Source organism: Netta rufina (assembly GCF_964035555.1).
Source record: "Netta rufina genome assembly, chromosome: 2".
NCBI classification, from domain to species: domain Eukaryota; kingdom Metazoa; phylum Chordata; class Aves; order Anseriformes; family Anatidae; genus Netta; species Netta rufina.
Genome location: NC_140124.1, coordinates 86,490,531 through 86,739,962, shown reverse-complemented (window position 1 = coordinate 86,739,962; position 249,432 = coordinate 86,490,531). Strand labels below are relative to the sequence as shown.

The following is a 249,432-nucleotide window of genomic DNA, read 5'->3' as shown; positions in this document are numbered from 1 at the left end:
ATGAGGGACCTTAATTTTCATATGATGGAGTCTTTTTTTTTTTTTTTTTTTTTTTTTTAAGATTAGATAAACTTCATATCTTTGGTGGAGCTCTGTGAAAGCAGGCAATCAATAATGATTGAGACTGTGTCTACTGAAGAGTTACTTATGGGATATGACGTATAGAATACTAAGCTGTATAGATATACTGAACCCTAGTAACGTTTGTGGCACTTTAAAAATACTGAGACACCTTAAGGGATCTCTATTTGCGACAGACTGTGAAGGTTACTAGTAAGATTTCAGAGCACTGCATAGAGGTCCAAGGTCTAGAATTCATTCCCGCACTGCAAAAGGAAGTGAAGCTGGTTTGGATCAGTAGTCAGGACCTAGTCCCTTGGTCAGGTCATGCGTAAGTTGGCCTTTTGTTTCCAGGTTGTACTGCTGTTGTATGTTGTCTCATGAGTATTTATATAGCAGCATCTTTTTCAAATGTTAACTACTTTGGTAGTTGTTGTTGTACATATTTTGAAAATATTTCATTAAATTGAAATGATTAACTTATAAAAGAGGGATCAAAATGCTTTTTCGTATTTCCTATATTGTAATGAAGTGGAGGAAGAGGAAGTTTGTACATTTACACTTTTATAATCACAGGCCAGAGTGGTGGTAGATCCTTTTTTTTTTTTTTTTTTTTAGCTGAAATTTAAAATGTATGCCTATGTAATGTTGAGAGCAAGAGAATATTTAGCCATCTGCATTTAATATGACTGTATATTATATATTGTAAAATATTGATGTCTGTTAGTGCCACAAATAAACATAAAATCAAACCTTACATGGCTTGAAAGACTCTTTTTGCCAAATGTTTTCCATTTAAAAAAAGAAAGTAGAACTGAAAATGCTCTTAAGCAAACCAGTATGCAGTGTTTGATATCTCAGCTCTAATATAAAATGTCTCAAACAGAAAAGGGCTCGCAGCTAATGCTTTAGGAACACAGTTAGAAATCAACAACTAGAATCAAGGTATCAGTTGTATACATACATTTTGATATTAACCCAGTTCTGCTAAAGATCCATTTCATCATTAGGGAAGCTAATATGGTTAGAATTAAGGTCTTCTTTCACACCCTAAGATAAATAAGATCACTTTTGTTGACTGGTTAGCCTTCTTATACCTTAAAAGTCTTCTCAGTGTTCTTGAAATAATAAATATTAACATGATAAATTGCTATTGCAGGAAAAGGTTCAGTCACTCATAAGCTTGAATACTAAACAGATTGTCCCACCAGTATCAAGTGCAGCTTCCTTGGTGAGGTGCAGTGAGATGGAATTCATTGCAGTTCTTCCTCTTGTTTTTCTTAGTGTTGTCTGATGGCCTGGGTCTGTGGCCCTTCATTCCTAATTCCCCTTTTGTGTAACGAATTGTGTAGATACATACTTTTCAAAGTAAGGGATCCAAAACTGGATTCTGAGATAATAAGATACTCCAGTCTTTGAGACTCAAAGGTTCTGTCTCTGGCTGCTGCATAGAACTGAAGTTCATAAAATATTTATTCTTGGATAAACTTCTGGTTATCAAATTCCCGTGGCAAAGAAGCTATAAGATTAAGAACAGCTGCAAGATGAGATGTCACCTTCAGTGTGACAGGAAAAAAAATAACAAAAAATCCTGCCAGTTCACTCAGAGCTCAAGCTGAAAATGGAAAGGGAGTTCAGCTGTCTACAACAAGAAGCTGGACTGGGTGTGCATTCTTGCTGATGGGAGATGTGTGTGCTGCTAACATTGTCGTCCCAGGTACTGCAGAAATCCTGGTAGCAATTTAATTTAAGTCCAAATTAATGGAAATTATAATATAAGCCCATTTTGGATGAAGCCCAGTTAAAAGTATGACCCTTCCATTCAATAACTTTCTATGGAGACTTTCAGCAGTCTTCATTTGGGAAGTAAGCATACATTGGTGTTTCAGTGCATGTCAGACAAGCTCTTTTGAATCCCTTTGTCATGTCACCCCCCTCTTTTGCTGTGATTCAGGACTTGGGAACTGGGTTGCTACTGGATGAAATTGATTTGGGAGATGCAGTCATCACAATTTGACATTCACTCCATGAAACCAGACTGGAGTTTGTCATAAGTTAAAGGAAAAAACCCTGACAGATATCTGGTAGACATCATGTCCTCAGTACCAAGTATTTAGATTTATCTTCTCTTATTGGTCCACACAGTTTGCAAGTGTATATACAACCTATGTCTAGAGGTCTGCATGCCACATAGATTAGTCTTCGATGTGTCTTTTCATGGCACCTTCAGATGAACGATCTGAAGGCTGGTTTCTTTCTTGAGGGACCAAAATAAGAGCAGTGAGCTCCCTTTTTCCACAGTCTATCTCTTGGCCTAGGCTTTCCCTACAGAACTCTTAACTTGACCAGAGGAAAGTCTGATACACTCCTGGTTCTTCTGGTCCTTTATATTGCCCTTTTATCTGGGTAAGGTATACATGTAGTCCAATGAGGTGAAAAATAGTATCATCAGAGAAAGTGAATGGAGAATCTGAGTTTGCTATCTTTATTCCTTGTGCAGGTATAAATCGATGTTCATGGCTTAGAGAATCCACTCTCATTTCTCAGAAAAAAAAAAAAAAGAAAAAAAAAAGCCACCTCACCCCCTTCATTTTTACCTGTTTTTATTTTTTTTTTCTTGCCGAGCTCGGAATATCACTCAACCATAAAGCTAGCATTAAATAGCTCTGATTAAATATTTAATTTTAAATAATATTGACTGTCTGCATGAGCTATTTGACTTAGGGGACTTCATTATGGAAAACTTATACAGACAACCTGCTAATGTTGGTCATGCAAAGTATTGGACCAAAAGACTTTTTGACATGTACATCAATCTACGGTTTTGAACGTGGCAGGTTTTAACTTCCCCAGGTCATTCAAGTGATTTGCACAATTTATGCTACATTTACCACAGCCAAAAATTGGCACTTCATCAGTGTGTAGGAAGAAGGAAGAGAACAAGAGATGCAATTATGAAACAATGGAAAATGCCACCCAGAGATAGTTTGTGATGTTTTTCCTCTAATCTCTCCAGAAAAGAATCAGTTCTGTTGTTTAGTGTTGCTTAGCAGTAAGCACGTATTTTAATTTGAATGCAAAAATCTGCACAAATCTTCATTTAAGTCAAAGTTTGTCTGAATGAAATGTTCATAATTTGGTTCTTTGTTGGTGCATTATGAAAAATAGTTGTCTTCTACAACAGTAAATTAGCACTTTTAACATATTTAAAGTATTTATTTGTGCATTATTCCTCTACTCGTCTTTGTTCCTCCACTGAGATACATGTGTACCAACACACTTTGCCTCTGAAACTTGTATTAAGATTATGTGGATATTCCTATTCTTTCTCCACTTTTATTGCTGTTGAGAACACAAAATAAAATATGCTGCACCACATGGGAGCTGTAGCTTCCATAATGGTTGCATTTCCCCACTTGCAGAAAATGACTTTTTCAATGGCAGAGTTTCTTTCTCAAGGACAAAATGAAGAAAAAAAAATAAATGTTGTTCTGATCTGCTATTCTATTTTTCTGAGTAGGGTGTGGAGTTTGATTCATTGCTGATGTCTTCATTTGGCTGGGGAAAGTTTCCATGTAGTTCAGTTCCCAGGGTTGTTCAACAAAGTACACTAAGATGGATGAACCTTTCTAGGAGCAAAAAGGTATTTTATACTTATTACTAAATATTTTTAAGTGTATGTTAAACAAGTGTAGTTGGGTTTAAGTACTAACAGACTATGTGATGCTACACCAGATATAAAAGCCATGCTCTCCTTTTATTTTTGTCTAACAATTAAAAGAGGAGTTGTTCTTATTTAAGCAGATTTCTGATTTGTTGCAATATTTTATCTTTAAAAAGAGAGAGAAATTAGAACAACTTAACAGGAATACTTTATGTTCTTCACGCTTAAGGAATTTAAGAACAAACTCACTTTTCATTGTCTGTTCCTTTCCGCCACTCACTACACACACACAGAGTCTTCTTCATCATTTCAGGAAATTAGTAGTTGTTGGAAAAAGGATCTTTACCAGTGGATCCTTTTTTCATTTATTACAGTAGCCTTTTTATCCTGTGAAATAGCAAGAAAGGCAGGGACCAAATTTTTATGCAGTCACAACAGTTGTACACAGTCACTGCTGCAAGCTCCAGATAATGTCATCTTCAGCCAACTTCTTTTCCTTTCACTCTTCTCTACTTTTTTTGTCGATATGCTTATAAAAACATGTACGTGCCATGTCTCTTTTTTTCTGAGGTCTTTATTGTGTTTGAAGTCCTAAAAGGGTCCCCCTGAACAAAGCACAACATTGTTGCAGTCGTACATCAGGCTGAAAGAGGACATTATTCCTACACGAACACGCTGTCCACTTTGCAATTCAGGAACTGAAAAGAGGAAACTGTACTGAAAGAACAAGACTGTGGAACATCATTGTCTTCTATATTGTAACCTGTGTTTACTGCAGTAGGAACAAAGCAAACACAGTGCAAATATGCACGGCTTTCCCTTATCTGATTTCATGCATCCAACAGAAGCGTTTTTGTCAGATGTACTTGGATCTGTTCCTTGTAGCGCTTGGCACAGGGAAGGGGGGTCACAACTTGAGGGCCCTGGTTTGGGTGGTACCACTGACTTGTGGTGTCACTTCTATGTTTTTCCTCACAACAAACCAATATGTGGTTTGATTTAGCCAGCATGCAAGTTGGCAAACCAAGTGCTAACACTATGCTGATGGACAAAGGCTCTGGTGAGAGGCAGTCGAAGAGGGGAGCAAGTCATGCTTCAGCCTTTGTGCAGCTACAGTACCGAGGTCCTGGGAGCCAGCTGCCTGCGTGGTTTCCCCTCGGTCGTAAACCAGAGGTAATGGTGAGGGGAGAGGGAACTGGATGTGTCTGCCCTCTGCCTAAATCAAGGAGCCAAGGAGCCGCAGCCCTCCCTTCCACAGCAACACGTACCAGTGCCAATGGCACCCAGGGGAAACCTCAGTGAGCAGCAACCCCACCAAAACACTGGGATCTGATACCTGCACTGGGTGTTGGAAGTCACCAGGGAGATCCTGAGACTGCAAGCATCTCTGTCAATACAACCACATGCTCAGGTAAATGTCCTCAAAACCAGATTCAGCCATCCCTATTGTAGACTCGTTGTTGATAAAATCCAGCCTTCACCACAGCTACAGCCCTCAGTCCCTTGGTCAGCTTCAGCAATGGGTTCAGGCTGTGTTATCCCTGACCAGCAAATGCTGAGCACAGGGCAGTAATTTGGCCTTCCCCCCAGCACGTATTCCCTTGTTCATTAGCCTCGCTGTTAATGTTCCAACTTTCCAGCTTATGGAAGGAACTGTCAAAGGCAATTTGCAGATAGCCATTGCTGCAGAAGTGCAAAGAGTTATATTTTTGTCTGTTGATGAATAATTTAGCACCAATTCTGTGTTATGTAAAATTGCTGCTGTACTGCTGATAGGGCCAGTGTTGGTATGAAGCATTTTTCTAAGCCTAGCTACACAGGTTAAAGCTTGCCAATTTTATCCTATGCATCTGCCATGAGGCAGAATTTTTCCACCTTCAAGCTGGGAATCAGTGCAGGTCTTTCATTCCAGGAGAGGGCAGTTCCCTATCCTCCTCATTTATAGTCCTGATCATCCTATGTATTTTACAAATAGCTTTGCCTTAGATAGTATATATTGATTAGTCCAGGCGTTCTCCACAGGAAAGGATGAGATGTAATTATTTTTTCCGTATAAACACCATGGAAATCATCTATCCTCTTAGACCTTTGCTTTATGTGAAGGAACAAACTAAAATACCATTTGGATGCATAGCAGCCACAGTTTTCATTCCCCTTGTACTGTGGGTGGGTGAGTCCTGTGCACTTATTTTGGTAGGGAGCACCGAATATGGACAGATTTTGATGCATCTTGTTTTGGTTTCAGGTTGAAAATTGTTCCTTTGAGATTCACTCTCTTCTCTGCTCAGAGTGGGATTAAAAGATTAGGGAATGAAAACAAATAACAGTATTTTTCCCACCCACAAGCTTACTTGTAAGGATAAAGTGAGATTGAAATGCTGTTGTATTTCAGTAGCAGAACATGTCCAGAAATGGAGAAATTCATGGGTTTTCTTAGGACTCTGCATCTCGGCTGCTACTTCTGCTGTATTCTACAAGTGTTGCCAAGAGATGCTAAGCTGAAAATGCAAATATGTTCAGGGCTGAAGGATCAAAGAGCAATTAAATTAAAAACTGCTGACAGGTCAATCTTAATAGTCATTTCCATGCTGAAATAAGTCAATAAATCTTAGCTTGCAATAAATCTTACCACATAAAGGTGGGCTTGCATAACAGGAAAATGTAGTAAAATGTAGCAATATATTTTATGCAAATGCTTTGTAAAAGTAATGAGTAGCATGTTTTATTCATATTGTCCTGGCATCAAAGCGGTCAAGAAGACATTGGACTTCTGGAATGGGTTAATCCTCTGCAGCAGCAGGATGCTGAGCTAGCAGAATGGCTTCTATTTATATTACTATTTGCTTATATTTGTAAATACAACCCTTAATTGAGCTCCTGAACCCTGTTGTCTTCGGTGCTGTGCAAACACAAGTGACTGTCCCTGCCCTGAAGACCTTTCCAAACTAGAAAAGTCAGGAAGAGAATTGGATGGGAGCAGAGCACTCGGGTGACTTGCCTGTGGTCACCCAAGATGATGGTGGCAGAAGCAAAGCTGGGACTCGAGATGCGTGTGTCATATTTTGGCCCTGTCCTCCAAGTCATGCTGCTTCCTGGCCCATATACTGCATGCAGTAGGTATGGATTGAGTAAGAAACAAACAAAACCTCTCATAGTATAGGTCAGGCATCGGGAATGCTGGCAAAGCAGCCATTCAGCTGTCTTTCTCCCCAGAGACCTTAATCGTAGAATCGCTGAATGGTTTGGGTTGGAAGGGACCTTAAAGACCACACAGTTCCAAACCCCTGCCATGGGATTGGGATAGTCCACACCCCCCTCCAGACCCAAAGCCCCATCCAGCCTGGCCTTGAGCACCTCCAGGGATGGGGCATCCGCAGCTTCTCTGGGCAACCTGTGCCAGTGCCTCACCACCCTCTGGGTGAAGAATTTCTTCTGAATATCTAATCCAAATCTCCCCTCTTTAAATGGTTTAAAGCCATTCCCCCTTGTCCTGTCACTGTCTTCCCTGACACAAAGTCCCTCCCCAGCTTTCCTGTAGGCCCCCTTTAGGCACTGGAAGGCCACTGTAAGATCTCCCTGGAGCCTTCTCTTCTCCAGGTTGAACAACCCCAACTCCCTCAGCCTGTCTTCCTCAGAGGGGTGCTCCAGCCCCTTGGTCATCTTTGTGGCCCTCCTCTGGACTTGTTCTAATAGGTCCATGTCCTTGTGCTGGGGGCCCCAGAGCTGAACGCAGTAATGTGCTCGTGTCTTTTTATTTATCCTCCCCAGTGCATGAGGTACAAAATACTAGGTAAACATGCTCCTAGTTACTTGTATCTAAACTAGACACATCTCCATCAAACACATAACACAATAAGGAGCTGGAATACAGCTGCTGAATTCAGTGGTAGAAATTCCCCAGTCATGAAATAGCATCTGTCCCCATGATGGCTTCCTGCCTACCTGTAGCTGTTCTCCCCAGGGAAAAAGGAAGAGGAGGCATTCTCAATCTTGCCACTTCAGCAGCAACCTCCTGCTGTAAGCGATGCTCTCTACCTGTCAGAGCTTGGTGTGCACAGTAACTGCAGCAGCAATGAAAGTGCTTGGGGACGGCCTGTAGCTTTTTTTTTTTCTTTCTTTTCTCTTTTTCTTTTTTTTTTTTTTTTTTTTTTTTTTTGCCACCCTTTTTCTCTTTTTGCTTTGCCTCTGAAGAGCCATTCATTCTAGGTCTGTGTGGTCTCCAGCATGATGCAGTACCTCATCTTCCGACTGTTTTTCCTGGCGCTACGAGATTGCATGGAGCCCAGCCCAGGGTAATAACATGCTGCGTGTTCCCAAAACTGGGAACAAAAGGTGAGGATTTCTTGTTTTCCTTGGGATGCTGATCTCATCTTACATTACTGAGGGTGCAATCTGAAGGAGATTTCAAAAATAATTTAAACCAGGTCCTTTCATGTATGTTTTCTTTTAACCAGGAGAAGGTTTTCCACCATTGCCAAAATGGGAAAAATATATACTTTCTTCATATACTCAAATTGTCACCAACAACCAAAGGTGGGATCAGAAATAACAGTTTTGAGAAGAGGTTTCTCCCGAGGGCAGGTAACATTTTTCTCCCAGCAACAAACCAGTCCTGTGCTGGAGGCTGCCAATGAAGCAGCAAGTGGAATGTGTAGGGAAGGAAATTCACCCCAAATCTGCCTGACCTGAGCCGAGGAGCAGATTTTATTTTTAAGTGTGTGAAGCAGAATTATCAGTGATGAAGAATCATGAGTCAGAGCCGCAAAATCATGAGACTGGTCCCCAGGCTGATGAGGGTTGCATTTTTCTGTTTTTAAGGGAACAGCTTCTGCTGTGTGGTTTGGTCTCGGAATTGATTTTGGAAACTCCTTGGGGTGTGGGCAGAGCCACTGGCACCCTCCTCTCCCACCTCGACCCCCGGCTGTGCTGCAGGGACAGGCAGGAAAACCCTCAGCAAGCCCCAGGGTGTGCAGTGGTAGCACTTTGAGCATGCTGGAAATGTCTCACTGCCCGCCGAATATTTGGCCCACATTTGCCAATGAGCACCACAAGGTAGTCCAGCCCAATGCTCCAAAACTTCCAGCCCACTCAGTTATTAATATGTTGTGTGTTTTTTCATAAAATGGAGCTTGTCTTTATAATTTTTGCTTATAGGCTGTGTGCTGGTACAACGATTTCCACTAGAGGTGTGATGTTTTCAGTGAAATGGGTGCACCAACATGACCACTGTCTGGGGACACTGTTTTACTAGCACAAAGGGGCTTCATACCCATGCAGCTTATTTACCTTCTGGTGTGGAAATCAAAATTTCAGCATAAATAAGCATCTTTATACCCTGTACAGCTGTTTCTACCTGGGGGAAGCTATACCATTTTTACTATACCAGTCTATACAATCGTGTGTGCAGCCAGGCCTTCACAGTGGCATGCCTTCTGCATAGCAGAGCCCTTGTGCTGGCCAGGCCCTCACCATGCCAAGAAGAGCTGCTGAGAGTCAGTGATGTTATCAAGGTATTGGATGCTCCACTTCAGTCCAGCTGTCAAAGCCTGAAGGAGGAGGGGTGCCCCTGCTTACTTGCACTGGCCAGCACAGTAATCTGCATATCTGGCATCAACTGGCGAGTGGTTTTGCTGTATCCAGAGCCAGCTGGTAAAACAAGAGGCAGTTTTTGCGACACCTTACGACCAGGAAGAGTTCCTCTTAAGGTGTCTGCTAAGTTCATTTTATAGCAGAAGAATAAAGCTCCGGTAGCAGAACCACACCACTGACTGTCTTGTTGCTTTGGAAGTGAGCATCCCTCTTGCTTGGGTATCTCCAATTCACTATAGCACTATGAAGCATCAGAAAGCCATTATCCCATGAGAACAGCCTATCCCATTGACATTGTCACTTACAGACAGTGTCTGCTAGGCAAAAGGAAGGAGAAATACAACTTCCAATGACAGTCAGCAGTTATGCGAAGCTTTTCACCTTAAAACGCCTTGCAAATCCTGGTTATATTTAAACTCAAGTCACCAGTGTATGTATGTGCGAGTCTGTCTGTGTGGGCGCCCTGTCCTTTTTTATATGCTCTACATAAACATACAAGGAAGGCAGACAACACTCAGTAGGTCAGTGTAAGTTACAGGAACACAAGAGAACTGAACAGAGCGGTGGCTGGGAAACAGTCAAGCAACTGCTGTCGAGACTCCTGCAGGAGGGGAAGGATGGACATCATGGTTTCTCAGCCTGCAGCCTCTCCATTTCTGTGCTAAGATGGGTAACTTGAAGAATAGGGTCAAAATGGCTTTTAAGTACGTGCTGACAGTGTGATTACTTATGGTATTATTGATAGTGTGCAAGTTGGTGACCCAAGTGCTTTCCTGCTATATACCAATGCACAGTTTGCCTCTCTCTACCTTTAATAATTTAGAGTCTGCTTTGACGGAGTGAAAAAGAGATTAATTCACCTGCTGTCCTGATGGCCATTAGGAGAAAATCACAAAGTCAGAGCAGCAGCTTGGTTTTTATGACTGAATTCTTCTGCAGACACAAGTCTATTATTCAGCCGCAAAGCTCCGTGGCCCTTGAAGCCGAGTTGCAGGGGTGAAGGTCACGGCTCTGCCAGTAACCACAGTGCCATTACATGCAGTTTTAATCAGCACACACTGGGCAAATGCAGCTCCAGTGCTGTACTGTTAAATATAATAGAATTTTCACCACAGATGACTGTAGGTCCTCACGGTTAAATCAGCTCTGCCTGTTTACCTTTTGCTTACAGCTCAAATGTATGAAAGGTGCCATAATCCAGCTTTTCCCACATCAGAGGCCTGAAGAAACCACTTTCCTGTAGCATTGCATGTGAAGAGGTAACGTTTCTTCATTTGCCTCACATGTCAAAATTCAAGACAATCAGTCATTCATTCCACATCATAAATAATACATGTACCCAACCAAACACAAAAGGCTGTACTTCTGTCTGCTTTCCCTCCACACTTTAATAAGACCATCCGTATTTCAAGATGAAATGTGCAGTCTCATATTTAAATCATTAGGTTCCAGCGTGGTATTTCATCTTGTTTTCACAAGGTCGGGGTGGCCAACCTGGTCACAGAAAGACAGAAGGATAAAGACTTTACCAGCAGAACAAACAAAACTGATTGATGTTAAAGAGGAGATAGGTTAGCCGTAGAGGGCAAAGACCTGCTGGAGATTTGCAAAGGAGCTGTACGTTGGTGGTGTCAGACCATGGTGAGTTGCACCTCCATTATGGTACACTGTACCACAGTAATGAGCACTCAGCTCCTCTCAGAGCCCTGTTCTGGGTTTCAATGTGTTTTTCTGTAAGGGGAGCAGTCCAGCTAACAAAATGGATGTGGCTGTCACTGGGACTTTATGAAAAACTGGAACAATCACCCAAAGGAAGCAAAATTTCATGATATCAGTATGTGGTGGAGTTAGATGGTCTTTAAGGTCCCTTCCAATCTGAACCACTCTGTAATGAATCTGTGATCTATGCTAGCTTCCCTAGATGGGAAACTTCAGATATTTATGGTGGCTTCCTGACTCATAAAGGTGGTGTGGGTGACATTTGTGTGAGGCACTTCACAGATTAAAGGTGCTAAGTTGTTGTTGCTGGCATGAGATCTCAGCAAGGACTTGTATAAATGTATTGGGCACAGGGGTATCTATGTAAATGGCACAACTCTTGTTAGCTTTAGTACAAGCAAGAGAAGGACCTCAATCACAAACAGTTTCCAAAAAAATAAGTAAGACAAAAATCAAGAGGCAAAGTGCAATATATTCTAGTGTGATCTTTATGTAACTATCCAAGCAAAAGAGAAGGTCACCTATAAATCCCCAGATAGGCCCAGACAACTGAAGTTAGTTTACAGAAAAGGTTCCAAAACCCTACACGGTCTAGTACGTTTAATTAAAACTGAATGTATTTGTTGTCATAGACCACAGTGCTCCTACAATAACCTGGGCAATATTGAGACCAGTCTCAGCAATGACAACGTTGACACCAAATAGCTGAAGAAATGTATGATGAAAACATGTAGGAACCTCATACCTTGTCCCCTACTTATACCCACAGTAATTTGCCCAGTTGGTTAAAATTTGTACAGCGCCCAAATCTGCTCCCTCTCTTCCGTGATGCCCCTCCTAGGACCTTTCAGGAAGAAGGGAGAAAACCAGAAAGAGAGGACATTTAAGGGCAGCTAGCTAGGTTGTGGTAGAGGACTGATAACTGCAACTTAACCCAAGTAGGCTTGTTCAATAACAGTGCCATTTTGGTTAGTTGTGGCCTTGGGGGCCCGTGGCTTGTCCCTTCCACCATGTCACCTTCAGTCAACCTGTTCTCAGCTGCCCGCCAGCATGGTGTTGGGATGTGCTTCACTCCTACCAGCTCACGCACAGCCCCTCTTCCAGCTGTGATGCTTTAGGCAAGAGCAGACCTTGGCAGCTGAGATGGAGCTCATGGCATCGTTGCTTGGGGAAAAGGTCAGAGATTTTCAGAATTTCATGTCTCCTCACAGCCAGCAGAGCCAGACCACGGTGGTCAACCGACCGCAGACCACAGAGCATTTACTGGCCCATGCTGAAGATTATTCATGAGAGGAAAAGGGTTGTTTCCCCCTTGAATTATCTTTTTATTGCTGAAAGCAAAAAAGAAACAAAAACCCTTTAATAATATGTTTTCTTGAGTCCATGGGTTCAACATAAAGCAACAGGCTTAAGAAAAAAAAAAAATCGTCCATGAAGGACAAAATGAAGAATTAGGGCTATTTAAAACACCACATACTCTTTCCTATCATTTTTTTTTTTCTCTTTTCTAAGCTGCTGAAAGATGACACACTGAGACAGGCATGTTCCTGAACAACATTTTTTTACGACAAATCTAGAAATTGAAACAAATATGAAGAACAAGTTATATAGGCTGCCTTATATCTAAATTCATCCCAATGCAGATAGAATGGGGAAGATACTACACACACGCACATTCACATACACACATGCACACTCACCAAATGAAGAGAGCAAACAGGAGTCATACCTCCTGAGGATGCTGCAAAGGAAACTTGTAAGTGATGGATGAAGAAATGAGAGTCCTATGTACATTCATTTAAATATGCATCCCCTGCAGTGCTTATCTGAACCTTAAGCTTTCAGAGACTCTGATAAGCAAGAGAGACCTATTTAGGCATCGTTTGAAAATCTCCAGAACCCAACCTGCATCTTCCTCACAAGGGGAGCGGAGGGGCAAGCGCTGAGCTCTGCTCTCTGGGGACAGCAACAGGACCCGAGAGGACGGCATGGAGCTGGGACAGGGGAGGGTCAGGCTGGGTGTTAGGGAAAGGTTCTGCACCCAGAGGTGGCCGGGCACTGGGACAGGCTGCCCAGGGCAGTGGTCACAGCACCGAGCCTGACAGAGTTCAAGAAGCATTTGGACAACACTGGTCTGATTTTTAGGTGGTCTTGTGTGAAGCCAGGAGTTGGACTCGATGATTCCTGTGGGTCCCTTACAACTCAGGATATGCTGTGATTCTATGAGTCTTTGAAACCCTACCATCTCCCTTGCCTCCAGACTCATGCAGCATCGTTAGTGATGTCTGAAAATGCATGATGCATTACTTGTCTGTGTCTCACACCTTACAGGCTCTCCCTCCATACCCAGTGACAGTTCACACCTCCCCTCTCTCTGAAAATACTGCTCAAGCATCAATAAATATTTTCTTCAAGTAGTCACTGACGATGGCTTTAAGCCCATTTTACACACAGAGTCACAGAGCCAGCTGGGATCTGGGCCACTTTCTGGAGTCATTATGGTCCTAAGCCACTGGAGAAGACAGTCAGAGGGGCATAGCAAGGACCTGATCATGTGTTGTCTCATCTAAGCACAGTCCCAGGAGCCAGGGGCTAGTAAAGGAATGATGACACATCTGGCATTTTGCTCCAGCTGTATATAAATGGTTTGTGAGCTGTCCACTCCCCTTCACCAGGTCTTGCCTACGTGCTGGTCATTAGCTTGTGAGCTTCCTAGTGCAAGATTTCCCATGGGGATGTAGAGCTAGAAAGAGTCCTTCTGCTTTGCTGCTGCAAGCCACACTCACCGTTATCCCATTCACAGATTATCACTTCTATAAGTCTGGGGCCTTATTAGCAGCTGAAAGGCTACTTCAGTCCTTTTTTCCCTTCTTTAAGTCTAGTCACCATGTGTCCATGGGCAGCTTTATCTGTTCTAGCCCTTGGAAATAAACAGTGGAGAAACGCTGCAACATTTGTGAGTCGAAAAATTGGCTAAACATCGACTTCCATTGACTTCAACCACAGTGAGCTTCCAGGTGTGGCCCTGCCTCTCCTCTGCAAGTTCAAACCTTCTCCCCATCATGGGCAGCTGCCGCAGCAGGACCAAGAGGTGTTTTCCGCCGTATGCCCAGATCTGAGCTCACTTACAGCCACATAGCTGGAGAGGGTATTTGTGCAGCAGAATAGCTGGTAGCTATTGTGGTATAAATGGGCTCTGCAGTCTGCTCAGCCTTACAGGTAAGTACCTGCCTGCTTAACAAGCTGTTGTTTTGGAGCAATTTGGGGGATCATCTTGCATTGCAATAGTCCAGGCTTAAAAGCTTTGATGTCTCTGCGATAGAAGCTTCTGTTCAAGACAGTTTTTTTTGTTCTCCGTTATTATTACAAAGGTGCATGAAGAAGTCCTACAATGTTTAACTTAATTTTTTTTGACCTGTGAGGGAGCTTTATGATAGCCTTGTTCATGCCTGCCAAGAGGACCAGTGCAGTGGATCGGGAGCTTCCTCTAACATTTGCTGAAGAGGTAAGGTCATATATTTTTAGAAAAGCTTCTCTCTCAACTTCTGTGAGTTCAGTGTGCATAAACAAAGAGATGGGCACACTCACACAAGGGTTCACCTGCATGATTGCTTTGCTAGTGGCAGTGTTACTCCACAGGCCCTCCTCCTACAGGGCACTGGTGGTTGGCTTTCCTGAAGTCCTCAGTGCTCACACCAAGTTAACCAGCAAGAAGCATATCTAAAAGTCTGAGCTGGATGGAAAAGAAAAAAAAAAAAAAAAAAAAAAAAGAGAGAGAGAGAGAGAGAGAGAGAGAACGTGAATTTCTGAGCTAAGCTTTCAACAAAATACATTAACACATTAACAGCCTTGCAATTTTTTGTGAGATGAGAGAAGTGGTCAGGCAGGCAGGATGGGTTTTCTGTCACAGTTCCCTTTAAGGCCTTAAATAAGTTGTATAAAAGCCACAATCTCATATTTCTCTTTCTTTTCTAATTCTACTGAATATAATAAGTGGTCTTATCTGATTAAAGCAGCAGAATCTGGACAAAAGGGGAAAAGATATATCATTTTATGAAGGAATGTACCCTGCTGTTTTTTCTAGCCCTAGGACCAGGCTGTAAGGCTTTGGACATAATAAACTCTGTGACCTCTTCATGGGAATTAAAGGTAGTTTGATTTTTTTCTTCTTTCCTTTTTTTCCTTACTGCTCCAAGTGATATGGAGCTTGGCTGGAGACATTAAAGACCATTAAATTACTCAGTTTCCAGGGCTCACTTTCATTCTTAGAAGGACTGCTTTTTCTTTTTTTTTCAGCTTGATAATTTGTTGCTACTGTCTGGAGAAAGGTCAGTCTTGCTCACATCGTATAGCGTTTCTTTTAGACTTGTGGGTATTTTCTCAGATCAGAAAGCGCTCTGTGCTGTCACCCTCAATTCTGTATAGGTTCTGGCTTGCACTGAATATTGGAAAAAACTTCTCGTAGTTGCATTAAGTAATAGGACTGAAGTCCATTTGTAGAGGAAAATTGCTCAGCGGAGCATTTGCAGAGGTGATTGCTGTATCAAATAGAGATGACATCTTAATTGCTGGGTGTGGACAAATCCTCTTCTCCTACAGCAAATGCAGCCCCTGCTGAGTCAGCATTCATAGCCTTCCTGCCCTGGCCTGAACACACATCGGCCTCAGCTTCTTTCTCTAGTATTCTTCATCCACCACAGCTATGACACTGGCCAAGCTAAGGCAGGACCTCTCTCTGGATGGAGGGAGCAGCATGACAGCCAGGCTCCTTTCCTCCTGGTGCTGAACAAGAAATTGTGTAGGAAAAAGGAAAACGGCAGTATCTCCAACATTGCTCAATGGAGCACTGTAGTACTGGATGTTTTCTATCTATACTTCCTTACACTTCTTTATAACTCATATCTGCAAGGTTTGCTTCCTAACACACCTTCAGTGTGCCCCTTCCACAGCCACACTGGGTATAGCATAGGACTTTTTGGAGCATGGTGGGTTTTTTCCCCAAGCACTTGCAGCACCCCAGCAAAGCCCACATGTGCAGTGCAGCAACTCGTGACTCTGTGAAGCAGCTCTGCCCAGGGAGTGCTGCCTCTTGTGAACCTCCAGCGTCCATAGCTGCCTTGTTGGCTTCCATATAGGATGGTAAGCTCTGAGCTCTACACCTAGTTCTGGTTTAGAAAGGCTTAGAGCAGGGTTCTTTTGCAAGGGATCTTGAGGAAGAGGCAGCAAAATGAATGACTGCTCCATTCGTGTTCCCATAAGGTGGTCAGGAACCTACACCCAGGTCTGGGGAGGAAACACATCCCAGACCAGAAGTGCCTGAGCACTCTGTGTCTGTGGTACTGAGTCACAATATCAACCAAACCATTCTGGACATCATCAGTGAAAGCCACAGTGGCCTTACATCTTCTATAGCCACCCTTGGCTGGTCACTTGGGGGTGCCACAGTGCTGGCAGTAACCTGTGCTCAGGGACAGGGAACAGTGGTCCTGATGGAGTTTCCTGGCCTGCAGCATCTGCTAGATTTAGTCCTCATGGTGGGGTGATATAGTTTGCAAGCAGATGATGAAAGGGCACTGCACAAGAAACATGGTGCTCTGTGGCATTTGCAGTGAAAGAGTCAGCCTGGTTTCAGTCCCAGCTGCTGCCCGTTCTTCAGGACCATGAAGCACAGGAAGACACAATTTTCCATCAGGAGAAGATTGTAGATACCAGCAAGTGCTGGGCATGCAGTGTGGGAGAGGACTTGGGGTCAGGCTTGGGGAATAAATGAAGTAGGAAGAAGAAGGTTTTCCACCTCCCAGGCTGGTTAAATGAGAAATTAAGCAAGCTCAGGTTGGGTCACCAGCCCCCTGCCCCTGTCAGTAGTGCCTGGAGAGGGTGAGCAGGCAGGAGCACTGGCCCAGGGGCAGCCAGAGAGAAGCAGTGCGAGGGGGGCAGGCTCTGGCAAGGGACATGTTGGGGAGAGCAAGCCCCAGTGAGGCACTATTTTCAGTCCCCACTGTCAGGCAGGATCTGTCCAGGGACAATATATTTCCCTTTGTGACAGCTCTGGCAGACACTGCATGCGCGGCTGGTCCGAAGCCCTGCTCAGGGGCTCTTTTCCTAATTAGGAAGAGAATTGAGAAGGAATTCCTCAATTTTTGTGGTTGTTTATCAGCGCCTTGGCAGTCACTCCAGTGGTCACCTTGCGAGGGCAAAGCAATTCTGCAACCCATGGACTTTCGATAAAACGTCCTCAGAGACAGGCTGGTGGAGGATTCATGGTGCAAATGGTCGTACAAAGACTGTTTATGCACAAAGAGATACATGGGCTCGGGGCTGACAAAAGAGACAAACGAGCAATGGTTTCTAAAGATGTGTTTAAAGTGGGGTAATGAACCTTCCAGAAGTGGCCATACTCAGAGTGAGAGAGCAAGAGAGACTCAAACAAATTAGGAGGCACACGTAAGTAAAATACAATTCTTTTAAGGAAGGTGCCTTATGCACAACTAGTAATTAACTTGTGGAGCTTACTGCCCCAGCTGCTATTATTGAGGTCAGAGAAGAAATAAGATTTAAAAAGGCCCATGAATAATACAAACACCAAGTGCTGCACTGAGTAGAATAACAAATTACAAGGGATATAAATCACCATGCTTTAGATCATAAATAACAATAAATTGCTCAGTGATTAGAAGGCAACTTTTGCTAGGGGCAGGTTCCTCAGTAATCGTTCATTTTAGCATTTCTTGCCCTTTTTTTTTTTTTTTTTCTCTCTCTCTGAGCATATGGTGCTGGCCACTGCCTGAACAAGAGAAATGGGTTTAGATGGCAGGCAGGCATTTTCTGTGCAGTGTGTATTGTATGGAAGAAATTCAGCTTCTTCCATTAGTGCAGAACTATTTAAGAGGGAGTTTCCCTTACAGAAGCACAACAGTAGCAGCTAAAAACCTGCAGCAATGCTATTGTAAACTGTAATGTTAGGAAAAAAGTTAAAAATTAATAAATTTGGAATTATTTTAGTATTTTTAGCCCTCCTAGGTCAGTTCCTAGTTTTTGTCACAATATTGTTTATTTTTTAGGCTTTCTTAAGTAAGTCAAAAAACAATGTCAAGGTAAATGCTGTCCCTTGACTATTGCATTTTTGTGACACCTGCTTTTGATTGCTCTGCCTGCCCAACTGATTTATAGGCTGGATGAATGCACGCTGCTTCAGCTGACATACAAGAAGGCCCAGGTTCAAGCTATTTAGATTCCAGCTCCTTGCTAATAGAGATTAATACAGTTCTCTGAGTTAACATTTAATTTCTGGGCTGCCAAAAAGAAAGCAATTTGAAGCAGCTAAGAGACAGTCGTGGAGCTGAGCTGGGTACAAATTGAATCATGGCTTTCAGATCCACTCTTGCTGAAGCGTTTTCGGCTGCACTTCCCTGGCTGGCTTCCTCCTGGCACAGGCGCTCTACAGAGACATTCTGTGCCGCTTCCCCGTCCTGAGGTTTTCCATATGCTTTATCCATGCTCGGCAATTAAGGGGGGCTCAGGTGGCACCACCCAGCTGCCCTGGAGATTAGGAGTGTGTGCTTGGATCAGAGCTTTTGCAGCTTAGGTCTGCCTCCTTAGGTCTGGGTCAGACTGGACCAGTACTTTGGTACTGCTCAGCTCTGCAGGACACTTCCCTGGATTCTTTTGGCCAAAGACCACATTGACCACCATTCACAGACCAAAAACCTTCATTTCTACAGCAATTCATTATAGCCTTCACCTTATTTTCCATTTCTACCTCTCTCCCCAGCACCCCAGGAAGGCAGCACTTCACCCTTTGGAGGAAAACATGCAGGTGCAGAATGGGATGAGGAGGTTGGAGGGGTGCCTGGGGGTTATAAGGGCACTGGCCAGAAGCTGTGCTCTTAGCTATGAATCACAGAATGATGTTTTGAGATAAGATTTTGGGTGTTGGAAAGCTTGGTCATGTCCCCTTCACTGGGCAGCTGAATTGCTGGTACTGTGACACCAGCCTGCTGCCTGGCACCAGGGCAGCTCCAAAATTCCTCCTGTCAGTTCTCTCCACAGGAAAGCATGATCAGTCCTGCCCCAGAGAGAGACTAATAATACTGTCTGCCCTGCTTTGGACCAGCTGCTTTCCTAAAATTAAATACATTGGAGTGCCTGGCGTTTCTTATGAGGAAGTGTTTATAAATGTTAGGTAAGGACTTCACACGACCAGTTATCATTTTGCAGGATGTGCTAATAAGGCTCTCCTCTGTTGCACAGAGATTGCTCAGGCTGCACAAGCACAACTGGTAGCAGCACTCCTCTCCTTAGAGGATTAAAAGTGTCGATTACGATGATGGTTTTGGATTTGATTAGCAAAGAAACCAGCAAAGCCATACCTAAATTACAGGCAGCCTGCATTTTAACTTTGCACCGAGGACTTGGTTTTTCTGCTTTTCCATAACATTTTTCATACCTGGAGTATTTCTCATGCTCACACACACACACGTATTTACTGTTTGGAAAGGTGGGCTAGTTGTCATCCTTCCATGACTTTTTGCAGTTCAGGCTGATGCAGTACAGCACTCTCTAGTATGGCTAGAGGGTCAGCTTGCCAGCTGCTGACACCTGAGGTGTTGGTGGGAATGGACACAAAGCAGGATGGCCGTGCTCATGCACAGTGACCTGCTGGTGCCACCTCATGAATGGACAGAGTGTGAGCATGTAGTATCTAACCACAAACTCAAATGTTTAGCAACATAAACATTTGTTTTACATAATGTTTCTGCTTCACCACATGGCACTTATCAGTCTCTACCTGATTATTCAACGTCAAATAATGGTGTCAAATGGTCTGGTTAGCTTTATTCAGCTGGGTTCTTCTCAGGGAACAACGGCTGTTCCCGTCCACCGAGTCCTTGGCAGAGCAGTTAAGTCAGCATGATCCAGCCCTTTTTTCGGGGCCTCCAGATAGTGAGAAAATAGAGGAAAAATAATAGAGCCTTGAGAGCAAAAGGGACAATATGATTATGGAGGTTAATGATGTCTTGGATTGTATCGACACAATTTCACAGGATCAGAGTAAGAATTTATAGCAGTTGACAATGAGACTCTGCGCCCACACAGACAACTGGGCATTCCTCCCACCACCGTATTATTCATCCTGCTGTATGTAGTCCATAAATCCACTGCTATTTCTCTGTGGGAGGAATTCCCCATGGGACACCAGTGGCATGTGGCCGTGGTTTTGCTGGTGGGCTCCTTCTCCAGGATTGTCACCTTTCTCTGGGTGGCCTTTTGTGCAAGGCACATGAAGTTGTGGTGGGCACACCTGCCAACGTGTGCAAGTGCATGTGTGCAGAGGAGCATTGAGCAGTGTGTGTTTAGAGACTATGAAGGATCTGTTCTCAACTCTTCCTAAGGTCTCTTCTGTTTCTGTTACTGCTTTTTAGCACAATTCAAGAAAACCCGTCTTTTCACTGTTATTTATTAGGAATATCACAGCATTGACAACAGCTACAAAAAGAAACCCTTCCCATGCAGATCTGCAAAGTAACTTAGGGCAGAATGCAAAAAGACAAAACACCATTCACAATTCAAAGGGGAGGGTTTAAAACGATACATTTATTTTTATTTCCACTCTCTTTTTAACTGAATTTTTCTCCACAATGGATTTCTGTTGGAAAAAAATAACAACAACAACAACAAAATTGCTTCAGCTATTGATTGCAAACAGATTACCCCAAAAATGCTTTTTTGTTTGCTTGTTTGCAAACAGTACCTAACTCCCTAACTCCACCCTAGAGAATAGGTGAACTGGCAAACCCTTCACAGTGACTATTTGCTCATCCTCGTTTAAGGCCTGTGATTGATATGCTGGATGACGTGATATGTGTCTATTCCCTCGGTGCTGCGATTGGATGACTGGAGCTCTTTTAAATGGAAAAATAATGAAATAATCACTTGTGAATAATAAATCCTTGTTTGCATGCTAATACTCTGTTGAATATCAGGTGTGGTATAAAAAGTGGCTATTCCCCAAACAATTTGCTCAAACAAAACCCTTGTTCTGAATTCAAACACTGTTTCTGCCATATCCAGTCATCTGTAGCCGGAGGCTTCACAGAGAAAGTGTGTTTCAGGGAATGATTTAAATGAAAATGGGTGGTTGCTTGGATCATAAAAGAGGGAAGGAGTTCCAAGAATGAGGAACAGTTTGGAAAAAGGGCCAAAATCATAAAATGTAAATTTGTGCTTTTAGGAATTCTTCCCCACTTTTCAGACAAAAGAAACTGCTTATCTTCAGCTCTCTGGGAAACATGTCCTCAGCTGTGGGAGAACAAGAGGCTGTGAATTTGATAGGAAGACGCTGTATGCTGTAAAGGGGAAGCTACGGCCCATGAGTGGACTGCCTCTAATCCTTGGGCTCAGACTACACAGCGATGCCTATGAAGCCCTGGGCTGCTGACAGGAGAAAGAAATTCTTCAGCTCAAACCCAAGGGACTTTGCTTCTTGAGCAGGAGGAGACAAATCCCACATCAGTGCTGCCTGCAAAGATTGCTCTGGCAATATTATGAGAGAGACTAAGGAAGACTTTTTGAAAGTGTTTCAGAATACACACACGTCCATGAGCTTGTGTATGTAGGTAGCATATATATAATGCGTATATGGAATGTGGGTGCATGTGTGTGTGCATGCGTCTATAAAACATCAGACTGACAATGGAAGTTTGTTTCTAAGAAACGTGTTTTTTTTCAGATGCGGTTTGGTGATGTAGTAGGCCTGATTATCTGCCGAAACTGAAGAGTTAAAATTGTTGCATGCTGTGCAAAGGATTTTTATATCATTATATTAATCTTAAATTAATTTTAATAACTTTATTAGATTTACTTAGGTATCTGCTTTGTTTGCTAGATTGGATTATCCATTATAAGGACTAGATTTCCCTCAAACGTGGGGATATGCATGTTGCTATAGCTACCCTGGTGCTGGTTATTTATTCTGTAAAGCAGGAAAGCAGGAGTTCTGAACAGCCTTCCTGTTCCAGCATCTGAAACTATCCGTCCACAGTTTTTGTATTCACGTGGATCTTGCATTTAAGTAAATCAGATGGCAGGAGTTTTTGTTTCATTTGCCTCTAGAGAAATTGCAAAGACATTCATCTGAGGATATTTGAACTTCATTTAGGTACAAGAAGGGACATAAGGTGTTCAAAGAACACCTTTGAAATTAAGAATTCACAAAAGGGACAGTAGTGAGACCCTGGGGAAGCCCTCCTCTGCAAGAAATAGCTAGAAGAAAAGTAAAGAGGAAAAAAAGCAAAAGCTAAAATGCAGCAGAGGAAAGCTCAGCAGCTGGAGGATTATCTAAAAGGGCCATCCACACTGAAATCCTGGAGATGGGGAACACACAGCTTTCTGTGTTTGCTCTCTCTGGCAGAAGACATTACTGGAACTTGATCCCTGCTAGAAGCAGGGGAGAAATCTAACCTGAGGTTCAATTTCCCCATCCAAAGCATCACCATAAAGTATCCCCCGGAGATGCTCTCTGAATTCCAAGGGTGCATTTAACACTGCCTACCTCTTCAGGGTCATACTCCAGTCCGAGTTCACCTAGAAACTTCTGATGGTTGTGTTCAGATGTGAATCTAAGGGAGAGTGGAGGAGAATACCGGGGGGTGGGTGAGAGAAGGTATGAGGAGGACAAAACATGTTTTGTGACTATAGTGCATACAGAATGGATGCAATTTAAACACCTTGGAGATGACCATCTATCCCATCTGGCCTTTAGGCCACGTGTCTAAGCAATCCTTTGTGCATGGCTCTTCATGTTACTTGACCTAGAAGCAAGCAGAGCATACAGCTCAGAGTTTCTTATGCAATGTGGATACCAACAGCCTGACCAAGAAGCACTGTGGAGGTGGTGGCACAAATGCAGAGAGTGAGGTCAGGGGGCACATCAGACTTTCCCTATTTTTGCTTGACAAGCCGTGTAGACATAGCCTAGAATTATCACCGTCCTCTGCTCCATCGACATCTCTGGTATTTCCTCCAGGCCCTGCAACTGGCAGCACTGGATTCTTATTTTACCTGGCATCTGTTGTTTCCTTCAGACCAAATGGTAGCCAGTGTGTCTCATACACTTTAATATCATATTAGCAAAGCCTCAAAATATGTTCGAACACTGGGAATGTGGTTTCCTAAGGTTACACGTTGTCTCCTGTTTTAAAGCCCAATTCAAGGTTTTTGTGTGAAATAAATAAAATAGAGGGAGAAGTTTCTACCCAAGCAGGAGTTTTTAGTTTTCAGTTTAGTTTTCAGTCTGCCTGAAACCCCACGAAGTTGGTTCAACCAAAGGGAAAGAAATAGTTCACTGTCAGGCATGCCCTACCCCCCCTCAGGGGCTGGCTGCCTCACCTAAGCCAGCCCTCGCTGTCTGGGCTGAAGAACTGACATATATAACCTTGACTTCACATTTCATGGCATGCTTAGTCCAAACGCTTTTATTATTCAACAGTTCGTCTAAGCAGCAGGGTGTGACTATTTGCAGAAGCTGAGATTTCAGACTTGATAGGTATCAAGTTACACCTTTATCACGTATTAAATTACTTTATGATTCCTAATAGCATGAGGTAGACTGTCCAGGATGTGCAGTAAAGTCTGCCCATTCATCAGCAAATGCTATGAATGTGACCTTATGTTCCTAGAATGAGCTGTTGATGCAGTTCAGGTTTCCCTGACCCCGTCTGTCACCCATGTTGCCTCTCCTGCGACCTCTCCCAGCTCCCTGAGGGCACCCTGTCCAAGCAGTAAGCAGGTCCCCTCACTACCTTCTCAGGTATGAGCTAACAATCTCCCCAATTCCACCACCAGGACATATCTTTCTGCCAGCTGAGCACGACACTTGCCCTTTACATACTGTAGGACCTCAGCCTGGAATTTCCCTCATGCTTTGGAGAACCCAGTTATGCTTTGGACTCTCTGATCGCTGGCTTTTGTGAGAGACAATTTTCTATTTTCTCTCTTCCAGGAGTCAGGCCCTTAACAGACCTCTGCCTTTCAACTCTAAGCCATGTCAAACAACTCTGCCTCTGGGCTGAGGAGCCAGGACTGTGGAGTCACCTTGGAGCTGTAAATCTGTTTGATGGGATGCTAATTAATTTGGGCACTGTTTTTACCTTTCCTGCACCCTATTTTAGCAACCACTTATGATCTAATGTTAATAATTCAGATAAGGGTTCTCTGTCACACAGATACACTGAGGTTATATGACATGCAGCTAAGTGACACACATTAAAGTTCAAACTTTGTGCTAGGAAGTTAATAATCAAGTTACCCGAGTTACCCATGTCAAGGACATTTTGACCTGGCAACCTTCATAGAGACAGCTTCACTTTTACTGTGGGTGAGATGCAAAGGGCTGTGTTCATGTGCCTAACAATCTTAATTATGTCCTAACCACATCCCAATAATCTTAAAGGTGTGCTTTCTCCAGAGATCACGATTTCTCCTTGATTGACCCCATCACAATCTTGGTCATTACCTGCCACCCTGCTTAGTCACATGACTTCTGGAGATCAAGAATCAAAGTGTACAGGAAGTGCATCAAAAATCAGTATCCTACCAAAACACAAGAGTCTGATTTTCGTAAACACTTCTACACAGAGACATGTTTATCAATGTTTTTAAAAAATTATGGTAAGAAAGAGGTGGTGTCTTGCCCATCCATTGATGACCTTTTGTCTAGACAGCTATTGACTTCCTTTATCTACAGTAATTTCATGTTTATTTCTCTCCAGCTCTCTCCAAGTAACATCACTTCCTTAATACCAGTTGATCTTGCTGTTAATCTCTTTTTTACTTTTTCTTGTACATTTGGATGTATAGTACAGGCATCTGATCTCTTTTTTTTTTTTTTTTTTTTTTTTTATGCTCAAAACTTCCATACGTCAAGCTCCATTGATTTAAATCTGTTTACACTAGTGGGACATCCAGCACAACACATCTGTTACATGTTCAGAGACTTTGCTCATCTTGGCCCTCACTTTGTAATCTAAATTTTAAGAACAACATTTTGCCACCATCAAAAATATGCTTAAATATGGCAATACAATTTATTTTGAACATCAACAGCATGCAGTATTCAGCATTAAACTGATTAAATTTGTTTACCTGAAGTTTTAGAAACAGAGAAAGTTATTCTCCATACTTTCTTAAAGTAGCTCATTGTGCAATTTATTTAACTGCTCCAAAATGGCAGAATAATAACATTTAATTACATTGGGATACACTGAACTCCCAGCACACTTGTTTAATCAAAAGTAAATGTTGTATCTGCAGAAGTTTTTTTAACAATGTGTTATGACTACAGCATGTCATATAATATGTTGTTAAACACAATTGAAAAAGTAATATAGAAACATCTGTTCTGTAGAACAATGATATTTTAACACAAATATTTTTCTATAATAACAGCCTGCTACAGAAAATGAAAAATGATAATAAATATGACTGAATTATCTAATGGTTTATATCTTTCTGTTTTCAAATTTGGCTTTGGCATCTTTCAACTTTCAACTACTGACTGCTCAGCATGGTATTTAAGTTACCGAAAGACTTATTATATAATTTATTTATATAATTGGTTCCAGCAATATGCTGAGTGTTGTTTGAAGCACAGTGATAAAAACATCTCTTGTCACAAATTATTTACAGTCTAGATAGAGGCATGGTCCAATTCCCTCACAGCTCAAAAGCTCAGGATACTAACAGTCTTGACAAAAGTTAAGGATCATGTTGGTTTCAAGAAATTCCACTCAGTAGTATCCTTGCCCAAAGTCTCTGCTGCAAACAGCACAAGGTTTTGTCTTCCACTCTAGCTGAGTTGCTCAGGTGCTCAGGCACCTTCAGTCTCTTCCTGCCAGACTCCAGAACTGGACAAAAATGATTTTGGTTGCAACCCATGCCAATGGAACAGAAAGAAGGAATAAAATGTGGGTTTTAGGCTACTATTAGACCTTGTGTCCATCTTTTGCACTTTGTCTTGCACGAATCTCTAAAGAACCATTCATTGCCTGCTCAGGAGGGAGGTCAGCTTCTTCTCCTGGAGAAGGAGAAGAAGCTGACCATCCTGTGGCTCAGGAGCTCCCCAGAATCACAGCTGCTCACCACCTGCCTCGCTGTGCTGCCAGTGGGTTAGGGGAGCAGAACAAGAGAAAGCTGGGCCTTACACAAGTGAGAAAACATCCATGTCAAACATGACAGGAAGGGAAGGTTCCTGCCTCAGAAAAGGAGTCCTTTGATAAGCACGGTGAATCATTTAAAACCCAGCAACATGGCAGTCATTAATTAAACCATCATGCAAAAAGGGGCTGCTTCAGCAATTTACTTGCATCAGGCATTTCTAAAAAGATATATGCTGTCCCACCCAGATTTTTCATGAGTTGCGACCTCGGGACACGTCTCTGTTACCAGCTGTGCAGCGGTGATAGCATTTGTCATGCGGCGAACCCAAAGCAGATGAGGCAGAGATGAGTCCTGCAGGGCAGCTTGAGCAGGTCGCAGTACCTCATACCACACCGCAAGCAAGCCTAATCAAAAGCAGAGCTTTGCGTGAAGCCTCGGGACCTCTGCTGTTTTATTCTTTCATGAACCAAGTGTCAGCCAGCACTTACCAGCTATCTCTCTCTGAGCAATGTTTAATTTATTGAATTGTTTCATTTATCATGACCACAAGGGTGCTTTAAAGTTTGAAATGTATTATGTCACTGAGAAATGCATGCTTGGAGAGGGTGAACTCTCCTGCTGCTGCTGTCATTACTAAAGTCGTTAAAGAAGATGATCAGAGTTTTAATTGTTCCCTGAGTCATTGCATCATATCTTTGTTTGGGTTAGGGCAGAATGCTTCATGGGCTAGTCGCCATTCCAAAAAGTGGTGGAAATTAATCATCTGCTGTCTCACTGTGGTCCAGGGACACTGACCCTAAGGAGAACGAACAACAAATCACCTCTCCATCAACAGGCACGGCTGCTGATTCCCCATGTGCATGTAGAAGTGGGCCTGGCACCCCTGACACTACTAGAGGAGACCTCTGGCTTGGACAGAGGAGCAAACAGACAGCCACAGCGCCCACCCCTTGTCCCCTGCTCACCAGGGACTGAGGGAGAGACAGAAAGAGGACCCAAAGCACATGCTGGTTTTCTTGAGGGCACTGCCCAGAAGCTGAAGATGTGAGCATATTGTTTTTAAATGGTAGGGAGGGAGTCAGCATGGGTTTTATCTGGCCAACTGCCTCAAAATGAGTCGCTCTAAATCAGTCCCTTGGAATCCAGACAATGTAAACCTTTCCTGTCCCAAGCACATGCCAGCATTCACAGCTGCTAAAATGTGGGCATACTCCTGCATCCCAAAAATAAATTGTGGCCATAGTCGATATACCCAGCCCTGCACCCGTGGCTGCAACTGTCTTAGAGGCCAGCTGTGCAGAATTCGAGGCACTTAGACTATTAGGAAATGCTGGCTATAGAAGGGAAGAGAGCATGGCAAAATGTTTTTCATATCTTGTGAGTTGTGAAGCTGGGGAGACAATAGACACAAATTAGGGCAAGAGCTGAGGTGGACAGGGTAAAATGGTTTGGGAAGCTATTTGGGAAACATTGATCTATCTCTAGGCCACTGCCCATATCCTCTCTGGGAGGCTCAGCTGGGGCTATGCTGAATTACACCACCTAGAGGCTCTGATCCATGGCATCAGGTTGGCTGAGAAGGTTTGAGCAATAATCATATAGCCCTTATGAGAGCCAAGAGATAAACAGAAGAGCAGTATCCTGCTACATCCAGGAAAAGTGCCGGCTAATATAAAATGTCCACTGTAGTGTCCTCTAAGGTGGTGGACAGTCTGGTGACTCTTGGAAAAATTAAAAATTGGTGAATAGTGGTTTAAAATGGACATGGCTCAAATTATGGATGTGGTAAGAACTGCCTTGTGTTTTGAAGAATGCATCAATTGCAGGAAAAAGAAATTATGCCCTTTCTGTCCTTCTGATCCCAAGAGGTGGGATGATTGCCAGACTCCCATTTTATACTAGTAAGGACTAAAGCCACTCAGCACCATGCAGAAACAGAGCCCATCGCTATTTATGAGGAACATTTGCATGTAGTGATGATCCTAACCACTAACTGAAAGAACACTGCAGTCTGCATAGTCCCAAATGCATCAGATAAAAATGATCATAAAAGAAGATGATTTGCTGAGACTTAATGTGTTTAAATATTCAGTTTTCCAACAGGAAGAAAATCTACCTAACATACAGCTTATAAAATATATATATATCCTACAAGAATAGCCTAGGCACCTTTTGTAAAAGAAAAATGTTTTAATTATAAACTGATGTTGCTCAGAGTACATTCTCCTATCTTTACTACTGTGATTCTAGGAGCTGAGGGTTTGTGGTTGTCCTTTATAATTTTCATTTTGGGTGGAATATAACTCTATTCAGAAAGGAAACAGAAAAGAAATGAGGTCACTGGATTTAAAAGAAGGCATTACACACCATCTTCCTTTCTCCTCACAGTCGTGAAATAAATTAAGTGATAGTTCCTCTAAACTTGGTGTTCACCTCTCAGAGCTCTGAATGAGAGTTACATGGACAAGACCACAGGAAACTCTCTGCCTACAAAGCAAAGAAAGTTACAGGGCAGACTATGAGCTGCTGACACAGACAGTAACTTGCTGATCACAAAAAAAAAAAAAAAAAGGTCAAGGTTGAAATGTACTAGGTAGGGATCATCAAAGGGGTGAGTAGTCACAAACTGCCTGAAATCCAAAGGCCTGTTCGATGTTGTGCCCCCTTTCTGATGTGCCCTGTTGTCTGCACCCATGGAGGTGCTGAGACCTGTTGTTCTCCTTTCTTGCCAGGACCACTCGGAAAGGTCCCTCAAAATAATAAGATAATTACACCGAGAATAAAAATTCCAGTAGAGCTGCTACTGCTTTACTTTCCCTCAATAAAAGTAATGTCCTGTGCTCAGTCCCATTGTCCCTCCTGGTGGGAGTAGGCCAGTCCCCAGCAGACCTCACTTGTGTCTCTGCAAGCCCTGCATTAACTAGGACCAGGTAAGCTTGCTGGGGTTTTGATGCTTGTTTGATTTTCCCCTGGAAGGTCAAGAGTCTTGGACTCATCATGACCTGCATTGTTAGAGGCAGACAGGAACCAATTCAGCTGAAGAAAAGCTGACCACAAAATAAGGCTGGCCTCTTGCACATCTGGGTTTCTTTCAAGGAAGCACAGACTTTTCAGGCTACTACCAACTTCACAAACAGCGCTTTTAATGATGTTCCTCCAAGAAGGACATGTTCACTGAAACATCTCAGCACCTGAAGGTAACAAATCAGGCTGATTGGCTCTATTGGACATGCAGAAACCGAAGCAAGAGGGCAATGTTTCTCAGGCATGGCATACTGTCGAGGCTGAAACGTACAACTGCCCAAAGCAGGAAAGTGCACTGCGAGTCTTATGCTCACATGTGACATCGGGTTATGTCTCTGTAAACTATTATTAATTTCTTATTTATAGTTCTAATAGGTATAGAAATGAGTGCATAGGACAAAGTAAATTGTTTAATTTTGACAATTACATTTGTGTCATAGGTGTTCAAGCATAAAGGCCTTTAAGTTAAAAACTAAACTGCAAGCTCAGATTCTGCAAGAGATAAAGCAAAGAGGACCGAGATCATGGGCCTGAATTTCTACTGCAGATGCTCTTCTTGGATTCATTTCAGGTGCCTCTGAGTCTACCATGTAATTAGGCAATTTTTTAACTGTTACATCCCCAGCACAGGAGCTCGACTGATTTCTGTCAGACCTAGATGATGCTCTGACCCTGCAGTCCAGCAGCCTCTTTCAAATTGAACGAAACTAAAGCATCTTATTTTTCTCATTCTCCTTGATGTAGTTTTAAGAAAGATAAATTTTGAAGTGGACAAGAGTAAATACTGCCATTTTGTTCTTGCTCCAGATCAGGTAGCCTCTCTTGGCCTTTGTGTTAAGTAGCTGAAGTCTCATGAGACGGTTTCTGAGATGCAGAGGCTGGGAGGTGAACACAGCAAACTGGATAGGCAGGCAGCTTGGGAGATTTTGTCCTTTCCTAAGCTGGGACAACACTGTACAATACAACAGACATCCTATTTCCCTTAGCAATAATAATGTTCCCATGTAGGGAAAAAACTGTTCAGTCCTTCAGCATTCACAGTTTATTCAGTCAGGATATGTATTATGGCCTCATAAACTGGGACACCTGTCTCGTTGTCTATTAAATATTAACAGCAGCAACGTAGAAATGAACTGTAATAGTTTTATTATAGTGGTGTTCTGGGTAAATCTCATTACAGTGTAGTGTGGATGTCAACAAACAGGGGAAAAAAAAGTACGAAAACATGAATTTTATATGAAAATTGCAGACTGATTTGATTTAGGCACAATAGCACCCTTTTGGCATAGGTAACAGTACTGAGTCATCCTTCAGTATTACATTATAGAAATGATAATGCTTATCACCCCTGAAGTATCTTTGTTTTGGTAGATATCAAAGCATTTGTTTAGGGCTGAAAAAGGCCTTAGGAGCATGAAGCAAAAGAAACCAGAAGTACAGCTGGTACCTGAAACAGGCTGCATCAGCCTCAAGAAAGGCAGTGCAGAAATAGGGCTGGCACCCTGACTCCTGGTCCCAGCACCCTGCTTTATCCACTTAAGGGTGCTTGCTATAAAGGGACGACACGCTGCCACGTCTACCCACGACCTATATTCCATGCAATCCCATTAGCTCTGCCGCCTGGTTCCTGACCTTTATCGGCAAAGTGCGCAAAGCTGGGGAGGCTTGAGAACCGTCTTTAAAAAGAAGCGTACTCGATACTTCCTTGTTTCAGCCCAAGCAGGAAGCAGCAGCACAGAAATACTGCACCAGAGGCTATTTTTGCTGCTTTCCGAGCCTGTGACCCTCAGCATTGCTGTTTGCATGGATAAGACTCCACAAGTCTCCGGATCGGGCTGGAGGTCTCAAGAGTCCCGACTTTCTTGGTGGCCTTCCAGTCAGTCCTGGGTTTAGCTGAGCTGGGAAATCTGTAAGAATAGCTTTTGTCCTCCTGTTGCTCGATTCCTGTTTCCCAGCCTTACTGAAACAAAAGAGGGGCAGGTGACATTTTTGGTATCTCAGACAAAAACGATTTTCCTGGAACTAAAGAAAAGGTCAAATTCAGTTCCTGTTGCAACTCCTGTGCACTTCTGGCCCATGGGTCCTTGTATAGGAGCGGTCTCTCTACACTCAAAACCAGATAATGCTTTTTTGCCCAGTTGTAGTCCTTTATGCATTAACTTATTTTAAACATCAAGCAAATAAATGTTTTATTCTAGCTTCATTGACCCAAATCATTAATTAATGCCATAGATGTGAAGGGCATAAAATCACTAAAGACTCAGTTTAAGAGATTCTTAATGTTTCTCAGACAATTCCAGAAAACAGAGCCTTGAGGCTACATCAGAGAAAAATATTGTATGCCAGGTTAAGCCATCTTAAATGTGTTCTCATCACTCCAGTGGTCCAGTCAGGAATATGGAAAAAAAATAATCTGAGAAGTGGTCACTTTAATTGAAATTTTTAAGTGTGGAAGTCTGTCAATAAATGACAAATCACCCAAAATAATTTCCAACAAAATTTTACCCATACAGGTAAAATTTTTCCTATACAAGTAAAATTTACCTATACAGGTAAAATTTATCGTATACTTTCAATATGCTGACAATTTCCTTTAAAAAGGCACCACTTAAAAAAATAGTTCAGTGAAGGTTTTATTTAATATTAATGCTATTTTTCGTCTGACTTAATCTGTAATAAAGTCAGAGTTCTGTCATACTGTGCATATCATACCATACAGACCTTGACAGGGAAAAGAAAAAATAAGGAGGGTATATACTGGAAACTCAAAAACTGCCTGCAGTAAGTTTTCCATATGTAATAAAAGTCCTTAAAGGGAAGGAATAGGAGAAGGAACATGTCTGGTCTCTTTTTCTTGCCTTTTTCCCTGGTCTATATTTATTGTCTTGCCAGAGTTTATACCTGGGTATAGTCCCAGGCTAAACATTGTGTGGGAATTGAAGGGGTATAGGGAACTCCACAGTTATTCCACATTCCACAGAAATTCCACATTTTGTAGAGATTTGGGAGAAAGATTGGGTGGTGTTAACATGACTTCTTGTTTGAAGCTGATCAGTGGTACTTCCAGGACAGATGCTCACAGATTTTTACAGTTTTAAGTGGCTGATTAACATTGTGACTATCTCAAAAGCTGGCTGAATGATAAGGAGAAGATTTGCAAATTTATATTTAAATAAAGAACCTTACAGCTCCTTTTAGGGTAGAAGCTTTTGTAACTTCAGCTCTTTGGACGTCACAGTATTTGTTATTTTAAAATATTTATAAATACTGAAATTGTTAGAGTGGATTATGTATTATTTGTTTGTTTGTTTGGGGGTGTATTTTTGTTGTTTTTATTTGTTTTAGTTGTGAGTTGTCAGGGTTTTTTTGCTTGTTTGTTTGTTTTGCAAATTACTTTTGAACATTATCCTGTTGAACTTTTTCAGTCATTGGGTCTGGGTGTTACAATTACACAGCATAACCCAGAATGATAAAGCCAGTAAATAACCAGAGCAAAGAGCTTGCAAAGAAACTATGGGTAGACATACTGCTCATCAAAAACAGCTAGCAAAGTTTTGCAAAAAATTACTTTTATAGGGAAAAGTAGGAAAGATTTCCTGACCAGTGTACAGTCCAAAGAAAAGACAGGAAGTTACAGAAATTTATGCAATGCTGGGTTCAATAACCTTAATAACCTTTCTTTTAATACATGTTATTTATACAATATCTATTGAGTAAGTAGAACAAGAGCCCATCAAGTATATTCTGTACCTTAAGGAATTTATGTTCTGTCATTAAAAAATGGTATTAATGGCTACTACATTGTTTCAGGTCATAAAGTTCAGTTCTGGATTAATGAAGAACATGTATCAATGTTATATTATACTTGAATAGACAAATTTAAAGGAATTTTCTTTCCACTCATGATCAATGTCACATTTAAAGTCACAAAGGGCTCACATACATATTGAAAATAAATTTCTTTCATTTAGGAAAATAATAATAATAATAATAATAATAATAATAATAATAATAATAATAATAATAAACGTTGCTTAGTAAGTTATTTATACTTTGCTAGGAAGTAAAAAAGAGAGAATATGGAGCTAAGTTATATGTAACTGCTCTGTGGCTCTACTTACTGAAAAATGCAAACAAATAAATATAGAAGCAATAATCCATTTCAGTTGTGTCTAATGGCAGATAATGTTGGTGATAAGTAGTGTAATATGTTCTGCCCTCTTATCTGGAAAGACCACAAATAATGGCTAACTACTGATACAAACAACATTTCCCTGAGCAAATTCTTTTTTTTCCTTCCAACTATGTATGGACTCTGTGAATAAGAGCCCTGTGATGATCATGACTTCTGAGTAATTTATGTGATGTCTTGGAATAAATATTTAATTTATGACTTTGTTGATTACCCTGGCTGAAGGGGAAAAAGCTTGAAGCTCCCAAGCCCCCACCTCATCTGCTTTTTCATCCTCCGATGTATTATTTTCTCAGCAGCCCAGCTGTTTTCTCCTAATACTGTACTCATTGTCAGGATTATCTTCAGCAATGTGAACTGTAAACATGGCTCACTGTAGCACAGCTAACGGTGTGGCAGAAGGCCAAAAGGAAAACTGTCCCTTACATCTGAGAGGCATCTGAAAAACAGACCCAGAAAGGGTCTTTCTTCCCTTTTCTGGAGAATCCCTGATGTCACTCGAGCTAGTGTCATCTTCTCTCCACAGGGATTTAGTCACCGTGAATGTTTTCAGTAGAAAATTACTTCTGTGTTTTAATTTAAGAGTTCAGTGGTAATGTTTGAGAAATCATGTCCATGTATTTACCTTATGTAGCATTGTATGTGGGGAGTAGCCAAAGGTTGTTCTGACTTCACGAGAGACAATGGCAAAGTAAAGCTCCACAATAACAGAGCAGCTGTTTCTAGGAGATGGGGTACTCCTGTGGAGACATGTAGCACTTCATTATTTTTTGTAGTTATGAGGGAAATAAAGATTTGTCCTCATTTTCCACTGGAGGTGGGGATGTTCTTCATCAGCACACTTTCAGAGACCAAAAAGGAGAACTCGAGGCAATCAATTTCCATTTGCTATGAATTTGGGTAATGCAGTTCCTCCATGGTTCAAGTTCCTCACATGTAAACATGGAAAGAAAATCATCCCACTAGTTTGTAATGTATCTTTGTACCTGTAATATCCAGACCCTAGCCTATTGCTAGAGAGAAGTATTTTACTTTACTAAAGTCTGTCTGAAGGGTAAGAATAAGGTCCACAAAGATTTGAAATCACTTATTCCTCCTGAAATTATTGGGTAGCAGAGGCCAAAGTGGGAACTGAGAACACAACTAGTTCTCTGTGCCTGTGTCCATGGTACTACCAGTATAACAAGGAACACCAGTCAAGAAGAATCCATGAAGAAGACTGTTGGCTTAATGGGCAACACAGATGACATCAACAGAGGTGGCTTTTTTAGTTTTGCTTAGCCATTCTTCAAAAAACACGTTTCAGGCCATTGTGAAATTAGCTTTAGTAGGGTAAGGGTATCATCAATGGTATCATCAATAAATGTAGCTTTCCTCTATGAATTCCACAAACGACTGGGAAGAAGTGTTTAGAATAGAGCAGCTCATCAGCCTCCACTGGAGCTGTCATTAACTGTCAGACCTTACTTTTACTTCCTTACGTCACCCACACTTAGCTTTCAGTTTAGTGAAGGAGCGAGCAGTGCTTCATCCCCAGTCCCAGTGACGGTCGGGATGCAGAGCCACGCAGACGCTGCAGTCAGCAGAATCAAAGCACGTGTGCGAGTCCTGTCTCCAACAACCCCTCACACATATCTCAGCTTTAGACCAGATTAAAGGTCAAACTTTGCTTCTGCCTTTTTTGACGCGGACAGCAAACGTCCTCAGGCAAACAAGCTATTATGTTTTATTTCCCCAGTTAGTGGAAAGCAGCTGTAATGCTTAGCATAATTAATGAGGAGGTCAGACAGTAATGCTTTGTATACAATAGTGTTATATGCAGCACTAAGGCAAGTAATTGCCCATAAAAACTCTATCTTGTAAAAAGGGAGGTGAAAATCCATCTCCCTTGGAGAAAAATCTAGGAGCACAGTACTTCCTTTCAGTCATCCCTAAAAATATTCCCCCTTTATGTCCTTCAAGGCCAGAAAATCATTTAACAAAAATATTCAGAAAATAATCCACAGCAATATCCACTCCTGTTTTTATTAAAAATCTGTAAGCATTGACTGTTACAAATATACATGAAAAATACACATTTAAAAAGAAGCAAATTGCACATGGTGCTGTATTTACTGTGTCCCCTGATGTGTCTAAAGATAATTTAAAATTATAATTTTGCAAGTTGATGTGCCAAGTAGCTTCTTGTGAGCTCCGTTGTGGAAAATTGTTGTTCAGCGCTTCTTTGATTGCAATAGAATGCATTCCTACAGATAGGTGTGAGAAAAGCCATTTGTATGTGCTCATTTTTGATAAAATGGCTGCTTCATTTCTGCTGAAACCAACAAAGGCAAGAGCAGGAGACACACTTTCAAAAATAATGAACAAACTAACCCAACACTAGCTCAAGTTGAGTCATTCACTAGAAATACAAGGGTGCTGAAGAAATGGCAGGAAGAATGGTATCCCTTTCAAGCTAAGTTTCACTAGCTAATTTGTCTTTGATCTTTTTTGATAGAAGTACAGAGTGGCTTCTGAAGGTGGTAAAATTGAGGACATACAAACATCTGTCTTGCTCACTCCACTTAGGAGATGATGTTCAGCTCCAACAAAAGGCCTTTCTGGCTCACCCCTGGAGCATCTTCTCTTGCTACTGTAATGATAGGCCATAACACAAAGTGTTTCTTGGACATCCCTTTACTTCAAGAAAGCTGTTTTTGATTTTGCTGTGAACTAAAGACATCTGAAGACCACTCTGCCAGACTTCTCATGTTAACTAGTAACCTGCTCTTGTACCAATGTATTCGGCAGAACTGGGGGACAACAGGATCAGAATATATATTATATAGGTTACAGCATGTATATAAAACTGTATGGAGTCTTGCTTGATGTGACTGATCTTGATAAAATGCCAGTCAGCACCTTATTCCATTTACACTTTCACCAATTTTGTGATGTTCACAGTGGAATTGATCAGTCTGATGTGACCAGTTCAGGTCCTGTATAAAAATGTTAGGACCCCATGTAAGAAGGTATATTAATATATGGATTTTTCTAGAAGAATTAATTTTATACATTATGTTTGTATATATCAGATGGCATTAATAGCACCTGAACTCAGCCATCTAGAAGTAAGGAATCTACTACTACTAGTCCTCTCTACTCCATAGGGGAGGTCATCCCATCCAAAGGTCCTTAGTGACTATAGAGGCAATTTAGACAATCATTTTAGATTAAACACTTAACCTTTGCAACTGTTTCTTAGAATGAAATAAAACAAAACAAAATAAATAAAATAAATAATTAGTCCTGAATGGCTTTTGAAAAAGCTATAAAGATGTAAACCATGGGCAAGATGGTCACTGCCTCCCCATCTTTCCTCTTCTTTTACTTCCATTTTCACATCAGTATAACCCAGACTTCTGCTTACCATTGCTGGGACACCAGCTCAAATGGAAGGAGCATCTGGGAGGAAACGCACTTGTCATGACATGCTCTGTGAATATTTTACATGACATTTACATTTTTATTTCACAGCTGTTTTGGCATTTCAGTGGCATGGGAACAGTGCAATTGAACAGGAGCTTGCATATTGCTGCTTTTTGTTGTTCTTGTTGAAGCCTAGAATATTAGTTAAAATCTTCAGGCATGTTTTTCAGTGCACTGAAGAGGCACTCTAATATTTTAACCTAAGACACAATGTTAATAATATCCTTAAGGCTGGCTCTTGGACTCCCTCCTTATGGAGACAAATGCTACCCACACATTCTTTTGCCTGATACACAGACAGTCATAACTTGGCGATTAGCATGGTTTCAAGGCCTACTGAGATAAATCAGAAAGGAGCACCACATTACTTTATATAGACTAATAACTTGAAACACGTGGGGTATGGAATGCAGAAAAAGCTGTAGGAAGGAATATTTCTATTGAACAACTCTCTGTCAAAGATAACAGCAAGGAGTATAAATTATGGATGGCACAAAGAGAAGAGAGGAAAAACAGGGAGGAATTTGAAGACCAAATAGCCAAAGATATAAAAGCAATTTATAAATTCTGAGCTGATTCTGCCATCTCTGAGACGTGACTAATGCAGAGACAATGACAGCACATAGATGTCTCAGGGAGAAAGAAAATGCTACAGGAAGGAAAAATAAAAAAAAAAAGAAGAAAAAAAAAAAGGAAAAAGAAAAGAAAAAGATAGTTAACTGTCCATAAGCGTGAACTAAAAGCAGAGTTGTATTTTGACCTGTATGCAATAATGCAAGGTTAAAAAAAAGAGGAATATAAAAGCACTGATTTTATATATAGGTTCCATATCTTGTTTGCATCCATACTGATTTGAGGTGTCTGTTTTCTAGCAGATTAATACTATTTCTTTTCTCAAAAATAAGGAGATATAAAGATATAAAGCCTGTAGATTTAGTCTGATGGCTGCTTCATTGATTCTGAAGCTGAAATAATGTAGCCTCCAAAACCACTAATATTTCTATTGTGACCAGGCTTGTCCAGAGTTTTACAATCCTAATTAGTTTCACAGTTGTCTTGTTGTTTTCCTGTACTCCCCCTCTGTCTGCTCATCACCATCTGTTGTCGTCCACGGTAAGATCTTAAAGGAAGGACCATCTCTTTGTTCTGCCTTTATACAGCACTTCACAGAAATAGCTCATTATGGGATCCCAGGGCTGAAATTCCTAAACACCATGGCAATAAATGCAGTGGACAGAAAGTGTAATGAGTCTCAGAAACAGTGGAGAAATGCCCCAACTCTGGGTTTTGGACAATATCTCTTGCTTTCTGACTACCTTTTTTTTTTTTTTTTTTTTTTTTTTTTTTTTCCTGTTCCATTTCTGTTTTGGCTATCACAGGAATTAGTAGAACAAGGAGTTAGATGCAAACACAGAGCTTGATGACGATACAAACATAATTTGGGAAGAAAAAACAATGAAAGATGTGGAACAGACTAAAGTAAACTTCAGAACAAGTCCTCAACACTAAAGTGAGGGCAATATGGAAAGTCACCTTTCCTTGTACCTATACTGCAGTCTATTTGTGTTTTTATTATTATTATTATTATTATTACTATTATTTGTTTGTTTATTTTCTCCTGTCAGAAGCACTTACATGAAGACAAGTTGGCTATCAGTCAGTTTCCATATTGAACTTTTGATGGACCCAGTCCATGACTGTGTAGTGACATGGAGCATTAGTCCTAAGGACCTTCTATGCTCTCCTCCTTCAGCAGCTCCTTATTTCCTCCATCCAAGAGCAGACTGCAGCTTGGCATGATACTCAGTGGATGCTTCCTATTCACTGCTCTTCTTTCCCACAAGACCTTTGTGCTTGTCATTTAAACTTGCTAACAACCTAAGATCATAGTTCATACAGTAAGTAAAAGCATGGATTACATAGCAAGAACAAAACAAGAATATTATTTCAGTGAAGTGAGCTGGTGACCAGAACTGGCATCTCTGAAACTTAGGTGCATTGTAAATTATTGTGTTTTGGAGTCAGGGAGGTGGCTTACATTTTTGAGAAATTGTATGGAAAATCTGCACAAAATTAAATTTTTTTACTGCTAAAGAAAACAGAATTAACAAGATTAACAAGAAACAAGAAACAAGAAAACAAGATTAACAGAAAAGGCTAAGCACCATGGAAACACATTAGTTCAAAGGCCTTACTTTGATTGGATGTGAAATGTGAGCTATAAATTACCTCCAAAATCTGAGTTTTGTGTCCATACAGCTGTTTAGGAGACATTGTCTTGAACATCAGTGAATGGAGTTTGGCACTTGAACAAGTCAATACAAGACAGTGAAGCTAAATATTTGGGAGGACTAGTCTTTCAGATTTTTTTTTTTTTAATACACCCAGTTTTGTGCTTCTTCATGTTAAATTGTGGTCAATATTCATTAAATTCTTCCAATGGAAACTGCATTTTCAAAGGTTTATTATTATTTTAATTTATATATAATCAGTTATGACAACATTCAGCAAATCATTTTGTTGTCTATGCCCACAGTTTGTGTCCATTTTCAGTAATCTCTTATAAAATACTTACTCTGTATTATACTGTGACTTACAGGACCATCATGACAACCTTCTAATACTCTTTTAACCCTATACAAATTTCTAAGTACATCATTGCTTTAAAATAGCACCTTGATAGGCATGTTTTTTTTATGTTTCAGATGTCCACTTTTTAAAATGCATGTCCTAACCTGTGCTATTATTTTAAAATGACATGACTGATGAAGTAAATTACAGCCCTGTTTTAAAAAATTAGATATCATCTCTGCAACATGTGCAGTCTGTCTTAATGTAGGAAATTGCAAGGTGATTGAGCAAATGCTGAAGCCATACTATTTAGTTGTTGAGGTGACTTTAAAAGACAAGATGACTACTCAGAAGATGACTGTTCCCAGGGTAGTCCCTTACACTGGTAACACAGCAGCCCATTGTGCAGGGCAGCAATTAGGAGTGCCAGCGCTGATTGGGATCCTGGGGAGCATTGTTCTTCCTGATTTTCAGGTCATTCCACCCAACGGGCAGATGCTGAGGAAGTCATAATAGGGATTATCAATTTGGGAGTTCAAATCAGCAGATGACCATGGGTAAGTGTGGGATTTTTGCACATCAGGACTGCTTCATAGAGGAAATAACTGTGTCTGAGAGGAGAGGAGAAGCTAACTGTGACACACACAAGCACCTGGTGTTGATTTTAGGGAGGTAATTGTCAGTGTGCCTTTTGCACCTCAGAGGAGCCATGGGGGCTCACATTCCTTTCCTCTCCTACGCCCTGTAATCACAGGGGTAAAGACCATCATTACCTGCTCCCTGCAGAAATGTTCCCAGGACATACCAACTATTGCACCTAAAGCCTATGAGTGCTTGAAAAATTTCATGGCAGCAATAAATGGCCCAGAAAATGCTGGGGTCTCCCTTGTGAGCTGTCTGCCAGGCTAGCTTCAGGCATATTCCCGGGGAGCTGAACACCTTGGATACTGCCCTTTCTGTGCTAGTCATCCTTGGAGGCCGGTGCCATGCCCTCACAAACAGCCTCCAAGCTCTGCCGCAGAGACCGGTTGGCAAAACTGGTCTTTCTACATGAGATAGGGCCTCAGTGCAGAAGAGTCAACAGTCAGCATCCTATGTTAAAGTGCTCCTTGGGGAACAAGTTTTTTGAGCAATATCAACATGCTCAGTCCATGCTCCTCCACTTGGGAGGATTGGCTCTGCACCTTGCCTGTCTCTTGGACCTGGAAAAGTTAGGCTGCATATTCCCCTCCCCTCCCTTTGCCTTATTTTTTCTCCACATCTGAGCTATCAACAACCTAGGAATAGTGGCATGCAGATGACCTGAATGGATCTCCAGGTGTGACATTACTGTTAAGAGGGCATGAGAGAGCCCTTGGTGGATAAGTGAGCTGAAGAACGCCAAGCTGGAGCATGGAAGAGAAATTACTGTGCCTGCCTGGGGCAATATAGAGACTGTGGCCAAAAGACTGAGGATTTACACCAGAAATAGGCCGTTGAAAGTTGGAAGAGCAGCAAGAATAACTAGAAAACCTTTGCCTTACAGCAAATGACATAAGGATTGTGGTCTAATGGTTTGGAAGTGAATGCAATTAATTGTGGGTGCAGGTTACTGAAGAACACGGTAAAATCTAAATCACTGAAGTCTTTAAATCAGACTGGCTATTATAAAATATAAGATAGCTGAGAAAGGAGTTGAAACAGTGAAATAGCAAAATGATGCCCTACACCCTAGGTGCTGGTTAATCAAGAGATGCTGGCATCGCAGAGCCTAACACACTCTTCATTACGCATTTTCATTAAGCGCAACATATCGTTCTTATCTAAACCAATACCTGCGAGTTGAGCAAATTCCTTATGCTTATAAGAAAATATCTCTAATTTCAAGCCAAAACTTATTTTTTGTGCCTATGTTTTGCAAATGTTTCCACTCACTGTACAATAGGTCATGAGGAGGCAGGAAAATTTGTGATCAGGTTCCTGTATGGGTGTATAACTGTGCAGTGGTAATATATTTACTTGCAGCAGATGGAATGAATATGGGAGAACATCTAATGTGGTAATTGACGCTAAAATCTAAGGCATTAATTAAATGTGTGTTCTACTTAAGGAGTCAACTGAATGATGAGTGACAATTAAAAATGATGTCTTTATAATTATTCCAATTCCTACTTATGCAAGTAGAGTGTGACTGCATATTAAAATATGATTGAAGGTTTTATGACTCCTTATTCTTTCACAGCTAAAACGTTTGCAATTATTTCTCACTCAGATTAGAGAAATGCATAGCAATGTAAAGTAAAACAGCGTAGGCTTGATTCTCCAGTCACTTAACGCAGGTTTTATATTGGCATATGGTGACTCCCTTGAGCAGAGAACGCCTCGGTTAGGGTGATTTGAATGGACAATTAGGCTCAGCATGCTGAATGCTGCAAATTCAATATGAACATCTGGGGATGTATTTATGGATCAATGATTCATTTTTTAAAATAATATTTGGTCAGGTTTGCAATGTCTCCTGCTGAAACACTGGCTGCAATGGTAGGGGTGGAGAGCTCTCCTTCCAGCCAAAACAGTGGGAAAACTCCCTTTCCTTCACAGGCAGGGGGGTTAGCCCATTCACAGAATTTGGTGTGCTCTCCCTCAGTCTGTGTATGCCTAACATATTTTTCTGAAAGCACTTAGCTAGTATAGCAGATTCAAACTCCGCAAAAGGGCTGCCTGCAGCTTGCTTTGGATTGGAGCAGCTAGAAGTTGTAACTGGCTGTAATTCCAAGAGGCATTGTCAACCCAACGCTCCTATACTTCCACAAGGACTCCTGAGACATCAGACAGTGGAAAATTCCCTTCTCTCTCCAAGTTTTTGCAAACTTCTCACAATTGCAGCCAGAATTAATTTTTTCTTGGCCATTATGTAAGCATGAGTAGTCCTCATTTTCTTTTTCCTTCTTTTTTTTTTTTTTTTTAAAGTTGTATTGCAAATGTTTTTATCCAGGAACAGAAGACTGGATTTATATTGCACCCAAGAGTTACAGTATTGAGAAGATGAGTGCTTCCTTTATTTAAATTTAACTTTTATTTATTTATACTGTGAATTATTATTATTATTATGCTTGCACACCTCCTTGCTGTGCTTGCAGTTCAGGTACTGAGGAACCACCAACACAGATCTTTAAGAAGGCAGCAAGCTCAAGGATAGCTGGCAATGCCATTGATTATTTTTACTGCAACTCTGAAAAGACAAAGAACAAAAAGTGTGTGTATGTGTATATATCTACACGTTTACACACACACACACCAAAGATAAATATTCTCTGAAGCTTTAAACCCCGTGCCAAGCCTGGGAAGCTGGTTTTCATACTGGAGTCTCTCCTAGCACCCAAGGCAAAGGACTCTGCCCCTGGATGCAGAGCAGCAGCAGGGCATCCTTGCAGCTCCTACACTTGCTGCTCTTCCAGGTGGAGGGGAGGTTGGCCAAAAGCCTGCTTCACATGCCTGCTCTTCTTCCTCAGAACTGTCAGTGAGCCTCTTTCCAGCCTACATGGCTGTCACCTCTTCATTTGTTCAAATCCGCTTGGCATTTTGCAGCAGGAATGTTACTGTCCCCCTGCTAGAGCCTCTGTGCTGGCCCCCCCATTCTGCACACACTGCTAGGTGCTAGTGTCTGCTCCCGAGGGACACTGCAGGCATCCTTGCTGCCTGCCCTCAGCCCCATGCCCCGCAGCCTTATTTTGCCCAGCAAGCCTTACTCCTTCCAGGGGCTATAAGAGCACTTCTACATCTTCATGTTGTGCTTGTCTGTCTGGAAAATGTCTTCCCTCTTCCAGCCTACCAGCAGGTCTCCGACATCTCTCTTGGGCCAGCCAGTTCTCCCAGCCACCCAGTACATCGCAATGGAAACGATTTGCTATTTACCTCATTCAATTAGGTTTTATTCTGCTCCAAATTGGATTTTAGCAACCCATAATTTATTTAGAATTAGATATATTTTCGTAAGTCATTTGAAAAACAAGGATATCAAGCTTCCAGATGGCATAAAATACTGGTTTCTGGATTTAGTACTTCTCAAGATAGAACCTGTTAAAATCATGACTGACTGGGAGGGTAGAAAAAAGCAAGAGGGCAGCCCAAGTAACGTGCTTCTGGGGGTTTGGGTGTTTTTATTGGTCTTTTTCTTCCAAGCTGGCCTGTTACAGGTGCCAGTTACATGGAAATAAGCAGAGCAGACCGAGCAATCAGTTCCCATATGCAGAAGATGAATCCAGAAGGAAGTTAGGACTTGCACGAGAAGCTAACCAGAGGCTCAGAGCCTTCTTGTTCCTCTTGATGTTGAAGATGAAATTAGATGGTGGAAGTGCTGACATTATTTGTGACACTAGTTTTATTCAGGTCATAATGCGAATTCACTAGCATAACTGTATTAATGATAAACAGCTGTATAATTTAGGATTTATTTATTTATTTATTTTAGTTCAGTATATGTGAAGGCTGTGAATTAGAAAATCAGAAGTTTAAGTACAAAAGCAAGGTGATTTTTAAGGTCATCTCTCTTCAACACATTCAGCCCTTAAAACAAATCTTTTTTTTTTCTTTTTTTTTCTTTTTTTTTTTTTTAATTAGTGTCACTCCATTTAGATCTTCTCCTGCTTCTAGCTTCCTTCTTACTTTATAAAGCTACTGCACATCAGCTTATCTCCACTGCAAAGATCCCCACACCTTTAATCTGTTTAGTTTCTGTGTCATGGCCTTTCTCCCTTTTTAGTAGGTGAAATTAAAATATTCTCACCGACAGCCTATCTTTCTCTGTGAAGATTAGATTATCTCGGGATCTTATAGACAGAATTACGAATTGGGCACAAAACACACATTGCAGCTTGCTTCTGCCATGGAGACTTTCCAAATCCTGCTCACTGAAGATCTTTTTGCCCCAAAGCAAAAGCCTAGGCGCTGTGCCTGGCTTTTCTCCAGCAGAAGACAATTGATGAAGCAATATGGGAAAGAAAAGTCTAATCAGGAAGTTCCTATCTGGGGAGGGGAAAAGCATTTAGGAAGAATCACAACTAAATAAAAGTGTCTGTTTCCCTAAAAGCTATGTCTGCACACACTGTCTCTCTGTCACGCTGTACATGAGCTCCTTCCCCGAAGTCCCAGAATATTGGGCATGAGCTATACAACCCCACAAAGCATGGGCTGTAGCAAGGCTGGCAAGCCCAGGCGGGTGGTAGTTGTTCATTCAGAGATGTTATTTTTGAATGTTGACGGAGAAATCTCTCCATGTTCTTTTGTGGGTCTGCTATCAGCTATGGTGGTGTTTATATTATGGCTGCATTTAAGTAATATTTATGTATTAGTGCTATTTTCATTAACCGACCTTCTCATTTGGAAATTGTGCACACAGTTATGGTGGATGTAAAGGCCACCATGGTGGCCTTACCAGAAGTAAGTAAGTGGTAGTTGTGCTTACGGACCTATGCCTACATATTAGGCTAGGGGAAACTACACATTTAAAACTGCAATAATGCCTGATTTTTCTGTCTGGTTGCAAGTCAGAGGATCGCTAACTTTAACTAGAGACTAACCCCTTCCAAAAATTAGAAGTGCTGACAAATTACTGCTCTAAACTAATAGCAGTGTTGAAGACCTCTCTGCTAACACTATCAGATAAATACATCTACAATTTCTGCTTCCCACATTTGACACTTCTTAAGGGCTTGCCTACACAACAAAGTTGTTCTTACATTGATTTTAAAAAATGTCGTCTGGTTTATGAGTGATTTAGTTCAACCTAGTTTAAATAGATTCTTTTGAAAAATATGTGTTTATATAAAACATTGCATGTACGCAATTACAAAAGGACTGCAAAACCCAACATCATCCAGGTTCTGACTTGGATAGAAATTGGATTGTTGTACAATTTCCAGTCTTGGATTCAGATGAAAGTTTGTGTTTTGCTTTGTTTTTTAAAATAAATTAAAATGTCTCCGGGCATTTTAAATTAATGCTAAATTAAAAAAATATGATTGATATGTATGTATGTGTACATATATAAAAATGTATATATATATATATATATGCATACATATACACGTATCTTACTTCTGTTGGCATAACCAGTGCTTTAATTTAGATGTCCTGATCTGCTGAGAGGCACTTTCACTGAATAAAATAAAAAAATTGCTGTCTGAGACAGTCTCTCGTATAATCCCAGTATTTCTAGACTGAAGTGCTTTCCTCCTTGAAATACAGAATGTTTAACAATTCCTTATCACTGATATGCTTATAGCTAACATGGCATATCCTTTCTCTGTTGCCCATCCAATGTTCAAAGACCAAACTTAAACCAGAATTGGCACAAGTGGAATTTCTCTTGCTTGGCAACATAGAAAAATAGCCAGTCATCATCTGTATAAATGACTCTGCAGTCATATTCATATATGATACAGTTTTCTAATGAGGCCAATTCCCTAGGCAACAGCCCAACCTTGTAAATATCTAAGCACAGGAGTACAGCCAGCAGGACGTCTAATTCAGTTCAATTGATGATTTGCTACTCATAATCACCTTACCTCCACAAGATGTATGCCTGTTTTAAGTAACGTATTCAAAAGAAGAAACTATTTAAATACTCGTTCTTATAATGAATTATTTCCAAACCTTCTAATTATTCTCATATTGTACCTTCCACATTCTGAAATATGGTTTCTCTCCTGAAATTCAAAAGAACCATCAAGAAAAACAACTAGGAAATTATTTTGAAAAAACTCTAAGTATATTTAATACAATGGCTTGTGGCTTGAGTAATCAAAGGATTTTACTTGTCACCTTATATGTTCCCAAAATAAGAATAAGTTTCATTCTCTCAGATCACAGGTCACAAGCCAATCTGCTTTTCTTTTGTCTTGCCTCTCCAACACTGAACTTCTTCTCCCCCGCATATGCATTCATCTGTGTGCAAAGTAAAGCAAAAATAACTTAATTGCAAATCAGTGGGATATTTTGTCTTGTTAATTCTTTCAGGCAACTTCACATGCACTTTTGCATGCATTGCAACAGACACATGCATTGCATCTCAATCAAAAATAAGGCCTAATTGATTTCTTAAAAAGAGGCTGGACAGCAGAGATAATTAAGCATGGTGATAATTTAGCTCACTTTACATGCAGTGTATGTCTAGGGCACCACAGCATTTGCAGATGTTCTGACAATATCTGCAAACCTGAGATCCACCATATATTAGAGCTATTAAACACCAGCATGGGTTACTACAGTATTACTGTGAAGATCTGCATGAACTGGCCCCAGGATGAAGGAAAACAGACTTTAAAGTCATTTCTGCATCACTGCCTGGCAACTGTGCTGCTCAGCCTGCCTCTGTCCAGGAACCTGGTGTCGGAGCAGCTCTGCAAGGCTAATAAAAAGAGCCATCAATTTTTACTCCTCCTAAAGGACAATGCAAAGAATATACGCCTCAAAAACAAGCTTTAAAATGAAGTAGACAGTGTGAAGGTTTTACTAGGTTGTAAATGTGTGATTCATTATAACCTGACTTACGTGACGGGACAGAGCTCACCTAGATATTGGTTGCATTTTCATTCCCAATGAACCTGCTGCACCATGTAATATTAAACTGCTAGACACACTAATGAAAAGGAGCTTGGGGAAAGTAAGGGTACATTGCTCCCTATCTGTCAGAAAACTGCCTAGGGAAATGAGGTCAGCTATCTGCTCAGAAATTGTGCTTCAACATGAGGGAGCCTAGATTTGTTTCCGTAAATTACAAGTGTTTTTGCCTTGCTTCCACTGACAGTGAAGGAAAATTCCTTCTGCACTCTCATTAAAGTAGGGTCAGCTTCATAAGGCACAAAGATACAAGACAGCGCTGGGACTTGCTGTTTGAGCTGAATACTAAAGTGTCTTTTAAGTGTACATAGCATTCTGTTTTGTAGTGGTAAACAACAAACTGACAAACTCACCTGTTTGTTTTTGCCTGATTTATCCTCCACACCCTTGCATTTATCCTTGGTTACCCTACCACTGAAATCATATGATCAGATGGAGAAGGAATTATCTGATACAAACGTGTGTTATCAGGAATAAAGAAAAAGGACTTTTACTTGACTAGAGGGACTGGTAAGGTTTTATGTTCAATCTCTTAGCGTGACCTTGACTCTCCGCATCTGGAGACTTTGTCTTCTGCTCAGGTAGATTTGAACCACCTTTTAGTAACACAGGGGACAAAATCCCCCTAGCTATGACTGTTCTCTCTGCTGGATCATCTTTTCTGTATATGGATTTCTTTTAGCAAGTTGTGAGCTAGGAATAAAGATGAGTAGTTGTTGCAAGAAAGCATGTATGGTTATGTCTGTCTAGAACTGGAATATTCTGCACCTGTTCCCTGCTATGCAATGTGTGAAAAGACACACCATTTGCTCACCTTTCTAACTACTATAAAGATAAGAAGGAACAAAGTCTGTTCTTTCACATAAAATTTCATAGTGGAGGCTAGGAAGCATTTTCTAAGAAACACAAACGGAGGAGGCTTTTGAGGGAATGACCTTCCATTTAAAAGCCTTTAGTAGGAAGCTCCTAGAAACTGCTGCAGAATCTAGATGACTAATTAGGAAGGTTATATGAGGACTTAACCACAGCACAATTAAAATATGTAAAGGCTGCAGTACATGCTGTAAGGTCTAAGGACTGATCATCATACAAGGAAGAAACTGCTTTCCATTTCCCCTGCTTATCTTTTTTGGGTAGTCTGCCACCAAACTGTGAACTAGCCTGGGAAAGTTGGGACTCTTCCATCTCTCGTGTTTAAAGTCATGTTGTCCAGCTCCAGATTTGGGTGGAGAACGAAGCCTCTTGTTCTGAGGCAACCCATTGATGGCTGTAAGGCATTAGAGTTGTTGACATCTGCAAAGAATTTTAGAAATTGTGTGTGGATATACAGTGATGAGCAACACAGAGGCCACATCAGACCGGAGCTTTATGGTCACCAAGGAGTTGCGTAATTGAGGACGATACATGGATTCTTTCCAGAAGATGTCAAACCCAGTCCATCTGCACTGAAGCAAGGCTGCAAAATTTGTACCGTGTTCAAGCAGCCATTCAAGCAAAAACTCAGTCGGAATTTCCCTCTCACAGCTCTTCCTGATGTATAGTTCTGCCTTTAGTTTGATGGGCTCCTTAACACATTAATAGCAGTACATTTCTCTTGGTTGCCTTTAACACGGACAGACTTAAATGCACGTATTACATCTCACCTTCCTTGTGCTGATTTCTCTATTATCATATTTGCATTCCTCCACAGCATGCTCCCTCATTTGTCTTTGTTCTCTTTCCTAGGCAGGTGGGAGAGTTAATTAATTAACACTCTTATTGCTGGGAGGTAGAAACATGTAGATTAGCTCAAAATAAGGGCCATTACAAGTATTCAGTTGAGATATTGTAGGTACTAAGTGGGAAATACTTCATCAGAAGCCTGAGACGCCATGGGTTTCAGGCAACTTTATTTTCCTCTTTGGGTCTTGCTTTTCCAACCACTGCAGGAGTTCCTGGTTGGGTGTCCAGTCTCTTCTCGTGGTGATGATGGAGAGATTCTCTGCTCTGGGTTTGGAGGAGCCTGTGCTGATTTGCAGAGTAAGGGGAGGCTTTTGTATGCTGAGCTGCTACACTTCATGTCATATTTTGATTGCATGCCCCTCCTTTCCACCCCTTCCCCATGCACAGATGTGCTGATTGCAAATCTACCATTGTAGCTTGCCTGGTGGCTTACATCCATTCAAATGAGGTGCAAAATCCCAGCAAGTCAGGCTGTCATAAATTCACCTATATCTGATGAATGTGTTGGTGATCAAGATGGAGGAGAGCAGAGAATGAGACTGGAGAGATCTTACTGGGACCAGTAAGCTGCTCTCTAGGTGTTAAGTGTGGTGTCATGCCTTGATTGTAGAGCAAATTATGATCTTTCTATCTATTACTATAACAAACAGTTCTCTCCTCTTGCCTCCATACTTTTTTCATTTTTGTAAGAAATTTTTCTTTGCCATAGGTCTTTCCTACTTATAAGACATCAACTGGATATTAAATTTGCTTTTTTCTTTAGATATTGAACTAGAAATATGATCACCTGCAAACATATGCAGGTTTTGGGGGGAGAAGGTTACAATCCTATTTGCCTATCTTTGAAAGTCTTGTTTTCTTTTACACACTGTCATGAGTAGGACTTGCACAAACATGGAGGACTGACTAAGTAAAGAGCAAAGACACAGAAACTTAAAAAATAAAGAGACCTGTCAAATGTAGTGAGTGAGTGGGGAGGAGCAGAAATTTTCTCCTAATCTCTTTCAGCTATTGTAAACACAGATCTCACTTGCAGCAGCACATCTTATCAACAGATGTTGGCTGCTCTTGTCTTTCCTTGCTGCTGTCACTTCAGCTCCTAGCTGTTCCCGCTGCTGCGGCGCAGTCACTAAGAGGACACTTCTCCACTAATTTCTTCTTGCTCTGCTCTCCTGCCCCCGCTCTGGGGGGATGCTTTCTGTGCAGCTTCTGGAAGGGCAAAAGTTGCTGGTCCTGATCCTACAGGCTGCAGAAGAGGTGTGTGGCAGGCGCTACTTACAGAAAGCTCCTCGCGTGCTCAGGCAGGATCCCCTCTTTATCCTGCATAAACAGTGGCAAAGTATTTTTCTCCACATCATCTGCTCAATTTCTGCCTCTTTGCTGCTCTTCTGTTCCTGCCCCCACCACTGCCTTTTCTTTCTCCCCTGGGACTGGCAGAATCTCAGAGGAAATAAGTAAAGCTTTCCTAATATAGAAGCTCATCTTCTCTGAAACCACTTCTCATTCTGTTAATGGAGTTCTGGAAATGTTTCAGTTCTCTCCCTACTCTAAGACTTTATTCTTTTCCTCTGATAGCTGTCCAAGCACCAGTGTCATCAGTTTTCTTAGCTTTATTAGCTCGTTTTGCAAAGAAATGCACAGGCAGTCTAAAAAAAATAATAATAAAAAAAATTGGCTGGAGAGTTTTATAGCTATGTACTCTCTTTAAAAAATAAATATGCATCTAGAGACATCTTTCTAAGGCCATTCCTTTACTGGGGTTTTACACTTCACAAATATATATATGCCCTGTATAGAAGTAGTGATGGAAGAAAATGCAGGATGCTTAATTCAATTACATACATTTCTTTCCCCCTTCCTTTCTTACCCCAAAATATGTTTGGCCCAGGGCTCTTCTTTCAGAGCCTTTGCACCTTCGTAGACGTGACATCAATGTTGAATATTTGCAAATCCACTCTTAAAAATTTATATAACAAAAGCACCAAGTGCCTGCAAATCCTCCCTGTGCAAGGGAGTGCTTTTTCTGTGCCTCCCTCCCCCTCAGTTACACTCGTTCTGGGGAGAAGCAAAGGCAGCGCCGAGCAGCAGACAAGGAGAAGCTGTTGTTCTGCAACGAGAGGAGGGTTTTCCTCCAGAGAGAAGGTGTGGGGTAGCACCGGGGGCAGTGGGATCTGCCTCACCCAGCGCTGATTCTCTGGGGTGCAGCAGGGATGGAGGACAGCTCAGGAGCCCTCTGGTCCCCTCCAAACCCCAATTTGGAGGTGGGTGAAGGGCAGCTGAGCAGGGAGCCTTCCACCCTCAAAATAGAAATTGTGGGGAGCAGGAACATGCTAAGCAGGAATGCTTGGGAGGGTGGGAAGTTAGTGGGAAGAGAAGTTCTTCAGAAAGGTGGCATCTGAGGAGGCTATGTCTGAACGCAGGAAGTACGGGCGGCCCATAATGGGAGAAATGCCTGCAGTCGCCCTGGGAGAGAACCAGCTACACTAAACATATTAAGCAGCCTTGGAAAGCACCTGCTCAAAATATTCCACACAAATTCTGGAGGCATCTATTACCACCAGCTACCCTCCCTGAGCTCTATCCTAGCTGCCCAGGGCATGCTTTCCTGTGTATCCTTTTGTAGATACAACACGTACAAAAATAGGAGCTGACTGAGATAAGCACCACGCACAAAATGAACAATTGCTGGCAGACAGCTCCCTGTCTAAATGGCTTCTCCCAAGTGTACAGGACAGGGAGTAGGAGAAGAGCTGGCCAAGATGGGCTTCGATTTCACACAGCCTCTTCCATGGGCACAGAAAAACCTGCCAGGCCAGGTTGCAGCATTCGGCCTGTTGGCTCTTCCGTCCCCTCGTGACTCATGAGGAGGCTAACAAGACAGTTGTCTGCCTGTGATAAGGTCCAGCCAAGTCCACAAGTGAGGACAAGAAAAGGAAACTGGACCCCTGCAACTAGTTATATGAAAGCAGTTCAGGAAATGAACTGGTCTTGATAAATGCTAGCTCAGCTAGCCTCAGAAGGCAGGGCTATGGATTTAGTGATAGCTGGTTACTATATGTATTTGGTACACAGGGAGTGCAGGGGCAGGAACAGAATGAGCAAAAACCTGAGCTAAAAAGTGTGTTCTCCAACATGAACACAGAATTAAGGTGCTACTTTTATGCTGCATTTTTATTAGTGGCATCTCAAAAATATTGCTTTCAGCATGCCTTTTTCACTTCTCCCACAGGAGCATGGAAATTAACATCAGTTACCAAAATTTTCTATTGCTTTGGAGGAAATGTTGAGAGGTGCTTGTACATTCATTTGCTTTTTTTTTTTTTTTTTTTTTTTTTTTCCTCTCTAAGGCACGATACGATTTCATCCTTTTTTCCCCTCTCAGGTTTTAAGACACAAACACACCAACAAGCAAATCACAAGACCCTTCATGCTAAGTCATTTTCCATCAAATTTCACACTGGGAATGATACATCAGCTCAGATAAAATGCAGAAGTGAAAGCCACAGGTCTGACACACAGCTCCCAGGGGCAGGCAGTAAGCTTGCTTCCTGGGTGGTTTAAGAAGGTCTGGATTCTGCCCCGTGTAGGTGAATCACTGTGCTGCTCTTAGAGATGAGGTGGGACCACATCTGGGAGTCACAGCTGATTCCCACCTGTCCTTTATTCCCCAGGAGAAGAGTTTGAGTTCATGTCCTCTTCCAGCTGCCACTGTGCCTCCTAGCGAGGTCACCAGGCCCTCAAGGTCCCGTCCCCACCTGTCTCAGCCCACCACCCCCAAACACCTCTCCTTTCAGCCCAAATGCACCAAGAAGACCCCACAACCCCACATGCAGGTGCACACAGCTCTGCGGCCAGTGCCAGAGGAGAAGGCAGGGACAAGTCCTATGCCTGTGCAGCCCCCTCCCTGCTCGCTGGGCGTCCAGGCCGCTACACACGCCTGTCTTTACCTGCTCGTAGCCACACGGGAGAGACAACCGGTTGTTCTCCCCCGAGGCTGGAGCACTACCACTTGCAAATAGCTTATGCAATCCCGTCCCTGAGTTAGCTCTGCCCCAGACAGGAACCCGATCAGGGTGAAGGCCGATGCCTGTGAAAATATCCCGTGCTGCTGCTTGGCCTAGCGTCCAAATTACTCAAGGTTGTTTTTTTGTTTAACCATGCTCCCTTCAATTTTTTTTTTTTCCCTCCAATACTAAAGAACACAATTAGATAACAAAGCCTATGTAGCTTGTTTTCTTGGATTGTTTCTCAGCTTGTTCCTAAATTGTTACTGCCCCTTTGGACTTCAGCAGTGGGGTGGCTGCCAGGTTTCCACAGAGATGTGAAACAAATTCTGTGCAATAAAATATCATCTCTACATAATTTAAGGCCCAAATGTACACGGTGACAGTTTTATGTTTGAATAATATGAAAATCCGAGATATTGGATGTGAGTATAATTTAGGATCAAGACCGGCAAATATTTCTGTACCCTGGAATCCAGTTAAAATGCACCATTGCACACACTGTGTTTCAGTGGTGAAGTATTGCTCGCCTCACATTGCTGCAGGGTAAGAGCTTTATTTTCCTAACCCATGATTTAGTGCTTTCCACCCCCTGTAAAGTGTAACTAACAATGTCCTCTATGTGAGCTCTGATCGTTTAGGGGACAAGGGGGAGATGGCTGCAGGGGGGAGAGAGGGTGGGAGGAGATGAGATGGGAAAAAAGGGACAGTTCACTGGGTGAACACTGCTACGTCTTGCCTCCTTTAAAGGGATGAAGGCTGGATACTGGGACAAAACCCCAGTTAGACTGTGGCAGTAGAGCTCCACTGATCTGAAGGAACCAAGCCGGCCTGTACCAGCTGAGGAGTCGGCTGCAGTTTTGCATTTGGTGCCCAGCATCATTCAAGCAGGGGATGTTTGAAACTGTACTCCTCACATACCGTGGAGGGGGCTGTGGGAATGATGTTTGCTTTGGCAGGGAAGCCCGTCAGCGTAGAGCTAGTCCCGTCAGGTTTTGGCAGGGAAGCCCGTCAGGTTTCGCAGTGAAAGGCTCCATTCTGCTCTGTGTAATGGTAACTTCTGCAAAGAGAGCAAATTCATTCAGAGGCAAATTCATTCAAATGTGGCAAATTCATTCAAATTCATCCTTGTTTAATGCACAGGTTCTTGCCCTGTGTGGATCTCAAAGCAAATCCACATGGATGCTCTTGTCGCTCTTTTCATCCCTCAGTGTCCCATGTTTCCCTGTAGGGCAAAAGTTTCACAGTTTCCCCTGGATACCTATTCCAGACTCCCTCTTTATGTACACATCAGCAGAGGGGGTCCATGTTCAAAGCTGATAAATTCTGATATATTTGTAGTACCTCCTTCCACAGGTTTTGGGATTAGGGAAAAGGAGACGTTGCATTTCCTCCATCCTCCCTTTGCCATATGGGCACCACAGAAAGGTTTCCCCAGCCAGTCAGGCAGGCACCTTCTAGTGGAACAAGTCCCTGAGAGGGAGCTTGTGCTAAGATTTTCACGTTTCTGGCATGCTTTCTGAAATTTGTTCTCTTTTTCCCTCCTGTTCTCTTCTCTTTTGCCATATCTTCTCTGGCTCTGTCTGGTTAGACAGAGTTATCTTCTCCCAGCATGTGAAATTAAGAAGTTGCTACAAGGAAAATGTGGAACTAAATAACAGGCTTCTCTCTCCACAGGCAGTCCACAGCAAAACCTTTCAAGCAGAGCAAGAAGGCCCAAATGAGGGAAGGATGCAGCAGAGCTAGCATCTCAGGATGCACCTTACAAAAGCCACGTCGTTTCAATGACTAATGGGGAAGAAGACAGGTGGATAGGTGTGGCACCCAATTTATTTTCTGATACAGCAACTAGAGGACATGAAACAAATAGCAGGCAAGAGGTTTAAGACAGACAGAGACACTACATTATGCAATTCGGAAGTGCTTCCCCAGTTTGATCACAGAACGCTGTGAAGACCAAAAAATTGCATGGGTTCAAAAAGTGATTGGCAAATACATTAAAAGTAAAGAAAATACTTCTGATGCAGGGAATCTCTGAGCCACAAGACCTGGAGGACAAGGAACTGCTGAAGGAAAATACCACATTATTCTTGTCCAGCTGTTGGGCTCTCCCATAAACCTCTACTTGCTGGCCATTTTCACAGGTAGGATGCAGGACTTTTAGGCTTTCGTCTGATGCAGTATGGGCACTTCTATCCATGAAAATGCATACAATTGATGCATATTTAATATGACAGAGTCCTCATGCATACTCAATTTGATGGTAAGAGGCATGCTGCGTTGGTCCTAGAGGTAGAATCTTTCCTTGTTAGCTGCCTTTGAGCACAAGGCATGATGATGTTCCTCATGTGATTGCAGCCATGGAAAAGGGTCACAGGTAAGAAAATGAAGGCATATAAAAAAAAAAAAAAAAAAAAAAAAAAAAAAAAAAAAACAGTTCTGAAAGTGTTTGGTTTCTGTTTTGTTTTATGGGTTTGGGGGTGGCAAAACTCCAGACAACCTTTTCCCATTAGCAATCAGAAGGATCATGTTGGTACGGACAAAGGACACACAGTCATCCCGTTCAGGAATGGATTCTGATCCCTAAATGACTGTACTATTTTCTTCTGATGGTACATCTTTCCTCTTCTGATGTTATTACGACAGATCCCAGGAGCACGTGTCTATTGACCTGTGCAGGCTTTTTAAGCTGCTGCAGTACACTGGGTTTCTTACAGGCTGGTAAATGGTAATCCCATATGGACTGATATTTGGCAATATTTTAAGTGTGGCAACTTGAGCAAGGCTCTGGGCTCTCAGTTAGAAATACTTTATCACAGAGGAGTTACTTATTCAGGTTGGCTGTTATGTCACAACACACCACACCGTGATATGAAATGGTGCAGTTCAGGTTTCTCAGGATCTTAGGGATGTGAGTAATATTTATCATTTAAAGGCCATGCTAGTAGTGTATCCAGTTCTTTGGTAGCAAAGCCTCTGCAGTTCTGTCTTACAAGCATCTAGGATTTCTTTTTAAAAAATGCAGAGCAGATGCCACAGCTTTCTATTCAGTTTCTTCTAAATTATAGAATATGTCATAATGTCAAGTCTGCTTGTTAGGAATAATTGGAAATATCTGTTATCTGTCTCAAATAAATGTCTCCTGCTCTGAATGCCCTGGTGTCAGCTAAGGAATATATTAATATTGAACATGTGAACTTATTCATTCCCTACTGAACAAAGATTTATGGTCTGAGAGTATACAACTCAACAGTAGAACAGATCATTCATCACAACAAACTGATAATAAGCATTTATAGAAAAATGGGACAGCATACACAATTCTAGGTCCTGTCTCCCTTTCTCATATCAAACACACCAGTGGTGAGTAGCTGTAACACCTCTTGCTTTCCAAAACTACCCCAGGGATTGCTCAGTGGAGCACCAATGGTGTATTTGCCAACAGAGGACCAATGACATGTTTCTTCCACCACCCAAGCTCTCTTCCTTCGGCTCCCTGGTTCTGGATACACAACACAAAACAGAAGTAATTTTAATCCCAACTCAGAATGTTTGAATTGGCAAAGGTTGTGTGATACCTGAACTATGAGATGTTGGTGTAACTTTCTGGGGAATATATCTGAAGGTTCCTGAAGATAATGGGGACAAGGAAGGAAAACTGTTAATTTGAATGTATTTTATATAATTTATTTCAATAGGATCTTCAGAGATTATAAAGGTACAGCCTTGCATATTCATACTACTTCTTGAAGAAGGAAAGGAAAATTGTATGACTGAATTAATATACTTATTTAATGGGTCTCAGTTGTATGTTGAGGTATGTTTGACTATGTCTGCTCCTTTCATCTTTTTTTCAAAGAATTTTACAAATTGCTTCTCACAGAGTCCTTTTAAGAAGGTGTGTCAGGTTTGATGACTTTGTACACCTCAACGCAGACATCTGTACAGATGGCTAACCTGGTATGGTGACCATTGCTCCATCAGATCTGATATTACACTTTCAGAAATTATCTGATAAGATTGATTTGGCTATGTATTTTATTCATTTGGTGTAAATTATATACCTAGCTGTCACTGTAATTTCTGGACACTTCATAACTACAGTGTGCTAGTTATCCCTGTTAGCTTTGATATTGCATAAAAAAATAGTCGGGGCCTACCTCTGAGAAAGAAGTAATTAAGAAAAGTGAGGAAGCTGTTTTAGGGACAAATTCTCAAAGATCAGGAAGATGTCCTGATGTGCAATTTATTATGCAAATTAACTCACCCCATTCTAGGATTTCATTAGTTCTTTGGATCTTGATGAGTCTGATGTGTGAGACTGCCACTTGCTTAAACTATCCTGTAGTAAATTCAGGCTTTCAGCTATCTTTTTTTTTTTTTTTTTTTCTGTTTTCTTCTGTTGTCATTCAAGTTCTCATTGCATTGTAAATATAGAAAAAAAAATGCATGAGAGTGCTTGGAGCATGAGAATTCTTAGACAGGATGACCAGATGGGGCTAAATGTGCAGATTTTGGATATTTACTTTTCTGAGTAAAATCCAGCCAGTCTAACTCATTTTGGTCAATTTTGAATCTGATATAATTTCCACTTATATTAACAGCAACTTATCCATCACTTCAGTTGGCAGAACCCTCTATTAGCGTTAAGATTAGTACAGTCAAGTGTATAAGAAAGTTTACATTTCAGCTTGATTTTTAAATCTTTTCATTTTATAAGCTTCTCTAAAACCATGATGTGGTATACCAAAGAGCTGCCTCTCTGTAGATAACAAAATATTTAAATGAGTTTTACTTAGGGGAAGAGGGAAAAAAAAAGATGCAAGACTTGCCTAGTAACTGTTAGAAAAAAAAATGAAATTTTACATTGGGGTGAACACAGAGTTAAACGGGAACATGAGAGGAGATGAAGGATTAAGAAAAGGGACAGTACACCTATGTGTACTGGGAAATAAAAGAACATGTCGTATTAGCCAATATGGCTGTGAAAGAGAGGTTAATGAAAAAGTTAGCATTACCTTAAAGGTCCTGTTTTATTTATTTATTTATTTATTTATTTATTTAATATAAATCACTGTTTCATATGGTGTCTCAGTTTCTTCACACCTATTTCCATTACAGAATTAAATATCAAATCAGCTGTCTTCTCAAGAAGAACTGTGCCAAAACATATACTAAATCCATGAATAAAACTATGAGACACCAGTCTTCCTCTTACTTCAATCTAGATATCTTTTATTTTTTATATTTGAACTTGCTATCTTTGCCTACATGACATTGGTTTCTGGAACAGCTTGGATTTGTGCACATTACAAGATGTCTTAAGCTAATTTTTTTTTCCTTTCATTTTGTTTTATCTCACCACTGTTCAGAGTTGCAGCCATCTGAAGGCAGAATTTCCAGAATGTTTAAAACTCGAGTAAAAAAGCACATACTAGTTTAAGTTCCTACAGCTACCTTAGCCATGCAGCTTTTCTTACCATTTGAGCTTTTATCCTTTTTTTAATTCTTTTTTTTTTTTTTTTTTTTTTTCAATTTCTTTAGGCCAAAACGCAATGACGGGGACCAGGACACCTGCTGTAGTAGAAAGGAGAAGAACCAATTTTGTGCTATTGACTCTCCTTGGTCTCCTTCTGGCTGGTCACTTATCACTACTGCCTTGCATTGCACTACACATAGGTCTTTCCACTCCTTCTTATCCTCTTCTACTCTTCTTTGCAATGGCGAACTGCCTTTTCCTCCACAGATCAACTCTTCCACCTTTTTAGCTGATTTGTGTTACCTTCCTTTCTTTCCAATGAAGTTTTGCGGGTTGACAATGCACGTGTTTATTTCCTTAGAAACAGAAGTCCATGGGTATGGTCTGCCATGTGTTTGCATCGACTTTGGAGATTTTTAGATTCAGTCCTCTCTCTCCAAGGCACGGATGTGAAAGCAATATGTTCTCTCTCCCTTGTTGGTTCTAGAGTGTTCCATATAATACTGCAAATTGAGTCCACGCCTTGCGCGCAGCATTCGGAAAGTTGCTGAATGTTGCTTCTGTGCTGTACATTTATTGACTGAAACATTTCAGTTGTTGCTTTTCGCACTGGTAATTTTAGAGCGCAGATGCCTAGCATGTTTACTCACATACCAGGGCTCACATTTAATGAGCAAAATGTCAAGTATATTGTTATCCACCATAAAAACTGTGAAAAATATCCTTGCCATCTGCAGTATGCCTTCTGCTTCAGCCTAAAAGACTTTTACAAGCAACTACATGAAATTAACATTAAAGTCAATATTTATAAATGGAACCACCTCTAAAGGGCCGGATCCTCTCCCCTCCCACACCCCTGTTCCTACTGGAGTTAATGAGCTGGGGGAGGAGGCTGGGTACAGGAAGCGGAGCTGCCTTGCTTGGCTTCTCGTTGCAGTGAGCCAGAAGGGTCTCGCAGGGCTAAGGAAGCGGTGGAAAGAGAAGAGCGGCACTAAACGGCATCGACAGCGGCTGAGGGCCAGATCCTGAGCTGATGTCAGCTGGCATAACTTCATTGTCTTCACTGACGTGACGCAGCAAACGTAAATCAGCACGGCCCTGCTGACTTGTGTCTCCCAGTGCTTGATTTGTGCCAGCTGAGGATAGAGCCTGAAATAACGTCCATGTAATAGGTGGTGGATAGAGAATAAGAAACCAGGATTTCTCAGACTGCCATGAGACAATATAGCATCTTCCAAGAAAATGTTTTCTATTGCTCGACAAAATGTAAGCTTCTCTGGGGCAAGAACTGGCTACTTGTTCCAATTTTTTGTGGTGCTGAGGGCAATGGAAATCTCATCTGTCACTACAAACTCTAGGTTGTCCTGCAAGAATAATAAAAATTAATAATTAATTCTAAAGCATCCTTCTCCAGACAGTCTACAGGCTTTTATTTTTGCTCTCGCAAAGCCTTCCATCCCAGAGTGCTTAGTGCATTGCAGAAATGAGATCTAAGCGCATTTTGGAAAAAATGCTGTTGTCCACTGCTGTTATCCAAACATCTAGAAGCAGCTGAAATTCCAGACAGACCTTTATGGGGCAGAGCTGACGGACCACAGGCAGCACATACTGCCTTGAACAGGGGAGCAAAGATAACTTTGGCCATTTGTTCCAGCTGCTCTGGAAGTCCCCCACATACCCTCAGCTCCACCAGGCTCATCTGATCTGCAGTCCAGCACGGACGCCAGGAGAGCTGGTCGCTCCCACAGCTGGAGGCTCATGAAACAAAGGCAGTGTAATCGCATAATCGGCGCTGCCTTGCCTTGTTCCTCATACACATGTTGAACAAGAGGATCAGAGAGAAAATTGCTACACTAATTAGTAAACACAGCATAAATATTTATTGAGGAAACTCCAGGTCAAATGGATTTTAAAATTTTTATTTAGAGTTGTTTAGATGTAAACATATATCCCTAATTGGACTTTAAGAAGGGCACTCACATGTTTCCTTTTGAGCATTTCTAATGTAATCATCGCTTGGGCAATTAGGCCACTCGCTAAGCCACAAATCTTATCTTTCACACTGGTGAGTCATAAATAACGACTGAATCACAAATAGACCAGACAGACAAATGGTGGCAGAAAGGAAGTAAGATTGGCTGTGAATATATTTAGTCTGGAAAGTAAAAGATGGCTGCGGACTACCTGAGGAGTGCAATTCCCATACAGCTCTCTAAATTGGCAGAATTGAGAGGAGAGATGTAACTTAAACTGCTTTATCATTTAGCTTGGTAAGCTCATGAAAGGGATTGAACACTAAGTAGGAGTCTTTCTTAAGGCTGAATTGGATGATCAGAGTCCTTGAGTATTCAGTGTTTCTGCCTGCCACAACTACCTGCAATGGCAGGGTCAGCAGCCTGATTACCCAGGTGGTCCCAACCCATCCTGTTGTTATCAGTGGTCCTTAGGGCTCCCCAAGAACAAAGAGAGGAAGTTTGCACAGATATATGTATACCAGTGTCATCATACGTGCAAGGCTCTGTTTAACACAAAATCTAATGTTTGCGTTGTGTGTTTGCAGCAGTGTGGCCATATTGCAAAACCCTCCTCTTAGAGAAAGTGAGGACAGCTGGACTTGTTACGATTGCATTTGAGGTCAAGTGTATTCAATTATGGGGTGCACCTAATAAGATGGATATGGGCTAATAGTTCTACCAGCTAATGAAGTGCTTCCACTGTTTGACCAGTGCAACGACTTCGTGTTGTGTGATCAGAGTTCCTGTGAGCTGTTGCAATACACGTAATGGGACTTAGCATGTTGGGTTAGTCTTTATGTCTTCTGTACTTTTCAAGGAGAAAGGGAGGCTAGGATTCTTGCTAGTCTTTGAAGACAATTTACTTCCTTTATGTAAGTAACTCTGAATACTCAAATGCAGCAGATAACGGAGGCTGGAAGAGTGTCTGAGTAAGTGAATGCTTTCTGTGAAGTAAACAAAATCCCATGTCAGTTGAATCATGGGTTTAACTGTGCCTTCCAGTCCTACATTAGCTCGGTGTTGCAGCAGTGGCCTCATCTTTGATTGCGCTCCTTGCTTCACTGTGACACAGTGTGATGCAAAAATGTTTGAGGGTTTTAATCCATCCCTAGAACATGGATGCACAGCCTGCACCATGTTGGTGTTTGTACCAGTATGCCCAGGACACAGCCCCCTCCCTATTGTTCCCTTTCCTGCATGCCCTGTGGATCTTTCCTGTCATAGGGTAGAGGTAGTTGTATTTCCCAGAGGTATCTATGCCTGGTTATTCAGCATAAATGCATGTGATATGATGTTGAAGCTATATAGCCATGCATGATTATTGTGTGGTAATAGATGTTTGCATTTTCTTAGGACGATGCCCATGTTCCCCAGCCAGTGCTCTATGCATCTGAATTAAAGGATCTTTCAACTGCAGATATGAGGGCTATCAGCCTGCTCTGACCACAAGGTCTGGTACTAGGATTTTAGGGTCAGTTCCTGCTTGTTTTCTGCAAGCTTATAGTTAGTGTTTTAACATTCTGGAGAAATACTTCTATTTCTTTCAATTTCTGAATGTTTGGTCAGTCTGTATGTTGTGATGGAAAGGTGCTCTACCTCATTGCCTCAGTATTTGGAAAATTTTAAGTAGACAAAAAAAATATAGAGCACTCGAAGATTTCCCTTCAATTTCCTAGAAATTAAGAACAGTTAAAATACTAGTGTGTAAGCAGTTAACATAGAAAGTGACTTTTAAGTATGCATGTTGCAGAGTTTAGAGATGAAGAAATCAGGTCCAACTTAAACTTGCACTTTTACCTCACTGACACCAGAATTGCAGCCTAGGATATAATACAACCTATTTTTTTGAAAAGTAGCATGTCAGGACATGAATATCAGCCACTGAAACTCATTCAGTTTAAGCCAAATTCTGTCAAGTAAAACATCTTTTACTTTCCTTCTTCTATTCCTTTTCTTTTTTTTTTTCTTCTCTCTCTCTCCCTCTCTCTCTCTCTCTCTCTCTTTTTTTTTTTTTTTTTTTTTTTTAAGTAAAGTATATTTGTTACTTGCATACTTAACTTTCTGAAATGGTAGTTGAAAAGTGGGATTTGCCCCTCCAGAAACGTGCAATTTTTGTCTCCTAGGTGGTTTGACATTGGTTCAACTTTCTTTTTCTCCTTTGTTCACCTACATGGTGAAGATCATTCTAAAAGGATTTCTGTTTTGTAGGAGTTGGCTTTCAAACATCTCTGAGAAATCACCCTAACAGAAGCACAAAATAACATATTTGTGAGCTGAATCCCCACTCCATACCATGCCTAATCTAGGTGGTATTGTGAGCTTTGCAAACCATGCCATGTACTTCACGCAACAAATACCTGATGGTTGTGAAGGTAATGGTTGGCTCATCAATGTTTTCATAGTTCTGCCGCTATACAGAGCGTATACCAGCTCAAGATCTGCTGCTGCAGATATGCACTGTAATTTGCAACAGAGCTGTCTGCTGTGTGCCCAATGTTGCTCATGCTTGAGGGTTTTGCTTTTGACCTCACTACATATAGAATAAGGTCTGAGAAGTATGCAAGCTTTTTCCCACTCTCAAATTAACTTATTTATACCATCCTCCAACATTTGGGCTGAAATTCTTCACATTTCAGTATCATGACTCTATCAGTTACTATATTGGTGTAAAAAGAACCAGGAAAACCTTCCTGCTTTTTCCATTGTAAAAACTGTTACTGAAGAGCTTGGCCCTTACTAGGGAAGAAACCTGCACGTGTGTTGGTGGAGAAATTTCACCATCCTGTCTTGTTCCCTGAATGCAGCTGGGCTGCAAGGTATAACGCGTGGCTGGTATTCACCTTCAAAATGTCAGTTCCTGCTTTAAACAACTGCTGAATTTGTCTAAGAGGTGCTTTGGGTTAGCAAACAGTTTTGGGAGCACAGCTCGTGGGTACACCTCGTGGGATCATGGAGTGCCCAACAGCACGATGCAGTCGTGGGCAGTTCAGGGTCCTACCTCTGCTGCATACTGCCCTGTGTGACTTGGGAAAGCCTCGTCTGGCAGTAGCTCTCCCTCTGATTTCCATCCCTTACTTTCACATGCTTGATCTTAGGGTGCCAAGCGTGTGGAAGAATGATGGTATTGGGGAGACACTTAGAGATTTTCTTCTGACAGAGGATGTCATCTCTTGCTAAACCGAGGGCATGGGAACGGTGCAAACCTGACTTCCACATGCATCAGTTACCCCACGTGCCAGCCCTGCTCAGTGTGCTTTCAGGGTACCAGAAAGTCACATTTGATACTGTTTGCAAAAAGCAGCAGGTTTCTTAGATCAATACCACTACTGAAGTACAAAGTAATAGTACTTCTCGAGGAGGAAGAGGATTGCCTTTTGAGTTGCCATCTGCTCCTGGCCTGATTCCAATTGCTTCATGGTGAGTAATCTGAAGGCAATTTTTTAGAATCAATTTCGTATCACATTTTCACAATATGACATATGTAGCTCTAGGTCTTAAAGAGCAAGGAACACTCCACCAGCAGCCTGCCTCCCACTGTAAAAGTAAATCCTCTAAATTAGAGGATAGTAATTAGTAAGATTCAATGATTTGATGTAAATATCCTTGCTGTGTTGCCACTCCATTGTGGTTCAAAGAATGAAGTCTTTTTTTTTTTTTTTTTTTTTAATATGGCATTTTCTAAATGATCTCATCCCTAAGGCATGGGTGAAGTAAAGGTCAGTTCAAATGCTTCCCAAACAATAACCAGTGTAAGAGGATCACCAAATCTTGTGGGGGGAGGAGGGAGAACCTACAAAGCAATCAATGTAAGACCAGAAATGTCATTTGTCATCTTAGAGCAGAGGCTGTTTGGAGCAGGACCCGTGCCTTTGTAGTAGGCAAGTGCTCACACAGAAGCCAAATTCCTGCTTCAAGACATCCCTCCTCAGCGGAGCCCTAATCCTGTTTAGGCCCTCTAGCCATCCAGTGTACATATATCTATGAGGAAGTGTATCTTTAGGCATTTGGTCATGGAGAAGGAACTGATCTTGCCTGGTAGTTGTAGCTGTCCTGAAAGTCTTTTCTGCAAAGGTTCAGTTCACGTTCCCTAACCTTTCCAAGGTCCAAATGGTTTACGGTATTAGGCAAGAGTGCACCTTTATGCTACTAAGTTCAAAAAAATAGAGCATATTGTGGGCAATGGGCTGCCAGCTTGCCTGCCCCAAACTTCCAGCTATAGATGGTGAGAACTTCCTAAGGAACACCAGGGGATCTCCTCTCAGAGGCTGCTGTAGGTCCTGCAGGGACCTCTGACATCTCGCTGCCTGTCATCCTTCTTGGACCTACAAGCACTGATGAACATCTGCGCTACTGTGTTGTACCACGTCTTTGTTTTTTCTACTTCACATCTGAGAAAGCATAAGAAGAAAGCAATTAGGGGCAACTTGACCTTAATAAATTTAATTGACCTTACTAAGATTAATTACATTCTTTGATAGGCAAATGAGCAATTCTCAGATTTTTCCTTCCCAAGGATGTCACAAATCACACCAAGAACATATGCAGATTTTTGCATATATCTGGCAATCAGGGAAAGGACATCCTTTGACAAAGAACAACCTTTGTAATTTGAGAGGAGATCTGCGTTTGTCAGGATAGCAACTACAAGGCGGTCCTTTCTGTTTCAAGAGAGAGCTCTCTTAACAAAGGATGTATGTGACAAGGAACAATTTGTCCTCCAAGTTTTTCTCTACAATAACGATGCAGTGAATGCCTGCTTCTGGACAGACAAGCTGAAGTGCAGGTCCCATCAGGATTTGCAGATGAGGAATGTGGCCCCAGCTGACCGAGGCATTCTCTGAATACACACCTACCAGGTTCAGCCTAGCACAAAAGCTGGGAAAAGATGAGAGCTCTGGCCTTCTTCTTCTAGATGAGGTGACCTACACCAAGTGGAGAAAAAGTTTTAAATCCCTTCTTTGCTGGAAGTGAGATACCCCTCTGAAGAAACTGACCCCTATCACCAGGCTGGGTGATATTCTGGCATGAGATTCTTTCAGTTTGTCTTTCTGAAACTGCTTTGCATGAACTCATTAAGTGAGAAGAGCAGGAAGAGTTAAACCAGTACCTAGCAAACCTCTGGAGAGTGAAAGTCAGGTCTCTCCTGTCCTAGAAGGCTGTGCAAAGCCTCAGGGTCATTCTCATGCCTTTGGCTGATTAAATATTTTTCCATACAAAAGGGAATCATTTAAATGGGAGAATGACTTCCTACTCCTCTCATATAGTCTAATAAATAAACAAGATTTGTAGAAGATAAGATGTAAAATCACTGCAGACACAATTTGTATTTTAATGGAAGTTCTCAATACTTTGCATAAGCAATCTATCCACTGTTTGCCCTGGATGGAGCAAGGGAGTCTCCTCCTGCCAGGTGATTTGTGAGAAAGGTTTTGCTTAATTGGCTAAGGAGTGCTTGTGAGGCATTACAACTTTATGACAAGGGATTAATTTAGATGATAATACGATGTAGGTTTGTTTGGGTTTGGAGTTTTTTTTTTTTTTTTTTTTTGGTAATCTCCTGTGCCAAAAAGCAAAATGGGACTCCCGTTGGAATTGAATTCTAAATACAAGAAGTCCAGTGCATTTAAACAATTTGAAAGTTCAGCTAGGTATTTCCTTTTGACTTAAATAGGCATTGCAAGCCTGAAATTACAGGCAGCCTTGAAAATGCAAGAGAGGAATGCAAAGATTTCTATTCCTTAAGAAACTAATAGTTTTCTAGCAGATATAAGAAGCATTATTTGTAGACGTTTCCACCAGTACACTGAAATACTTTCCTTTCTTTACACCAGTGGCACAAGATGCTGTGTGCCAGGCAGCCTGGCAGATTGATAAGGGATGTGAGCAGATGCTGATATTCCTTGGAAGAGCTCCTTGCCCGGTTGATCCTGCTCTTTCAGAAGGTTCTTTCAGAACTTTGCATCGGCGAGCACTAGAGCATGGTGTGAGATGTGAAGTGGCCGCTGTAAAGCCTGGCAGTGTCTGCAGGACAAGGGAGGACCAGGCTCAGCCTTGGCTCTGTATTCATGCTGTACAAGTCACCAAAAGACATGCTGACACCTTTCAAGGCTGCGTGGGACAGAGAGGCATTTTAATTCAGAGGGTGCTGGGATCTGTGCATGGCTTGGTGCACAAACCGAGGGAGGATCTGGTTTGGGTCCAGTGCAGCTGGATTGCTATGTCTCTTCTCTCAGCTGGGTAAAACCTACCTCTATGTAATCCTTTCCTGTTTACATTTCTGTAACGTTTCTGGTTTTCAGATGGCACTAGCTGGAAGATCCTGCTATGGGACTGGTGAAAATATGCTCCTAATAGCTTCAGCATGCAGGACAAGTTATGGCATTGAAGATTTTCTTTTTGTCTTTATTTTTATTCCCTCCCCCCCGGAACCAAGAAAAGACTTTAGATGAAATCATGGTCGCGCTAAGCTCAGAGAGCTTTGCACACTGACTTTAATGTGGCTGGGTTTCATTCTGAGTCACAGCTCCAGTTGTGTTCTCTCCTCCTCAGTGGCAAAGCTGTGAATGAGCACGGCATGTTTTGAATAAATCCCAATTTCTCTTGTCAAAAAATGAGAATATGTAGTATAGCTTGATCCGAAACTCCTCCTATCACAGTATAACTTTGAATTTTTCTCCCATCTAGTGTTATCTGGCATCCCAGTTGAAAAATTATGCATCTGGAAAGCAGCTGACTTTGATTTGGAAAAAGCGAAACACTTTTAATATGTCATTTCACTTAACATCTTTGATGTCCAAAAGTACCCAGGTTTCTAGAACAGAACTGAGAGAATACAGTAATATCTAGTCATTAATGTTGAATTAGTGAGTTAATTGTCAGGCTAGCACTGGGAACAGATGTGTTTTTGTAGAATGGTGGGCTAAACGTATTCATTTTTTTAATGCAGTTTCTCTTTGGATCATCAGAATTCCCTTCTCCTTTCTACCACCTTGTGTAACTGCTCTATTTTGCACAGCCAAGAAAGAGCACATATCTTTCACTGGAGCTTACAACTCCATCTCAAATTACAAAATGTCCCTGACTATTCAGCCTTTTGAAAAAGCTGTAAATAGAGATATAACTTACCTAGCAACAAAAAGTAGATTTCCACAGTGTTGTCTATGAACAGAGAGTTTATTCAGTTATGGTTATGCCCTAGCTCTTATTTTTCTGTTGTTAGTCTTTTAAAAAGACTATAAAAAAAAAATGTTTCTGTTCTCAGCTAATGTCAAGAAATCCTTCTGATAAAAACTGGGCAGAAAATTAATTATTTAAACTTCTACAATTAACATACTCGGTAGAGTTTCTGCTGGGTCAGGTGAAAACAGAATTCAGTGAATACTGGGGAAAAAAAATGTAAAGTTTTGAAAATGTCAGGTTTTTTATTGAATATTGAAATACAATCTGTAGCCTTCAGCTCATACAGATATATTTAGTGAATGTTTTTATAAACATGGTTTTTTTTTTTTTTTTTTTTCCTGAGCATTTTACTTCCCCTTTCAGCTTTCAAACACCACCATACAGTAATAAAAGAAGTACAATGGAAAAGAAAGATGTAGACAGAAAGGAAGGAGAATGTTTCCTTTCCCTTTCTTAACATTACAGAAACTTATTTTATTTTTTCTGGATAGCTTTTAAAAATATTTGAAGCATTTGCTTCAGCTGTAGTAAAAGCAACAGAAATATTAATTGTAAGTTGTTTTGTTCCAGATTTAACCTTATTAAAAATTCTGATGTATTAGAAGACTTCCTGTCTATTTAAGGTGAAAAGCTTGGTCTGTGACAAAAGAAACTTATTATCATTTCAAAGGTTGGTCAGCATTTTTGCCTATATACCTACTAGGTAATAATGACCACGTTGACCCTTTTTTGATTGCTGAAGGCTTTTATCAGTGCATTCATACTAGTTAAAGATGATGCTCAATGCCGACTTTCATATAATGCTTTCATGAAAGTGCCTTTGAGAATGAAAGCAGTGGCCAGATTCTGATCTCTCTTCTTCAGATCTTACGCTGCTGGATTTTCATTTCCTAAATCAATGTGATAGAAAAGAAAATTATGCTCATTCTCAGAATATATATGAAATCTAAGGGTGTTTCTAAAGAAAACATCGTATCTATTAGGCAGTTTTCATTATTCAATTTAATAAAAGTTTCAGATGACCTCTTTCTCTCATGGAGCTAACTGAATTGCAAAGCTTAGTGTCCTTTGGATAAGTTCCAGAAGGGAAAGTCACCCTGCAGAGTTTAAGTCTCAGTGCAAAGCAAACTAAGTCCACTGTACTTGAACTTTAACTACCATTTATTATGAGGTCTTGAGCCCTAAGTGTAGCGCTAAATAGATGGAGAATGCCTGTATTCAGCTTGTATTTCGGACCTGTTTCCAAAGCCTTAACGCATGAGAAACTTAACTTAATGTAAGTTTTCTGAGGAGTAAACAAGGCAGAGAGGGCCTTTCCCATTTTCTCCTGATACTTCATGAGCAACAAATTGGAGAATAAATTGAGAAGCTGAGCCTGGTTGTACCACTGGCTCTGAACTGGGCAGCTGTGAGGCAGCTGGGCCCCCTGTCCCCTTCCCCCCCAGAGCCCTTGATTTGAGCGTGGCAGGGGAGCCTCCAGTACGCGGAGGTCTGTTCACATCCTCCAGTCTTCACTAACCTCTACCTTAACTACTGCAAGGATGAAGAAGATGCGGAGTTGGGGCAAACTTAACCTCGGCTGAAATTCCTATGCACAGAAGTCCTGAAGGCACCAAGCATCTGCACTGATGTTTGTGCTTACTTTTGTTGACTGTCCTTGAGTAGAAATGATGTTTATGCAGTCGCAGAACATTATTTCCATCATTATTTCTTGCAGAAAATCACAATTCTTGTCTTAGAGAGAATACTGCTTTTTTTTTTTTTTTGGCAGATAGTTTTATGATACGGCATGCAAAACATATGGATGTTTTTCTGAAGGGTTGTTAAGTAAGTGAAAAGAAGATAACTACCATAGGTATGTCCTTCGCTGCCATGGAAAGGATGCATTGCGACTTCTACATTTAACAGCTTTAATGGTGCTATTTTTGATAAACAATTTTATAAGAGTACAGTTTTGTCTTGAAAGACACAGCTGTAGTCTAGGAAACTAAACATATCTCTCCTAGTGTTTTTATTTGTCAGAAGAATATTTTCAATACTCATCTTCATCTATGTTTTTTAGCCCACCGCAAAATGAAAAATATCATATGGTGAAGACTTCTCAGTCTCCTATTTTCGTACAGATCAGAAAAGAAATTTAAGTATAGACACATGCTTAATAATAATTCAATTGAATGTTTTTTCATTGTCAAAAGCACTGGTAGAGGAATCCATCAACTATTCTGATTTCCATACAAGTCAATTTACTGTCTTCAAAATGTAACGCTAATGGCACTCAGTGTACACACTGTGATCCTTTAAAATAACGTACATGGCAAACGGATATGTTCTCATGCATTAATAATTTAAAAGTTAATTTTAGGTACTTACTCAATATGATTAACTGATGGATCAGCAGTCTCATACAGAGAAACAGTGAGCACACTTAAAGAAAGAGCATGCTGGAAGACCGCCAGGTGGCTGCCTGTGGGATGGTTCAAAAATACATGAGCTTTACCCTTCCAGTTTCGCTTCGGCATTGGATGTAGAGCATCACATTTCCAAGGGCGGTCTCCGGTTTTAAGATTAAATATATGAAGTATCTGTCGGGCCAAGGTATCAGAACTTTTGGGGAAGAAGCGGCATGTTTTGGAAGCCAGGAATTCCTGCAACGCAGTGCTGGTGGTGCCTGACGGACTCTGCAGCGCCGGTCACGATAGATAACGTCTCCCCTTTCACTTCTCTCTTTTTGAGGACACCCTGTAACGCCGGGCTGTAAGCTGATCTTCCGAGGTGGAAATACTACGGATGACAAAGTATAGCCATGCCGCTACGCGGCCAAAGAATGTGCCAGGGCAAATAGCATTAAACAATACGTAGCATAGGCGGGTGCTGAAGTCTTTGGCTGTGTCTGGGCAGCGGGCTCTGCAGAATTAGTAGGAACTGGTCTTAGGGACATCTACTGCACAACCCCGCTCAAGTCATACAGGGTTTGTGCATGTATCATGCGAAATGGAGAAAATCATGCGTGCTTTATACATGCAGGTTGCTTCTTATGTGACCACGTGAGGCTGTGATGCCAGGCACACCAGCCCTAGTACCTGATGGTCATTAGGTGCCTCTTTATCTCCAGAGGGATCTTGGGCAGAAATCAGATGCCACCTACCTTCACCTGCCCACCAGACAGAAACCTGGGCTTCATCTTTTTGCTAGGTGGAGAGCAGTCAGCTTTTATCCTCTAGTGAGGCACCAGCACTCTCTGAGGATGGAGCGGGACCGCTCAAAGAGCAGTCATGGGGAGCCATCACCCACCCTGCCACAGAACCTTGGCCATCTATTGAAGGGGAAGAAGGCTCTGGCCTCTGGGACTGCGACATCTCCCACTGACTTCTTGCAGGAACGCTTCCCAACACTCCCCCCAAAAAAAACAATTTAATCTGTGTCACGCAACGGCCAATGGAAAGTCAGGGCAGGCTGATGTGATGGCGGGACGCCTGAGGTGACCTGGGGCGGGATGGGACGTGTGGTAGCGGTGCTGACAGGCTGAAGAGCAGCCCTCAGCGCTGCGTGAAGAGGAGGGAGACAGCCGAGGGCAGAGTGGTGCCGGGGGCAGGCCGGAGGTTGGCCATGGGAGGAGGGAGGCCGGAGGCTGGCCAGGCAGCCCGCAGCAGGGCGGCACACGCGCCCGTGAGGTGGAGGTGATGCGCGTGGGGAACGGGGAGGTTATCTGAGAAGCCGAACAGAGAGAAGGGGCGGTGAGAAGAGAGGTTGATCTGAGCAGGGCGGAAAATGCGGGAGAGCAGGCTGATAGCAAAAGCATTCTCTTAAATACAGCAAAGAAGAGCCACGGAGGAGGAAAGAAGGATAGCGAGGAAGGTATCATGTTACATTTCAGAATAGGTTCGGCTGGAGAGTCTGGCCCCAGCGCTGCTATTAGACTGCGTGCATCTATCTGTCTTCGGAGGAAAAGCATGGAGGTTTGCTTCTTCTTGGAGTCGGTTTCCTTTCATAGTGCCGGCCACTTGTTACGAGAGGTGCTTCTGAGCCTGGCAGGCGGACTATCCCCCCACTGCCCGAGTGCCATGGGTCACGTTGAAGCCTATAGCGCCGTAAAATGGTAGCTCCGAGGGCAGTAACCAATGTCACTCCTCGCACAGAGCTTTCTCTCCGTCCGAGTTACTTGCAAGTTACTCGCCAGCAGGACTGCTGCGGCAAAGCTCTGGAGTGACATCCGTGGAGTGAAACACCGAAGGTCCCGCTGCCAGGAGCCGCAGCAGGCTGCGGGAGCGCTGGTGGCAGTGCGGGGACTGGGGGGATGAGGGTGTTTGGAGTGGTTTGGGTGTTTTGCGACACTGAGAAGTGCTTTCCACAGTCTGGCGCACACCGAGGCACGCGTCGCTTGGGCTGCCGGCATAGTTTGTAGGGGTAATAAAAAAAACAAGAACAGGGTGTGCAGGTGCGGTCCAAAAAAAAAATAAATAAATAAATAAATAAAGCACCATCCCCACCACCTGCACACACTCCCGGGAGCACTTTATGGCTTCTTTTCCCTCAGGACCCCTAAAAAAAAACCAAAACAACAACAACAAAAAAAAAAAAAAAACAGGCGGCGGGACAACCTGCCGCCTCACTCTCCTCACAGGGCAGAGAGCCCCGACCCCCTTCACCCCGGGGCGCTGCAGCAGAGCCCCCCCCCCCCCCCTCAGCCCCAACACTCGCCGGCCGCCCCATGCCCGCGCCGGGCCGGGGCCGGGTCCTGGGCCGGGTCCGGGGCTGCGGCTGCGTGCGGCGGGGCCGGGGGCGGGAGCGGGGCGGGGCCGGCCGGAGTCAGCTGGGCGCGGGGCGGGAGCGCGGCGGCGGCGGGGCGCCGTTAGCACCGGGAGCCGGCGGCGGCAGCAGCAGCAGGAGCAGGAGGAGCAGCGGCAGCAGCAGGAGCAGGAGCGGCAGGAGCGGGCGGGCAGAAGTTTTCCCCGCAGGTCCCTCCCGCAGCCCGGGGCCGCCTTGCGGAGGCGTAGCCGTCCCCGTGCGCGCTGGGTGTGTTTTTAATTTTATATATAATATATAAACATCTTATCATTATTATTTTTTTTTTCTGGTTCCGATTTTTTTTTTATTTTATTTTGTTATTATTAATTTTTTTTTTTTTTTTTTTTGGAGGCGCCCGGCTCTGAGAGCTCGCCTTCCCACTCCCCCGCTCCCGACCCCTTTTCCCTCCGCCCCGAAACTTGTCGGGGTGGCGGCGGGCGGGGTGCCGGCCGGCCGCGCTGCAGGTAAGGGGTCGGGGGGCGCCGGGGGAGGGCCGGGAGGCGGCGCCGGCTCCGGCTCCTCGGTGGTGGAGGCCGGGGAAAGCAGCAGCAGCAGGAGGAGGAGGAGGAGGAGGAGGAGGAGGAGGGGAGCAAACTTCCTTTTCCTGGGGCCGCCGAGCCCCGTGCCCGCGGGCAGCCCCCGGGGCCGGGCTGGGGATGCCCGGCGGTGCCCGCGGCCCCTTGGCTCCTTCCCCCGCTGCCCCCCGGCGGGAGGTGGGCTGGGGACCTGCTCTGCCCCGCCGGCTGTTGGCCGTGCTGCTAAAAGTCTCTTCACCCCCTTCTCCGCTTTCCTTCTCCCCGGTTTTCCCATTTTTTTTTCCCCCCCCTCCGGGGGAGGGATCCCCGCTGGGCACCCCGCAGAAGTGCCACCCCGGGGTGCTGCCACCTTCCTGCTCCCATGCTTTGCAAACCCGTGGCGGCAGCTGGGAGCCCTGTGCTCTCCTACCGGCTCCTTGCCTGCCCGCAGTGGGATCGTGGGGAGCGCTGGGGGTCCCCCCCGGCAGGGTTTTGGGGTCGGGGGGGAGGGGAGGGGGTCCTCGCTTCCCCGTTTTGGGGCCAGAGCTCTGCATGCACCGCGCTCCCCTCGTGTGGCTGCGAGCTGGGACCCACGCCGGGGCATCTCCTCCGTACGAACAGTTTGCAGTTAATTGCTTTGGCAGATGAACTCCTGCGAAATCCTCTTGCCCACTTCTGCTGCTTAAGTGCCCCCCCCCCCACGTCCTCATCCCCCCCCCCCCTCCCCGCTCTGCTTTGAAGCCTCGCATAGCTCTGTATTGCCAGCAGCACGGAAAGTGCTGATTCAGCAGCCCGGAGCCCCACTCCATCTGAAGTGGTGGTCTGCCGAAAACGTTCCTATTTGTTGAAACGGGAACATGTGTTGCTGGTATGTCAAAGCAGCATTGATCGGGTTTTTCTAAAACGGCCCTAAGAATGTGGCTTACTTTTTCCCTTTGCAAAAGAAGGAGTGAATTTGGGGGGGAACAACCCGTGCTTAAGTGGTGGGAGGGGGGATATGAGGGACGTGGGTAGCTATCACCTTTAGGTAGATTGTGTTGCTTCATAAAGGTGCTGAGCAGTTCCTCACGTTAGCGAAGGCTTTGTAGGATGTATCGCAACGATGCCTGAACGCTTCAAGTCAATCTATTCCTGCATCTAGAGGCTAGTTGTACTTACTGCACTAGAAAAGGTACGGAGAAGGGCAACAAGGCTAATCCTAGGATTAAAAGGAGTGAGTTATGAGGACAGGTTTAAAAAAAAAAAAAAATATATATGGAGGTTAGAAAACCTGCTTGGAAAAAAGAAATATGCTGGAAACTTTAAGTGACAGCCCTGGCTGTGCTTCGTGATGGTTCTGGGGCAGGGGAGGGGTGCCAGGGGTCAGCGGGATGCTCGGTGCATGCTGCGCTCCTCTTTCTGGAGGGCTTACCTAACAGCGAAGCAGAAGAGGGAGGGCTCTGCAAGAGCTGTACTCCTCCGGCTATTTCTGTGCAGTTTTATGCTGGTATCGAGGCTGTTTGGGCTTGCTTTTTCTGAACCAGGACTCTTTAAAATTCTGCACAACACAAACAATAAAGCCTGAAGAGCAATGTTTGGTAGCCTTATTCTAAGAAGTAATTGACAGAGCAGCAGACCCTGACGCTTGCCTCCGGTGATCATTTCACCATGTTATACTCTGATTTATTTTCTTCACTTGGACTTTATTTGTTCTTAAAGTAGGTCTTGTTTGCCCTGGCTACATATTAAAGATCTTGTCGTACTTCCATGGTTTCCCTTGGTTTTGTTAATCAAAATATCCCCTCCCTTACTGCTGTGAGAGTTGGCTTTCATCCTCAGATATGACCACACCTGGATTTCAGTAGTGTATTTCTATAGATTTTTATTACATAGTCCAAAAGTACTGCCTAAGTGTGAAATGGATCTCTGCATCTCAGTTCTGCGTAAGGCTATATACCGTGTGCTCAGTGAATGAGAAAAAATGTTTGCAGCCCTCAATCTTGCAAGTACTTAAAAGACTCCAGCAAGAATTGTCACAAAGGTTTTTAGAAATCTCCGGTCGTGTTCTCAGCGTCTCGCTGGGTGTAAATGGGCTAAAAGTATCTGGATCTCTCTGGCAAAGGGATTCTTCCAACGCGGGGAGTTCCCAGCTGGCAGAGGAAAGGCATAGCTGGGTCATGTGCCATTTCTGCCAGCAGCAGGAGAGTATTGCACTGGGAGTTTGTTTTCTGACAGTACCAAACTAGCAGATGTCCCTCTAGACTGCGAGGCACAGGCAGCTTCCCCCTGCGTGCATAGCTGTGGCAGGGGGCTCCCGAGCAGTGTCACACCGGGTGGGACCGTGCTGTCACGCCTCTTCTCCCTTCTGTCATAGCCCCAACCACGTCGGGTGTAGAGGCTTACAGCGATATGCCAAACGAGGACAGATTTGTAGGCAGAACTCTTCCTTAGACCAGCTGAGCTCTGTTGCGGGAGGTGGGGTGTCGGGGGGATCTTGAGCCCATCTTTAGAGACGGGGTAGTGCTGGAAGCTTGGGGGGCAGGTTGAAGGGGTGCCTTTGGATGACCAGTGGTATGCATTTTTAGGATGCACATAAGTATTTGCTCAGGCACAAATCTTGGTGGCCACAGCAAACGCTGTGGTGCAAAAAAATTGCCAGTTCCTGCTTGGTATGCTGTCGAAGGCTGAGATTTGCTTGGGCTGGTTTCAAGCAAAAACTATTGGGAATGGCTTCTGGACCTGAATGGGCTGTGGCAGTCCTGCTGAGTTCCTGGGCCTTTTTATTCTAAACCTCTATGTGAACTTATTAGTGGGACAAGGGAAGTTCTTTTCTTCATTTTAAGCCCACATTTATGTGAACACTAGGACTAAGGAAGCCTACTTTTCTTTGGGTTTGTCTTATGATTCATTTCCTTTGTTGAATATGCTGTGAGCTCTGACTAAACCATTTTTGTCGGCAGCGTTTCTAAAGGATTCTTGACTATGAGGACGTTGATGCAGATTCACAGTGTAGCATTCCTTGTGTATGCCCACCAAGCCCACTGCTTTCACAAACAGGGAAGGTAACTCCTGAGACCACTGCCTCTCTCAGGATTGTGTGACATTTGCCAAATGGCTTGGTTACAGGGTGACTGCCTAAGTCTCCTTCAGTAGGAGAGCAGGCTATGAAGGAAGGATTGTTTTTCTTGGAACCTAGATCTGCTCCTGGATGTGTCCAAAACATATCGGTTGCAACTCTTCAGCTAGGGAAATCTGGGAATGGAGATCCTTTTCTAAAAAGGTGAACCTCCGATATCTTTTTAGGAACTAAGAGGTTGCCAAGGAATCCTTTCATGAGCATTGAACTTTATTTATCCTTGTACTGCCTGCTAGTCAGGAGAAGACTTTATCTAAGCTTAGTTGTGGCAAAGTAGTCTTGTTTCCCATCATTGTTCTCCCAAACTTGTGGTTTTACCAAGTATACAGATGCTGCATCACTGCCTTTCTTTCCTTACACTTGTTGAGCTGTGTACTTCTGAACTCATCCTGTGCCAGGTCTTTCCTGTTCTGCCATCTGTTGAATTGGATGATCTTTTCTGACAACAGTTCTACTAACTGAGTGTGACTCCTGTCTTGTGTTGTGGATGGGGGGAGAACTATCCAAGGAAGCCAGGATCCACTCTGAGGACTGCATAAAAGAAAGTTGTTAATCGGGGTGATGCATCCTGTCTACAAGCAGACTGTTAATCTCTTCAATGATGGAAATAACCAGAATACCCTGACTTTGAGATCTGGTTGTATATACTGAACAAACCCTTTCCTGGCATGCTTTGTTCCCTTGGGCGCTGTCTTTTTAGCAGATATCTGATGTGAGAGACAGACAGGTGCTACATTTTTCGTAGAAGTACATTCATTTGGAAGTGGTGGTTGTTGTGGTTTCTAGCAGCTTTTGGACTTGGGATGTACACAGGAGCACTGAAGCTTAAAGGATTCATGAAGTGAGATTTCACCACTGCCAAGTTATCTTGAAATTTTCATTTTAAGAGAGCTTCACGTTCACACTGATGTGCACCCATTGCCTGAAAACTCATTTCCCTCTTGCTTTCCTAGGATGGTTCAGCTCATGCAGCCCAAATGTATGCAGCTGTCAGGATGGAAAATGGCAAATCCAAACCCTTATTTAGAGAAGTGCCCCTGTGAACTGTTCTATCTTCCCTGATGTCTGTAGCAGGGAAGGACAGCAACTTCCATGTGAAGCGCATGAAGTTCAACATGGCCAAGTGCAAGGTGCTGCAGCTGGGTCAGGGCAATCCCTGGTATCTGTACAGGTTTGGGGTTGAATGGATGGAGAGCAGCCAAGTAGAGAAGGACTTGGGGATATTGGTGGAAAAAAAAAAATGATGTGAGCTGGCAGTGTGTGCTAGCAGTCCAGAAAGCCAATTGTATCCTGGGCTGTATATAATGAAGTGTGGCCAGCAGGTGCATTTTTTTCCACTCACCTATACTCCACTCATGTGAGACCCCACCTGGACTGCTGTGTTCAACTCCAGGGCCCCCAGCACAAGAACTACAGGGACCTGTTAGACTGGCTCTAGAGGAGTGCTACAAAAATGATCAGAGGGCTGAGGCACCTCTCCTGTGAGGAATAGTTGAGGGAGCTGGGATTGTTTAGCCTGGAAAAGAGAAGTATCATTCAATATCATCCTGCATTGGAATGGAACCACAAGGATCATAGAATCAGAGAGTGATAAAATGGTTTGGCTTGGAGGAGGCCTTAAAGATAACCTAATTCCAACCCAGTGCCATGAGCAGGGACACCTTCCACTAGACCACGTTGCTCAAAGCCCCATCCAGCCTGGCCTTGAACGTTTCCAGGGATGGAGCATCTACAACTTTCTCTGAGCAACCTGTTTCAATGCCTCACCAACCTCATGAAGAATTTCTTCCATATATCTAATCTAAATCTACTTTTTTTTTTTTTTTTTTTTTTTTTTTTTTTTTTTTTTTAGTTTAGAGTCATTACTCCTTTCAACTAAAAAAGGATAATTGAGTACCACTGGCTCCACACAGTAATACCCAAAAATCAAACCACATGTATGAGAGCGTTGCCCAACTGCTTCTTAAACTCCATCAGGCTCAGTGCATCCCTGTGGAGCCTGTCCCAGTGCCCGACCACCCTCTGGGTGCAGACCCTTTCCCTAACCCCCAGCCTGACCCTCCCCTGTCCCAGCTCCATGTCGTCCCCTCGGGTCCTGTCACTGTCCCCAGAGAGCAGAGCTCAGCACCTGCCCCTCTGCTCCCCTTGTGAAGGAGCTGCAGGCTGCCCTGAGGCCTCCCCCCAGCCTGATCTGCTCAGGGCTGAATGAACCAGGGGGCTGCTCCTCATATGTCTTGTCCTCTAGGCCCTTCACCATCTTTGCAGCCCTTGTTTGGACACTTTCTGATACCATCATGTCCTTTTTATACTGTGGCACCCAAAACTGCGCACAGTATTTGAGATGAGGCTGCAGTAGCAGAGCAGAGTGGGACAATCCCTTCCTTCAACCAAGTAGCCGTGCTGTGCCTAATGCGCTGCAGGGTATGGTTGGCCCTTCTGGCTGCCAGGGCATGCTGTTGACTCATACTCAAGTTGCTGTCAAGGCTTCCAGAAGACCTTCAATACTTAAAGGGAGCTTATAAGAAAGTTGAGGAGGGACTATGAGGATGATGAGGTGCTGGAACAGGTTGTTCAGGTTGTGGATGCCCCTTCCCTGTTAGTGCTTGAGGTCAGGTGGGATGTGGCTTTGAGCAACGTGATGTAGTGGAAGGTATCCCTGCCCATGGCAGGGCACTTGGACTAGATGATCTTTAAGATCCCCTCCAATCCAAACCATTTTACAATTTTGTGATTTGTATGTAATGGTGAAGAGCCAGTGAACTTGAAAACTTGCTGGAAGATGCTCTTACTACAGTATGAGGTGTAGAGCAAGGGGTGAGTCATTCCTTGTTAGGAGAAAGCAGGCTGAGTGTGTTCTTGAGGTAAAGAACAAGTAAACAACTTGTACTGGAAAGGCCCAGAGACTTGTGTGTGAATTGAAAAGAAGTGTAGGTATGATGAATCACATGAGTTCTTCAAAACAGCATTAATGTTCCGTTATAAGCCAAGAGAACTTCTAATGAGACTTACTGATTGCATCCCAGTTAGCTATCCGTGGTGAGATGCATATTGCCATTCTTGAATGGCTAAATCAAAACCTGACCATCATAAAGACTGGATGTTCTAAACAAGTGGTCTTTGTAGCAGAGTAGGAGACCTTATCCAGTAGCATGGATTTGCACTGTGGATGTCTAATGATATGAGTTTCTACAGGAAGCTGTGAACACAACTCCACAACTTAGGAGTCCACGCGAATATACCTCACAACTTGAGAGAAATCTTATTTATTCTATCTGGAAAAAACAAACAAACTAAAAACGAAGTGTGAAGTGGGGAAGGACAAAGTGGGAAAAGACATGGTCTCAAACTTAACTGGAAAAAATGCTCATATATTTTTTTTTTTCTCTCTATCTAATTTCCCAGAATTGTTGAGGTTAAAAAGGACCTCTTGAGATTGTCTAGTTCAACCCTCCTGCTCAAGCAGGGTCAGTTAGAGTAGGACTACGAACAGTTGTGTTTTTAGTAACTCCACATCTTCTCTGGACAACTTCTACCAGTGTTTGATTACCCTCACTGTAGAAAAGTGTCTTCTCGTGTTGAGGTAGAATTTCATATAAGTTAACTTGTTCCCATTGCCTCTTGTCCTGTCAGTGGTCACTGCTGAGAAGAGTGACTCTTACTCATTCCTTGAAGAGTCTGCCTCCTCTTCTTCATTTAGACAGGTGTTCATACACATTGGTAAGATCTGCCCTGAGCCTTCTCTTTCCCAGGTTGAACAGCCCTAGGTCTTTCAGCCTTTTCTCATATCAAAGATGCTCCAGTATGTCCTTTGTCTCTCTTGTACTGGGGAAACCAGACCTGTACCCAGCACTCTAGATGTGGCCCTAGAGCTGAGTAGGTAAGGATCACCTCCCTCAACCTTCTGGCAACACATTTGAAAGCAACAAGTCAAATAATAGGAACTGAACTGCAAGTCATACAGTAAATTAACGTGAGGGACTTCTTCCTTCCCCAAGCGTTTCATAAACCTTTAAGTAATTTCTGGCAAGTGATTACGTGATGCATTTCTTGATGCTTTGGGACTATGCTGATAGTTGTGGTCTGTGGACGTAGAGGTGATGAGTGCCTTAGACAAGTTTACGGGGAACATTGTGACCGTCTGTGTTCTGTTTTTGTGGGCTGATGTTACAGAGTATCTGAGCAAGAAATGCAGTGTCCTATTTCTGCTATATTCTTGTGCTGGACTACAGGGGAAGACTGCAAATGGTTTTCCCATTATCTAACCTTCCTGCTGCTAAGCTGTTGCCTGTAGGCCAACAGCAACAAGTAGAGCCGATACATTGATCTTAATGCCCAACAGTTGTGTTAATGATTAGAATATTAACTATTGGATGGTCTTGTTGGTCAACTTAAGAGTGTATTTCTTAGTGAGTCCGTTTCAGCTTTTTTCAGAGGCCAAAGCCAGTGAGCATGGGCAAATTCCAAAAAGGCAGTTTTACACAGACAGGTCATGGTGACTGGAGTAATTGTAAACATATGTTTGGTTAAACCACTAGCAAACTGGAATCTGATTCTTCCCAGCCTTGACCAATGCCAACTTCTTCTAGTTCTCAACAAGACAAAAATAGGAAATGACTTTCCCTTCAGGCGAACCCTAGAGGAAATGCCATGCCATCCAGTTTGAGTAAACCTATAGCAGAGTGGGAAGGGGCTCTTCTACTGAGGGGCAGTAGGGATTTCTACGTTTGTTCGCAAAGTAAATGCGGAGCACAGTTCCTATGCTTCCTTTACCCTTACTGTGCAGAGTTTGCATTGGTAGGTAGATTGGAGAAAATGAATGGTTGCTATGAAGCCAATCCTGTGGATGCTGAAGGCTGCAGATAAGTAAGGGTGGATAATACTCCATGACACCACTATCATTCTTCTGTTATGTATCCCTGGTGAGAAAATCAATAAGCAGGGAGAATCTCTAAGTCCACAGAGACTTCATGGTGGAGATTAGCACTTGATGAACACTTGGAGACTGCTTTCAATGCCTGAGATCTAAATTCTGTGTTTCTGATGACTTGATCAAGTGGCTGCAGCTTTTATCAGAACTCATTTTGTTGGTCTGTAGCACGGAGTAAGCTTCCAAAGCTTTTTTTTTTCTTTTGATTAACTTTATTTCAAGGTCATCTTCAAGCACTAGTGTCCTTTTTGAAACAACGGGGCACAGAATTCTTGCAATGTTACCTGAATTTGCTTCACCGTGGATGTTTCTGTTACAGAACAGATGGACCCTTAAACGTATTCCTGATCAGGGGGTTGCAGCTGGACTATATATCTGTGTGCTTCATGTGTTCGTAGAGTGCTTCAGATTTCAGAACTAACTGGCAGCAGGGATTTGGATCCTTTTCTAGAGGAAAAGCTGATAGAAAACTTTTTCAGATCTCAATTTTAATAGAAGACAATATAGTTGCATGTTAGAAGGGACTGGGCTAGAAGTTTTCGAGAGTCAAAATAAATGTGGGGGAGTAAATGAAGGGGGGAGAGGGGTGCGACCTTTCATGTTTCCTTTTACCCCGTGATGTTCATCTGTGCCAAACTATGGGGCAGAAATTCAGATAGGAGAAGGTTCCTCTTAAGTGGGAATTTGGAAAGGGGGAAGAGAGAAGGACTGGGGGGAAGTATTAAGTCTACAGGTTGGTCTTGCTTAGTGTATTGCTAAAAGCTCTGAACATCCTTGAAAAGGAATAAGTAGCTTTTATTCTATCAAAGCACAAGCTTCAGGGAGCCTGAGAAGCTAAAAATTCAGAAGCTTGTGATATCTTAGATTTGTGCCGAAGCCTTTCCTAAAAGGCCTGCTTTCCCTTCTGGCTCAAATGTATTTAAGTCCATTTAGGAGAATGTTAAGGGAGGAATATGTATTACAAGGCCATTGATTATTCCCGAATTAATGTCTTGTGGGTGATCATTCTTCATTCTAATAGCTGCTTGTGCTGACATCATCCAAGATGTCAGGGGATTATGTCAGAATTCAAGCCTTGATATTTTACAGAACAAAGGCTCAAGTGCCAGCAAACACTTTTGCAGTGGGTCAGGTTGCTTTATTTTTCTTGTCTTGCTTTAACTGTGATGTTCCAGTTACTGTACTTGGTCACAGTGAGGAGTGTAGTAAACAGTTTCCCAGAGGAAAGCATCTGTGCAGGATAATTGTAAGAGCAGAATACTACTTGCCACTAAATTTCACGCTGGAGGCAGATTCAACGTCAAGATCCATACTCTAGAAACACAACGCATGTGTTTTTAACAACTTATGGAAAAGCTCATCAACTTTAAGTCTTGGCTTTGTTTTCTTTTGTGATGAAGTGTATCATCCTTGAATCCTAAACCTCAAAAAGTTTAGGCTGAAAGTGTGTGGGTTTTTTTTGTTTTGTTTTGTTTTGTTTTGTTTTTGTCCTGGCTGCTGCATACCTAGCTTCAGTTTTTAAGTGATGGTTCTTAGTGAAGGCTCTATAAGGGGTAAGAGATCAAAATAGCCTATTATTATTCTCTATGACTGATCAAAATAGAATCATAGATTATATCTGACTTGCATAAACTGATAGGTTTTCGTATTATTAATTGGTAGGATATTATAGCATTATCAGTATTCATGACACTTTTAACGTATGTTTTCAGAGGAGACATTGTTTTTCTTTTTGAAAAGACTTAATGGGAGTGGAACAAGGAGGCTATGAGGTGAACTGCAGGGAGTGCAAATGCTCTTTGGGTTGCTAGCATCTCCAGTGTGTGCTGAGGCTTGTTTTGTATTCAATGTGCGTTTTTTGTTCTGGAGATGACATTAAAAAGGTCAGGAAAAAATATGTGGAGTTCCTTGCTAGCGAAGGTGGATTCATTGTTCAATGAAACAGTTCGAAAGTCAGAGAAGTGTTGCAAAAGATGTTTCAGCTGATGCTGTGCATGACACGCTGAGTTCAGGTGTGTGACAACACTTTCAGTTATCATCAGGTAACCTTTTTTTTTAAAAAAAAAAAAAAAAAAAGTCTTGCTGATACTGTCTTGGGTAGAGAATGACGTTGCAAGATGCTTTGCTAGTCTTAGCCTCTTAACCTTAGCTAATTTTAGTAAACATATGAGTTATCCTGTTTTACTTGCAAGTAGTTCAACTCCTGTTCCCAGTAGTTGGGGAGGTTCTCATGGGTGTTTGCAAAATGGGTGATGTTAAAAAGCGAAGCAACAGAAGGAGTTTGGTGCTGTGACAAACAGCCTTTCAGATTTGCTTGCGTTCTTCTCTGAGAACTTCTTGACCTCTGAATGTCCAGCAGTCCAGCTCCTACAAGGTTTGCTCCCAAGGTCCATCTGATTTAAAATAAGATGAGCTAAGATGACGTTCTGTAGATCACGTGAAGTAACCTATCAGGTCAATTTGGCAGCTCTCAGCACAGCTTCATGGGGCTAGTGTGCAGCCAGATGTGATACGAGTCACTTTTATCCTTTTTTAGAGAGCTGAAATGCAAATTTCTGTTGTGAAAAATCTGCAGATGTGAAAAGGTTGAAGAAGCTTTTTCCCTGGAAAAGAGGCAAAAGGTGTGAGGAATGTGAAGAGCTCACTGAAAGATGAAGTTGCTTTTGCCAGAACACATCTCTTATCTTGTGCCATCTTGCTCATTCGCTATGCGTTCTCATGGCTGAATCCCAAGCCAGGTACAGAGCTGCTCTGCATGCTTTTTTTTTTTTTTTTTTTTTTTTTTGTGAATTGTTTTTCTTCTGCATTAGAGAATGGGATCAGCTTTTGAAATTATGCAGTGGGGCAGCCAAAGAGATGCGTCCTTCCAAGAAAATAAAGGGAAGAAATGGGAAATAGAAAATGGAAGAATAGGTCTCCTTTTTCTTTCAGTATTTAGAATTTGACTTGCTGCTGAACCAGCTCAGCCAGGGAAGCCTTCTGACTTTTTTTTTCTGAAGCCCCAATATAGGTTTGTGTTTTTTTTCCACCCCCTGTGAATCTCAACAAATGTTACAGAGCTATGCAAGCAAACAAACTGCTGACTAGATCTGGCTTTCTGCAGCATCTCCAGAGGCTGGCTGAATTTGCAAGGATTACCTATGGAAGGGAGTCTTTTTTTATTTTTCAGTGGGTGTGGGTTTAGAGAAAAGAACTTGAGTTAACCTTGTGTGTCTGATCTGCATACAGCCCTGAAATGTGAATCTGAGTGACAGTGTCTTAATTTCGGTCTTCTTTGGAAAACTGACATGCATTTTGCTTTCTTAAAATGAACGTGAAATGTGTCAGTGCTAGGTGGGGATTTTTGGTTGAGCAACTCAGCCATAACACAAATGTTACTATTGCTTTGTACTCTTCAAAAAGAAAAATAGCACATCCGCAGTTTCGGAAGATTATGCAAGTAATGTGTGGCTGTATCTTATTATATGATCATCATAAATCAGAAACACTGAGGAAGTAACTGGTAATAAATCCATCGTCATTCATATTATGAGAAATACTGAGCGTAATAGCTGTTCATACTTACCTCAATGCTATGAGGAACGTTGCAGATTGGATTGACTTGCCCATTGTGGTAAAATGTGCTTGTTTCAGGGTCACTGGCCAAAATGTCCTTTTTTTTTTTTTTTTTTTTTTTTTCCTGTAACATCTTCACTGTTCTGGAGTTTCACAGTCCCAGGGTTGCATGTGAGCTGGTTCAGCCACTCAGCTCCTTTGGGTAGGGGTCTCTACAGCAAAAGTCAAATAAAGGCATTAGAGATGACCACTTGGCTTCTAAGAAATTGTCTTGGTTGTTGAGCAGATCTTGCTAATAAACTCCTGCAACTCTTGAGGGGATGCCTTTGACAGGCTGCAAGTTTCTCAGCCTTGCTAAAGCTAATATGTTTTAGCATGAAAAAGAAAACCCACAAAGGAACAGCAAAATAAGATGCTTCTTTAGTAATTTCAGTTACTATTCTTGCCTGTGGTAAAAGTGAAGAATCATCTTCGGTTACTTTGTAAATATGGAATCATTTTTGGTGGAGGGTGACAGATCATGGCTTTGTTTTGTTTTGCTGAGCAGAATTTGTGAAGAGCAGGAATTTGGGTTCTTAGCTTCTTGATTGCACAGTGGTAAATGTTATTTCTCTTCAGAAACATTTATATCTGGCATTTTCCATAAATTTAACCCCAAAAATGTTGGGCTGCTTGACTAGCTCAGTCTTTCAGGCTAGGTACCCATACTGTTGAATGAAAACTCTTGGATGCTCTGAGGAAGAGATCTGATTTGAGCCTTCACCACAAGGGTCTGCCTCAGTCTGAGATCACATTTTGTCTTTTTGCAAAATCATTTGGAGAGTGCAAAATGCACATTCAATGTTCTTGCCACCCCTTGTATTTGGGGTGCTCTATACTAGTTCACCAGCTACTAGACAAAGGTCAGGTTTTAGAGCAAATGCTGCTCATAGTGCTTCAATCCCTTCGTGTCGCTGTATTCGGATTTTGTGCTATGGAGATGAAGGAAGTCATGAATGACAGAAGTAGCTTTATGGGCGCACTGGCATGGCTGCATACAAACGCCAGGTTTCTTCCTCTTAACGGAGATGTAGCCAACTTGTCTGCTTGACTTCAGCCGTGTCATTTCTGTAATGACTTTGGCAGTGATTCAGTGGGAGGACTTACCCGGCCAGAGAGAAGCATCCATGGGACTTTCCTCTTTTTAACTGTGGCTTGTCTAAAGTCAATGTTTGAGTACAGATCTGTGTTCAGGCCATGTGGTCAGAGTGAATTTTTACCTAAACCTATGGTTGAGCCATAAATCATTGCTCTGTGTGGGCAGCGATGCTTTCATCCAGTAGCTGCTCTTACTTCACCTCTTCGTGTGAGTATGTGAGTATCCTCTGAGTCTGCAGCCCTAATTGTCTGAGGCCAAACAAAGAATGTGTGCTTTGTGTAAGGAGCTTGCAAACTCTTTGAAATCCTGGCTTGCCATGTGGAAAGAGGGGAGGTTCTCAAAGCAGCTTTCTCTGCTCCCCCTCCCATCCTGCAGCCAGGGCTGCCTGCAAGCAGCTCTCCAGCAACATCCCTGTCGTGCTCTCAGCAGCCCTGTGGCCACGCTGTCCCCCCCTCCCTGCTACCCAAACACCCCGTTTCTCTCTGGAGGTCCGGGGCTGGGTGGGGTACGTGCATCTCTGCCTTGGGAGAGCTGCCAGAAGTCCCCAGTGGTGACTAACTGCAGTGAGCTGGAGTTGGTGGTAAGCAGCAATGTTGTGAAGTAGAAGAGGAAATGTCTGAAAGATTAATAATCTCTTCCCGCATCAGTCCCTCTTGAAGGCAAAACAGAGCTCATCTCCAGTAGCTCTCACTGAATCCAGGCAAGTTTGTGCTGTCTTGACAAGGCAGTAGGTGTGCCAAAAAATGAAAAGATCTTGCAGTAGGAGCAGTTTTCCACTTGTATTTTGCACTGTGTTAGTGTGCTGTGCTGACACTAAGTCAAGTTTTTAGGGCAGAGAATATAGATTCTCTGTACGGAAAGTACAGAGCTTCTGGGATATTTTACGGATATCGGAGACTTGCTCATGGAGGATCTTTAATGAGATCAAGAGTGCACTGGAGTTTGCTAGGTAGACCTGACAATTGATGTAGTGTGGAAGGTGGGAACGCAAGGGGAAAGGATAAAGGCAGAACACATTGCTTCTCTGAAGGTGATAAACATCCATCTTTGCGAGTCAGGCTTAGTGCATCTTCAGCATGGTTTCAATTGAAGTTCACTGGATTAGTAAGTGGAATGGTACTCCAACTGTATTTGATTATGCATGGAGCACATCTCCTGCGCTTCCTTAAAGCTGTCTGCAACCATGTCTCTCAAGGAGAGAACTTCAGTTTCTTTCTTTCCAGTCTTCTGGTGTCCTTCTTAAAAAGTGCTGGTGTGACCAGGTAACTGATGCTACCTGGTACCATTGCAACACGGAATGAAGTTCCTAGAAAACCAGTGGACCTTCAGGACTTGCACCTGAAGTGCTGCCTCTGAAATCCACTAGCAATTTAAAATGAACCAAATACCCTACCTAGCTTAAATGAATCTTAATGACTTTCCGCTGCTTTAATTAGAAGAGTCTACAGCTGCCTTAGTGCAGCATAGATTGCAAGTGTTTTTTATCAGTGAGGATGATTTTGTAGCATGGCAGTCAAAAGCTAAAGCCTTGTCTGGGCAATGTAGAAATAACCAGATTTGTATAAGCCAAAGCAGAGCAGCCCAAGGAGCATCTCCTAAAACTGATCTAACCAAGAAAGCTTTGAGTTGCAATGCCATCTTCCAGCAGAAAGCATTGCAAAATATCCTTGCCCCCACCAAGGAATCTAATAAGAAAGGACTAAGCCATCTTGTTGTTAGGGAGGAAAAACTGAATAGAGGCTAAAGATGTGAAATATCCTTAATTAAGGATATAAATTCACAGTGTTTTTTTGGATGTAAATGAACATCAACTAGAAATGTTTCCTGGCACTTTACTGTCATTCTTACTGGAGAAGAAGAAATAGACACCATGCTAGCTTGCAGCAGCAGACAGGGAGGGGGGAGGAGAGAAAGATACTCTAACAGAGAGTGTTTGGGAGATGTGTTGAGACCATAGGAAAGCAGGCATGAAGGCAATATTGACACAGCTTCAAGCTTGCTAACTGACTTGACTTTTCCAGTGCACACATTTCTCAGTGATGTGAGAGGAGAAGGAATCAGGCTGATACCCATGGTTATGTAGGTAGTTGCTACGTTATGGAGGGACGGAGAAGGTAAAGCAGGCTTCTCCCCACAGCCCTCGGGTGAAGATGATGTGGTGTATGGGAGCTGGGATGGGGGAGAGTCACGGGGTGGCCAGGCCATGGCTCTGACAGTGCCAGGAGCTGATCGTCTCTTCAGAGTAAAGCTGCCCTCTTTCTTGGAGCCCCTGCTGGGGCTCTGTGTTTTTGGGAGCGGTGCTCTATCAGTGTGATCACTGCATTGCTCTGCACTCTCTTCTACATCCCAGCTTGTGGAAATTAAATTCTCTGAGATGATGATTGCCTTTTCAAATGTGGAGGAAGTGTTAGGAAGAAGAAAAAAAGCAGCAGAGATCTGAGTATTTATACCACAGTGTGTGGTAAACATCCCACTTGTGATACAGGTAGCTAATTCACATCTCCAATTTGGCCTGACTACAGTCCTGCTCTAAACCACAAGTGTCACTTTTGAGTAGATGTTTATTTGCCATGTCCTGTGGTCTGGTGGCAATTCGGACAGCCAAGAATCTCAGGGTTTACCACACAGTGAGGTGGCTAAGGAAAAATGCTTCTGGTCTGAATGCAGATGATGGCACCTTTAAACTGCATGGAAATGGCAATGGTTGCTCAGCTTTCTTGACATTAAATGTCTATACCTATTGATGATTTTTGTTTATTTTCTTTTCCCCCAGCCCTGTCCTTCTTTAGGAAGGACTGATAATTTGCCTTGCAGACTGTCAGCCTAGGGCTCCGTGATCCTGGTATCGGCAGTCCTGAAGATGCCAAGCGGGGAGTGGGGAGTCCTTCCTCATAGCGAGGGAAGGGCACCGGCACTAATCTGGTAAATCCACAGCGGGCCCCTCCTGTGCACAGAAACCTGATCTCAACTCGCAGATCCTCCTTGCTGTTGCTGTGATATTTACATAAATTTAATATTTCTTAAAGCAAGAAGCGGTTAGATCAGGTCCGTGGATCTAAGAAAAACTGCATTAAACAGCCTTAAATTTTTTTTCCCTGAATCAGCATCTTTCTCTGCTGTAGTCAAGAAAAGATGGCAAATAACTTTATTTTTGACACTGTATGATATAAAGCAAATGCAATTCCAAAGCCACCCTTAAGCCTCTGTGGCTTCCTTAAATATCTTCCAGTTGCATGGTTAAAGTCTAAGCAAAGTCTTGTACCCAGGGGTAGCGGATTTGGGAGATTTGTAAAAATGCACGTCCCAGGCTACTTCCATCACTGTAAATGGTGGAAGGCAAGCTGTGGTGTACGTGGGGGGAGCTGGGGAGAGAAAATTGGCTGGGTAAGATGATAGTGCTTGCAGCTATGTCTAATCAGAGTTTGTTTCCCCTAAATATTCCCCAGGGATTTACACAGAACAAATATAAATGTGGTTTGGTATATGCTGATGGGTACCGCTCAGTGCTCACGATTCATGAGCAAAAAACACTGGAAGGACAGAGGTGTGGGTTTTTCTTCTTTTCCTAACCTTCAGACCCGTTTGCTAAGTGTTAATGCCAAGCTGCAGAGTGGTGGGGTTAGCATCTTGCAGTGCTAACTTCAGTTAATTGTGCTGTAGTAGCCATATATAGATGATCTTTTTCCACACTCCTTGGAAGACGAAATTTCACCACTCTTTGTACCCGTCAAAAACCTGACAGCCAGTGAAACCTCATGATTTTGATCTGCAGCTCATGGATTGTGGCTAAGCTTATAAAAAAAATGTTCAGGGCAGTGGAGGCAAAGTGGTGTTTCAGTTCTGTGTCCTGCAGAATAGAGACTCGAGAGTAAAATTCCCATTGCTGTTCTCTCTGTGGGGCGTTGGCCGCACGTCTCTTTGTTGTCAAGTTCTGGTTTGTTTGTAGTGTTGGTACATAGCTGGGTCCTTGTGTCAAGGGGCAAGTACATCGGTTAGACTTTAAAAAAAAAAAAAAAAAAGATATTTTAACACATGCAGTTCACAGTGGGTTGGCTTTCTTTGAAGGTGTTTCAGCTTGGAAAGTTACAGCTGGCATGCACCTTGTTGTCATTCTCATTTTTGGATAATGTCCTTATAAGAAAGAGATGCAACACATGGTTTTTAAGCTTATTTCTTGCACGGCACAGTCCTAGATCTGGAGAGGAGATTTTAGAGAGGTCAACTTGTCAATGAAAAGCTGAAGTATAGCTGTGGTGTTTTTTTTTTTTTTTTTGCATGGTTTGGTGACAGTGATAGGGAAACTCCATATACTCTCCAGACAGTCTGTCTGTTGACTCATTGGTTTTTTCCTTTTAGCAATTTTGATTTGGTGTTTTTCTTTCCTCTTTCCTCAATACCCTCACACCACACCCTCACTGCCACTCCACCCAGTGATGTTTTCCTAAATCTTCTTTGTTGCTTTTTCTGTTTTCTGTTTCTTGTTCTGAAAGCTGTGGACATGGAGAACTCCTTACTATTTCTTTGCAGCAGGCGTTTATATGTTTGAAGAATATCATCTTGACCCTCACTTTCTCTTTGGCTAAACTCCAGAACTCTGGTTCATTCTTTTTTTTTTCTTTTTTCTTTTTTTTTTTTTTTTCCTCCCAGATGTCATGTTTTTCTAATTCTGTGATGTTCCTATTGCTTTTGCTTGGAGTCTTTCCAGTTGATCTTTTTTTGAAATTTGCTGAAAACTGGATACAGCATCATGCTGGAAGCTTTATCAGCTATGAGTAGAACAGAACTGTTACTTCATGCCTCTCACATATGTTCCTCTATACATTCCGGTATGGTATTTGCCTTTTTCTCAACAGAGAATTTTCCAGTTTGTAAAACTTACTTTGAATTCAGTCTTCCAGCAAGCTGGCAGTTTCTTCTAAATTAGCAGCTTCCCCGAGTTTAATGAGCGTCATTTTCTCCTTCGTTATCTACAGTGTTAGTATTAGAATAGTGTGGGAGCAAGGCAGGTCTCTGCAGAGGTTATTCGGTATGTCGGACTATTTTCTGAGTCTTGCCATGTGAGCAAGTAAGTACGTACAGTTACCAATCCCTTTCCAGTCTGCCATAAGATGGTTGTTTTTGTTGTTTACTGTGACAGTTTTCCCAACTTCTCATAACAATGTGGATTGCATCTTTTGACATGTTTTTTTTTTTTTTTTTTTGCGAACTTGAAGTTTCTGTGTCTATGGTTTCTGTGTTCCTGCAATACTGTTCTGCCATAGTTGGAAGTTGAGTTGGTTTGACCTGGCTTTCCCATAAACGATCAGTTTTTTGTTGATTCTGATCTCTTATTTTCTTCTTACTGTGCTAACAGTTGAGTTTAACAGCAATCCTAGTGCAAATAAGCAATAATTATCACTCTTCAGGTTCTTCTTTTCACTCCTTATCCCTCCCACTTCTTCAAGATATGGTAGTTTGGCCTTCTCCAGCCTCTGTTACCTCATCAATCCTCTATGGACTCTGAAAAATAGTTGCTAATGGTTTAAAGCTTAAAGAGAAACCCAAACTGATCAACATGTTCATGACTGAATTTAATCAAAAACAGCTAATTTGAGAGAATGTTTTTATCTACGTAGTACTGGATCTGTTTTATTCTTTTCCTTGGTAACATCACCAGTATTAGCACTTTTGTTTGTTTGTAGCTTTCTTGAGAAAGTGGTGAGCGGTCTAACCTCCTTGATCATTATTTTATTGCTGTAGGATTATAGAATGGGTCTTTTTAAATTTATTTAGCTTTTTAATGTCTCTTGCTTCACCTTCACTAATTTTGGTATTACAATAACTGTCTTCAGGTTACTGCTCTTCTCAGTGCTGCACTGTAGCGCAGCTGAAGGGACTTGGTATGACCTGTGTAGCTGGTGGGGGAGAAGATGTACATTTTGGTTATGTACAGGCAACAATAAAACTTAGACGTCTGGGATCTGAGGATTAACTGGAAGCCAATTAAAAACTGGAGATAAGGGAGCAAGCAATCGATGGCAGAAAGCTGTCTTAAAATACAAAGGCGAGTTCCTTCATCCAGAATCAGCCCATTGAAAAGGTTAATGGGCGAATGCCTAAAGGTTGAATCTTCACATTAGCTGGTTTTTGTCAAATTTGGGTTTGAGAACATCATTTAGTTGGTGCCTCTGATCAGCTCAGCCATAATTCAGAAGCTGTATAAGGCTTTATATGTGGTGCTTCTGCTGCTGTCTGAGACTAGAATTGTTTAAAATGGAAAGTACTTAAATATACCGATGAACCCAAAATGACTAGATAATCATATGATTAACTAGAGGTTTGGTCATGTGTCATAACCAGATCTAGAAACATGTTGGATAAGGGGATGCTTATGGAGTGGAGACAGTGAACAATAATAAAACTGTTCATAAAATAAGAAGCCTTCTGAAAAGGAACGTACAGTTTCAAGAACAGATGGTCTAGTGGTAATAGACACTAACAAATTTTTGTTGGCTGGCAGTCTCCGTTCAGGTTAGGATCTTCTCTTGAAAGCTCTTCCAGGGAGTTGACTTGCTTTCTCCAAAATGCGTGATAAAAGGGCAGACTAAATTCCTCATGGAAACCTGCTCTTCCTTGTCTAACAAAAATGAGTTTACAGTGGTAAGAGGCAGTAAGCTCACGAGGCAGGTAGATTCATTGGAACAGCCTGAGGCTATTTCAGATCTTATTCTGCTCTTCATGCCTCAGAATTATGTTGCAGGACAGTTGTCACCCCTCTGATGGAAAGTGGGACGACTGACTTGGAAACACAAGCAAGTCTTGCTTTGATCTTCTCTTGCTTCTTCTGCAGGAGCATATTGTTTGTTAGACACAGCTTACATAATCCTCCTTCTGTGTGCATGTAAACATGTTTAACACAGGCCTTTTGTTTCTTTTATAGTTGAAACTTACCAATACTATATGTGCTGCATGGAAGGAAACAGAAGAGGGGTGAGTTGCAGCATACATTTATGGTTTCTCCTCTCTTCCAGTGCCTCAGAACCTGTGCAGACTTGTAATAAGCAGCACAGAAATGAAATACTCCCATTTTCACCTTCTATCTATACCTTATCCTGCTGAGAGCGAATTGACTTTTTTTTTTTTTTTTTTAATAAATTAATCAATGTTATCAAGTCCTCCACCGCCACCATCCCGCCCCGTGCTCTTTTCTAGCTGCGTTGATTCCTCTGTCACACAGTAGCTGGTAGAGAGGCTTTAAATGCAGCATTAGCGAATAAGCCTGTGCCATTTTTGGCCTGCTGTTAGCATTTAAAGTCTTTAAAGTCGCCCACTAAAGACAACGAAGAAGAACAAAAGTTGGCCTAGATATGTGGCATGTGTGTTCTTGTTTAATATCGGAATTTCTGGTATGGCCAGGGACACATGCCAGCTTTTGCAGTACAGGCCACGGTTCAGATACTTAAGTACTATACTAAAAATAACAGGACTATTTTAGACTGGGACCCAATTAGGGAGAGAATAACTTGTTGCTCTGCAATCAGTAATCTAAAGTAGTAGGCAGAGTGCAATGTGCAAGTAAACCCTACTGTTTTGCTTGCAAAGTTGCCAGTTCTCACACTGCTTCCTCCATGTGTTCCTCAGATGCTTTTCCAGAGGTTAAAAAAAAAAGATAATCCTTCTCTTCAGGGATACTTTGTGTACTTTTTCTTCAGATTTTGATAATGCACTGTTCAATAGCATTATGGCTCCTAATCCTGCAGCAGCCACTTGGGAAATTCCTAGAAGGCAGGGTGTGGGAGGTGAGAGTGGCAGCACCGTGCCCTCCCCAGCACTGCTAGCAAGCCTTGCCCTCCCCTGCAGAAGGGCAATAGGAGGAAGTGCTGAGGATGAGATGGGGAGCAGAGGGACCCGTCTGGAGAAGGGACACGGATGAGATGAGGAACAGAGGGACTCATCTTCTTCCCCTGCTTTGCCTACGAGGGACAGAGGAGAAGGGAGCATGGTTCCTAAGATGTACTGCTGCTGCTTGCTTTCCCCCATCAAGAAGTACAGTGAAAAATAAATAACTTGCACATTTAAGCATCTGAAACTACATTATTTTACACTTCAGTAGTTTCTCCAAGATGGCTTTGCTTTTGGTGATGATGCTTACTGCCACCTTCTCTTAGATCAGACTTCAGTGAGACAAGTTAGAGGAATCTCTGACTTCATTTGTGCATGGGGCGGTGGGGAGGGAACATGCGCACTCCAGAGCCTGAATCCTCTGGTGCTGAAGTGCTTTGAAGCCATCAGTTGCAGTCGGTCCCAGTTCTCAGCTGCTTGTCAAAACAGGGCTGTGGATGAGGTAGCACTTGATGTACCCTTATGCAAATGCTATGTTGGATAGAATTGTGATGATGCTCGAGATGAAAGCTGAATGCACCTAGAACGTCTATTTTTGTAGATATCTTTCTAGCAAGCTATTTTGGGAACATGAAAAAGCCAGAATCTTTTTGGTGTTGTGACTCTCGTGCTATTTTGGAAGTCATTTTTTGTTTTATTCAAAAGAAAAAGCTGATAAAAGAAGAGTTTGAGGCCTTATTCAACTGCCAACTCTTAACTAACTGCTTTCGTTGCAGTGTTGGACTTGTGTTGTGATTTCAGGAGGACTTCACCTGGCTTGTGCAGGATGTTTCATATTCTTTCAAACCCTAGATTTAGATTTGCTTATGTCCTGGCCTGAAATGTAAAGGAAGAGTCTCTCTAGATGCCCGGTATGAAAATGGCACCTTTCATAATCAATGCTGAAACACGGCACATCCCAGGTGCAGTAAGTTCCCACAGAAATTGTGGGGGAGACTCCCCAGTGAAGAAGTTAGTGTTTTGCATTGTGTAGAGCTAGCTTCTAGGCATGTGCTTGTCAACTCACGAGCTATATGTATTCTACCTTCTGCATACTGCAGCAGTCTGCAGGACTTGCTGTTAAAAGTAAATGCTATATGGAGGATGCCTAGCAACTGCAGTTTTTAAGCCTGTGCCAAATTGTTAAAGGTGCAAATCCCTTAAATAAAGGTGCAAATCTGGTGTGGTATCTTCTGGAGGACGCAGTGTGGTGGTGCTGAGGCTGCACTTCTTGACCTCTGTGATGTGGTGGTGGTCCCTCCAGCTCTCCGTCATGGTTGTGGTGAGGTTTATGTCTAGCTCCTGCAATTCATAGCTAGGAATATTAAGTTAAAAAAAGCTGACAGCATTAATTGAATCACCAGTAAGTCCATGTGGAGGTACTCTGCTATTGAGTCTGAGGGGCAAGTAGCCCTCTGTCCTGTGGTCTGTGATGGGGGGATGTGACCTCAAGCACGGGGGTGCTGGGAGTAGCGATGTCCTGAGATGGAGAGCTCTTAGCTCAGAAGCCTGCCTTCTGCTGGTGCCTGTGCTTGGGGCCTGCTTGGTGACCTCAAATCTTTTCTGGCTGCCTCGGTTTCTCCATTTGAAAATGGAGCCCTGTAACAATTCCTTTGGGAGAGCTCTCCAAGAAGGGAAGTAACCTGTGTAGGAGTGGGCATAGTTTTGGCTGTTTATCTCGATGGACGAAGCTGTAGAGCACCAAACCACAGGTTAACCAAGAACAATTTTGTGTGTCCTTGGGCCGTCGGTAGCAGCTGCTTAGATGGAAAGCCTGAGATGAGTTTTTCCCAGCTTTCAGGTCCTCTTGCTTCATAGTAATCCATGACAAGGTTCTCTGGACTGTGCATCTACATTAGTGTAGTCACTATCCCTTGACGAGCTTTCTGTAGTGCTTAGCCTAAATTATTTTAACACATGGGTATGATCGTCCCATCAAAATGATTTTTCACAAGTCATGTTTCTTATCTACTTCTTCACCACTTCAGATCTCTTACTTACCTCTGACTTTTGAGAGGGAATAGTCAATTCTCTGGGCACTATGCCTGTGCCATTTATAACTGACGAGATGATGTCTGTTCTTTTCTCCCTTAGTTGTCTTTTTCTCCAAGCTGAAAGATCCATGTGTTGATTTCTGCTTTAGGAATTCCTCTCCCTTGTACTTTTTCTAATTCTATTTTACTCTGTTAGTGTCATAACAGCCCACAGTTTTCAAGAAGTGGGTGTGCCCTGGGTTTAATGGCTTGTCATGATTCTGCTTTGCTTGCAGCAATTCCTTAATTCTTAATGCTGTATTTCCATGTGAGTTAGTCTGCCTTCTTTTGAACATCAAGTTGATGCTTTCAAACAAAACTTAAGACTCCTGATAGTTATTGCAGTGATAATCAAGGACAAGGTTATTTTTCTTTTTAACATTGGCTTGAATTTATTAAAATTAAATCAGAGTTGTGCTTTTAGATGCCTGTTTGCTCAGGATTATGAGTTTGTTCCACTGTGCTTTGCATGAAGTTCCAGCTCTGGTGTCTGAATATTTCATGTTGCCAACAACTTCGTATCACCTTTCTGTTTGTCATCTTTTAAATTGTATATCCATTGAAAAGAATGGCAATGGGGATAACTCTTGAGATGACTCCTGTGGGGAAAAAAGACTCAACGTGTTTTCCCACCTCTTATTTCTTATCCTTCAGCAGGCAGTTAAGGTGGGGAACCATTCCTGCAAACTAGAGCAGCTCAGGTTCTTTTGAGAGTCCTTGGTTCAGAAATCTGTCTGAATGTCTTTGTCCTATATCAGAAAACTTGGGTAGGTTTGAGTCATAACTTCTGCAAAAGCTGTGCTGACTCTTCCTCATACTATCACATATATCCATGTCAATTTTATCATGTTTTAACTAGCTCATTTGATAGAGAAGTCATTTCCTGATTCTTTTCCAGTTCCCTGGATTTATTTTGAAGTCTGTTCTGAAAACTGATCTGAACATACCATCTTCCATGCTGTGTCCAAATCAATTGAGGTATGACAGGGTTTAAATTGCAGTTAATAGCTTGGCAATTTGATGTTTTCCTTCAGAGAACTTGGCCGAATTCTTTCCATTCTAGTAACTTACTCCTGCCTTTTAACACTTTCCCTAAAATGTCTTCTATCATCAGTTGCTTAGTTTATGGTGCCTGGTGAGCTTTTGGAGGTTGACTTACCTTTTTTTTTTTTTTTTTTTTTTAATATTTTTTTTATTTAATGAGCAAACATAATAAAGCAAAAATGGTCCATAGGAGATATAGGTTCCTTATCTTTTCTTGCTGTCAAGGAGCCTTTAAGACGCTTGCAGGTAAGGTGAGTTTTGAAGTGAGAGGGAGAAAACGTTTGATTTACTGTGTTTTGTATTAAAACAGATAGCGGATTCCACTCCAGTCTGGTCTTATATCTAAGTCCACTCTGGATATTTGTCTGAAGCTAAACATAAACATGAAACTGATCTTCCCTATCCTGACTTTTGGGGCTTATGTCTTAGGTTAGGAGGAGTGCCTTTTGCAGCATCAGTACATCCTGTGTTTCATGTCTGAACTTCGGTGTCCCGCTTCAGTGTTGCCTCTTCTCAGGTTACTGGGACACCGAGTTAACGTCTTCAAGTACACTTGGCAGAACAGAGGCGCAGGGACATTCTTCTTAGTTAGAAAACAGACTCCAAGTTCTGCAGGAAAAAGAGGAGAAAAAAAAAAACTTTCACAGATGAGCAACTCGTCTCTGTCAAGCCTCCCACCAGCAAAGGAGGAGACCTGGGATCATTGCTAGAGACGTACAAGAGCTTCCCAAGCGCATGCTGAAATGCTTCTTTCTTGTCCGCTGTGAGAACTTGTTTATGAAACCTAATATTGCCCTGTGAAACACAACACTTTGCTTCTTAATACTACAGCTCAACGGTGCTCAGTGAGGTGGACAGGGTGCTTTGTGTATCAGCTGTTTCAGGCGTCTTAAAGTCTAAATGCAGCACTTCCTTCGCTGACACTTGGAAGAGTCACCTGTGCACGGGGCAGGGGGGAAAGAAACCTTGGTGTCGCAGCAGATGCATCCTTCGAAAAATAAATGAAACCACTGAGTCATTCGTTTGTCCTTTTCCTTCCATCGTGCTGGCCAATCCTAATACCCGTCTATTTCATGCAGGAGGGAGAAAGCAGACAATACTGTCTTTTATTACTCATACGCCGCAGGACACTATCTTCTTCAGAAAATACGGGTGGCGTCTGTCTGTCTCCACTCCATGGGAAAGATTAACAACAATTAAGGTCAACAATTAAGGTTGTGAAAACCTTCGAATAACTGCAACATCTGCTCCTATACTAGGAAAAATAAAATAAAGCTGGAGTTGTAATTGCCAGCAGAGGACTTGCTCATATCTGTTTTGTAACTGCGGGCTTGTGAAATTCGTGCTGTTAACTGCTCCCTTGCCAGCCCCATGGGGGTGACCCGCCACCTGCCCAAGCAGTGCTCGGTCCGAGAGCTGTTTGCTGAAGATGATCATGGTGCCAGCAGCAGGACCTGTGTGTCCAGTCAGGGGCATAGCACAAATCCACTGCCATGCATGGGTGGCTTGTGGCACGGCCTTGGTCATAGTGGGCCTTTCACTCAGCGCTAGAGCAGGCCCTGCAGCCTTCTCGGTCCTTTTTGGTGTCAAATAAAGCTACTTTTCCTCAACTTCTGTTGGCTCTTAACTGGTTTAGCTCTTGTTGTGAGACAGAAGAGGTAATTTGCTATGTCTCAACTGACAATATTATTTCCATGAGCTCCTGAAGTGTGATGGCAGTGGAGCACCTGCATCTGTTCCAGCCCCACAAGCAGTCATTGTGGCAGCACTATGAATAACTGTCTTCTCATGCCTGTGGACCCTTTGCTAATGTTTTGTGGGAAAAACTTAAAGAGATTCAAATCACAGAGAACATCCTGAACTTCACTCAGAAACGTTCATTCAGATTAAGCCATTTTGGTATAAAGAGAGATCCTCCTGTGATTATTAATAAGTAGGAATCCTGTTCTGACTTCAGAACCCATGCTGGGTGATCTGTTAACTTTGCTGATTGTTTCCCCTGCCAGACTCGTCGTACCTTTCTTCCAGAGAATGAAGGCTTCAGTGATGCTCAAGTGCAGGGTCAGGAGCCTAGTCCCTCTCGGCATGCATGGTCTCTGCTCAGGGAAGGGTTTGTGTTCTCACTCAGCACAAAAGTGAAACAATTCTGCTCTTTCCAAGGCTTTTTAAAAAACAAACAAACAAAATTTCTCAAGGTATTAAACCTTAACAGGCTTAACCTGCTAGACAGATGTCTGTATCAAAAGACTGTGAGGGATCTATCATCAAAGTCTGATAGAAAGCAGTCATGATTTTCTATTTCTCAGACCACGGGAGAAATTCAGGTGTGTGTGTGTTTTTGTTTTTGTTTTTTAATCTTGGTTTGCTTTGTATTTCTACTTCTCCATCTGTTGTCAGTGGTTTTCTACTACCCTACACTTCTTTAGCTGCAAGATCTTTTCTGGCCAGTACTGCTGCTTGCAATCATGGGAAAAATGATATCCTTGTTATTCTTGCCGCTAACCTCACCATTCTGAGTAGTCACACTGCAATTTACCAAAATGCTGTATTGGGCAACATGCTGTTACACAGAGGGTTGCACTTCAGCAGGAACCGAGTATGACGGTATGCCTGTAGTTTAGGAGACGACACCAGGGTGGTTTACAACTGGAAGCTTCTCGGGGAACCATGGCATCTCCTGCACCATGGAAAAAAGCACTTCATCCCCATGGAGTAGCCTTCTCAACTCTGGCTCTTGAGAGGCATCTGCCTTCAATAAACTTCTTCTACTCTTGTGTTCTGGGGTAGAAAAGTTTTTTGTTTTTTTTTTTTGGTCAGTTGTTTTTTCGATTGTTTTGCATAATGAAAAGCTTAAGAGAGTTCTCATGAAAATTCTCTTGCCTTATTTTAGACTATTGACTTATATGAGTTCATGGACTAGGAGAGACATGTAGGCAAAGGTGTTGTAAAAAAAGGATGAGTGATGGCTTTGAAGCCATAGCAGAATTGGCCTAAGACCAGCAGAGCCATAAAAAGAGTGCCACATATTGGTAGCAAATTCTGTGATACTGCTGCCCATGTGAAGGGGGAAATCATATTACAAGGTAGGGATCTCTGTGAGATCTGTAAGTATCAGAATTTTTGGTGAAGGGAACTCTTCCGATGAGAGAAGGCAACCTGAAAACGTGTGGTAAAGATTTGTCTAAAGCAGGCAGTTACATGAGAGCATCCATTAAAACTGAGTTTTAATGAAGTAGTACTGCTGATTAGTGAGGCTGAAATGAAAGTAGAGGCTTTTCTGATGCATCTGTCAAATTTGATTGTATTAATGAGTAAATGCCTCTACAGATCAAAATACAAAAGAAGAGAAAAACAACTTTTTTGAATTGCTTTTTCATCAATTAACAATAGCAATTGGAAATTTACTATCTGAAGCTCTGGATTTTTCCAGAGAGCTCATCTTTGCTGCCTCAAACAGTAAAGGACATTCAAGAGAGCACTGAGCTATATATTATGTGTATATGAGGTAGAACAATCGCAATGCTGAGTTCTGCCATGTCAGCTGAAGAGACTCTCTTTTGTATTCCGTATTGCTGCTAAGCAAATCATGTACTTAGAGTTCAAATGTGTATGTAATATATGTATTCGCACATGTATATATGTGCGCATACATTGAAATTAAGCCTTAAAAGCTGCTGGGAGAAGCTGAAGCTTTGTCAGGATCAGCTTCTGCAAAAGACAGACTGAGTCAGGATGCTTTGGAATGGGTTTGGCATTATTGTCAGTCTTGTTAAGGTCTTGTTAAGGTGCTGAGAGTTTGAAGTTGCAGTGCTGTGCACCTGGGGAGGGATTCCTCTGGCTGGTTTTGAGTGTACAGGTTGTACATGTTTATATCTAAGCCAGTTCCTTAATTTCCTTTTGTAGTCAGTGGAGAGAAGTAGGCGCTCCAGGTGTGCACATCACAAAATCTTTTAGGTTGGAAGGGACCACCTGAGGTCATTGAGAGAGAGCTAGGGTTTGGAGTTAGACCTCTTCTAGATAGCTAGCCTGGAGTAAGATAAATTGTATGTAAACAATGCTCATTTCTCTCTGCTGAACGATGTGACAGTGCAGGGGTTTGTTTCCTTTCTACCCTGTTTCCATAGGGCATATGCCTTTTTTTCTCCTATCCTGTAGTAGAGTTGTGGTCAGTTCTGGACACAGCACAGCCATAGATTTGTTTCAGTAGACATTGCACAGCTAGTCTATGAAACGAGGTTGTGCGTGGGGATGCTTATGCATTGTCTTCCCGCTCCTTTCTACTGCTGCCAGTATCAGTTGGACAGCCTCGGGAGTGGGAGAATGCAGATGGGACCTGGTGGGTTCCAGGCTTGGGGTAGAAGTGTTTTGTGGGTTAAAATACATTGGTACGTAGGATCGTAGGATGAGATGTTACAGAAGGCATTTTGGCTACATCTGGAGCCTACACCCTCTGAGAACAAACGTTCCCCTTCAGCAGCTTTGTAGTCTGAAGGTTAACTAGGGATGTTCCTAGTTTAACCTGTATCTAGTTAACCTTCGGTGCTAGTGACGTTCACTGTTTCATGCCTCTGTTAAATAGTCTTATAAGGCCTGAAACAACAGATTTCCTTTATGGCATCCTGAAAGAACAGGGAAGTAGCTCTTAATGTAGGTGGCTTGGCAAAATATTCCAGTCAAGTATTTGGCCTGCTACCCAGCCTTCGATATGTAATCTTTGGGTGCTGCCAAAATACCATTCTAATTAAGTTGACATAGTCTATAAAGCCTGGGTGGTATTACTTCAGTTTTCTTTCCTGTGCTTTCCAATGCTGCATTTTGAAAAGGTTGATGGAAGCTGTGACACTTAGAACCTCACCAGAGCCTTCGTTAAGCTGGGATTTCAGTCACCTTGTGACCTTCAGGATCAAAGGAAGGAATATTCTCTTTCTTCTTCTCTCTGCAGGTGCAGGCTAATACCAATAAATAAATGTACACAAATGCACATGGAACATGTGATCAGTTGGCCAGACTTCAGCTTTCCATTGCACATTAACACATTAACTCTTCTACAAAATATTAACCTATTCTGTAAGTTTATTTTCTGTTTTGTGTGTGCTTAGGTGGAAAAGCTATGCCCTGTTTGTCCCAGGGAGAGATTTTTGCAAGTAGGCCAACATACTTGCTTCTAAAATATCATCTGAAACTGTTTAAGGGTTGAAAAGCTTAAGGGGGTAAGAAAGACTTCTACATTTATCTCAATTTTATTTATTTATTTTTAAAAGAGAAATTCCCAGTCTGTGTCCAAGAATAGAGTGCCAGTAACTTCGTAGCTGTGTCCTCAAAGGCAGTTACGTGGTACAACCCTGACTGTTTGCTGTGAAGTGCCAGTCACCCATAAATTCGGAGGTTGCATGTTGCGTAATGCCAGCAAATGCATCCGAGATTACAAAATGGTCTCTCTGCTATAATAAGATTGTTCTGATTTGTTAGTGAGGCAGTGTTAAAATACACATGAGGTAACTATGACATCAGTATCTTAAAACTGCAAGTACTTTTTGCAGCTGAGTATGCTCTGGCACTGCTAGTGCTTCATTGCACTCATTCACTCCAGTGTAGCCTCCCAGTTGTGTACTCCAAGCTGGATTGGCACGATTTCTACGTTCCAATCAGTCCGTGATGTATGTATTGCTTTTGTTTGGGTTATCTTTTGCATTTCTTGCACTTCTTTACTATGCCCTCTTTAATAAGGCTGCATCTTCTGTTTGGGGAGCAGCATTGTATTTGCTGCTTGCTGCAGTTGCCTCCTTGTGCTGTTTGCAATGACAAGATAGGCTGGCTGTCATCTGGCTTGCTTGGGGTTGCTGTAGTCTAGGACTCAGTTATGCCATTGAGTTACTCTTGGCTTTAATGAATTATCACTTACCAGCTCTACTATGGTAACTCCTACCCTGCTATGACTGAGAGATAAAACATATTTCCTTGTTTATTGCTATTACTTACTATTATTACTTACTCCTTTGCTGCATTTCAGCTGACATGTGGAGTCTTTATCTTAATTGTTTGAACACTTCAATTCTTTAGAATAAACCATATTTGGGAATATGTCACCCTAAAATTCTTTGGAAAGTGAATTAATGTACTGTTGATACTGGGGAATGCATCTCTTCTTACAAGCGTGCAATTTTTTTGCAGATACTAAGCAGAAAGTCTTTCTTTTGAGTGTTCTAACTTTGTGAGCAAGGAGTATACTGAGAATAACCTATGCACTTAAGTGTACCTCTTGTGGTATCTCTGAGATACCATTTTAGTGAGTAGTGTGCTGTTTGAATTGAAATGTCTAAACTTGCCCTCCAGCTTCAGCTGTTTATATGGTGTTAGACAATGTAAATAAACTAGTGCTTATTCACTAACATGTATTATAGATAACTGTAAAGGCCTCAGTTACTTGCTTTGCGTTAAAAACATGAACGTTACTGTCTAAATAAAAGCTTTTGATAATCCTAATCAATAACTCTTAAAGAACATAAAAAAAAAAATCTGCAAAGAGAAGTAACCCATGAGTGTTTACTGATGGTTGGTAATAAGCCCTGTAAATTATCAAAATGTAGAACCTCTATAATGTCCTTGTTCTGAAATGATGCGTCTCAAACTTTGTTAAATCCAGGAAGAATGTTTTGACCCACCTGAGAACTTTGGAGGGCAGGAAAAGCTGAAGGAGGAATGTGGATGGCTTTGATTGATACTTGCCTGCAGCTTTCTGTGTGCGACTGCAGGTTTTTGTTTTGAGGTCTGTCTTATGGTCAAACATGCTGCAGCCAGTCCTGTGTTGCAAAAACGACCAAGTTCTATGAGAAGCTTTACTGAGACTGCTATGTAAATCTCATCAAGAAGGAAGCTTCCTTTTAAAAAAAGCATCGAGGCAGAGGAAAGCAAGCTGTAAATAACAGTGGATCTTGGGTGAAACAGACTTAAAGTGCTTGAGAAACTGATCAGTTGGTCATGTGATAAAAGATTGCCTTTTGTTCTTTTTTTCTTTATTTTGCATCAGTCAGAAGGGGAAGAAAAGATCTGGAAGATTCTTCCACAGAATCAAGGAATGTTGTACAGAAATGAGGAAACAGAAGTAGAGAAATGTGCTTTAGATTACTGCTCTGTGAATTTGAGAGTCCCTTTTTCCATATATTTTTGGGTCTAGAAAGATGCCAATTCTGTTTCATAGAATCATAGAATATCCTGAGTTGGAAGGGAGCCACGTGGATCATCGAGTATGCATTATATGCATTTCAACTATTCGCTTCCCTAGCTTTTGTTGTCAGGAGGCTCCAAAGGTTACAGGAGTGGGAAGCATCCTATCCTCTTGTCGGCTTGGTAAGGGGAAATTGAGTAAACTGTGTGCAGCATTTCAGCATAATTCTTAGTGATATGTGTGTTGATTTAAACTACGTTTTCCACCAGAATCGGTAGTGGTATGACTTTCTTCAACAGAACCTAAGTATGTCTCATGCATGCCGATGCACTTGTTCTTTTTGTATAGCAATTAGGTAGTAAAACGTCTTGTCTGCAGTTTAGTTTCTGGGTTGGGGTCCTAGAGACACTGGTTTCCAAATCCCATTCGTGGGCAGGGGAAAGGACTGTTTGCAACAGTGGAAAGTTCAAAGCAGAGAGGCTTAGTGTGTTGGATCCAAAAAACCAGCACTTTGGAAGTGTGCAAGAAAAGAAGACTTTAGTCTTGTGTACCGACTTGAGTCAGTAACCACAAGGGGAAAGTAATTGCCTTCAAGAAGATGCAACTTTATATTTTGTTTGGAGACTTACCCAAATGTTTATCTTCTCTGAGATGCTTGGAAAGCAGTAATTCTCACAGACGTGCAGTAGGAAAGGTTTGCCAGCTCCTAATGGCAGTAAACAAAGAAAATGAAAGTTCATGGGTTGCCTAGGCCAATGTGATAGTTTGCTGCCACTGGAAAGGAGTGATTTTGTTCCTTTCCTTTCCTGCACATGCTCTCCAGCCATTCGCTTTGTGCCAGTTGAGCTGCTTGTCAAATCTAAGTTTAATGCACTTAACAGAAAAATAACCCAGCAAAACAAATGAGTTAATTAACACAACAGAAAAAAAAATACTTTTTTTTTTTTTTTTCCCCAAGCTGAACTCATTAAGGACCATACATGGTGCAAAATGGGGAGAAGGAGGGAGTGCCAGAAAGTTTCTCAGAGGAAGTGGAGGAAGAAAGCAGAGCAAGGGATGATGAAGAGTGGGATGCCTGTCCTGTTCTTGGCAGCAACAAGCTATTAAATCATCCTAACTGTTGTATAACTTCACTCTGAGTGTTCAGGTTGAATAATAAAAGCCTAAAATAACAGAAGGAAATCATTATTCAGACCATTTCCCAAAATTACAAAATTTTGGATTCCATAGTATGAGGAGTGTGACTGGGCTTAAAAAAAAAAAAAAAAAAAAGGGCAGGAAAAAGACAAAAAAGACAACATGAAGGACAGAGTCAGTAGTGTATGGGTAATCTTTTTGGTTCTCTGGAAGAGAAGGTAGTGAGAAAGTGTATATGCAAAATTAGAGACCATTAGTCACTACGTTTTCAGCTGAAGTTGTCCTTGGGCTGCCTTGTTATGCATCCCTTGTCCCAGTCATGCATCTATGGACCTGCCCTACTTCTGCATATGGCTTGCTGATGGGATTGTGTACTGTATAGTTCTTCAGTTTCTGTCTAATTAACATTTCATTTAGACTCGAATGTAGTCTGTTTAGTTGTCAAAGTTCCTGCTTCAAAGCTATAGATTTAACTATTAAGAGGTAGAACAGGATTTTGAGTGATCAAGGGAGATGGTAAAACTGCAGTTTCATAAATATTTCATAACTTCATTACCAGTTTGTTTTTTAAGCTGGAATACTTTCTTCAGGGACAGGGAGAAAAATCCTTGCTTAAATGGGCAAGGTGCAAAGTAACTATTTCTCTCCCAGCACATTTTATCCTTACTGTCAGCAAAGCTGGCCTGACAGGAGGTGAACAGGAATTCACATGCTATGAGTCTTGAGGAGCCTTTTCAGAATTTTAGGCAGCTTCAGGAAACCAAAAAATGCTGAACTGCGTATATTTTATTTAATTTTATTTGGCAAGACTCAGTGGGATGGCATCAGTTCTTCTGTGCTTCTTCTGAAGTATGTATCTGTTTTGGCTTTCAAAAGCCTGAATTGCTCTTGCCAAGATTCTTCACTTTCTGGCAAAATTACAATGGCAAATGGCTTCCTTTACAAGGTGTAATATTTAGACTAACAGCTTTGCAATTAAGAATGGCAAAGAGAATTATATTCCCTTTTTTATAAGACCAGATTTTTTAGTATGGAATCGTGGGAGTGTTTGGACTTAACTGAAGTGCTTTTGATTGATGATTTATATTTTGAACAGTGCTTTTCATTTTAGTGCGCAACACTCGCTTGAAATTTTAACTAGAACAATGCGTTGTTTTCAAAGATATATTCAAAGTATTACTCCAGCTAGGCAGTTGCTCTATGTCGTAGACTTGCAAATGCGTTTTGGGTGCATATGTATAATAAAATGTGTGCGCACATGCCAACTTGTGCAAGAGAAGTGGGAAGAAATTAAGAAATCTGGAAGTATTCTTAACTATTATCTGCTACTAATCTCAGTAGACTATCAGATGTCAACAAATAATGTCACTGAATCCTTTGCAGTTGGAGAGTGATGGCATTCAGGAGTATTTGGGGAGGTATTTTTGGAGTGTCAGGCAAGTGAACTTGTTTGAAGAGAAGTTGCACAAGTATAGGTTTTCAGTGTGGGAAAATCAGAGACAGGGTGCAGGGAAGGACTTTCAGAGCTGGGGAGAGAAGCAAGCATGTGGTAGGAGTAAGTAAAATGGGGAAAAGGAAAGTTGAAGTTTTGAGAAATCTGTTCAGATGCTATAGGGTTGTCCATGGAAACAAACAAAAAAGGTGTGTGTGTGGGGAAAGCCTTTTGTCTCTTTGTCAGGCAATATACTTTGTGGATCTATGATGTATTCAAGTGCCTAGCAGGGCCACACCGTGCTTTACTTGTGCAGGAGGTTACCAATATTAGTTTGATGTCAGAGACTTCTGGGTGTATTTGTTTGCCAGCCTGCACTAGGGATACTTTGAGTCCTGCTTGACCATCACCAGAGGGGTTCCTCAATCTTGTAAACTGACACAGGCTGTACCAAAACCACCACTAAAAGAGGGGAAATCACTTGGAGATCCTTATACATGCTGATTGTTAAAGCTATGTTGAAATCTGTTGGCGAATGCTTGTGCTGTGTGGCACGGGCAGCCAGGGAAGATGGTGGCACTTCCCTTCTGGCCTTCAGGGCCATGGCAGGGCTGTGTGCTGGTGAGGAGCTGTGTGGATCACCCTCTTGCTTGGAGAAGCACATCTGGGTCATGAAGTTTACATGCAGCTGGGGGCACTCTTAGCCTTCACCTTTTTCAACTGCAGAATATTTGCTGGCATGCCTCAGGCTGCTGTCATCCAAATCCTGTTTCCATTGCAACTGCAGCAATAGGAGTGGTCACGTAAGGCAGAGTAAGAGCACCCGTCCTTAAGCCCTGTGTTGGTGTTGGGGCTTGTTAGATGCCTCCATCTCATATCTCCAAAGCATAGTGTTGGGTAGATCTGCAGAGAAAACAGAAAGCTTTCCAAAACACCATGAAGCAATGGGGACCCTGGGAACAGGGTGAGGGCAGCTGAGGTCTTGTAGATTGCTCTTTGTGTGGGCCAACAAGGCAGGGTGTCTTTTCCCCAGCTCTCAAGATGTTGAATTATAAGTTGACCCAGACACTTCTGAAGGTGACTTAGAGATGAATATTGTATGAATTCTGCATTAGGGTTTTGTTCTGACTGACTGTAAGACCGAAGCTTTGGTCTCCACTGGAAATGCTGTAGTGTGGGGAGAAGTGAAGTGATGACACAGTGTCTGAGAGACTAAAAGACATGTAACCAAGAGAAAGACTTTTAACCTTTATGTTAAACCTGAGGTCTTGCAGAAAGGTTGTCAGTTAGGTGAAAATTTAAGGCAGTATTGAAGCTTTTTTTCCCCTCCCTCTTCAACAGTAGTTCAGTTAAGGAAAGCAGAACATTACAGAAGAAATATACTAAAATACCCAGCCTAAATACGCAGAAAGAGAATAGTATCCAACAGATTTGTAGATTTTTTAAGCTATCTTTCATAAAAGAAATGAACTTTGAGTTTTCAAGCACTCTCGAGCTTGTCTTGCAACTCCACCAGATTAAAATCTTTTTTTTCTTATCCTTCTCCTGTTCCTAACTAATCTGCAAGTGATTTTTTTTTATTGTTGTTATTGTTTATTTTTTTTAATTGTTTTTCTCCTGAATTTAGAGACTTTGACAGATGGCACATGTAGAACCTGGAAAACTTCCTGAATTGGCAGAGTGACCATACCATCTTCCTGCCATCTTCCTATTGCTGTAGCTGTAGGTGCGTAGGCTGTGTACGCTTCCAGAGTGCAATTTGAGATATCATTTCCTTTGCTGAAAATATTCAAGGAGCAAGTGATAAATCAAAAAGCATACCTGGTGACAGGCTTAATTTCTAGTTAATAGATAACTTAATCTACTGGTTAGGTGGGTAATTTGAACGTGAATAGGAACAACTCATTCAGACCAGCATTAATCTCCAGGATGCATACTTGCAATGTTTTCCTTGCTAAATGAATATCAATCTTTGTTTAGATTATGTGAGTTGGTTTAACACTTTTGAGAGACTGAGACGTCAAAGCTGTGCCTCACAATAGACTATTCTTTAGAGAACATCATACCAAAAGCGAATCTCCTTATGACCTTTTAAATTTGGTTTATCATGGCTATTCTTTGTTCAGGGACACTCTGTCCAAGGAAGACCTCTTAAGTCAGTGAAAGCACGTGAACTCATTTGGTTTTGAGCGTGCCCAAACTGTGTTGATGCTGAACGACTGTTCTAGCCAGTGAATGTGCCAAGTTTTGTAACAGTAATTGACTGCATAGCTTATTTTCTATTTACAGGCCTTTGTAGTTTTCTTCTCCCATCTAATGCATCTGAAGGGCAGTAAATTGGCACTTGATTTTTTTTTTTTTTTTTAATTTATTTATGCTGTTTAACTTGTATGGAAGAATATGTAAGAATATACAAGCTAAAAATCATGTAAAGACAATAGGAAAGAAGAAGTTGACTTCTTTATCGTCATTTTTATCAGCTGAACATATGAATTGGTATAGAGTTCCGTCCCTATAAAATATATTGCTCATTGAAGTTGTGATACAATAGAGCCTTAGATCTTAAAGGTGAGCAAAGGCTTTTTTGTATTATTAAGGCAGGACTATTTGATAAACTGCTTTTAGACAGACAAAAGAGATGTGATCTTAAATCAACGTTAATGTATGACTGACTAGGAATGATATCATCTAAAGATTATTGCTTTCCTCTGTTTCTGTGGTGTTAACAAGTGAATACTGAAGAATGTAGCAGTGAAGCAAATAGGTCTTGATAAATTATGCAGTCTTGACTTCAACTATTGTTTGAGGTAATTGATGATCTTCCACTGCTGTAATGGGGCTGTAGCATAAACTGCAGCACGCCCTAGAGTAGACAAATTGGTCTGGTATTGTTTAGGAACATATTTAATCTCTCTTGTTGCAAGTAAATCAGTAGCTTTTGCTGAAACATCAAGATAAAGACCAGCATTTCAATATTCAGTCCTAAATAACTTACAGTTAAATTCACAGCAGTGCTGCCTTTTCCTGTTTTCTAAATACTGAGGTAATCAATAAATTTAAAATTGTTGCAATTCAAGGCTGAAATATTTTCCCATATCTCTTTAGGTAAACTTTCTTTAATCTTTGTGGGTTTACAGACAAATACACTTCTGTATTCTTGTTGCACTGTACCAACTTCAGAACACCTAATCCAGTGGTTTGCCTAATTTCACTGTAGATGCACTTAGAGAAAAGTGTAATCCCCCAAAGTGAAAGGATGTTTTTCATCAGCCAAGATAGAAAGGGTTTTCTTGAAACTCTGCTTGGTTTTCCCAGAACCTACCGGGAGAATGAGTCAAATCTTGCCCTGAAAATGAAATCTTCAATTCCCGTTTAAGAGCTGGCTGCACACTGTAGGTCTGGATTAGGAGCTAGATGGCTGTACAGCACTGTTTGTTTATGGACTTACATGATGAAAGATCCTAGCAAGAATACAAGTTGGGCCTCATACCTACAGTTACATGTTTGAGGTGATTTTTTTATTTTTTTATTTTTTCCCGAAATGTGAATCTGGTAAGATTTTAGTCTTAAGCTTAAGTAAATGCTATGGACAAAGTATCTAGAATAAACAACTTGATTTATGCATATTGGATTAAATTGATTTTCAAATTTGCAGTTGCCAAACACTGTTTCCTCTCAAGGCTATGAATTGACCACAGAAAGCTACCGCCTCAGGAAAACCGCAGAGCACAGTAACTTCTTCCTAGAAAGAAGCTCCCAAAAATTTGTCTGCCTTTCTCATAGGCAGGAGGGTACCATATCTCAGCTAAATGTATCCTGGAACTAGATTGAGTAAAGTCTTCTAGATGGGGGCATGGTTTCCTTGGGCCAGAAGCTGCAGCTCCTATTGGAGCTGTTTTCCCAATATATCTTTTACCTTTGTTTATGACTTCTCTGTCACATAAATCTTCCAGAGAGCTTTGGTTTGGTAACAGCTTATGCCTACTGGAGAGCAGTAAACTTAGTCTGTTGTTCTGAATACATACTTGATATTTATAGCAATGAACAAGACAAGAGCTTGCTTGTGGTGGAAATAAAAGTTCTGTATCTGCTTTGCAGTCTTCTCTCCTATCCCTGCCCACCCCATCTGCTAAGATGTGAAGTCACTTGTCTTATACTGCAGGGATGTCTCCAGCTGAATGCAACTGGTTGGGAGAAGTCTTCAGAGTAGCAAATAATGCTTTACATATGTGCTTTTGTTTAGCTTTGTGTCCTTTCTTAACATGCAGTGGCCTTATTTTATTTTAATACCATCAATTTTATTTCTTCTTTTTTTAATTTCTTTAGCCATGTGTGCCTTTATGTTACATCTGTGGTAGAATTCAGACTGTATCTGATAGCAGAAATGGTGCATGAGAAACACTTCTCACCTTGCAAAGTTGCTGCTAATAATCACTCACAGGAGGAAATTCAAGACTTGAATGCAGATTTGCATAGAAAACCCCAACTGAGGTACTAGGTGAGAATAAAGCCGTGAGAGAAAAGACAGTCTGGAGAGGGTAAAGGGGAGAATTTGTATAATTAGATGTAGAAGGCTAATGCTGCATAAGTGGTTATCACCTTAACTACCACATTTCAACATTTTCTTTCTACAGCTGAGAGTGTAGTGTTGGTTGGCAAGAGCCAGTCTTTGGGTGGCTTGGGTCTGTGTGATGAGTAGCTTTCTCTGTTGCTTGGATCATGGAAACAGAGGAGGAGCCATCTAGCCTGAGAATAGTTGTCTTGGGCTCTTGAATGAAATATTAAGTTGAATGTGCTTTCTAGGCTACAGACAGCAAGCTTGCAGATTTGCTACTCCAAGTTGATGCAGATCTTTGTCACCTCATCTTGCTCTTCTCGGTCTTCCCCCTCCAACTGTTTTCAATAATAAGTTGATGTAATGTTTTCAGTATGGTTTCTGACAGTTTGTTTGTACTTTGCAGGTCCTGTGAAGCAGTAGATGTGATTTGAAGAAAATTTGAAGGAACAAATGGCTTTAGCTGGCTGCCCAGACTCCTTTTTACATCTTCCTTATCGGATAGTAAGTTATGAAACTGCATGTTCATGTCAGCTTGTAGCATCATATCGCTATGTGCCAGTGATTGATTGTGCGTTCAGACTTTTCATCAAACTGTCTGGCAATTCTCTGGGTTTTGCTAAGATTTGGTAGCAGAGCCTCTGTTACCATTCTGTATGCAAGACCTGCTGCTGGAAAAAATTGGGTCACTAATACGTAATAATTGGGTCACGGGTTAAGATTTGATACCTCTCCTTGAAGTAGCTGGTTCATATCTGGGAGAAAGCACCTGTGTGCTGATCCCTTCCACACCCAGCCCCCTAAAAAGGCAAGTGACAGTACCAGTGAAATGCCTTGCACCAAAAAGGATCAGTTTGCTGAATGCTATATTTGTAGGAACAAAGGCAGAGATTTTTACACTTGGTTAGATCCTATGTTTGTCTAGTCATTATGCTGTATCTAAGCAGCCAATATGGCATATTACAACGAGTATTTTAAAAAACCTCAACTCAAAGGTGCTAGGCAAATATGCATACAGAAGTTCTCGTGTATTTGTTTGTTTGTGGTTTGTTTTTTTTTTTTCTAGACAGTTGTGGTTGGCATAATACATGCTTTGTATTTTTTTATGGAACTGCATATCTGTTTTTTCAGGCGTGACCTGTTTTTTGCCCTTTTTTTCTCTTGTTTTCACACAGTGCTTACTACCCTAAGGATTCAGTTATGATTTCAGGCCCTGCAGATACACAAATGATTAAACAGAGTACCTCATGACATAGAAACCTTTTTCTTTGTCCCAAGAGAAATAATACTACTAATAATTACTACAGTTATGCTGCATATCTGGAAAAAAAAAAAAACAAAACAAAACACAAAAGAACGAACAAAACAAAACTTTTACAAGATACCGATCCATTTCATGATAGGCCAGCTTATACTTTTTTTCCTTCGACAGGAAGCTTCAAATTCATTAACTAATTGCTAACTATTAGTTACTAATTATACTAATGTTAATATAGGCTGAGTTGTCAGCTGCACGTACCTCAAGCATTTTCCTGATAGCAGGAGCAACATAACAGTCCCACTATAACTTTGTGAGTACAAAAGCAGTTATAAAAACAGAACGGAATTCAAGAAATTGGAAGTTCTGAGATTCTTTTATTATATCTGTAATTTTTAAGAGCATACGTGAATAGATGTGCTTGGACTCTATAATCTTGATGCACTATGAAATTATGCTTCCAGTTCATCTAGAGCATCATCTGAATCATGCTAGGGTGAGGGAGAGAAGAGGTACATAAGAGAAATTGGACACTGTAGGCAGTAGTTTTTGAGCTGCAAATTCTTTACTGGATGCCAAATTTTCTCATGAAAATGTCTTCAAGTGCCCCTGCTCAACAGCCAAGAGGTACATCAAAGGGTTGCTGCAGCTTGATATGTGAGCAGAAAGGATGTGAATTTACCTTGCTTTTCCAAAACCTATGGATAATCCGCTTTAGTCTAGGGCAGTCTACAGACTGGAAGACTCAAAGCAACATGGGTTACTTAAGATGGTGGGGAAAGTGACTTCTATTAACTAATATTTTTAGTCATAGCTTACTGTGCATTATAACAATCCTAAGTGCTTGTAACAGGTTTAAAGATGAGCTTTGGAAGCCCATTCACAACTACTGTGCTTTCTGTCAGAAGTTAAGTTCACATTTAAAAAAAAAAAAAAAAAAGAAAAAGAAAAAACCCTGAACATCTGTTTTTCCACCCCTACTAAATCTGACTTAGAAGCTTTCATCAGCTTGTCTTTCAAATTTGGCTACAGTACCAGTATTGTGTTGGTAAGGGGCTGAAAGAAGGTTAAACTAAATATGCTCTAGATTAGAGTGTGAAGAAGTATTCTATTTTTTTACAGTACATTTTCTGACTTAATATGAATGGAAGGCTATGCCGAACACTGTTCCAAAGTCCCTAAGGTTGGGATCTTAATGCTGCAACTTCAGTGTTTAGAATAAATTGACACATTTGAGTTTGGGATTACATTCAAAACAGACAGCAAGAGAAATGAGAGCCTAGCTAAGTGAATATGCACTACAGAATATCCTTTAGGATGGCCTGTTGCCAAGCTACCCTTACCCTTCTTATTTCTATTTTGGGGGAGACAGGAAGGGTATACATCCCTGACTTTTGTATTGGGCTCTTCATTTGCAGTGTTTGCTGCTTTTAGAAGCTTTTGGTTGTTGTTTAAGAACAGCTTTTTTTAGTTTTCTTAGGAGTTAGCACATAAACCAGTCACACTGTGTGCATTCTCCTAGAAACAATCTCTAGCTTTGTGGAAAAAATCAATACTACCTTTTAGTGGCTTTCAGGAGCCCTTTCCAAATTCTCTAACTCTTCAATAAAAATCCGGCAGTGAGAATTGGCAGTGTTTGTCTTCTGTTCCTGGAAATTCAGAACATAGTCCCAGAATTTCTCAGAAAAAATGGGATGATTTACTGTGTTTCCGTTCTTTTGCAATCTGTAGTCACAACAGTATTTATGTGCAGTGACTTGAACTCTTAGGGAAGATTTAGTTCTTTAACCCTTTGATGCGCGAATTGTGTAAGTCTCAGTGACATAAAGTGGTATTTTTTCTTGGTTTCTAAAGACAAAATTCTGGGCATGAAGGGGGATGAGGTGTTCTGTTCATCTTCTCTTTTCTCCCTTCTGTTTATTTTCTCATAACCAAGATGCTGGAAAAGTCTGTATGTATAGTTAAGCTCAGTAGAGTTTATTTTCAGAGCTGAATTCTTAGTAGAGGAGAGAGTTGTTCAGATCAAACGCATCATCTAGCTTTGCATAAAATGCACTACAAGCACTTGGTCACAACATAGGGAGAAAATGGAAATTGCTTTTTCTCCCACATGTACAGCCTCATGGATTTCAGGATTGATGGTAGTCCTGTTATCCAGATAATACAGCAGAATACCACACATCATACTTGAGAAGCTTTGTCCCCTTCAAGATTGAGGAAATAAATACTTAATAGAATTAATCAATCAGAGTCTAAGTAGTGTAATAAAAGCCTCCTCCTTAATGCTGTTAGATTTTTGGATGTGAAGGAAATGTTTTGCTGTGAATACATCAGAAATGGTCACACTTCTTTGCCTTGAGCTGGGGGAAAAATTAGGTACAAGTTCTCTGGTTTTAGTATGGCAGTTTTGATCCTCGTCTTCCATAAAATCATACACTAAATTAAAAAGCATTTTTTACATGTTTAGGGGTTGTTTGTTTTGATTGGGTGTTTGGTGAAGTTTTCTGTTTTAGCAGAAAAAATTGAAGTTTATTATCTGTACTTCAGAGTTACCTTGGTAGATGCCTGAAACCTCATTCCAATGTAACTTCATCTCAGCTCTGCCACTTTGGGATTGAATAGTGTGATACTTAGTGTCAGTGGAGGTCAACATGCTGTTTTTCATGTTAGTGTGAATAAAATACCTTCAGTCCTTCATCACAAAGCATGAAAAATGAGCTGCAGGATTTGTCCACAAATCATGAAAACCTATGTGGGAAGGGCTGTTAAGACATATGTTTTTGCCCACATAGTCTGCCTGACACGGTTTGGAAAAACCTTCATTCACTTAGTGACAAGTGCCTGTTGAGACTATGGAGGTATATTTTTTTTCTTATGATTTTTAAGATTAAAAATAAACATTTGCTTAACTTAATCTCTTTAGGCTTAAATATATAAGAATCCTGACTGTATAGGATTTGGCCTGGAATTTGGGTTTTTCGTGCCAACAGGGCAATATGGAATGACGAGAGGGAACAAACAGGCTTTCAAAGTCCTTGGGCATAGCTGAGTGAAAAAACACCAGCGGCATTATTGAATTGCGTCATTCTTCTACATATTGTATGAAGAAATGGAGCTGAAATGTTGCTACTGCCAATGCAGAAAGTCATCGGATTTCTGAAATATGGTGTCAGTCAACAGATATTTTGTTGACGATGCTCTTGTTTTTAACAGTTTACATGTTGTATGTGGTGTGTAGGGTTGACGGACTGCAGCAGACGTAAAGTATAAAGCAGTGAGAACATTAGTGAATGTTTTAACAAGACGTGTTGCCTCCAGTATGAAGTTATGAAATCTGTCTCTCCAAGTGCAGATTGCAAATGTCTTTTACAGATAGAGTTGAAGCTACTTAGTAGTTTTTGCAGAAGAGCAACTGGAACTGGCTTTCTGGCCTTGGTCTTTTTTTTTATTTTTTATTTTTTGTGTGTGTGTGGAAAGATCTGTTAAAAGAATTGTCCCAAAAGCAGTTGTTTTCACTGACAAGGAAGTTCAAGTAGTCTGGTACATACCATTTAAAGATGCCACTTGCCCACGTAATCACATGTGATCGGGAGACTGTATATGAAGCAAAAGAAAGAAATTCGTATCTCTTACAAGGCTTTTATACAACTGATTACTTTTCTTTCTTAAATACCCGTCAATTATTTTGTTTTACAATTTCAATTTAAAAATCTGTACTTAGCTGTTTGTAATTCTACTTTTGTATTCTAATTTACACAGAAGCTGCTTAGCCAAATGTGGAGACTTTTTTGAAGATGAATGTGATCAAGGAATTTCGTGTAGCTATATACATATTTCTTCATGATTCTTAACCCACCAAAAAAGATTCAAATCATTCTAATGGTCCAGCTTCTAATGGTCATTTACTATTTACATTACTACTAACAGCAGTGAGGAAACAATCTAGGTATTGCAAGTCAAGTGAAGAAATTACAAGTAAAGAAGATTAGTTTTGCCTCTTCTTGTTAGTGCTTTATGCTTGTATGCTAGACTAATCTATCTTTTTAATCTTGTTATTATCATTTTATATAAGTAGCCTCTTAGATTTGTATCTTAAATTTAGCTCTACTGTTTATATATGTTTAAATCTGCAGAATTTACTGCTTTTCTCAGGAGTCTCTTGGTCAGACTCCTGGTGAAGTAAGGCAGATGTGATGTACATTCACAACTGACGACAGAGTTGACAAATGTGCCTGCTTTATGCCATTCTGTTTTTTTTTCATTCAAATGCGTTCAATTCACGTGTTTTCTTTATTTTTAGTAAGTCTTATAACTACGTTCAAAAATTGATTAAGTAACTTACAGGGAAACCTAATGGAATTTATTCAGGCTCTTCGCAAGACTACTTGGCAAGAAAATTTCCCAGCACTTGAATGACAAGAAAATCATCAGTTGTTGTCAGTGTGGATTCACCAAGGGGAAGTCACGCTTAACCAACATGATAAATTTATATGATAAAATGACTGGGCTGGTAGTTGAGGGGAGAGCAGTGAATATTGTTTACCAAGACTCTAATAAAGCTTTCAACACTCTGTCCTGGAAGATAGTCATGTTGAATTTGTTGATGCATGAGCTGGGTAAGCACACAATGAGGTGGAATGAATGAAAACTGTCTGCAAGGTTGGTTACAGAGGGGTGGTGAAGCCTAGTTGGAGGACAGTGGCAAGCAGAGTACCCTGGGGGTCAATACTAGGTCAAATCCTGTTCAGTGTCTTCATTAGTGATCTGGTCTGTGGGGCAAAGCATATCCTAAGCACGTTTCCTCACACAAAACTTGAGGAGTGGCTGACTCACCAGAGGGTCATGCTGCCATCCAGAGGGACCTGGGCAGGCTGGAGAACCGGGCTGACAAGAACCTGATGAAGTTCAACAAGGAGAAGGGAAAAGCCCTGCACCTGGGGGAGGAACAACCCCAGATACCAGGACTTGCTGGGGGCCACCCAGCTGGAAAGCAGACCTGCAGAAAAAGGCCTGGGGTCCTGGTGGGTACCAAGTTGAACATGATCCAGCAGCGTACCCTTGCTGCTAAGCAGTCTAACACTATCCTGACCTGCATTAGGCAAAGTATTGCCAGCAGGTTGAAGGAGGTGATCCTTTGCTTCTGCTGAGGCCACACCTGGAGTGCTATGTCCAGTTCTGGCCCCCCAGTATGAGAAAGACATGGACGTACTGGAAAGAGTCCAAGGAAGGACAATGCAAATGATGAAGAGACGTCTTTTATGAGGAAAGGCTGAGAGAGCTGGGACTGGTCAACCTGGAGAAGGCTCGGGGTGGACACCTTGTCAATGGATATAAATACCCAGAGGGAGACTGCAGTGAAGATGGAGCCGGTCACTTTCTGTGGTGCCCAGAGCCAGTTCAAGAGGCAGTGGACACATGGTAATGCAGGAGGCTCCATCTGAATATCAGGAAGCAATTCTGTACAGTGTGGGCAACTGAGCACTGACAGAAGTTGCCCAAAGAGGTTGTGGACTGTCCCACCTTGGTGCTATTCAAAAGCCTCCTGGACGTGGTCCTGGGCTAGCTGCTGCAGGTGTCCCTCCTTGAGCAGGAGTTTGGAATATGATGAACTCCAGAGACCCTTCCAACCTCAGCCACACTGATTTACTGATGTGAAAATCAGTAGCAGCGAATCTCTTCAAGTTCTGACTTGTGTGCAACTTTTAAGATGCCACTTCTGGATTCTATAAATAACATGTTGGTAAAAACAAAAACATTTTCTGGTGTTTTCTCACAAAACTTCATCAGATAACTCTGAAATAATGTTAGCCATTAGTTTAGCTGTCTTGTACCAAACTAAATCCTGTACATTTGTCTCCTATGAATGGTATTTTTTCCCAAAAAAGTAAATATTTAACAAGCTGTTTACCAGCTAGTTATTTTGGATAGCTACAAGTGTTTTCATGTTAGTAACAACTCTCATCATGCAAGAAAGTAATTGATGTACTAATCCTAAGATGGCTTCATACTTCATAAATCTGTGTAAATGTAGGGGAACGGAAGTATTTAAAGTTGGCCTTGCTGAAGTCAACTGGAATTGCTTTAGTGATTGTTGGGGAGGGTTGTTTTTAATGAAGCTTCCTTCTACAGATGTTCTGTACTCCACTTATGAGGAAATAATAACTGCTGGAGATTTTTTTATTATTATTTTTTGAAGAGGAATATCAAATTGCTGTGCATTTGGAGCTGTCACTTTTCAAGAAAATGCTGTGGCTCAGATAATTCTTTGTGTTGCTGTCCATGCCAATTGGCTCTGACAGGCCTTTTTTGTCCTTGGTAAAGAACAGATATAATGTTGTGTTATGCTTAAGTATTTCTAAGAAATATATCTAGATACAGACCTCACTGAAAGTTTTACTCAATAGATTTTTCTTGCCTTACACATTCTAAAGGGAGACTGTGTGATCAAAGGAAGGATATTATTTCATAAGCACTTATGCCATTATTTTTCCAAGCTAAAAAAAAACACAAAACAAAACACAAAACACACCACCAACAAGCAAACAAACCCCTAGTCCTGCATGAAGTTGTTTGTGAGAGCAACTGCGAGAGCAGAATTTTTCTATTTCTAGAACAAAACTGTGAGTGAAGTTTCCAAATGTTATTGTTGATGTGATGCCTTATGGCAGAGATCACTTTGATTCTGTACTTGCAGACCGTCTAGCTGTAGTGCTGCAGCTGAGTCCTGAACTTAAGCTGCTGATTCAAACACGAAGGGGTAGCCTAAACTCACCCTGGCTTCGGTAGTGGCTGTGCCACTTTGTAAAGTTAGGGGTTAATTTATCATGTCTAACGAAGCACTAGCTATGACTGAAGATGATCTTAACCTGCTTGCCTTGGATCCTTTCTGATATTTTTTTCCAGGTTCTAGTATAATGCAGTGTGAAATACTCTTTTTCAAGTTATTTCTGTGCCATCAAAACTCTGCCATTTAGCAAGTGTCTTCTGTTTCTAGCATTGCAGGTGTGTTCCTGTCATGAAATGGGGCTAGGATCTTACTCATGTTCTTGAAGAATTGGCTTTGCTATTTCAGGATGGAATTTTACCAAATTGATCAGCTTTCGGGAGTCTTTCATGTAGAAGAGGCCCAAGTATTGGTATTATTGGCCTTTCATGCTAGATAGTATTGATATTTTAATCTGAGGCCTTACAATACAATGTTCTCTTTCTTTTCCCAAAAGAACACAAGTGTCCAGCAAAGCTCTCAGGCGCTATTTTAAGATAGCTTTGGCTTGTGTACTACTGGTAAGACCAGCGTGCATGCTTGAAATTCTAGCCTCTATAATGAAAAGACAAGCCCTCGGAAACAGCCCGTGGTTTTGGAGCATGCTTGTCCTTTGCAAACCGAATGTTAAACAATGACTTAAGACTCTACTACACACTGGCTGTAGCTCTTGATGTCTTACACGTTGGCTCAATTTTTTGACATAATTTTGGCAAGTAGGGGGAACCTGGCAATCCTTCATGCTGGAGGCCTAAGCTCTAATAAAGCGCTTTAGTTATTAGCACAAGTAAATAGTTGTCCATTTGTGCTTCATTAATGCATGTTAGTCATACAGTAAATACTGTCATGCTGGCAAGTTCCCCAGAATACTGAATACTTCTGCACAGTTCAGGAGGGGGTTTCTGACAAAGTGGTGTTGGCACCTTGCTTGAAGAAGTTTTTGAACCTATTAGTGCAGGAGAGTGACAGACTATTATTTCAGCTCATGGGGGCTTTTGTAAAACTGATACTTCGGTGGAGGCAAAGAGGTGGTTTTGATTAATTTTACAGTCTTCAGCTATAACTTAGGCAGATTGCTTTGGGGAGTATGAGTGAGATGCCTACTTTTCTAATGAAAATAAAAATTCTGCCATAAAATTGTCCAATATTGTGAAATTTAAGCTGCATATTTGCAGAACCTAGCACATAACAGTATGAGGAAATCAAAAGGTAGCACAATGTGAGGTTTGTCTCTGCAGTCATCAGGATTCTCCTCTGATCACAGTGACTTTGTTTTTTTTTTTGAAGATGAGAAAGCAGCCTCACTGTGGTAATGGCCCGCTCACTTAGCACCTTCCAATGCAGCCCATCTGGTCAGATGGACTTGGTCCAGTCAGCTTGTGCGATCCTTACCTTCGTCTTCCTTTGGTATGAGTAATTCCTTGGTCCCCCAGATGCTGACGCTGTGCTCAGAGACCTGGGAGGCAAATGAGGCAAAGAAAGCATTGATCTTCTGTGTCCTCAGCTGCTGTGTCCCATACACAAGTGAGCACTAACTGGGCTAATCTTAGCCATTCTTTTGCTTTGCTCTTGCTTAGCTTTGGAAGCATTTCTTGTTGTTGTTACTGGCATCCTTTCCTAGCTTCAGCTCTTCTGCTTGGGCAGCCTCTCCATATTGCTTCTGCATGACCTCTTTCAGCTTAGACCATCTTAGCACTTCAGCATTTGAGCTGAGGCAGGAGTTCCCTGTCCGTTCACCTTGGCTTTCTGCCATTCCCCTGTGACTTTCTGCATGCCATTCTTGTGCTTTGAGGAGGCTGTTCTTGGAGATCAGCTTGTTCTCCTGGGCCCCGTGGACCTTCAGGGCAGTCTCCCATGGGAACCTGGCAAAGCACATCCTTGAGCAAGCCAAAAACTGCTTTCCTTCAGTCCAGGACTGAAATTCTGCTAGTAGTCTTGCTCCCTTTGCTTACTCATGTTTCCTTCATCTCAGGACGGTATCAGGCTGCCATCAGCCTCTACCTTCCCCAACCGGTTCTTCTTTGTCCCCTAGTCAGCTTTGCTAGCTTGTTGGTAAAGCTGAGTGCTGCTGGGGTTGCCTTACTGATTGCTTGTGTTGTGGAGTTATTTCCAGCCCGCTCCAGAAATCTTTGCAGCCTGCAGCGCTCGCTGCACCTGGAACTGCACTGTTTGCTGTGAGTGGGTCAGAAATGGGATATAGTTGGCCTGGCTCCAGTTCCTCCTTATCTCATGCACCTGGCTGTACAAATGGATTTGTTTTGGCCTAGGCAAACAGGTACTCTGAGCTTGCATCCTCTCCAAGATGACGAGTGCTTCTTGGAAACAAGCACTGAGGTGTGAAACAAGGGATGTGCCCCTATGGCAGAAGCAAAAGAGAACCTAAGGGCAATAACCAGTGGCCTAGGTGTCTCCCGGCCCACCTCTGCCCTTTACAGCCTCCCAGCCAAGTGTCTGGTACTCCATCTCCTGTCATGGCATGTGCCTTCCTTCTCTGGCACAAACCCTCTTTTCTAAAGGTTTACATTCAAGCAGGCTCTCTCCCACATTGCCTCCTCTGAGGACCTACTGTCAGTCACATCTCCCCAGAATCAGCCTCGGGGTGGTGTGGGGAAGCTCTCCCCTGCTAAGTGGTATGTGAGCTTCCACCCTCAAGGTTTGGAAATTTAAGATAAATAAAAATAAAATAAAAAATTAAAATTCATTGCAGGCTTGGGATTTTTCAAGTCAAATGCTAACTTAAATATTTAAGGTAGTCACTTTGTACTTTTTTGTAGCTTGAGGCATTTGCAGAGCCTGTTCTCTATGGTGGATGTGAATTAAGGCTTCATAGTGCCCGTTTCTCTATTTCAAGCCATATGGAAGTGCAGAGCAGCGTGTCCCAAGTTTGATGGGAAGAACACTTTCCTACATACATGGTGATGAAACTTCTGCGTGAAATATTTCCTCTGGCATGAGCAAATTGTCAACCAAGAGTTCTAAGCATGTTCTGAAAAAGACATCTTTTGTGATCTTTTTTTTTTTTTTTTTTTTTTTCTCCGGAGTCCTATATATCCTCAAAATTGTGATAAACTGCTGGCTGTTGAACATGAATTGGCTGGATGGTTTAGTCACAAACCATAACTGCTATGCTGGAAGAGAGCAGATTGGAAAAATAGTTTTCTGACAGCATATCTTTTAGAGGATGGCTTGCCTTGCAGATTAAAATAAACCTGAACCCACAAGACCAGAAACATTTCATCAGCTGCCCCACTAGCAATATTTTGAAACAGGAATATTGACACAATAACATGCAGTTGGGATGCAAAATTACACACGTACTGTCAGTATTGTGATGAGCTAGTGAACTCCCAAATTTGCCAGAACTAATTTTATTTTTTTAGCTAGATGTAATGACCTTCAGTACAAATATAACCAGAGGTGATTTCTTTCATTTGCAGCTTGCTTCTGAAGCCAAGTTCAAAGTTTTTCTCTTTTCTTCCTCATCCTACAATTTCTTTCTCCCCTTTTTTTATTTAAATCTCTGATTTGCCTTTAATCTCAGCAGGGATCTTCTCCACTACTTTTATTCCACAGATCTGCATTTTTTGATTGGAAAGAATAGCTGAAAACTAGAGGAAGCAATATAATAAATAGTGACTACTGCAGTAGTTTCTACCCAGAATGCTGGAGCTGATCACCACTCAGCTAAAGCGTGGTAGCTACATATGTGCAAGCTCCTACCCCTTGAACTGCGAAGTAGTTTCCCCACCATCTTAAGCAGTGGTTTCAGGGAAGAAAAAAGGAGATAAAAGGTCTTTTATAGCCACTTTAGCACTGATTCAACAGCAGCTCATCTGATCACACCCCACCTTTCGTGGAAAGCACGCTATAAAGCCATATGACAGAAGCGTTTGTGTGGTTAGTAGCAGTAACATTGCAGCATTGCTGAAAGTGGTGCAATCAAATAGTGCTGTGCGTACACACATGCTAGTTTTATCACTCTGGGACTTCTTAAAATTTTCTTTCAATGTCAAAATCCATGCCCAGTTGGAGACCCTGTGCTTGTCTAGTGCCTGCCTTGTTTTGGTTGGTTTGCTTGATTTATGCACAATGAAGACAGCCGTTGTTAACCATGTCGAATATTGCAATGTATGTTCAGAAGTGCTGTAGAGGTAACTGTTGGATGCATCCTGTAGGCCTCGGCAAAAACCAGAGAGAAGCTGTACAAAATAAGAGGTCACTTGATGTTTATGGTGTGAACAGCTAGTTATAAAACAAAACAAAACCTTCCAAGTGTGAGGAGCTGGTTGACAGTCTCGCTGTTAGCAAGCAATTGTTGCTATGTTTTGTTTTTCCCAAGAGCTGGTTTGTGCAAAAACTGAAGATTAACACTTTGTTTTGGATGTTCCTGGGACAGTCTGCACCTTCACGTGTAGTTGGTTACTACTTAAATGCAAATTGCTGAGCTTTTGAGAATTTTCTTCCTTTAGAGAGTAAGTCACTGGAGGTTTTCTTATAAAGTCGTCTTCTCGATGCAGGGTAACTGGTAGAGCTGTCTGCACGTTGCTCTCTTTCCTTAAGAAGGGGAAAACATGGCAGCCACTGCGTTGAGATGCATGTATGTGTATGAATTGACTGTTTGTATGTAGGTGACACTGCAGGATAGTTTGTGTTAGAAATATTGCCCAACCATTGCTAATGCTTGGGAGCAGTGACTTTATGATGTCTAACAAAGCATCACTCACTGTAGAAGATTCTTTGGGAAAATTGTTTTGATCGGTAGTGTGAAAGATATTGTAATTTCACTTTCTTAAAACTCTAAAGGTGAAACGAGATTCAAAGATAATGAAAGGAAGAAATGCAGCAGTGTATGCACGTTACTTTGTAAGTTACGAAATATCTTTTTCTGAAGGCTTGCAAAGCGACCTATTACTGCAATACAAGCAGTACAAAAGAACTATGCTATTTTTTTGAAGTACCCATGTAGTGTAGATTATTTCTTACAGTCTGTAATTTTATTTGCATAAATTACATTACTGAACTGCTCTCAAAGTGTGGAACCCTGCCATCTGGTTAGCAGGAGAGTGCAATGGTCTGTCCCAACATGAGATCTGATGCTGGATAGTTAATCATGAAAAGACATGATTGTTGTGGTTTAGAGATGTCTGTGGATTTTATTTTTTTAATAGGTTATGGAGCTATCAACTGATCTGATACACACACATACCTGTATGTATCTCTACCCCCTTACTAAGGTTCTTAAATACCTTCTTTTTATAAGACTTACCAAGATGCGTAGAGTTAGTTCTGCATCTAATTGAAGGCAAGCTACCTGAACTCTAAACATCCTTGTCAGAAGCGGGCAGTTAGCTCAGGGGTGGATCGCACCCTGTAGCAGATAAACGGTTCTTTATCTATGCAAAAAGGTCAGTATCATTGGGATCAGATGTGCGATTGGATGGGCCAGCCATTTCTAGGCCTAGTTAATTACTTAGCTAGTGCCAAGGATCACTCTTCAGGGAAAGAAGGGAGGGATATGAAACACACCCTAAATTGCAGCAATTGAGCAAATTGGTTGGAAAGTAGAGAAATAAAGGCCATGCCAGTGGTAACTGAAGGAAGTAAGAATAGCAGAGTAGTCTTGTATGTCAAGTTCTTCAGTGCGGCATTGACGGAAATTCATCAAGTTTGAAAACTGAAGAACCAAAAGATAATTTAATTAGCACTCTAAGAGTTATTCTGTTAGCTGGTGTCTGGTGAACTTAAATGGTCTCTGTGAGCCTGGTGGCACTTCCCTCCGTGGGAGGTTTATTGTTTTATCAGCTCTGTCAAGGGCTGTGGAGAATTGTCTTCACCTATTGTCTTCACCTACCCTAAGGGCCCTTTCAAACCTTCAGTTGACACCTGAGCCATCAGAAAGACAAAAAGGAGCAGTACTATTGCCTTTAAGAAAACAGACCCAAATTCAGATAGCATAAATTCCTTTGTTTTGTGCTTTGTGCTACTGCCATTCTTTTGTCCGAGTTTCAGTGCTCTTGGGTTTTCAGGGATGCATAGTTATGAGGGAGCATGCACTTAAACATGATTTAGGTTATCTGGCTGTAGCTGCTGCTTCCCAGAGTGTAAAGATTTAAATGCCTGTCCTTAAAGAGCCTGTGCTTATATGAAAATAGTGGTTCCTACGACCTAAGTAGAATCTTCCCTTCCTTTTTCTCCTCCCTCCTCCCCTCCCCTGGCCCGAGACACAGAAATGCGTTTCCCTGCCGCCAAATCTCAGGGTCCACCAGGTCATCTTTTCAAGTGTTGAGCCTCCCAAGGTTAATGCAGGGCATCGTCAGCCGGAGCTGGGACAGACTGTCCGAGGCTGTTCGCAGAACATTTCCCTTCCACTTTGTGCGAGGGTGCTTTCCAAACCTGGCTCCCACAGGCAGTATTCTTAGAAGCAGCTGGCTAGCAGCACTGCTCTAATCAGAGCTCTCGTGGACTTGATGCCAAGTGGAACAGGCAAGCTACCTTGTGTCTCACAGGTCTGATGAGCATGGGGAGGGCAGCAGGTTGAAAGTGATCAAATACCACATGCCTTCTTTCTGCGTGCTACAAATTACTCTAAAAGAATACGTGAAGGTTTTTTTTTCTCCTTAAAGTTTTCAAAATTATTATTTTTTTTTAGAGACTTTCTCAGAATGGACAGGTATGTTAGCAGGTGTGTGACAAGCTGAAAGTTTCCGTAGCACCTGGGCACAGTTATTCCCATCTTTTCATCTTTCAGATGAGGAACATGATGACCATGTGCTGAAAAGTGCTGACCACTTTTGATGCACTTCAGAAACTTGGGCAAAGCATAGGAAGCTAGCCTGTTCACGAAACCTTGCTAGGGGGGAAGGTTTACAGGCAGCAACACTTATGTGTGTAACACACTTCTGTCTTAAATAGCAGCAGTTCGGTAGTGGAGTGATGCTGAACTCACTGAAATGCCTCTTTAAAAACAAGAGGAATATGACATCTTACTGTAGTTGATTTTATACTTTGAGTAACAAAACTCCATTGATGTAATTTCTATGGGTAAACACAATTCTCTTATAGCAAATAGCTCTTTCAGGAATTGTTGGTGGGGTCAATATTGACAAAGAGCTTGGAACATGCAGTAAAATAGGGTTTCAGTAGCTTTGTCAGTGGCAGTCCCTTGCCAGTAAGAGTGGCTTGCTTTGGAGGCCAGACTAACTTGCAGATAAGTACAAGCTAAATATTCATTATCAGGACCTACAGACACTGATAGAAAAAACATATTTTCCATATAAGCATGTAATTTTCCACTGTGAAGATCTCAAACCATTGCCATTTCCTAATATAAACTTCATTTATTCGGTGGTGGAAATGGAAAGGAACTGAGTGTATATATTAAAAAAGGAAGCAAAAAGACAACAGAAGGTAAACGCTTCATTTTTGTGATCGCTTTTCTAGCTACAGACAGCTCTAAGAAGTGATTGCTTTCACTGACAATCTTGTGCATTTCTTTCATTTCTATATTTCAAGACTTTATTTTAGCTGTAAACTATGTAAACTGTCTCTAACAGCCAGAGTGGTTTTAGACTCATTAAAAATAGAACAAAGCTTTTAGCATTTCCAAGCCTGTCAGTTGGATTCACTTCTTGCTAGCTGATTAAAAGACAGCAACCATGATGCACTGTATTTCTTTTACCATAATAAATGACACCCTGGTCCAAAGAGTGCTCACTGGAATATGCTATCCATTTTCTCTGTGCAGAGAACCAGGAGACAGCTAAATTATTGCAGAAGCGGTTAGTTTGTACTAAAAGAGAACTGTTCTAATGAGAGAAACTTAATTTGATGCAGCTTTGCCAAATTATAGGTGCAACGCTGTTGCAAACCCTGGATAACACGTTTTGCCAAGACCAGCCTGTAGAAGCAGAGTCTGCAAAGCCTAGCACGTATGCATGCTGCACAAGTGCCTTGCTGAAGCTGTCAGCAGTGTGTCAATAGTGTGCTAACTCCAGCCTTACTGGAGAAAAGTCTTTTATGAATAAACTGCGACTGCCAAATGCTGTTGGGAGGTTGCTAATCGTGGTCCAGCTCATGCCACAGCAGATTCTTTTTTTTCTGGGGGGCTGAAGAGCCAATTTTCCTGAAAAACAGTATCTTTTGGTGTGAAACAATACTGCTCTGGTAGCAGTTGTAGTGCAGGTAATGGCAAGACTCGTAACTGATGCTACTCCTTAAAATAAATCTGAAACACCTTCAGAAAATTACTTTCTGGCTCAGCTCTACCAGTATGTTGTATAACTGTATCAGCTCATGTATTAAAGAAAGCTTTTTTATTTTCTTATCGTAGAAGAAACGCTTCACTGATTTGGGGCATGCACACTGTGGGTTTAGGTGCTGACAGGCTCCAAAGCCCCAGGTTTTGCTGACTTGAAGGACTTTCTGGGCAGTGGGTTATTAAAACCCAGAAGGGGGTCGGGAGAGAAGTTCTTCCAAGGACAGATTGGCAAGCCTTCCTGCCTTCCCGTGTATCATGGGATGTAATATAATTCCTCTGATCACAACTTCATTTAACAAATTCCCTGCCGCTGCAGAGACACAGACCATGGACGCAGGTCTGTCTGTCTCTCGTTTTCTTTCTTTCCTGTCTAATTCCTGGTGTGCGGCGTTTCTCGTGGCTTTTGCACTTGTGTACGACAAGCTGTGAAGTCTGGTGAGGCTGTACAAACGCGCGAGCAGCGGTAGCTCTGTGCACGCTGTCAGCTTCTTGCATGCTTTCCGTGATTTGCAGCGGCTACGCGCGGAGGTGCCATGGTGTGTCAGGTGGAGCCCAGCAAGGAACGTGCCGCTAGCTTTGCTACTGGGATCATCCAAAACCAGGCTTCTGCATTGCTCGTCCTCTAGGGTTATCGCTGTCAGTCTTCAGAGAGGTTTTGTAAAGTCAGGAGAATGCCAGCAGTTAGTGGTTTTGCTACTTCAGGAGAGAGCCTGACTTCTGACAGAGCTAAGTGGCTTTATTTTAAGCCCTTGTTTGTACAAGCTCTCTTAGCAATGGGAATGTTAAAATTTTAGGTTCACAGTTACTCTGTTGGCTCACTGAGCCTTTCGCTTGGCTCTTACCTAGCCAAATGACTATAGTTAAGAGACAGGAAACCTACTTACAGCTCTTTAATTATGTAATATGTGGGTTGTCTGTGCTTTAAAGTTTTTTTTTGCCTGGTGTGCAAAGCTTTTTTATTTTTTTCTTTATTTCTGTTGCATGTTAAGCACTGACCCAGAGAAGATGTGATCAGAGCTCTAGGAAGAGACAGCAGACAATATGCTTGAGTAAACTCGAATCGCTTGCAAAGCAGTGACTTTGGACAAACCCGAGAGCAGCCTTGCTGTTCCCTCAGAGCTGTACTTGTGACAAATTTCCTCAAGCTCTGGAGTGTCAGTGGCAAGGCAGGCTGAAAATACGTTGTACCAAACAGCTATCTGCCTGGGGACTGCGCTGCTGTGTTTAGCTGTGAAGAAGCCTGGTGACTTGCAGCTTTTAAGAAAGGAGCATCATGTGCGTTACCAGCTAATCTCAGCTGTGGGGTCTGGGTTAGAGCTTTGTGGGGTTAGGACTGGCTCTGTCAGGTGGATTTTTTACTGTAATAGTGTGCATGCTTGCCTTCAGAAGGCTAAGAGTAAAACTGAGTGATAGAACAGAAACTCTGTTTGTGGCTGCAGACTGTAATTGACTCTGTACTCCCCTCTGTACATCTAATGCTTTATGTAGAGCTGCAACACCATGACATAAAAAAAGAAGCATACCTTAGAAAAAGTGCAAAGCTACTTCACTTTCACGGAAATAGTTTTATTTGGGAAGTGAAGAATTACCTGAAGCGGTCCTCAGAAGAAATGCTGCTTTATCTGTTTATTGCCTACTGAAACTACAGAAGCGTGTTATGAATGGCAATAGTGGGACAGATAAAGAAATGTTCATCTACCTTTGTGTCCTTTGGCTAAGAGGAACAAGTTGCAGATATGAAGAATGTGTGATTTCTCCAAGTCTCCCCTTCGTGCTTCTGGGCTTCCTGAGCCAGGAGCTGGGTCCGTGCTTTAGCAGCCCTTGGTAGACTCTTCTTGAGTGAATTTTAATAATTGCTTTTGCTTGAAAACTTCACAGTAGTTTCCTCTGTCTGTGCTAGCAGAAATTAATTCTGCTTTGCACAAGTTGCCTGAACAGAGTAAAGCTAAGGTGGCTCAAGTAATGACCTGGCTAATCTTCTGTTTACGCTCGGCTAGTTTCAAAACATCTACTTTGGTGTGATAAAGTCGCATCACCAGGTAGGCAGCGAGCTACTGTGGCTGTAGGAGTGCTTGTGTGCAAACTGAGCCCTATCTGTGTTGACAGTCTCTTGAACCGCGTTGGGACCCGTCAGCATGTCTGACTTGACTTTGTTGTGCTGGACGGTGTACAAACATCAGAAGTATGTCATGATCTTAATTTGTCGCTGTGGGATTGCTGGCATGGGCATGCGTGACTCTTGCTCAATTGAACCTTTTGTTCAGGGGCATGGCTGTGTGGGTTTGCAGACAGCTACAGTAAATCCAAAACCGGGGACTGTCGTCTTGGTGGTCTGGACATCCACGGTCTGGATGTAGTCCCAGGAGCTTCTGAGAAGCTGTGTTACCGCTGGTGTAGCTTTCCTTAATCTCTTGAACTTCCAGCTACTGCTTAAGTTTAAAAAAAAAAAAAAAAAAAAAAAAAAAAAGTCTTCAGGAAAGGGGGATTTCCGGACTTCTAGAGAAAGCTACTCTGTCTCAGCTAAATTCAGGTCCCTTTTTTTTTTTTTTTTTGCAAAGAAGGGGGAGAAGGGAAGTGTGGATGATACATCATTATTTGTACTTTTGGGTCTACTTCCTCCTATCTAAGACCTGTTTACCAGTAAAATTAGCCTGAATGATGAGATAACCTTTACTGGAGGAACCAGGATGAGAGGAGCAGCAATATACTGGTCAGCCAAAAAACGTCTCGTACTGATAAATGCTATCCCAAGCAAACACGGAGCTAAGCTGCAGGCAGGAATGGTATCACTCGGAGCCAAGGCAGCGATTAGAGAGCACTTATGCAGACAGCAGAGTTACTGTAGTATACAGTTGACCTGTTCTCTGATTTAAATACCAGATTTAGTGTTTTCTTTGATAACTGAAACACTTATCATGCTAGCTTAAATTGCAGCAAACATTATGTCAAAGTTGAAGGAGTGTACCTTGAAAGGCTTGGTTATAGATTGAAAAATTAATCCGGATTGTCTGGGTTACTGATACACAGAGATAATGCTCTCTATGAATGGACTTTGCCTCTTGGTATGATGCAGCCATGGAGCTTTTTGCATCAGAAAATATAGGCTTGCAAAAGGACACTGAAATCTAACCTGTAATGCCAGTGTGTTTGGCTATATAAAATGTTAACTGCTTGAAGAGACTCTATAAAAATAAACCCTGCTTCAGATCATTCTAACACTCTTGCTAGTCACTTGATTAAATCATCCTTGGTTACAGATGCTGACTGATAGGGAAAATAGTACATGCAAGCAACTTAGTGAGGGCTAATGCCTCAACAGGCTTCTAAAAATACTGTAATAGCTGGATGGTACAGTAAGCTAAGTAACGTGCTTTGATTTCATATTGAGTGTGTTTATTGGAAGAGAAGAGGGACCTGGGGATTAAACCGTGGAGAAAACACATGACTTATTGGGAGCCCTGTTTCAGCAAGGGGCACAGTGATGGGCCAAAGCAGGTGCCCACTTTGCTGAGGGCCTCAGCCCCGACCTTGTGCCTGACAATAAGGCCGAGCCGGGGCTGCACCACGGCAGCTTGGCACGGAGCAATTATATAACTTTTTTTTTTCTTTTTTCCCTTTAACCTTGTTCCTGTGTCTATCTGATTGCTGCTGCAGCTGGCGAGGCGCCATTGTTTGTCTTTGAACAACTGGCATAAATAGATTCTGGAGGGTCATGTGAAACTACCGTGAGCTCTTTAACATCGCGCCGTGCTTACCTTTCCTCGGCTGCCCACATTGCTGCAGCAGGTGTGGTTTTGTTTATGCAGGCTGGCCACTGTACTTTAGCAACGTGGCTGTGCTGGCCCTTAGCGCCCCGAGGAAACCTTTTGCTCCATGCTTGGCTTGAGTTGCAGGCAGGCTCTGCAGACATGAGCAGGGCTTTGCACCTCCTCAGACAGGCAGGGGCGTCGCATCCCAGGTTTAGCAACTGGAACTGCTGCCTCTGGAAAGGTTGCTGCAGGATATGGTGACGCTGGCTTGAGCGTTGTGAATAAGGCCTGTGCTTCTCACTTCTTGTGGTGCAGCTCTAAGGTTACACCGGAGAGGGTGTATCCTATTCGTGTGACTTATTGGCAATTGCTAGTTAAAAATCTGTTTTAACTGAAGAGTTGTAGGTTTGCATCCAGCTGTAGGTCTTCATATCTGAAATAAGGTCTTACCAGTTAACAGTTCGTGTGTGGTGCTGTGAGAAACCCCAGAGATGCATCTCAGCCACATCTCGCCTCCATTACAGTAGGAACTTCCCCTTCCCGTAGGGACTTTGATGTGTTGGGACAGCTGTAAACACATCAGGTGTGCAACAGATAGCTTACAACTGCTTTTCTTGTTCAACCTTTACTTCCCTTGGGTTGACCTGTTGCTCTTCTTAGCCATGGGACAAAACACAACTGCATCTGTGCATTAGAAATCTTTGCTTGTTTGTGGGAGGGGGAACCAAGGGTGCTCAACTGCGTCAACATCTGCGGGGTTTTAATGACCTGAAAAACATTTGAGATGTTGAGTTTCACAGGGAAAGTGCACGAAGAAAAACTGTGTTGAGAGGATGTTCTTCTTTATTCTTAGTGCCTGGGATGTCCAGCTCTCAGCCTTTGTACCAGGTGTGAAATACCTGAGGAGCAGTCAGCTTCAGCTTTGAGTTTTGACTGAAACTTTTCCTAGATAAGTTTTTCTTCCCCACTATTGACCTTGTAGCCTTTGAAAGTATTACTTTAAACTTCTGGGGGTACAGGCTCCTTTGGTATGTGATTTCTGCTTCCTGCAGTTACTGTGTCATAATGTAAGTCCCAGCTTTTTTGTCTGAAACTTAAAATTGAGATATTCTGGTCCAGGTCAGTGCTGACTGTGTGGTAGCCCAGAGAAAATGAGAGGTGTGAAAGGGAGCACTGAAGGGAGGAGGTAGCCAACACAGAGTCAGAAGGCTTAGTGGTCTCCATTGTATCTGGCATAGGTAGACAAATATGTGTATCTTATCATATTATTACCTGGACAAGCTGGAAATGTGGGCCCATGTGAACCTAAGGAGGTTCAGCAAGTCCAAGAGCAAACTTCTGCGCCTGTGTTGGGGCAATTCCAGACATGAGCACAGATGGGGAGAAGAGCTCATTGGGAGCAGCCCTGCAGAGAAGGACTTGGGGGTTCTGGTGGACAAAAAGCTCGACATGAGCCAGCAGTGAGTGCTTGCAGCCCAAAAGGCCAACTGTGTCCTGGGCTACATCAACAGAAGGATGGCCAGCAGGGCGGGTGAGGTGGTTGTCCCCTTCTCCTCTGCCCTTGTGAGGCCCCAACTGGACTGCTGCATATAGGTCTGGGGCTCCCAGCACAAGAAAGATGTGGGGCTGTTAGAGTGGGTCCAGAGGAGGGCCATGTGGATGATCAGAGGGCTGGAGCACCTCTCATGCGAAGAAAAGCTGAGAGCTGGGGATGTTCAGCCTGGAGAAGAGAAGGATAAAGAGTAACCTTATTGCAGCTTTTCAGTACTTAAAGGGGGCTTATAAAAAAGATACAGAACAACTTTTTGCTCAGGCATATAAAGATGTGACAAGGAGTAATGGATTTAAACTAAAAGAAGGTAGATTTAGATTAAATACAAGGTAAAAGTTCTTTACTCTGAGGGTGGTGAGGCACTGGCACAGTTTGCCCAGAGAAGCTGTGAATGCCCCATCCCTGGAGGTGCTCAAGGCCAGGCTGGATGGGGCTTTGGGTCTGGTGGGAGATGTCCCTGCCCATGGCAAAGGGTTGAAACTGGGTGGTCTGTTAGGTTGCTTCCTATCCAAGCTGTTCTATGATATATTTATTTGTAAAAACCTCTCTTAGTCATGCCACCATTGGCAGTTCTTGTCTTAGGAGTGCCTGGGGGCTCCTGAACTGGTACGATTTTAAGCATTAGCTTATATTCCGTAAGCTGGTAAAGTTGTGCTTCACTCACAGTTGCACGTAGTTGAAGTCCTGTTTGCTGAGTCCACATCATTGGTCTGCCATAATTGTCATTTGCCGTGAAGGTGGTTCCTTTGCTTTGACAGACATGCTATTATGTATTTACATGCTATTCATGTATTTATTTCACACTTTGGGAACAGTAGGAAAGTGTATGAAGTCATGTATATCACTGTAGCATAGTCTGTTATGCAGCCAACTTCATGTGCTTGCTTCTGTTTGTCCATACCTGCCCTTAATTGGTATATGCAGAGGTATACCAACTTTGTAAGCTTGTGTACTAGCTCTAAATTTCCTTCTCATATTCATATTTCTGAAACTTGGTGTGACTTATCTTGCTTTTCTTATTTACTTTTTTTTTTTTGTTTATATTTCAGTTTTCTTGCTTTCTCCTAGCCTTCTCTTCTGGCAAGATCTGTGAGAAACCATGGTATTTTAGACTTAGCCAAATTCAGTGTGTGTTAAAACTTCTTGAAACCTGATCTTGTGAGAGTTCTAGTATGAAAAAAATTCAGGTTGGCATCCAGAACCATGGATGTTTAGATAAACTGAACTTCTGGTTCCTCTTGAGGTTTGGTAGTTCACTACTGAATCCGTTTCAGTCCAGTTAATTAGTTACAAACCCCTAAGCCACAGCCTTGGAATTAAAGAAAACAAAGCCCCAAGCTTCCACATAATTTGATTCAAGAAGAAACTTTTGTTGAACTAGGAAATGCATTTATATTACTATTTCCCAGTTTGAAACGTAAAATTGATATCCATCCAGATCAGCCAGCAACATAGTCATTTATTCTGGATTCACGCTGCCTGTATTAATGTGGCAGTCTAGTGTCCCCCGATACGCACAAATCTTATTTTTTTCCTTCCCATTCTCCAACATTGGTTTCTCCTTTTAGAGGTATGGCAGAGATTTTTCTCCTGTCAATGTTTTTGGTTCTGCACAACGTAGCTTACAGGGAGTACAGAGTGCCTGTTTTTGACGAGATTTTTCTGCTCTTCTCTTCTCAGGACAATGTAGATCAGACTTCTGCTCATGGTCGGCGGGATCTGGTGGAACCAGGTTTCCAAGAACCATCTAATCGCATCTCCCTAAATCACCAAGGTAAGAAACAGTGGGTACAAATCCAGTCTCCTTGGGGGAAAGCCAGAGTGCTGTGGATGCAGAGGTAGTTTTTCCTCCATGTTGCAGTTTGTCCTTGTTAAAAAAAATTACTAGACCAAAAGTTCTGGATTGTTGGAGTAGGAGAGCTGAAGATGTAGTTGTTTGGTGTTTTTTTTTTGTTGTTTTTGTTTTTTTTTTGTCACAACTATCCTGTGAGCTGTGGATGAAGATGGCTAAGAACCTGTGGTGAACCTGAAGTCTTGTAGCCCAAATTAGGACTGTCAGCCTGGGCAGAAGGAATATCCTCCTCTTTTTAGGGGAGGAAGAGTGGAGTCCTGAAATTTAGTTCAACATTTGCAATGTTAACATTACACTTTAAAAACTTTAACCAGGTGTAAAAATGGTTCAGGGCTCTGGCTCAACTCTTCACTTCTGCAACAAAAGAATGTTTACTTGCTTTGCATGATGGAAATCACCTCATGCAGGGGCAAGGCAGTCTTGAACTAGATGTTGTAAAGCTGATGCCTTGAGATGTGCAAATGCTGGGGCAGATTTACATGGGTGACTCCTGAAGCTTTCTTTGAATGTCCCCCATTCATCAGGGAACACATTCGCTGTGGTTTAAGTTCATTGGATGAAGTGACAGTAGTTGTGGCTGCTGCTTATGCAGTCTGAATAGATATTGAAAAGATAGGGAGTATTGCATTTTGATGGCTGAGTGGTAACTTTGCAGCCTAACATCTACCTAACAGGTCAATACTTCATTTTCAAGTCCTTCTTCTCCCCTAGCAATGTTACAGCACTGAAAGAATCCATATGGGGTCACCTGGTGTGTGGCTCTGCCTCAGCTACATTGAGGCGGCGGATGTGTCTAGGCAAAATGGTCCAAACTAATTTTCAAAGCAGGTATCTTTACAGAGAATGCTTTTTGTAGGGGTATTGTCAGTTAAAGGCCTGTTTCTACAGTAGGACTCAATCAATGTTTTTCCCTGTAGTTTCTGAAGTAGAGTTCACCTTTGCAGCCACAGGCTGTGTTGATATTTTTGTTAGCCGACTGACAGCAATCAAATCCAGTATTTCTCAAATCTTACTGATTTTATTGCTGAAGTAGGTATCTAGTACATTTTTAATCTTCCCTGCCCCTGTGACTATAAAATGCTGTTATGTAAGTGGCACAGGCTAAGAAAAGAAATCTGCACGTCCAGTGGTGGCCTCTAATGCTGCGTTTGGCTGTAGCGCTTCATCTTTTCCCAGTGCTGAAGGGAAACAAAGTTTTTTACAGCAATGATAGCTATTCTTTCAATATCTTTTTGAAAATGGAAGTGTAATGTTATGGCATGTCCCATTTGTTTGTTCAGTCCAAGTACAAGCTTCTACCTTGTTTTACAGTCTATGAAATACATGTTCTCGTCCAATAACTTGGGAGTACAGCTATTTTAACAGCTGCCCCATAGTCCAGTAACCCATTAATGAATAGTACATAGGAAAATGTAACGTGAAGAACTTCAGAGGGATTTGTGACATGGTGTGAACTAGTTCCAATGCAGCGATATTAGACTAGATTATTAAAGTGGGGTTTTATGTTCTGTGGCAGTTTGTTTTTTTTGTTGTTGTTGTTGTTTTTTTAATTCCTACAATAAATTGTGTTATCCGTTAATTTCTGTTAAAACGTTGCTGACGCTGGTTTAGATGAAAAACCGAAGAGTAAAGCTGTATCCAAAAGTAACTTGCAGCATTTTGATAAGTTTATCTATGCTTTATGGTACATGTGGATTACGCTGATGATAAAGATATTTGCAACAGACTGTGGCCAGTTTTGCTTCCAGTTATATACAATATTACTTGCTGAGCTCAGCTTATACTGACTAGCGGATCTAAAGCTTTTATTCCTGCATTTCGCAACAGTTTTAAGGAAAGCCAATAGGCCTGCAACAAAGCAGGTTTAATGCATATTTAACTTCAGCAGAAATTCTGGAATGTTTACAACTGACTAAAATATCTGATGTGTTAAGTACTCCTGCCCCCCCCCCCCCCCCCCCCCAGCCTTTTTCCCTTTGGTGTGTTGTGTCTGAACTACTGCAGCTGAACTTTGAGCAACCATACTTGTTATGTTTTTTTGTGTGTGTGTTTTTTTTTTGTGTGTATACACTTCCAATTCATACCTGACCACCTTGCTCAGTGAGCACAGCAGATTTGCCAGTTTCTGTTGAACATTAACCTACAGCTCTTTGCTTTTCTCTCGGAAAACTTTGGTACAAGCACTTACAATTCTGAACCAGACCCTGCTTTCCACGGCCTGCAAAAATGGTGATTAGCTTCCTTTGAGGTATCTCAATCTCTTCAACACAAACTGGAAAAAGAGCATGCAAGTGGAGACTGAGATATCCCTGCCAACTGTCCCCATGTGAATAAGCTCTTTCTTGAGAAGGGTATTTCAAGTACACGTTTCCTGCTGAATCACTCTTTTACACAAGCAGTTGCTGTATAACTATTCAGCTTTTTATTTTAAAAGAATATCTTGTAATGATTTGGGAGCAGAGAATACTACTTGTAAAGCAAGGAGTCTTAAAATATGCAGGTTTCATATAAAACAAATGTAGGAGACGTTGAGTGCAGATGGAATAGTATTTTTTCCTATGAATAGGTTAATAACTGCTTTTGTGTAGATATGCTAATAACACACGTTAACAATAAGTATTTATATATATATAAGCCATTATTTAGTATTCACTTACAAGTCATTTTGCCAGCTGGATAAGTTTCATAAAAGTACTAAACCTGAGAAGAACAGGAACTAGGATTTCTTACCTATATTCTCCAAATCTACTTCATAAATGAAATGCAAGGGAAAAGAAAGAAAACTTCATCCGGTAGAACAGTGCTAATACTCAGTGAAGTAAAGAAGCAGGTGTGCTTCAGCTACCTATTGAAAGTCCTGTTTGTCTACCACAAAGTACAAAAGCCAGGATTTTGGCAGTTAATAGACAGCAAGTCAAGTACTTCTTGAGCAGTCACTCCAGATGCTGTAGTAAAGCCTAGAGCATGGAGACGAAACATGTCTAAACTATGGGGCACATCCTAAAGAATTAGGGAAAGAGGTGAGGAAATGATCAAAGCAATTATTTACCATCTTTCAAAACACAATGAGAAAGAGGAAGTAAAAGCATGCTTAGAGGCGCAGCTCTTGTGTGTTTGGTGTTATTTTTTTTTTTCTTCCCCCAGCAGGAGTGTGGAGATGAAGCCTAGTCAGCCACGTATCAGTTCTGTAAAATGTGCAGTACTCACAAATGTTTTGTATTTTACAGTGGCGGGGTTCCTTGCAGCATTTGTATGCTGTCCAATAGGGAGGGCAATGATCTGGGGACTGTAATGATGATTTCAGTCCAAATGCTTGCATTCACACTGAGATACTGCTTTGAGGTCTTTATTAGAGGCGATCAGCTCCAGCACTCATTTCTTCTGCCCCTGCACACCCAAGGGGTGCTGCCGGTTCTCCTCTCTGCCTAAGCACCTCTATAGTTCAGCCTCCGCTCCCCTTGGTTGAGTGCACCACTGTGGGGTACCACAGGAGTTGATCTTCAATGTGTCTTGTTAGCAAGATAAGGTTGCTTCACCGATTTCCCTACGCTACCTAGGAGTAGCCTTGCTGTATGAAATATGATAGCAAAATACAGCATGCTACAGAAAACTAGATAAGCAACTGGATTTATTTATTCTCAGACTTCATGGGGGCTTAACCTGCAGGCTGTGCTGCTGCCATTTCTCTTCTCGCTCTGTGCTTCTGGGCTTTTCTTCCTTGAGCTCATTCTCATTTGTTTCTCTAACAAGCAGTAAATAATGCCAACTTCAGTCCCAGCTTATGGGCAGTACTTTTTATTAATACTTGACATGCTTTTTAGAGGTAGTGTAGCTACTTATTCAAACTTTGGAAGTCAGGCATAAATAAGATGCATTCTGTCACCTTAACTTTTAATGGAAGTATTCGACATGCAGTTCTGGCACTTTCTTTATGTGTTTACTTGTAGAGATGATTGTTGGTGTCTGTACAAATGTGTTTTGTTGTGGGTCTGTAATGAAAGATTCATCTCCCTTTTATATCTGCATTCGTGCTTTCAGTAGCTGTCTCAGCTATTGTTGGGCTCGATGCTTTTTGTTCCAGGAGTTCCCAGAGGGAGCTGAGCTGAACACTGCTGTACCTCTGGCTCCACAGCCAGATGGCTTCAGCAGCAGAAAGAAAACAGTGAGATGAGTTGTTATAGCCAACAGCAGTCCTTTGTCAACAGCCAGCTCATCCTTTGGTCTTTTTTGGCTGGTCCTGGTAGGAAATCTTGCCTACAGTGAGATGGTGAAGATGCTGTGGTTGTAGATCAGTTGGCTTTAGGCTTCCTTGGTGTTATGCCTGTACAGACCATTTGTTCCCACTGAGCAGTGCTGTCTGCTCTTGAGGCAGATGCTCTCCTCTCCCTCGCTGGCTTGGAACTGAGAGGTAACTTCTACGGAGGTGATAGAAGTCTGATGGTGGGATGTGCCTTTGTAGCACACTGCTTGGGTCCAGAAAATACAAGGCTATGTGAATGCACAAGAAATTTTGAGTGAGTATGGGCTTAAATGAGGTAGTACAATGACTAAGGTTTAACCCAGGGAAATAACATTCTGTAGCCCTTTTTCTCCAGCAGTACTATTGTTACTTGCTTTAAATGTCTTGCCTTTTGCATCTGCCTGATGATAGGCACGTGAGGTTGAGGCAGTTTTGTTGTTAGCTTTTTAACTAAAGAATGTGTTTAGTAACCACTGGTGCTACCTCTGGTATGCTTCAGTCATGGGATCCCAGTGGGATGAATCAGTTATTTGGTGTATCAGGACTAACCCATGTTTTTGCAGAATCCAGCTGGTACTGAATGGAAAATGTAGAATGAAATACAGATAGTTTTGTTTGTATTGCAAAGACAATACCGAAAGCTGCCAGACATTCATGAATTCTCATGTATTGTATAAATGTTTTCGTCATTGTCCAGCCTTAGAAAAAAACACCATTACTGCCAAAAAGATTTACACTAACTACCATTACACACAGAACTGAGCCCGCACTTCCTGCCTAGCTCATTACAGTACCTTTGTCTTATTTTAGAGAAGGCTTCTATTGTATTTTGTGATGAATCTTGTTAGCACAGTTTCTAGGAGGGCGCCCAGAATAGCTGTGGAGAAGTTTAACTTTCCTAATTATATTAGTTCCCAAACCCTTGGGCTGACAGAACTCTGAAAAAAATGGAAAAGATGAAAAGAAGACAAAGGAGGTTGTTTTTTAGTACAGATAGCTTGACGCAGAACTCTGAAGTTACAGAAAGACAAATTTGACCAGCTGATTGAGTACAGCAGGAAAACTCTGTATATACAAGAGCTGCTAATGATGATTGAGTGAAATCAGTGAAATGAGAAGAAACAGGCCAAGTACAGTTTAAAATGCTTGCATGTTCATAGAAACGTACTTTCAGATGACTGATGGATTTTCTTTTATGTTTCATTAACTAGGGATTAACTGTTGCTTTCTTAGCTGTAAAAGAAGGGAGAAAGACTTCACATTAACCTGGAAGAGTTTTAATATCAAGTTTGCAAATCTTTTGTTTTGGATATATTTAAAATTGAGAGTATTCCCTGAAGCCACCTGATGAGAGTGTTTTTAAAAACAAACAAAAACCGAAAAAAAAAACCAACCTCAAATCTCACAGTTGGCAGACATAGGATTTTAAACATGTTTTATAATTTATCATGGTTCTATGTTTTCTATTTACATGACCATCAAGGTAAATTCATAAGCTTTAAGCCTATTTTCTATTATGATTTATGAAAAATTATAAAGTTATTACTACATTTGCAATTAAATTCTTGACATGTTGGAGGAGAGGGAGTCTCTAGGCTTGTAGTGGTTGCACTGGGGGAGCAGGTGGAGCTGGGCTGAGGCTGAGGAGTTGCGTTCCTTACCTCAGATAATCCATGACACTATCCCAGGCCCTAGGGGAATGAAGCTGCATGGATTTTATGGCTGAGAAGGTGTTTTTTTCATCCTGAAGATAGAGGGATGGTGTTCCTACACTTTCTCTTTCAAGATTTCTGTCTCCAGTTATCCCTGGGGGGGATTCACAAGGTGTGAACTTAGGAGTGATTAGAAGCTCATTTCTTGTTACTCTTGCTCAATTCCTGCCTGAGGCTTTGGGAGGGGAGGATGTAAATTTGGCATCTGGATACTGTGATTCTGGTGCTCCTGTCTAGATGTTTCTCAGTGTGAGAGGGTGCTTACTTCCCTTACCCCTTGTGTGGATGTATTTGAGAACATGTTAGCTTGACACTTGTACAAGCCTAAAGTATGCTAGTGATGACTAAGATCACTGCAAATGCTGTAATTTGTTTAATAGCGTCTCCCTCTAAAATAAAATTTCCTTTTTCATTCTCTTTTGTCCTTAATTAAGGGATGTGCATTTCCTGCTACCACTGAAGTGGAGCTAAGGCCACCTGCCAGAGCAGTCATAATTTTGCATCCCTCAGCCAGGTTACAGCTAAGTAACACAAGGGATGGTACATGGACATGCTCTTTTTGTGTGTGGGGGGGTGCACTCTGGGGCATCTTGTGGAGAAATTTCCTTGTGTGCTGCAGCTATTGCAGGACTGATGACTGCCTGTTTTTGGGGGGTGGTCAGGGAGGGCTTGGGGCACCGCTAAGTGCATGGGTGTGCCGGCCTCTTCTGTCTGCAGAAGGCAAATGTTCAAGTAAGGCACTTGTTTGCTGTCAGCACATTTCCCGTGAGGTACATCAGCTGAGAGCAGCGAGTGGTGCCGTCACCCTCACGGATGGTTCCTGTGCCCATGCTGCTCCTCCAGTAGTGTTACGGTGGCTGGCTGCTGGCTTGTCTTCCTGTAGGCCTCGCTGTGCACTCGGGTTAGCAGGAGAACAACTACACAGCACCTTGCATAAGCTGTGAGGTGCCCTGAGAAAAGCAATTGGGAAGTCCTTCCTGGAGAGGACTCTTTGTTCGGGCTTCTCGTTTCCCTCTTCAGGCTCCCAAGCAGTGATGACTGACAGGAACTCTTCCTTCCATCTTGTCTTAAGAAATCGCTTTTGCCCCAGTGTAGGCTGATAGTCAAACCTGAGCAAGGTTAAATTGAGATGCTTTATTGTCAGCGTTGAATATTGACCAAGGATTTGTTCTTGTGGGTCATTAAAGCATGAGCCTTAGAAACCAGCAGTCCACCTCAGTGATGGACAGGAAGCCAGTACCCGTATGTAGCGTGTGATCTCCAGAGTCCTGTGCTTCTGATGGAAATGGTGTGCTTGGGGAAACCTAGATGCTAGATGGAAACCAGGATCTCACAGTCTACTTATGGTGAGGTGCTTCTCCCAGGTACCTGGCTCAGCTCATTTCTTATGCTCTTACCTCATTTTTTCTTAAATTTGCTTTTATTTATTTATTTATTCTATGTGAGTAAATGAGCTCCAAATCCTAGTGTGTGCTCTCTCCTGTGTAAATCTATTCATGCAGCAACTTACATCATCCCCATCCTTTCTGTAAGCAAATTAGTAAAGCAGCTGAGTACAATAGATTTCAATATTTTTTTATTGTCTTACATGCTGATTTATTTACTGTCCAACAGGTAGGGGGAGACTTGTGGTCTCAGGTTGTCCTCTACTTCCTAGGTGGCTTATTTGTTCAATTTGAGTTAATGGTCCATAATTGAGCTGAGTGATCTGAAATGTCCTCTTCTAATTTAATCACTGTAAGTTAACTGTAAAACCTTGAGATGAGCTCATATGTTTTCTGGAATAATTTTATTGCCTTTAGTTATGTTTTATTTGTTTTCTTTTGTAATCTGACTAAATTTGTACTGTCAAGATGCTAAGGGGAATGGAAGGATGGAAAGCAATACTACCAGTGAAAAGGCTGCTCTTGTGATAGATTCCGGATGAATTAGCATGGCTGAGCTGAATTCTTGTCTGTGCTATTCTCCCATCTTCCTGCACGACCTTGGGTTCTGGTTAGTTTTCCCTGTTAGGGCTGTGTGTTTTAAGTGTATTTTGCTTTATGTAAGAACTTTTTGAACCTTTCAGTGAAGGTGTCATAGCCAAATGTCAAAACATGTCTGTGGACACTTAAATTGTCTCAGTATAATGAGCTTTCCAGCTAGGAAGGTTGATTTATTATGTAGCCTACTTTTTAATCATGCCATAACAAAGGCAGTTGTTCAGTAAAGTGTCTTTCTAGCATCATAATATTGACTTCAAATTCTGACACTTTAACCAAAATCAAATCCTAAATTGCAAAGGTGATTTGACATGTAAAGAGGGAGGGTATATTTAAGGATGGAAACAATCTTTGTCACTGTAGTTCTGCTGTCTGTTATGATATAGTGTTTAAATATATATATAGTAAAGCATAAGTACCTCTGATTTTGAAATAAAAGTGCTATGTCACAATGCAAGGTCAGCTTTAATGGAGAAAGAACTGTTGTTCAATACTTGATTATGTGAAAAGCTCTTAGATGCTAATCTGATTTCATGACTGTTGTGTTCAAGTCTGAAATAAAGATATTCCGCTTATTTCAACTGTTAAGCGCATCAGCTCTAAGTAAATGGGAATTTGATTGCAATTTATCTGCATTACATGTGATGTTTGAAATTCCTGTGACCAAAGAGGGAAGTATTTTTTTGTAAATTTCTGTCTGCTTTGGTGAAATCAGGAAATTGGTATTGAGAGCACAGTGTTTCTGTGCTATCATAAGGCAACGGGAAAACAGCCCTCCCCCTGCCCCAAATACCCAGTCCTATGAAAGTTATTTTTAAGAACATCATAACAGCGGTGTGGCAAAGTAGAATAAGTTGTTGTGCCAGAAACTACTCCCTGAATTCTTGAAACCGACTAGACTAGAGCTTGGCAAGAAACCTTTTAACAGCCTTAGTTCACCAGTACACTTAGCAATTTTGGGACTAGACATCATTTTTTCCCAGAATACAATCCATTTAACTTCAGATAAAGACCTGAGTTACTCCTACCCCCATTTAAAGCATACTGAACTGATTTGTGTTCTGTCTCTGATCAGCCACGTACCTTTGATCTCACTTGTGATGGCAGATAATTTCTAATCGCTGACACAATGCAGCCCTCTTGTCTGCAAACAATTCTGGGAGACGTGCATTCAATTTTTAGGTTTTTATTTTCCCTGACCTTTAAGGTTATATTTTTGGTCTCTATCAAAGTGGTGAGAGGGTGGAGAACAGGCAGTGCAGCTCTTTATTTCCTTCCATTGTTTGTCCTGATGATAAAGTGTCCTAACATTTGGTTTCTGTCTCTTCTTTCCAATGCCTCAGGTGGAACAAAATGTGCTAATTTACCTTTTAGTTTCATCCTCTACACAAAGCTTTTATCGTCTTACAAATGAATACAGAAATTTAACTTTGCTCCCTTTAAAAGAAATAAATAAAACCAAGCGCTGTTTAAATCTGTAGCATTTCCTGGGGTAAGAAACAGAATGAGATAGAGGTAAGACTTGTTCTCAAGTGTGAAATGGGGCGTATCTGAGATGCGGCAGTTCTCTTGGCAAAAGTTTTGTGGCTTTAGCATTCCTTATGATTCAACAACTTGCTGGACTTCCTTTTCACTTGTTTGCAGGTCTAAATTAGAGGAGAAATTCTGAATGCTAAACAAAAGTTAGCACGGTACTTAAAAATCAAATGGGTTTTAAAAGTTGGCTGGTACAACTATGGCAAATTTAGGTTAAATAGTCTGGACAATAATAGAATGAGTTTTAAGATTTTAGTATCCTTTTGTGCATAGCAGGGCAAATCACATCATCAGGTAAAGATGGAACACATAATTGAGAGGAAAATGCCCAATTCAAGTTAAAGCTTTAAACAGCACCTTTCTTAAAAATGCCTTTCCTAATCTGTTTATAAAAGTCACTGGTTCTGCCAGATGACTGGGAAGCTAGGACTGCAGATTTCAAGATTTTTCCAGCATAGGAACGTATTGAGTCAAACAAGTTTCACTGGAATGTGTTCATGGTCTGTATCAGCAAGTGTAGCTCAACTCGGTCATGTCAAGAGGAGTATATACTGCGATCTACTCAAGGAAATGGATGTCACTAAAAATACCTGGTTTTTTGTTGTTGGGTGAAAGTAGTCTTTCTTAATGGCAAAGCTGTTGTTTATTTAAATATCAAAATGATTTTCTGAGTTTTTTTAAAAAAGATTCAAAGTTGATGACTGAAGTCAGGCTTAGCATAAAATGGCACAGTTTCTGATGACGGCAGCATGCTGGTTCTTCTTGTAAGACCTACATCTATACAGTGTACTTGTATGTGTCCACCACAAGTCCTCATTGGAAAAGGGCAGTTTGAAAGCAACAAGTGACCTCAAAACGGCTCCTTACTTTATCAAACATTGGGGTCTATGTGGGGTGAAGATTTCTTTGTCAGTCCTCTTGGAAGTTGCATGCAGTAACAAGCCTCCCAAGTCTGCACTGCAGGGTGGTAGAGAGATTCTTATGCTCATATGCAAACTAGCTAGATTGCCTACTATAGCAATTAATTATGGCTGCAGCAGAACTAATTTGCATGTGTTGCTAGTAATCTATACCTCAGGCAGCTATAAGCTGTTCAGAATAATTGGACCTGACCTGAGGTTTTAATGAAATTGGACCACAGGAATCATTGCAGGACATTGCTCAGCGTCCATTTCTTCACCTGAGCTCAATGAAGCATCGATGGGCTCTCCACTCGCACTATCCCCCCTAGCAGGCATTATGAATTATGAAATACTTGCTGGGGTTGGCCACTGGGCATGTGCAGAGCTGGGCAAGGAGTTAGTGCTTGTTCAACAAATTACTTCTTACATGGGATGAAACAAATCACTGCTGGTTGTCTACCCAAGTTTTCCCCATCAGCAAAATGAGGATATTGCTATTGCAAAACTCGTGTCAAGTATGTGGTTGAGATCTGCTTTGTGGGGTGCATGCTGTTTTCACAGATGAAGTCCTGTTTTGTTCATGGTATTAAGTGGGGAGCCAGGCCTGGAGATATGTAATCAAGACTGAAGTGTTTCCACTGTAACTTTTCTTAGTAATATATACCCTTCTGTGGAAAACCTCGGCACCTCAAAGGCTATTTCAAAGATCAGTGATTTTGTTTTGAGGCTTGGATATCATATGAAGTGTGATGTAAAAGTCTGCGGGCAAATACAGAGGCAGTTTCTTCTTGTCCTTAATGGCGTAGTGGATGGGGCTTCACTCTCTGGTGAGGAAGGAAGCAAGTTGCCTCATTCCCAGTGCATTATCTTGTTTCTGTAATGAATAAGGTAAGGGTCCAGGAAGAAAAAATTAACACATGCTCATACATGAGATTGTATCCTAAGATATAGAGGAAAATGTAGACAGTTACTTTGACATGATGGGTAGCTTTCCTGTAGAGGGACTTGTTGGTATGCAGTATATGATCTAGAAGTGGTAAAAGATAATGCAGCTTTTAAGTGCTGTAGATGTGTTATTTAAGAAGGATTGAAGGTACCTAATTCTGAACTCACTGTAGGGACGTGACCAGTGAATTAAGCTGAAAAGGGTACTTGAAGTTCCCTCTGTGTGTGTGTGTGAAATCAAAGTTGGGAATTGTGAACAGCCTTGCAAGTTGACCTTGGAACATTTACAGAAATAAAAAATTGGCATTAAATGTGGGATTAGGAGATAAGGGAAAACCACTTGAGGCATAAAGCATGGTGAAAAGCCATGGAGTTTCTCTAAGATGGTTTTAGTGTTTAGCTGGAGTGTAACTATTGAATGAGATATAATTCATTTTCATTACTGCAGGAGCCAAGATGTCTACTAATACAGTATTTATATTTGTGGTAATATCTTTCCACCATTGTGTATCTCTGTAAACCTTATGTTTAAAAAAACAGCCAAACAAAGCAAAACAAAAAGCCTCTCAACCCTCTCTCTGTATGGCCATAGTGTACAGCTCTTTGGGCCAGGATACACGTCTCCTGCTGCGTTAGGCTGGTGAAACACAGAACAGAGAGATCTCTCAGCGAAGAGCAAGTCTAGAGATGAATCTGGCAGATTGTTGGCTCTAAGGCAAATTGAGACTGTTGTGGAGAAATTTGTTCAAGACAGTGCTTGAGTGAAAGCCTCCTTTCTTGCAGCGAGGGTGTTTGAGCAGGAGCACTCTGTGATCGCGGCGCTGATGACTTTGCCCTTAAAAAAGATGTCCTTTCAAGTAGGCTGTTCTCAGACCATTTGCATTCCCCAGGGCCTGGTGTCTCCCAGAGGTCTGGTGGTACAGCTGTGCTGGCACACTTCCTAATGTACTTGTAATAGCAAAGGAACACTTTCTCCGAAGGAAGTTTATTCTGATTTGACAAGTGAAATGAAATGCCGCGGTAAAAGCATTCTTAGACATTTACACTGGAATACAGATAATTTAACAAGAAAAACAGTGGAATTGCGAATTCATTTCCAATGAATTTGGTCATAAGCAATCTTTCTTTGAATTTCAAGCAAACGTAGAGACCAATACTGAGCGAGGGCAGTGAATTCAAGAGGGTAACTTTGACTATTGCACATGTCTCAACTCCAGCCTGAAATCAGTCCTTCTGATGTTTGTGCCACACAAAGAGGGGTTAATCTATTTCAAAAACTTTTATGGATATAGTATTATCAGTGTAGCCTTGTGATCTATTTACAGTATTTTATACTTGCGATAAGCCCTTGTATATAGATGAAACCGTCCTGGAAAAATGCTGCTGTTCAGCGTAACGCATTTTATTCACTGACCCGGTACAACCGCCACAAGTGCTTTTTGCACGTTAATGAATGCCTGCCCAGAAAACATCATTCAAAACATTTGATGTGCCTTGTGCATGCATCTAGGTTATTTCAGTATGTGCTTTATTGAGAGCACGTGGGAAGGCAAAGTCATCTAGCACAGACTCTGTTTTGGAGGGCCAACAGAGGGGCTAGTTGATGGGGGCAAAATTGGGGTTGTTATTGGAGGAGTGGGCATTATAGTAGTTAATGGGGTTGAAAAGAGCAGGCAAGTAAGTGGGTCTCATTGACAAGGTGCCTCCTGTGAAGAAAGAGTAAGAGGGTAAGAATCTGAATTTTATTTGAATCAAGTACAAAAGGAGGTGTTGCTCTTCTGCTCACACAAGGTAACTTCCAAAATGAGCTCACAGAAACTGTAAAGGAAGCTCAGGTGGAGTGACAGCTCTGGAGCACTTGGGGATGGAGAAGGTTTTGAAGCTAATTCTAGCGTTTTATGTGGCACAGAAGCACTTTAGTACGTTTTAGTACGTCTTTTCTGTTCTCAAAACACATGATGGAGTTTTGTCCATCTTACGATCACAGTTAAGAATGTATAGTTGTATAAGCACATCAGAAAACAGAAACAAACTTCATTTATTTTTTGCTCTTAAAACTTTAAAGTACTTTCCGATCACTGTATATTCTGCTGTAACAGTTCAGGTGCTGCAAATTGTGCTTTAAGTTGTGTATTTGTCAAATAAGCAAACCTCCTTGCTTGTTTGTTTCTTTTAGTAGTTAGATGGTCTGCAGGTTCCTTAAGGATCTAATAAAAGATTGTAGGACATCAGTGGAAACGTTGTTGTTCCAAATAAAATTATTTTTAATTATGCAAAGAGGAGCAGAAGATGATAATGCACTGTTGCATTATTTATGGTGTCTGTAGCTTTGAAAAATCTTGTGGTGTTGAGACTGACCCAAAATGAACGAGAATGGCATGTTTCTGTAACTGTAATTCCTTGTATCACCTATAAAACAGACATAGTAAGTTGGGGCATTTTTAAAGCTCACATAACAAAAAGGGGAAAAATTATAGAAATATCGAAAGTCAAATTTCATAATTTAATAAAATAAGAGAAATCTACAGGAGAAAAAAAAAAAGAGTTGTAATTTGATGTCAGTTGTGCAGTAAAATTTTTCACCACAGTGCAGCATTGTAACAATAAACTTCAGTCATCACTGTCTTTGAACTTATCTGCCTGTGATAAGCGCTAGAGTATTTATTCCTGCCTTTATGTAAACACTGTGCTGCAAGTGGCTCATGACAGCACTTCAGGATGGCAAGCTGTGTCATGCGAGGATACTTTAGAAATGCATAATTTCAAAGCAGCTGACGTTCTTGCATTGAGGATTCAGAAGGTTGCAGCACTTTTCCTAAAGCCAAGAAGCTTCAAGGGGAAGATCAATCTGAATTTGTTAATTTATTTAAGTTTCTTTGTGCCTATTAAAAAGGACAAGATTCTGTCAAGGTAATGATATTTTCAGCTAAAAAAAAAAAAATAAATCAAAAAACCCACACCCACAACAGATTTAAAGTGGGGCAAAACAAACATAAGTAAACTGAAATATAGGACGAAAGATATAGCTAAATTTGTAGTTCTTAACAGCAAGCAGCTGCTTAAGTAATTAAAGTATATAAGGTGCTACTGACCAAAGCAATTAGTACGTAATTTCATTAATGGTGTTAGGATTGCAGTAACAACATTTGAGTGTTTCTGTCCAAATCAAGATTGTGGGCAGTTTGCGACATGTATAACGTGAGGTTAGAAGCAACGCACTATTATGTTATGGTATGTTATAGCACCACTGTCTGAGTGGATTCGTAACTGCACAAGAACATATTTTAAACTGGCTATCCGTCCTTTTAATGCTTCTAACAGGTATATGTTGCTTGCAAGCATAGGAGCAGTTGTAAATTTTTTTAAGCTTGTATATTTGTATATAAAAACCAAAAAGGACTACTTTTTTTTTTTTTTTTGTCTTTGCCATTCAGTTATGAACTTTCTATCATTCAACAGCAACAACAAAAACCTGAATTATTCTTTTTGTGGTTTGTCCCTAAGTGTTTGAAAAATCCTGGAGAACTCAAGCATACTAAAATATTCACAGTCCTCCTGAAATCTGAAGCACTGCAGATGAAGGGTTTCTAACCTACGAGGTTTGCAAATGAAAGACAAGTGGATGGTGAACACAGCGAGTTGTGTAGTTAGATAGCTTGTACCCTCAAGAATAACCGTAAATATTCTTCAGCAGATCATGATGAGTTTTAGAGACTGGATACAAAAAAATACACATCAGAAAGCAAATCTGGAATATATTAAAGTCCAATACAGGTCACCCTCCAAGGCCAAGCTATCAGCATTGACTGCATGCTTCTTCAGTAAGATGTCTGAAGCAGTAACATTGCTAGGGTATTGCTACCACAACAGCTGAATTGAACTTACTGTTGCTGTTAAAAAGCCATCAAATTAAGTTCTTTAGAGTGCCAAGACTTTACAGCTGTACAGCTATGCTTTTGGCCTGCTTTAAGTTCTGTCCTGTTCATGCATGGCCTCTTTCCAGGTCTCAGTCTTTCTAGGTTTAGGTCTGTAGATTTGTGGGCGTGCTTTTGGCGGAGAAACCAGTCTTTGCTGCTTTTCTCGGCTGTATTTCAGACATGAAAAAGAGTGAGGTGAGCAGGTTCTCTAACCTCCTGCCAATGTTGATGTGCCTGGGGTCCTGGGTGTCCATCACAGCCACATCTGCTGCAGGGCTTCAAGAGTTTGGTTGCCAGCAGAGTGGAAGAAAAGGAGAATGCCTTGTGAGAAGCGATGGTTTGCTAACATTGTACAGTCAGGAGAAAATGCATGTCTGCTGTTCTGTCACCAGAGTTGCTTGGTAAGCGTACAAAGGGGCATGTCTAGGTGGGAGCTCCAGGGTCTCTATCCACAACCTGGAAACCGAACAAGCCGAAGAAGAGCAGCAGTCTGGGTCTTCAAAATCCTGGAGTGTCCTGATTACCCAAATCAGGAATGAACACACCTTGTAAAACCAAGCGTGTGGGTCTCATGAGGAAAATGGGCATAACTGGCAAGTTGGTTTTGACTCTTGTAGAGCTATGATGAGTCTTCTGCATAGCACGCCTGTGGCTTTCACTTTTAGGTGAATCTGATCCTAACTTACTTTAAATAGTGCAGCTTGCCTGCAGGATGTTAAATGGTAGAGGAACCTATTTTGAGTAGCTGATTTATAAAGGCAACTTAATTTGGTGAGTCTAGAAGAAACATAAATAACTTGTATTTTTCTTGGGCCTAGATATATTTAGGCTGATGTGCTTGCTCTTCATTGAAGATCTGAATGGTAAATTAATTTTTCTTTTGCATCATGGCTGGTCTTGGGTGGTTGACTGTGAGTAACTAATATCATAGAATCTATTCAGGTTGGAAAAGACCTCTAGGATCATCTAGTCCAACCTTTGACCTAGTACTGAAGTCCACCACTAAACCTAAGTTCTAAATCTATGCGTTTCTTGAAGACCACCAGGGATAGTGACTCAGCCACTTCCCTAGGCAGCCTATTCCAGTGCTACACGACCCTTTCAGTAAAGAAATTTCTCCTAATATCCAACCTAAGCCACCCCTGGTGCAACCTGAGGCTGTTTCCCCTTGTCTTATCACTTGGTGAAATCAATTGAATATTGATTTCAATGTCAATTGAATATCAGAACAGTAACGTTGGGTCAAGTAGCATGACACGAGTAGGGGAAGTGCTGGACTCTTGAGGGAGCTTTTTTACAGTTCTGCTCTGTGTCATCCTGGCTTCTCTGTTTTTTGTTTGTCATTACTGTTTTTGGTGCATTTCCTTGCTTTTGTTGACCCAGTTTTAGCCTCTGTTCATATTTTAAAAAAAGAAATCGGTCAATGGGAGCTCTTGGGATCAGCATAGTCGCAGGGGAGAGGAGTGCCATTTGGAGATGCCGGTTCCCGAAAGTTGCTGCCCGTTTCCAAGCACGGCTCCCACGTCGTGGTGTGGAGCGCGGGCGCAGGCAGCAGTGGCTCCAGGCAGCCATTTGGGATGCGATTTCAGCAATATGCTATGCCATCTGCGAATCCGTGCAGCAGGGCTGTGGTGTTCCCTTCTAACACAGCAAAAGAGGTCCGCGCTATATTACGGTCGTAATTCTTAAATTATCCACCCTCGTCACTTGGTTTCCTCTGCTGGCAGAACCAGAGGAGAGCTCCTTGTTCTGCACCCAGAAGGGCTGCTTGATTTGCTGACTCCCGAGATAGGCTTGCATGGAAGGAGAGCCTAAAATAGGCAGCTGACTTAAGGACAAAGTACCCGTGTGCAGAAGAAATCGGATGCATACCCCAAAATGTTCTTTCCCCTTGAAGGACAAAGAAATGTAAGAAAAGCTTGGATCAGGTGCTGCTGTGGAAATAAGAGAACATCTGTCAGCAGCCTTCTTCATCTGTAAAATGATGTTAACGTAGCGAAGCTTGCTCGCTGTTATTGCAGTTACGAGTTTCAAAAGTCAGAAATTAGGGGCTCTTGGGAGGCTTTTTTGATGTTGAAATTGCGAATGACTCTCCTGCAGCTCAGTCTCTTGTAGATAATTTACTGAAATTACAGTTGGAGCTAATACTAAACTATTAAAGCAGCTGGTAAAAGAACCCCAAATTACCCCGCTGTTAAAGAATTGTACTTCTTCATGACTTCAGTTCTGTTAACTAAACTCTGACTAGAAGTACCTAGAAATATGACGTATTCCTGTTGGCTTTGTAAGTACATGGGTCACAGCTAGGTAACTATTATGTTCTGACAAGGCAATCTTTAATTAACCCAGAGGAATAGCTGATTCATTAATTGCTGTGTGCAGCTTCTGGAACTTGCATTACATCCTCTTCAGCGTGCTCTCTAAGCCAGCAATAAAGCCGTTCAAAGGAAATTTTAAAAATTCGTGGTTTAAAGTCACTACAACTAAAGGTTGGGTTAGCCCGGCTGCCAAGTGCGGAGGTGCGCGCCTAATTTAATAACGACGACATTTCAGCATCGGCTCTCAGGATCCATCGCGGCGTGAAGGGATGCGCTGATGGGATCCCTGGGTTTATCCACAGCCCCTTTGCTCGAATTGCCACAAAATGGCCTTAAAACGAACAGAGAGACTCCCCGCAGGCTGGCAGGGCCAGGCATGCCGACTGTCAGGCGGGACGGGACGCGCGGCCTTCGTCCCGCGGCGAGCCCGGCCTGCAGTCCCAGGCACTGGTTCAGCAGCAGGCAGGGTATTTTGGGCTTTGGCCGTGGCCACGCAGCACCTTACGAGGTTATGGGCTCCGTTTCCTGGAGCTGGGGGTGAAGCTCAGGCTTTCTTGGCAGGGCGGGAGTAACTAATCCCGGCAGGAGTGTTTATATTGGGTTGTAAGGAGCCTTCAGCCGGGATTATTCGGCAGGGCATTACGATGTTTAATCAGGGAGAGAGTGCACATTCCCTAAAGGAAAGCAATAGATGCTTTGACTGCATTTTTAACTTGCCTTTAATAGCTTAAACTTGCAAGACATGTGGTAGTTCTTCTCAACCGTCTGAATTCTTAACTCCTTTTTGAACTCTGACTTGACTGCTGGGGTGTTATTTATTTGTGCATATTTGATTTGTACTCTCTTTAGTTTTTTTTTCTTGTCCTCTGACACATAAGATAAGAAAAAGATGTCTGAGTAAAACTTTAGAAAAGCATCTTGAATAGAAATGTATATATGGGGAGATGGTAGAATAAACTTTAAAACCCAGTAATTTTCATTCATGCAAGCATAAGGAAAACACAGTATTTTTAAGATACTTCTTTGGTTTACTCAGTATAAAAATATGCAGTATTAATAAAGATTCAAGTAAACCTGACCTTTGCTGTGTCAAATAGCAGCTCGTGCTGATACAGGATATCCTCTTAAAGTCACTCACCCGTAAATATGACTTTCTAATATAAGATGCAGTCTGCCAAGTGTTTACCATGTGGCCAGCAGACAGTATTTCAATTCATCAATCCCTTGCCATCCGATGTTGCGCTTCCTGAGTTTTGACTGGAAGTGCCTTAACGGGTCAGTAGGTTAACACAGTTTTCCCCTTTCTCTGGAAAGCTGAAGTAGATTTTCTGTTCATTTTTGTGTGGTCTACACAGGCTAGCAGCAGCTCTGCTGTCCTGTTGGGCATGCCAGGCATTACGCAGCCGTATTTTCTGGGAGGATGAATGACAGCCTTCCTGCAGTCGTGATTTGGGAACGTAACACCACAGCTTTCCTTCCTGATTCTGCTACGGAGATGATACACAAAGATTGAGGCATCCAATTAACCTTACCAGGATGATGAGATATGAATAGAGGATCCCTGGGCTGGCTGGTTGGTCTGTCTGTCTCTTGTGCACTCAGTCGCTTGCTCTGCCACCCACTCTCCTTTCATTTCCCCCCTTCAGTGTAAGGAAAAGGCCGCAGTATGGCTGAGTGCCTGACTATTACTTGCATGATTATGACAAGCTTTACATTTGCCTCTGTTTCTCCTTTGGGGTCTGCTGACCCCATGGTATATCAGGGTTTTCCTTGATGCAACCACTCTATGCTCCTGTAGGGTTTCCTTAGGACTGATCTCCTCCGGCTCCAAGTTTGGCCTTAGAAAGAGTGAGTACCCCACTCTGTCCTGTGAGGTGCTAGCAAGGGTATCTTCTCTTGTTGGTATTATTTTCTGTCCTCTGTGTAACCGATGGAGGAGGTGTGTTTATTTTTTTCCTGTCTTTACAAACCCAACCAAACACACATTTTCCTTTTAAGATCTTTCTTAGTCTTTTTCTTGAACTCATATTTTAAAATTGGGTGATATGATAAAATGGGACAGGGTGACCACTGAACCTAATATTCATAGAAGAAAATTGCAGATGTTACCAGTTTCTTGAAAATTAATCATCTAGCTAGATTTTGTAACCATCCCAGGAATGACAATTTCCCAGAGGTCTACTTAACCTCAGACTGCTTTAAGTGACCTGTTTGCTCACTATTTACTATACAACATTGCTTCTGCAAACACTGGCTGTGCAGAGCCATTTGAAAGGCTGGCAGTTGCTGTTAACAGGAGCTCTGCCATCAACGAGTGCTAAAACCAGGGTGTGAGGTGCATTCGCTGACCAGCATTTGGCCATTCCTGCACTCTGTGCAGTAACAGTGGATCAACTGGTGTAGTATTTGGGTTTTGTTTCAAATGTGTTTTTTTTGTTTGTTTGTTTGTTTGTTTTTTAAAGCTGCAAAATTAGTTCACAGAAAACACATATTGGGAAGATTGAATCCCAACTTTTTGTTTCCTAACTGGGATGTTGGGGTGTGTAAAGGGACCGACCATACATACGTATTTTATCTTACCTCTTATAATAAAGCCCATATGTATATGCACGATCATTCTAGATGTTTTAGATGTTTTCCTTAGGTTTTCTTAGGTTTCCTTAAGTCCCCCTCTCTCATTGCAATATCATCGGTGCTTCAGCATGTGTGCCTTAGAACTGAGGAAGGGCCCAAAGGTGGAGGTGGGTTACCCACTGTGAGCTGTCTTCTGTCCAAACGATGAGTGTAAATGCATTGCAAGAAAGGGCCAGCCTGACTTCACGGTTCCTGTGTTAGAAATGGGAACTTGAATGCTGAGAGGCACTTCTGAAGGCTGTGAATAATTGCAGTCTCATCAAAGGGTAAAACCATTAAAATGTTAACGGAGATATGCTTTACCTTAGTTTGTCTCTGAAATTAAACAGACAGACAAATCCGCTTTATCCTCATCCTCTCCCCCCAAAATACCTAGCTTTTGTCATCTTTATGATGTCAAGTTGTTAGGTGTGTGAATTGGGCAAGAGCTGAATTTTTCGTTTTTTAACCCTACTGTTTTCTTCCATCAGAATTCCTGAAACTTGATTTATATGATCAAGACTAGTCTGAGGGTACAGTTGCATTATTTCCTGCTGTAGGACACCTATAACCAGTTGCTCCTGTTACTCATTAACGCTTTGATTTTGACTAACACCTTTCATATGTAGCTTATTCCTATAGCTGTTACCTAGCAACATTAATTTTGTTCAATTTAGTTTGTCTTCTATTTCAAGGGATTTATAAGGCGTGTTTTAAGAATGTTACCGAAGTCTAACCAGAAACCTTTTAGTAAGAAGGTGTTTATAAAGTGAATTCTCTCCACCACCTGTAATTAACATACATACATTTTATGTTAGCCTTTGCAACCTTGTTGGCAGAAATTGGAATAGATGCATGTGGGATTTAAAAACTACCTGCAGAACACTGGAGTAATTACAAGTTCCCTGTTGACTTCTCTGCGCAACATTTCAGTGAGCTTAAGGATCATGGATGCCTATCTCAATTTCATGCTCTTTTACAGAACAGCATCTCTGCTTCTTGCTCTTCTTTCCATGGCACGGTCTATTTAGCATTTTGGAAGCTGCATATACACTGAAGTGACATTTTGTAAGCCAGCAACCATAGTTACGGTACGAAGTAGAGGATTTCACTGAAGATGATTGATGTTAGAAAGTAAAGGACTCTTCAGTTCAGAGTCCCATGAGGGGACTTGTAGGGTGTGCAGAGTTCTCAAATTTGGGGGTTCATAGTTGTTGTTTTTAATCCAGACTAAATCACTCAGAATTTGGTGATGTCTGTGGGAGACAAAGTTGGGGTTGTGTCTTCACTTAAACAAACAAAAAATCTCTGGGCTCCTAATGTTCAATAAAGGCAGTCTTTTGATATTTTTGGATTTGGGTCCGATAGTGTACCTGGAGAACAGCATGAACGCATAGGGTTTGCAAGTGTTTTTGTTGTTGTTGTTGTTTTATTATTTTTATTTTCTTTTGTTCTGTGTACAAAGCTATCCCTTGTATGTAGTTCTTAATGCTGAAGGAAGAGGTTGCACGGAATTGGAGCTGGTGCTAGGAAAAGGACCATGTCATTCAGCTGTAGCACCTCTGTGGAGGTCATGAGGGGAAGACTTTAAAGGAAATTGTCTTTGAAATCTGCTTGGTGTTGCTTGCCTTCTGTTGCATGCATCTTTCATGGGTGTAGTAGCTGTTGAGTCTTAAATACACATAGCTGTAGGCTGCTGTAGGCTACATAGGGGCCGTCGGTAACTCTTTCATTGCACAAGAACTGCAAGTCCAAATAGGCAACTGGAGCCGGTGGCATCAGTGGAAGTTCAGTTTGTGGAGGAAGGTGAGACATTTGTGTAAGCATAGAAAACGAACTTACAAGTTCAGAGGGAGAAGGGAACAGAAGCCTATGTCTATGATCTGGAGTGACATTTTTACATCTTTACAACTACGTGTTTTCACAGAATCACAGAATATCTAGGTTGGAAGAGACCTCAAGATCATCGAGTCCAACCTCTGACCTAACGCTAGCAGTCCCCACTAAACCATAGCCCTAAGCTCTACATCTAAACGTCTTTTGAAGACTTCCAGGGATGGTGACTCCACCACTTCCCTGGGCAGCCTGTTTTCAGCAGTAGTATCTTGCCCAAAAGCTTTACTGGTTTGAATTTCTGAAAAATCCTATCAAAACAGCATTTGGATATGACACTGGAGGGACATGCAGCAGTACTGTCATACTTTTTTGCAGATGATTCCTGTAAAAAGGTATTATTTTGTAAAAAGGAGCTTGTGGCAAGCCTTACCTGGGTGGTTATTTCTGATCATAAAGGATGAAATTTCCACAACACCAAAAACCTTGCAAAACACTTACACCACTGCTATGACTCAGAATAATTTATATACAATTTTAGGAGATCTGATACAGGATGTTGAGGTGGATACTATAGGCATTTTACCTCTCTTTTTTCCCTTTTCAATTCTGGTAAAGTCCATTTTAGTATAAATTTATTTTTCCTGTATTACCGACAATTTATGTAGCATATCACCACATAATCGATGCAGGATGATAGGGTATATGGAACCAAGTGTACCTTTTCTTTCCCTGTTTCTCTCCGTCTCCTTGAGGGTCAATTAATGTGCATTAAGAGGACATTGAAAACATGGTCCTTTACTTTTCTAAACTTGGGTGAAATCTTATGTTAGTTGTACCTTAGCTTCTTTGCTTTTTCAAGTAGGGTCTTGAAAGTGCAGGACTGAACCTGATTTTGGAGAACTGATCCACCAGAGTTAGGCTGTCAGATAGGGACGGGATCAAAGTCAGCAGCTGTCCTACTGTAATATCAAACACTTGTTTATATACACACTGTTATGTTACCTATAGTATCAAATACACTTCCATGGAGACAGAGAGGTGGTATAGCCTTTCTATAAATCTTCTGCTCAGTTCCTAGTAGGGCTCGCATTAGTCTTTTCTGTGAACTGATAAGAGAGAGAATGCTGAAGAATTAAATTCTGAAACAAGTAAACAAGAAGGAAGTTATGTAAGTATGCAGCTTTAAAATCACAGCTCACTGAAGTCCTGCAGTGTTTTTCGGAGTATTCCCTGTGAGATACAGACTGTATGTAAAAAGTAAGGGTGTTTGCTGAGCTGCCATTTAGAGAAATAAAATGTAAGCTGGTCTCCAGTCCAAAGCCGGGATTCTTTCCATGTTCAGCTTTTTTCAGTAAACAGAAGCACTGCAGTGTAACGAGCCCCTTGACAGCTGTGGAAATACCTGCTTAATTCAGGAGGCTGCCACAGATGAAGCTGAGCAGAACTCATTTCAGCATTATACTGCTTCAGAGTAAGTGGGATACTGCTCGTTCCTGTTAGCTGAGCTGACACATCAAGGCCAGTGAGAACCAAAATAAGTAAATAAATTAGGATCTAGGGGACAGGGAAGGGCTAGAAGCAGAAAGACAAATGGGACTTGGAAGGCCTTTGGTTAAGCAAAGATTAAAGTTTACTCAGACTTAATTGAGTGGCTATCATCCCGCTGTGGTATGCTCAAAAACAGTCGAATAGTATTCAAAGTGCTTTAACTTTTGTGGAACATGAGAGCTTAGCTCACTAGCTCAATAGCAGTTTTAGTTTTATAACAGGATTTTCTCTTTCCTTGAACTGAACTTTTAAATTCCTTTTTTTTTTTTTTTTTTTTGTAATTGAAATCATGATCTACTTTATCAAAAATCTTACTTGCAAAATCAAGTGAAGCTGGTTTGTGAACAAAGCCAAAGCTTAACAAATTGCGGGCAAAGAAGCAAAATGAAGTTCAAACAGCTGCCAGAGAGTGCAATTCGGTTCTAGTTTGGGAAAGCAAAGGCACGACAACATTGCTCGCTGCCATGCCAAGTATTCTCATATGGTGTAGGAAGTTCTACATAACTACCAACATCCCCTCCACCACCAAAAACTAACACAAAAAAAAAGAAAACAAGAAATAAAAAGACTGCTTCCATGTTTGTTCATGGAAGTTACAAGCTAACCCACCATGCAGTTCAATTCAGAGAAAAAAGCAGATACTTGAATATCCCTTTTCACTGCAGAATTTAATGCAGATTAAGGAAAACCGTCTTTAGCATCCCTGGAAGCATAGAACTGAAAGACAGCTGGAGAAAGAGGTACCTTGGCAGCCTGCACCTCTGCCTGCTGTAACAGCCAGAAGTAGTTCTTCCCAGTCAATCACAAAATTTGTGTGTGCGTACTTGGAGGACCAGCATGATATGATACTGTCTCAAAGGCTAATGATTTGCAAATGTTGTTGTTAGCTGGCAAGCTTCCTCAAAATCATATGGCTTGTTTTTTTGTTTTGTTTGTTTGTTTGTTTGTTATGTTTGTTTTTTTTTCCAAGTAGGATGATCTTGATAGAGGTTGTATCTTGCAGGTTGGTAGAGGAAGATAATCTGAAGAATTGCACTGTATCTGAAATTTCCTTTTGAACAGTATATCTGCAAATGATTTAAGCTTAGCTTAGAAATCCCATGGATCGCTTATTTGATTTTTATTTAGTTAAGTTCTGTAGAGAGGCATCGCAAGTAACATAGTGTATTACTTGGCAGGCTGAGACATCTGCTGGCACTTCCGAGGTAGGCTGCAGCAATGAGGTTTCTTATTGCAACATCCTGAAATCTCTCCAAAACATAATGGTATTTAGTAGTAAATGCTATTGTATGGAGATGAAACTGTATGAAATTCAAGATTGCAGGCTTTATCTCCAAAAAGCTTAAGGATATGCACTCCTGCAAAAGTTGTATAGAAAAACTGAAGGCTATTATTAGCAGTGCTGCACCCATGAAGAAAAGGAGGTGACAGGGGAATGAAACCAGATTCCAGACTTCAGTGCAACATATTATTAGGAAAACTGTATATTCACCTGTCCTGCTGGAAATTGAATTTAGGTGTGTAACTGATACGCTTAAAAGCCTGCTATGGCAATTCAATGCTTTAAGCTATGTACTTGGTTTCCTTAATGTTTTGCATGAAGTGCCTCATTTTGTGCTTATTAGACTTTGTATTACACCTTTGTGCCTATTTGATTATTCAGGGATAGCTTGAGCTGACTCTTAATCATTCTTCCCAAGTCACAATCATCAGAAAACTTAATGATCTTGCACACTAATAGCTTTGTATAAGTTGTTAATAAATTAACACCCTCAGGGACAAAGTCAAACAGCTTTCCACAGAATGTACATCTTGACTTTCTTGCATTTCTGCTAAACAATTGTTGTTATTTTCTGTAACTTACTCCCTGACTCTGTGGCCAGGATCTTTATTCTATTTAGTATAGAATTCTCTATATCTCCTTCATCCATCCTCTAAGCTTTTACTTGACAGCCAGCTGACACCCTACAGCTTGGTCCTCTGGTACTGTAGATGAATGATAGAATTCAGAAGCCTTGTAATCCAGCCTCTCACTCTTTAATACTCCTACTCTTGTGGTTCCCTTGTGATTGCTCAATAAGAGTTTTAGGTACGTATTCTCCAAATAGGATAAGAATCTGGAGGATGGAATGAAACTTAAATTGCAACTCTGTCTCAAGATCCCTAAAAATAGCTGGAGAATTATTGTAGACTTATTCCAAGCAAAGCAAAGACTAGATTATTGACAAATGCATGAACTAGAGGACAGAGAGAAGATGGTATAGCCTACTGAAGCTGTCTTAATAGTTGGGTGGTACCTATTAAGTATAGTGACTGGGGAAAATAGCCATAAAAAGTAAAAAGAAGGTTTGTAAGGTTGTAAGTGTTTTTTGTTTGTTTGTTTGTTTGTTTGTTTGTTTTTGATTGTTTGTTTTGTTTTTTAATTGATGTTCAAACCTAGAAAACCTATGGGTACGTTTTCAGTGAAGGCTAGGTGGTTTTTACTTTAGTAAAGGTCCTCCTGACTCTCAGTGAAGAATGTCATATTTCAAGTCATTAAATAGGGCTCAGAGGCATGTACGTGACTAGCACCTACTTAATTCTGAGATCTTCAATTCCTCCAATGCTGAGAACTGTGGTCATAGCATCACAGAATGGTTTGAGTTGGAAAGGATCTTAAAGACCACCCAGTTCCAACCCCCTGCCATGGGCAGGGACACCTCCCACCAGACCAGGTTGCCCAAAGCCCCATCCAGCTTGGCCTTGAACACCTCCAGGGATGGGGCATCCACAGCTTCTCTGGGCAGCCTGTGCCAGTGCCTCACCACCCTCTGAGGAATTTCTTCTGAATATTCAGTCTAAATCTCCCCTCTTTTAGTTTAAAGCCTTTCTCTCTTGTCCTGTCCCTCCACTCCCTGACAAAGAGTCCCTCCCAACTTTCCTGTAGGCCCCCATTAGGCACTGGCAGGTTGCTATGCGGTCTCCCCAAAGCCTTCTCTTCTGCAGGCTGAACAACCCCAACTCTCTCATCCTGTCTTTATGGAAGAGGTGCTCCAGCCCTCTTATCATCCTCATGGCTCTCCTCTTGATTTGCTCTGATAGGTCTATGTCTTACTTATGCTGGAGGCCCCAGAGCTGAAGGCAGTACTCCAGGTGGAGTTTCATGAGAGCAGTAACCCTGTGGTAGAAAGCCAGCAGATTTGTCAGGCATGGTCAGTGGTCATCAGCATTCAAAACAAATGCAATGTCAGTGCAACGTTCAGATCCTGTTATGGTCATTGAGGCACATTGTTAGTAGACAGAAATTGAATGGTACTGTTTCTGGTGATGTCACTGTACTGATGGTGCCTTCCAGAAAGGTGATAGTGGTACAAAATCACTGAATAGCTCTTCTTCTTGCCTTGTTTACCTAGAAAATATGGCAAAAGAATGAATATCAGTAGCTATTTGGGGTAAGAAGCATATTTTAGCTGCATGGTGCTGTGTAAATGTTTGTTAGCTCCGTTGGTTGGCTCTACTTTCCATCCATCTGTGACATGAAGAGTTTTGGGAAACTACAGTCTTTGTAGGCAGCTATAGTGTATTTTACCAGGCCAATTGATACCATTAAAAAAAAATTAAAAAAAAAGTCAAATGTCTGGAAACAAAGTTGGTTTTGGTCTAAAGTAGTCATTTAGGCAGTCATTGTGAAGTAAGCAGAGTTATATAACCATGTGTACGTTTGATAGTGTGTTGAACTTCTAATAGATAGTAGTGTAATTTGTGGCCAGGGAGTAATTACAATACTCTGAAATTGGAGTTTAGAGAGTGGTTAGTTCAAAAGACTCGCAGATTTCTGTTGTCTTGCAGCGTAATTATTGTTCAGGAGGAACAAATGAAAATGAGCTATCTTAAGGTAGGGTGGCGTATGCAGGAGGGATGGTGTACGTTTTATTGACTGATGTTCTTCCAGCCAGCTGCACCACATCCCTAGTTGATTTACATTATACTCCTTAAGGCAGGGATCTTTATTGCATTACAGGAGTAAGCATACAAAACTTATTATAAAGTCATGGAATGGTAAGAAACAAAAAATATTAAAAACGTAGCATTGCCCTTCAAAATACTTTATCTCAAAAATAGGCAGACATGCAGACAAGGGCTTTTTAGGAAATTATAATGACAGCTTTCCCACTTGTACAAGTACATCCTTCACCTATTGACTTGTGCAACACTATCCTTTTTTCTTGTCTTGAAAGAATTGGATTTTTCAAACAGCGTTTATCATACTGTTTGGCAATCTGAACTGAGATATTGGTAAGTAATACAGATTTTGAAATGTATGTCAATTTAACAGTAAGTTGTGTTTCAGATCAGCATTGGTATTGTTAAAAATCCCATAAAATATTGGTGATTGATAAATACTACAGTAGAAATATTGCATTCAGAGTCGATAGCTTTTTACTGAGGAAGACAAAATAAAGCATGATCACCAGTGGCTTTTTTGTAAGAGTTACTAGCTATGTTATTTTTTTATATATAAAATAAGTAAATTTTCTGTAATAAAAATTTGCAATGTAAAAATATAGCTGTAGAATACCTGATAAGTTTTCTGAAATTTTGTCTTCAGTCTTTCAAAACTTTTTATCTGGGACTTTCAGATATGTTATGCTGCTTTTATTTTGTCTTTCAGATGACGACGTGGACCTGGAAGCTTTGGTAAATGACATGAATTCATCATTTGAAAGTTTATACTCTACGTGCAGTATGCAGTCAGAAACCACTCCGCTCCTTCAAAATGGTCAGCTTAACCGCAGTCAGTTGCCAACCTCAGGATCAGGCGCCCTGCAGCCCATGTCTCCCAGGCAGAAGGTGCAGCGGTCTCAGCCAGTGCGCATTATGGCAGTCAGGTAGGAACGAGGGACTGCCCTCCATTTGGTTCAAGCTGTCTTGAAGTAGCGTTAAAAGAACGACATTTTGAAATAGTAGATGAGCTTCAGTAGGGGTCTGGTAGTCTCACACTGGACTTCTGCATAGGAAAAACAAATTACCAGGTAGGTGGAGGTCATAGATTTTCCATGTATTTTGTAATATGCAAATATGTCTCACTTCTACTCTTTTTGTCAATGTTTGATGTGCCTGTAGTAGCAGACATGTATGGAAGCATATCATTAGTACCAATTTTCAGAAATAATGTCGATGTTTGGAAATAAATCCAAAGCATTCAAAAACTGTTCTCTCAGCTGTGGTGCCTATTAACAGCTTCTTGGCTTTATGCAACATAACGAATGATACAGATATAGATGAGGTTGCATTCAGATGGTTTTGGTATACAAAAATATCTCTCTTAGTGGAGGTTTCCTGAAAGGTCCAAGACAAACAAACAAAAAAGAACATGTAGTTCTTTAACCATTCTTCCTAGAGCAATTTCTTTCACTTGAGTGCATAATGGTAGTCATTACAAAAGAGATGCATTTAGGTTGTCTCACTGTTGTCAGGATGGGGACTTGAATTCAAGCTTAAACTGGAATACTCCTGGTGGCTATTGGAGAGTCTATAGATAAAGCTGTGGTTCTTAAAATCTTTTTAAGCAGCAAGAAGAAAGGAGCTCCTGTTAGTATGTATATGTAAATTTCCTGAAGCAGATGTATTTGGAGTTTTCTTTTTCTTCTAGTTAAGAAAGCCTTCTCCAAAAGAAGTGAGGGGTAATAATAATAAAAGAAAACTCCAACATCTAGGAAGGGTTGCTCCTAATTCTTTACACTGATGTGTTTCCTATAGGAATGATATTCTTAAGGCAAGCAGCTTTTCTATGCGAACTTTTATGCAGTAACTGTAATACAAACACACTAGCTAATGATGCAATCACTTCTACAAGTTTCATGTGTAACCTTGAATAGCACTGTACTAGAAAACTCACTGTAGAGCAGTATAGCTCTCCATGTTTTCCAAATGTCTCAGTCAAACTCATTTAAACTGTTTTTGGCACTTCAAAACTTAACAACTTTCTTTGGAAGACACTGCACTTCCATAAGCCTTAGAACGTTATGTATTTATCATTAAAGAAAATAATAGCAAAATTTTTATTCAGGGTTATCCAGATGCCTTTCCTGTACAGGGAAACAACAGCTGTGTCTTTTCCTCAGCCTGAACAGAATGGTTGATGGTTGTAATTATCTTAAGATAATTATCTTAAGCTTTATGTGTATCTCAGTAATGAAATAAATGATGCACTGAAGCATTGTAGACAGAACAAAGTGCAGCATGGTTTACTCTCATGTTAAGAAAACAACACCTTTTGAATTGTGTTGAATTTGTAATCCCAGTTATTATAATGGAGGTCAATGCAAACACACAGTTCAACACCTGCAATACAAAGAACTATAACAGTTACTGGTACAGTCTTACATGGTTCTTTATTCTCTAGAGAAGTGTGTATTCAGGTAGCTCAAAAAATAAAGCAGGTCAGGCAGTCTTTTGCATAGCCCATAGTTATGGTTGAAACTTGGTGTATATATAGCAAAAAAAAAAAAAAAAATCTGTTGGGCCATTCGTGGAATACCAAGGCAACTAAATTGGGGGATGGAATTACTTTTTAGTTATTTTATCAGCATCCCAGTTCTGGTAAAGGCATGGACAGCAAGCATGCCCAGAATGGGACATGTAGCTAGAGGCAAAACCAGCAGTTGTGTCCCAGAAACTCTGATAAGAAGACTCTGCTTGCTGAAGGCAGTAAGCTGAAGAAGGTGAAAAAAATGAGGATAAATTAAATGAGAATCCCTTAAAACTTCGATTACAAGGGTTACAATACAATAGTTATTAGTTGATTGCCTTTGGAAACTTTTACAATTGCCACTAGGTGGTGCATTCTGCACAGGCAAATCTGCCAGAGTCGTCTAGCAAATCTTCAATGCTGGTGCACCAGCAGTAGGAAAACCTAAAGCTGTCTGTGTGGTCATGAACGGGTCTTATATCTTTTCTAACTTTCTTTGTGCTGCCTGGTAGTCTTTAATTTTCCTTCTGTCGGTATGAGCAGTACAGGTGTATTGCAAACTGGAGCTTGCAAGTGTGTTGGTCCTACTTAGACTTTAATAAGATGTATCTCAGGAAGTGTAAGTAAAACGTGTTTGAACAGTAATATTGCAACTAACATAAGCTAGGAGGGTGTAATTGCAGTTTATTGCTTGAGGTGAGTCTTTGCACTTCCGTCTCTCCAGGAAATGTTGAGTTGCTTAGAGATGGGATATCATACCATAATGAGGTGACGGTATTGGTTTCAGCCTCGGCCTAGCTATTTTACTGGGCTACACACTTGTTTTGCTGATCCATGTGGAATTTGGCTCAAAATTAGTGGAGTTATGTCCTCTTTTAGGTGAGTTTGAAGATCTTAGCTGACTTTCTGGCGTATGGAGCTTACACTTGTAAGCTAGTGCTTGCAAAAGAGTGTATATACTGGTATTTCTGTTTATTTTATGTGCACAGTTACCTCCGTTATTCACGCAAATTTTCAAGTTACAAGCAACAAAACAAGCATAGATGTGTGACCAGTCATTTTTCACACGCAATTACTTAATTTGGACTTGCAGTTGCTGTAACTGTATAGTAGTTGCGTAAGAAAGCAAAATCATTTTTTTTTTCTTTCTTTAATATTAATACATTGAATGGTGGTTTAGAAGATGCAGGTCTGGTGATGCCAGTTTGCTTTTCTTAATGCTTGATGCTTCTATGTTTGTAGGCGTCTACAAGAAGAAGAACAGCAATTCAGAACGTCGTCTTTGCCAGCCATACCAAATCCATTTCCAGAACTCTGTAGCCCTGCAAGCTCTCCAGTGCTGGCCCCTGGATCTTTACCTCAGAGTCAACCTGCTAGTAAGCATGTGAGTATGGAACGAACCTTTGTGTCATACATTAGCATCCAAACCAGCAGTGGCCTATTTCATTTTGAAGGCAGAAAGTAAGTTTCCAGATACTTACAAACATTCGTAGACTTTGTCTGTGAGTAGGGCAGCACTGGCAAGAGAACATCTTCAAACAGGCTTCAAAGTTTTTGTTTTTGTTTAAAAGGTGTTGTAAGAATAAAGGAATATTTCAGATATGTGCATGTTGTGAATGAAGCGGTAATACCTGATATCTTTGGAATTTCATTATCCAACATAATGACTTAGTAATTTAGAAGTCAGGTTAGATGGCTTAGAGTTGGAGCAGGATCTGTGTTATACTGCGTATTCTAGGTGCCACAAAGATGCTTAATAGCCCGTTAATCATTTTAAATTCATTCTCTCTATAAGTAGCTGTCTTTTTTCTTTAAGGGCATGGTGCCTCTTTGTTTTGCTGTTTTTCATGAAGCTGCTCAAAAAGCAAAATACTGTTATTAAGAGCATGTAACTAGGCACAGCTCCTTGTAATGGGGTGGATGAGCAGAACTGTCCCGTGGAGGGCTGACTGAGTAGCTCTCCAGGTCCTTTACAGTGAAGTTCTTTACAGTTTTGTAAACTGTGCTGACTTGCACAGGGATTAAAAAAAGTGTTGCTTACACTGACTGTTGGGTTAGAATGGATTTGCACATGAGTACCCAAAACCATGGTGACGTCCTGTATCACTGCTGATTTAGTTTGTAAGTAGCTCCTTTGGCTGCCTCTGACTGATAAAAGGGTTTGGGTTGGACATTTCAGCTACATAGTGTGCACCTGCATATATTCTGCATTATTTTGTATCTCTATAAATAGCTGTCAGTTTTCTCGAAGGATACAGTGCATCTTTGGGTTTGCTGTGTTTCTTATATATATACACAAGTGAGATAAATAACCAGATAATGCCTTAAGAGAAACAGAGTCATTCAGTTAGAAATTTAACATGGTCTAGTCTGAGTCCTCGGCAACTGCTAAGCGGAGAGGCTGCTCTGTCAAGGGAGCGGTAATCTGACTCCGGGGAGAGAAAATAATGGGCAATTCTCTCGTGTATCCTGCCTCTTGCCAACAGAACAACAGCATGGCTGCCTTTCTGAGACAAACTGGTTATGGATGGAGATGCATTTACCTTGCTAAATATTACCCGGTTTCAGGGATTCTTTGCTTTTCAGCTGTATGTTTTACTAGAATGTGCGATTCCATCCAAAAGATGGCTCTATGAAGCCTTAAGAAACCTAAAACATCTGTGCATCAATTTTAGATTAAATTTATAAACTGGTGGTTTAACAGTATCTAAATATAAAAGTAAACAAAGCATTAATATATGTAAGAAGATGGCTATAAAGACAGAATAAAAGCAGTTTTTTTCTAAACTTTACTTAATAATTTTCTGTTAAAAATCTACCTAATTTTAAGACCATAAATCGTGACAAGGCTTTCCCAGACGTAAAATGAAATACATACTTATATAGCACAGCTGTGCTTGCTGCTGAAATTTTTAATCACAGACAAGCTAGTGTAATGGTAAAAGGTGTAGGGGATGAGATGAGAGGAGTTAGTGCATGTGAGACAGTAATGGCTTCCGTACATGCATGTATATTGCTCATTTCAGTTTATCAGCTGATTGGAGGCAAATGAGAAACACAGTCTCATGCCAAGGGAAGGGCAGAAAGGCATTCTTTTCCTGTCTTCAGTGAAATAGTAGATAAATACATGTAGAACTGAAAAAATCCTCTAGCTATAAAATGTGGATAGACAAAGGTTTAAAAATAAAAATAAAGACAGAACAAATTGTTCCTTCGTGAAGAAAAAAACTTATTTTTGTTTAATACCTCAGATTTAAATGCAGTGAAATGTTGCTGGATAACAAAAAATATGCATGTTCAGCCTATTCAGGGGACGTTAGTTATATTTAATCCAGTTTTAGTACCATTCAATGGAGTCTAACAAACATCATAAGTTAAAAAAAATAATAATAACTTATGAAATTTTGCACATCTCCTCACCTTCATCCAATAATTAAAAAAAAAAAAAAAAGAAAATTAAAGGTTGGAAATTCAATTATTTTAGGATACACTTTTGTTTAGATAAATGTCCACAGATGGAATACAAACTACTTGTTAACAAAGTAAGGGATGAGTTTAGTTAAAGGACTGCAGCAGTACATTTTAATGGCTGGTAGCTAGTGAAAATGAACTGCTCTTTTACAAAAAAACTTGGATACAAACTATAGACTCAAGATATTGAATGCAAACCAAGGTTAAAAATAATGATGCGTAATTTAAGGTTTTCTGCTTGCAGGTCATGAACTAGGATTAAAATTAGAGATTGGAATGAGCCATTCTGATTATACAGGGTATGCGAGGTGTGAGTGAGAATGGATTCCCTTCAAGCCTGTTGAGCCTCTGGGAGCAAACAGGCAAATAGCAGTGCAGCCTGTACTGCTGAGCCCTGAAAGCTCAGAATACACGTGGTGTGAAAGAAATGTTGCCTTTGGTCGTTTTTCCTCCTATGTAGGGGACTTGAGAGGGCCCCAAGTTAATGTAGTCTTGGATTTCAGAATGGAGTGGGTATTTTCTTTGCTGACTGTGAAACACTGGGGTCGCTGGGGAGCTGGGATGTCTGATGTGACTTGATAAGGAATGAAGTGTTGTTGGTATTGTTGCTCATGGAACAGCTCAGTTTTGCTTTTCAGTAGTTTTAAAATGCAACCTTGCAACTATAGAAGTGTTAGTGGTTATACTAGAGGAACTTAAAGATCAAGTCAAACGCAGAACATGACAATTCTCATATCATATTGCCAAGCCTTGGGTATAAAGAAATACCCAAGCTCTGTTCAGGTCTTACTAAATTAAAACTTTTGCCCAGTATATTGTTACCTATAGGGAAAGTTGAATGTGAGTCAGAAAAGGAGCTTTCAGGCCATAATGCTTGAATTATATTTGCAGCTGAAAAAAAGGGGTTGTCTTTTCTTATATGCAAAACTGTGTTCATGTAGCTGGAGTTTAAGCCATATGTTTCTTGTTAAGACACTTTTGACCCTTTTCCAATACTTTTCCATCCAGTTGTCCCCACTTCTCTTCAACAAGCAGTTTGCAACATTGCCTATGCACAGCTCTGCATTTGTTTCATATTCTTTCTTGACCTGGCGAAGAACTATAAAAGCAGTAAAGCACTGAAAAATAGCTGTAATAAACCACTCCTAATTTTCTTGCACTAGATATTTGTTGTTGTTTCACAATAGTAACAAGCCATTTTCTTTGTTTTACTCAAAAAAAAGTGCATGTATTGGGAATCATTTTATTTTATTCTTCTCGAGCAATCTATTGAGGCAACTGTACCAGTTTCACCTCCACAGGAAGCAGCATGCCAACTCTGGCTGTGCTGCCACATGGGCACACAGTGCTGCTTCTAAAGTTGGTGACAACTGGAGTGCTCCCCAGAAGCCAGAGAGCAGTAAGAAACAATGGGTGTCCTGTACGACCATAGGGGATGTGGGCATTTCTGCAACTGTGGCAAAGTCCATGCCGAATTTACGTGCAGCCCAGACCTCTCACCTGATCTGCCGATTGCCTGTGTGTGCTGTGGTGATGGTCTTTCTTCAAAAACAAAACCACATGTAGGCAAATGGGACAATCATTTAATGGAAAGCATCAATGCATCCGTCTTGGATGTTAAACTGGAACATTAGCTGTACTGAAATCATTACAGGTTTATTCTTCTGTGTAAAAACAAATAACAATTATTGTAGACTTTTTAAAGCATGTAGGGAGCTTGATTACACTGACATACAGTTTAATAGTAAAAGCCTGAGAAAAGCAATTACTCTAAACCATCAGATTGTTTCAAAGGTAACTTCCACAGTCCGGAGGAGGTCTAATACAGTGGTGTTACCAAACGTTTCATAAAAACGAATTGTAATTAAACAGATATATGCTCCTAAGAGGTTCACTGCTATGATCCTTTATTGCAATTCTGCAGATGGAAACAGCCCATTTTGAGCTAAGTTTTAACGGTGAGAAATTTTAGATGTCAACCTGTTTCTAGTAAATGGCAGGCAGTTCTGTAAAAGCACAGTTGAAGTTTCAGTAATATGGTCAGCCAGCTTGTGAGCACGGGGATGAAAAGAACTGACTAGCTGTGCTGTTCAATGAGTAACTACTTAAGAAAAAACACAACTGCATATCATCGTAATTTCATCAGCAGCTCATGTGGTGAGCAAGACAACTCAGATGTCTCATGTTTGGAGAAACGATGACCCTTCAAGCAGTAGCTGCCAAAAAGCTCTTAAGTTCTTTTTTCAAAGCATCAAGTAGCAAATAAGCAGTCGAACTGAGAAAGTTTTGTCCGTGAGCTATGGCAGGAGAAGGCTGACTGGAGAGACCAGTGCAGGAGCAAGCGTTTCTTTCTTTACCCTGTGCCTCCCCGTCCTTCAAGTACCACCCGTCTGCCTTCACCCACAGTGCCTGGCCAGCAGCCAAGTGAAACTTCAGCAGAGCTCTGCAGCCGCCTCAGCTCTCCTGCTTTCTGCTCTGGGAAGGGCAGCTGAAGGCAGGAGCAGGAAGGAAATTCTCGAGGAGACATGATGGGGCATTGCACGGCCCTTTATCCCCACGTCCCCATGTTCATAAGATGCGTGCACACCTACAAATGTGAAATCTCTGCATGCCTTGTGGGTGGGGAGAAAGGACAGCTGAAAGTTTTTAAACATCATTTACTTAACAGAATAAATATGTTTGTGTAAGAAAAATGGTAACCAGAAAATTATACCAAACCGAGACCAAGCATTTGTCTAAAAGATTGCTAAAAACATCAGACAGCTAGGTTACCACTAATTGAAGTCCATCTTTGTGTTGCTGGTATAAACTAAGAACTGGTTGGTAACTTAGGTTATAATTTCTGGTTGTGTACAAATATTTTGGAAAAAGTATGCAATAATTACATGTAGGTCACTGCGATGCCACAGGATATTAGTCTAAAGTATCTTGTGTGAGTCAATGAAGCTTTCAACTGTAAAAATAGGGCAAATTTCTCACATCCCCCCTCTATACAGCCCAGGCAATCTTCCAAATAGCAGTTTGATGTACCAAAATTGTTTACTCTTTTCTAGCAAATTAAACTCACAAATGCATATGAATTAATGTTATTCTTTTTCCAGATTTAGTTACCCTTCAAGGGAGCTCCTGTAAACAGACTTCTTAGTTTTAATTGTTTTAATTACATGTTACGATACATTTTTTTGATTTTTCTTCCCATAAAGCTTTCATATTGGCTGTTTTGAAGACAAGGATGTTGATTTCCAAAAGAGAAGCTGTATAAAAATGTGAACTTGAATAATGTGTATAATGAAAACTTCATGTGCTGTTAGATTTTTCATGTGACAGATAAAAATTTTGTAGTTAATCTTTTATTTGAATAACGTTTAACAACGTGACTTGTTGAAAATAGATGTTGGTAACAAGATGTTCAAAAAGTCTTTATTTCCCCTAAACAGGCCAAATCCTGTAGCTAGATTAACCTAGGCAATTCCTTAGATCCGGGCAGTCCTTTGGCCCAACTATAAAACATACATGTAGGTTTCCATGACTGTGATATATCATGTTGCTTTCCTCAAAGCTTTCTTTGAAAGAAGAGTTTTAAGCTAAATAATAATAATAATGATAATAATAATAATAAAAACTACATAGATGGCTTCGTAGCATGTTTATTGCGTTTAAATTGGGGAAGATCAGGCCTCTGCTATGGGGCTGTCATGCCTCTATAATCACAGAATCAGTAAGGTTGGAACAGACCACCAAGATCATCTGGTCCAACCATCCCCCTGCTACCAATGTCACCCACTAAACCATGTCCCTAAGCACCATGTCCAACCTTTCCTTGCACACCCCCAGGGACGGTGACTCCACCACCTCCCTGGGCAACCCGTCCCAATGCCTGACTACTGTGAAGAGAAATGCCTCCTAATTTCCATCCTAAACCTCCCCTGATAAAAGCAAGTCTTTGAATCTCTCTCTCATTTGGTGAAGTAATGCTTTCCCAAACGAGATGACCCAAGTTCGATGGACAACCACTAAATGAGACGTGTAGGAAAGGTGCCCCATTTCTTGTCGTCTTGTGACCCGTGTCACGCGAACGCGTTGTCCCATTACTCCCGAAGAGATCAGGGAGTGAGCTCATGCGGTTTGGAAAGTCTCAGTAGCTCGTTACTGACGATAAGACTAACGAATAACTGAAGAGTAATGAGCCCGCTGGACTACGCTGCGGGCAGCCAGTCTTCAGTGCTGTCCATGGGCGCCTAGGCTTTTTGGCCAGGGCCTTGCAGGCTGCCAGGGACCAGGATGAGGACAGATCCAAAGCCGCTATTTCTTCTTCCTTGCGCCTGTTGTATCATGAGGCTCAGTAGGGAGAAACGTGTTTCTTCCTTCTTGCTTTTGGGAAATGCCAGAACAGTAGCCGTAATCCCAACACGAATTACTGGAAATATGAAGAGCGTCTCGCGTTCAACCCCCCAAGTATGCTATTTGTTGGGCTTTTTTTTTTTTTCTGTTTGTTTTTAATGACACAAACCTGGCCTTGCTCCCGGGAGCATTTTGGCTCTCTACCCATAAGCAGCACTCCCGCGGCGCGAGCATGCTGGAGGCCGGCTACGTGCTGGGGGGACGCACTGCGAGGGCTGGCCAGACCCAGACCTGTGCTGGCAGCCCTGAGGGACTTTGCTGCCACACAGCAGTGCTTTAAAAAACAGTTTACGGTGTAGTGGCACCATTGTAATTAGCCTGTAGGACTGCCTTGTGTAAATATTGAAATATTGAGCGGCCTGTAGCATAGGCTGTAGTAGCTGTGCGTTCGCATGTTCACATGAGGTTTTTTGTATGCACATCTTAGGTGTGCCCTTGCATGTTTTCTATTGCGTAGTGTGACTCTTGATATATTTTGATAATAGCACAGTGAAAAGAAAAATATATAGCTATCCTCTGCTTTGATCAAGAGCTGAAAGAATTGAGAAGCTCTCAGGCTGAGAGTGCAGGGAAAAATTACGGAGTCACAGCGTGGCTTGGGTTGGAAGAGACCTTAAAGACTGTGTAGTTCCAAGCCCCTGCCATGGGCAGGGGTGCCAAACGAGAAAAAGATGAGAGAAATTCCAGTGTTTAGTGAGGCAAGCAGAAATAGGTTTTGGTATAAACATCAGTGCAGTAGGGAATTAAAAAAACAACAACAACACAAAACTCTGTGGAGTGATTCTAATTATACTGTGAGTGAATGGCTGAGATGAATCAGAGATGTCATAACTTTATCAGCCATAAATGCTAGCCTTTAAAGAGTGACCCAACATCATGGGTATAGCTGCGCTGCATCTAAGCTCTCCTTGCCCGCTGTGCTGTCTGGACTCAAGGTGTGGATTCAAGTCAACCTTAGTCGTCCTGTACAAAAACCTTTTGGACCTCATCTGCCCAGTAGAGCAGATGCGAGAGAGCACCAGTTCAGAGGTTAGAGCCCTCAACTTTCCACTGCTGCGTATCCTACGTGGTCTTGCAGCACCGTGGTGTTCCCAACAACCAGCAGATGAGTTGACCATGAAGTCATTTCTGAAGCCTAAGGCAGCCCTTACAGAAGTGGGCTGGCACCTGCGGCCGAGCTGCACGCGATCTCCTGGTGTGGATACTGTGGACACACACAGTGCAGGGCTGGGAAGATGCCCAATTTTTTGCTTGCTTGTTGGCATCCACTTCTAGGGTCAATAGGCAGAGCCAGCATTCAGTGTGTTCTCTTCCAAACCATCAGAAGGGCGGTTGCATAAGTATTAGGAGTAATGTTGTTCATTCTCAGCAGGAAAAAAGCTTATTTAGGCTTGCAGTAATTACCTGGACAGTGAAGTGTGCCCACGTTTCAAATGGAAATCTGTTTGAAACTTCTGTCTTCACTTAGGCCATGTTTGTGTGTGGACGCACAGAGGAAGAATGAACTTGTGAGTTCATTGGTGTGGTAATTGGATGTTTATGCATTCCTCCAAAGCTTGCATGTATGTTTTTGTTCCATTTCCTAAATGGAGAGGATGTTAGATGGAATTTAATAACATTTTTGCATTAGAAGAATACCGCTGAGTTAATTAAATCATTGTGGGACAAGTTTCAATTCTCTGCTCTCTTGATTTATGGTCTCCAATAATCAAAATCTAACTATCAAATTCTTACTGTATTATTCTTTCTCCTAATAGGAGTGCAGAATTGCTGTTCTAAAAAGTGATTTTGTTTAATTAATGTAAGTACTTTCAGTCTTTGCTTCAGCCTGGCTGTAATCTGAACATCATTTACAAAATGTACAAAAAAGCAGGTTAAATTTGAACTTGTTAAAAGGCAAGCCATCATCGATTCGCAAAAGCTACATGTCATGTTTCTCCGTTGGCATTAGGACTGCTTATTCCCTCCAATGATGAATCCTGCTGCTGCCAGGGTTACTGGAGCTGGTTTCCTCTGCTGCATTTCAGGAAGCAAGAGTTGGAAATGTCTTCATGATGGCATGAAGCATAAGTGTTTGTTTTTTCTCCTGTTGCTGAGGGGGAAATGAGTAGTGCTTGGAAGCAAAATGGATTAACCATCAGCTGGGAGTTGGGATATGAGATCCCATGCTGAGCAGAGAATGTTTCTGGGTGAAGTGGATAAAACAACTCTACCCCAGCAGACTTAAGCGAAATTTCATCATCAGCAAAACAAAAAACGTCCCTTGAGATTTTGTGGCAGGAGGGGGTGAAGGTGGGCAAGAGTTTTAAAATCGTCATTTGTTCCTGACCAACCAGATGCCACTTTAAAGCATTTCCAGCCCCCCTTTTTATCTGTCCAGCCCTCTTGTCTGGCCAGAGGGAGAAACTGCTCATCTTTTTGGGGATACATAGGTATGACACGTACCCGTTCACAATGGATGTCTTTGACACTGCTCTCCACTGCGCACATGCAGTGTCAGCAGTGCGTGAGGTGCTTCCAGAAATCTAGGCCTATCATCGACCCCTGTACTTCACGTTTGCCTCCAGAAAAGGCGTTTGCCTCCAGAAAAGGCATTTCAAAGGCTATGGTCAGGCATACTGAAGCATGCTCAATGGTCCTGGAGGGGCTGGGCAGGAGGAAACAACTTCATTGCCTTCAGTGTCTGTGCCCTGCAGCCACAGGGGAAGTAGAAGTTACTGTGGGGTAGTCTTGCACACATTTCTCTGCTCACCATGTCGTTCACCTTCCAAAATCATGTTTCCCACTATCCTGCCAAAATAGGCAACAAGAGTAGGAACAATACATCCCTAAGGAAAAAATATTACTTAAAAAAAAAAAATCAACAAGTGAGGTGCAAAGGTTTACAGAGAATATTCTAAGCAGAACAACAACATTCTGGTAGTAGAAAAGCGAGATTAAATTTTTACAGACAATTTGCCCTCGGGCTTCTGTGAGTCATTTTTGAGCTTGTCCTTGCCTGCAAGCTGTTAAGAGCAGCTAATTACTCCTAAGTAACTTGTCATACTGTTGCTGGTCACACTTCCCTATTGCCTACTAAAATCCACAGAAAGCGAACAAACCGCAGTATTTCCAGACCTTATAAATACCTTTACAGATGTTGGCAGCCTTTCCCGTTCCCCAAATACTCAGTTGACCTTGCCAAACTAGATGTTGTCTGTGATAAGTGAGGTACACAGTTTTAGCAGTGAAAGATACCTATTATGCTTCAGATTAAGAATATTCTTTACTAATTTGTCCCAAACTCCAGATTAGTGTTGTTTTTAAGAGTTTTAAGTACATATAGGAGGATAAATTGCTTGCAGTACTGTCGCACATCTTGCAAATGATTTGTGGAGCACCTTGACAAGAAATAGGCATTAGATATTTAAGGATTGCCCTCCTCTCTGCTAGACATTGAGTTGAAAGCTAGCGTTACAGGAACAGCAACACCTAATCATACATGGAAAGCCTTGAATTTACTGCACTCAGAGTATTTTCCTGTGTTCCATGCTGCCTTGTTCTGTGGATGTTTTTCATGGCTGACCTTTGAACTTTTTTCTTTAACATGCTGTCTAGCTTGGCAAAGCGATGTAGAGCCGGTCCAAGTGGGACTGAGCCTTGGCTCTTGTGTTACAGCCTTGTCAAGCGGGTGTCCTCTGACAGGCTGACTCAAATAATGTTGGACTGAAAAATGTCCTTGCTATGCTTGAAGCTAATGCCATTCTGCTTGTAGCATTTAAAAGATACTAAATATATTTAAGAATTAATTTCGTCTTCTGTGTGCTTCATGGGAGGCACTGAGGTTGGGTTTTATTCCTGAAAGTGGATCCCACCAATGTTTCTAATGCTCTTTGGTGAAAATGTTGTTTATACTTTTTGTTTATCTTAGAGCATCCTTATCCTTCATGATTCGCATCCTAGTCTGTTTTTTTCCCTCCCTGTGTTTTGTTTTTTACTAAACAGATGAAAAACATAATCCAGATCTTTCATCTTCTGAGAGACTAGCATCCGCGGGGACTGGAGTGCTTGTGAGCCGGCGCTGGCAGGAAAGTACTGCCTTCAGCTCCAAGGCTGGAGAATGTATATTTCTAACCATTTGTACAGTGTGACACATTTCTTAATATTTTCTAGGATATTAATAAGAAGGCAAATTCTGTCAGGAGGCAGCCAGCTATATTTGTGCGAATGTACCTTCAGTGTAATTTCCCTTTGCTCTCAGTGAACATTTAGTTCTGCGTTACACTGCAAGTTACAAATGAGCATTTGCTTACAGGCTAATTAAACATAGCTTAGAGCAGTACTTAATTGCAACATTTAGAGCAATACAGAGGAACTTAAAGCCAATCTGGCTAACAAGAAATTAACTTCGTACTCTGCACAAGGTTGCGCTAGCTGCTGTTTCTGTAGGTTTCATTACTGATTGCCCTCTCATATTTGTCTGGAATAGCACTTGAGCAATTTCACTCTTTGTCTAGGAAAAATTTTTAGGATTTTAAACTACAGCAGGAAATTCTGCAAGAGGTGAGACGGGTTGAGGGCATGATGGACTCTTTGAGTGGGCAGGGAAATTGCTTGCACAGCAGATGCTGGCTTTGAGTGTCTCTAGCAGTTCATCCGTCGAACAGATGTCCAAACGGGTCTAAGTTGAAAGACTTTTCTGTGTTGATGTATTACCATTAAAATGAAAGAGCTGAAGGAACTTTATAAAGTTTCTATAGAAAGCTTTCTATATGTTACTTTTATCCCTTAAATAAATAAACAATCTAGTAGCTCTGCAGATGATGAAATAAATTTTACAGCACTGTAAACACGCTCACATCAATTTCTCCTCTTTGCCTCTTTCTCAAGCTTTCTCTAGCATGCAGCTGTAAAAACTGTGGTTGCTAACTGATTCCTGTTGAGCAAAATGGTTGAGGACGATGTGGATGCAAAGGGCTTGTTTCTTCCCTAAATCAGAGCCTTACAACAGCTAAGCTCCCCGTGCTCAAATGGCAGCCATTGAGGAGGGGGAGTCTAATAAAATTCCAGCAAAAATAATGTGAAAAGTCTTTATGGTACCAGCCATGATTCACAGTGACTGCATTCCTTTATGAGCTTGCAGCAACCTCTGCTTTCTACATGATTTATTTCATCTCTACTACAATTGTGCATCTTCTAAACGTACATCTGAATCAGGAGATGCTACTTAGAGACAATGTCTGAGTAAGGGTATTGATGAAGGAGGGCGCAGAGGAACTGGTTACGTCTCTATGTGAAATGCTTTCTCATTCCCTTTTAAAATCCACAAATGTAGGGAAAGAGAAACTGATTTTTTCCCTTAAACAGTGTGACAATATTTAAAAGGAATTCCACACCAGTCAAGTCTCACTGAGTTCAATAAATACATTAGTAGAAGAAGTTGAGGAGAAGGTATTTAAATTCTGAATTGATAGCAGCTTATGTTGTGCAGCACCGAGTTGTGTGTCAATGGAGAAATCTCACCCTCATATAAAATGACTTCTGTTATTTCTGTTGGTGCAAAACTTTCACAAGGCCAGTTTTGCTGCAGTGATTTAGCATACCTTTGAAAGGCTACTGAAGAGGCTGAGAGATACTTTCCTTTCTAACTACAACCATATTTTGGGTTACTCCCAACACTAGCAGTGACTGGAAAGGGCATCTTTGGCTTCGTGAAACATGATTGCAAGTCAGGTTTGTATGCTGCAGCTGAACTACCAATATCTGGAATTAAGTACTTTGATTCAATATTGAGTTATAAAGAGCGCGCATTTCATTTTATTCATTGTGCACTGGCATTATTTTTTTAGCTACTGTAAAGTAGTATGTAGATGAATGAACATATCCAGCACAGTCATTTATCTCAACTGTGGGCAGCCCTTCTTGAATCTCAGCTTGCAAGAAGTTCAGATGAAAACCTCTAACTTTGAAAAAAGATACTGGAATTTCTTGCTGGAGATGATCTTCATCGTTCTGCATCTGACTTGATACCGTAAATGCTGATGCCAGCAGTTGGCTGGAAGTCAATGTACAAAGTCACAAGTAAGCTCTGACAAAAGTTGGGCGTAATCACTCTTAGGTTATCAGAGCCCTGCTGTCAGATTCTTTCAAGGTAGATATGATAGCCCCAATCTTTTACAATCCTTCTGCTCAAATACCTCTTCAGGTAGCTGCTTCCCTCATTTTAAAAATAACACTGAGTGCTACTTCAGAAAGGTGTTGCATTCCATGTTGTGGTTCATTAGCCTCATGTCTGACTAAGGGACAGAGAGTAGTGTGTGCTCCACTCAAAGTTATGTCACTCCATGGGGGGAACAAAAAGTTCTTTACAGAATTTAATCTATTTCCCTTTACAGAATTTAATCTATTTCCCTTTATTCTGTAGTAAAAGCAGAATAGGACTTTCCAAGAAGTTCCTCTACTGAGCAAATCTTAGGTAGTATTTCTTTACACATACAGATAGAGAGACAAGGGAATGTAATATTATGCATCCATTTATTGTAGTTTTTCACCTTTAGACAGTCTTTGGGTGAGATTTATTTCTGTGATTGAGTATCTGATTTTGGTTGCTTGCCTGAGTGTTTCCTTTCAAGAATATTCATGACATTTCGGGGTAGCAAAATTATAGAAGAAGATAAATTGCATTAAAGGGCCTCTTTCTCTTTTCATTGATTATACACGTAGTAGGAACCTAAATGATTAGTGAAGACTTTATGCCTAGATTGAAATGGCTAGTGACAACTCAAATGAATACCACCTCTGCACAGTTTGGACAGAATGCAAAAAAGCATCTTAAACTGATAGTTTAAGTTAGTGATCTATGATGGAGAGCATCCTTTCCTTCCCTTAAGTTACTGAACTTTCTTACTAGACCGAAATCTGGCTTTGATTCTAAGTGGGACATTTTTGTTGACCATTCACCTGACTGGCTGACCTTCTCATCAGTTACTTCACATGGCAGAAACATCAGAATTTATCTCTCTGGAGAGATGCTGGCAGCTGCGTAGGGATGATTTTTTTTTTCTGTCATCTGCTAAGGGCCTCTGAAAAACAATCAGTTTATAACCACATTCCTGTTGTGCAAATTAATTAAAGTCAGAGCTCTTCCATGTGTTTACTTAGTATTTTACCTTTAGTATGTAGCGTTTGGACATCTGAGGTAGAATTTTCAACAGACAGATTTATTTATACATGATTTGGGAAAGGGATATGGACTTTCATGGACAGACACTTATAGCCATCAGTACTTGATGCCTTACAGTGGCCCCAATTCTGTGAAAGAATGTGTCCGAGGAACAAACAGGAATCGTTGAGAAGGGAAAAAGAGATTCAAAATCAAGTAAGCCCATAGGGGAGAGTTGACAGCAGAAGTTTCTGTGGTGAAATTTGAAGGAATTTGACCGCCCTTTCAGAAAGTAATGGCCTCTGATTTGCCAGCTGATATTATGATAGGGAAGGCTGCCCTCAGCATTTGTTTTGAGTAGAAAACCAAATGCAACAAACTTAAGTTGGTTTGCAAAGGAGGAGGGAATTTCCTAAATTAATTATATCTTGTCATTGAAGTGTCAAAGTCATTAGGATGTTACCGTAATGCTTGAGATAAGCTACATTTGTCCTCTCAAGGTGGTTTCCATGCTAAACTCTACAGTGAAGCTACCTAGTAATTTATCTAATCCATTCTGTACACGTGGAACATAATGGTCTTTACAGAGAAGGTCAGGCTATTAGGCCTAACATGGCACTGTCTATAGGAGAGGAAGTATGTTATATGGCTTGAAGAGGATGAACCTTTTCAATTATTCTCTAAACAGTTTTCATAGCGTAGCTTTCATAAGTTCATGCATGAGCTATTTGGTTATATTTCAAAAAGTGAAATTCATGGAGCGTGTGTGTTGGCGGAACCTCCGTTGATGCAAGTACAGCAATCAAACTTGGGTTGTTCTCTGCATGATTGAGCACACTGGAAGAAGAACCTGAAGAACTCCATCAAAAAGTCCACAAAACCACTCTTTATTCTAGGTTACACTTTGGGTCTGATGAATATCTGTTTGGTTGATGGGTATATGAGCAACAGCTGAACAGAAAATAGTTTTACTCCAGAGTATTTTTCATTAATACTCTGCAGCAAGCCAAAATGTTTGCCTTTTGCAATGTGTAATCTTGTACAATAAGATGGGAGAGTTGTGGAAGAGGCAAACCTTGTCTCAATTTTCTGTGTTATACAAAAGGCAAGATAGATTTTTCTCCAATCAGAATTACTGTTATTGCTAAACCACCAGTCAAAGATACAACTTTCTGAAGCTGGAAAAGGCAAGAAAGTTTTCCGCACATATAGCATTGTCTCTAAATGAATGAAAAAAGGAGTGATAATTCAGAATTCAATGCAGAAATTGGGATAGATTTGTGTTGGACACAGATCTAGAAATTGATGCAATACATATATATTTTTAATGGACACTTTACACTTTAAAATAAAATAGCCTTGACATGTACAATTATATTGTTAAGCTAAAATAATCTAATGTTGATTGAGCAGAAGTGGTAGATGTTGAAATCTAAGTTGAAACCTATACAATGAAATTTGAGTGTATATTGCCAGTTTACGTAAATGGAGGACGACAATAAGCATATACTCCAAAGCAAGTAGAACTTGGTTAATATTCAAGTTCATACCAAAACTAAGCTAGTGTGTAAATAAATCAAACAGAGCAAAACACTATTTTCATTCATATATGCTTATTTATTTAGAGAGTAAAGTCCTGACTAGAAAGGAGTGTTAAATGTAGTATGTTGTCCAGGACCCTAAACAGAAATGTTTACTTATCTTCTGTTATATGTTGATCTAAGTTGTACTTTGGCCCTTTAAGCCTAGCTGTCTTAAAGTTGTTCTTATATAGCTGGGTCTGTTTGTGAAGCGTGTGCCATATTTGAAATGGTTTATTTTGGATTGGGATGGAATTAACTTATTCATAGAAATAAAAGCTTCAAAATGAGAAAGATGTCCAAAGGTTGGTCTACCTTCTGCCAGTCAATCTGGAAAAAAAGAAAATGAACTTGTGAAATGCAAAATAAATTTTACATCAGTGCTTTTACATTCTCTTTCAGTTTGTCTATGGTTCAGTTTAAGAAGGTTTAAATGATTAAGTTTTTTCTAAACATAATTCCCAATAAATATCCATGATGTAAATGCAGAGCCATCAAAACTCTTTAAAAATTGTTCTTTGTGCCAGGATAGAAATTACCAGTGGCTTTGTATGGTGGATTTATTTAACTTATTGACAATAATATAGGGAGAAGGGGAAGAGGAAAGCATTCTTCAACATAAAGACTTATGTCATCTACAAGATATAAAAATACAAAGTCAAATCCCTTGTCATTGTCTTTCTGAGTGTTGCAAATGATTGATTTCTTCACGATCAGTTACAGTAATAAGGCCATTGTTCAAAGATTTCCCTTTTAATACCATGCAGAATTGGTTTCTAGGGAGTGTCTATTGTCTTAAAGAAAAGATTCACCCAGTATTTGTTCATTTTCTCTGGGGATCTTTTTCATATTCGTTTGTCTATGCTAAACAAAGAAACTAGACATGTGAGCTATTTGAATATAAATGTATTTCTAATGCAGCTAATTATTTTAAATGTTTGATGGGAATCTCATGAAAATTGTTGGATAAGCTTTTCAATTAGAGGGAAGACTCATTGATTGCATTTGTGCAAGATGTTTAATTGGGTGGACAACACAGAATAAATACATTTGGAAGTTGTCTCATTATCTAATTTTAGGGGGATGCCTATAGGGAGGAGAAAGCTTTGCTTCCAATCAGCTTCAAAGATAAGATGGCTTAATTGGAAGCTGTCCTGACAGCTTCAGAGCAGCAGCCACTTCCATGTAAAATAATCTGAAGCAGATGTTGAATGAAGAAGTGGCATTTTCTTTCATGCCAGCTCTGACATCAAGTCTCTAGCATTCTGTTATCTAGTTTTATATCAGGAAGCATGTTGTAATTGCGACATTGGTTTCAGCACACTACCTCATATTTATAATTACATAGTTAAGTTCATCAGCCTTTGTCAAGTGGATTTTGAAGTGTTTCTAAACCACTTTGAACCACTGTAGCATGCCTTGGGAAAATGTTGATGAAACATTCTAGGATCCCTAAACAGTGATCAAATTTCACTAGATTCTTAATACTTTTAAGTAAGTACGTGTGTAACTGCACTATCTGTGTAAGAGACAAAAGGCTGGAGAAAAGGGCTAACCAGGAGCCTTGTGAAGTTCAGCGAGGGGAAGTGCAAAGCCCTGTACCTGGGGAGGAACAACGCCAGGCATGAGCACATGGCCACCCATCTGTAAAGCAGCTTGGCAGTAAAGGACCTTGGGTCTTGGTGCACACCAAGCTGAACAGCAACGTGTCCTTGTGGCAAAGGTGACTAAAGGTGTCCTGACCTGCGTTAGGCAAAGTGTTGCCAGCAGATCAAGGGAGGTGATCCTTCCCCTCTGCTCAGCACTGCGGAGGCCACACCTGGAGTGCTGTGTCCAGTTCTGGCCCCCCAATACAAGAAAGACATGGACATACTGGACAGAGTCCAGTGAAGAGCAACAAAGATGACGAAGGGATTGGAGCACCTCTTCTTTGAGGAGAGGCTGAGAGAACTGCAACTGTTCAGCCCGGAGAAGAGGAGGCTGAGGAGGCATCTCATCAATATATGTGAATACCTGAAGGGAAGATGCAAAGAGAATGGAGTCGAGCTCTTTTCAGTGGTGCCTGGTGACAGGACAAGAGGGAATGGGCACAAGCCGAAGAAACACAGGAGGCTCCATCTGAACATCAGAAAGCACTTCTTTACTGTTTGGACAACTGAACACCAGTAGAGGTTGCCCGGAGAGGCTGTGGAGTGTCCCACCCTAGAGATGATCAAAAGCTTCTGCACATGGTCCTGGGAAGCCTGTTCTACATGTCCTTGCTTAAGCAGGAGGTTTGAACAAGATGACCGCCAAAAGCCCCTTCCAACCTCAACTGTTCTGCGATTGTTCAACTTTTACAATGGAAAACAGGTGGAAGGCATGATGGCTCTGAAATATGTCGCTTTCCTGCTCTGTCCTAATATTGAAGTTTGGAATTGTGACGATAAAGCCCACAGTAATTCATTTATGAATACTGAGTTTCTAAGAAGAGTAATCTTTTTACTTAGCACAGGCTGATGGCCTAGCGTGTGTCAGCATTATCAACACAATCTACTTAAAACATCTCATAAGAATTCTGTTAAAGTTTGCTTCATTGCTGGGGTTTTCTCTGTTGCATGTTTGGGTCTTATTTGACCATCAATAGGAATGAAATTAAGCACAGGTAATAAATGTATAGCCAGATACCTGTTCTGCGTCATACCAGCAGAAACAGGAGACAGTAGTCTGATTTACAAATGCTGAAAACCTGGACCAGAGCACACAGAAGATCTCTTCTCATGGGAAACCCTCAGCCTTGGAGGCAATGAAAATGAAATCACTCGAATGCTTATTCAGCTAATCGTATGGGATAGTCCAGCTTTAGAATAAAATATTACTAGCTGGCAAAAAAGATGATGGGAAACATTTAACGGCTGTGAAATGAGGTTTCTGTGATGCAGTGAAGCTTTGCATTGTTTGATAAGTAGCAGTGAAATGCTGATACTGATGTATGCAAAAAGATTAAAAAAAGGTCTGGGAGTATGATGAGAATATCTGTGGGGACGTATTGATGTCAAGGTGAGAGGAGCTGCTTTTGAACAGGTAGCTGTGTTGGTCGGCAGTATGAAGTGGCGTTCACATCTGGGGGAAGATATCCCAGCGATGTGAGCTGCGGTAGGAGATGCAGAGAAGTGGCACATTGGTCAAGTTGTGAGGCAGGAGGGTTGGAGCTAGTCTGGTGGAGTGGTGTGGAATACATTGAATTAGGCTGCTGCAAACAGCACGGAGAACATGAGAGAGGAGAGGAGAGGCTGCTGCTGCTCAGGGACTGCTCCGTGGCCACGGGTGCTTTAAAGCAGCTTGCGTGCCTGCCTGCTGAACATCTGATCCATTGTAGCTTTTGCGAAGTAACCTTCTTTTTAAAAGTTAGCATGAGCGCTGCAGACTTGCAGGCTAATAATGCTGTATATAATGAGCTGACTGCTTTGCTCTTGAGCCACTGCTGCTCCAGGAAGCGATGCTTGGAAACCTGGGTACACCTAGATGATAAGGGAGAGCTGCTAGAGAGTATGATTGTATAGAGGACCATTCAGTTAGTTGCCTTTGTTTCTCAGCTTTTGGTAAAAACTAGCTGAATCTTTTCAGTTCCTAAGAGGCTGCGTTCAGATCCTAAGCTCTCCGTTGCTGTAATGTCATGTATTGCTTGTTCGGCATCTTTTTAATTAGTGACATTTTATTTAGCCCAAATTAAATATGCCAGATGTAGCTGATTTAGTGGCTAACAATGATGAGTGAGGGGAGGGAGGGAGAGCTAACATTATATAGCCTTCTGTTCTCAGGGAAGTTTTTTTATTTCTAGTTCCACAAGAGAAGTTGGAGTGGTAACCATGGCAGCAGGGAATTTGTCCCTGTGAGCTAGGCAAAGGGTTGGGTTGTGTGGGTTTTTTTGTTTTTGTTTTTTTGTTTGCAGTGCCCCCACTAGGAGGAAGGGGAATACAAAACGGCCTGCAGTGAGCCCTCGAGAGGGACCTCGGAGAGACACGCTGGAGACACCGGGCATGGAGTGAAACCTCCCAGCATTGCTGCTGGTGCCACAGCATGCATGGGGCTGAAGGGGTGCAACAGCGTAATGGGAGATGGGAAAAATGTCTCGGTAACATCAGTCTCCACGCCAGGTGTTTTGGGGAGGGGTGCCTAGACAGTGTCTACTGAACAGTCCCTTGTACAGTTGCGCTTGGGTTTTCTCCAATATTTTTCTCACTTTTTTTCCACCGAAAATGAGTAAGTCTTCCTTTCATCAGGTTGGAAAGGAGTGAGATTTGCACAGGGCTTGCAGTGTTCAGGAGAGAACATCCAGCTTAGTCATGATGACATATCCCCAGATTTTGCATCAGCCCTGGAAACTTTGGGTAGATCGTTCTTGAATTTGGGGAAAACCATTGTTTTGCGCCACTCTCCAAATAATTTACTAAAATTTAAACAGCAGAGCAGCTCTGTGGAGCAGTTGCTGATTAAAGCAATTGCTGAAAATGTGAATTACACATTTACTGGGGAGAGGATAGCATGAGGCCTCCTCTCCCGTTGACATAACCTTTCTCAGGCTCCGATCTGTAGGGGTTAATTCTGGTCGCACAAGTGACTGATGCTTACAGAGTTGCACAGAAAGACGCTCCCAATGTGAGCAGTTCTGTTCGAAGCGTTATTGTGTGTGACAAACCGACCTATAAAACATCCTGAAAGCCGCAGGCGGCGACAATCAGCCAATGCCCGCGGCTTGAAATCGCCGGCGTCCAGCGCCAGTAACGTGGGAGAAGACAGGACGTTCAGCAGCATTTCTGAGTACGGCACAGTGAGGAAGGAGCTGATGGCCACGCATTAGCGATGCTTTACCACGCTGCCTACCGCCGATTGCAAAGCATCCCTCTTCTGTTGCCGGAACAGGACGAACTCAGCCCTGTTGGGAAAACTGTTGTGAGTTGCAACTGAGGCTATTGAAGTGCAGGAAATTTATATTTCCGAGGTGCACGGGAGCTCTTAGGCTTCTCAGCACGCAAGGGTCATTAGCCTGTTCATAGTGTATTTATACTTGAGGTCAGCACCGTTAAACAATCGTTGTTCCTCACGTGCCCGGAGGTTATATACAGTCTTCTTAGGAGTCTTTCTCCAGTTTTTGCCTTTTCTTTCATTAGCTCACGTTACCCTTTTCACTGCCCTAAGTTGCTCTCTTTTTCATGGTTTCACTCTTCAGTTTGCTGTAGCCCCGTGTCATGTCCCTTTGCAATGTACCACGCTTGATTCTTCTCTGATGAAGCTATCGAGTTCATGGAGTTTTTCCCCAAAAGTTTCATTTTCTGTTTTGGTTTACAGCCTCCCCCTCTTGACTTGTAGCTTAGTTGTAACTTCCTGGACTGTGACATCAGTTTTGTTTCATTTGGACGTGAAGGGTAATAAGGTGACTCTTGGAAGGACAGATAATTGCTTCTTTTAATCCAAGACACCTCCATACATTTTGTGAAAACTCTTTTTATCCTGATATTCCCAACTCTGGCAAGGAAGCGTCAGATTCAGGAGCTGGGGCTTCAGCTGAGAACTTGCTTTTATTAATTTATTTTTAATTTCTTTTAGCCTTCAGAGCTGCAGAGAAAACCTTAGGAACTCTGCTCTCACCTGCACCAGGGAACAAGTTCAAAAGTTCTTAATTCCTTTGCCTTTTCACTCCTTGTGATTACATTTGCTTATTTATATATTTATTTATTTTTGGTGGGGGGTGTAGGAGCAGAAGGAAGGAAGGAGAGGGAGATACAGGGGTGGGAAGAGGGTCTGTCTTTCTGTTCCTCTGTATTGCATTCTAAGGTTGTAATTTCTGACCAGCCCTATATCCTTTGAGTCTCAAAAATATGGTGTTTGCTTACATTTCTTTGTTACCAGACTAGGTAAATGGGATTGCAGTTGTTCACCATCGGTTTCATAACTACTAGTTCTTAATATGATGTGTTTGTTTGGCCGTGTCTGGACATTCCCAATATAGCTTATTTGGCATCATCCCTGACTGTGGGGTCGGGGTTTTTGTTTTGTTTCTGTTACTGCATCTACCACAGTCAGAAACGCGGGATCTTGCTGTGCTACGTAAGAGACAGTCACTGCCCCCAAAAGTTTTCCCATGCAGTATTTTCGAATACTCATCCTTGGTTTCCAAAGACATCTTCAAAAGTGGTCTCCAGTCCCTTTCCTAATCATATGTGGCTGGGGCAGTGCATGCAGACCAAGGGCTGGCACTGAGTCCAGCTGTATGGACAACTCTGCACGGTGTTCCTGTGATAATGCCCCATAACCTCTCTGCTCCTTTTTCCTCGGACAAGCCTGGAAGGGAGGGGGCATTGTGCAGACTGTCCGTGTGGAGGTTGCACTCAGGCAATAGTAAATCATAGTGAGAAGCTAATTGTACATTGCTGGACCCTCTACTGAGGTGGCTTTTTGGCTCAGAGCGTGGCCAGGGCTCTCAAATGGCAAGTGCCCCAGCTGCAGTTGTCACAGTGTCCTCCTGGGAAAGAAGCAGCCGTGCAAGTCATCGGGACCTGCACCATTTTTCTAAATCCTAAGGAAGGCTGCTCCCCGGAGCCTTGTTACGCTGTCTGCCAAGCTTCAAATTAATGTGGTTCTTGTGGTTGAAAGCCTGTACAGCAAGGAAGATGTGGTAATAATTCCTTTTCTAAAGAGTAATTTATAATGGCTAAACAATTTAAAATACTCGGTAACTAGCTTGGTTACTTAAGAATTTTAATCAAGAAATTATTATGGTTTTTCTTTGTATTACCCTTTCTAGGATTATTAGGTACTTGTATTGTGCTCGCAAGAACTTTTTTTAGTAAACCTTTCTCTTGGAGCAAATTCAGACGATAAATAATGCATTCTGTAAGCACAGCTGAGGAAGATTGCAAACTATCTGGGGATAAATTGCGCAATAAAGTATATGGCAGATAAAGGTTAATGCCAGCAACACCACTTAATGTCTTTCATTACATAATCAAAGGAGTGTAACAGTGTCTGTAACTATCTTTTTTACTTACATAAAGGATCTAGAAACTAGAAAGGGTTTTTGCATGAAAAGCAACTGCTGTTGGGAGGAGCTGTGTGGAGCAAAAGGAACTCATTTGCAGACCGACCATCAAAAGTCATGGGAAATGCTGGGTGGCAGAGGACTCAGGCAAAGAAGAAGAGGCAATCTGTTGGTGCTACGGCCACATGAGGAGTCTGGACCCCACGTTCAGGACTGGGTGAGCTGGCTGTCACTGGCTTGCCTTCCCACCTCTTGGACTGGTAGCTGTTGAAGAGTCTGCCTGGATTCCTTCCCAAGCTTTCTCACCTCCAGTATCCTGCAGATACCCCGAAGCTTCAGCAAAACTCATAAAGGCCTATTGTTACTCTGTTGCAAGGATTGAAAATTAGTCTTTCTCCTTTATTTTACCTAAAAATTACTGGAGGCATAGGAGGAATCGAGTGGGAAGACTGAAAAATGTCAAATGGGTCAAATGACTTAACTGAACGTGTGAGCATCAAACCAAAGGTGGAAAGAGAGAGAAATAGCTTTGGGGGATACTGACAGAAAATCAGTGTGTTGTCTGTATGTAGGCATGTAGCACTTAAAATTGCATTCTGCTATTTATTTGTAAAATATGGAAATTACAGGGTAGGAACTTGCAGTTTCCAAACCTTCAGCCTTCAAATATGCTGAGAACATGCTGGAATAAATCTTCTGTTACACAGGCAGTGCTTATGTCTTGAAAATCTTCTTGGTACAGTCTTTTCTTAAAGGTTCATGGCACAGTCCACTCCCTTATATGTAAACAGCTGAGATTCTTGAAGTTTCATCTCAGTTATGATGCAAGCCTAACCTTACACAGAGGGCTATTACTTGAAGCTTTGAGAAGATAGAAACAGTCAGACCAGATTTCATCAGGTGTTCCCATACCAAATGGCCATTTTTACACAAAGTTTTCGAATGAGAGGAGGAAAAGCTTCGGTTTATTTCCACAATATTCTGGTTTTCACAACGTTTGGGTTTTAAACTTTAATTGGACACCAAATGTTCTCATCGTGTGAGTTCTTTTGAATGCGCTTTGTATATATGCAACATCACACACTGGCTAATTTTTTTTTTTAAGCTCAAATGTCAACAATTGCAGTCTGTAATTATGCCTATAGTGCAGGGAGACGTGCTTGCTTGATTAGTCACTGAGGCCTGAATTCGGCCAATGTAGCTTAAGGTATCCAGACGAAGTCCCGAGTTAGGAGCCTGGATTCTCTCTGCAGCTAGCAGAGAGACGCAAATGCCTTTATCATGTGCCTTAGCTCTTAAGTTACCCCATCTCTCTCCCTGAGCTTCAGAAGGAATTCAACTCTCTAAAATTACCTGGGGTGAATCTGGGCCTGGGCATTTGTACACGAGCAGTTCTGAAGCGCTGGCATCCAAATATAGATGCTTACTCGAACTGAGTGTTAATCCTGCCCTGCTCTCCTCTGCCCCTACCACTGTGGCTCCCACAACTTGTCTCGCTGCTACGACCCTCACAAATTGTATGGTATTAATATTGGTGTTTGATGACTGCTGAACATGTGATGATACTGTGATTCCCTTTCTTGTCAAGTTGTTCCTTGGACTCTTGGAAATGGATTTAAAATTTGATACCCCAGCAAAGAGAGATACAATCAGGGTTTTATAACATTGGCAAGTCTTTTTTTTTTTTTCTTTTGATTTCTTCTCTGAATATGAAAGTCAAAGACTAAGATCTTGATCTTACAACAATTGCTCTCCTTTGTTGTTCATAGGCTGTTAAATGTGTACCTAAATATAGTATATGCTAGATGAGAGAGTTAATGTTGCTATGAGAACCTTAACCTCAGCATTTCCTAGGGTTTTATGTTTGTATGTAGAGGGAGAAAAAAAAAAGAAAAAGAAAAAGAAAAAAAAGCAGTGATCAAATAACTCACTTTTTTTATATATATAAATAAGTACTGTCTAATGACTTGTATATAAGTGGTCCTATCTGCAATTTATTGCTATTACTGCTGCTGTTTGTCTGAAGGGCTTTCTTTCCTGCATGAGCTGTGTAACAAAGGAGGCATAAAGAGCCATAGGGTTGACCTATATATTTATTTCATTGCAGCACTTGAAATTCCCTCGCCTTACAAAGCTGCCTCAGTGCTGCTGGGCAAGTAAGGGGGGACTGGGTGGTTCTCCAGGGTGCCAATGGGGCTGATGGGGCTGCCTGCCTGTCAGGTGTGCTCAGAGCATGCCTGGAGGCTTTTCTTTCCCACCTTCAGGAAGCAAGCCCTGACTTTTCTGTTACCTCTTCAGCTAGGCAAATAGCAGTTCAAGGGTGCAGTGCATGCAGAGCTTGAGTCTTCAGCGGCTTTGAGTTGGCTGAAAGCTTCCCGGTTTCTCCAGCGGCTCTGATCCTACTCTTGTAAGCCCATGAGTGCAGAAAGCTTTTGGAAAAAAATGAATGATCGCATCGAAACGGGGTTCCAGTGGAAAGTGCAAGTGCAATCTTAGTGTGCCTACCTGCCTGTTACATAGGTGCCTTCAGGAACAAATCACACATTCTGCCTGTACAAGGTACATGTGTTTCACTTCAGTTTTCTTTTTATCGACATCATTGATAAGATGTGTCTCATGCCTGAACAAATGAGTGAAATCAGGGGATGAAAGTCAAAACCTGACGGACTGATGTTTAGTTTGTGCAGCTTTTGGTATGACAGAAAACTGAAATGACTCTACAGTGTGTTTTAATGACTTTCTGTGACGTGTCTGATCTTTGGCTGTTAAAAAGCAAAACTTTTTCAGAACCTTTTACCTATTAGTTTTCAACTGGACAGCCCTTCTGGTAACTGGTGCTCTCTCCTTATACTCAGTTTGGAGTCGTAGTCCAGGCCAGCAAAGGTTGGTTAGCACTGGCATAAATTACGCTGTGATCTGTTTCAGATTGTAGAATGCAAATTTGGATCTGTTTGATGCCGAAGATTGTCAGCATAACTTCACTTCAAAGCCTGAGGGTTTTTTTATGATAATTGTATACAGTCATAAGTTTTCCTTTGCAGAAAAAGGAAAGAAAATGGTACAAATAGAAAAGTGGAGAAGCAGGAAGAAAGTAGTGTGACTGTGACACGACCGGGTTTATTTTTTTGTCCTCGTTCCTTATAATGTTTGCATTACTTGATGCACACAAAATATTCCACTTGGTACCATGAGGTTGAGGAGCTGAGGCTATAAGATGAAATAACGATGAGGGTACTCGTGGTACGCGACCCATTATATGAAACTAGCGAAGTGATGAATATTAATGTTCTTTTAAATTTTTAATTTTTCAGTCTTTGTCTTTTAAACGAAAAAAAAAAAAAAAAGGAAAGAAAGAAAGCTGGGGGGAAGAATTCCTCGCAGAACAATGGTGCAGTCTGTTATCTGCTCCTCTGCACTGTAAAGCACTGAATGTTCAGCCAATATAGCGCTCTGGTTGGCTTAGCATTCTTAACCTTAATTTTGAATAGAAGGTGCCTTGTGCTGCTGACGTAATTGGGGCCTTTTGTAAATCACTGTTGCAGGCAGTCTGCTGTTGCATTTCACTGCATTTTTCTGAGCGATGCAGGGCAAAAGTGTCAAACTAACTTTCTGAACCCCCTCTTCAGGCTAAGTGTTTTCATTATCAGAGTATTTTATTCAGAATGAGTTCTGCCTCATTTTGCTTTGGAGATATTAAGCCCTGGATCAATTTTGCAAGTGAAACAATATTTCTGGTGGAAGAAGTTTGAATGGGGAGCCCTTTGCATCTTAAAGTGGCGGGTTCTTCCTTGGAAAAAAAAAAAAAAAAAGAAAGAAAAAAATGATAGGGAGTGCAAGAGGGTTGGATCGGACCAGCTCACTCCAAGTCCCATCTGCGATATAGGAATCCTGTTACCTGCCTCTTTTGTCGCTGAAAGCATCAGAAAGTTTGGAGCTGGATCGTTTTTGTCAGGCTGGTTTCTGCATTGTGGTTACACGTCATGCTCCGCAGCGTTCTGCGGGGACATAAAATCCCCTTGCCTTTGGCATAAGGCTCTTATGGACCATTGCGGTCTTGCCTCCACAGAGGCGTGGGGTTTCATCTCACTTCTGTCTCTCTTGTCCTCTGTCATAGGGTTCAGCTCAGGCCGTTACATCCGCTACTGATGTAGTCTTTTATATCCCTGATGTCAGCGGTGATACGTGGCCTTGTGCTGTCCTTGCTAGCAAACACAGCACTATTAATAGTCAGTGATGTTAACTTGCTCATTTCTGCACCCGGGCTGCCCGCTCAACCCAGTGCTGGTCCCCTAGCTTTAGAGGAGCCCTTAGAAAGCACCGCTGCCGGCTGGCCTTGGGGGCCGATCGTAGGGGTGCTGATGGCCCACCTCTAATGGTGACTCTGCTGTGGGAGTGTTGGGGTGCCTGGCAGGTGGGCCGGAGGAGCATGGTGCTACAGCTGGGTGGCATGAAGCAGCAGCAGCAGCAGCAGCCCCATGCCCCATGGCTGCCATGAGATGCTGTCGCACCTCAAGACAGCCAGTGTCAGCTCTTGCATGAGGCAAGGGGTGACGGGGTGGGACACTTCTCACCAAGGGATCTTGGTGTAAGTGGGCAGCAAAGGCAGGTTTCTTCCACTGTCCATACTCCACTAAGTCTTCCCGTTCCTGTCAGCCTGCCCTCACCGCTGCCTCGGTGCCAGCAGAGTGGCAGGTGAGGAGCAGCGGGCTGAGGCTGAGGCAGCGGTGCCCTGGGGTGGGCTGAGGCAGGCTGCAGGGCAGCTGCGGCCCCAGGCAGCTTCGGGGTGCAGTCAGCCCACCCTGTGCACCTTGGCTTCCATACAGAAAGAGCTGAGAAGCCCAAAGCCCGTTCCTGCCCCGCTGCCTGCCTGCTTGCCACTCACCCACCCTGCTCCCTTCACTGGGGCACCCTGGACCCGAGCTGGGGGCACGGCAAGCACCCGGTGCGCCCGGGGGCAGCACAAAGCCGGGGGGCACCCCAGGGCTGAGCAGCACGCATGCCTTCCCCGGGGCGACAGCAACTGGGGCTCCCCCTCCCTCCCTCCATCCCAAAAGAGCCCAGCTCGTCCTGAACAGGCACCTTTGGGGCTGGGGGGCCCCAAGGTCTGGCTCGCAGGGCCCGGGGCCCGGCACCGTCCCGAGGAGGTGTGGGTGGGTGGCACCGGCCGCTGCCTGGGGGGGCGGCGGGGAGCGCACGGGGTCCCCCCCCTCCCTTTGAAGTTTTTGGGGTTTTCTCCGGCCGGCGGTCGGTCGTAAAAGCGTGTTTCCTTTGTAAGTTTGTGTGAGTGTGTTGTGGTGTTGTTGGGGGGGGCGGGAATAATTTGGAAGTCTGATAGTGTGTGGGAAATGATTACATCAGTCAGAGGGAGGGCCAGGATTGGTCTGCACAGTGTGGTTTGATTCACTACCGCAAAGATTGCGTGTAACCCTTTGAGTGGAGCTCCGGCGGAGTTGTCTCCCTCCCCAGAAACAGTCCCCGTGGCAGGGGCTACGTGACAGGTACAGCGCGGTGAGCCGCTGACACCGCAGCCACCCCGGGCGCGCAGCCGTAGTCCGCCGAGGGTTGGGAGAGGCAGAGAACAAACTCTCTTTCAAGAGGCAACCTCTATTTAAAATGCCATCTTGCTCTTCCGACTGCTGCCTTTTACGTGCTGTTGAGGTAAGATTTTCCATCTCGAATTACCCTGCAGGTTCTGGTTAAGGTTTGTCTTCTCTGGCTAGGATGCAGAGCGCTGGGGACGTGGAGTTAATCTACAGCGTGAACCTGCGCGTTCGCGGCGAGAAATAATTCTGCAGCAAGTGTATCTTGTCTGAGCAGAACAATGCAAAGAGGAGAGCATCCCTGTAATTCAGGAGGTGGGGATAAGGTTCCTGACTTGTTCTTTCATCTCCATTAATACTTGGGATGTGCAGGGCACGCACGGTTGGTTTCCAACTACTGTAAAGCCAGGATCAAAGGAGAAGTCGGGGAAAGGGAGAGAGATGCGTGGACGGTGCTGGCTAATTGGGCCGCGAGCGGGACTTCCCCGAGCGAAACAATCCAAAGTTAGCGGGGAACGAGAAGAGCCATTTTTAATCTGCGGGGTCTTGGCCTGTTACTCCGTAAATGCCCAAAGGCCTCCAGCTGGACTGCAAAGAAAACTGTGTGTGTGTTCGACTGCATTTAATTTCCTGTACCCACTGCTGCAGAAGTACTCTCCTGATACTGTTTCATGTTTGCTTACCTCGCACAGCTCGATAAAGAACCTGCTCCCTCACTTTTTTCCTGTGTCTGTGGTCATATTAACGCTGCTTCACCTTCGCATAGTGCAGGGAGGTGTTGGGGGGCGGGGGGGCAGGTGGCCAGGGGCATCACTGCAAAGTGTTATAAAAGTCCGTCCTCCGTGTCCTGCGTCCGGGCTGCTGAGCTGCTCCAGCCCCTGACACGGCGAGGACGCGTTTCCGCGGTAGCTGGGCGGTTTACCTGTTTCCAGAGCTGTTGATCTGTAAGTGTACCCTTTATGTTGCAGGATGTAAAAGTCTTTAGTGAAGATGGAACAAGCAAAGTGGTCGAGATTCTAGCAGACATGACAGCCAGGGACCTCTGTCAGCTGCTCGTTTACAAAAGTCATTGTGTGGATGATAACAGCTGGACTCTAGTGGAGCATCACCCTCACCTAGGATTAGGTAGGGAACGGTCAAAGGGGTGGCATGGTTACCTGGGAACATGAAATATGTGTGATTCATGTGAATGTGCTTCCAGCTGGAATGTTTTCTTTCCACTGCTTTTATTTGTGAAATTAGCCGAAGTCACGTACATGCTTTTTCTGTATTACAATTTGATGTGTTAAGCATTTAAGCCATTTTAAGCCCTTCTCTTGTTTCCCATCCTCTATTTTTATTTAAAAAAAAATATAAAAATTGTCTAATCTTCACGCTAGCGCTCTGTTGCTACCTTGCTGTGTCTGAAGCTATTGCAAATAAACAGCTTAGGCAAATTAAGCTTGATCCTTAGAGCACTGGTCCTGCGAAACAGCTCAGCTCATCACCAGCTGGGAGACCTGGGTGAACAGACTCAGCTCCGCATACCTCCAGTACCGCTTATGAAAGCTAGACATGCTGGGGGGGCGGGGAGGGGGGGGGCGGCTAAACTTGACTTCAGGAAGGGAAAAATGGTGGCACCACCCGCCGCACACGGGCAATTCCTGGACCAGCGGTGGCATCTGCTCCCCAGGCAGCCGCTCCTCCACCTGATTGAAATTAAGGTGTCATGGTTACAGTTTCAAGAAGGCAGCAAGAGGAAGAACTGTGGGGAGTTAAATAACACCGCGAATTGGTTTAATTACAGTACCTGAAAGAATCTTACGTTATTCAGTCTTGCTTTTCCTGTTATTTTGTGGCACTGATTAGTTGCAGGGCTCTGATGCGCAGCTTGCAACTGCATATTGCCTGGATGCGCTATCTATAATTCCATCTACCGTAGAATAACGCTTTTAAAAGTGGAGCATTTGGAGTATTAGTCGATACACTTGATGGTGAATTTTTTCTATAAAATAGGGGGAAGACAAATCGTAAGCTGCAATCACCAGCACTGGAATTGTGAATGCTATTTGTAGCTAATAGAGGTTTTTATGTCTGAAAATGCAATTCGGAACCCTTACAAATAAAAAAAGGAAAGAATTTGCCGGAAATGTAATGCCCCACACTGGTACTGTTAAACACAGATAAATTCACTGCTCTGTAGAATAGCACTACAAAATAATAACAATTAAAAATCTTAGGATATTCTGATAACTTAGTGGTAGTAATTGGGTATCTCTTCTAATATATAAATCTGTGAAAAATTTAACATGAAGCACTCGTGTATATGTCTGTGATATACTCTCAGTTCTGAGGACATAGGACGAGGTGAAGAATTAAGGTATAAATTACAGAATCTTTATGCCCTTCGCTTAATATGCCACATGCATGCTTGTACCAACCTTTAAAAATGTTGAGTTTTATCAATGCTCATTAAACTACCAGGCTCCCTTTTTCTATATTCCCTTTCCCATCATTGCTGATTACCAAGGTATTGTGTAAACAGAAGCCTTCTCCTTTGTAACCAACATCCTTCTCCTGCCAGATTCATTCAATGATGCCACAATTCAGTGTTTGTGACATCACAATAGCTTCCATGGTGACTAATTGTGCTGTCAAACTCTGGTGTGTGACATCTCTGAATGAATCGGGCAGGAGGCTGATTAGGAAATCAAAAGCTTCTGTTTACACACAAATAACTTGGTAATTAACAATGATGGGAAAAGAGCAAGATACTTATCAGGCTGCATTTATATACATTAGAACCTGCCCATCTTGGAACTCTGGCTCACAGTGAAGCACAAAGCGGGGCCCAAGCTGTCCTAAGAAATACGGGGTGCAGATTATGACTGCAGCGGCCACCAAACTTTTTCTTCAAGGACCACTCCGGGACTGTCCTCTGTAGGCCATGCAGCCGGGCCATGTAAAAAAGTAATGTGTTGCTTGAGGGTGTAAAACAAAGAGTGCTAAAATGTTTCAGATACAGATTTCATATGTGCAGTATTTGGAAGATGTGGACAGAGAAGGGGATGAAAGAGTTCATATTATGGAAGAAAATGACATCCTATTTCTTCTATTCGGAGACCAAAGTATTCACTGTGGCATACACAATAAACTTCAAATACCAACTTCCCTGCGTCCACCCAGTTTTTGTTGCAGTTTGAATTTTCTGTTATGTGGCTGCACACTTCTAGGTCCTCATTAGCTGAAGTGCTTCCCTGTGTATCTCAGGTACTGTCAGATCAAGGTAGTAACCTGTCTGCACAAGAGGTGAAGTTACCACTAGCTGTCTGATGTTCCATATTTTTCCCTCTAAAAATAAGATTGTAGCACATCTGGTGTAGCAGAAGTAAGATGCAATGACAAGTAGGTATTTAGCAGTGTGGAAAGAAAAATGTTTCCAGAGCAGCAAGAATCCTGTGTTTCTAGAAGACATATTTCTTACCTGCGACATCCTTGCTGGAATAATGCTGTAGGTGGTAATCCTGAAGCCCACCGAAAGAAGCTAGTTCCTTTGTTAAGTTCACTATCATTTTTTTTCCTGGCCTTTCCTTATAGTGCTTTCCAAAGAGCTCAGTTTGCAGAACCAGTTCATCTTTTTAATGCTGGGCAGATTGAGGACAAGAGTAAATCTTTGACGCCAGCTGTGTAGTTATCACTATGGTGATCCTCTAGGTCCCAATTTTTAAGGAACTTTCATCTGACTGGTTTACTTTGCACGCATAGTCAATTGTCTTCCAAACAACACGCGTGCTTGCAAATAACTTCAAACAGCCATTGGGTCGCACGCATTATTTTTGTTCTCACTGGAGGCAGTGGTGTGGCAATTTACCACCAGACTCGCTTGGATTTCATGTGTAAATGATTCCTGCTGCGCTTTACCACTGGTATCTAAAATGCTTTGTGGTCAAGATCTAAGCAGTCTGCAAAACTTGATCACGCTATTTGGTTTGTAGCTAGACATATACCTAACCTTAAAACATGCTATGCGCCCTATGTGCTACTCCATTCTTACCCATTGTCAGTTTAGGATGGGGTTATAATACAGATATCTGTATTGGACATTAACAGAAATAATAATAATGAAGACAGATTGTCATGATAGTATGCATCTGGACATTGAAAGAATCCCTACCTACAAATCTCATATTTTCAGCTGCAGAACTGACTGTACATCTTACCTAATATACTTGAAGCAGGAAAGAACAGTAGTAGGGATCTGAAATGTAGGTAGGGTTAGAAGAAGGAATCATCGCACAGTTTCATACATTGATTTCCTTGTTTCTCTGTATTGAATTTGACTTGCCTTAATCTGCACAAATTAAAAGTGTAACAGTTAGACGTAGTGCTTGCTAAAATAGAAAACAGGGTGGACTAGTTCACACTTTGGTCCACCTGTCGTTTGTGTGATTCTCCAATTGGAAATTTTGGGACATGCCTACAAGTTGTTCAGTATGGCATCCATCTCATTTTCCCATCTTGTATCAGTTCCACAGTTCTGTGTAAGTCTAGGTAGTAGTACAGGGCAGTTTAGGGGGAAAAAAGAAGTCTGTTCTGGTCCTCTGTAGGAAGCGTACAGAGGAGACTGAGTTGAGTCCATCCAATAAACAGAAAAGGAGACATTTCTGGTCACTTTAGCTGCAATGACACTTGAAGACAGACTGACTCATTGGACTTAATAGACTGACATCTGTGCTGCTGGTTTTGTAGCACAAAGCTCAAAGCAGGGCTAAAGTTGAGCTGCTGGCATGTCAAGAGGCATTTCATTCCGCTTGCAGTAACCAAGTACAAGTTACCAAGGTCTTCCCAACTGTGCAACTAAGTAGTAGCAAACTGACCAGAACTCCCCTCTTTTTTACATGCACTTGCTATAAAAAGTTGCACCTTCAAGTTGGCTGACACCATCAAAATGAAAATTCAGCATTAAATCAGCAGGCACATCACTACAGAATCTCAAAAGGATCTTGATCTGGTGAAGAAATATCTCTAGGTCAGTTATATGAAGCATCTAATAAACAGTCACTGGGTGTATTTACCCAAACTAACAATCAAAATGCAAAACAAATGGTTGTCTATACTGCAGTTCCTCAAGACAGAATGAACAAGACATGGTTTGTCCCTGCCTCCACGGGAATCATCTTCAGTGTGTTAGGAAAGTGAAGATCTCTGTTTGGTGAGATAGCAGCAGCAGCTAGCAGCAGAATGTGGTCTTCCAGGGTTTATACTGTGATGAAGATTCCTATGAATATAATTAAATGTTTCCTGGGGCAAGGGTAATACAAAAAAGAGAAGGGCCCTCCACTCTCAAAATCACCCCATCTTCCTCATGGTGTGGAAAGAGGAGATTTGAGTTAAGCAGTTGCCTAAAACCACGACAATAGCAGTAGATCAGCAATGATACCTGAAATTTACCTGTGAAGCCTCTAGATAATGCGGAGGTTTAGGTGATGGAGGCTCAGGTGGTGCAAAATGTCCTTAATTAACTGATATCAGAAGTAATATTCCAGTGTACAGTAGTCAAAGAACTAACCCTTGAAGTAGAGTTGCAGCTAGTGCATTAAGCAACAGCTCTTTATGGAAGAGCCACCACATACAGAATATCTTCAGTGTTAACCCCTCGAAACACAATCTGTAGCAAGGCTGGACATTGCAAAACATGGTAAATTCTGAAGTCATCAATAAGCTTGTGATGACTGACAGTCTAAACACAGATTTAAAAGACATGGGATCATTCAGAGAGAGGTTAAATTTTCAAAGAACTTATGTCAATTTGCCTAGTTGAATAATTCAGGTGACTTTCGAGAACTTGCTGCTTTTGGAGATGCCAATTTCTGCTTGCTCTGTATCCAGAAAATACCCCAAGATAACCTGGGTGGCAGCCTGGCATTTCATATCATGCAAATGCAAGGATTCCTCAGGAATGGGAAGCAGGGCAGGGACTATCCGAACTTCTTTGGCCAGCAAGTTGTATGGGGTTTGGATAGGGCTTTGTGAAAGTTATTTTTTGTTTGACCTCATTTTTAATTCCCTATTATAAATGAGATGAAAGTTCTGACTATTAGACTTCTGAAAAATACCTACATATTTTCTTAGAAACTTTTGAAGATTTGCCAAGCTAATGATTTCATTAAGCAGTGTACACTTAGGCTAGTTGCCTTCTTTTAAGTAACTGCCTTCAGTGAATTGGATTTGTTAAGCTATCTGTTCATGCTTTGATGTGTCATTCTTTTGACCAAAGAAGTAGTGGTTATGGGGAGTTACCTTGTAACCAAATCTAGAGCAGAAAATTGCCCTGTCATGTGTACAAAACATTTGTCTCTGTCAGTATTCCTGTAAAGTAGATCCTGTGACCTCTTTCATAATAAACCCCATTGTCTAGCTTCTACAATAAAGGCCTGAAGTTCACCTTGAAATGAACTATTTTTATAGAGTGTGGTCAAATAGGACACTGTATTTCCATGCTAGCTCAAGACCTAACAGTGGCCTTTCCACAACTTCTTGTCCCCTAAAATCTTTCCAGTTCCACAAGATACAGCAAATACCGAGGAAGAGATTAGCGCATATGATTTAAGCTACTGCCCGGCAGTGAGGCGCGCAAAAAATCTTGTTCTTCCCTTCCTCAGAAGTCCATACATACGTAGCCCTGATGCAGGAGAACTTTAATGAACACTGCCATGTAACATTAAACTTTGTAATGCTTAAGCTCTAGTTCTTTTAAACACCTTATGACAGTATGTTTTGAAAGCTATAAAATGTTTTGTTAACTTCATAAAAGGTAGCGGAATTGCACTGAATTGTTTTACTCGTACTCTTTGGAAGCTGGTCTTGCTTCTTCTGCTGGTTGACCATGTGTTAACATTATGTTCTTTCTCCACAGAGAGGTGCTTGGAAGATCATGAGCTCATAGTTCAAGTCGAGTCCACAATGGGAAGTGAAAGTAAATTTTTGTTCAGGAAGAATTACGCAAAATACGAATTTTTCAAAAATCCCATGGTGAGTCTTATTACTTAGCTGTTTACACCACAGAGAGGGATGGATTGCAGTAACAGTGCTGGGCACTGTTAGGTCTTAAAAGATCTATAAAGAAAAACAAAAACAAACAGAATTCTTTCCAAAGAATTTTTAACCAATGTTTAAATTCTTTGGACTCTGTTCCCAGCCTAAAAACCTCAAGTGTTTTCGAGTTACCAAATATAGTTGTTTCAAAATGGCCATTGCTGTGTTGGAGAGTGACCAATACAGACAAATCTTTATTGCTTCAAGTAACCAAGCAGAAGTGCAATTTTCTCATTATCTTCAAAGCTACTTGATTTGATGCAAATTGATCAAATAGTATACAGTATCCAAACCTTTTAATTTCTTGGGGTAGTACTAAAGGAAACGCCTCTGTGTAACCCCTGAAGCACTTGTTACATACAAGGAATTTCCAGTTTGTCATTATGCATGTTGAACATTGTCTTCCATATGGCTGTGCTTTACTAGTGTGTTCTGTCTTCTTTACTGATCATAGTAACTCACCCTCTCATGTCTATCCATGTTTGAAAAGTGGTACTGTATATCATAACTGTACTTAACACTGGTTAGAATGTTGTAGTGGTTCCAGTGTAGTTGCTTATTTGGGGATTATTTTTCAGATTTCATCCAAACAATTAAGTGGGAACAGGCTAGTTAGTGATGTAAACCTATGTCAGTTGGTGCAACCAATCGAGACAGTAGAAGGGGCGACAATCCAGTGAACTAGGTTAGAACAGATTTTGGGTCACTCTGGCATTTCTGGTGCCGGAATGAAAAAGATACCTGAGGTTACATGAAAACTCATTGCTGATATTGGCGCAGATGAGAAATTAATTCCTTTCCTCATGGACACTAAAGCACAGAGCCTGCATCCTCGCATGTGTTCTTCCCAGCACGTTTGTCATCTGCTAGTGCTTGTTTCAGAACCTATGCCTTGCCTTACTGCTTGAAACATTTGTGTACACAGAGTGCTTGTAATTGTGCACTTCTCTTGAGCTTCCCATGTGATAACCTATGAACATCTGACAGCTTTACAGAATTTTTGGTATCATAACATCTAGCACATCAGTTTAATGTGGTATACTTCAATTGATAACTGAGTATGGGAGTAAAACCCAGAATGCTTAGCATTCAGTCCCAGGCTCTTGCAGTCAGGGAATAAATCATTCTTTGGGTTTAAGAATGCAAATGCTTCCTATCTTTTGCAGTAGTTATTGCCATATGGCACTGTTTCTACTCAAAGAAGCTTGTAAATGTTAGCTTTCATAATTCATTGTGCAACCTACCTGGCAGAAGGGTGATTCCTCTTCAGCCCTTCTCTTTATGCCTTAAAGACTGAAATGTATATTGCCCGAAGAGTGGTGAGTGTTCTAATCTATAATAATTTTTGTTGTGATTCATCTTGTTACAGTCAGTCATTATTTTATGCCAGGCATTTCTGCATGTCTTTATGCTTCAGATAATGTTTAAATGCCTCAGGAATGATTTAATGTAATTGTTGTCTATAGTAAATTCAGTATATTGAATTACATAGGCGTTTTTAAACATGGTAAATGAAAAGGAGAACTGGAGGAAAAAAAACTGAAGTCAAGTCATCTGTTTAGCAGACAGCTGTCTGACCTTCGCGATGTAAAGATTCATGAATGAGATACTGTATAGAGCGCCTGAAATATAAAAGCTCTTCAGAAGCACCTTGTTTCTGTGTTAAGCAGTATTTTCTTCTGTGATGGCAGGATGGGAGAGAAGGAGGTAGATGTCTGCTTTGAGATTATTCAAATCTAGCATCTGAAGCAGGGAATGCAACACAGAGTGTTCTGGCGTAATTATTGCACATGTCCTTTTAAAGTTTTTAGTATTTCATTTCCTATAACATGTAGCTGACTGATCATTACAAGAAAAAATACCAGGCTCTGTTATGTTGCCCTGAAATAACAACATACAGGAGTAGATTTTGCAAAAGACAGATTGAAGGGTTTGAAGTCCTGAGTATAAATGACTGTTGAACAACCAAGTGAAAGCATCAACAGTCACACATGAGCTCTTTCTCATAATTAAAGGCCATGAATGGCAATTCATGGGGAGCGTTCCGATGGAACTGAGCAGGTTTGAGGTTCAGGCAGATGCAGCACTGAAGAACTGTATTTTGGATAAAAGGAGAGTACAATCAAAGGTAAAAGTGATTGCTGGAGATCCTGCGGCATCCCCACCTGGGATTCCTTTTAATGCTTTTTCATCCTGTTTACCCCTCTGTGATGTAGAGAAACCTCATTATTTCTCCTGCTCTGCATCTTCCACATGGCAAGTGGCGTTACCAAGAGTTTGTTCACCAAACAGCCTTCCTGGAGGGGGAGGGAAACCAAGAAATTTGGTGGCAGAATGTGCAATAAGCAAGGAGTCATTGAGCGCCCAACCTGCAGGATCATTCTTCTTTTCCTTCCCTGGAAAGTAAAGGCTGTTAGAGATCAAAAAAAAGCCCTTAGGAGAAGAGGAAGCATTGAGAAAATGCACTTATGAAATACTGTGTACCTGATACTTAAAAATCCAAATTCTGCCTCGTGGTTTATGGCTTTTGTTGAGCAGAAGGAAAGGAAGAATTTCACCTGAAAGCTCTAGCATTATTTTCTTTAAAAGGGGATCTCCAAATTGATTTAAGAATGATAATTTCACAAAATTGACTGGAAGAAAATTCCACTGATTCTATATAAAAGTGTTCAATATATAGCATGACTTCAACTTGTCTTTTCTTTTTGTCTCTAGAATTTCTTTCCTGAGCAAATGGTTGCCTGGTGCCAGCAAACAAATGGCAGTATTCCCCAGTCACAACTTTTGCAGGTACTGTAAGTTATCTATATGCACAAGGTTTTGGAACCAGAGGGGGGAGGTTGAGGGGAAGGAAGGGAGAATTCAGTGGTCTGGAAATAGCTGATTGGAGAAAGACCAGCGTAGTTAGTTAGCATATGTCACTAACGATGAAAATATCTGACAGAGGTCTAACCCAGGGGCACTGAGGTGTAAGTTACAAACAGGAAGTGTTCATAGCTATATTCATAAGTATTTGTTCCATTATTATCCAGCTTTTTCAGGTAACCACTCTACAGGAAGCCAGTGGCAGCCACTTCTGTGTAATGCTGTCCTGTCCACTTAAAGACACAAAAGAACTTTCTTTCTCACCTTCTCTAGTGTTTTTGTGCTAGTGGCTGCCATCCCCTTGCTGATTTCTTTCATTAGTTCAGGTAGAGGTCCTAGTTTGTACTTCAGACACAAGTCTGACATGCCAGGTATTTTTTTGAAGTAAATGAAGTAAGTGCAGGTAGTTACAGAAATCTAGATGTATCATTTGTTTCCTGAGTAAATGCTTGAAGCTCCCCGGGTTAAATTGCAGGTGTGTGTACCTTATGTATGTATGTTGGTAGAGTTGTGTAATCTGTGTGGCAGTGGCACGTCCCTGAGTTAATACTGACGTTTTGATGCTACTGCACAGTTCCATGCTTGCTCATGAAGGAGCTGTGGTGCAGTTGGCTGACCTCTAAGGATGGTGCTGCAGGGTTGCCTCCCTGGCCAGTGTCTCATCCACTTAAACCTTAAATTTAAGCATGCCAATCTAAAACCCGTCATCTAAATCTTTTTCACCTTAGTCATTTGCTCAGCTCACAGATGTGTTGAGGCCAAATAAAAACACATTGTTAAGGGCTGTATTAAGAGTATAATAGAGTGATACCTGGAAGACAGTACTATGAATAACGCAGGAAAATCATAAAGCAGAAAGCACAAACATAAAAAGAAAGTACAAATACAAATAACAGATTTTAGCCTGATTTCTATCATTCTGCATATTTGCAAATACTCATTGACTATCTGTTTAATTAAAACAAGTTTCTACTGTCTTTTGAACTAATGCATTCATTTTGACCTGTAACCACTTCAGAATCTATTAAACACTGGCTCCAGGTTCACCAAAAAGAGTTTAAACTGTTTGCGTGCGCTTTCGTTTGGGAAACAAAAATCGAACCAGTTCCTGGAATTAAAAATGAAAGTCACATGCAACGAAGTTAAATGCCCTTGGTCAACTTTGCACTCGTACTTCCCTAATTGGGACGCTGCTTTTCATGGCACGTTAAATACTTATAGAGCAGGAACCTCTCCCTCATACTGCCACGCAAGTACTTCATGGCCTACTTACTCGGTCTGGATGATCTGCAGGGAAGTGGGCCAGACAGAGAGAAAGCACTTGGAATGGGCAAGCACTCTTTCCATTGCTTTATCTAAAATCTGGTGGTAATCAGGAACCCAAAGTGGTACAAACAGGCATTTCCACAGCCTGGTAGGACTAGAGGTCCCTTGGACCCTTTGTCCAGCAGTATAAGTGGAGATTCAAGTTTGCTTGTTACACAAGAAGTGTGACTCCATAAAAGAGTAAGACGTTTCTGAAGAGGAAAAAATGTGGAACATAGTGCAAGTTAGTCAGTAGTGAAAGGAAAACCATACAGCATTGTGAAATATAAGAGTTTGCTTCTGGGAAGGTTCAGTTAGGTACCGTCCTGAAAAAGCGTGACTCATGGAGGTTAACAGTGCGAGAGAGCTGGGCAAAGAGGATGGATACATTCTCTTTCATTTACTGTATAACTGTAAATATCAATCTTACTTAACGCATTTATATTAAGTACCCTTTTCTTTTTAAAAACCATACAACTATTTTGTCATAATTTCAGTGACAGTTGTAATTTGTTGAAGGTAAACTTCCTGCAGTCTAGTCATCATTAAGCATGTTGCATCTGAGGCTACCTCAGACATGGAGTGAGTGCACTGGTTTTTTAATTACACAGGAAATAGGAAAGGACATTAAACATCATGTCAAATATGTACTGCATTAAAAGCTATTACTTCTAGTCTTAACAACAGCATTAATGATGGTGGTGTCTGTTTTCTCTAGTGTCAGTCTTGCTCAGATATGCAAAAAGCATGCATCTTAGTTTACTGTTGGTTCAACTAGCTGGAGTATAGTTTATCTGTCTCTCTGGAGAGAATATTTTCTCCCTTTGTCTCTTCCTTTCACAGTTAAGAAGTAGGTTTGTAGTACAAATAGCAGGAAAAGTGACTATTCTCTTCCGAACCGTTAGGTAAGATGTTGGGGGAAGAATGGAAAACAGTTACGTTTTAATGCAGCTAAGAACTCTGAGAAAGTGCATTGTTTTTTGGTTTTGTTTTATTTTAGCATTGTCCACCAAGTAATACAATTTCCAAAAATTTCAGAGGCATCTAGGCCAACTACGCTTATGGATTTTTCTTCCTGTTATTTGAATTTATTAAGATTTTGGTATTTAACCTATTTACTAAGCCCTCTGTCATTTAAAAATCTAGCCCACTGCAGCAAGGGAACAATCCATCAGCTGGCTAACCATAGTTATTACTTCCTTCCTTTGACGTATTGCAAATCAAATGATTCCATATGTGATCCCTCTAATTATGTCAAGAACTTAACTTACATACTTCTGGATCTGGAAGCGTAGTCTAATTGCTGACATTTATTTTACTGCTCCAAGTTTCCGTTTGAGTTAAATACTCTTTTGTCTGTCTTACGTCTTGTCCTGGGGCAGGTGCATGTGTACTGTACAGGACTTTGGTGTGGGAAATCCTGCAGTAGGCTGTTCCCATTCTAAAACTTCTGGATAAAGTTGCAGATTTTGGCCAATGCTTCCAATTTAGACTAGTTGGCAGAATTGTTGTGGCGAGGCATTGTTTTCTTCAAAGAATTAATAAGCTTACTTTGTGTCCCTGTGGGCCAAATACAAGTAGAATGGGGATACAGATAAATGGTTAGCCTTTTGGAGATGTAAGTATCCACACAGAAAACAGGAAAATGTCAGTGCATAAACTTGAACTGATTGTTTTTACAGCACTAGAGAGATGTACACTGGAATAAATAGAGGAATTCTGCCTGAGAAACGCCCTATTTAAGGCTCCTGTTTCGTGTCTGTATTCAAACCAACCTGCCTGCAGCTGCCACTGAAGGGCTGCTGTCCTGTGCTCCTGGCTGTGCAGTTGAATTACCTCCCCTCAAAAGTGAGCAGAGGCTGGATGTCTTGGTATACTTCATTTATCTGTCAGGACAAGTCTACTTGGGTTGGGGACAGTTTGGACAGTAGCTCAGCTGGCTTTGCGTCACTAAAATTGCTAGTTGTGACACCAGGGAGGTGACAGGAAGAGTTAGCCAGACAGATGTGAGGGGAGGAGAAGGAATATCCATTGTGGTTGTAAATCAGTTTAAACACATAGGTCATTTTAAGCATAATGTGAAACCGTGGCCAAAGTCTGTGAAATGACTTGCCATTTGCTTCTCTTTTCTGCAAATACAGTGCCAATTTTATGATAAATGTGTAGGACACAATCATCACTTACATTTTCCTCTCCAACAGAACTTTTTAAACTCCAGTAGCTGCCCTGAAATACAAGGTTTCTTGCATGTGAAAGAGCTGGGTAGGAAATCATGGAAGAAATTGTATGTGTGTTTGAGGAGATCAGGACTTTATTGCTCTACAAAAGGAACTTCAAAGGTAAGATTAAAAAAGAAGTTGCACATTACTAGCATGAGAAAGGATTTTCTTCTTTTACAGTGTGTTTTTTTTTTTCTTTCTTTTAAATACCTGCACAAAGTGTTCCCCCTTTTTATTGCATAGGGAAGGATAAGCAAGCCATGATCGAATGAAAACAAGTCCTGGGCTCTCAGTGCATGACAATAGCTTTGTAATATTGTTATATAATAAAATCATACTAGCCAGACAGCAGAACTGTCGTTGCTGAAGTCACCTTAACAAGGTTAGCAAGAGAAATCATACTCTCTAAACATGTTGTTCATGAATTTATTTTAAATGATACTTTAAACAACGTTTTGCATTATCTAATTTTCATATTTCCCAGAAGCAATGAAATAGGTTATGCCATTTCCAATTCAATGTGTTTGAATAAGTATTTTGTCAGCTTCCCGTATAAAACGCCTTCGGATAGGAGGCTGATACTTGAAAGGCAATGTGCAATGTCCACTTCAGGCTGTCTGAGAGGAGCAGAGCGTTCATACACTGCCCTCTGTTGGATGTTGGTCTTTAGAGACTGCAAAGCTTGCAGCAAGGTGTTCCAGAAGCTTATTCTTACACGTACTGTATCCCGTTACTTCCGCAGGAGCCAAGACATTTGCAGTTGTTGGCTGACCTAGAAGACAGCAATATCTTCTCGTTGATAGCAGGCAAGAAGTTGTACAATGCACCTGCAGAGTATGGATTTTGTATAAAGGTAAATCTTCTTGTGAAGTTCTTCCAGAGTGCAGGATGGTGTTGGTAGCTCAGACCCAGCCCAGCTCAATGGGATTTGTGTGTAAAACTCTGCAAGTATTTCTGTCAGGAAGACCTGATCTTTAAAGTCTTTCGTTTGGCAGGCATGTCCTGTGAATCTTGCCATCATTTTATGTGACACTTTTAGCACATTGTCTGGTGCTTCTTTGGATTGGGAAGTTTCTGAGCAGGATCAGCTCAGAGCAGAAGCATGGTGTGCCTGTCAGATGGCCTTGGTTCACCTCACAGATGAAATCTTTTTTTCCTAGTACTCTGACTGAACAGCAAAGTTTCTGTGGCCAGTGAGCACCAAAACTATATAGCAACAAGGATCAAGATCTGATCGGGTGTAATTGTACCATTACTATAGGCCAGAGGTTTGCAGTCTTCTTCTTTAAAATAGAGGATTGTCATGGAAAATGGAAATAAGAATAAGCAGTTGTCTTTGAGGATTTAAAGAACCATTGTGCTGATGGATAGGATTGTATTTTTTTGCAAGAACAATCAGATCAGGTAGAAGTCTGGAATTTTAGCATTAGGCTTATTATCAGTACTGCCTCCCTTACAGGTACTCTTTCCCTAGTATGCGCATATACTCACACAGCTTATTCCCATAGAGGAAGAAGAGTAAGGTGTGGCAGAGTAAGCTATCTTTTTCCTGATTAGATTGCATCCATAGCTGTTCCTTTTATGTACTATCACTGATGTGCCAGTAAAATAAATAAATAAATAAATAAATAATTACTTCAAATCTCCATCTCTCTTTCTGACAAGCAAATAAGGCCATGAGCTGGTGTTATGAAGAAATGAAGTAGCCACCTTCCTAGCAGCTGCTTCAGAGCTAGACAATATGGGTTTGTCTCACAGTAGAGACTGGCTGCAGCACAGATCTTGAACTGATGGAAGCAGACATCTGAGAAAGCACTCAGTGGGAAGTCCAGTCATTCTCTCTGCAGTACGGCATCATGGCAATGTAGGCATTTCTTGGCTGTTCTGGACAAAGGCAATTGTCTTCCCTACAGATATTGGCCACTCATGTATGGTCAGCAGTGCTGGGGAACTATGTAAAAATCTCAACATGAACAGCAGAAAAAACTTGAAACTGCAGGAGATTTTCCAGAGAGGGCAATGACTTTAGGGGAAAATGATAAAATGGTAAAACAAAATGAGGGTATGGAAGGGAGAGATCTGATTCTGTGAGGCTTCAGTGCAGCTTAGGATCAGTTACTGAAGCTTTTGGTCTCCAGCTTGCAACTGGGGCTAATAAAAGTTCTCACAGTTTAAAGAAGAAATTGTACGTGCCTTGGTTCTGGTTCTGAAATGGCCTGACTGCCTTGTTCCTACAAACTGCAAGCATTCAAGAGTATTTTAGGGCACTGAAGTTTATCTTACTGGATCAATCAGAGAAAGTGATTTCTTTCAAAACATGTTCAGCTTCCTTTGAGCTTCAATTCAGGGTGATATGAGCTTTCTCTGACCAGTTCTTAGATGAATACTGTAGCTGCTTTTACAGTACAGGAAAATTTCATTGGTTTTGGTTTTCTACTGAATGTAGCTGAATTCCTTCTAATGCTTTATAGCCCAACAGAGTGAGAAATGAAACAAAGGAACTGAGGTTGTTGTGTGCTGAAGATGAGCAAAGCAGGACGTGCTGGATGACTGCGTTTCGACTCCTCAAGGTATCAAATTTCTTGTATGAATAGAACTACACCTGTAGTTAAGTTGCAGTTGTCATTTTGTTTGTCAGAAAATACCTATATGTTCTTAAGCATTATCTGCCTCTAAAACAACAGGGACAAGAGCAAAACGCCAGATAGATCTGTCCCTCCAGAGCTTTCAAGCACAGCACTGAGATGAATCCCTTGCACATGTGAATTAAGTATACTTTCAGGTTTTGAGTCAAATTTATGATATGTGAATGAACTGACAAAATTGCTTAACAAGGTATTTGCAAGTATCATAAAGAAAACATTTTGGTAATGGCAAGAGAACATCTCAGCTAGAGCAGAGTGCTATCGACAGCATCTGCATTTTTTTCAGTTTTCTGAAGTTTCAAAACCAAGTTCAAAACAAATAACAAAAATAAGCCATGCTGTCCCTGGGTGAAAGTTATTCATATCCGAGAGCAAAGAATGAAATTTCTTGATAACATGGAAGGATGCTTCACAAGATTTTTGAAACAAAATCAGAATAGGAAGAACTGAGGAGAAAGTTGATTATTTTGTGTTCTTTGAAGCAGCAAACTTCCTGATCTTTGTAGGGAAATATACAGAAGGCTTTTTTTTTTCTTTTTTCTTTTTTTAGTCTATCCCTGAAGATGCTGCTTTGAAAACTACTATCACCTCCTTCTTCATACCTTTTTTAATCCTCCCTCATATTAAAGGGAATACAAAAAAATACAATAAATGAAATACGGGCACATGCTCTCTCATGTGTTACCCATTAAAATCTCACTTCTCTTCCATGCAGTTATCCTGCTCTCCACTATTCTGTGTCAGTCTAACGCAGAAAATATAATAAGAAAATACAGGCATGTACGAACTGGTACTGCGGTACCCAGTACTAGATACACATCCACCAAAATAGGAATGAAAACCTTGAGCTCAGCCAGCTTTGGCTCTCTCTATAGTAAACTCATAATTCCAGACCCTTGGAAAGGGCCGGCCAAAAAATCCCTTTGCTGTATGTCAGGGAGCAGGGCCAGGCCCAGGCACTGTGGCAGGGATGAGGCCAGGATGTGGCCCTGCTAGGACACCGTGTCCTGCTGGGGACTGCCGTGTGCCAGGCTGTGCCCAAGATGGGATGTGTCATCATGAGCACTGCCAGCAAGCCACTGGGATGGGGGCGCAGCTTTGAGGTTACGTCTGGATGTGTCTTGAGGCCAGCGTGGGCTCCGTCTGCTTGGTCTGTCTCTCCCAAATGACTGCAATGGCCTTTCCTGCCTAAGCAGCAGGCCGCATCAGCAGTCGCTGTGCTGTGCTCCACTCCTGAGCTCTCCAGCACAATGCCCTCCCTCCCACCAGTGTTGCAGGACCCCTTGCTGAAGGTGTGCTCCCACACTGTGACCTGGGCACTGAGGGGAGCAGGTGCCTCAAAACAAGTGCAAGGTTTTGTCGCTTCCTGCTCCAGGTGTGGCACGGACTAGGAAGAGCTCCAGAGACTGCCAGTGTTGCATGAACATCTTGAATCCCCCACCCATGCACCTTTCAAAACTTGGTCTTGTTAGTCCAGGCACAAGATGTGACAAATCGTTGTTACAATTACCCGTTCCTCTCCTTGGGTAGGCTATCATGCAAAACTGTGTAAATACAGGGAAAACAAGTTAGACTTGTAGGCCGGCAGGTATGAAAGCACAACTTTTAGGTCTGCTGCCTTTTCTCCATTTACCTTGAGTGGTCATCTTCCGAACCAGCGCAAATCTCTTTAAATGATCTCCAAATATTGCCTCGTTTAATTGTAAGAGATTCTTTATAAATTGCAGTACATAAATTCCTATTTTTAAGTTGTTACAAAGAATGTGCACTGGCCATAGGTATTTCAGGTGTAGGCCAGGATGCAAGAAACAGTGTCAGTTACAAAATGCATATTTGATTTCTGCAAAGTTGATACTTCTGTTGGCCTTGATACTTCCAGTTGATACGTCTGGATCTTTGGTGTATTGACTTGTCTTGGCTCAAATTTAATATACTGTAACAATATGGTAAGAATTGTATTCTCCAGTCACTTCCAAATGCGTCTTCACAGCTGTCTTTTTTTCTGATTTACACGTAATTTTGTATTGTGGGGAAACTGGTCATACAGAGGATTGGCTAATTGTAGTGACTTGTGCCTTGAAGATGTCGATGCTCTAAAGAAATGATGACTTTAGTTACACAGATAAGCATTCACTAGTCAAGGCACTAATGATCCTGAATGGCAAGGAAGAAGCTCCCCAGTGTACAGAGTTAGTTATTCATTCTGGACAGGCAGACATGCATCTTTCAGAGAAATCTTTCTTTGCAGTGCTACCTGTGGCAAACACAGCGCTGTATGGCAGTACGTTCCTGTATGCTGGCATCTAAGAGGCACCCTCAGGCACTTAACAGTAGGAAAATAAAAGGTTTTGTTTTTAAGGAGCACTGAAAGATGATCAAAGGTGTGTAGTCAGGGAAAAATTAAGGCTGTGCCTCAAGGCTGTGGCCATGACCCTCCTTTTTATTTACCTACAGGTTTAGGTTTCCATAGTCATTTGCTATTACCTTGTTTACAATATTGGGTATGCTACTTCACTTAGGGCATTTGGTAAGAGCAGTGTTGATACACTTCAGCACTGTGCCTCTTGGGAAGGCATTCAGTAGGTGTTTTCCTACCATCTTAGCTACTGGTGTTTCTAAAATTCATCTTGCTTAAGGAGGAACATGACTGTTAATTTGTTCACTGTATAAGGATGGGAAAAATATCAAAAGTGTTCAAATGTATTAAAACAGATAGTGAATTAGAAAGCTTCCTATCTTATATCATTATGAAAACTGACTTCATCTTTGTATTATCTCATATCTTCTAATGCAGATTTTTTAAAGTTCACATTATTAGAGGGTTAAAAGAAGAGGAGTTAGTCTCTTTATTTGTACCTTGAGTAAAAGCTTGTATTGTGTAAGGATTACATGTTGACAGTTGAGAGTGCCAGAAATGAGCTGTGTATTTTGCTCAGGCTTGTAAAAGTGCTGTCTTCTAAATAAAGTTTTTGTGCATGTTTACTGCTCTATTGCCACCTGCCAATCACCATGACTCAATGCAAATTGCTTTGGGACAGCTTCAGATCATGAAAATAAACCGAGAGCATCTTGCTCCAATGTAAGTGGTGTTATGGAATCACTACAGATTTTTTACCTAGGGTGTACCTTTGAATAACAGTTTATTTGCATTTCTGTTGGCAGTATGGAATGCTACTCTATCAGAATTACAGAATTCCCCAGCAGAGAAAAGCCATGCTTCCACACTTTGCCACTCCAGTAGTAAGTAATGAACTTTGCTTCATTAATGTATACTGTTTGAAAAGGTGCGTTTGCTTTTGCATTTTAAAAGTGGAAAATTTTACACTAAGAAATGTAAATTGAGCGTTATGTAGCAAATCAATGTAAAGTTCACGTTCTGTCTAAGTACAGTTTATGTATCTGGCTCTCCACTTATCTTAGGCTTACATTATCCACATGATTGAAAAATCTTGGATATGCCAGGCACTTTGAGATGTACAGCACAGAGACATCTGGCTGTCCCTGCAGAAGCCAGCTTAGGTCTGGCAAAACTCGCTCTTAAATCTCATGAAATGTGTTGGGCCAAAAGCTGACTGTTAGCTATCTAAAATTGAAGATGCTATATTTGGATCCCAACTGGCCCTGAAAATGACGGGAGTATAGTAATAGGGCAAGTGGGCAACTTTATTCTCAGACTTTGGATCCTCTCCCTCCCCTGCCTAAAAGGAAAAGCCGTGTATTTCTGTGTCTGTGAATGTTTTTCAAGGAAGAAGAAAAAAAAAAAAAGGGGAAAAAAAAAAAAAAGAATAGCTGTTTTCCATGCTGTGAAAGGATAGCTTTGGAAAGTCTTCTGAAACCGAAACATTTTGAAATGAAACTCTCTCAAGTTGGTTTTTTCTTTCCCTGTTTTTTGAAACAAGTGAAAATTCCTTTTCAGAGAAGTGTATCTGAAAACTCACTAGTAGCAATGGATTTTTCGGGGCAAATAGGAAGAGTTATTGAAAATCCTGCTGAAGCACAGAGTGCTGCCTTGGAAGAAGGACATGCTTGGAGGGTAGCTATCTTCTCTTCTTTTCTATTTTTGTAATGAGTAAGTGTCTGTTGAGAGCCAAAACACAGAGTGTGCTATGATACTAGTGCAGTGCTGGTCACAGTATAGCTTAGCTCCGACCTGAAACAATCACACTGCAAGCATGCAGATCTGAAAGTCAATATCCATCTTTAGCAAAACTGTCACATTCACAACAACCTTCTACCACTGCTTCTCTGTCCCCCTAGTGTCCAGAGGAAAGTTGAGGGGGAAAGCAGACCCACCAGAACTTTACTGCCAGTTTGCAAAACCAGTCTCTGAGGAGGAATATGTCAAATTAAATGCTTCCCCACATGGAAGAGGCTGGGGCTCTGACTAATGGCTTGCTCCCAGTAAGTTTAATTGCAGAATATACAAGAGGCAGGACCTCTTGCAATGAAAACTGATGTAACTTGTTTATAGTGTCTTGTGGACAGACAGCTGCAGTACAAGTTTTCCCACATGCTCGTCTCTTAGGGAATAGGAGTCATCACTGAAGCACTGGCTAGTGCTTTATGTACGGGAGGGAAATACTGCTTGATTTACCGAGTGCCTGGTGTTTTGCCTGAGCAGAAACATGTCAGAGTTTTCTTTTCTTTCTGTCATTTTTTCTTTCTTTTTCTTTTTCTTTCTCTTTTTCTTTTTTTAAGATACTGAGCTTTCATCGTTAACATCTGGCTCATGTTTTAAGCCAACTGAACTGAGCTGCTGCTTGTAGATTAGCCCCCTTCAAAGATCTTTTTCTCATCCTTGCATTAAACTTGCCCAGCCCCCAGTTTCCTGTAAATTAAATCTGTATTGCATGTGCACTAATTCTCTTCTGTTGAGGTTTTAGCGTGGATTTAACGTTAATTAATTTTCTCTATAGAAACGTAGCACAAGAATGAACATCTTGGGTAGCCAAAGTCCACTCCATCCTTCCACACTGAGTACAGGTAAATTCTGCTGTTTTGTAAGCATAGTGTAAGAGGTATTTATGGGTAAATAAAAGATAATTTCAAACGAACACAGAGTGCAGCTGTGTAGTATTAATGCCTTGATATGAAATACTATGTTTTATGTTTATCAGTACCTTCTATGTCATTAGCATGGCTATGCATATAGACATACTAGAAGGAACTTATTTTCCTTTGAAGGCACGCTCAAGCTTTTCTTAAAGTTTAGTCTTTTGAAACCCAGATTTGATGAAAAGTGAGACTACATAAATGTTTCCAATTAAAGAAATACAGAATTCAGTTCTTCATTTTAGACAAGGAAAGTCAATGAGTGATCTGCTAATCTTTAAACATTAAAAACGAGTCTTCAAAGTAGCATTACTTCCATAATAATTGAGTAATGTAAAGTACAGACACCTGTAAGCTGTGAGCATCTCTGGCACTGTAAGTTTAATAAAGTAATAGGAAATTGCATATTAATATCCTGGAATTCTTAAGAGGCAACACAGGTATTCTGTGTTTTTGTTCTGTTGAATAGAACTTAAAAATACCATTTGAAAAATAATAAAACGATAAACATAAAAATATTTGAGGTTAACTCCACCCATGAATGCACAAGCTGAAGTACTTGTCATGCTTATACAGTAAAGGGACTTGGTTCTAACTCGTTAGCTCGTACATTATATTTTAAGAGTTGTTTAGACCCAACGTTGTCAAGATACTGTGAAAGGGCAATGTTGTGAGACATTTCTCTCATTAACTTAATCATACGTCTGCAAATCATAAAATACATGGAGATAATGCCTGTGTACTTGGAATATCAAGTACATGTATATGCAACAGCTGGTGCATTTTTTCATATTGATTCATTTTTTATATTGATCAATTAAAGCTATTTCACATTCTGCAACAAAACTATACCCACTTTTAAAATGTTTAAATAAATATTGTGTGGAAGAAACTGGTACACGTTCCTGTTTTTAACCATTCTCTCTTTTCCCTCTTTTCACCTCCAGTTATTCATAGGACGCAGCATTGGTTTCATGGCAGAATCTCTAGAGAAGAATCTCACAGGATTATTAAGCAGCAAGGGCTTGTAGATGGGTAGGTATTCCTGTTACTTAGTATTTATGATTTCAATGGTAAGCACTAGAAACAAGAACACAACTTCTGCTCTAAGGGTTTACAGGTTTGTGAGCACTAATGAGTATCCTGATTCTTGAGCAGTCCCATTATAACCTGCCTGGATTTCAAAAAGACTGGAGGATGTGTTTGTAGGAGTGGGTTCAAACTCTTCATCTGGAAAATAAAATATTAAGAAAGCACTTTTTTTTTTTTAATTTTAAAGAACGTGAGAATGTTAGAATTTGGAAATAATTAACTACTGTAATACGTATTGAGGAAATATTTTGGGGGCAAAGCTGTACCTAGACATTTACACAAAAATTTGTAATCAGCTATTTGTACTCTTTTGCATATATCAGAGCAGTTAATGGCAATTTCTCAATATTTTTTATGTTCTAGAGGAAAGAAATTAAAGTACCCATTGCTCCATTTCTGTAAATTGTCTTTAGCTGAGATATAAGTATTTTCTGAGAATCCCTCTTTCAGTTACTTTTAAGTAGTTACGGATATTCTAGGGAAATCTCTTAAACTACATTCAATAATTAATTACTTGTAGGATGGGAAGAACATGGTTGCCTTCAGTTCATGAGTTTCACTGCTGCCAGGGTTAAAGTAGAAACTTCCATGTTGTCTTCTCAGAAGACAAACCTCTCCACGGCAGGAACATCACTAATCTTTTTGATTGGTAGCTTGCAAAGAAGGAAACACATTAGACAAAGAGTGCAAGTACACATTCATCAAGCAATGGATTTTTATTGTTTTGTATTTTGGCCAGTGTTTCTGGGCTAAAGCTACTAGGACTTGTTTGAGGAACGATTGTAGCTAGCAGGCCAAAGAAAGCAAAAGAGCACAGCTGAAGGGGCACACATCTGATTTGTTGAGTTGCTGGTTCTCTTGTGCTACAGAACTGCTTAACCATCTTGGGCCTGTTTTGACTTGTTGTCTTAGGAATCTAGTAGCCCATCTTTCTCCAGGTTTTCATACAGTCTTTGATGTCTATGACAGTGTTAAATTTGTGCTCCAGCCAGCTTGCTTACCCACTGTGGAAGGCTAAGGTCATTTAGTGTTCAGTTGTAGTGAGGTCAGTCAGTAGCAGCAAAGGAACCACTATTACCCATGTGCTCTGAGCTAAGGATCACAGTTTTGGGGATAGAAAAGTTTTAGCTCTGTTTTCCTGATGGGTGTTCTTGAACAAAGGAAGCTATAAAGTGAATGCTGGGGAGGAAGAGGGAAGTCTCCTGATGGATTGTGTAACATGTCCAGTGATGTAAATATGCCGCTGGTGCTTCCATTTTTTGATTGCTTCTGGAAGCTGTTATGGAAGGTACATCTATATTTGCAGTCCTTGTTTGTGCAGACAGGCTGTTGCTTGCCAAGGAAGTTGTGTAAACACTTGCAGGGTCAGTTGTGCTCAGCTTTGCATTGTGCCCCCAGTTTATGGTACCTTGCATTATCTGCAGTAGCTAGATGGAAGATAATTTAGAAATACCTGCATGAACAGCTGCAGTGTCCATAGGGCAGATAAGATCTCTTTCCCTGGGATGAATCCCAATGTGTAGAGTCTTCAGTCCTTTTCCACGGGTCTCGACTTGCTAGGAAGAAAAAGGAATGTTCAAATACCAAGCGTGTTCTCCAGCAGTGGCACAACATGCCCATGTCTTAGCACTGGAGTGATCCTGGTTATGATGGTGCATTTTTGTGGTATTGACATTGCTCTATTGGTTCTGAGGACCTAGAGGAAGCTTTTGGGTCCATAAAATACAAGCCGTTCTTGCAACTCTGCCTTGGAAGAGTGTGTTCCTGGCTTAGTGGTTAGCCATTAAGAGGGCTTGAGGCCTGCCCAACTACTATGCTTGGCCATCTCACAAATCCGCTAGCGATTAGCACTCTGGGCCTCACGCCAGAGGTATATTCTTGTTTCCTGTGGCACAAAGAGGTTTTCCTTCCTCAGTTCATAAATGGTAAGGGAAGGACACATTTTTTGACTGCCTAAAATATCTACTTTTTTTTTTTCCCCCTTTCCAAAGTACGGATTTAACTATTTGAGTTAGGACTTCAGTTTTGTGGGTATGCTTAAAAGCGACAGTCACACGGTGTATGTTTTTGCTAGCTATACTTCCTAAAGTATATACTTTTCCAATGATGCTGAGACAAAAATACTGTGACTATTTTAGAGGAAAATCACCGTTTGCTTTCCCCATCATGATAGTGTGGATGCTACTTAACCGACAAGTCACTTAAGAAAGTAACGAGCTGTTTCTGTGGAAGTAGAGCCATTTAGCTTAAATGTAATTTTGCTAACAGTAAATTTCTGTAAACTGATGCAAGATACTGGAGAGTGGCAACAGATTCTCATGTATTAAAAACCAGAAGCTTGATAAATACATAAGGGAAGAAATACTGTCATGTATCTTTCACTTTTTCTTCTTCTGTTAGTGTTGCATAGTCATGGTATAAAATTGGAAAGCAAATTGCCTGTTAATGCAGCTGAAGAAGGGTTAGGCAATAGTACAAAATAACTTAGTACTTTTGATTATTTATGAAAAAATGAATTGTGATATTAATTGTGTACTTAAAAATGTTCTCTCCTAGACTATTTCTTCTCCGGGACAGCCAAAGCAATCCAAAGGCATTTGTACTTACACTGTGCCATCATCAAAAAATAAAGCATTTTCAAATTTTGCCGGTAAGTAAATAATTTTTAAATCATTAAAAAAAAATCAAATCATAAAGCATTGTCAATATCTGAAGAGGCCTCCTTTTAATTACAGATGTAATAAACAGGCATGTTTCCATTAAGGATTATCTTTCTTTAGATTTGTCAAATGTCTGAAAAAAAATCCATCTTAAAATTGCCTAGAAAACTAGTTTAAGTCACTTAGGTACAGAAGTAATACAACATAGCTTGTTCTCAGCTGCAGCAACAACAACTCCATTTGTCTCAATATCACTTAGGCAAACTTAGAATAACTTACAGAAACTTTAAAAAGTTTTGTTTTGCATGTTATCCAATAATGCTGAGCTTAAAATAATGTTGTACAGAGATATTGAGAACTATCTGATTTTATCTTGACCAAAAAGAGCAGCAGAAGTTTAAGATCATACAGACCTGTTTATTGGTACAAACTCTCTTCTGCTGTGTTGCTTGCTAATTCTGCAGACAGCTATCGACTATTTTTGTGGTAGCTTTGTATTATGTAATGATGCTGTCTCTACAATTTAGAAATTACTCAGCCCACCAGCTTTCATTTTTATAAACAAAATACTTCAAGTTGAGTTAACACGAGTTCTTTCCTAGTGATGTGCCTGGTTTCATGCAGAACTCTGGGCGCTAGGTTGTTTGTGCAGTGCCCATCATTTGTCTCACATCACACACTGTTATTCTTCATGTTTTTGCCCTGCTTGCATCTTTTCATGTGCTAACTTGAAAAGGACGTTTTATTTCCCCAGTGTGAGGATGATGGACAGATATTTTTCAGTCTGGATGATGGGAACACCAAATTCAGTGATCTAATCCAGCTTGTTGAATTCTATCAACTAAACAAAGGAGTCTTGCCCTGCAAACTCAAACACCACTGCATCCGAGTGGCCTTATGACCTCAAATCTGACTCTCACTGAAGACTGGATTTGCTAGAAGAGTAATTGTAAGAGAATGTTGACACTGGGGAATGGCAGATTTGTAAGTTGGTAGAAATAAATAAAAATATTATGCACCTTGGGACTCTGAAAGGGATGGATTCGACAGGTGCCAACAGACCGAGATTACTGGTTTGTCTAACACCTAAGAGCGGTTGCTGCTGAGTGTCCCAGCATCCCAAAAATGGGGGGAGGGTCTGTAAAACCATTAGTAAATTTGAAACAAAACTGGAAACTATCTTGGCTGGGCCACTTAACAGGAACAAGTGTGAAGAGAAACCTTTGAAAAGAACTCTTGCCCTGGAATAATCTTGACAATTAAGACTAGTGTGTTTACTTTTTGTATTGATCACTTTTTTTGCACTCCTACTTTGTTTCGGATATTGTATGCAGCCTATATTAGGAGCTGATGTGGCTTTTAAAATTCATGCAGGAGTTGGGTATTAATCTGCACCCTAAGATGTATGGAATGCTTCAGCCTAAAAGGATCTAGAAGAAAATCAAGAAGTGTGTGTGTGTATGTGTGTGCACGCGCGCGTGCGCCTGCCTGTGTCTCAAAACTTCTCTGGAGACCTGAGGTTCGATGATCTGCAGATGTCTTTGAAGAAGCGATGAGGATACAATTCTAAAAGAACATACCACCATATGTGTACTCGTAAAACTGTTGACTTGTAGCATTATGGCTGTAGTATGTTGGTGGCATATTAGTGGCATCCAGTCATGCAAAGACTGTATTAGATTCTATGCACAAACTTTTATTATTGAAGTGGTGGTTTGTTTTTTACAGCCTTTTGACTGTTTTCCTGAGGAAACTTATTGTTACTAAATAGAATAGGACTGAATGACAATTGTATTTGAAACCACCATTTTTTGTGAGAAGATTCTTCTGCGGGTAGTCTTAGTATGACAAACAAACAAACAAAAAAAAAAACAAACACAGTGTTTTTAGCTTTATAGCTCCTTGAATTTTCAGACTGTTTCAAAGAGCATTTTCCACATTGTAAAGCTACAGTGAAACAAAGCTCTCTTGGGGGATAGGGCGCAAAGAGAACTATACCCCTTCTGCTTTCTGTAGGGCCATGAAAGTTTACATGGTGAGAAAGAACATACTGGGAATGGAAGCTCATTTAATTGTGACTGGCATTTGTGAACTAGCTGCTGGCAATATCATCCATCGAGGTAACTGGTAATTCCCGTGTCCTACACACTAATGCACGCCAGTACCTACTGCAGACAAGCACGTCTCCTGCTCTGGTGCTGGTTTGTCATCAGAAGTACCTTATTGTTAATGTTTAAATCAATTATTTAATGTTTACACAATAATTCTTTCTGATGATAAACCAGGACTAAAATTAAATGAGTCCCACGTTAATCCTCCAACTGCAAATATTCTTCGAGCAGCACGGTCGGTGCAGGAACTGTTACTGGATTAACTTTCCAACACTTCATGCGTTTATCCATAGCGAGAAACACTTCGCCCTGGGAACTTCCAGAACATAGTGCAGAACAGAGCATTCTTGAGATGGCAAATGATTTATGCAGACTAGTTTGCCATCCTTACTGATGTTTGCCACTGGGTTTGAAATCTTAGCCATCTGAAAGGGTAAAGAAGGAAAAAAATTCCACACCTTTAGGTCTTCATGTAGTGTTGAGAATAGCTTAAGACAAACCATAACCTGCCTGAGTCGTCCATATCAGCTTATAACTATGTCAATGGTATAGAAACACTGTATTTTAGTTTACAGAACACATTTAGTATTTTTTTTCCATTTAATGTCTAGATATAAAAATGAAGAAACTTGATTTTGTTTTTAGTAGAAGCCTTTTTTTTTTTTTTAATTGTACATAGTGAAATGAGTGTTCCTGCTTTCTAGACAATGTATTTTAAAACCTTGAAATTAAGCTAACTTAAGTCTGACTTCACTTTGCATGCTTCTATTTGGCCCCTATTAGGAGAAAAAAGATACTTGTATTGACTACATTACCAGTTTAATAAGACCATTTATGCTGTAGTTTTAAGTTTTTCTGTTTACATAGCTTAGTGACGGCCATGCATTTTTCCCAGTAGGCGGATAGTATTTGCAGTGTTTCATATTTATAAAAAACAAAAAACTTGCATCTTATTTAAATTGAGAATAAAAGTTTGACTATGAATCATGATTTTTGTATGTAGATGGTTGACTTAGTATTTTGTACTTTTCCCAGCTAAAGTGAGCTGTTTTGAGAAAGTGACCACCTTCAAAGTGGCAACAATCTTACTTAAGCAGATCACTGCTTTGTCTTCTTTCTGCTGGAAAACAGTCAATGCCACCTTAGTTTTCCAACAGATTCAGCTGGCTGCCAGCTCAGAATACCAAGGACTGAAGGACATTTGACTCTTATTTTTGTATTTAAATGACATGAATGTAAAGGGGATGCTCAGGGTTGTTTTGGAGCCTGTTGAATTTTTATCTTTTTGCCTGTGATTTTATTTTCTAAATAAATACTTCATGTAGCAATCTTGAATATGTTGAGAAGGAAAATGCCAAACCATTTTGGTAATGAGGTTACTAGTTAAGTTATGTTACGATAGGTGTTAAAAGTACAAAAAAACTTTTTATTTGTTAATTAATCTTGAAGAAACACGTGCCTCAGTTTAGATGTTTTGTCTTATCTTTTCTGCACTAAATACCTGACAGTTTGACCAATCAATGCACCTTTCCAGTGGCAAGACTTGCTTATCGTAAATTATATTGTCACAATGCAAGATTTAGTGACTGTAAAATGGAATAAAGTTTAAAGTTTCAGGGAATGCAAAAGGTATTAACTTAAGAGACAAAACCTTTATTCAATATGCTTTGCTTCATACTGTAAATAGCTTTTTGGCTTGTGAACCTAATTGTAATCTTTCAGGTATTTTTGTACAAATAAGGGACTGATATTCTGTTTCTTGTAATTAGAAATAAACGTTAATACAATGCTATTCATTTTATATTGGAATGAATGTCTTCTGTTGGGTGTATCTCTGTACACAGCATGTCTCGCCTTAATTCAGGGTTATTTGGGGTGAGTTACCATATTAAACGTCCTTTAAGAAGAGTTAAAAGGAAAACAGAGACCACAAAATACCTCCATTCCAGCTGCTCTGTCTTATGATTCCTATTAGGACAGTTTGCCCTATATTTGAAGAAGTTGTTCACCTCTTTTGCTTGGGGGAAATTATTTCGGATATTCTGCTGTGATATTTACGATATTCATTTGGGAAACATTGCTGGAATCAAATTAGGAAATAGAGCACTAGCATCTTTTGGCTTATAAAACACAACCATAACTCACTGCAAATCTATGCTCTGGATAAAGCACTCCCTTGGCATGATAGCTGCTGGGTCGGGCCACTTCTCAGTAGTACTTTCAGAACGCAGTTACTTATTGGGTCCCATAAGCCTTGTATTCGAGTGGCCCATCAGCACCCTGGTTGAAAAGCACATCTGCACAAAATACGTTTTTGCTTAAACTCCTGCCACTCTGCTGGGAAGGAGATTGGTGGTGGTTCTGCTCATTAGAGTAATAGACGGTTGGAAATGCTTCACTTGCTCGTTGGACACAATCTTTCCTGTTTCTGTTTTGCTAACCGGTGGAAGCCAGCAAACACATTCCACTTCAAGCGTTAGTCATGCTTTGGCTTCAGCATGCAGTGTGACTACACATGAGCTGGTATTGCACTGGGGTGTGAGTTATATATCAGCGGTGTGAAATTCATTCATCAGCACAAGGGTAGTTGTTTTGGTTTTTGATAGTCCCAAATTTTCTCTATCTGGAGATGCATGTTAAAGCACGTAGAGCTTGCTACCCTGTTAGCAGCTCAAGAAACCGACTTCGTCATTGAGTTGAACGAAGGGGAGTAATTGCCTACAGAAAGGTTTGAAGATGCCTATTCCTCACTTAGCTAAAGGAAGCTGTGCTAACAGTGAAACCGGCCTCCTCTGTCATCATAAAAAGTCAATATGATCCTACAAAAAAAAAAAAAAAAAAAGTTAAATATATAAGCATGGTCAATATGTGTTGCTAAGCCTGCCCAATGGCAGGGCAGCAGCATCTGCATTCTTGCCCAAACTGCCCGCAACTGTGGCAACTGCAAAATGATCCCTGCAGAGCAAGGGGGACCAAACAAGCAAAGCAAGGGATCAAACAGCAAAATGATCCCTGGCCTTAGATGTTCACAGGAGGTATCAGAACGTTCACGAGTATAAAATTAATCTGGGTCAGAAATGGGTACACGGTACAGATTTGAACTAGTTACTGTGCCTGATAGAAGGTTTGTGTTGGCTTTACATTAATTGCAGGACAACAGTGACACGATCGGACAATGTCTGATCCCACAGGAAGCCTTCTAGCATTCATTTCACCTGCCAAAACACATTTGAACCTATGAGTAAATCTGAATCGGACTAGTGTTTCGCAGACTGTACCTGCAGCTCTTCCATCTTGATACACAGAACCCTAAAGCTGGGTTTGTTGTAACACCAAATGGCTGCTTCACCTGTACCTGCAAACCCAGATGAGAAAAATATCACCAGGGAAGCCATTTTCCTTCAAGTTGAACTATAGACAACCTCAAATTTATGTTGCTGCTAATTTAGGGATGCTTTAATCTGCTTTGTTGATGTCTACCTTGTATATTGCATTGTGTCTCAGGCATTGATCGTCTGACGTCCTGGGAAATCCTGCAACTATGACAGCAGATGGAGAAAAGAGATGTCTTCCTTTGAAATCTCCACATTGCCTTAATTTGGGTTGCTTCTGCATCCTAAATATCATGTCTTCCTTCCTTAACTTTGAGCACAATTTAGTTAGGACTTGAAAACTTAATATAACCACAACTATGTCCAAGAGCTATATGATTTTCATTAGATACTGTGATTAGTCACATCTGAGACTTCAAAATAAATTAGTTTGTATAACACTCACATTGCAAGCTCTTAGCCTGAAGACATTCTGCTCTAATTGCTCATCATTTTGCACAGATACAAGCAGATGTTTTTACAAGGAAGATTGGTTTATCACAAGACACTAAGCTGCGCCTAACAGCGTCTTATGACACTTGTTGGTTACCCAGGTTGAATGCTTTCCTTTAATCAGGTGTTTTCCATCTGTTGGCTGCAGGGTTCTGGTGCCACAAATGTTTAACAGGAAAGCAAAAGTATAAACACAGCTGCTAGCTCTGAGTCAAAGCACAGCCTGCATTTATAGGCTCTAATGCTCAGGTCAGCTGCAGGCAGAAGTGTAGCTCTTCCTAAGAAAAACACCTCATGAGAGCTAAATAGGGAAGGGAAATGAAGTAGGAAGAAGTGCTCTTGGGCAGTATTGCCTACTTTGTGGTTTGGTTGTGACGAGGAACGTAGTATTGTGGTGCTCCAGTGCTGATCAGCAATTCTGTAGAAAGTCAATTTCCCTTCCTCTTCCCTCGGACTTTGCTTATAAATAAAGACAGATTTTATCTGCCTTTTGAGACACATTCTCCAGAGGTGACGGAATTGCCATTTGGGGTTATCAAACAAAGAAATACCTATGGAATTGGTGTTCTCTACAGCCTGCCCATTCTCCTAACAGTCTAATTGCCATCAAGGCTAAAGGAAGGTAAAAGTATGATTCAATAGGGCAATTCAAATGAGGCAATAATTTTATAAGGTTAAAAGAGCTAAGTCAAATACTGAAAATGTACAACTTCACTGCTTCACAAAGAATGCTGGATACATCCTATTCAGACGTATTTTAATTTAGTTAAACCTTTTCAGCATTTGATTTCCTCCATTACACTTCTCTTTTCCACTGAATTTCTGGAAGATATTTGTGTGTTCTGTATGACTCTTACATGCTTAGTTTTATGTTAGTGCAGTACTCTCAGAATCAGGTCCAAAGACAGAAAACAGAAATGAGGAAAGCAGTGAGGATTAGAGCTTTGTGAAAAATTGCTTAACAACATAGTCATGGAAGAAAAGAGTAACGACACAATAGGTGGGTAGAAGAAATCATTTAATTTTCACTAAAGTGTATAGGGTTTGTGAAAACAGCTGAATAACAAGAAACAGAAACACCGAGGGCTTAAAATGTTTGTCTCAAAATACTTGCAATGAATTGCCTGAACAAGTCTTTGATCTCCCTTATAAAACAGCACCACAGAGAAGAAGAAAACTGAGTGAGAAAGCACTGCATCCTCTTTCTAATATGTACACCTTCACAAACAGAATCCTAGAAGCTGCTGTCCTTCAAGAAGGGATAAGGGAGCAGGAACTCCCGGGGCAGGAGTGAGAAGGAAGACTTGGGATGCAGGAGAAATGGAGGAGCTATAGGAAGAGCAAACAGGTTGGTCATAAAAACGATCAAATACACGCAGATGGTTCCGCAGACTAGAAAGCAGTGACTGATGGAAGTATAGTAGACTTCTGTAAAAACATAGGCAGAATGCAAAATACTTAATTACTTTATTTTTCAATCAAAAGTCACAGGGCATCACCTAATGTGTAGGGGCCCAGTTCAGTAAATAAAAATTTCATCATTGACTGCCTGGATATTAAAAAAAAAAAAAATACCACATGCTAAAAGTTCACCTGGGTTCATGAAGTGCTTATCAACATAAGGAGCTTCCACAAACTCACAGATGGATGTTAACTACAAACATAGCATCTTTCGATCAGTAAGTCCATGGGCCCCACGTCACCAAGTGCTAGGAGCAGTCTTTAGAGGAAGAATCATTACCTGATAACCTATATTTGTACTCTTTTTTTTTTTTTTCTTCTACATGGCCATGTCTACATTTTAGAAGGGGTGTGGGGCTAGAGATATTTTTTGGTCTGATACATTATGTGTTCACATGGGGGCCAACTCACGCAGAAACAACTGAAGGTAGCAGAGGGAAGTGATTGCCCCCAGCCTGCTTGCATAGGGTATGCTGCACAAAGGTAGTAGCTGGCTTCATGTGGCCTCAGAACAAGGTGATAAATGATGGGGACTGCACCTTGCTTACACCTCATCCTCTAACATGAGTATTACAGCAGGGATAGCGCTCACTTGAAAGGCAGGAGTTGGTATCCTAGAAGTTACACAGTAATGGTTATTTCTGGGCTTTTTTGTTCAGCTGCCATGTAGCAGCACGTTGTGAAGGCCTCTCTCGCAGCAGCAGCCTTCAGGATAAAATGCAGCTTTTCCTCATGCTGTGTGCGAGCAAAGGAGAAAAAAAAAATGCAGGAGGTGGTGGGGAGGGAGGGTTGCAACCTACTGAAGTCTTGGGTGTTTTTTTTTTTTTTTTTTTTTTTTTCTCACAAAGAGCTGCAGTGCAGGGGCAGGTCTGAGGCTGTCCCCAGCCGTCCAGCACTTACACACTGAGGGAGAAGGGCTCATCCTAGCTCTGGTTACATCCCAAAATGTCTCTGGGTTTCCCCCACCTCCCAAAGACCGGCAGCCTGGCTGGGGCAGGAGGTGGCTCAGCAGACCCCAGCCACGCTCCCCGGCCCCAGGCAGCTTTTTAATGCCGAGGACCCGGGACTGCTCAGACAGAAACACAGGCTGTGAACTGGATCTTGCGATGCAATAAAAAGAAACACTTTTCCCCCCTACACCCCGTGCCCCTCCTGGGGCGGCGAGGCCGGGCCGGGCCGGCAGGCGGCGGGCGCGGCTCCCTTCATGGGCGGCTGGGCTCTGGTCGGGGGTTCCCATGGAAGCCGAGCGGCTGGGGTCTCTCTGTTTTACTTTAAACATGGGAGATTTGGGGGTGTTTTGTTTTATTGAGACAGCCGACGGTGGGCTGTGTCGCTCGGCAGCGCCTGCTGTGAAGCACGGGCAGAGCGGTGAGGCTGCACCGCCAGCCTCCTGCAGGGGACGCGCTGCAAAATGGCGGCGCTGGCTGTGGGCGGCCAGGGGGCTTTTCCTGAGGTGTGGAGGGCTCCACCTCAGGGCCCGCACAGTGCCCCTCTTTCTTATGTTCTTACATTTTCACTTGAGGCTCCCTGGGTAAATAAGAAGTCATGTATCACACCCCAAATACCTGTGCATGGCAGCAGAATGCGTTCAGCAGCTTTTCTTTTTTTCCTCTTTATTGAGAAAGAATGACTGGTAAAGCTGGTGAACGTTGTGCAACGCGTCTTAATGATTAACTACAGGTTCAGGATAAGCTCAATAGCAATGAAAACCACATAGTTACTGGCAAGGGCTGAGAAATTTTTTGGGACTATGATTCCTTAGCTGCTTGTTGTGATCGCTTCTTAATGCAACAAGAATATCAGGAAACTACTGAAAGTGCATGTTTCCAAAGTGTCTGAAAAAGTACTGAGATCTCCAAACAGGTAAGGATAAGTTTACTCATGTTAGAAAGTGAAGTCACCTCTGTACTTTTCACCAAGTAATCCAATCTGACAAGTCGGCAAAATTTGTTAAGTATTAAGCTACCGAGTATTTAGAAATGCAACATAATATACTCAAGTTAGACATTTCTGTTTTAATCAACAGTGGTTTAAGCCTATTTTATTGAAATGGTCAGGAGTTCGTAAAGTATTTTAATATCAAAACTTTTGAATTTAAAGATTTTAAACGAAGCAGGTTTTAACTGCTAAAACGGACTCAAAGGCACTGCTTATTAAATGAAGTGTTCTGGAGGGACAGCAATGCTTTTGCATGGTGGCATCCTGTGCCGTATAGGAACTGAGAGCCAGCTGACAAGCTACATTAACCTCCACAAATTTGGTCAGAAAAACAAATCTCTTTTGTTTGAAAATGCAGTTCGCCTGTTCCTATAGCTTGGTTTCATTGCAATGTGTGAGATTGGACTTACCTTTGCAGAGAGGTCCTGTTTATGTCATGGGAAGTGGAGCTATCCCCATACAGTGGCATCACACTCTCATGTGTGGCAAAATGCAGAACGGCAAATGTTACTTCAGCACTAGTAGGGCTCAGAGGAAGAAGTTAATGGATTCACAGGGACTTCAATGGAAGAGGAAAGAGGAATAACGTTTTTTGTCCATGATGCAAGGAAAAAAGATAACATACCACAATGAATACTTGATGCAAAAGTAAGATTTTCAATATAACTATGATGTGTGATGAAAGATTTCTTAAGAAGAGAGCATCCTGGAAGTCAGATGTTCAAAGTACGCATCTCACACCACTAATGTGAATTGGAAGTAAAATGAGGAAACTGGAATATCTGTTGTGAGGAGATTTACTGAGACCAGGGGGGTGAACTGCAGATTTTTAATTATGCAGCTATGTCCTTTCTGCACACACAGTGGGGTAAAAGTTGTCTCACTGGTAACACGGAGACTGTCACCTGTCCTGTCTGTCCCAGACTGTTAATTTAGTAGAGTGAAATAGCAGGACCTGAGGGAGGTGGAAATTTCATCTATTGATCTATTTAGAAGTTATTATAAAAATGGTGTTAACAAAAAGATTGCCGAAACCTTGTGCTTGTTTGGGAGAATGGTGGGAGATGGGACAGTTTTCAAAGAAGGATGAAAACTGGCAGATTAAACTTGCAAAAGTGAAAAGAGTTCAGAGGTATTTTCCCTTCCCTCTTTACAAGTGGGTTGGCTTCTGCTGGATTTCTGTTTGATGGAAAGTTTGCAAAGACACAAGTAGGCGAGGGGATGTGTAGTAGTGTTTGGTACAGTGAGTTGGTACACTCCTAAAGCTCCTAAAAGTTGTTTAAGGTTGTCAGAAAGTGTTTTTGGATATTCAGCAGGTACATGTCTGAGAAATTTCCCTGCTCCTTCAGTCCTTCTCATATTTTCACTTTAGTATATGGTTCTTACCCTTTTCTTTCCAACATGTATGAAAAGTGGTCTCTTTGTTCCTCTTGGGCACCAGAACTGATATGGTTTTCATCACATATTTCAGATCATATATTGCATAAACAGCAAGTGTAATGGTAAACAATATTTTGTAATACCATCACTTGTAAGTGGAAAAAACTAGTGCAGTACATCCTAATCACAGTCCTGTTAGTCAGCTTTACTAAGTGCATTCATAGAATCATAGAATCATAGAATATCCTGAGTTGGAAGGGACCCTTAAGGATCATCAAGTCCAACTCTTGACACCGCACAGGTCTACCCATACATGACAACATATGGGCTTGTACACAGTATGCAGAACTCCAGCAGTCCTCAGAGGAGTGTCTCCCCATCTCACCACTCAATCTTCATGCGGCTTATGTTCATAGCAAAGATATCTTTTCTGCAGAAAACATTTTGAATTAACGATTTTATTGTAACTTTTTCACTTTCTTGATCACATGTGGATTGTATCTCCACCTAAGAAATAAATGAGAAGAGATCGTAGGGTAAATAGTCCTTTAGTCCTTACTTGAAAAGCAAATTGGGATTTTAATGTTAGTTTCTCTGTCAGAGCTGGCAAAAGTGTTGTACACTTATAGGACTGCTCATAAGCATTAATACTAACCATATTTTTCCCATTTGCTTTAGAAAGGAACCTTTATTTTTAAAATTCATGGCAAGTTTGCTGAGCTTTGTGAGGGTGTTACAGTTTTTTGTCCTACCCTTCTTGGTTGTACATTTTTGGCAAATAACAGAGGAATTGGTTGGTTATAGGGATGCAAATGTAATTTATTGTTTCTTATTCTTTCTTGTATTATATCAGAGATATTACTTTACTCCTGATATTATTCTCAGCAGTTTCAAAGGCAGAAAATTGGAATGTTTCTCTAAGCAGACTACTAATATGAGGATTAATGGCAACACATCCTTTTTTTTTTTTTCTTCCATTTGTTTTCCAGGCAAAGGTGTGACTCCAGTACTACATAACCCATCACTGGGTCTCTGTAAAGGATGTACCTCCCAGTTAGTGATGTAGTGATGTAGCCAATATCTTTGTTCAAACCACTTCAAAACTCTGCTTCATACCCAGTCTTACAGATAAGGCAGAAAGTTTGCAGTCACTGAGCGGGCTGTAAGAAGAGAGGACATGGGACTTGTCTGATCTTAAATTGGAGACAGTGGAAGTCATAGCAGGAACAAGAAGCTGGAAAGTGTATAACCCAAAGAGAGGGGTTTTGGTACCATTTCAGAGCTCTGAGCCAGGCTTGCCGAACTTGGCTTTGTGACATTCCTTATGTTTCAGAAAATTCTTTCCCTTTTATACCCAGTATCTGTCTGATTGCTAGGGTAATGTCAAGCACTGGCATGAGCAGTGCAACTTGGAGTTAAAGGGTTGCTTTAACATCTTAAAATGCATAGAAGGATGCTACAGAAAGGAAGGGAGTCTCTTGTTTGGTGGGTAGGATGTAAAGTAATAGACTAATATTGATAAAAAGATATCCTAGAAGAGAATTGATATATCAGCAACAGTAGTAATGCACTGGTATATATTGTTTAGGAAGGCTATAAATTCAGCGTCAGAGTACTGCTGCCCTAAATTGCTTATAATGCCTCGCCTCTTTGTAAAAGTCATGTTGTTGCAAAGGCATCCTGTTGAGAGGCTGTTTCACTTAAATGAAAAAATCACGAGTTTTAGGTATTCTTTGACACACAACAGAGCACACATACAGGTATGTGAAATAACAGGACTATTTCTTTAGGACACTGCAACCATTATTATTAAGACTACTCAGTCATGTTTAAAGGAGTTTAGAAATTTCAGAAAAACTATGCAGAGCGCTTCCTTCTTTTAGAAACAATTCAAGTACAGAATCACAGAATCACCTAGGTTGGAAGAGACCTCCAAGATCACCCAGTCCAACCTCTGACCAACCTCTGGAGTACTAACCAGTCCTCCACTAAACCATATCCCTAAGCTCTACATCTAAACGTCTTTTAAAGACCTCCAGGGATGGTAACTCAACCACTTCCCTGGGCAGCCTATTGCAATGCCTCACAACCCTTTCAGTAAAGAAGTTCTTACAGGGAATTAGAAACAACCCAGCTGCTCCTGGAACCTGATGTGTGCAGTTTGAGGTTATTACATGCTTGCAGATACATGAGACAGGCTGAAAGTTGCCAAAGATGCCAGCACCCCCGAAAGGTGGTGAGCAGATACCTTTTCCCTTCAGGCAATACCATAAAGGAACTGGTCATTGCAACAGGGCTCGTACTGATGTTTCCCATACTGTTCCTTTAAAGGGAGAGAGTGAGAATAAATGCAAAGGATTTAGGAGGAGGTGATATTTCTTTAATGGCATCCTGTGGGTGCATTATCTTGCACGTTCAGAGACCTTTTTCTTCGTAGCTCGCTCTGATTTGCACATTTCTTTGTGCAATTTTAAAAAGGTTGGACAGTTTTCCCTGAAGAAATACATGTGCCTTCCAGCAGTTTTAAATTGCTCGTGATATGTTTGATATCCTTATACATCTGCCACCCCATCAGAATCTTGCTGAGCTCTTGACTGCAGTGCTTCCTGTGGTAATTATATTTTCTGCAGTTTTAACCACACATCATGGGAAAAAACTGTTTCCTTTTGTCTGTTTTTAATCTGCTGTCTTTTAATTTCACTGAGTAGTCCCTCTCGGGCTTTTGAAATTTGAAAAACAAAAGTCCTTCATCTTTTCCCTTTGCTCTTTCCTTCCTTCTCCTTTCCTTGGCTCCCTGACGTTGCTCTATTTTCGAAGCTAACCAGGCCCACTCATCTGAATCTTCCCCAGAGGAGGGGGTAGTGCCTTTGAGGAGAAATCTTCCCTTAAACGCCAGGAGAGCAGCAAGGTTTTTTTGCAAGTGAAAATCTGAGAGCATATTGAGTATTCCGGAACCGTTCCAGCAATAGATCAAAAGTCACTGGAAGATTTTTTTGGTACAACTCACCGGCTTGTTCTTACTGGATCCAAAGCTCTTGCTATTCTTGATCATGCTACTTATTAAACTGAGGTGTTTGTTCAGCAGTGCCACCAAGGTTGCTTAGACTGAGTTCATTAGTTTGCCCCGTAAGGTTTTGGAGAGTGTCATTTCACCCTCCTTCCTGTTACTTCAGAATTAATGTTACTGAGCTCCCCGAGATTTTGTGTGGTCTGTTCAGCAAGCGACATTCATAGCAGTCCCCCTCAGTTCAGGTGCTTCATCTTTAATAGGAAAAACAGAAAGGGTTGGGGATGATGTCCTTACTACAAGCTCTCCTGTGTTTAGTAACAAATATTTTCTAAGAAATACAAAAGTACTGCTTCTTCCATGTATCTTAGGCAGCTGCAGTCGTCTGCCTGACCCCCTTGGCAGGAGCTGTGACCAAGATGGGATATGCAAAGCATGGACCAGGAGAAATGCACACTGTAGTGATGGCTAGTGACAGGTCTGAGACCGCAATGAGGAGTGAGCTTGTGCTGTAATAAAAGGTGGACTAATAATTAGAGAACTTTTGGGAGAGAAAAAGGAGTATAGTGCGTATTTTTCCCCATGGTTATTGACACCTACTCAAGACGTTCCATGAAATGGTAGTCTTTTCTGACCACGTATAAAAGACCAGCTAATTTTAAAGAATTTACATAGGAAGTGGAAGAACCCAGTAAACAAAATAATGTATCTCTGGACAAAAAGAGATGCTGAGTAGAGAGTATTTCCTTTGAAAGGTAAAAACTAGAAAGGTGTCAACAATGTCTTGATATTAAATATTAAAAACATTCTAACGATGATCTAAATTTGATTTAAAACAAAACAAAACAAACCCCATATCAGTAGTTCTTCTAAATAATGTATAAATGAAGTTTAACATTACAATATTGACACAGAAAGGCTTGATTTTAGAGAAATAGCTTGAAAATCTCTGTATCACTGTAATTAGTACTACTCAATATTGTACCAAACATTAATTGAGGTATGCAGTCGAACTTTATTATAAATATAGATGCAGAATCATCAATGCTAGATATGTATGTCCTGGAATCAAGTAATTGTTTGATATTCATTCCTTCCCCTTAACAAACCAATTCAACTGATTAATTCAAACGAACCAATGATGTGATGAAAATATTAGGAAAGCTTTGTAAACAGTAACAGCAGAAAGTGGAAAAGTAAGTAATAGAAAGCGTGTACTCAAACAGAAGACATTTCACACAAAAGCTTCCTTCTGGCATTTTTGTTGAACTTCCCGTGCCCAGCTGAGGTGCAGACACAGGCCTCCTTGGGCACTCACCAGCCAGCAGCAGGGCCCTGCCATAATCCTGAGCAGTTTCACCACTGCCACGTGGCCTGAGCCAGCAGAGAAACATCCAGCTCGAGCTGGATGCACACTGTGCACATCCTCTTGTGCTTTTTCTTTCTTTCCTTGATTTTTTTTTTTTTAGTGTTTTGATCTTTTTTCTCCTACCATAATATTCTATTCCTTCACTATTAATTTTCCTCTAAGGAAATTTATATTACATTATATTATATTTATATTATATTTATATTATATAATTATATTTATTTATATTATATTTATATATATTATTATATATTGTATTATAGGGACATATATTATATGTCCCTATATAATCATTTTTTTAATCAGGTAGTACTAGAAGTTTTTAATTATTTAGTGATACCTTCCTTGTCATGTTTGTTGTGGATAATAAAACACAACTGTCCAGCCTTTGCTCGGGTGGGGATGTAAACATATGTTTATGTATGTTAGGCTCCTGTTACAAGAATTTTCCAGGCTCTCAGAAATCCTTTATTTTCTTGTTGCTGCCATGGCAGGAGCATTATGCTCTTCTCCCATTTTCTGCTGCCTTGCACATGCTAGAAAGATTTTCTGGCACTGCTGGCTAGGAATACTCTTCCTCCTTTCATGTTCCTGCCTTGCCAGCTTTCAAATTCCATAATTCCACCATTACGGAATTATAAATAATTATTCACTTAGATACCTGGAGAAGAGGTATGTGTGTGCTGATTACTGAGGTCAACAGGTCTGGGACCACCAGCTGGATAGGAGCCTTGTTGTGCCAGGCTACTGAGAATAATGTTTATTATGATGCACAATGTAAATTAAAAAATAAAAAAAAAAATAATAATAATAATAAAAAAAAAGAAAAAGAAAAAAGAACCCACAGCATTACAAAAGCATACTGTGCTTATGAAAGATAAGACAAAAAATAAAATACATTACTATGATTATATGCAAGTGTGAGGATTCTCGGTGACTGCATCAGCAGCTTAGCTAGTTACACGACTGACCTCAAGATTACCTGCCCAGGGCACACAGCCTTGCGTGAATCCCTGCCCTGGGTTGCTCTTATGCCTGTTTCTACCTTCTCCTTTTAAAGCTTATTGATATTTCTGTTCTTCATCCTGATGACTATGCTTCTGGCTTTGGGTGATTTCCTTTCTAGCTCCGGCCAGCCACCTTACTCTGACCTCAGGATTTATAAATTCACAAAGAGAACTGCATTTAAACTATTTGAAGGTAAGGACATCCCAAGATTTGCAAAATCTACCTGGGACAGAAAACAAAATCAAAGCCTAGCCATCAGGACTCTGAGACAATGTTGCTACAACCAGGTGTCACCCCTCTCATTATTTGTTTATTTGGGGGAATCTGTTGAGGTCAGGAAGGTTAAAAGACTTCCTGTCTGCACAGCTACACAAATGGGATTTAATTAATAAAAATAAAATCTGATTACATGGTTGTACAGGCTAATAATTACCCCACTTTTGATTTTTTTTTTTGAGGATATAATGAATCCGATTATTTTTACCCATTTAATCATCCATTAAAAAAAAAATCCTTTTTACCATTAAAATAATTTGCCATGTCGAAAGTTGGTCTGTTCAGCCCACTAATTACTTAAGTGTGTGCTAGTCTTTAAGTGACTTTAAGTAGCAAAGTACTCATTTGCTATTACTGTGCCTTCTTCACGTGTTTTCTTCCAAGGTAAAAATAATAATTAAAAAAAAAAATCTTAGTCTTATTGCTGCAACTTTTTATTTATTGTGGATATTCCTTTGGATAACATTTTTCTAATCAAAGAGCAGATTTCTTACCCATTTTCACATAAATTTCTTTAAAATACATCACAGGCTTTTCGAGCAACAGTTTTTAATGTAATACCTCTTTATGAATAGTGACTTTAAGGACCCATAACTTTGGGAGAAATATCATAGCCAGTAGTAGGAGTTAGGTATTAAGGGTGTGGTAGAGGGAAGCCAGTTTTATTCATCTTACAAAATAAGAAACTGTATTACAGATTGGTAAGCAATGTCTGCTGGCACCTTTTCTAGTCAGTTCTTATCTATCCTGCTGTTGAACGTTAAAAAACATGTTTCAATGTCTTCATTTTATTTAGAAATTCATCCCTAACTCTGATGTTTCATTGCTCTTGAAACTTAAAATATTGTTCTGCAGGTTGTACCGGGCCTGTTGTTTGTACTGTATTAGTAGGAAGGGCATGTTCACCTACTTTTGATTTATCTTGCTTATTCCTAGCAAAAAAAATTTAACCTCCACTGCCTCATTCTTAAAATTATAACAAAACCCTTGTGATAGAGGCTGTTTGTTGCAGATTGCTTTTAAGTATTTGTTTCTAGTGTACGTATGTTTGGAACATAAAATGCAAAAGTTGATGTGAAGAGTGGTGATCAGTACTCTGAAGCATTGAGCATTATTAAGGGTATCACATCTAATACAGCTCAGCTTGCCACCACGTATTGATTTGTCATCTTCTTGCAGTTCCTACTGCTCAGCACTACTGTGTGTTAGAAGTAAGACTGTACTTGTCTTGAGAAGAGGACTGGTCTTTTGAAAGCATGCCATTCCTACAGAATACTGGTAGTTACTTCAGCAATAGAAACCTCTCTGATGAGTAGTGAAGATGCTTTGAAATTACTGAGATGATGCATCAAATTTTTGTTTTATCCAAAGACACATAAAATATCCTTTTGCTCTAGAACAGTAAGTATAGAAGGAAAACAAAAATGTACACTAGAAGCACCATTCTTTTCCATTCTTAAATTTCTATTTGAAAGCATCAGGAAGGTTATCTTTTTAACTAAATAGGAAATGATATGAATATTGATGGCCCAGTCATTAATTTCAATAGGTATTTAAGAGGACAAGTACGTCGTGCTAGATATGGAGCGTAGCTGAGAGCCATGAGTCCAGAAAGTTGTCCTCACCGCTGTCATTTGTACATTATACTCAAGGTACCTCTACAATCCCAATAAAGTTACTTCAGCCCATTCTTCCCTGATAAGAAAGTGAATACAACCTCATTATAAGAGTCCCTACGGTTCCACCAGTCCCTATTCCAAGTCCTACAGGTGGAGCCATGGCAAATACTTTGAGTCCTACCACATTCTGGATCCCTTGTTCTCCAGACTTCTTCCATGTGCCAGTTGAGGATGCTGCTGGTCATGGTGCCGTTGCAGCTTCACAGCTCCTCTTCCTGGGTGGCAGCAGTAGCAGCCAGCAAAGCAATAGTTTTGTAAATTGAGGATCGAAGAATGCTGTTGGACTGTTCACAACAGCTTGTTATCCTAGGACTGGTAGAAACAAACTATTTTTTGTAAGTGCCTATTAAATATATGAATGTCACTTGATTATTCAATGACTAGGAAGTGTCTTCCAGTATACAGAGGTCACACAATCCATCCCTTATTTAAATCACATTGAGTTATTTCCTTTATCTTAGCAGTGCTAACTGAAACCAGGACACACAGGCTTAGAGTATGCTTGACATGTATTATGTTTGCAGTTGAAGAATTATGAGTTAAGCTCCTTTTTTTATATAGTAGATTAATTATTCCAATTAATTTTCGTTGAGTTCAGTTACATAACCTGGAAACTACTGCAGGTAGTTTATGAGCCTATTATTGTGTAAGATACACTAACATTTCATTAAAATGATGATTTATTTACTGTGATTTTACATACCAAGCACACATTAAGAAACAAAATTAGCAGCCAGTATAAAATATTAACCGCTTGTAAATCACTCAAGTCAGAGCATGTAGATGCAGAGCAGTTTTCTTTATTTCTGCTTCAGTGAGTAATAGGCATAGGTTTGGATTGGTGTCGGGCTGAAAGAGGGAAACTGAGAATATTATCACTCAGAAGTCAGCAGCAGATAAAGGTAGGTAAGGTATTTTGTTCCATGATGTATTGCCAAGTACATAAAATAAAATGTGCTGGTGATTCTCCTTCCTTCAGAATACTTTCACTCCATTCTGTATTCAACGCTCTGTAATGAGCATTGAATCATAGACTCATAGAATCACAGAATGGCTTGGGTTGGAAGTGACCTCGAAGATCACCCAGTTGCAACCCCCTGCCATGGGCAGGGACACCTCCCACCAGGCCAGGTTGCCCAGAGCCCCATCCAGCCTGGCCTTGAGCACCTCCAGGGATGCGGCATCCACAGCTTCTCTGGGCAACCTGGTCTACTGCCTCACCACCCTTACAGTGAAAATTTTCATCCTAATGTCTAGTCAAAATCTATTCTCTTTTAGTTTAAGACCATTCCCCCTTGTCCTATCATTATCTACTCAAGTAAAGAGTCCTTCTCTGTCCTTTTTATAAGACACCTTTAAGTATTGAAAGGTTTCAATGAGGTCTCCCTGGAGCCTTCTTTTCTCCAGAAGAGTGAAAAATTACATTGCTTAAACATGTCCTACTGATGAAAGTGGTAGATGTAGAGGAGTTGTCTCTTAAGACTCTGCAAGTCAAGACCACTCCTAAATAAAACAAATAGTTCTAGATTTAAAGAATTAGCAGAGAGAAGGAAAAAAAGTCCATCTCAAAACTCCCAGAAGTGGACTGGATCATCTCTCAGGGAACTACACGGAAAGACTGGTATAAACACGGGTAGCTTCTAGACCAGCAACATCAGACTTTAGCACACAGAGGTTTGAAATCTGTGCCTCTGACTGGAGACAAACTTTGCCAGAGCGTGGCTGGGGAGGTGCTGCCACGTTAAACCTGACCTGGATTTAGGCCATTTGGATTCCAGCTGGAGCTGGAGCCAAACGTGGAAACACAGAAAAACAAGCTGGAAGAGAACAGCTCTTCCTAGCAAAATATTTTATGGAAGCTGCTCCTGAGGACATACCCATAATCGCACAACATATGGCAAAGACTTGCATCTGTACTGAAAAACAAGAACTTGAACTCTCTCTGAGCACAAAGGTAATGAGTGACTAGGACTATCCTTCTTGTTTAACTGCCTGTCTCCTCCAGTCACATGTAAATCCTGTCTAAATGAGCGCCTTTCTCTCCTAATGATAATGTGGGAGCAGTGATTATCCGAGGTGTGGAAGTTAGCAGTATAGCAGTATTGTAAAGGAGAACAGATGGCAAGCGGTTCTGGCTGGGGATATGGCTAGCTGCGCTGTGGTGAAGCTACCTGCAGCAGCTTCAGCTGCTATCTTTCCTGGCTGTCTGTTTTGCCTCCTCACTGGAGATGATTGCCCTTCCTACAGAGTTGGCAAGACGGGGTGTGTGAACACTTGGTGGCTCTGGTGGAAAGCCTTACGTCTTAGTTGAAATGCATCTTCCTAGGCAGAAATCACACATCGCACTCAAGCAGTTGAGACGTGTACATAGATCCCTGCCAGCGCTGAGATGGAGACAATAACCCACCACAGAAAGCAGTGAACATTACCTTACTCATTGCTTTGACTGTGAGTGTGTCCGTGACCAGAGAGACCCCTGGCTGTGTGGAAGATTCAGTTCACATTCAGTCCTCCAGAGCCCTGAGGCTGTTATGCATAAAGTATTTTGTCTTTCTTGGAGAAAGTTTACATCCACGCACTTGGTAACTTTTATTCTTGTGTGTTTATTAAGAATAAATTCCCCAGAAAGTCGGCATCGGTCTTCTCTGGGAAGGTGGTCATGTTAGCACAGGGCTGAAAAGGAGTCAAAGACACCTTTGCAACAAAGCTGTAGGGCAAGAAACGGGGCAAGGTGTGATCCCTTGCCATAGTACTTGCCATAATCTCAGACAACTGGGCATCAATGTGCTCTTTACAAGGTGACTCCAGTGTTATTCTCATCCCCTAAAGAATGACTTGAGGCTTATGGTGATGGCAAATGCACTTCCAAGCTTATTGCAAGCAGTATGTGGTGGTGCTTAGTCCTCATGACAATGAATTAATCACAGCCAGTGACAAAATCCCTTCTAGACCAGGCGTTGTGTGATCTTTGATATCTTGGTAAACAGCGATCAAAACAAACCACTTGCATAAGAACAAACATTGCATTGTTTTCCTTCTGTATCTCAAGCCATCTTTTCCTCATGCCTCCTCTGGGTCCGTCTTTTCACCCACACAGTGGGTGAAATTCAATTCATGAACCTGTTGCTATAATATGCTTTTCTAACATGAGGTCTTGTTAGCACATTTAAGCCCTTTTAGCAGTTCATCTTTCAGCCGTAGCTTCTGTGAGGCTTACAGTGGTCAGCGCTTTAGGGAAGTTCTTTCTGTGAGCAGTGTGTGGCTGGATGAGTGCCCCAGCAGTGCCTGCATCCCTAGGTTAAGCACATCTCAGCTTACAGCACAAGCTATTCCTATCTGTGTATTGGAAGAACATGCATACTGTGATGGCAGCCTGCTCTCACTGTGACTCTTCACAGCCTGTCAGCTTTTCTATTGACACTTTTTCAGTTCATCACAACCTCTCTCTTTCTTTAGGCTTGCTTCCATAAGCCTGAAATGCTTAGGCTGGCTTGAACCAGCAAGTGTAAGTTAACTCCTCCGAAGCTATGTTTGAGTCTGCATCCACGTTCACTTCGTTAGCAGTTCCTTTCTATCCATCTTTGGTTTACCTTCACACAGACAGCAATATGGAACTGAACAGGGACAACAAGTCACATACAATATTCATGAAATAAAAGACGCTTTCCCAGTTTGTCAGCCCTGTCTGAGAGTCATCTCCTGGCTAATCTGTTGCAAAGTCTACTTATGTTCTGCAGGAGATTTAGTTTTTATCCTCATACGATGCAAGTAATCCATCTATTTGTGTCTGAAGGCTTTATTTAATTCTTACTGTCTTCCAAAGGAAATACACCCTCTGCTTTTTCCAGAAAATTTAGTTGCACGTTTCTGCTAAAATATTCATTTCTTGTCTCATCTTTGTGGCTCATGCAAATTTGGACCTTGTTTGTGGAATACATATGGTACATCTGAGTGATTCTTAAGTCTTCTTTCTTTCCTTTTCCTTTTTGTAGGTAATTTTCTCTTCCACTACCAGTATTATTGAATTAATGGAAGAGTATATTGAGGTAAAAAAAAAAAAAAAGAAAAAAGAAAAAAGAAAGAAAGAAAAAAAAGAAAAAGGCAGATTTCATCAGGGTTCTGCTACTGTTTTCTTCTGAAGAAGCAACAGCCAGGGAAGCATGAAAAAAGTCCTGCAGCCTCCAAAGGTCATCCTCAAACTAGAGATGGGGAGTAAATCAAGTACTAAGCAATAAAAAAGTGCTTTTTCTTGTGTGTGGACAACAGTGGCTGTTCTTTCGACAACAAATGTTGAAAACAAGAACAAACTGTGTGGTAGCGTAATTCCTTATTAGTTGCTTCAAGTTTTTTTTCCTCAGTGTCTAAAATATTGATAGAATCTGGGTCAATTTAAAGCTGTTCACTTTATTGCTAAGGCTTGTTCAAACAACATAAGGTTTGGTGATCTACAGCAAAAACACATTGTGTCCAAATTTAGTCACACCAGGAGGCAGCATGAGAAATGCTATTCCTTACAGGTGAGGAAAAAATAAAGTTGGGAGTAACTTATGTAATTGTAACTGGACTGAAGGGTTGGGAAAACTGCCTCTTAATTAATTTCTAAGGTGCATTATATAGCAATGGATGAGATGAGAAATACTGGGAAGTGGATGCAAGCTGTCTAACTGCCACTGCTTTGATGCTTTGATCCATGTCTGGTTCTCACAAACTGGCAGAGGGGACTGCAGAGTGACTGATAACACATTGTATCGTTCTCCAGGGCTGAGCTGGAGCCTCCTGTTCAAACATGTTATCTCTCCCAGCTCCTTTGCAAACCACAAGTTGAGCAAAGATGTAACAATGGGGATGAATTGGTACCATCATTGCATGGGCAAGCATTATTTATCATCGTCAGGGCGACATACTTCCATGTGCAAAAACATATTGATGCCTGTCTCCCGTTAGCTCTTTTGAGTGGTATGGACTGTTGGTTGCTTACCAACAAGTCCTGGCCTTTGAACCTTTCAGGATCATCTGTTCTTTCTCACATACTGGTATCCTGAATTATGAAACAATTTTGCAATAAAGGTAAGCTCCTCTATTCATTATGTTTCAGCAGTAAGAGAAGTTCTTTATGAGGGAGCCAGTATATTCAAGGATCTGGAATAAATTTGCCAGGCCATAGCCAACACCTGCAGTACATGGCAAGGTTTTGGTAGCAGGGGGGCTGCAGGGGTGGCCTCTGTGAGCGGAGCCCAGCAGCTGCCCCATGTCAGAGCAGAGCCAGCTCCAGCCAGCTCCAAAAGGGACCAGCTGCTGGCCAGAGCTGAGACAGGGAGCAACACTGGGTGGGCCTCTGGGACAGCAGATTTAGGAAAGGGGAAAAATAAAGTGACTGCTGTGCAGTTTAGTGCGGCAGGAGGGCAGGAGGTGCTCCAGGCAGGCAGCAGCAGTTCCCCTGCGGGCTATGCAGGGAGAGGCCCCCGGTGGAGCAGGCTGTCCCCCTGCAGCCCATGGGTCCCACACGGAGCAGATCTCCACGCTGCAGCCCCCCCGTGGGTGGAGGAGCCCCCGGTGGAGCAGGTGGATGTGGGCTGGAGGAGGCTGCGGCCCATGGAGAGCCCCCGCAGGAGCAGGGGGTCTGGGGGGAGCTGCCGCCCAGCCGTGGGGGACCCATGCTGGAGCAGTTTGCTCCTGGGGAATGGATGGATGGACCCCGTGGGACGGAGCCGTGTGGGAGCAGTGCTTGAGGAGCTGCTGCCTGTGGGCAGCCCGTGTGGGATCAGCTGGGGAAGGACGGCATCCCGTGGGAGGGACCCCAAGGGGAGCAGGGGCAGGGAGGGACCGAGAAGGAGCGGCGGAGACGAAGTCCCCATTCCCTGTTCCCCTGCACTGTTTGGGAGGAGGAGGTAGAAGAGGGTGGATGGGGGAAGGTATTTTATCTTGCTTTTAGTTTCTCACTGTTGTAGTCCACCAGTGTTAGGCAATAGATTACATTCACCTCCCTATGCTGAGTCTGTTTTCCCTATGATGATAACTGGACCTACTTGTCCTTATTTCAACCCTTGAGTCTTTGTTTCATCGTATTTTCTACCCTGTTCTTTTGAAGACGGGGAGTGAGAGAGCAGTGTGTTACAGCTGAGCTGTCTATCAGTTTGAAATGATCTTGCTTTTGTCCACAACAGAAAGATTCTGTTAAGCAATGATTTGTGTATTACCAACAGTTGGTAGGGAGAATTATGAAAAGTAATATTAGCCAGAAGAACTATTAGAATTACAGAAGGAAATGGGATATGCCTTTTAGAAAGGCATTTATTTCCTTTTATATCCTTGCCCACTGTTCTTTCCACATTTCATTTCCTTCTTTTTCAAGGATGAAATAAATATAATTTTAATAGGAAATGTAATACTCCCTGGTCACAGCAACTTTTAAGGCAAGTTACAGGTACAACAGAAAGGTACAAACACATCAGGTTACTTTGAGGTGTTATTTTGACATTCTGATGAAAACGGCATATTCATACTCAAGTCTTAATTGTAATTTCACTTTTTAAAATTTCCTTTGAAATGTATTTACCTTTTGCAAGCCATTTGAGTGAAACATCAAAGATAGATTGAGTTATCTTTATGTTTACCAGACACCTTCAGATTCTGCATGTCTTAAGCCCTTGCAACATGTTTAACTTTTATTGCTAAAGCACTTTTATTCTTGTGGGGTCCCAGTTTGTCCAGGCTCTAACCCTGCTCAGTCAGGAGTTGGTCTGCAGTGGAAAACACTGATCCAGCTGCAACTGACACTGGGATTTCTCAGTGCTTGCAAGGTTATGGACTGACCATTACACCAGGCACAACCCCAGAACTGAAAATGCAGGTCCAGTCACAGAACAACGTCAGGCACAGGGAGCGCCGTGAAACCTTCAAGCCTATCCACAGATTTTAGTTTGCATTTTTATTTTTAATAGGCTCTTTCAGAATTGTTAGCAGAGTTATAATTAGGTTTCTATCAGCATAACAGCAAACACAGCTATCACAGTTTTAAAAGATACGACAGAAGAGAAAGTTTTCCTCCTTCACAAAAAGGTTGGCTGCAATACTCCAGTGTGCTGAAGACCAGGGTGAGAGCAGTGGCTGTTCCAGATCTCCTGCCACCACTACCTGGCTATAAGCTGTTTAGGGCTAGGAAATGCTGATACTATTTGTTCAAATAAACTTGAATGAAATAGAAAATGACAGGCAGTCACCTGACTTCATCTAAGAGAAAGAGCTCCCCATAAAACTTTCCTTTGAGAACAGAAAAAAAATACATATGGAAATTTCCTGTTGCTTTTAAGTGTACCTTTGATAAAAGAGGGAAACTGGAAGAAGTTTGACACAGCATAATTGAAGATTATTGTTAGATTGTTAATCCAATATGTATACCAGTTCAGAGCTTGTAGAGCATTGAGTGGTATTTCAACCTCATCTGTGCTTTCTCCCTGAAAATAAGATTTCACAGGAGCGGTTCAACACACTGCTCTCACAGTGACAGCCACAGCAGAAATGCCAGAGTGCGTGAGGCAGAGCAGGAGCGTGTGGTCAGGCACTTGTGGAAAGAAACGTACGTGACTTCACTTAGCAGTTAACGTAGGTAATGGCCGCTTCTCAGTTACATCAATCCGCCTTTTGGGTGGCTTTTGTCTCCAAATATATTTTGGAGGAGGTGTGGAAGGAGGGGGAGATGCTGCTGCTGAATGTTAAATGCAAAGCACTTGGCTGTGATAGGCTGAGGGGACGGGGATCCTCTGCCTATATATACTGGCAGCTGCATCCTCTGTGCTTTATAGCTGTCACACAGGAGCAAAGACAGACAGGGAGAAAGAGAGGAGAAGGAAGGACCTTACCAACTTGCTGTAAGTAATATTCTTTGTCTTTAAAGCCTTGTGGTTGTTCGATTCAAGTTGGTACATTTGGATTAGTGCAACAATTGGTTACTTGGAGTTGGAGCTCAGCTAATAAACAGCCAGCCTGTGTTATTTTAGGGATAATCCGGGATGCTCAAAAAAGCATTTCCTTTTAATCTAAGTTTGCATGATGTAGTGTGTGCTTCTAATTTTTGTGTGTACTTGTTTTTACATAATTTATGTCAGCTATAACCATTTATGTATGTTTCTGTGGAATACCATGCACTCAAAAGTTTATAGCTTACCTTTCCAAGTGCACCAGTTTTGAATAACCATGCAGACCCTGAGAAATTCTTTGCGAAATAGTCTGAATAATAACATTTTCAAAATAAATTCAGCACCTGACTTATTAAGGTGAGGTTTTTGTCAGATATAGCCCTTTCCCACTATCATAACAAAAACTCAAAAGGGAAAATTAGTAAGTGGCAGACTTGGCAGACTCTGTGCGAGTGACAGCAATGAATAAAACCAGCACTTTCTAGTTGGAAAATTAAATTATTAAATTAAATGCAGGGCCTATAACATATATACCTAACTCTTGCCATGTGCAAAAGTAGAAGTACAGAGTAGATCTAGTTCCTTTCTATTCACACTGAAATGAAATTCATTCTGAAGTCCTTATTTAAGCAATACTCCAATTGTCAATAGTAGAAATTCAGTTTAATAGTCACAACATCTGCAAAAACCTTCAGCTTCTTGGGTTCAATAGCAGAAACTCCTCCAGCAATGTCACTGTAGCATCCCAGACCTTTAAATTACACTATTTTCTGCAACAAACAGTTGGCAGAATAGAAAGTGCACTTGTCTCATTTATTGGAAAGATATATAGTTATTGCTTTTTTTGAGCCAGTGCAGTCATCAGTTTAAGGTGCTATTGGTGTCTGTGTGTTCTTCCTTTCTGTATTTAATAATAAGAGCTGCTCAAACGTTTTATTGATGTTAGTTTGTTTTTTTTAAATATTTTGCTTTGATCAACTTGAGAACAGGTGCTCATAAAATCACATCAAATATAGCTCCTTCCTCATTTACTATTTTTTCTTTTCTCTTTTTTTTTTCTTCCTTCTTTTTCCTTTTCTTTTTCTCTCATGCTTCTATTTTATTTTTTCTTTTATTTTTCCTTTTTTTTTTTTTTTTTTCCCATTATAATTTTCCTGGTAGTATTTAGCTATCTTTTACATTTTATACTTAGTTAATACATACACACATAAAAAATAATCTAAATTATAGATAACACTGTTAACAGAAATAATAAATAATCAAAACATTCTCTACAAGTGTATTTGATACTCTTATGTATGAAGTGCTCATTGGTATGGTTTAGTTTCAGATAAAGTAGAAAATGTTTTGTGAATGAACATGACACTAAATATACAATCTAAAGGTGAGAAACAGTTTTTGGTCACTTCACTAAAATAAAATATTACCATGTTCTAATTTCTGCACTCAGGTAGAAAGATTAGTTTAAACAAGGCATCAAAAGCTATGTTAACTTTAGATCATGTTATCTACTTGTCCTGTGACAAGTCCCAGCAAAATTAAAGATCAAAGGGCTTATATATGAATAAAAGTAAAGATGAACTCATATCATTTAAGATGAATATGGTTCTTGCTCTTGCCTGAAGTTAGTAGCAAAACTCAATCTTACTCAGTAAAGTAGGACTTCATCCAAAGAAATATGCAGTGTTGACAATATCAGTGGACGTTTGTTGGGAACAAAAGTCATAATATAGGACTCAGACATAATACATGTTTGATAAACTTACATTTTATCAACCCAAGTGAGGCTTTTTTAATGAATTTGCATAGACTGTGCTTTCAAAGTATCAGGGGTTGATAATTAGGCTGGGTGCCTCCTGAAAAGTTGTGCTCACCTCGGTTGGAGTTAAGCTGGCAGATGTTGAATATACTGAAATTAATCCTGGGAGGTGTGGGATGCCTGGGACATGGAGCCTTTACCAGTCTCTATGGCCTTGGTAGAAATAGACCACTATCAAGAGCTTCAGAGAGAGGATTGGTTTCTGTGAAGTTTCCATTTAGTTTCCGAAACTCAGCCTGCATTACTTTGCAGTTGAAGTCCCTTTGACTTAAGTGGATCTTTCCAAGTACACTCAGGTTGTAGCACTCAGCCCTTCAGAAAATATGTGTACTCTCAAGCAGTTCAGACCCTAAGAGCTGAGTTGTCTGAAGTATTTTGTTCCTTAGAAAATCCCGTTCCAAATTTCTAAAACATCTTGCCTACCAGGAACTTCTGCGCTCGTTGTGTGCATTATACACATTGCACAGGCACATGAGAGGCAGAAATGAGAAGTTTCCTGTACTGGTAAAAAGGTGAAGTAATTTGCATTTTTATAGTACTAACTGGGCAGCATTACAATTGTTAGATATTCAGTCTACTGGATGTGGCTTCTGTAGCAAATAATGCTATTAGGCGGATGGAGTGAGGACTGTAAGGAACAACTGAGGAGGAGAGTGAAAATAGGGATAAGAGTCGAAGTGGAAAGAAGATGCACAGATACACAGATATGGACAGACGTTCATTTTAACTTTTCAGTATTGCATTTGGGGAAAGGAAGAATTAAGTACTTTGCTTCCAGTTGAAGTAGATTGATGTATTTCAGTAGATTGAAGTGAATTGAAAGTTCATTAGAGGTTAACTAGATATTAGTTTATATCAATTTATAATGCTGCAGTAATTCATGGCAGATTTGGGGTGGATGCTTCACCCTCCCATTTTTTGTGCCTAAGCTTCCTGGATCTATTACCTATCCCATGCAAAACAGTGGGTTTCCTCTATAATTTAGTTCTTTTTCCTGAATTTTGAGAATGATGTTGCAACACTGTGTTATGAGATCCAAAACAATGTTAGGATGAGTCATTGGACCTCCTGTTCGTGGGAAGAACCTTAGCAAACAATGAATAAGAACTCAGTAATTATCTAAATGTGTAGCTGGCAACCAGAATTGACAAATTTCAGTTCAGTGGTGATAGCCCCAGTCACGAAATGTGTACCTGATGTTTAGATCCAAGGTTTATTTGCTTAACCTGATATCCAGAAAGAACTTTGTGCAAACTGCTAATAATAAAAATGGCAATAAATTATATCAACGTAGTATATAGAAAAAAAATGATGCAAATACTACTTGGAATGGAAAGAAATTTCAGATCTAAAAAAATCTAGGTAGTAAAGAAACAGTCACAAGCTGTATAACATAGTATCCATGTTGTAGTAATGTGATAAAGTACATTTATTTTTATCTGTGTCTGAGTTGTTTTGAGCTTATACATGATGCTATTTAATTTATGCCATTCAATTTATACTTTGGGAAAAGACTAAGTGAGCACAGAAACTTCTGTGTTAATGATCTGTCTTTGAGTGATATCAAGTAAAGCTGGAGAGCCAGTGAAAGTATGGTGAAGCTCCTATCTGTCCTGACATTGTACTGACAGTTCATTGGGCACACTGGCATTGGATTAAATGTTCAGCTGAACAGATCCATGTTTAAAAGTCCAGGGGAATAGCATTAAGTCAGTGCTGAGCATCAGTAGTGCTAGAAGACCAAATCCCCAGGTTCTGAGTCAGTTCACTCTTGGGCAACTCCCCTTAATTTGGCACTCATGGGTTAAATTCTTATTTTTAACAGCTTTCATCTCTGACCCCAGAGGGGGGAAAAAACAACCAAAACCAAGAAGAAACAAACAGGTTGCCATTGCAAAGTTCTTTGGAGCATGCTATGGAAATAAACTAATAAATTAAAAAAAAAAAATGACAGCATTGCTTAAGGGTTAAGGTTGAGGTGCCTTAGGAAAGAAGGAAAGCTGTGCAATATTAGATTTCTTCTGGCAAAAATCTAAGAACTAACCCAAAGAACTGTGCCTTTGGGTGTAATTAGTTTGCTGCCACAGAGAAGATCATTGATTACCACAGTCAATGCTGATTTATGTAGAAAGTTTATTAACATTTTCAACTGTGATCAAAGATGTGTTAAATGAAAACGCATGTAGGATTTTATTGAAGAAATAGAATCATCGCGGTTGTAAAGGAGGAGAAACAAAACTGCTTGCTTAAACAGTCTTTCAAAGGGGAGTTGACACACAAACCTGCCCATCGGGATACTCAAAGGACTGTAATGATGACAATTGGTAATGCATTTCCAGTGACTTAGTAGTGAGATCTGAGAAAGGTCCTAACTGCCCTTTCAGAAATATACAGTGAGCCAAATAAACACTTACATGGTGGTTAAAGAGAGTAATACAAAGCTAACACAATAGCAGCAAGTACAGCTATTCTCTGGGGGGCTGGCAGTTGCTCCTGTGCAGATCCCCACTTTCCTAAGTGGTTCGTGACCTACAGCAGCACCCTGCCTTCCTAAATAACAGCAGCAGCTGCTCGACAGAAATCCCAGATCCTCTATTTGTGGCAGCAGAGATGTCTCTAGGATGGTGTTTATCAATGATGTCTTTCTTTTGTAATGTGACAGTGCTAATTCAAGTATAATAAAGCCCAGAAGGGTCTCTCTTTTCTCAAAATGATGCCCTCAATTATAAATTCTCAGCAGAAATAACTGATATCTAAGAAATTGTCTCTTAATTACATAATATTCATATTATGCTTAACGTAATTATTTCCTTACAAAGTGAAGATCCGAAGGTATGTGAACTAGGCATAGTAATTATTTATGCCAGCAGCGAGTATTCTTGTTTCTTTCACCAATTTTCTTTCTGGATCCCAAGGAACAGGATTATTCACTCACTCTGAGTGTATAAAGACACTTGGGAGATTTTCGGAACTGTGATCTCAGCTTTGTATTGGCTGAACACAAAAGTTGGTGGGGGCCAGGACAGCAGGAGCAGGCACCCTGGCAATATAAGTTTATGTCTGCACAGCACTTTGCAGACAAACTCCAGCTCAATCATCCTACCCATACATCCCTTTAGGAGCACTCACCCCTTTCTGCCTGGTGCAAAGCATAACTGGTGCTGCAGCCCAGCGTCTGGGAAATAGGGACAGCCCCAGGCAGAGCTTCTTCCTTCTGCAAAATACAGTACAGATCAACTCTAAGTGAATTCTGATTCAACTCTAAGTGAATTCTGATTGAACCTCAACAAGAAGTAAGGTTTTGTTGTAAATGGTATAGCATGTGCATTTATAGTGAAAGAGCAAAGAAGCTAAATCTTGAAGCAAGACAAGAGGCAAGAAGTAGATACGATGACAGGGCAGCACAGTGGATTACTGTGATAACTGTGGTTGTTATAGTTTGTTATTA

General features: G+C 41.4%; 1 protein-coding gene across 6 annotated transcripts; it reads left to right on the top strand.

The window, feature by feature from the left end:
- The first annotated feature begins 72,260 nt into the window (after positions 1 to 72,260).
- On the top strand, positions 72,261 to 222,108 carry GRB10 (growth factor receptor bound protein 10). Of its 6 annotated transcripts, XM_084282538.1 has the most exons (19): positions 72,261 to 72,454; positions 72,578 to 72,690; positions 92,396 to 92,445; positions 111,109 to 111,206; positions 133,962 to 134,055; positions 162,334 to 162,550; positions 165,376 to 165,517; positions 194,253 to 194,409; positions 200,180 to 200,295; positions 203,074 to 203,148; positions 206,730 to 206,867; positions 207,490 to 207,600; positions 209,219 to 209,317; positions 212,555 to 212,632; positions 213,309 to 213,425; positions 214,309 to 214,375; positions 215,392 to 215,479; positions 218,093 to 218,186; positions 218,951 to 222,108. In XM_084282538.1, the coding sequence occupies exons 4-19, from the start codon at positions 111,156 to 111,158 to the stop codon at positions 219,095 to 219,097; spliced, it is 1,791 nt and encodes a 596-aa protein (XP_084138664.1). In that variant the 5' UTR covers positions 72,261 to 72,454; positions 72,578 to 72,690; positions 92,396 to 92,445; positions 111,109 to 111,155; the 3' UTR covers positions 219,098 to 222,108. The 6 variants fall into 6 exon arrangements, with proteins under 6 accessions (XP_084138664.1, XP_084138667.1, XP_084138665.1 ...); XM_084282541.1 differs by lacking the exons at positions 72,578 to 72,690; positions 92,396 to 92,445 and having other exon boundaries at positions 218,951 to 219,145; positions 219,571 to 222,108; XM_084282539.1 differs by lacking the exon at positions 72,578 to 72,690.
- Positions 222,109 to 249,432: the final 27,324 nt, after the last annotated feature.

What these genes read in the sequence shown, in the direction of transcription:
- GRB10 (XM_084282541.1), top strand. Translation starts at nt 111,156, where the DNA reads ATGGCTTTAGCTGGCTGCCCAGACTCCTTTTTACATCTTCCTTATCGG. An exon ending in GTGCGCATTATGGCAGTCAG is followed by an intron (nt 162,551 to 165,375) that starts GTAGGAACGAGG and finishes CTATGTTTGTAG; the next exon opens with GCGTCTACAAGAAGAAGAAC. An exon ending in CCCAGTCACAACTTTTGCAG is followed by an intron (nt 203,149 to 206,729) that starts GTACTGTAAGTT and finishes CCTCTCCAACAG; the next exon opens with AACTTTTTAAACTCCAGTAG.